Source organism: Drosophila erecta, unplaced genomic scaffold (genome assembly GCF_003286155.1).
Source record: "Drosophila erecta strain 14021-0224.00,06,07 unplaced genomic scaffold, DereRS2 tig00000092-arrow-pilon, whole genome shotgun sequence".
NCBI classification, from domain to species: Eukaryota; Metazoa; Arthropoda; class Insecta; order Diptera; family Drosophilidae; genus Drosophila; species Drosophila erecta.
Genome location: NW_020825207.1, coordinates 6,451,748 through 6,732,847, shown reverse-complemented (window position 1 = coordinate 6,732,847; position 281,100 = coordinate 6,451,748). Strand labels below are relative to the sequence as shown.

At 44.7% G+C, this 281,100-nt stretch overlaps 26 protein-coding genes across 59 annotated transcripts in view; 11 read left to right on the top strand and 15 right to left on the bottom strand.

Annotated features, from left to right (window-relative positions):
- LOC6549268 (dystonin) overlaps positions 1-30,674 on the top strand; it is a 75,653-nt gene extending 44,979 nt beyond the window's left edge. For 6 of the 23 annotated variants that reach the window (XM_015156933.2, XM_015156948.2, XM_026980935.1 and 3 more), the window contains 18 exons: positions 9-139; positions 401-863; positions 12,418-12,564; positions 12,629-20,106; positions 20,489-20,714; positions 20,784-22,743; positions 22,799-22,973; positions 23,234-23,293; positions 23,608-23,652; positions 24,057-24,128; positions 24,277-24,451; positions 24,518-24,635; positions 24,699-24,928; positions 24,990-25,107; positions 26,562-26,755; positions 27,971-28,244; positions 28,307-28,490; positions 29,419-30,674. In XM_015156933.2, the coding sequence (XP_015012419.1) occupies positions 9-139; positions 401-863; positions 12,418-12,564; positions 12,629-20,106; positions 20,489-20,714; positions 20,784-22,743; positions 22,799-22,973; positions 23,234-23,293; positions 23,608-23,652; positions 24,057-24,128; positions 24,277-24,451; positions 24,518-24,635; positions 24,699-24,928; positions 24,990-25,107; positions 26,562-26,755; positions 27,971-28,244; positions 28,307-28,490; positions 29,419-29,560 (12,192 nt within the window). In that variant the 3' untranslated portion in view covers positions 29,561-30,674. Of the gene's footprint in view, positions 1-8; positions 140-400; positions 10,881-12,417; positions 12,565-12,628; positions 20,107-20,488; positions 20,715-20,783; positions 22,744-22,798; positions 22,974-23,233; positions 23,294-23,607; positions 23,653-24,056; positions 24,129-24,276; positions 24,452-24,517; positions 24,636-24,698; positions 24,929-24,989; positions 25,108-26,561; positions 26,756-27,640; positions 27,820-27,970; positions 28,245-28,306; positions 28,491-28,801; positions 28,868-29,020; positions 29,108-29,418 lie in introns of all 23 variants that reach the window. The other 17 variants (XM_015156921.2, XM_026980939.1, XM_015156922.2 and 14 more) reach the window with 9 other exon arrangements.
- Positions 30,675-31,020: 346 nt separating this feature from the next.
- On the bottom strand, positions 31,021-32,906 carry LOC6549269 (E3 ubiquitin-protein ligase RNF25). The gene is made up of 3 exons (XM_001975675.3): positions 32,757-32,906; positions 32,632-32,700; positions 31,021-32,555 (listed from the first exon to the last, which is right to left on the bottom strand). Exons 1-3 carry the CDS (start codon positions 32,762-32,764, stop codon positions 31,517-31,519), a joined length of 1,116 nt encoding a protein of 371 aa, XP_001975711.1. The 5' UTR covers positions 32,765-32,906; the 3' UTR covers positions 31,021-31,516.
- Positions 32,860-34,565, top strand: LOC6549270 (enoyl-[acyl-carrier-protein] reductase, mitochondrial). Its single transcript, XM_001975676.3, has 2 exons — positions 32,860-33,232; positions 33,612-34,565. The coding sequence occupies exons 1-2, from the start codon at positions 33,019-33,021 to the stop codon at positions 34,469-34,471; spliced, it is 1,074 nt and encodes a 357-aa protein (XP_001975712.2). The 5' UTR covers positions 32,860-33,018; the 3' UTR covers positions 34,472-34,565.
- On the bottom strand, positions 34,476-35,985 carry LOC6549271 (nedd8-activating enzyme E1 catalytic subunit). The gene has a single exon (XM_001975677.3). It carries the CDS (start codon positions 35,902-35,904, stop codon positions 34,552-34,554), a length of 1,353 nt encoding a protein of 450 aa, XP_001975713.1. The 5' UTR covers positions 35,905-35,985; the 3' UTR covers positions 34,476-34,551.
- Positions 35,986-36,178: 193 nt separating this feature from the next.
- LOC6549272 (rac GTPase-activating protein 1) lies at positions 36,179-38,754 on the top strand. Its single transcript, XM_001975678.3, has 4 exons — positions 36,179-36,485; positions 36,549-37,482; positions 37,547-38,334; positions 38,391-38,754. The coding sequence occupies exons 1-4, from the start codon at positions 36,407-36,409 to the stop codon at positions 38,465-38,467; spliced, it is 1,878 nt and encodes a 625-aa protein (XP_001975714.1). The 5' UTR covers positions 36,179-36,406; the 3' UTR covers positions 38,468-38,754.
- Positions 38,755-39,112: 358 nt separating this feature from the next.
- Positions 39,113-40,319, top strand: LOC6549273 (modular serine protease). Its single transcript, XM_001975679.3, has 2 exons — positions 39,113-39,944; positions 40,003-40,319. The coding sequence occupies exons 1-2, from the start codon at positions 39,167-39,169 to the stop codon at positions 40,182-40,184; spliced, it is 960 nt and encodes a 319-aa protein (XP_001975715.3). The 5' UTR covers positions 39,113-39,166; the 3' UTR covers positions 40,185-40,319.
- Positions 40,320-40,533: 214 nt separating this feature from the next.
- On the top strand, positions 40,534-41,947 carry LOC6549156 (probable enoyl-CoA hydratase, mitochondrial). Its single transcript, XM_001975680.3, has 4 exons — positions 40,534-40,603; positions 40,679-40,797; positions 40,991-41,712; positions 41,778-41,947. Exons 2-4 carry the CDS (start codon positions 40,701-40,703, stop codon positions 41,841-41,843), a joined length of 885 nt encoding a protein of 294 aa, XP_001975716.1. The 5' UTR covers positions 40,534-40,603; positions 40,679-40,700; the 3' UTR covers positions 41,844-41,947.
- Positions 41,948-41,983: 36 nt separating this feature from the next.
- On the bottom strand, positions 41,984-45,004 carry LOC6549157. The gene has a single exon (XM_001975681.3). The coding sequence runs from the start codon at positions 45,002-45,004 to the stop codon at positions 42,074-42,076; it is 2,931 nt and encodes a 976-aa protein (XP_001975717.1). The 3' UTR covers positions 41,984-42,073.
- Positions 45,005-45,253: 249 nt separating this feature from the next.
- LOC6549158 lies at positions 45,254-48,112 on the bottom strand. The gene is made up of 3 exons (XM_001975682.3): positions 47,209-48,112; positions 45,433-47,160; positions 45,254-45,378 (listed from the first exon to the last, which is right to left on the bottom strand). The coding sequence occupies exons 1-3, from the start codon at positions 48,110-48,112 to the stop codon at positions 45,254-45,256; spliced, it is 2,757 nt and encodes a 918-aa protein (XP_001975718.2).
- A 511-nt stretch (positions 48,113-48,623) lies between these two features.
- Positions 48,624-52,608, top strand: LOC6549159 (synaptogyrin). Its single transcript, XM_001975683.3, has 5 exons — positions 48,624-49,362; positions 50,607-50,838; positions 50,900-51,039; positions 51,099-51,270; positions 51,404-52,608. Exons 1-5 carry the CDS (start codon positions 49,234-49,236, stop codon positions 51,454-51,456), a joined length of 726 nt encoding a protein of 241 aa, XP_001975719.1. The 5' UTR covers positions 48,624-49,233; the 3' UTR covers positions 51,457-52,608.
- Positions 52,609-53,663: 1,055 nt separating this feature from the next.
- Positions 53,664-55,034, bottom strand: LOC6549160. Its single transcript, XM_001975684.3, has 5 exons — positions 54,771-55,034; positions 54,601-54,708; positions 54,299-54,541; positions 53,965-54,240; positions 53,664-53,910 (listed from the first exon to the last, which is right to left on the bottom strand). Exons 1-5 carry the CDS (start codon positions 54,966-54,968, stop codon positions 53,698-53,700), a joined length of 1,038 nt encoding a protein of 345 aa, XP_001975720.3. The 5' UTR covers positions 54,969-55,034; the 3' UTR covers positions 53,664-53,697.
- Positions 55,035-55,726: 692 nt separating this feature from the next.
- On the bottom strand, positions 55,727-59,032 carry LOC6549161 (cathepsin L1). Its single transcript, XM_001975685.3, has 3 exons — positions 58,935-59,032; positions 57,006-57,334; positions 55,727-56,498 (listed from the first exon to the last, which is right to left on the bottom strand). Exons 2-3 carry the CDS (start codon positions 57,332-57,334, stop codon positions 55,769-55,771), a joined length of 1,059 nt encoding a protein of 352 aa, XP_001975721.3. The 5' UTR covers positions 58,935-59,032; the 3' UTR covers positions 55,727-55,768.
- A 1,081-nt stretch (positions 59,033-60,113) lies between these two features.
- LOC6549162 (zingipain-1) lies at positions 60,114-61,503 on the top strand. The gene is made up of 2 exons (XM_001975686.3): positions 60,114-60,268; positions 60,413-61,503. Exons 1-2 carry the CDS (start codon positions 60,173-60,175, stop codon positions 61,337-61,339), a joined length of 1,023 nt encoding a protein of 340 aa, XP_001975722.1. The 5' UTR covers positions 60,114-60,172; the 3' UTR covers positions 61,340-61,503.
- An 863-nt stretch (positions 61,504-62,366) lies between these two features.
- Positions 62,367-68,930, bottom strand: LOC6549163. Of its 5 annotated transcripts, none has more exons than XM_026981221.1 (4): positions 68,690-68,930; positions 65,223-65,443; positions 64,444-64,611; positions 62,367-64,386 (listed from the first exon to the last, which is right to left on the bottom strand). In XM_026981221.1, exons 2-4 carry the CDS (start codon positions 65,278-65,280, stop codon positions 64,145-64,147), a joined length of 468 nt encoding a protein of 155 aa, XP_026837022.1. In that variant the 5' UTR covers positions 65,281-65,443; positions 68,690-68,930; the 3' UTR covers positions 62,367-64,144. The 5 variants fall into 5 exon arrangements, with proteins under 5 accessions (XP_026837022.1, XP_015011646.1, XP_015011647.1 ...); XM_015156160.2 differs by having other exon boundaries at positions 68,788-68,930; XM_015156161.2 differs by having other exon boundaries at positions 63,854-64,386; positions 68,755-68,930.
- Positions 68,931-69,502: 572 nt separating this feature from the next.
- On the bottom strand, positions 69,503-70,312 carry LOC6549164. Its single transcript, XM_001975688.3, has 2 exons — positions 69,975-70,312; positions 69,503-69,920 (listed from the first exon to the last, which is right to left on the bottom strand). Exons 1-2 carry the CDS (start codon positions 70,210-70,212, stop codon positions 69,700-69,702), a joined length of 459 nt encoding a protein of 152 aa, XP_001975724.1. The 5' UTR covers positions 70,213-70,312; the 3' UTR covers positions 69,503-69,699.
- Positions 70,313-70,539: 227 nt separating this feature from the next.
- On the top strand, positions 70,540-75,224 carry LOC6549503 (pre-mRNA-splicing regulator female-lethal(2)D). 3 transcript variants are annotated; one of them, XM_026981219.1, is made up of 5 exons: positions 71,360-71,377; positions 73,055-73,399; positions 73,602-73,726; positions 73,793-74,126; positions 74,214-75,224. In XM_026981219.1, exons 3-5 carry the CDS (start codon positions 73,637-73,639, stop codon positions 75,017-75,019), a joined length of 1,230 nt encoding a protein of 409 aa, XP_026837020.1. In that variant the 5' UTR covers positions 71,360-71,377; positions 73,055-73,399; positions 73,602-73,636; the 3' UTR covers positions 75,020-75,224. The 3 variants fall into 3 exon arrangements, with proteins under 3 accessions (XP_001975725.1, XP_026837020.1, XP_026837019.1); XM_001975689.3 differs by lacking the exon at positions 73,055-73,399 and having other exon boundaries at positions 70,540-71,377; XM_026981218.1 differs by lacking the exon at positions 71,360-71,377 and having other exon boundaries at positions 72,196-73,399.
- A 399-nt stretch (positions 75,225-75,623) lies between these two features.
- LOC6549504 (voltage-dependent calcium channel subunit alpha-2/delta-3) lies at positions 75,624-89,456 on the bottom strand. Of its 5 annotated transcripts, none has more exons than XM_015156157.2 (23): positions 88,536-89,054; positions 88,368-88,449; positions 87,390-87,494; positions 87,052-87,328; positions 85,551-85,945; positions 84,870-85,319; positions 84,622-84,762; positions 84,413-84,496; positions 84,007-84,063; positions 81,412-81,492; positions 81,273-81,347; positions 81,097-81,204; positions 80,960-81,031; positions 80,693-80,895; positions 80,488-80,630; positions 80,249-80,305; positions 79,584-79,677; positions 78,927-79,037; positions 78,743-78,861; positions 78,518-78,657; positions 78,237-78,461; positions 77,585-78,127; positions 75,624-77,333 (listed from the first exon to the last, which is right to left on the bottom strand). In XM_015156157.2, the coding sequence occupies exons 1-23, from the start codon at positions 88,649-88,651 to the stop codon at positions 77,241-77,243; spliced, it is 3,771 nt and encodes a 1,256-aa protein (XP_015011643.1). In that variant the 5' UTR covers positions 88,652-89,054; the 3' UTR covers positions 75,624-77,240. The 5 variants fall into 5 exon arrangements, with proteins under 5 accessions (XP_015011643.1, XP_015011644.1, XP_015011645.1 ...); XM_015156158.2 differs by lacking the exon at positions 84,007-84,063 and adding an exon at positions 82,764-82,817 and having other exon boundaries at positions 88,536-88,651; XM_015156159.2 differs by lacking the exon at positions 84,007-84,063.
- A 444-nt stretch (positions 89,457-89,900) lies between these two features.
- On the bottom strand, positions 89,901-100,236 carry LOC6549505 (cuticle protein 19). The gene is made up of 5 exons (XM_001975691.3): positions 100,055-100,236; positions 99,786-99,886; positions 91,334-91,450; positions 90,643-90,735; positions 89,901-90,245 (listed from the first exon to the last, which is right to left on the bottom strand). Exons 2-5 carry the CDS (start codon positions 99,813-99,815, stop codon positions 89,940-89,942), a joined length of 546 nt encoding a protein of 181 aa, XP_001975727.1. The 5' UTR covers positions 99,816-99,886; positions 100,055-100,236; the 3' UTR covers positions 89,901-89,939.
- Positions 100,237-107,399: 7,163 nt separating this feature from the next.
- LOC6549506 lies at positions 107,400-123,980 on the bottom strand. The gene is made up of 5 exons (XM_001975692.2): positions 123,910-123,980; positions 122,951-123,198; positions 119,926-120,015; positions 117,784-119,865; positions 107,400-107,864 (listed from the first exon to the last, which is right to left on the bottom strand). The coding sequence occupies exons 2-5, from the start codon at positions 122,990-122,992 to the stop codon at positions 107,646-107,648; spliced, it is 2,433 nt and encodes an 810-aa protein (XP_001975728.1). The 5' UTR covers positions 122,993-123,198; positions 123,910-123,980; the 3' UTR covers positions 107,400-107,645.
- LOC6549507 (cytosol aminopeptidase) lies at positions 114,256-116,251 on the top strand. The gene has a single exon (XM_001975693.3). The coding sequence runs from the start codon at positions 114,546-114,548 to the stop codon at positions 116,130-116,132; it is 1,587 nt and encodes a 528-aa protein (XP_001975729.1). The 5' UTR covers positions 114,256-114,545; the 3' UTR covers positions 116,133-116,251.
- A 10,652-nt stretch (positions 123,981-134,632) lies between the features above and the next one.
- LOC6549508 lies at positions 134,633-139,644 on the bottom strand. Its single transcript, XM_001975694.2, has 5 exons — positions 139,326-139,644; positions 138,035-138,260; positions 137,843-137,979; positions 136,857-137,694; positions 134,633-136,794 (listed from the first exon to the last, which is right to left on the bottom strand). The coding sequence occupies exons 2-5, from the start codon at positions 138,254-138,256 to the stop codon at positions 134,749-134,751; spliced, it is 3,243 nt and encodes a 1,080-aa protein (XP_001975730.1). The 5' UTR covers positions 138,257-138,260; positions 139,326-139,644; the 3' UTR covers positions 134,633-134,748.
- Positions 139,645-152,714: 13,070 nt separating this feature from the next.
- LOC6549509 (irregular chiasm C-roughest protein) lies at positions 152,715-274,050 on the bottom strand. The gene is made up of 12 exons (XM_001975695.3): positions 273,222-274,050; positions 235,318-235,499; positions 185,027-185,811; positions 179,137-179,314; positions 178,369-178,595; positions 177,455-177,611; positions 173,866-174,005; positions 173,249-173,378; positions 167,174-167,302; positions 166,560-166,760; positions 154,563-154,741; positions 152,715-154,498 (listed from the first exon to the last, which is right to left on the bottom strand). The coding sequence occupies exons 2-12, from the start codon at positions 235,373-235,375 to the stop codon at positions 154,193-154,195; spliced, it is 2,490 nt and encodes an 829-aa protein (XP_001975731.3). The 5' UTR covers positions 235,376-235,499; positions 273,222-274,050; the 3' UTR covers positions 152,715-154,192.
- Positions 198,095-199,516, top strand: LOC6549599 (parafibromin). Its single transcript, XM_001975696.3, has 2 exons — positions 198,095-198,904; positions 199,034-199,516. Exons 1-2 carry the CDS (start codon positions 198,155-198,157, stop codon positions 199,373-199,375), a joined length of 1,092 nt encoding a protein of 363 aa, XP_001975732.1. The 5' UTR covers positions 198,095-198,154; the 3' UTR covers positions 199,376-199,516.
- On the bottom strand, positions 218,615-222,086 carry LOC26526905. The gene has a single exon (XM_026980312.1). The coding sequence runs from the start codon at positions 222,084-222,086 to the stop codon at positions 218,712-218,714; it is 3,375 nt and encodes a 1,124-aa protein (XP_026836113.1). The 3' UTR covers positions 218,615-218,711.
- On the bottom strand, positions 222,565-224,794 carry LOC26526362 (axoneme-associated protein mst101(2)). Its single transcript, XM_015157303.2, has one exon. The coding sequence runs from the start codon at positions 224,755-224,757 to the stop codon at positions 222,751-222,753; it is 2,007 nt and encodes a 668-aa protein (XP_015012789.1). The 5' UTR covers positions 224,758-224,794; the 3' UTR covers positions 222,565-222,750.
- LOC6549600 (axoneme-associated protein mst101(1)) lies at positions 226,378-228,236 on the top strand. 2 transcript variants are annotated; one of them, XM_026980315.1, is made up of 2 exons: positions 226,378-227,532; positions 227,830-228,236. In XM_026980315.1, exons 1-2 carry the CDS (start codon positions 226,475-226,477, stop codon positions 228,128-228,130), a joined length of 1,359 nt encoding a protein of 452 aa, XP_026836116.1. In that variant the 5' UTR covers positions 226,378-226,474; the 3' UTR covers positions 228,131-228,236. The 2 variants fall into 2 exon arrangements, with proteins under 2 accessions (XP_026836116.1, XP_026836114.1); XM_026980313.1 differs by having other exon boundaries at positions 226,378-228,236.
- Positions 274,051-281,100: the final 7,050 nt, after the last annotated feature.

Below are 281,100 nucleotides of genomic sequence, written 5' to 3'. Positions count from 1 at the left end.
GCATTTAGCAATACGCTGAGAGTCTTCAGAAACCGCTCAAGACCTTTAGGGTTGACTTCAGTGCGGGCAGCGTGCCAACTGGCGATGGCTACGCTGCGCGCCCGGAGGATCTCTACACCACTACCTACAGCACCACACAGTGAGTACATGTATCCAAATATATAATCTATATCAAAAATATCTCGAGCGAAAAATAATCTCCGGAAAGAAAGAATCTTACTGCATTCTAGAATCCAAAATCCAAATGTTTATTTTAATCAATTGTTTCATGTTATCCAAAAGAAACGATAGCAAAGTTTTCAGTATAATTTTGTATGTAGATTTCGAGTCATACATTCCTTTATTGTGTTAAAACTAAAAGCCACCATGCACTAATGAAGTTCTAATCTAATCCTTTCAGAATCAGCTCAACGAAGACAACGAAAAGCTCTACGAAGAGCGTCTACAGTAGCGATGGCTTGGACGCCGCTAGTCAGGAGGTTAGCACTGCTAGCCTGCCTCAATCGCAGATCCAATTCAATGAGATCCGAACGCTCAAGCGCGCGCAACAGCTGGGTGGCCATTCCGTGCTGGATATAGCCGGAATACGCGATCCAAGTACGGGTCGCGTTCTGACCATCGGGGAAGCCATCCAGCTTCGCATTCTGGACGTGCGCACTGGCGAGATGCTGGTGGGTGATCGCCGCATCACGCTGGAACAAGCTTCCGACCAAGGACTGATCGACTTGCAGCTGGCAAAGCAATTGCTTGAGCCCGGTGCCGGCCGAGATGCCAACGGACGGGAGCTTTCGCTCCTGGAGGTTATTCAGCGCGAGATAAGCGAAGCGGAATCCGGTTACGAGACGGCCGAGAAGCGGATCAAGGTAAACAACACGGTCACCGTAGAGCAAACGTCCGGGGAGCTGGGCTCTCCCGAGAATCCACGCAACATTGCCGACGCCATTACCGCGGGGAGTGTGGACACCAAGACCGGCCTGTATCGCGTGAAATCCGGACAGACTATCAGCCTGGCGGAGGCCTACGAGCGCGGCTACCTCATCCGGCACGAGTCGGTGACAATCAAGTCGAATGCGCTGTGCCTGAGCGATGCTATTGCGCATGGCCTGGTCGATGGCGCCGGCTGGATAGCGGATCGCAACTCCGGCGACAAGTTCCGGCTGGACTCGGCCATTGCCAATCAACTAATAGACGCGAGTGTGCGCGAAGTGGTGGACGCGAAACGCGATGCGAAGATCACACTGCAGGAGGCACTGCAGTCGGGCGTGCTGAATGCCAAAACGGGTCGGTACGTGAACGAGGTGACCAAGGAGAAGTTAACCTTCGCAGAGGCGCGCAACCGTCAGTTGATCGTAAAACCGTACACGCTGAAGGACATCTGCGATCTGAACCTGCTCGATAAACAGGCCCAGATCACGAGTCCCATGCGCCGCGAAAAGTTGAGCATTATGCAGGCCATCGAGGCCGGTGTACTGGACGGTAATTTGCTCAAGTGCATCACCAAACGTAAGGGCGAATTGGTCACCCTTCAGGAGGCCATTGCCGACGGCATCGTGTTGCCGGCAGAGTGCAAGTACCGCGACTTTATGACCGGTGAGCTGATCAGCATTCCGGAGGCGGTGGAACGCGGTCTGATTAGCTCGGTGGCGCAGCGTTCGATCTTCGATATTGACGGGTTCAAGGACCTGAGGAGCAATGACTATGTAAGCTTTAATGTGGCCCTTTCGCGCGACCTTTTGCGTCGCAAGAGCACGGGCTTTGCCTTAGAGACGGGTAGGGATAGTCTGGTGCCACTAGAGGTGGCCGTTAGCGAGGGACTGGTGCGCCAGGAGGTGTACGAGATGTTTAGCCGCGGCATTGGTGTTCAGAATGCCAGTGGTAAGGAGCTTAGTGTCTTTGATTTGGTCTATCACAATCTGATTGACCCGAAGACTGGTTATCTTTTGGATCCCAAGACCGGGGAGACGGTGCCCCTGGACACCGCCATCGAGCGGAAATTTATAACTCCCGAGGGTGCTCTTCTATTAAGTAGTTTGCTCAACATCACTTTGACCACGGAAACAGTGACGCGGACGATCAATCGTTATGTGACAATCAGGGCTGGTTCCCAGGAGCCAGTCGACAATGTGCTGCTCACCTTCACGGAGGCAGTACGACAAGGTTTCATTGACGAGGAGAGACAACTCTTCAAAGATCCCAAAACGGGCAATATTTACTCGGTCCAGCAGGCCCTAAACTATGGCTTGTTAGTTCCCGATAGTAATCAAACAGTTCCGGAGCCAACAAATAGGAAAAAAACAAAATCTACTATTACCATTGTGACCAAGCAGATCATACCGGAAGCAGAGCCCATTAAGCTAAATACACAGCACACCAAGTACGTCGAGAAGTCGGTGGAGATTCCGATTTCCCAGGAACTAGTAAAGCCACATCGTGTGGTCTCCGAATTTATTAACTTGGAAAAGTCCAGCTATATCGAACAAAACGTAACGGAGCGTCAGATCATGGAGCTGCCTCCAGGAGGATGGCGACTAAAGGACGCCATTGAGCAGCGCCTGTTCAATCCAGATACGGGAGTATTCCATGTGCAAGGCACAGATCGATTGGTTAACTTTGAGGAGTGCATCAACAAGCAGATCATTAACAATCTATCGCTTTCAGTAATTGATCCTAGCACGGGCGACAAGATCTCCGTGCAGTCGGCCTTCGAACGTGATATTTTGGACAGTTATGGCAACTATACGAATAGCAGGAAACAGGTGCAGGGCATGCGCAGTGCCATTGACGAGAGCAAGATCATTCTGGAAACTGTACCGGCTACGAGAGGTGCCAACCAAAAGACCATTCTTCGCATCACTAAAGTAAACAACATTCCGGATGTGTTGGAGGTCTCCACACCTCTGAAGGATGCCCCGCCCAAGTTTGTAGAGGTGCTCACCTGCCAACGAGAGCTCGCCTCTCCAGAGCCCCTACAAATTGCGCCGGGCGCCATCTATGATCCGTCCACTGCTCTAGTAATCTTCACGCAAACCGGAGAGACTGAAAATATCTTCGATGCCGCCCGTCAGGGTCTGGTAGACGAGCAGCTAATTAAAATTGTGGATCCGACAACCAAGCAACCCATTTCCGTCACCGAGGCGATAGCGCGTTCCATTTACGATCCCAAGACAGCCACTATTCTTGATTCTGAGGGACAACCTGTGGACTTGATCACAGCAACTAAATTGGGACTACTGAGTGTCGTAGGTGCTCCATTGGTGGCCGCCGAAGGAGCCCTAAGAACCGTGCGTTTCGTCACAGATCCACGAACTGGTGAGCAAATTCCAGTGGAGGTGGCCTACGAGCGAGGCATTGTCTCTCGGGATCAGTTGCATCGCGGAAGGTCCTTTGACAGTGAACCGACAACGGTCGAGGACAAGGTTGTAGTCCTCCAGAGAATGCGCAAGGTCATTCTCAAGCCGAAGGATGCTTTACGCAAGGGAATCATTGACGAGGAGACCTGCGAAATACTTGAAAACACAAGTAACTTCACTAATCCCAAAGGAGAGGTGGTTAACATAACTGAGGCGCTAAACACAGGTCTAATTGATGGACGTCGTGGTCAGGTCATCGATCCTCAAAACAATAGAGTCTTAAATTTGAGGCAAGCCGTGGAGCAGAAGATTATTGATGCCGAGCAAACTAACCATATTCTCATGCCGTTGGCCAAGAGCTTATCTGTGCCGCGTCTGGCAGGTCAGGGATTAATTGACCCACAAACGCAGACTATTGTCCATCCAGAGAGTGGTTATCCTCTAAGCATCCATGAGGCCATAGTATGTGAGGTCTTGGATCCGCATTCAAAACTGCATAAGCCCGAAAAATGCACACTGGAGGAGGCTATCACGAAGGGCATTATCAATGCAGATGATTCCACATTCAGCTATAAGAACAAGACTCTTAACATAACTGAAGCCATTGAAGCGAAGCTCTTCGATCCCAGTTACGATCAGCAAAAATCCAAGGTGGAAATTCCGCCGGTGGGCATGATATTCCCAGTTGCTGTGGAAAAGAGCCTTGTGGAGCCGTCAAAGCGTGTTGTTTTGCACCCAAGTACCAAGAAAGCACTTCCAATCAAGCAAGCCATCGAGGAAAACTTTATCATGTCCATTCCATACTCACCCAAGCCCGATGCTATCGAGGTGGTGACTGCCATGGAGAGAGACCTCATCGATGTGGCTTCCCACACCCTGACTGTTCCGTCCACTGGTGAACGTATGCCTCTTCGACAAGCTATGGAAAACGGTGTTCTGGTGGTAAAGAATCTCTCAGATTTTGTGATTACCCAGAAACCCATTCCCAAAACGGAGATCATGGAGACGGTGCGTGCTGTGCACACGGTGACTACTAAAACCATTGAGCTTATGCAGGGCTACGTTCTCATTTCTAACAATGAAGTTCAGAACGTTAACACCGGCGAGGTGTGCAGCTTGGAGGAAGCCAAGGAGCTAGGTATCCTGCGCGAAGAATCCACAACTCGGGAGACAAAAGCAGCGGCCGGCGAAAGTCCGGAATCGATTGGCGCCGTTGTTACCAGCGGCGATCAAACTGTGATCGTGGAAGAGCGCACCCAGACAGTGGTGGTCAGTTCGGATACCCGCAAGCAAGAGATGCAAGTAGTCAGCACTACACAATCCACCAAGGACACATCCGTTCCAAGTGTAAGTGAAATCGAGACAAAGGGCAGCAAGGAGTCATCGAAGACGTTGCAAAATGTGAAAGACGCCGCCAAATTGGGCGCACTGGGCGTAATCGCAGCTCCTGTACTGGCCGGAGGCGCCATCGTAAGTGGCGTTAAAAGTCTTATCAAATCTGTGAAATCTCCCACGGAAGATGCCAAGACCACTGCAAAACCTAAGGAACCTCAAACCAGCTTCATTGAACAGGAGAGCCGCAAAGAGCTACAGCCGCAACAAGTGCCAAGTGAGGTGGATAATCTCCTCAGTGAAACGGAGAACTTTATCAGCTCCACGACTGCCAACTTTATAGCCAACGAAAAACAGCAGGATAAGCCAGATAAGCTGCCACAGCAAAAAGATCTGCCCTTGGAAGTTGAATCAACAAGCACTTTGACCACCACAACAGTAACAACAATTACTACATCAACTACCACTACGGAAACCGGAAATCAGGAGCCGGTAGTGGTGGAGGATGCCTCGACCACGGTCAAGGAGAATTCGGTGGTAGTCAAGCCCAGTAAAGTGCCAGAAGATAACACAGAAACAAAAGTAACTGAAACCATAACCACAGTGACTTCTAATACAACAGATTCCGTGCCAGAAAAGATATTACAGGAATCAACTTCCGAGGAGTCAGCTAAGAATGAACCGAAGCTTACAAAAGACACAAGTTCCAAGCCAGCTGAAACGGAGACAACTCCCAAGCCCGTTCAAGAGCAACTAACTCCCGAGCCAGCCCAAAATGCAGAATCCACCGCATCAGTTAAAAAAGATCTAACTCCCGAGCCGGATTCCAAGAAGAGCACTAGAGAGCCAGCGCAGATCACACCGAAAGAACCTTCTCCTGCACCAGCCAGCGAAAAGGAACACTCAGCTGAACCTACTTCAAAGCCAGAGCCAATGCCGAGAGCCGCTAAGAAGGAAGAGGTATTTGGAATTGAGCCCCCCTTCACAGCCCCACTGGCTCCATTCGTTGATCAAGTTGCAGAGACCAAGATCACAGAAATTAAAACAGAAATTGAAGAACCCGTTACAACTTCACAAACTATCACAACCATTACCACAACCGTAAAAACAATCGATGAACAGCCGACAGTCGAGAAAGTAACTGGGACTGGCAAATCTGAGAACATTGTGGATGTGCAGGCTAAGGAAGCAACCGACCAAGAACCGATTAAGGTGAATGAGACGAGCGATGACACCAGTAAGACTGAACCTGCCAGTGGTATAGTGCTTGAAGAAAGAGTTGTCACTGTCGAAGAGCCAACGATCACAGAAACCACTGTAACAACCACAACTATCACTACAACCACATCTTTAACTAGTGAGGAAACCCTGCCCCAGGAAAATACAGAAACGCCTTTGAATGAGCCGGTGCCTTCATCTCCAGTTCAACCTACCGAGATTGAGCAGAAAACTAAAGGTGATGATAGGAAGCCAGTAGAGACTGTAGATACCGCAAGGAAAACACCTGAGCAGGAGCCGGTGGAAACTATCCCAGCCGAACCAATTAGCACAACTGAAACAACAGAGACCATTACCACCAAGACAACAATTGTTGATGAAGGAAAACCACATCAACCGAGTGATCTGGAGCAAATTGTTCAATCGCAGTCTACTCCGGCCAAACATCAATCAATTGTTGATTTCATTGAGCAGGAGAAGGGCACACAGCCAGCGGAAAGTGGCAGCAAAATTTTGCAGAATGTCAAGGATGCAGCCAAGCTCGGCGCTCTAGCCATTGTAGGAGCACCAGTTCTTGCGGGCAAGGCATTGGTAGATGCCCTAACCACAGAAAAGACAGTTAAGCCAGTACCCTCCACAACTCAAGTTGTGACCGAGATAGTGGAGGAATTACCAACAGAGATCACGTCCACCAGCACCGCTACACTAGTTACCAAAGTCACCACTACAACTACCACCACGACGACATCCACCAGTGAGGGCACTCCCGACGATGAGGCTCGGGACGTAGTTGCACTGCCTGCTGAGTTGGTGGAAAGCTCTGTGAAGCGAGAAGTGCCCAGGACACTGGCCATTGGCGATGCCATCTCCCAAAAACTGATTAGCCCCGATGAGTGCCAGGTGATAGTAGATGGAGAACAGCAATCGCAGACCGTTGCCACGCTACTCAAGGAGGAGCAGCTGAGCCCATTAGACGAAGTACAGATCATTGACGACAAACTAATTGTTCTGCAACAGGTGTCTTACCTGGTAGACGCGGACACGGAATTGACACCCCAGAATCTGTATGAATTGAACATCTACGATCCCGAGAATCAATACTTCATTGATCCTAGTACTGGCCAGAAGATTTCATTCCATACACTGGTATTTGACATGAATGTTTTTAACCCAGAAACTATTTTGGTGAAAAACTTTAGTACCGGCAAATACGAGACTCTTACAGCTGCCTTGGAGCGGCCACTTCTGGACAGGCACACAGGTCACATGGTCGATCCCAAGACAGGCAAGAAAATTCCATTCTTTGAGTGCATTGACCGCCAGTGGATTATCCGAGCCAATCCCGAGGAGCAAAAGCCATCGGGCATCGAGAACGTGACAATAGACACACAGACAGGACAGGTGGTTCTTGACGATGGTCGGGTTTGCTCCATTGTTGAGGCCATCAACAGTGGCAAACTGGACATTCAGTCGATATCGGTGCGCGACCCAGTCAGCGGTGAGGTGATTCCACTGCGTATGGCAATTGAGTTGGGGGTGGTGGACATGCAGGCGGGCACAGTGATAGACATTCAGACGCTCAAAGAGATTCCCATGGAGCTGGCCTTCCAGCTGGGCTTCCTAGTGCCCGGTGCACGCAAACCCATTTCCTTGGAGGCCGCCGTTCGCAAAGGTCTCTACGACCCCGAGACGGGAAAACTCTTCGACTCTGAGAGTCAAAATCAAGTTGATGTTCAGAAGTCAATTGAAATTGGTTTAGTTGACCCCAAGATATCGCTGATTGTGGATACTGTTACAAAGAAGGAAGTCAAGCTGGATTGCGCCATCGAAGACGATTTGGTGCTGCCCGCCACGGGCCAAATCAAGGACAACAAGAACAACACTCTGGTGCCCTTCGATGTAGGTGTACAACAGCGTTTGCTGAAAACCGACAACGTCACCTGGAGCCTGCCAGAGTTACTTCAGCGGGAATACTACACGCCCAGCACTGGCAAGGTTCTTAATCCCGTCACCGGCGAGGAGATTCTTCTTCAGCAGGCCATTGAAATGGGCTTTGTGGAGCTAGAAACGACGTTAGTCAAGGATGTCGATCACGATAAGATTTTGCCGGGCAAGGAGGCGGCCAAGGTGGGTCTTCTGGACACTGTTCGAGGAACACTAAGTTCGCCCAACATTAGTCTCGACGAGGCCTTCGTAAAGGGCTATCTCATAAGCACCAAAAAGCCGCTGTCCTTGGTCGATTGTCTGCTGCGTGGTCTTTACGATCCTTCGACAGCAAAGTTCACCATCGATGACAAGCAGTTGGACCTGAAGACCGCCATTGCCCAAAAGCTCATTAACCCCGAGGAGCTGGTGTTGCTTGACCCCAAGACAGAGTCTATAATTTCCATTACAGAAGCGATAGCGAAGGGTTATCTGGATCCGATTGAGGGATATGTGATTAACCCATATGCCTCCACAAAACTGTCCCTCCACGAAGCCTTGGAGAATCGCATTCTCATCCCGCCCAAGCGAAAACGCAGCTTGCCCGATGCTGTCTACCGCGGTCTTTACGACCCCAAGACTGGTCAATTTAGCAACACGGTGACCCGCGAGAAGCTCACAACTGAACGTGCCATTCGTAGGGGCATCCTCGATCCCGATTCGACGGTCGTCAATGTGGGTTCGGGACAGATCGTTCCATTTGGGGTGGCCACCGAGACAGGAATCGTGGACAGTAAACATGGTACGGTGAGGGATGCCGATGATCAGTCGATTGACTTTAAGGAGGCATTCGATCGTGGTATTTTGGTTGAAGCCAAGAAGCCTCTACGTCTTATTGAGGCTGTGGTGAAGAATGTCTACGACGAGGTGGATGGACACTTTGTCGATCCGAAGTCGGGCGAGAAGCTTAACTTTGCCGAGGCCCTAAACACAAATTTACTGGACGAGCACAGTGTGCAGATTAGAGACTTCAAGACTGGTCTGTACAAGCAGCTGAACCTAACGCACGCCAAGGACACCGGCATTATCGATGCCCAAAATTCCAAGCTACTGTATAACAACCAGACAATGACCCTTAAGCACGCCTTTGATATTGGAATCCTCATGGATGTCAATGCGCCTATCAGTATTCAGAGAGCAATTCATCAGGGACTATTCGACGACAAGACCGGAAAGCTAAGCGATCCCAGAACTGGTCGCCAGATTACATTACTCGAGAGCATGCGCAGTTTCGTGGTCAATCCTCACCTGCCCTGCTACTTCGACGAGCAGACAGAGCAGATGTACTCGCTGAGCGAGACCTGTAGGAATGGCATCATCAACAGAAGGGAAGGTGTCTTCCGGGAGCCGGGAAGCAATTCGTTTGTTCCTCTGGGCGAGGCCTTAAGCCTGGGTCTAATTGTGGACATTGAGAACGCAGGCTTTGGTCTGTACGAACTGCTGTCGATGGGCTTCTATGAAACATCCACACGTAAGGTTCTGCATCCAGTCACAAATCGCAAGCTTAATCTCAACGAAGCTTGCGTGGAGGATGTAGTCAGCCTGTCATCCAGCTTAGTCAAACACTACGAGACCGGCAAGTACCTACGGTTAGCCAATGCAATCAAGGAACAGTTAATTGATGACTCTAGGGGTTGTTACAATCTGGGCAAGGAACAGTTGGATCTCCAGGCCGCTAGGGCCAAGGGTTTAATTGTTTCCAATCGTCGCCTCCTCAGCCTTGAACTCGTTTTGCGCCAGCAACTTTATCGCCCCGAAACAGGCAAATTCTGCGATCCAACAACCGGGGAATATCTCGACCTAATCGAAGCCATACATTCGGGTTTCATAGACCCCGCGACTACCGTATTTAAAAACCAACTTACCGGTAAGGAGTTGCCGCTAACGGAAGCTATTGAGAACGGGGATATTGATGTGTCCAAGGGCAGAGTATTTGATCCCAAGTCTAAGTCAGCTTATAACTATGATGTGGCACTCTCGCGCGGAATTCTGGTTACCATTAGCCGGCCACTAACCGATCGCAATGATGTGGTGCGTCGCCAGGATAGCGTTGAATTATTAAGTCAAACACCCGTGAGCGTTGTGATTAGCAAACCGCGTGAAATGTCTCTCGAGGAGGCCATTCGTTACAACATAATCGATCCCAAGACCGCGCTAGTTCGCAATTTCGATAGCTTTAAGTTCCTGCCTTACACGGTAGCCGTGGAACGCGGTCTCGTGGACACCACCAAGCGTACACTCGTAGATCCAAAGGCCCTGTACTTTGCCTTCGATCCCACGTTAATAGTTTACGTACGCGAACCGGTTACCTTTGACCAGGCGGCCGAGTCCAAGTGTCTGGACTTGCAAACCGGAATGCTGACCTATGTGCCAGCGAGTGGACCTGGATCCGCACCAGCGGCATCAGCCAGCGACGATAGCGCAAACGATTCGCTGACTGTCATCGAGACGCCCAAGGTATACACGCTCAAGGAGGCCGCCAGTGCGGGTGTGGTGGATCCCGACTCCGCTCTAGTCAAGGACTTGGCCAAGGCCAAGCTGGTCCGTTTGCCAGAGGCCTTCCGAAAGGGCTTAATGGATGCCAACAAGGCGAACGTGCTCAACACCCAGACCTCGAAGCTCTGCACCCTGCAAGAGGCCTACGAAAGTGGCCTGATCTGCACGCCTAAGCGCTCATTCGGTTTGCTAGAAGCCATCACCTTTAACTTGTACAACCCAACCAATGGCTGCCTAGTTGATCCCTTCCAAATGCATCCAGACATCATCCGGCGCCGCAAGTTCACACTGGCCGAGGCCATTGGCTCAGGTCTGGTGGATCCTTCGTCGACAGTGGTGCGTGACCCCAGCACTGGGGTCATTGTCCCACTGACGGCTGCCATTGGCAGTGGGCTCATCGATGCCACCGCGGGACGCCTGACCGACGCCAATGAGCCAAAGAACAACATCGACCTAGTGAAGGCCGCCGAGAAGGGTCTGCTCCTGCCGGCAGAACAGAGGGTAAGTCTCAGATCACTTGAGGTGTACCCTTTCAATTTCTATCAACACCGATATCGAATCCGGAATTGCAAATGCAAGAAAATTCTGAATTACTGCAAGAAATTACAGCAAAATTATTCTAATTCTAAATTAAAAGCTTTGTTCGTGGCATGTTTGGTATTGTACTATTGATATTGATTTCGATTTTTTTAAGACATTTTGATCAGCGCGCTGTCTTTCTATTTCTTTCTGTCTATCTCAATCTCTGTCTCTACCTAAATCTCAAATTCTATATCATCAGACTAACCAAGATGTGAGCTTTCCACAATGAAAAAAAGAAGCATTCTGCAAATTTACTTTGCAAATCATATTTATTATTATTTTGCAAATCTCTTATATTGCAGCGCATGGCATTCAGTTTTATGTTCTATATAACGTTTTTTCGCTGAGATCGCTTTAAGTTCTCAAGCGACAGCAGTCACAATAATGCAATCAGAGTCAGCAAGTACATCACAGATCACATCCAACAAACATGCATCCATAAATATCGTACTCCATCGATCGCGCTTTATCAAGCCGAAGAGCAATGCGTTATGTCTCATACTCCTCCGCATAAATGACGTCGGCATAGGATACCATATGCAATACTCTATATACTCGTATATTCTATCGATTTGTCTATAACACTAGCATACGAATCTTTCTTCATTCGAACTCGCACTCATCTATTTCTTGTTATTTCTTTTCCCTGTATCCAATTGTATCCTAGGCAGTATTTTATGTAGGATCGGATCACTTTTTAACCGACTCTAATATGGGGTTAAAAAGTGATCTGGCTCAGTTAGTGGGATTTTCCCAGGATACCCCACAATTAACTAGTCTCTACTTAGCTCTTAGTTTTGGAGTAAGGTTAAATTTCCTTCTTCAGCCCCAATGCAATAGCCCAGGCTTTAGTTATTATTTTTAAAATCTTGTTTAAATACCAATTTTCTACCTATTTTCAGCATACATATATAAATATTTTTTTACATATTATTTCGTTTGCAGTTTTAATTTGAACAATAAACCCAAACCACAATTAACACTAACCAATATAAAAATCCAACAAAACCCAACCAAACCAAAACCAAAAAACAAAACCATTAAACCGTAGTTAGTGCATACTAAAAGTAAACAACTCGTAGTTGCTAGTCCCCAGTAGTGCTCGTTACCCAAAGTAGTGAACCTTGGTGCTTGTATGTCTTTATTATTGCTTTGGTTTATGTTAACTGCCTATATACTTCACAGTATCTTAATGCTTGTTATGAAACCTCTTGCCCTAAGTCTTTGCCATGCAATCTCTTCAACAAACAAATGTGTTTCTTCCAGCTATGTTTGTGTTTTATATATATTTTGTGTTCCATTTATCTATTGACATTAAATATATACGATATCTATGAAATCTCTATATGAATCCCGTTATAGCGACCCGTATCGAGCTAAGAGTCATTTCTGTTCTTACCAGACTTCTAATAATTTGTTTGCATTGCCCTCCCCAACCATAATCTGTCGTATATAGCAAGCAGTATTCGAGAAGTTCAACATGTGCGAAGAGAATGTCAACGATCTGTTGAAATGGGTCACCACTGTGGAACAGAAAATCTCAAGTGTCGGCGGACCGCGCGAAAAGATCGATGAGTTGCGCAACCAGATTAATGCCCTTAAGGTTGGTACATTATACTATTATACTTAACGAAATTTTAAATACTATATATTCCTTGTTTGAACAGCAAATCAAGGATGAGATCGAGTCTCAGCAGCGGCCAGTAGCCACTTGCTTGGAGCAAATCCGTCAGATCGTGCTCACCGGTGGTGATGTTTTGTCTGCCCCCGAAGTGACCACTCTGGAGAACTCTGGCCGGGAGCTGCGTTCGCGTGTGGATCGTGTCAACGATCGCACCGTGCGCTTGCTACGCCGCCTGGAAGCAGGTCGAGATGAGCTCACCAAACTGCGCAGCGAGTTGGATGTATTTTCCGATTGGTTGCAAGTCGCCCGACGCACTTTGGAGGACAAGGAGCGTTCCCTGTCCGACTTGACTCGGCTTCCCTCTCAGGCCGATTCGGTTCGGGAGTTTGTCAGCGATGTGATTGGCCACCAGGCCGATTTGCGGTTCATCACAATGGCCGCACAGAAGTTTGTGGACGAGAGCAAGGAGTTCTTGGCCATACTTAACGACTTCCGTACTTCACTGCCCGAACGCTTGCCTCATGTTGAGCCACTGTCCAGTGCCGAGAGTCCCATACGCCAAGAGGTTTCGCTGGTCTCGGCGCAGTACAAGGACCTGTTGAACCGAGTAAACGCTCTGCAAGATCGCGTCTCTGGTTTGGGTGGACGCCAGCGTGAGTACCAGGATGCATTGGACAAGGCTAACGAGTGGCTAAGGAGTGTGCATCCGCGTGTGTCGCGCATTATCTCTGAACCGATTGCCGGCGACCCTAAGGGAGTACAGGATCAGATGAACGAGGCCAAGGCGCTACACAATGAGATGCTTTCTAGTGGTCGTTTGGTGGACAATGCGCAACAGGCTCTTGATAATCTGCTGCGCAGCCTTGGTGGCCAACTCAGTCCCATGGAGATCAATCAGTTGGAACTGCCCATTGCTGATCTGAAGAACAACTACCAACAGCTGCTGGATAATCTGGGCGAGCATTGCAAAACCCTGGACAAGACTTTGGTGCAATCGCAGGGTGTACAGGATGCCTTGGACAGTCTTGTGGGATGGGTTAACCAGGCAGAGGATAAGTTCAAGTTGAATCTGCGACCCGCCTCGCTGATCAAGGAGCGCCTACAGGAGCAAATCCGGGAGCACAAGGTCTTGCTAGCCGATCTTCAATCCCACCAGGCCAGCATTGACAGCGTCCAAGTCTCGGCCAAGCATCTGCTTGGCAGCGCTTCGAATGCCCGCATTGCCAAGAAGGTGGAATCGAATCTAAACGATGTGACCGTCAAGTTCGAGAAGCTCTATGAGAAGGCCAACAAACGTGGTGAATTCTTAGATGACGTTTACAACCGATTGAGCAGATATCTGGATGAAATCAGCACTGTGGAGCAGCGTATGGCCAACTTACAGGAGGCTCTAGATAGCCGAGAAACCAGCCTGCTTTCAACTGAGGAGTTGGCTCGCCGCATGAACGAACTGTCCCGTGACAAGGACCAACTGGCGCCGCAGTTCGAGGATTGCGTGCGCAGTGGCAAGGATCTAATTAGCCTGCGAGATGTCACCGATACTGGAGTTTTGCGCGATCGCATCAAGGCACTGGAATCTCAGTGGCGCAACATTAACATCAGCATCGATGAGCGCGCCAAGCTGTCCAAGCAAAAGGCCGAGCAACAGCTGGCCTACGAGGGTCTGAAGGATCAGGTCCTCTCCTGGCTGGCCAGCACTGAAGCGCGAGTTAACGGCCTTCCGCCGGTAGCAATTGATCTGGACAGAATTAAGCAGCAGCACGACGAGCTGAAGCCCATATGCAAGGATTACCGCGACTATGCGCCAACTATTGACAAAATTAACGATATTGGAGCACAGTATGATGCGCTGATTCGCCCAGAGAGTCCTGCCCGCAAACGATCCACCTATAGTCCGATTAAGCGGGCCAGTCCGTTGCGCCGCATGTCCGGAGACGCTAGAAGCCCCAGCCCCACCAAGGGAGGCATCCTGTCGCCACTATCGACTGGTTCCAGTGGATTCGGTAGCCGCAGATCCTCCCAGGATGGTTTCCAGCTGTCTGAGCTATCTCCGGTGCAGCAGCAGCTGAGCGAGATCAACAATCGCTACGGGCTGATTGGCGTGCGCCTCAACGATCGCCAACACGAGCTGGACAACCTGAACGAGGAGCTCCGCAAGCAGTACGAGAATCTGAAGGGACTAGCTCAGTTCCTGGAGCGCATTCAGCGTCAATTGCCCAAGGAGTCCATATCGAACAAGGACGAAGCCGAGCGCTGCATTAAACAGGCGCGCAAGATCCTTGAGGACATGTACGAGAAGCAGAGCCTTCTTGACACCACCAAGGCTCAGGTGAAGGATATCCTACGCCGCAAGTCAGATGTGCCCGGCGCCGAACAATTGCGCCAGGAGAACGATAGCATCCAAGAGAAGTGGAAGAATCTCAACGACATCTGCAAGAACCGCATTGCCTTCTCTGAGAAGCTGCGTGACTTCTTGGACACCCATGGAAATCTGAAGAGCTGGCTGGACAGTAAGGAACGTATGTTAACCGTGCTGGGACCCATCTCTTCCGATCCCCGTATGGTGCAGAGCCAGGTGCAACAGGTGCAAGTGCTTCGCGAGGAATTCCGCACTCAGCAACCCCAACTGAAGCATTTCCAGGAGCTCGGACATGATGTTGTCGACCACTTGGCCGGCACACCCGATGCCCAGGCCGTCGAAAATAAACTGAAGGACATTCTGGGCAAGTGGGATGACCTGGTCGGAAAGCTTGACGACCGTGCCAATAGTTTGGGTGGTGCGGCTGATAGTTCCAAGGAGTTTGATGCTGCTGTCAATCGCTTGCGGGAGGCTCTGCAAAACATTAGCGATAATCTGGATGCTTTGCCCACCGATGGCGACCACCAGGAGAATCTGCGCAAGATCGAAAACTTGGAGCGACAGCTTGAGGGTCAACGCCCGCTGTTAGCCGATGTGGAGCATTCCGCCACCACCCTGTGCAATATTCTGGGTGATCCCGCCTCGCGTGCAGATGTCAACTCTCGCGTCGCAGCTCTGGAGAAACAGTATTTGGCGCTCCAAAAGAAACTGGATACCAAGAAGGCAGAAACAGAGGCTTCCCTCCGAGATGGCCGCCACTTTGCCGAGAATTGCTCAAAGACTCTGGGTTGGTTGGGAGGAGAACTCTCTAACCTGACTGACAGGCTGCTTGTCTCTGCTCACAAGCCAACCCTGCAGCACCAGATCGACACCCATGAGCCGATCTACCGTGAGGTAATGGCCCGTGAGCATGAGGTCATTATGCTTATCAACAAGGGCAAGGATCTAACCGATCGCCAGCAGGATCGCGGAGTTAAGCGTGATTTGGATCGCATCCAGCAGCAGTGGGAGAAGCTGCGCCGCGAAGCCGTCGATCGTCACACACGACTACAGACGTGCATGGAGCACTGCAAGAAGTACTCGCAAACTTCGGAGACATTCCTGGCCTGGCTGCGCACCGCAGAGGATAAATTGGCTGATCTTACACCCGGCGTATTGTCCAAGGCTAAGCTGGAGACTCGTCTACGTGATCTGCAGACCTTCCGCAGCGAGGTATGGAAGCATTCCGGCGAATTCGAAAACACCAAGGGATTGGGAGAGACATTCCTCACCAGCTGCGACATCGATAAGGAACCCATTAAGGCGGAGCTGCAGGACATCCGTGATCGTTGGGAGAGACTAAACAACGATCTGATTGCCCGTGCTCATGAAATTGAAAACTGCTCCCGTCGCTTGGGCGATTTTAATGATGAGTTGCGAAACCTGGATCATTCTTTAGGTCGCTGCGAAGATCGACTTGCGGCCCACGATGCTCTCGGTGGAGCTGCCAAGGACCCAAAACTCTTGGAGCGTGTTAAGGCCATACGCGAAGAGCTCACCAACTTGAGCAAGCCTTTGCAGTCACTTAAGGCTTTGGCCAAGGATATCAGTGCTGAGGCTAGGGCTGCTGGCGGAGATGCTGACCATTTGACCAGCGAAGTCGATGGTCTGGCCGATCGCATGTCCGAGCTGCAGGGCCGCCTGGATGATCGCTGTGGAGAACTGCAATCTGCAGCCACCGCAGTGTCCCAATTCAACGAACAAATGAAGAGTTTGGGCATTGATCTGAACGATCTGGAGACAGAGATTGAAAAGCTTTCACCGCCCGGCCGTGAAATCAAGATTGTGCAGGTGCAAATCGACGATGTGGGCAAGATCCAGAACAAATTGGATCGCCTTGTGGGTCGTTTGGAGGATGCAGAACGCGCCGCTGATGTTTTGGTAGATGCAGGATTCGCTGCAGACACCACCCAGACCCGTGAGCAAATCTCCACCCTGCGAAAGACGTTGGGTCGTTTGGATAACCGAGTTCGCGATCACGAGGATAATCTTCAGGCCACTTTGAAAGCACTCCGCGAATTCTACGACAACCAATCTCAAACTCTGGATGACATTCAAGACGTGAGCGATGAGTTCAAGCGCATGAAGCCCGTGGGCTCGGAGTTGGATCAGATTCGCCGCCAGCAAGAGGACTTCCGCAACTTCAGGGAGCGCAAGGTGGAACCGCTGGCCATCAATGTTGACAAGGTAAATGTTGCTGGCAGAGACCTAGTGCGTTCCGCTGGCAGTGGTGTTTCCACCACGGCCATTGAGAAGGATCTGGAAAAGCTAAACGACCGGTGGAACGATTTGAAGGAGCGAATGAACGAGCGCGATCGCCGTTTGGATGTGGCTCTGCTCCAATCTGGAAAGTTCCAGGAGGCGTTGGCTGGCCTCTCCAAGTGGCTCAGTGACACCGAGGAAATGGTGGCTAATCAGAAGCCGCCGAGCTCCGATTATAAGGTGGTAAAGGCACAGCTGCAGGAGCAAAAGTTCCTCAAGAAAATGCTGTTGGATCGCCAGAACTCCATGGGCTCCCTGGCCAACCTCGGCAAGGAAGTTGCCAATCACTGCGAACCCGCCGAGCGTGCCTCCATTGAGAAACAGTTGAACGATTTGATGAAGCGATTTGATGCCCTAACCGACGGAGCCGAGCAACGCGAGTTGGACCTTGAGGAAGCCATGGAAGTGGCTAAGCGATTCCATGACAAGATTAGTCCCTTGGAACTTTGGCTGGACAACACAGAGCGATCTGTTAAGGCAATGGAACTGATTCCTACTGACGAAGAGAAGATCCAGCAGCGTATCCGCGAACACGACCGTCTACATGACGAAATCTTGGGCAAGAAACCCGACTTTTCCGATCTTGCTGATGTGGCCGCCCAGCTGATGCATTTGGTTAGCGACGAGGAGGCAGTCAATCTGGGCGAGAAGGTGCGCGGTGTGACTGAGCGATACACAGGATTGGTGGATGCCAGCGACAACATTGGCGCTCTGCTAGCCGAATCACGTCAGGGATTGCGTCACCTGGTCTTGAGTTATCAGGATCTGGTGGCCTGGATGGAAAGTATGGAAGCAGAGCTGAAGCGCTTTAAGTCAGTTCCCGTGTACGCTGAAAAGCTGCTGGAACAGATGGATCATCTGCTGGAGCTAAACGAGAACATTGCCGGTCACGCTTCAAATGTAGAATCCACCGTGGAGTCCGGAGCCGAGCTGATGAAGCACATTTCCAACGATGAGGCTATCCAACTGAAGGACAAGTTAGACTCCCTACAACGTCGCTATGGTGACTTGACCAATCGTGGTGGAGATCTGCTGAAGAGTGCACAGAATGCACTGCCATTGGTGCAACAATTCCATGAAGCTCACAACCGTTTAGTGGAATGGATGCAAAGCGCTGAGGCTGCTCTTGCTCCCAGTGAGCCACGTCAAGCTGATGTGCTTCGGCTGGAGGGCGAATTGGCTGATATGCGTCCTATTCTGGATAGCATCAATCAAGTGGGACCCCAGCTGTGTCAACTCTCTCCGGGAGAAGGTGCTGCCACCATTGAGAGCATTGTGACCCGGGACAACCGTCGCTTCGATTCCATTGTGGAGCAAATCCAACGCAAGGCGGAGCGTCTACACCTCAGCAACCAGCGCGCCAAGGAAGTGACAGGTGACATTGATGAACTGCTTGAGTGGTTCCGCGAAATGGACACTACACTACGCGAGGCAGATCTGCCTGCCATGGAGCCCAAACTGGTGCGTGCCCAATTGCAGGAGCATCGCTCCATCAACGACGACATCTCCAGCCAGAAGGGACGTGTACGAGATGTAACGGCGGCCTCCAAGAAGGTGCTTCGTGAGTCGCCACAGAGCGAGAACACTGCTACTCTTCGTGAGAAATTGGATGACCTGAAGGAGATCGTCGACACCGTTGCTCAATTGTGCAGCGAGCGTTTGGGCATCCTGGAACAGGCCCTGCCCCTGTCTGAGCATTTCGCCGATTCCCATCAGGGACTCACCGCCTGGTTGGATGACATGGAACAACAGATCTCGCGGTTGAGCATGCCTGCTTTGCGTCCTGACCAGATCACTCTGCAGCAGGACAAGAACGAGCGTCTTTTGCAATCCATAGCCGAACATAAGCCTCTGCTAGACAAGCTGAACAAGACTGGTGAGGCTTTAGGTGCATTGGTGGCCGATGATGATAGCGCTAAGATCAACGAGATTTTGGACACGGACAATGCCCGTTATGCCGCACTCCGCTTGGAACTCCGCGAACGACAGCAGGCGCTCGAGAGTGCTCTGCAGGAATCTAGCCAGTTCTCCGATAAGCTGGAAGGCATGCTGCGTGCTCTGGCCAACACCGTGGATCAGGTCAATCAATTAGATCCCCTGTCCGCTCTGCCGCAGAAGATACGTGAGCAGATTGAAGATAATGATGCTTTGATGGACGATCTGGATAAGCGACAGGATGCCTTCAGTGCTGTGCAGCGTGCGGCCAACGATGTTATCGCAAAGGCGGGCAACAAAGCTGATCCCGCGGTCCGTGACATCAAGGCCAAGCTGGAGAAGCTAAACAACCTCTGGAACGATGTGCAGAACGCTACCAAGAAGCGCGGCAGCTCGTTGGACGACATCCTTAGCGTAGCCGAGCCCTTCTGGAAGCAACTGAATAGCGTGATGAAGACCCTAAAGGATCTGGAGGAGACATTATCCTGCCAGGAGCCACCAGCGGCCCAGCCGCAGGATATCAAGAAGCAACAGGTGGCGCTGCAGGAGATTCGCCATGAGATCGACCAGACCAAACCAGAGGTCGAGCAGGTGCGACGTCACGGAAGCAACCTGATGAACATGTGCGGTGAGCCCGACAAGCCAGAGGTCAAGAAGCACATCGAGGACTTGGACAACGCATGGGACAACATCACGGCGCTGTATGCCAAGCGCGAGGAGAACCTCATCGATGCCATGGAGAAGGCCATGGAGTTCCACGAGACACTGCAGAACCTCCTTAAGTTCTTGACCAAGGCCGAGGACAAGTTCGCCCATCTGGGAGCTGTGGGTTCGGACATTGATGCCGTTAAACGACAGATCGAACAACTCAAGTCGTTCAAGGATGAAGTTGATCCGCATATGGTTGAAGTAGAAGCATTAAACAGGTAAGGCCTTCTATTGATATTTCTTCTTATTCAATTGAATCAATTCAAATTTATAAATCTAATGTTCCATTGCCGTGGTGTCTATCTCAACTTGTGAATTGGCAGAGGTCTCAAAAGGCAAGATAGTTTCAAAAAAGTCTAGTTCGTTCGTGCGTTGTTGTTGTCAATATTGATTACTATTAAGTGCTTGCAACTGCAAAGATCTAAGATCTCCGGGATGTTTGAACCAAGCTGAGCCGAGCATGTATTTTGATTGCACACAGTTTATCCAGTTGCATGCCATGTCAAAACAAACCACTTGCCCTCTATTGTTTTTGCGCTTGCTTCTGTTACACTGCAGGTTTTGTGAATTCCTTGGCTAATTGTTTATTGTATCTTACAGACAAGCTGTGGAACTGACGGAACGCACTTCACCCGAGCAAGCGGCATCGATCCGCGAACCCCTGTCGGTGGTCAATCGCCGCTGGGAGGCCCTACTCCGTGGCATGGTCGACCGCCAGAAGCAACTGGAGCACGCTCTTCTGCACTTGGGTCAATTCCAGCATGCCCTCAACGAGCTGCTGGTCTGGATCAACAAGACCGACAGCACACTGGACCAACTGAAGCCGGTACGTAACTATAATAATTCTTATAAAAAAAATCAATTCTTTTAAACTTTTTATTTTGTAAACACTTAGATCCCTGGAGATCCGCAACTGCTGGAGGTTGAATTGGCCAAGCTAAAGGTTCTGGCCAACGACATTCAGGCCCACCAGAACTCAGTGGACACACTGAACGATGCGGGCAGACAGTTGATTGAAACCGAAAAGGGATCTGTGGAGGCCTCTACCACCCAGGAGAAATTGCGCAAGCTGAACAACGAGTGGAAGCAGCTTTTGCAGAAGGCCAGCGACCGACAGCATGAACTAGAGGAGGCTCTACGCGAAGCTCACGGATATATTGCCGAAGTCCAGGATATTCTGGGATGGCTGGGCGATGTAGACGCTGTGATTGGAGCTAGCAAGCCTGTGGGCGGACTTCCCGAAACTGCTACTGAGCAATTGGAACGCTTCATGGAGGTGTACAACGAATTGGACGAAAACAGGCCCAAGGTGGAGACGATTCAGGCCCAGGGCCAGGAGTACATCAAGCGCCAGAACCAGATGAAGGTCTCTTCCAGCAACCTACAGCATACACTCCGCACGCTGAAGCAACGCTGGGATGCCGTGGTATCGCGCGCCTCCGACAAGAAGATTAAGTTGGAAATTGCACTGAAGGAAGCCACCGAGTTCCATGACACACTGCAAGCCTTTGTTGAATGGCTGACCCAGGCCGAAAAGCTGCTGTCCAATGCCGAGCCCGTCTCACGCGTCCTGGAAACCATTCAGGCCCAGATGGAGGAGCACAAGGTGTTGCAGAAGGATGTGAGCACTCATCGCGAAGCCATGCTGCTGCTGGACAAGAAGGGAACTCACCTTAAGTACTTCAGCCAGAAGCAGGACGTGATCTTGATTAAGAACCTGCTCGTGTCTGTGCAACATCGTTGGGAACGTGTGGTGAGCAAGGCCGCGGAACGCACTCGTGCGCTGGATCATGGCTACAAAGAGGCTCGTGAGTTCAACGACGCCTGGAGTGGCATGATGCAGTATCTGCAGGAAACCGAACAGGTGCTGGATCAAATCATCGAAGAAGCCACAGCGTCCAAGGAACCGCAAAAGATCAAGAAGTACATTGGCAAGCTGAAGGAGACGCACCGTCAGCTGGGCGCCAAGCAATCGGCCTACGACGGAACCATGCGCACCGGAAAGAATCTGTTAGAGCGAGCTCCTAAGGGCGATCGCCCAGTGCTGGACAAAATGCTGATCGAACTGAAGGAACAATGGACTCGAGTGTGGTCCAAGAGCATCGACCGCCAGCGCAAGCTGGAGGAGGCTCTGCTTCTTTCCGGACAGTTCAGCGATGCTCTGGGTGAGCTTCTTGAGTGGTTGAAGAAGGCTAAGAGCCGCCTGAACGAAAATGGACCAGTTCACGGAGATTTGGAGACGGTTCAAGGTCTGTGCGAGCACCACAAGCACATTGAGCAGGATTTGCAGAAGCGCGCCGCGCAAATGCAAGGCGTGCTCAAGACTGGACGGGACCTGGAGCGATCTGGAAACAATCCCGAAGTTGGACGTCAGCTCGATGAGATGCAGTCCATTTGGGAGGAGGTCAAGAGTGCCGTCGCCAAACGCGGCGAGCGTCTCCAGGTGGCCCTTGTTGATGCCGAGAAGCTAAATGCCCGTGTTCAGGCTCTCTTTGATTGGCTGGATCATGCCGAGCACAAGCTGCGATATGCCAAGAATGCCCCCGATGATGAGAAGGTTTCCCGTGAAATGATGGACATCCACATGGAGTTTATGAAGGATCTGCGAGTGCGCGAGCGTGAGAAGTCCGAGACTTTTGAGTACGCCGAAGACATTATCAACAAGGCGTATCCCGATGCCATTCCGATCATCAAGAACTGGCTTTCGATTATCCAGCAGCGTTGGGAGGAGGTGCGCCAATGGGCCATCAACCGCGAGTCGAAGCTGGAGCAGCATCTGCAGTCGCTCAAGGATTTGGACGACACCATTGAGGAGCTGTTGGCTTGGCTCAGCGGACTCGAGGGCACCTTGTTGAGTAAGTATTAATTATTTAATTATATTAGATCGATTATAATTGACATCCTCCGCAGACCTCAAGCACGAGCAGCTGCCGGACGAGATTCCACCCGTGGAGAAATTGATCGAAGACCACAAGGAGTTTATGGAAAACACGGCTCGCCGCCAAAACGAAGTGGACCGTGCCTGCAAGCCAAGACAGTTGCCACCAGGAGCGCGCAAGCCATCCCGCAGCGGCAAGACGCCAGTGTGAGTAGATTAGTAGCCTCGCAAGTTGCTGCCGAGACTGTAGCTGTGCTGTATATATATCCTTTGTATATTATTATTTTGTATATTTATTTTTGCCATATATTTCTTTTTATATACTTTCTTTTGTATCCACCACCTTATTGCTACAATATTCCAAACCAAAACCAAAACCCCCGCAACGTCTTGCACACCTATCTCTCTGCCTATCCAAAAACCACACCAACCAATGAACCAATGAACCAACTCCGACCGACCGACAGTCGTGGCTCCAGTCACGATCTGCGTGAGCAGTCACCCGACGGCACCCTGAGGCGTCAAAGGTTTGGCCGCAAGTTTATACTGTAATGCTTGCTACTCGTTTCATCCACTTGCCCAGTGGCAAATGTGCTTACTCACCATCTAATCACGAATGGAGTTAGTGATTGCATAACATCTGATATACCAAATCCACCCAAGATACTTGTTAAAAACCCCCAAAGTAGCGCTAAAATCCGTAGCTGCTAACGCACAATTCATACAAATCGAGCACTCCTCAGAAAACCACCCTGCTTAATAACCGCTGCTAAACTTATTGCTTGTTTAATCCGATCCTTAGTCACATGTGTATAACGATATTTATTTTGTTTCTTCACAGCTTCAAGGGATCTCGTGACCAGGGACTCAATGCCCGCAAGGGAAGGTGAGTTTTCATTGGGGTTATAGTCTTTGTAATTCAAGAATAGATAGATTCCGCATGTACTTCTAAATTCTCAAATCGAATTTGTTTTGTATTCAACTTTTCAACTACTTTTGGAAATGCTGCGTCTACAACTATTCGAAATAATTATAAACATATATATTGATTTTTGTACTATCAATGTATTCTCTATTATCTGTGTTACTGTGTTATTGTATTTTGTATTTTGTTCGTTACTTTACCATTTTGTTTTGTCTCTTTTTGATTCTACTTTCATCTTGTCTACACACTACGCTACTACGTAAACGTTGCTCATACCGCTCGAATATCAAATATCAAATATCAAAACTTTGCATCTTGCCGCTTTATTTGCCTATGTCTATGTCAAATGCAAAATCTCTGAGCAGTCGTATCACGCCCACACGTGACACGCCCGACAGAGATCGCCTGCCGCACTACGGCCCCCGATTCTCGCCAAGGTAAGTCCTCGAAACACCCCAAGAACGTCCATATCATCTCAAGCTGTGCATGTCCAGTACAATTGTTTGTATTTAGTTTGGTTAATACTCGTAATGCTGCCGAGCTTGAGGAACTCCTTATTGAAATAAATATCACATTTTAATATAGCACCTCTGGACCGGAACTGGAATTCCGTTCGCCACGCGCGAAGCTTCTGTGGACCAAGTGGCGCGATGTCTGGATGCTCTCATGGGAGCGCCAGCGGCTGCTTAACGATCATCTGCTGTATCTGAAGGATGTGGAACGTGCCCGCAACTTCAGCTGGGACGATTGGCGTAAGCGCGTAAGTATTTTCAACTAACACTAAATGAGATATGATATTTAATTGAATATTGCCATCTTTTTATAGTTCCTCAAGTACATGAACCACAAGAAGTCGCGTTTGACGGATCTGTTCCGCAAAATGGATAAGGATAACAACGGCATGATTCCACGCGATGTTTTCATCGATGGCATACTCAATACGAGTACGTTACCCGAGTCTTGTCCCCTATCCTAAACTTTATAAAAACAATTTTTTTGTTTTTTAGAATTCGATACGTCTGGCTTGGAAATGAAGGCTGTAGCCGATCTTTTTGATCGCAATGGCGAGGGCCTCATCGACTGGCAAGAGTTTATTGCCGCCCTTCGTCCCGATTGGCAAGAGCGTAAACCAGCCAATGATTCGGACAAAATACACGACGAGGTCAAACGTCTGGTCATGCTGTGTACCTGCCGACAGAAATTCCGCGTATTCCAAGTTGGCGAGGGCAAGTACAGAGTAAGTTGATAGAGTTGTGTGTTCCATGTTAGGCAGTTACCAATACATTTACTTATTCCAGTTTGGAGACTCCCAGAAACTGCGCCTAGTTCGTATCCTTCGCAGCACTGTTATGGTGCGCGTGGGTGGCGGCTGGGTTGCCCTGGACGAATTCCTGCAGAAGAACGATCCTTGTCGCGGTAAGTGGTCCATCCATCCAAGTTTAGTCAAAACACCCTATTTAGTTGTGTTGCGTACAAACCTTCTCGAAATTTGTTGGATTTCATCCATTCCACATCCATACCATAATCTAGCGTAATCTTGTAGTCCACATTTTTAATATTCCACCCAAATCATGCATTTTGTCTCTACCCAGATACTGTGCATCGTTTGCTCATATCATTTAAATGCATTCATATCACATCTAGGTACAGTTGTGCTTAACAACTAATTATACTATAATGCCAAATAATAATAATATTACCAAACGGATATGGTCATTTAACCAACCAACAAACAACCAACCAACAATAAACTACTGTGCCTAAAATACTAGCCAAAGAACCCGGAAAATAAAAAGCGAAACCTTTGTTAAAACCTCATCATTAATTCTGGTCCAAAAGTTGCCTAAACAAGCTAAAATGATATTAACAGTGTGCCTTAGGGCGATTTTTACTTTTAATTGCCATCCAGCCAGCGCCAAAAACCACATCATACACAATTACCCAGCCAACCAAACCCTATTAAATATAAAACAGACCAATCTAGCCAAGGGTTGTACCATCTACTCTACTCATGCTCATTTTTGTCGCTTCTATCTAACTGCGTACCAAGTAGCTGCTATAAGTCCATGAAAACACACACCAACGCTCACCAAAAATATCCCGCCAACTGTAGGTTCTTCTATTTCCTATTAGTTAGAGTTATTAACCAGGTTTCTCCACCCAACTCTTAGTCGTAGTTGCATTAACCTTGTGTTCTTAACCAATATTTAAAAATGCTCCTTTGTTAACCTTATCCTGCTTTCAAACTAACATCCTGCTTTATTTGTTTAACAGTATTGCATGCTCTGTTAACTAACAGGGTATGTGCACACTGTACTTCATGTCACCCATTTTATGTTTGAGCCACCATCGATTTCGTTGTGCGTCCTGTATTAAAATTAAAATTTTTGTATTAATTTGTGTTATTTGTTTTTCGTTTTTTACTAATCAAACTTTATGTTTACCCCTTTTTCTTTTTTCCAAAATGGTTTTCTTTATTATACCGAAAATCGATTGAATCTTGATAAACTGAACCCGAAAAATATACATATTTGTATACTCTACGCTTGCGCTGCCCGCTCGCCACGCCCACGACCACGCCCGACATGCACCCGCCTGTGCCCACACCAAATACTAAAAACAAAAAAAAATCCAAAAAATTGTAAAACACACAAAACTGAAAACAAACTGTGACAAATACTTTGCGGTAACGAACTTTCGTTGTTATTGTTGTTGTTTATATGTTCGCCCTACAACAAAACATTGCCTATCCGTGTAAATGTGTTATATGTGGGTGCATCTGCCATGCCAATGCGCGCAAATGCATAAATGCATCTGCCACTGCAACTGCAATCGCTACCAAAACCAATGCCACTGTTACCCGGGAGCAGCCAAGGGACGCACTAACATAGAGCTACGCGAGCAATTCATATTGGCCGATGGCGTCTCGCAGAGCATGGCCGCATTCACGCCCAGACGTTCCACGCCAAATGCGGCCGCCACTGCCTCCTCCTCACCCCATGCCCACAATGGCGGCAGCTCCAACTTGCCCCCATATATGAGTGGACAGGGTCCCATCATCAAGGTAAATCAATCAGCAATAGCATCTGCAACAGAAAGTAAAGGGTGGCCAAAGTGCTACCGATTCCATTCCCATCGTTTTTGTCCTCAATCGGAATTAACTATGTTTAGTTCTTCAGAAAAGCTAATACCTTCCTATCTACAGTTTTATAATCTTAAAAATTCATTACTTAAAATCGCTCTAGCAAAGTAAACTCCTTTCCGATAATGAATGTTTTATATATTGTTTATTTAACAATGATATGTGTGTATATATACTTTGTTTCTTAAAATTCAAAATCAGTTTAACTTATTGTATTTCCATCGTCTTTTAAATATTTAATGTTACTATAATATCTTAACAGTTATTTAAAAATAAGTATTAGCTTGATAGAAGATCAAATACTCCGTAAATTCTGATATTGACAAATTTAAACGATATTGAAAAAGGTGAAAAGGGTCAAAACTGCTAAGTGGTTAACGACAAAGGGTTAAACCCCTTCTGAAATCCCGACCCCAATCCATTTACCCATCCAAACATCTCCACATCCTGCAAGGGCACAAGGTAAGTGCTCCTTTCGTCCTTTTTTGGGTTCGTTGTGTGTGTTGTTGACAAAGAAAAGCTATCGCTGCTGCGCCGCCGACTCTTTAAATATCATTTATATATCTGCATGAGAACCGAATACTTGGTATCAATGTTTTTTTTTTTTGTAATTGTATTTTATTAAGTATTTGCGACATTTTTTAGTTGATGCTAGAGCATAGTACACCCCACACTATTCATTGATGAGGCTTTGATGTTATTAGGCCAGGTTAGGTTGTTGTCCACGGCTTAAATGATCATAAACCGTTTGCCAAATGAAATACGTTTGTTCATTGTTGGTTAAACATATCGAAATTAATTCCTTAGCCGACGAACACTTGGCCGAACTAATGCCAATCTTTGAGAAAATCCGCGCTCAAGACCAGGTTCCATGCGCCTTTCCCATTCACATGGGTGCCGGCGGCACGGTATTCGTCCGTTGCAATACCAGCCGTTCGGTACCGCTGAGTCCACACGTGCTGCATTGTCATCCAACAACACACTGGGTAAGTTCGCAGGCAGCAGGAGCAGGCGCAGGAGACGCAGAAGCTGCTCCACAAGGAGTGCCCGATATCGGTTTCATCTTTCACGGGGAAGAGGGTCCTAAACATACAATAAACCAGCATTATAATAAATGTTTTATTTATTTTCGCAAAGGTACGCGAGCGCTCCGTCCGCTCCATACCCATGTCACGGCCGTCGCGCTCCTCCCTTTCGGCCAGCACTCCCGACTCCCTGAGCGACAACGAGGGCAGCCATGGAGGACCTTCCGGCCGATACACGCCCCGCAAGGTCACCTACACGAGCACGCGCACGGGTCTCACGCCAGGAGGCTCCCGCGCCGGCTCCAAGCCCAACTCGCGCCCGCTCAGCAGACAGGGATCAAAGCCGCCATCGCGACATGGCTCCACGCTGTCGCTGGATAGCACGGGTATGTAGCAAATGAGTGCTTTTGCAGATCCTTAGCTAATAAGTTTGTCTTCCTTTTTGTAGACGATCACACGCCCTCGCGCATTCCGCAGCGTAAGCCTTCAACGGGCAGCACAGCCAGCGGTGCCACTCCGCGTCCGGCGCGACTTTCGGTGACCACCATCACGACTCCCGGCAGTCGTCTCAATGGCACCAGCACCATCACCCGCAAAACCGCCTCCGGATCGGCTAGTCCGGCGCCTACAAGGTAGGGATTCCATGATTAAGGCATCTCATCGAATCGATAATAGCGGGGAGAGTGGGGCGGGATCAACACACAATTAATTATATAAACTTTTATTAATTTATTATTTTTATTTTCACACTGTTTTCGGTATACCGCATTAACTATTGACCAACACCACTCACACAAACAAACAACATCATGAAACGCTAACTTACAACTCCAATTGGCATTTGAACCATTTTGAAATTTGCTTGAACGCAACTAAAAAATGCAACTAAAACCGTGCCTGAACCCCTCCCAAAACAATAAATAATTATCCAAAACCGAAACAGCAACGGAGGCATGAGTAGATCATCCAGTATACCAGCACTAACAGGCTTCGGCTTCAAACCAATTAGGTAATACAGCCTCGATCGGCATCGAAAACGTAACATAAATACATACTCATAAGTTTAGGCTAGATTTAAGATCGATCATGTATCGTAGGCAGCGGTTATGGTTTACCTTTGCTAACTATCGTTGTACTTACTACCCCCCTCAAACACCAAAAGCCGGCCATCACGGATACCGATTAAGATACCCTCATTCGATTCCAAGTCAACATCGCCCAGCTCGACTACGAATCCAACCAGCTTGGGGTAAAGTTGATAAGCTTACAACAAAGACATTTACTAGTCAATTTCAACTCAGTCTATAGCAAGTAATTATGATTTATACCCGTCTAAAGTTATTGTTAAGTTTCCTTGTTTGTTCAACCTTTTTCCGCGCATGTGAATGTTGATGTGCATGTCCATGCCATAAGAACCCAGAGAACAACGAGCAAAAAATGCTTTTGACTAATGCTTAAGTTCGATTACCAAATTACAATACATTTTTTGTTATTTGTATGTGTTATAATGTGAAAAACTCTTTAAGGAACAGCGACTAATCTGATACTTTTTGATCCCAGGCGGAACATCAGCGGTAGCTCGACGCCCTCCGGCATGCAAACGCCCCGAAAGAGCTCAGCGGAGCCCACTTTTAGCTCCACAATGAGACGCACTTCGCGGGGAACCACACCGACGGAGAAGCGCGAACCGTTCCGGCTATAGGAACCTTTATGGATGAGGACGACGATAGAGAAGCAAAAGAATGCCAATAGTTAAACCACATACACACAACTCTACGTACTAACTACGCACTGAAGTTCTAAACTAAACCCAAACCCAAACCCAAACCCTCTCCAAAACTAATCGAGGCTACATTAGCAATGAATGTAGCAGGAGGAACAGCACACAGTTCTACAAAAGAGACTAACTTTGAAGTGCCCTAATGGAGTGGAAGAGCGAAACAATTTATAGATGTTTATACTATATATATTTTGTAAAAGACACAGTTAAGATGAAAGATTTGCAGACATATAGCTAGCACACAAAGTTGATCAGACAAGCAACCTACTTACGAGTACTACTATTACTAATACTACCTTTTGCTACTACTAATTTGTAATGCCCACTACCTTTATTCACTAGTTATACACGTTTCCGAAATTATGATTTGTATATACTTATAAAGCGAAAAGCAAGCGTAAATTAATGAAAAATACACTCCAAGTGCTCTAAGGCAATTAAACAAAAAAATACAAAACAATGAAAACCAATACAAAAAAATATCGAAAAAAAATTAGTGAAAAAATAAAACACATTCGAATGAAATGCCGCGGTCTCTGTTGCAACCATCTTGAGTCTCAGGACTCCACTGGAATCGCCAGTCCGGTGGATTCCTAGCCAGGAGTGGCACATGGCAGAGGCGGAACGGCCAAAAAAATATAACTAAACCCGTTAAAGAGATAAAATTTGATTTTGTTCTGTTATTAAACTAATAGGAAAGTGAAAATTGTAAGCCGCATAAAGAAAATATTTAATTATATACTAAAAGTCATTACTATAAGTTTAATTAATATTTAACTGTTAAGCGACAAACACACACAGATTTTGTATTGCATAATTATTTTGTTTTTTATATGCAATATCAGCGAATGAATTACGATGCAGAAGGGCCGAAAGAAATCGAACCCGTTTCTATAAATACTGTAAAATACTAATACTAAATTATTTTGTTGTACGAAACGAAAGAAATACATTACAACTCGTTTTTTGTAATTCTATTAAATTAAAACAATTCAAATGCGAAATAAACATTTACAAAAAAAAAATAACAACATAACCCGCTGCCTTTTTATTTTATCACCCGACCGACCATCCAAAGATAAGAAATAAAACACTTGGTCCTGCTGATTTCCGAATTTGATTTATTCATTTAAGTTCTCAATCGTAGTAGATATTTGACACATTGAAATTGAATTTTCGATATAATACCATGATCGATCCGTGCGGATCACTATTTGATTTTCTACAAAACACTCAATTAATTGTGATATTTAAATATGTGTGCATGCATGCTAATGCAGATGCCCTGTATCGGGTTGCTCCTTCTCGGTTGCCTCCATTCACTGACTAGAAATGCCGCTCCAACTTTAATCGTCCAACTAACTCAAGTACAAGCTGGGTTCTTGCGTTTCTTTGTGCTATAGGCTGCCAGAGGGGGATTTATTTAGACTAAACTTTGAAGTGCAGTAGCGGATTATGCGTAAGTGGATATCAATACCGTCTTCTCGAATCTTCCCGATGCTGTCGGGTTATGTCGTCAACGCCAGCGCTGCCAGTTGGTGCTGCTAAATACATGCTGTTCTACGCGCTAGCTTTCAAAGGCCCTAATAATATCGGCTTGGCATGGTGCCGCAAGTCTTTTGTAAATCATTACAAATATCATTATAGTTAAGGTACAACTAAATATCATCATTAATATAGTCCAAATTAGCTAACCCGGCTCGCTAAAGCTAACTAAATATTCAAACTAAATATTTAAACGCACGAACTTAAAAAGTCACAGAATCGAGTGCGCCTCATAAAACTTAACCTGGGCCGTTTGGGTCGGTGCTTCATTGTGTATTAGCAGCATGGCAACGCAATGGGTATCCGGATCCCCATCTCTTCCGGAAGCCATCGTCACCTGGCAAGCCCGGAACTGGCTGACTGGGCCTTTGCCTGCTTGCCATTGCTCGTATTCGATGTGGAGCCACTTGCGGTGGCCGGCGCTGCAGCCGCATTCTGCTCCCGATCCCTTTCGGCCCGATGATGGTGACCATGCTGATGGTGATGATGGTGGCGCCTGCCGCCGCGATAGTGCCGCCGATTGTGGTGATAATTATTGTTGGTCGGCTCCGGCATGATGCGGTGGGTCTCCTGCACCACTGGCGCAAATGTGGAACTAGTTGTGGGTTTGATAACCTCCTCCTTCGCCGGTCCCTCCAGCTTTTTAGCTGCCTCGGCTTCCTCTCGACGCCGCCTTCGCCTAATGTCCTCCTCCGTCTCGATGGAAATTACGGCCGATCCCTCGGCATTTACATCGATAATGGCGCCGCGACTCTTCTGTTGCAGATACAACTCCGACATGCGCTGCTGCATTTGGCGCAGTGCCTCGGTCACCTTAAATTCCGGAGCATTCAGCAACTCAGATGGCGGCATAGCGCACTTGAGGCTATCCGTTTCGTCGCCAATGTGCTCACGGCAAACGGGGCACAGGGCCTGGAAGGGATCGGCCGTCTTCTGGAGCCAGGCGGGCAACTTATCGAACTCCTCCTGGTAGTTGCGGCGTAGGGCATTCAGATGCCGGGCCAGGCAGTAGCTGTGCAGGTAGTGGAAGCACTCGGTGCGTGTGAACTCGTCGCCATCGGCGAATCCATACAGGCAGACAACGCACTGGCCACTAGGAAGATTGCTCCCGCTCAGGTGCTCCCGCACCACCTCGATGAGGTCGAAAACGACCGGAAAACCAATTGACTCCTTTATCTTGGCGTTGCATGCGCTTCGGATTGCCTCCAAACGGGCATCGTCCAATCCCCGCGGACGCAGCAGCTGGAATGTTGGACTCTCCTCCGGATAGCCAGGTGTTGGATGCACCTGCAGTGTAACACACACATACTGCTGCTCCTCCTCCTCTCCGGTCAGCGGCAGCACCGTGGTCTCGATCTGCTCCACCTCACCGCTTTTCACGGAGGTGGAATATTGGACAACTCACTGTAGTATCGAACACATATATGGGTAGCTACTGTATCACCTACCTGGATGTACGTTTGATGCAAACATCTTCCATTAGGATAGCTTCCAGCGACTCCACTTCGTCTTGTAAACTGCAAGGGTGACCAATAGTTAAACTACATAGTAATAATCACATTGATTTGCTTACGCGTCCATTTTACCGCCGGTCAATTCAGTATCAGTGAGTATTTCTAGAGGTTTTGTTTAAAAAATCGATTTGAGACAACTGAAATTGGCGAAATAACGGCGACCGTTTGTCGCTTGGCCGAAAATGCCAGCACTCAAAATTTAGAGTCCCTAGTTGTCATTAAAAATCAAGTTGGCAGCAACGCTGCAGCGGTCACACTGGCCAGCATAATAATTTTCGTTTTACTATTTTGATGGTCGAAAATCCTAACTATTAGTAAGAAATGTTGCGCAGAGGCTTTTTATCTGGCATCAGACCAACCCAATGGAGCCGCCAAATGTCGGTGCTGGCCAAATCCCTGAAGTACACACAGCACGGCGAGCCACAAGAGGTGCTGCAACTGGTGGAGGACCAACTTCCCGATCCCAAGGACAATCAAGTGCTGGTGAAGATTCTTGCGGCTCCCATTAACCCGGCGGACATAAACACCATCCAGGGTACGCTGGCCATTTGGATATATCATAAACAACATATATCAAAATATAGCCATAACCTACGTGAACTATTTCACTATGATACAACAGTTCCTCTAGTGAAACGACTGGGATAAAAAGTGTCGATCAGAAAAGCTTGTTTTAATGGTATCCCCATTTGTTTAGAAGATTACCAGGAATATTATTTTCAAAATGCTTTGAATATTATCAGTAAATCTTTGTACTTTGAACAATGCTCACCGTTGCGGCTGTAAATTTAAATGAAGCTTAGCTCAATTCATTTAATCTCTTATCTAACCTTAAAAATATTTACAAGCTAAATAACTAAATCATAATCTTTATCAAAGACACTTTAATAATGATCATCGTTAATCCCGTACAGGTAAATACCCGGTGAAGCCCAAGTTCCCAGCAGTTGGAGGCAATGAGTGTGTGGCGGAGGTCATTTGCGTGGGCGACAAAGTCAAAGGCTTGGAGGCGGGGCAGCACGTCATTCCCTTGGCCAGTGGTCTGGGCACTTGGACCACGCATGCCGTCTACAAGGAGGATCAGCTGTTGATCGTGTCCAAGAAAGTCGGCTTGGCGGAGGCCGCCACCTCGACAGTGAATCCCACCACTGCCTACCGGATGCTTAAGGACTTTGTGCAGCTTTGTCCGGGTGACACGGTCATCCAAAACGGCGCTAACAGCGCCGTCGGCCAGGCAGTGCACCAATTGTGCCGAGCCTGGGGCATCAATAGCATTGGCATTGTACGTGACCGACCAGAGATTGCCGAACTGAAGCAAATGCTGCAGTGCCTGGGAGCCACCGAGGTCCTAACCGAGGCCGAAATTCGCACCAGTGACATCTTCAAATCGGGCAAGTTAAAGAAGCCCCGCCTGGCCTTCAATTGTGTGGGCGGAAAAAGCGCCACGGAGGTGTCGCGCCATCTAGACAATGGTGGTGTACTGGTCACATACGGCGGAATGTCCCGTGAACCCGTCACCGTGGCCACCGGTCCTCTAATTTTCAAGGACATTGCATTTAGAGGCTTCTGGATGACTCGCTGGTCCAAGGAGAACTACAGCTCGCCAGAACGTTCGAACATGTTTAAGGAGATCTTCGAGCTGATGGAGCAAGGAAAATTCGTGGCCCCTAACCATGAGATGGTGCCCTTGGCTAAATTTAAAGACGCAGCGGCTGCTGCCTTGAACTTCAAGGGATTCACTGGCAAGAAGTACATATTGGACATGAGCATTTAGATGCGTAACTTGAGGCTGAGCCTGCTGTTTATTTACATGTACGAATTGTGTATTAAAATTGTTATCTACTGTGATACATTTTAGGCCATCTCCACCTCATTGGACTGGTACTTTAGCTGCAGAGTCATGGTGGATGGCGAGGTGGCATCGGTGACTGTTAGCTGCTGGCCGTCGTGTAACCCCAGTTCGCCCAGGCTCTGTGTTAGGTTCTTTCGGGTAGCCTCTTCTATACTCTTTACCGCGGACATGTACAAAGTCCGCCGTTTCCCGTCCTTCATCACAGTCGTCAAGGCTGGGTTCTTAAGCTGGAAGCGCGGGGAATCGCACAAAAGCTTTATCACATCCTCCAGCGTGGTGGTGTTGGGATCCTCGATTGGCAACGGCTGCGGTGTATTGCTACACGCCAAACAATTCTCCGACTTCTCAGCCTCGTAGGTGTAGGTATAGATACCGTCCAGGTCGTTGAAGTTCAGATAGTTTGCCATGCTATCATAGCAACTGGTGGCCAACTTAAAGACTTCCAGAGCACAGGCCGCGGCAATGGCTGCATTTGTACTGGCCACGGCGGGAATGATGTGCTTGACAACGCCTTGGACCAAGCGATAGGTGACTCCCGTGATGTTGAATTCATTTGACCGCTCCAGAGCCCGCTCGTAGACCCAGCCAATGTGCAGGGGATCGTCTCCATCTAGGGGCACTCCAAACGGATTCTGTTTCTCCCACTGTATGATCTTCACGTACTCAATGCAGTGCTCCGGCAGCCTGGGAGTATTTGCTATGGTGCAAAGGGGATAGTTGACTTGCGGCGGAAACAGGTCAAGCGTGCATTCAATGCAGGCCGTGAACCCGGGCAGGATGACTCGTGCGTTGCCCTTGAAGCCCTCGGTGCCGCCATCAATCATGGGCACTATGGAGCTGGTATCTATGGTGCCGTCATCCTCATAACGCAGCATAGAGAGCAGCATGCCATTGATCCAACGCCTGGCGACGATAGAGTCTAGGCCACAGACAACCAGGTGAAACTGCTGGTAGAAGGACTCATCGAAGTCCTGGATCTTCTTGAAATGCGGTGTCACCCGGCAAGTGGGCACTCGTGCGTTGATGAAGCGAGCCGCGCACTCAGCCTTGGAGGCGCCAATGTCGGTGCGGCGGAACAGAAACTGGCGATTCAGGTTGGACAGCTCGATTGTGTCCATGTCGATGACGTGCAGGTTGCCGAAGCCCATCAGAGCCAGATCCTTCAGTAGTTCGCAGCCCAGGCCGCCGGCTCCGATAATCAGAACCTGACACTTGGTCTGCAGGAACTCCAGGTTTTCCGGCGAGGCCGCGAAGCCGTCCTTGCAGAAGGGGCCTTCGCGTTCCAAGACATTCCGCAGTCCATTGAACCGCTTGCTCTGCAGGATCAGGCCAGGATTGGGTGAGTGGGCAGACATTTTTCAAACAAAATCGAGACTGTGACACGTTTAGCAACACTGTTGGGGTCAGAGGAAATATTAGTGATGGTATGTTTATGTCAGTAATAATATAAATTGACAGCTCTTAATAAAGGTTGGACACAAAATGAAGAAGAACTTAAGATTAAGTAAAATTATATCAAAAATGCAGATAGCTAGAAAATAAAAAAGACGGCTGATTATTTAATATATCGAAAAGAATTGATAAAGCAACACGATCATTGCGATACTTTTTTTTTACATGACTTACGTGTTTTTTCGAGCTATCCACGAGCGGTCACACTGCACTGTTGGCGTCAATTTGAAAACAACGGAACTTGAAAAAATTCAGCGCGTCCTTTGCAGCGTGCTCCGTTTGCCACTCTATTTTTGGGGAAATAGTACTGATTTTCAGTAGAACTCGAAGTTGAATCAAAGCAACCCGCGTGCAGGCAATCCCTGCGAGTGAAAACCGATCCCCTGAAATACGCAGACAAGCAAAATGGCGCTCTCCGCCTTGGCGTCCTTTGATGATCTGCGACGCTGCATGCAAGTGCTGACCGATGGAACTGCCGAGGAGGGTGAGTAAAGCAGAGCAATAGAGAGGCGATTGAAGCCCTACATGATGCTTGTATTCCACATAGAGTTCCTGCGGTTCCTGCGCATGTTCGAGCAGTACCACGAAAAGTGCGCTGGCTACGCGGCCGAGACGGCTAGGATCCAAAACGAGCTGGACAAGTCGCTGACCAAAATGGGCGACTTGGAGGGCAAACTGTTTCACGCACGCCGCATCATCGACATGGAGATCAAGGCGCGTCGCCAGGCGGAACACGAACGGGATGCCATGGAGGGCAAAATCATGGCTGTGGCGGATCTGCTGCGTCACGAGCGCAATCTGAATAACGAGACCCGCGACAAGCTGGCCTTTCTGCACACACTGCCCTCGTCGAGGAAGCGCAAGTCCCTGAACGCCGTGCGGGAGGACAAGTCCTATGGCGACATCAACTCCACCGGATCGTTGCTGTCCGATTTGTCTATTACACACTCCGAGGATGACTTCCTCGATGTGCGCACATCAAAATCTTGGCGGGAACATCGTCCCTCGCTGCCCAAGAATCAGATTCCTAGCGTCGGCAACAAGAGATCGCGATTGAGTACAGGACTCAATGGCAGTATGTCCGGTAATACACCAACCACCGGTAAGTCGCGGCGCTCTGGCGTCGGTATCGGAGTGGAGCAACACACGGTGGACGTGGGTCAAGGCGCTGAGCGCTTTTGTGCCACTACCAAAGTCACCATACCGCAGGATGGACAGGGTGTGATTCGAGCAGAGTCGACCATTGAGTCGCTGCCCGTGATTGGCGGCAACGAGAAGATCGGCGATGGACTGTCCTCGACGCCACGGCGATCGGTCCTTAAGGAGGCCACCGCACCGCCGCTGACGCCGGTAAATGCGATGGCACCCCACGTGATCGCTGAGTCCGGAACGCCTTTGCAGCACCGTCCGCTGATGAGGAACCACACCTTCAGTCAGAAGACATTCTTGCGTGGCGACAATTGCGTCCAGTGCCAGAAACGGTAGGCTTACTAAAAGCTTTGCTCAAAGAACGTTTTTCCTTCATTATACCTTTATACCTTTTAGCATACGGTTTGGGGCCGTTGGCCTGAGATGTCGGGACTGCCCGGTGCGCTGTCACATTGATTGCCGGTATCTGCTCACCGTTAGCTGTGTGCCACAAACGGGAACACCCACAACGAAGACCTTGACTGGCTATGTCTCAGACTTTGCACCATCCATTGCACCCATGATCCCGGCACTGGTTGTGCACTGCGTAAACGAGATTGAGGCCCGCGGCCTCACCGAGGTAGGCCTTTATCGGTTGTCCTCGTCGGAGCGGGAGTACAAGGCCCTCAAGGAGCAGTTTTTGCGAGGCAAGGCAACTCCTCATTTGGGCAACACCGATATCTATGTGCTGTGCTGTTGTGTTAAGGATTTTCTGAGGTCCCTAACAGAGCCTCTTATTCCTACTAGCCAGTGGAAGGATTTCGCAAACGCAGTCCAAAATCCTGACACCAAAACATCGCAGGATATTCTGATCAAGTCGGTGAAGCAGCTACCTCAAGCCAATAGGGACACGCTGGCCTTCCTCATACTGCACTTCCAGCGAATTGCCCAGTGCCCAGTCGTGCTAATGCCGATCGATAACATCTCGCTCATTTTTGGCCCCACCATTGTGGGTTACTCCACACCAAATCCCGATCATCATGCGATCTACACGGAAGTTTTCACCCAGAATCAGGTGATGAAGGCACTCCTTGAGCTGCCCGTTTCGTTCTGGGAGCAATATATCGTTATAGATCCGACAAGAACGCCGGCCACAGTGATCAAGCGGGTGCCCAGCAACAAAAATGATTTGCTTTCGTTATATGGTAGGTTCTTTATGAGTTCATTCGATTCATTATTCTAATTGTTATATTTCACACAGCTACTCCCTTCAAAGGCGGTACCATAAAGAAGCGGAAGTTTTACGGCACACCGCCGGCATCTGCGCATAAGAAATAACTTGACTTTCCTTGTTGGAAAGCATTTGACGTGTTACTTAAGTTTACTTCAAGTATTTGCAGTTTTTTGTTTCCGGCCAGCCAACCCCGAGCTGTATTTGTACCCAACTAACCATAAGCTTTTCTTTATAATTACCACGTTCTACTATAAACTAAAGCACGTTATTCGTACTAACGTAAGTATACTCACCAGAGAAATAAAGTAAAATATGCATTTGAAAAGCAATAAGAACAATGAACAAACCTATGAATAAACGAAAGGAATATACAACTTCTTATACCACAAAAGTTCTTTTACTTTTTTTCGAGAAGGTAGAACATTTTTCAAATCTGTTTAGGAAACTTACCATTCTATACTCCTAATTAAAAATAACCACAAATATGATAAATATTTCCGGACTTTAATGCTTTTTAAATGGTAAATGGGAATGTTTTATGTGCTTCCGCAATAAAATGTGCATCACTACAATGGAAAACTAGATACAATTCGGGAATATCCATTTGATAGGATTATCTAAAACAAGATAAGCTCGTCCATTGATACATGCTAAAAATACTCTCTGCCGCTCAGAAAAGCCCATGACAGACACTTATGCACCTCTATCGTCATATCATCATCAAACTGGTTTGGACTGCTCCCGTAATAATACCCTTAGCTGCGCCATGGAGCCGGCAGTCTGTTGATTGTAACCCATTCAGAATGTTCAGAGCGCATCAGAATCTATCCATTCAGCTGTTGATTTTTCTCTCCTTGGCGGTTGCCATTTGCTCGGCACTGCCAAACGCCACTAGCTGCGGGTATCGTTGCGGTGGAGGCGACTGTATCCAACAGGACCAGTTATGTGACGGCACGGCCAACTGCCTGGATGGCTCCGATGAGACGGCCGCCATGTGTGAGAAGGTCTGGTGTCCGGGATATGCCTTCCGCTGCAGCTACGGAGCGTGCATAGCCAGCACAGCGGTTTGCGATGGCGTCCAGGACTGCGTGGATGGATCGGATGAGCAGGGCTGGCTGTGCCGCGCCCAGATGCAACAGGCTAACTGCGACAACTGGGAGATGTACTGCTCCTCTGGCCAATGCATGCCCTACTCCAAGTTGTGCGATGGCATCCGCGATTGCCGGGATGGCGATGATGAGCTGGAGTCCCTTTGCGAGGGCGTTGTTATACCAACGACTACGGTCAGTTCAACGACAAGAACTTCCACGGAGAGTAGTATTCATAGGATAACTCCCACTGCTGCTATGACACGGAAGCCACTGCAACCAAATCCCATTCAGGAGAACATGGAGTGTGTGGTTCCACAACTGCCTAACGTGATAGTTAGGCATTTCACGCAGGCAATTCTCACTGCAGGATCAAGAGTAGCCAATGGCACCCGTATCTACTACGACTGCCCGGCGGAGCACACGCTTAAAGGGGACAACCAGAACGTTTGCCAGGACGCATTGTGGGCTAGGAGGTTTCCCTACTGTGAAAGTAAGTACATATATTTACTAATTTACTCTTTATTTGTATTAATGGCATTTACTTGTAGCACCCCAAGCGTATATTTTTAGCTTGGCGATAGTAATATTCTGCTTCCTAATCGTGGTATTGGTGTTCCTAATTTGGCGTGTTCGTCGGGAAAATGGCACAAGAAGGCAACGTGAGGAGCACATTTGGCTGGTGGAGACCAGCAGTAATCTTCCCAAGCCAACTGGTATAGCAAAGGTCTAGGGATATACATATATATGTTCACAAAGCCAAAATTGTGATCACTTGTTTACCAACTTAGTTGTTGATAAAAAGCACTGTTAATTTTAAAATCTCTGGGCTTATGTTAAGCAAATAATGTAATTAAAAGTTATCCTTTCTGATGTTTCCAGCATCATTTGAAATGTATTTTTAAGCTTACAGTATAACGCTAAGAGCAATTATATATTGCAAATATATAGTAACATTCTAACTATGTTTTTACATTGTAAATAATGATCAAGCGTAGAATTTCGCTGTAACCGCTGTAGTGCGAAAACCACTTGTTGCTGTGACTCAAACTGTGACCGAACCAGTGACTGGAAATAATGGCATTTCTGCTGCGAGCTCACGCGGTCACACCATCCCACGAGTGCGCCAATATTGCTCCAGTGCTTCGCAGCGTAAGTGTCCCAAGTTCTAGAGTGGCTCCATGCCAGAGATACCGCAACCGATTAGATAACGTATTGCACTTGCAGCCGGCTCAGAGTTCCCTTGAAAATGGCCAACATTGCTAAGATCTTCGCCAGCCGTGCCCAGGGCGTCCTGCAGGCAGCCGCCCGCCAGCCACAGGTGGCCACCCGCTTCAGCAGCTCCTGTAAGTATAGGCGGAACTGGGGGGATCAAAGTCCACGCAAGTGATGCCCAGCTCCACCCTAAGCCGGAAAATCAAGATATCCAATGCCGGTTTCTGGCCGCCTTCTTTTATAGTTTTCCAGGCGAAATAAACATTGATTGCGTAACATTCGCGTATATACGATCACCTCATTTATGATGCCATCTCTTTTTAGCCACCAACAACTGGGAGTACATCAAGACCGAAGTGGCCGGCGAGAGCAAGAACGTGGCCGTGATCACCCTGAACCGCCCCAAGGCCCTGAATGCCCTCTGCAATGGCCTGATGAAGGAGCTGTCCACCGCATTGCAGCAATTCGGCAAGGATCAGAGCATCTCCGCCATCGTTCTGACGGGCAGTGAGAAGGCCTTTGCCGCCGGCGCCGATATCAAGGAGATGGTGGGCAACACCTACTCGCAGTGCATCCAGGGCAACTTCTTGAACGACTGGACCGAGGTGGCCCGCACCCAGAAGCCCATTATTGCTGCCGTGAATGGCTACGCCTTGGGCGGTGGCTGTGAGCTGGCCATGATGTGCGACATCATCTATGCGGGTGACAAGGCCAAGTTTGGTCAGCCCGAGATTGCCTTGGGCACCATTCCCGGAGCCGGTGGCACCCAGCGTCTCACCCGCGTCGTTGGCAAGACCAAGGCCATGGAGATGTGCCTCACCGGCAACATGATCGGCGCCCAGGAGGCTGAGAAGCTGGGTCTGGCCAGCAAAGTGGTGCCCGCCGACCAGTTACTGGGCGAGGCCGTCAAGCTGGGCGAGAAGATCGGCACCCACTCCAATCTGATCGTGCAGCTGTGCAAGGAGGCCGTTAACACGGCTTATGAGACCACCCTCCAGGAGGGCCTGAAGTTCGAGCGTCGCACCTTCCATGCCACGTTCTCCACGGTTAGTTCAAGTTCTAATATCTGGTCAACACTATCTAATCTCTTTTATTTTCTGACACCCAATAGGCCGATCGCAAGGAGGGCATGACAGCCTTCGCCGAGAAGCGCCCTGCCAAGTTTACCAACGAGTAAAAGGGGATGCTACCCTAATCCCTCCCAGCCAGCTTTGCATTTATATTATCTAAAACTACAGTTGTTTCCACGCAATTAAAACTTTAATCGTGATAATTTGAAAATGAACAATGTATCATATTTGTCATTAGTATATGTGACATGCTAGTCCGCATGTCAGGTGGTAATCCATTTCTATAAAGATGGTATAGCCACTTGACAGTCGGCTTGCTTGACCGATTATCCTACTTCTAGTCGAAACAAAACAAGTGCTTGGACGAGTTCCATGGTTTTGGGGAATGTCCCCTCTCGTTGCTTTCGAGCTTGAAAGGCAAGCTTTTTGGAAAGGTGTGCGCTGTGTAGCGTGGCCTTCGTGAAGAATATTCATATTCCATAATATGAAAATCTATACCTCCCCGCATCCTTCTCGAGCCTTGTGGAGTTTTGTGCCTGGAGGCATCATCGGAATCATCGCAACATCGAGCGCAGTGACGATAACTTCGTGACCGTGCATAGTGTTTATCCCTGTGCATGGGATACTGTTCTGTAAATCGGAAACGTTTTCCCTTTGGCTCGATCACGCAGGGATCACTTAGTTCCGTGGTAAACTCATAGTTTCGATACGTAACCACTCCTCGACGTATGCCCGGAGCTTGTGGCTCCGTTGGCCGTGAGGTGAGTAAGTAATCTGTGCATGGTCTGCATTCCTCTACCTTAGCCCTCTTTCGCTTCCGGTGTTCCTCCCACTCCCGCTGGGCCCGGGATACCAAAGGATGAGGAACTCGACAGGTGGTTAGACAATCACTTGAGTGGCTGCTCCCATGACTGCCACTGTCTGGGGAACACCTTTCATTACATAGCGGGGACTTCTTTGCCTGGGACCTGGCTCTTGGTGATCGTCTGGAACAGGTTGGTAGCCCAAAGGAGGAGTTGGTGCTCCTTCTGTACGTAATGGTTTCTGAGCCCGAGGAACGTGGGCGTTTGGCTCTTACACTTTTCTTTACTGTTTTAGACCATAACTTGGGATCTCTTGGGTCCCGTATGTCCCGGATACTGGCCTGATCCCTGAAGATGATTTTCCTGTCTGAAGAGTTGGTTTCGTTGCACATCGCTGTTTGGTTATCTTTCTGATGGTCCACATCAGAAGTTTCCCTTTCCTTGGACTTAGCCTTCCTGATACTTATAGATCGGGGTCTAGGTCTTTCGCTGCCCGATTGGTTGGACTTGAACTCAATTGCCTTAGATCCTGACCAGAGAAATCGCTTGGCAAATGCATGTAGTCTGGGCAGCAGGCGTGGTTTCTTTGAGAGATGCCTATCTGAGTCTGCGAATAACTTTCTCGAGATGAGTTCCGGCCATCTAGGACGGATCATTTTACTTGTGGAATGATTGTGCTCTTTCCAGTCAAGTAAACAGTCATTTGGTGCTCCTTTCCCATTTCTACTGTGTCCTAGGCCAAATGACTTCAGTTTCTTGCCACGAGAACAAGACAAATGATTGTGGTGATCAAAAGAATCTGAGCTAGTTATCTCAAAGAACGGATGAAGTGTAGATCTGCTGCAGGTACATATACCTTCACTTCGATCTGAATAATCCTCACTGCATGTGGGTGGTTGGATGCTCCTTCGGGGCACCCCACAACTGCGCCTGCTGTCAGCCTCCCTCAATCGCCGCTTCACCTGGCTCCTTACATCCGGATTCGTTGTGGACCAGTAGTAGGAGTAAGGTTTACTGTCTGGAAACATTTGCCGCTGGCACCAATTGTGCTCCGCGAGACGACGCTTCTCCGCCTTCCGAATATCCGGATCGACGGCGGACCAGAGGTAGCAATATGGCGGTGGCTTACTCTTGCACTTCGGGACTGGAGCACAGCCCCGATCAACAAGTTTCTGCTGTTCGGAACGATGAATGAAACCTCTATAGCCGAGGCTATTTCCTTGACGGTTTGGTGGGATTTCAATATCGTTCTGATCATGGAGGTCGGGTCGCTTGCGATGTTCCAGACCAAGTTCCTGATGATTGGAGACGGATGAGTAGAAAGTGTTCTCTGAGGGCGGATCTTCCTGGTCATCCGCCTGAGTCTTACTCTGGTCTTCACAGCAGTTCTTCTTACCAAAGTTCCTTGGTTTCTTATTTCTATTTCGGGATCGGTAGGTAGTTCCCTTGATGGCTTTGAAGAAAGGCCTATTCTCGTACTCAATGCAACGAGGATCACGAATCCTTTTGGGCTTAACATTTTTACCGTCACATATGGGTGGAACTCGGGTTTTGGGCTGCTCAATTGAGCAGGGACAGCTGCCCATCTCTTCCATGGGATTCATACTAGGTTGTGATTTCGATGCAATTGGCTTAGGGGGGTCTTGATTAGCTACCGGTGGCATTAAGGATGGATTGCTCGCATAAATTCTGTGCAACTTAAACATGTGCTGGCTGTCCCTTGCCTTGGGGTTGTCCCTAGCACCATTTTCACCTTTTTTCACTAAAACATCTGCTTTCTCTTTACCAATAGGCGAGTAGCGCGTTTTCCTGGGCTTTGTGTGGGATACAGGAGGATTGGAATCCGCCTGACTTAACGGGGCCTGTGGGGGACTTTCCTTTTTCGGAGGACATGAGCAGACCCTGTGACGAATGCAGTTCACATTGGTGCAAGGAAACTCCACAGGTGCAGCTGTAGAAATGCCAGGTCGCATGTGCCGGCTCTTACCCGCCGCATCGTACTTGTAGTAGGAGAAGTTGGGCTTGCGTGACCGGTACTTTCGCGGCAGCCTCTCCAGACCCCGCATCCTGGCGTGGTGCTGCCTGAGTAGGCTAAGGAACTCGGGGGACACCCGCCGTCCTGGCAGGGCGTAAGTCGCCGCCTTATCCGTTCGATGAAGAGCATGTCGTATGGGCACATGAAACCTGAAGCAGAACCTCCTTTTGCATGGCTTTCTTTCGGCTGCGGATCGGCGGGTGTCGAGATACCACTGCGCCGCCTTGTCATCCACATCGAAGTACTGCACTCCACTTCTGACCACTTTGGGAGGACGCTTAAACTCCAGCTGCGAAGGCGGATCGCGCGGCACAGTTGAGCAGCTCAATGGATCCAGACAGTTGGGTGCACAGTTCAGGAAGTCGTAGTAGGAGGTGCAGGTATTTAGCATGTTGAGCTTCTTTATCTTCAGAGCACTTAAAATATTCATCTCGAAAGGGAAATTTTGTTGTATTAAAACTGAAAAATTGGAAAACTAACCTAGTCCTACAAAGCTTGGTGGATCGATCCACAAATGTGTCAGTTATTTTTTAAAACGTATTACCATATTAAAAATGTTCCTAGAATCAAAGATTAATCTAAGGACAATCATAGGGTAAGCAGATCACTGTCTCGTGACTTTCCAAAGATTAATATTCGCTTCTAGGACTACCCTGTATCATTTTATACTTCAGAATATCTAAGGGCAACACATCCCTCGTTCCCGTTCTCTTTTTCGCAGTTCAAGATAATACGAACGAAGTTCTAATCGGCGCCTTTGGGCCTTTGCCTTCTGAATAAAGTGGGATTCTCGTTGATGTTTGCCTAAAGGAAGTTCAACTATTTGCTGAGATGAAGACACAAGATCGATTAACTTACCCTTTAAGAGCAATTTGCATAGGTAGCAATCACATTTTTTCCGTTCACTCAAGCGACAAACTTTAGCATCTGCAGAGGGCTTCTTCATTTCTGATTGATAAGTATTCATCTGGTCCCTCCAGATTTTGTCGGAATATAGACGTATTCTTATGGGTTTCGGCGGATCCGTTGCCGGACACATATTTACCTCGGGAATCTTGGGGACTCTTGAGAGATTTACAGGGTATTCGTGTGGTGCTAGTATCCTAATCAAAGAGGGGTACTTCTTTTGCGGCTTACCGTTCTCCACCGCAAGGGATCCTTTAGTCGGTGGCATATTACTTAGCCTGACGATATTTTCCGTCACAAAATCCCGAGGTTTTTTCTTGGGTCGAAAGTCCTCGCGGATGGCGACCTCCTGCATCAGTTTTTCAATCCGTGCTTGCACAGAGGCCCTTTCCTTGGCATAGAAGGTCTCATGCACCTGTTCCCGCATATGCAGATCCTTGAGAGCCTGACTCTCACGGGTCTTGACCTCCTGGCTCGTCCTCCGCAGGGATAAGATGCTCTGGCGATCACTAAATGCTCCCAAGGCAGGATCGGCAGGATCATGCGTCTTGGCCTTGTGCTTGGACCGCTTGGACTGGGATTTCTTGTAGGATTTCTCCTCCTTTGCCACACCGGCTATAATGTCGCTCATTGTTTTCTTTATGCCATCAAGCGGATCGTAGTCATCTGGAAAAGACTCGAACAAGTGTTCGTCCGCATCCAAGGCCTCGTGCTTATTAATTTCCCTTTTCTGTTTAGCTATCAAGGATTGGGCAATGCCCGCAGTGCTAATTACTGATCCTACAGATTGTTGGTACCTATCCGAGGAAGTCTGACTCGGTGTCCTGCCATAGAAAGTGGTTCTCTCGCTTTTCAAGTAGGAAATTGGATACTTGGAGTTCATCTGGGCTAGTATTCTCCGATCTGGCACTGAATTCTTTATGTAGTAACTAAATTTCTTTAGTTTAATCTTCCTTCCAGGAGCAGGAGAAACGCGATGCCTTGAAGAACGAATTGAACGTAGCGAGAACTCACTTGATGTACTAGATTGGTATTTGCTCTTAGGCTGGGCCGTAGTAATCCTATTTTTGGGTTTTGGAGCCAACGGAACTGTAGCAGAGTCTTGGGAGACTTCAGGTTCCTTCATCACAGAGTGTTCCCTAAAAGTTTGCCAGATTTCAGGCTTTTTTATAATAGATATCTGGTGGGAAGGCCGCACATCCACGCGCTTTTCCGTTGCTAATACTTTCTCAGATGGCTGCAAAACTTCCTGTTCAGCAAAGGGTGGTGTAGACGCTATTGGGTCCTGGTCCATCCAGTTTGAACTAGTGGTTTGCCCAGCATGGTTTATTCGAAAGTGGCTGGTCAAAGCCCGGTTTAGCTCTGGTATGATCATTTCCTTGCCCCTTAGCATTTTTCCAAATGGTTTTGAGTGCCTTTCGTTCGCTTTATCGCCGCTCATATGTCTGTGGGTTTCGGTAGCACGAAGGCTACTGGGCTCTGGATTTTTTCTTGGCTTGGACTTGCTAAGTCCTTTTGTTTCGTGTATGCTTACCGTGGAACCCAATAGAGTCCTGCTCTTCAGTAGAGGAAGACGTTCGGGCATCTTCATATCGCGGTCAGTTATCAGTTCATCAAAGGTCCTTGTTTCGGTCCTCAGCCTGCCCTTTAGCGTATTCTTGGATGCCCTCGAAAATTTGGCTCCCACATTGACGGTTTTGCCTTTACGATTTTTGCTGATTTTCTTACTCATTGTTGATGCAATTTCCAGGCGATTAGATGATTTCAGGATTGGATGAAACTCTGAAATTTTACCACGCAGCATTTCATCAAAGGTTTCTGTGTACGGAGTTGTACTTCGGTCTGAAGTACGTCTATGTGGGCTCTGTTCAGGGACTGGGACTTTCAGTTCGTGCATGCTCCTCAGTGTCGAAAAGTGTTTAGACATCTCACCATTTACCTCCTCGAGCATAGAGCTATAAGGTTTGAAACCCACCTGAGGTTTATTGTCCTCCTTAATCTTTCTGTAAATGCCCAGAGATGTGTCCAGTTGCCCCGTTCTCCTTAGATTGCTCTTGGTTACCCTTTCTGTGGATAATTGCTTAAACAGAGCCTGCTCTGAGTTTTTAGCAAATGACTTCTGCTTTTTCATTTCGCGAATTCTTTCAAGTTTCGGTTGTCCCAAGGCGTTACGATAATGATGATCACTCTTCTTGTTCAATCGAAGGTCCTGCGGAGCATTTTGAGTTTTATTTAAGTCAGATTGATGTTGAAATTTGTCCCCACCCTTGCGTTTACTGGGCCGATCTTGTTTTATAGACTCCTGCTTTTTCGAATCCTGGACTTGGACGTTTTCCTTAAGCTTTTTTCGATGCTGCTCGCGCCTTTTGTGCTTTTTAGGGGTGGTAGGTCGTTGGGCTAGCAATGTTGGTGTGGTATAGTTAAGAGATTTGCTTTCAGATAAGGACAATTGTAGGGAGGGTCGGGAGAAGAGAATCCTGGGACTTGCCGAAACCAGTGGTCTTTTAGCTATTGATATCGGTGTTGCATAAGGGGGAATTCTTTGTCCAGGAAGCAAAGATTGACCTCCAATCTCAGCGGGGTTTCTGCTGTTCTTTTGATTTTCCGGTGCATGATTTCTTGGGGCTTCCATTTCAGGCAAAAAATGTTTATTTTCTATCCTAAAACTATCTTCTTCATTCTTAAAATTTGAATTTCTTTTCTTGCTATTACAGCAAATTTCGTAGATCTCCTTATCGCAGAGTTTTGGCACCTTTGGTCCATTATTAAACAATATGTCTTGGGAGCTCTGCAGTTTTAAGTTAAATGTCAAATTAGGAATTTGTCAAACATTTGTCAAACTCAAAATGAGTTTTTTTATAAATTCCTCCGTTTAATGCTTTCAATTGTTGTGTTGCTTATATTTGCACAATCTATTATATTATATTTTTTGATATTATTCATGACCAACATTACGCACCTGAAATTTTGGTAGATTCCAAGCACTTTGCCTATTTAGCGCACAATAATTTTGTATCTTCCGACGTATCTCCTTGTAGGGACTTGGCTGGTAGCTGCACCAGCAGATGTTCGCTTTGTGAAACGCAGCCATTGAATGTGCTCCAAATGCAAGATGAATCCTTACAACAATGAATTTATTGTGTTTCCCCCACAATCGAAAATGCCAATTTGAACTAAAAGTCAAGGATGGTCCCACTGGCTGCGCTTAACAGCACGCTGTAAGCGCGAGCTTAACAGAGCCCCAAGTAAGGCGCTTCGATTCTTGCAGCTCTGAGATACTTTTTATTTGGCAAGAGTCCTGCGCGCTGGCAGTCGAAATTCCGTTGAGAGCGAAGCTGGCAAAAAGTAAAAGTGAAAATCAGGCCCTTGAAATTTGTTCATCAATTATGCATTGATTGAAACACGAGCGAGTGCTGTGTATTGTTTGTGTGCGCGCATAGCCGAAATTTTGAATCTGAAGTCTGCGAGTGGGCAAACAAATAAACTATTGTGTGTAAAGATTGTCATTCAGTTCCGTAATCCATAACTGCGAGAAGGCACTCGAGCGCACCCACCCACACCACGCACGCTTTATATACATATACACACACAGCAGTGGGTGAGCCGCCCCCACTTTGCCCTTGGCCCCACGGACCCAAGAAGCGTTCGATTTTTCACAACAGCCAGTGAAAACGCCAGGCGGAGAGCCCCTCAGCAAGCCGTGCAAACCGAACAAACCGTGCAACCCGAGCTGCAGATACCCATCATATCAACATGGACATGCTCAACCAGATACTCAGCATCAACAACGGTGGCGCCTACGGGGGCGGCAAGGCTGGCGGCGCCTTCGACCCCCTCACGTTCGCCATGAAGCCCCAAGTGGTCATCAGGGCCCTCTGCTGGGTGAGTTGGGGTTGGGACAAGACAAGCTGCGTCCGGGGAATCGCTGGGATTTGTGGACGCACACGCCACTCACATGACCCGATTGTCACACTGTTTACACCGCGCATAATTCATGAACTCATGCGAGAGCCGAGTCCTTCTTGGTCCTTGTGCATGGGTTCTTAATTTTCCTTGGACTCTCGCTGAAATATACCTGTTCTTAAATTCATACTTATTGCGTAAGCCAACTCTTTTCTGCTTTATTGCCCTCTTAGAGCTTAAAATTTTGGGATTTCAGAATTAATGTAATTTTCTTTGGTATATTTCTGAAACCCTAAAATTAAAAGCATCAATCGGGGTTGCAAGCATATAAATGCCTCTTTTCCCAAGGCTTTTAATAAAACTAGGTTTTTATAAATACTGCTTTTAAATTGACGCGTTAAACGAGGCCTTTATGTGCCATTTCGCTAAAATGCTTGCTCGTAAATGTTGCAAAAAGCGTGCGTAATTTCAGAATCCCAGAAAATCGTGAATGCTGCCACAGTGGCGCTCAAAAGTCCGATTTGTGTGTTATTTGTGCCACTAAATAGTGGGAGTGCGCTCTAGTGTTCAGCTGCAGAGGGACCATAAAAAGTCTCACGTCCATGAAAGCTTTATAATTAAATGTGGTAAGGTGCCCGGGCAATTGGCCACTAGGCTTAGGACCTTATTTTACCATCGACTTGATGTGCGTCAGCAGGGAAGTGGGAAAACGGCATAAACGAGGGGGCGGTGGCTCGCCGCCTGTTTGCTTTCCATTTGTGTATACGTAATATTTGCCCACTCTTTTGAGCAAGGACTCTGCGATGGCAGAACCATTCCCGCCCTTTTCTTCCTGGCCAAACAAACCAAACTTGGCCTTCAATCCGGAAATTGGGTCACAAACATAAGTACGTGTCTGCCGCGTTGTCTGTGTACTTGAACTTCTGGTTTGTTGCACCTGCTTACGAAAATCAATAGCGAAGTGCGAGTTCTATATCAACATAATAAAATGATGATTCGAAAGCCAAAATCCGATAATTGGTTAATCAGCAGAACTTGTTACTGAACGTACAAAAGCTGTTCAAATATCAGATCATACTTTTAGAACAAATTTCTTTCTATACATTACAATTTTAAAGACAATAAAGCTTTATAGTTGATTCCAACATTTCTGTGTGCATATAAAAAGACCATTTAAAGTTAATGGGCGCCCTCATTCATTGGGAATTTTCTTGATTTTTCAGCTCTTCTCGGTGGTGGTCTTCGGCTGCATATCCTCGGAGGGCTGGACGGAGAAGGATGGCAAGGAGTACTGCCTTTATAATGGCGACGGCATGGCCTGCAAGTATGGCAACATGGTGGGCGTCTTTGGGTTCCTGGCCTCCATGGGTTTCATGGGTGGCGAGTTCCTGTTCGAACGGATGTCGTCGGTGAAGAGCAGAAAGCGTTACGTCATGGCCGACATGGGTTTCTCGGGTAAGTTCTGATTACGTATACTCCTGCTGACAACACATAACTAATGGCAATCCGTCGTCAGCCTTCTGGACCTTCATGTACTTCGTGGCCTTCCTGTACTTGTGGTCCCAATGGAGCTCCTCACCCCCACCGCCGCTGGGAATCGGAGCTGGCAGCATGAAGACCGCCATTTGGTTCTGCCTCTTCTCGATCGTAAGCTGGGTTAGTAGATTTCCGTCCATTTAGTGGCTAGTTTGCTCAATTCTGGCTTCTTTCCGCAGGCTCTGTGCGCCCTGATGGCCTATAAGCGTTTCCTGATCGGCGCCGGCGACGAGTTCACCTCTGCCTTCGAAACGGACCCGGCCAACGTGGTCCACCAGCAGGCCTACGGATACTCCATGGACAACGACAACGATCAGTACAGCGCCTCACCATTTGGCCAGCCCCAGCAGGGTGAGTTCATGGTCCAATGCAATGCAACCAGTGATATAACCTCTTCAGTTCTGCATCATTGTGTTTAATACGTTGAAATATATATAAGATTTCACCCCATTGGGCACCTGATTAATGTGAGTTTTACCCGCAGGAGGCATGGAGCAGCAGCAATCCGGATTGGAGTACCAGCAGCCCACCTACTAAGGAATTACACACTTGCTCCTCCGTTGTCCGCACACACTCACTTCGATTTTGTAGTGCAACTGGCAAGGATTTACACGACTAAACAGCTACAACACACAAGTTGGCTTTACCATATACACCGATGTCGAACATATAACAAGAGTAACCGAAACAATAACAATACCAAATGATGCAACAAGCAGGCAGCAGCAGAATCCAATCCACGCACTGGCTTTAGCTATTGGGAGATATTGCAGGGGATATATCCGATGTGGGATGGATCGGATGAATAGTTTGAATAACTCGTAAGCTAGCCCTTTAAGTTGAGTGTGCAGTATTTGTAGTGGAAATTTGTTGCAATATATTATACAGATATACAACTAGTTATATATCCCATATGTATACATGCAACCCGCGCTTTCAACGTTGTTAGTTATTTAGTGTTTACGTGTACGTACCAAATATGATTTGATTTGTGCCAGGCCCTGGTCCCCCGATAATCAGCTTGTTAGCAATGGCAATAGCTCGAGACAGAGGGAAACATGATGTTTTTTAGATAAATTTACACACGTGCAGTGCAAATAGTTGAAAGACATACGAACCACTGCTCAAGCCACATATCCAATTTACCATCGGAGATTTACCCAACAACAAATAGCCATTTGGCCAGGGTCGACGCTTGGTTAGATGAGCAGCAGTGCAACCACTACAATAAACGCCAAACAATATGTAAATTCTAAGCCGTAAGAGATCAATACTATAACCGTAGAATTGTTGTGAGGGATTCAGTAGATTACGGGAGATTACTGCAGGAATATTTCTAGTTATGGTTCGCAAAACACGCCGAAATGAAATGGTATGGGGCACGTTCAAGGCTTACTGTTGCCCCCCCTCCCCACTACCAAAAGATTTGTATAGTAACTATAAATGCCCAAACAGTACCCATTACGCATTGTAAAGAAGCGGTTCCCCAGCAGAAAAATAGTGGGTGTGTTGGCCACTTCGATATACTCAGATCGATATCAATGAATGTAAACATATTGATTACATAAATGTTCACTTAGTGCAGCAACTTGCGATAACCTACAAATGTATTTGTTAAATTAAATACTATATACATATATTATATATTATATATATTTACGGATTGTATGTGTAATACGAAGCGCCCTGTTAAATGCAACAAGGAGATAGGGATCTCAGCAAATATACAAGTATAAATTAATCATGTAGAGTTCGTGTGCGTTATAAAAAGAGTAGAGAAAGAAACATAAAACAAAATTTACTCATTTAAAACTTAATGATCGATTTAAATAGCGAACCCGGCCCAAAATCGGCTTGAACATTTGCGAAACACTATTGTAATAGATAAACTCCTCAAGCAAGATTCTCAACTGGACAGCCCCTCAAGAAATAATAAATACATATTTTTAAAAATCAACCCAAAATCGGTAAAGTATTCTCTTTGCGTTAGTTGCAATATTTTTCCTGTATTTAAAAGACTGTTGTATTGCTTAATATACCCGTTACTCGCAGTGTAACAAATTTTTGAAGTTCTCAACTCCATAACTCAACTTATCTTGATCGGATTTTGAAGTGGCATACCTCTAAATGTTTCTGGCGCAATTCTCTAAAATCTGCATTCAAATTTAGAAATTTATTTTTTTTTAATTTTTATGTCATTTTTTGATGTGTTGATGTTGTACAAAGTCCAAAGAACTAAGAAATGGTCTAAGGCTCCATAACTCAACTTATCTTGATCGGATTTTGAAGTGGCATACCTCTAAATGTTTCTGGCGCAATTCTCTAAAAATCTGCATTCAAATTTAGAAATTTATTTTTTTTTAATTTTTATGTCATTTTTTGATGTGTTGTGTTGTACAAAGTCCAAAAAACTAAGAAATGCCCTAAGGCTGAAGTTCTCAACTCCATAACTCAACTTATCTTGATCGGATTTTGAAGTGGCATACCTCTAAATGTTTCTGGCACAATTCTCTAAAAATCTGCATTCAAATTTAGAAATTTTTTTTTTTTTATTTTTATGTCATTTTTTGATGTGTTGATGTTGTACAAAGTCCAAAAAACTAAGAAATGCCCTAAGGCTGAAGTTCTCAACTCCATAACTCAACTTATCTTGATCGGATTTTGAAGTGGCATACCTCTAAATGTTTCTGGCGCAATTCTCTAAAAATCTGCATTGAAATTTAGAAATTAATTTTTAAAATTTTTTTTTGTGATATTTTCCATTTTTGTAGTCGGTTCCTATCTTGAAAATTCTGGAGATAAATTAGGCTGTTGTTTGCTCTTCCACTCCTCTACGGTAAGATCACTCCACTGATTTATGCCCTTCTTAAAGGAAATATTTCCCAAATCGTATTGAACATTGTGCTTTTGTATTGAATTCCAGTTGTCGCAAAATATATTTCGGCGTTTTTTAGTTTCTGTGTCGTCAGAATATTTTGGCCCAAAGTCAATCTGTAATGTGTATAGAATAAGTTAGTTCTAATTAAATTGCAAACCAAATATTACCAGAAACTTGTTCCATGCAGCCTGACATGTATTGATATCCTTAGATATTTTTGTAGTGTTTTCAAGCTTAGAAAGCTCTGTATTAAAGTCAGGCTGTTGTTTCTTCTTCCACTCCTCTACGGTAAGATCACTCCACTGATTTATGCCCTTCCTAAAGGAAATATTTCCCAAATCGTATTGAACATTGTGCTTTTGTATGGAATTCCAGTTGTCGCAAAATATATTTCGGCGTTGTTTGGTTTCATTATCATCTTCATATTTCCGCTTAAAGTCAATCTGCAATTGACAACTGCAACTTTAATCAAAATTCTTTAAACTTGCATCCATATATTACCATAAATTTCTCCCAAGCCGCCTGGCATGTGTTATCATCATGGTTTATCTTGGACTTAGATGTGCTGATTTCTTCCTTAGAAATCTCGGGAGCGGGATGGATTCTCGGTTGATTCCCAAGGGCACGATCAGTCGTCTTATCATACTGCACATTTCCCTCCAGACTCGCCCTCCAGTTTCCACAAAATACACCGCGTCGTCTCTTTGCTTCAAATGAATCTTTATGTTTCGATCTAAAGTTAATCTGTAATTCAGACATGCATTGTAATTTGCAGTTGGTTTGAATACCTTAGCTGATCTTACCAAGAACTTTTCCCTGGCATCCTGGCTATCGTCGCTCTCGTCCTTGGCTGATTCTTTAGTGATTTCTGGCTTTAAGCTGTCATTTTTGTAGTGCACATCAAAGTCGACCTAGTATATATAAAACTTTCTCGAACAATCCATTCCTGGAAGCATATGAACATGGAGCTTACCAAGAACTTTTGCCATGCTATCTCGCATTCCTTCTCGAACTCAGATAAGCCAGAAGTCGATGAGTCAGTGGGGCTTTCCCCAGCAGTAACCTCAATCTCTAAATTGAGTTTTGGCTTTTCAGGTGATGTGCTCGCTGGTGCACCCACAGCCACGCCCATCAAATACAGGATCAGACACAGGATAAGAGCTGAGCTCATCTTGAAAACTTTTCTCGTACTGCGCTCTGGACTGCGAGAATCGCCAATTTTATAGGGGATACATACATGCATGTGTATGTATATAATTGCAAGTACTCACAACTCAGCTGCATTCAGAGAGCAACAGTAATAAAAACCTCCAACGAGAACCGCTAATCTAGTCTGCCTCTCTTTTCTCTTAAAAATGGATCATTCGAAAGAGTAACTGCATTTACGTGACCTTGTTCACCCACTATATAAGAACTGCCATAATTGGTTTATGTTCTTTCGCTCAATATTGAATTAAATTAATTGGCAATTTAAGCCCGGCTTTTGTTTATATACCCATTACCCGACGGGCATACTAGGTTCGTTGAAAGGTATGGAACGGCTGGTGTATAAAGTGTTTTTATTGAAAACGTTGCTGGTAGCGCTTTCCAGGGTAACGGCGTTCACATACGAAGCGCTGCAAGAAGCGTCATGGGTATACAATAGTCGTGGCACCCGCCGATAGGCCTATCTCTTGTTATATAATCGTTTATCTTTAATTTAATTTCAAGTGCTATCCACCTTGCCCAATTGAAATTTATTAGTTTCACCAGCACTTTTCCACACAGACTTGTTCTTCATCAAGAACATATTTTCAAAACAAATATGTCCATAGAATAGCCGTTAAGTCTACGATCTATACTCCCAGGTTTTTCGAAAAACTAAAGAACGCAAAGCGATAAGGAACTTGTTTCATTTATTAACAAAAGAAACAATGTTATAAATTCGTGGCTTGTAATTGTCTATACTATCTATGTATCTAACTGGTATGCCTACAGTATGGGATAGCTGCACTCGCTGGCGATGCCGCAGAATCCGCCTGCATTCCGGATGAGGCGCATAAAGCCGCCCTCGCCCCAATTCTGCGAGTATGAGTTCTTGATGATCCAGTAGTCGCGTCCGTTCTCCGATCCATAACCCACCACGGTGACCGAATGGTTCACCTCGCCCTGGTTGCACTCCTCGTCCTCGTAGATTCCACCGCCGTACTGCTCAAACGAAATGGTGTCCGCGTTCATGGAGCAGGCCAGTGGACCCAGCGTGGCTATCACCTCCTTCATCTTCTCCTCATCTCCCGGCGTAATGGTGGCATAGTCGCGGATCTTCACCAGACTCTCGCGCGGTGGGCGGCCGACGGTATCGTTCTGGCGGCACTTCATCTCCGTCTGCGTGTACGGATATTTGTTGGCCAGCGTGACGCCGTGATCGCGAATATACTCGAAACCGTACTCCTGGAAGCCACCGTCGCATCCCATGTTGCCATAGTCATCGGCACAGTCCACCAGGTTCTGCTGCGACAGCGAGGCCAGCACTGCAGTCCGCCGGTAAATGTGACCCTCAAGGGATCCCGTTGTGGCGAACGACCAGCAGGCACCGCATCCCACACCCTGGAATCCGGGCGGCGTCACGCCTCCCTTCTCGCGCCAATCGAACGACTCCGGGAGATTGGCACTCGCCGGATTCCTGGCAGTTACAAAGTTGATATGGCCATTCGTGTATCTCCTGCAAGTTAAGAGTGCAAGTTAGTATATACATATTAGTAATCGTTTTTCTAAAGATTAAATTCAATTAGTAAAACCATAACTATCATAAATTAAATATGAAAGTGTGGAATGGTTTAGATTATACGGTGGCAATGAATTATACAAATATCTTTTATTCATAATGTTTTGAGTAATAAATACAAACATATATGATGAACAACCGCATCATGAAACTTTAGCTTTGGTGCCCCACCACATAGTGAGTAATAAATTAGCTCAACAAGGTAGGGTTTTGTTTGCTTCCACCCATTTGGCTTAAAGTTTTTGGTAAACCACAAACCTATGGTCGGAATTTCTTGATAAATTCATTACTTCTTAATTGGCAAACCGGCCAAAACGATTGGCACCAACGTAATATTACAAATCATGTAGATGATAGACCCAAACCCGTTTGAAAGTTATAAGCTGGGTGATAATTCGTTGATGATTAAAGGAGACTGGCACTGAGTCACAAGCTGCTACTTACTCGCCAAACTCGGAGACCTTGGAGCCCAGCAAGGAGGATATCTCCTTTCTGGTCATGTCGGCCAGCATATTCACGCCCAGCCGGAATCCGGAGATGCCGCTGTCGGCATTCTTGTTGCTCAGCGAGATCAGCGACATCTTGGCCGCGAAGATGCTCTCCCGGTAGAGCCGCTCCTCATCCGAGTACACCTTACCCGTCTGCCGGAGGTAGTCGTCGAAGTTTTGCACATCGCAGAGCTTGGGGAACGACTGCAGTTGCTGCAATGACACAGCACCCAGCAGGGCCAGTCCCAGCGCCATCTGCAGCCACATTGGTGAGCACATCCGCATCTGGAACGGTGGACAGCAGAGAGAGAGAGTGGAAAGCGTTAGGTAACCACTTGGCCAACACATAGTTACACCATGCCCATCCCGCGACACCTTTTCTTGCCATATCTGTCAACGTTAATCGCTGGCCAACTTGGCCCGACCATTCACCTCCAATCGAAGCAACCTGCCATGCAGATTATGGCGTTTCTTATTGCTCTGCAACTCATAAGAGGAATCTATTAATTTATAAACAAATTCACAAATTTGCACGATTTGGAAACAGGCGACTTGTGTGGAACAACTGAATTCATTCGTTGACTCGCTTTCAAATATTCATCCAGTTTATAGCTTTTGGTAAATATTCAGTGGAGTGTCCTCATGCACCATTAATTTGTATTCGTTATCTGCAACTCATAAGCGGAACCTATCAATTTATAAACATATTCACAAATTTGCAACATTTAAAACAGGCCACAAGTGTGGAACAACTAAATTCATTCGTTGGTTTCAAAATATTCATCCAGTTTATAGTTTTTAGTGAATATTCAGAGGAGTGTCCTCATGCACCACTAATTTGTATTCATTAATGGTGTGCTCAGATTAGATTAGATTAGCATTTATTTTATCTCCTTAAGTTAATTAATTGAATGCAATTTTGGGGGAAAGCCAACAAAAACGAACAAACTAATTAATTTTGTGTTTAACCGGCATGTTTTTGAAACAACTAAACCATAAACTAAACCAAATGAAAGAAATTAAAAATTTTGAAAAAAATGTGGGCGTGACAGTTTGGGCATGACGGTTTGTGAACTTCCTGGTTCTATAGTTCATACGGACGGACAGACAGACGAACGGACAAACAGACATGACCAGATCGAATCGGCTATTGATCCTGATCAAGAATATGTATACTTTATACGGTCGGAAACGCTTTCTTCTCCCTGTTACATACTCTTCAACGCATCTAGTATACCCTTTTACTCTACGAGTAACGGGTATTATAAATATTATTTATTATTGTTTCTTTTTGTATCCCGCTGACCGTCTGCATCTGTCAGCCAATACGTTAGTGGGTAATTAATCAATCACTGGCTTTAGTCGCGTCTTAATTTCGCAATTTTGTGCGATCTAGCCAGGCTTTATTGACTTTTCAAACTAGCAGAGCATTCGATGTTCGTTTTTCCGGTCTGGTTTCGCGAATTCGAATTCAATCACCGATAACTTGTGAATAATTACTGGTTGAATAAGCTCATTTGCATGTGCTTAGCATAGTTACATTAGTGCAAGCTATTCGATTAGGATGAATTTCGACATGTGAATTTTCGCCTCCTCTTTTATTTGCTCAGCCCAAATTGGCTTCACCGAAGGCCCAATTAAATCAAAATCAAATCTAGATTTAGATGGGGCAACCGCTGGCTAAGATTTCACTTTCGTTGCCATTAATACTGATCACATGCTGTGCCTGGTGAAAGGCGATGGATTCCCTTGTTATAACCAAATTCCAAATCGCGTGTACGTTGTAATTGCAATTGCAGTTCTCTTGTCTTCAGCGATGCTTTATGAATCGAATACGCACACGCACTACACAATACGAGTAAGTTGAAGAGCTCGACTTAATCACCTTTTATGAGTATCTGGGAGAAATGGTCGAACACCTTCCGCGTCCACAAATCTATTCGAAGATGCTGACTCGAAGACTCGAAGACCGGCGAGATTATAAGCGGCGTTCGACCTGCACACCTCGGTTTTATAGGGTCTGGAGCTGGAACGTGGGACACCTGGCCAAAACTGGATGGGCCACCACCAATTTGAAACTTTTTGAAAACCGAAAAGCGTATTCATATTCATTTCGACTGGCTATCTGGCTATCTGGCTTACGGCCCTATAGCTGCCTCCATTTTATGCATGCTTGGTAATTGTCTATTGCCCAATAGGTTGGTGGCTATAACAACGCATAATAACTCATTTGAAACAAAAGAGAAAATAGTCAAACATGTTTTTAAACAGTTCGTAATTAATGAGATCCATCTCACAGCTTCCACGCATTGCACTATTAGTTGCAGTGCCTATAAGTTACAAATATCTTTTGTTTTTCTGAGCAGCTTAGTTTTCTTATTGTTACTACATTGTAAATAAGTCCTTAGGTTGCACACATTCATATTCATTCAAATGTGGATGGATAAGAATATTGGTTTCGACTTTTAATTCCTGTTAATTGAAATGAAACCTTGAGGAGATGAGTAGGAAATTTGCAGAAATTCAAGGTGATCCCGCATATGCCAAGCAACTCATTTAGCACTTGGTCTGCAGCAGTTTGGCGAAGTCATCAAACAGGCGTATCTATCTATCTATCTTTCTATCTACGTATCTATCTATCAGCGGTGTTGCAACCAGAAGACAGCGCAAAAGACAAAACCTCATAATAGACGATAAGTGGGCCTTAGAGAGAGGCGTTTACGATGCTCCATGGGCATGGGCTTGGATATTTCTTAACTGGGCCAGTGGGGACTTCGAATTAACAGAGATACGAGAACCCACCGAATCGCAGCGATACGAAACGGGGCATTTGACAAGTTTATTGGGCAAACAAAGCGCACCCCGACTTTTCCATCTAACAGGGGCTTATCGAGAAGACCCACCTAGAATATGGATACTACGAGTACTACTATTTCATTCGAGTGCTGTGGGCTAAGTGCGAATTCAAGGCCCCGTAGAAATCTATTTGCACTTTTCTTGCGAAAGTAAGTCGCCATGGTAAAGTTCTATTTGCGTTTGCAATCAGAAGGAGAGTTGCCGGTGCCTATAAAAGATCGTTCCATCGTTCTTGCGGCATTAGTTGGTGTCGATTCGTTTTTCGTCATGTTCAAGTTGCTACTTTGCTGCCTTCTGCTAACCACAAACCGTGGATGGGCCTTTAATCATGGCCAGGATCTAGTGGACTTTCAAACTTACGAGGTATGTAGCCCCTCATCATTCTGGAGACAACCTTTAACTAGGTCACACTCGAATGTACTTTCATATCTTTCATCTTATTGCACTGAAAAGAAGTGCAAGTATGTAGATATCATTAGTCTCGAAATTCCACCTTTCTGTTTGCAGGATAATTTCAACAAGACGTATGCCTCGACCTCGGCTCGCAACTTCGCCAACTACTACTTCATCTACAACCGCAACCAGGTGGCCCAGCACAATGCCCAGGCCGATAGGAATCGCAGCACCTCCCGCGAGGCAGTGAATCAATTCTCGGACATCCGGCTGATCCAGTTCGCAGCCCTGCTGCCCAAGGCCGTCAGCACGGTGACCTCGGCGGCCAGTGATCCGCCCACCAGTCAGGCGGCAGCCGCCACCTTCGACATCATCACGGACTTCGGACTCACCGTTGCCGTGGAGGATCAGGGCGTGAACTGCAGCAGCAGCTGGGCCTATGCCACCGCCAAGGCCGTGGAGATCATGAATGCCGTGCAGACGGCCAATCCGCTGCCCTCGTCGTTGTCCGCCCAGCAGCTGCTGGACTGTGCGGGCATGGGCACCGGATGCAGCACCCAGACGCCCCTGGCTGCCCTCAACTATCTCACCCAGCTGACGGATGCGTATCTGTATCCGGAGCTGGACTATCCGAATAGCAATGCCCTGAAAACGCCGGGAATGTGCCAGCCCCCAACATCCGTGTCGGTGGGCGTGAAATTGGCCAGCTATTCCACGGTGGCCGACAACGATGATGCCGCCGTAATGCGTTACGTGTCGAATGGATTCCCCGTCATAGTGGAATACAATCCGGCGACCTTTGGATTCATGCAGTACTCCAGTGGCGTCTTCGTGCAGGAGCCGAGGGCCCTGACCAACCCAAAGAGCTCGCAGTTCCTGGTGGTCGTGGGCTACGATCACGACGTGGACTCCAATCTGGACTACTGGCGCTGCCTGAACTCCTTCGGCGAGACGTGGGGCGAGCAGGGTTACATCCGGATCGTGCGCAGGTCCAACCAGCCCATTGCCAAGAGCGCCGTCTTTCCCAGTGAGCTTGCCTAACAGGGATTGCGATCCGACCGTACTTCCAGTAATAAATTTAAGGTTTACTTTCATATATTGTTTTCCTTTCTGATGCCCTAGGTGCTGTAAGAAAGTTCTATGATAGTCCATAGTTTCTAATGAACGCTCAAGAACCATATATCTACTACCTGCCTAAGGGAATTTGAATCCAAAAGGAAGCAGATTTAGGGAATATCTCAAGCTAAGCTATGTAACCCATCAATATTTTGACCATATATAGAAGGTAATCTAGTAACAGATCCCCCGCGTCACACCAAAAAGTATCGTTTGGTTTTTGTTGTGAAAGCTTACAGCTTTTTTGTCTCCATTTATTGAATTTACCATTTTATTTAGTTTATTTATTGATTTTTCATCTACAAGCGGAGCTTTACAGACTTAAATGCTAAAAATTAACAAGTTCACTTTATTTTCTTTTCTTGTTTTTTTTTTCGCATCTTTTATCTGCTTATGGATTTTATACTATTATCTCTGCAGTGTTTTTTCTGTTATGTTTCGGTTTCTCTGGCATAATAAATAAGTTTCCCATTTTGTTGCTATCCGTGTTGCTGTGATATAAAAACGAAAAGAAATTATATAGATATATATAATATTTAGGTATTATATTTATGGTTATAGAATATTCGACTCAGCCAGCGCAGACAAAAGCTTTGTTTTTGGTGTGTGTTCTTTCTGTAGATTTCTTACGCTTAGTTCATAAATTTTTTAAGTTTCAGTAACTTGTTTGGAAACGTTTTATTATAAATACTTCTCATTATCATATTTCAATTGCATTAAATAATTTGAAATATATGCATGTATGTACGTTGTGTTTGCATTTTGTTTTAGTTTAGTTGTTAGTTTATACTTTTGGTTTAGAATGTCTTCCCGTCTTCTTGTGAAGCAAAGCTCAATGATATGATTCACGCTGAAAGGTGATTTAACGACTTTTTATTATTTCAATAATTTTGCAGTTTATAAAGTTTGCGTGATCCTGTGTTTCATTTTGTTTTCGTTTTTTTTTTTTTGTTTTTTTTTTGGATGTGCTTGAGTTGCAATAGTTTTGTTTGGGTACTTCCTTGGAAAATCGCTTCAGATGCAGAACAAAATCGAAATTATCCATCATAATCGGTTTGGTTGTGGAACCTTAAGTACTGCGACTAGTTAATGGGGTATTGATTTTAAATTTCCTTCTTTTTCGCCATTTAATTATTCTCTTATTTTTCGACTATTACGATACAACGGCTAGTGTTTGTTATCATTTTATAAATTAAAATTAGTTAGGTTTATCTACATATGCTCTCGCTTCTCTCTGTATTTATCTTATTATCTTTCCATATAATTCTTAATAATATTTAACTAAATAAATATAATGTTATATAATTTATGCAATTTTTCATGTATATATATATATATATATATATGTATATATATATCTTTGTTTTTGTTTTCTACACAAAATGATGTGTTTGTAACTGGTTTTTATATGTTGGCTAGTGTTTCTGTTTATTAATATCTTGCAATGCTTTGTGTTGACTGTACCTCGGTTTTGTGTTAGAATTGTATTGGGGACACAAATCAAAATGTTTATGCACTTTCCGTCTAAAGTATTAGGAAGATTTATGTATATCAGCCATGCTAGCAGCTCCACTTCCGCCAGAATTTCGTGGAAATCCGTTGAAAATGTTTCTTAGGGATCATGGCTGTATAGTATGGCTTAGTTTTCATGAAGCTTATGATGGACAAACTTTACTATTCCCTTCTCGTATTTAGTATTTGATGGATTGGATTCTCCTTTGGTTTCATTTATTTACTCTGTATAAATTTCAATGCTACTCTTATCATTTCCTCGTTACGAAAATTGATTTTCTGCTTTTAAATGAGTTATGAATACAAATTATTGCAATTTCTTTGCCGTAAAGATAGGTGTTCATCCTTAGAACTTGCACTAATCGGTTTCATATAGGGTTTGCCTTTGAGGATGCCCTTCCCCATTTATTTTCTTCAATTACACAAAACTGTTCAATTGCTAAGTATTGAGACTAGTACTCCGAACAAAAGCTTAAAAACAAAATGATAGCATGGATTTCCTTACCAGAGGTGGTTGATAGAATCCCCATATATACCTGACACAAAATAATCAAATAATCCTCTTTACTGCAAAGAATTTCTCGCAAAGATAGATGTTCATCTTTAAAATTTGCACTTTCAGGTTTCTTGAAGGGCAAGCCTTTAAAGATTCACCCAGTTACAAACTAAAATTTAAATATTTGTAAAAACAAAAGAGAACGGAGTTTTCATAAATAAATCCCCAAATTTTGAGTAAGAAAACCCTTTATCGCTCGATCTCATGCAAAAAGGTATTCCTACGTCGCTGATTTTGAGTTATTTTGGGTTACGACTTACGTAGTAGATCATGGATCTGCATTTCTTACTAAGGACTTTTTTTTTAGGGTCGACGGTTGAATTTTTTAGGCGGAGACATTTACTGGCAGTTTTTCTGTATTTTAAAATTAATTTCGAACAAAGGCTTAAAAAGGTTCTTTTATTACTGCCCCCAAAAGTGTGTGTTACCATTTTCAATTTAATCCTGCTGTTTTATATAATGCATGCGAACATATAATTTAGGTTAATTTCCGTATTATTCTTATTAGTTTTACGCTTACGAACACATTAAATGATATATATTAAAGTAAATTATGCATTTAAATGAGCATCAACTGCAGAACTGAATCGAAAAACCACTAAAAACAAACTCGAAAACGATAAGTACAGGTGTACGCAGTGAAATGCTAGTTCGAGCCCAATTTACGAGCTCTGGAATCGTATTGTGTGCCTCGAGTTCAGCAGGAGCGCCAATCCGGCAGCCAGGACGAGGGGCAGCATCATCCACTGGCCAGCATTCGAGTTGGCTCCGTTGCACAGATCCTTGGTGCAGGAGCAGTAGATGGCGGCCACGTCGTGGGTTCCCGAGCGTCTCACGCACTTGTTGTCGGTGTTCTCGTCTGGGATGTATCCGCATCCTCGCACGATCCGGGTCTTCCCGTAAACTATGGAGCAAGTATACCATTAGCTAATGACTTTTGGGGTTGCCATTTGGAACCTACTCTTTTGCACGGTTTTGCGGCACAGGGTGGGCTTGTACTTGTCCTTCAGGTGCTCCAGCGGCTCCTGTTTGCTGCAGTTCACCTCGCCAATGGAGTACGGCTCGAAGGGATCGCCGCAGCGGGGATCGAACTCGCTGTTGCAGTCGTAGCACATCAGGGCAGTGGTCACTGCAAATATTAGTTATTTATTAAAAATATAACAGGTAGTATCTACACAATGTATCTACAAGTTTATATTAACTAACAACTGGACAACATTTAGGACTTATGTAAGATTTTGTTGAAAGCTGATTATCTACCTATCGTCACTTATATCTATATAATCCTATTAAAGTATCTCTAAGTTGGCTTAAACCACTTTGTTTGGAGATGACGTTTAAAAGCTTGAATTTACATACGTACATATTGAGGCTAAAATGGGATTAACGATTAAATTTTGCATTTTGTGAATTGGCATTGAACGATTTAATACTTATATTTATTCGAACATTTATAATTGCTTTGAATATGAACAAATGCGATAATAGAACTTAAAAGCTAGAGCCAAACATGATGGGTATCTGTTAGTTTGCACTGTAAGTCCTATGTAAATATACAACTTGGCATTTATGTATGGCATGTATGGCATAAAGTGCATTTGTATAAAGCCAAATGTCAGGGCTTCGAGCTGCGTCAGTGTGTGTGAGTCTGTGTGTGCGTGTGTGTGTGTGCGGGCTGCACACACGCATGTGTGTGTGTATGTTTTTTTGCATTGCATAAACTTTGAGGCTTTGGCTTACCTTGTATGCAGCAGAGCACGCCTAACAACAACAACGTCTTCTCCATGAATGGCGACATTTCGTATGAATTTGGTTTGATTTCAATTAGTTTTGCTTGCGTTTTAAGTTGATGTTTGCACTTTTTCTCTGCCCGGCGGCTGGAGCAACAACTTGTTTCTCTGGCGAATTCCCTTTCGTTGGACAATTTGCGCACTGAATCGCTGCTACATCAGCATATTAGCCTAAACAAAAGGAATTTGTATAAGTTAAGCAGTCATTTGTGCGCATTTCCTAATAACCCGATGACGTTCGCCGATTTTGTTGTATATTAGACGACTGCAATGAAAAGTGAAAATCGCCGTGGCGAAAATAAATCCAAAAGGAGAGAAGAGCCAAAGCGAAAGAGGCAAAAACAGAAAGTGGGACGCAGCGGAAAGAAGGAGGAAGAGGAGATGCATTTTGGAAGGAAGCGATGAGGGGGGGTGAAAGGGACGGCAGGGCGACGGCGCAATGCAACTAGAGTGATTCCGCCTCTTTCGCACCACCAACTCCATCCTCTCCGTGAACAACAAGCACTCGCTCTCTCTCTTTCTCGCTCACCGATGACGCGCGCCCTCTAGCGACCCAATTAGTGAGCTAGTGGATCCCATGTGGAACGCATTCGAACGACGCGCTACTTGCGTCGTTAAGTTGTTGTTTTCCAATTTTCACCCATGTTTTTTGTTTTTTTTTTTATTATTTCTTCTTGTCTTGGGATCGACTGTCCATTTAATTGGATTGCAATGATTGCTCGAATGCAGCTACAGCTGCAGCCCCGCCTCCTCTTTTCCGCCCACCTGCCAATTGATTTTCCCACCCAGCAGTGGCAGTTTTTCCCATTTTTTCCGGATGGTGGGTAATTGCTAACGGTACTCGGTAGCTAGGTAACAAACTACCAATACGTACCGCCCATCCAAAAACCCCACCTTCCTATAATCTGCCCCCCACCCCCCGGGGGGCTTTTAATAGTTTAGCCCACGTTTGCGATTTGTGGCCAAGTGGTTTCACTGGGCATTCCATCCCCATACCCATTTTCCATTTTCCTCCGATTGTCGGTTCAATCTATTTTCCTTTTCCTTTTTTTTATTGAAAAGGCTTTGTTGGGGCTCTGCTTACGGGATTGTCCCCAAATCTGATTATATTGTTTAACAATGCTACTACTCTTTATATAAGCATTTAAAAGTATTAAATAAAATGTATGAAACTAGCTAGTTAGAATATTTAGGGCTTTAAGAGCATTAAGTGTATAACTCGTTTCTTTTTGTCTGGCAGCCGTAATAAACTTATAAATAAGTAATAAATATAATCTATAATTTTCTGAAGTTTTCTATATTGTTCAATGTCAGGCACATTAATAAACTTTATCACAATGAACAGTTTAAATTACCTAATTTGTTTACTACCCAAAGAGCTCATTGAACTTCCCTATAGCCTAACTACTTCCAAATATTGATCGAGACTAAGTGGACCCAAAGTTACCCCCTTTAGGCCCAATTTTAAAACCCCTTTTAGACCCCATTTTAGACCCCCCTTTTGGAGGCCCGCTGTGACTTCACTTTGGGCTTAAACAGCCAATTTCCTGGCCACTCAAGTAATTACATTGTCATCCCATTTCCGGGACTGCCTGCAGTTCGTTGGCCATTTGGGCCCCAGTCAAGCCCCCTTCGCCCCAATGGCACGTAATCGGGAAAAGTGCAATGCACTGAAGCCATAGATTCTAGATTCTAGAGCACTGCAGTTGGGAGCCCACTCCAACAATATTCGGGGCAGTCGTGGTGAGCAGGGCAAGGAATATTACGCATACGCCCCGTGCTGGCCAGCAAGATTTGGGTTTCTGGCACACGAACACAGGTATCCATCCGGCTGAGGATACACAGCCGTGCATGCAAGACGTCTGAGTGCCGAGCGAACGAGGAGCCAATCAATATGGTAGCCATGGGGCCGTTGTCATGTCGGCCACTCAATCCCCACAGAATGTCTGCTTCTGGTTGTTGGTCAACTGGAAACTGGCAACTGGCAACTGGCAGCTGGCAAGTGACGGGCCAGGAACAGGAAGAGTTGCAATCGGCAGGCCATATTTGATATCTATATATGCACATGTATGATGATGATATATGGTGGGTGGCTTGATTGAGTGGGCCTGGTTTCATGTTAGTCGCCCATCATCAGCAGTCGTTGTTCGGCTGCATTTCGCAGTTCGCAGGACATGCAACACCCTGCCTCTTCCGCCCTCGGAAAATTCAATAACTGACCCAGTTCAGGTGCTGTTCTAGCCCACTTTTCAGCCACCACCCCTCCCCATTCCGCTCCCCCCCTCGATGGTTTTTTCTCCTATTTTCCACTGTCCGTTCGTCTCCGTCTTGTGGCATTTCCTGCGGGAAATGTTTTGAGTTCCCATCCTGCGGCTGTGGGCCTTTCCTTCAGCTGCTTCTTTTTGTTGTTATGTAAGAGCCCAGACAATTGGCAGAAGCACGAATCTGGCATATCGATTTAGCCATTAAAGAAATGGAACGAGCTACCCAGCAACAACAACAAAAAAAACAACAACGCGAGCGGAACAAGTGGCATGGGAAAATTACTCAGGTGGCACAGGTAAATTCAACGGGGGGCTTGGGTCTGCACTTTTGTTGTGTAATGCCTTTCGGAGACCTCGAGGATTAGGGCATTCAGGGATCCAGGGATCCAGGGCTGCTTGCTGGCTTATGAACTTGGCCAGCAGCTAATTAGCCCGCTTAGGATTAGGTATTGTGCTGTTTATCTGGCTTATATCCGCAGCTATTCAGTTTTATTGGCACACTCTCTTCTACTGACGGTCCATTTGCGCAGGCAACTTGTTTTGTAATCACTTATGCACTGTGTTTCTGCTTCACTTTGAAGTCACTTTTCACTTTTACTTGGGCTGTTATATAATGCCCCAGGACCCCCACGTGTGTTTTCAATAGTTTTCCGCAAGTTTCCCTTTCGGTGCAATTTTCTTTTCTTTTCCATTTATTTACGTAAGAGTGGAGACATTCGCTATTTTCCTGGCTCTCGAACTATTTCAAGCTGATGACACCGAAGTGGAAATGAAAGGGCCCCCAAATGAAAAGCGAAAAGAAAAGCGGATGCCAGAGAAAAAGGGCTCAGAAAATGGGTGGTGGGTGATGGGTGGTGGTTGGGTAGTGGGTGGAACGGTTGGGGGCGAAGGGTTCCCGGGGGTGGGCGGATTTAAGTGCGATTCCAGTGCAAATTCTCTCGCAAGGACGAAGCACAAAGTCAAAGCGGCCGAGTGCGAAAGAGAGGTAGATCGAATGAGTGAGAGAGAGGGGGAGAGAGAGAGCGAGAGCCAGTCACCCTGAGAACGAGCGAAAGAGAGGGGGCACGAGCGCCCTTTTGAGAAAAACCAAGCGAAAAAAGTTAAATCGATAGCGAACCGCGCCACTGAAGCGGGATTATCTAACACGGCTTACAGTCCGCTTCGCCCAGAATCGCGACTTTTCGCCACTTTGCACTGGTCTCTAGTTTTTCCAGCTACCTTTCCGGTCTCAAAAAACACTCGAATTCGTACTTGAAATGCTCGATTTGTGATGCCAAGGGCCTCCTTTTACTTGCTGTGGACTCTGATGCGGTCACGCGACGCGGTAGATGCAACCCCAAACACGGTGAAATTCTTTCTGAGCGCTCCGCCAAATCCGCAGCTGTCCGCAGGCCGGCGAGATTTCCGCCGAAGCGTTTCTCTAGAGAGGGAGAATTCCCCGAGAGAGAGACTGCGCACTGGACACCCTGGCAATTCTCACGTTTTATACAATTATTTTTTATTCCGGAATAATTTTTAAGTATTTTAAAAAATCTAGCTTCAACACTCATATTTCAAATTACTGATTGAGTATTAGTATCCTGAAGAACATCTTAAAAATAAGTTCATGTTATAAATGTCACAATATTTTTACTTGGCACTTAAAGTGCTTCTACAAAATACAAAACATTTTTAATATAATGTTTTCATTTCTAGTATCGTAACTCGTTAAACCTACTAAAACTAAACTTAAACTATTACTTGTATTGTTCTCAGTTTGTTCACAACGAACACAAATTAATTTACAAAGTTGGTTTCATCAAGCTGAAACTGAAGATAACAACCCCTAACCCAAAACCCAGCGATTTTGAATAATTTGGCAATTTAGGTCTACATTACAATATTATATAATAGTGACTACTACTTCACAGCATATTGAGCAGCTGTAAGTGCTTCATTTACAGCTCGCGTTTAATCAAAAATTCCATTGCGCGCATTATTCGTAAACAAACTTACAAGTATGGATACTATTTCAACTATATCTGGACTAACACCTATTTTATTGACCTGCCCGTACATTTGTACAGTAACCTTAATATAAGATATTTATATTACACAGCGACTTCAAGTGAAGTCCTCAACAGCGATTCCATTTTCTAATGATTTATGACCCCAGTCGAGTTTTCAGCCCTTGATGCAATTCGTGATTTCGGTCCAGAAGGCCTGCACCTCAGGATCCTGCATAATAATGCGTTTCTTAACGTTCAGGACCATGTTTAGAACGTCGGCGTTTTTGCAGCCATCTCGTCTCGAGGATTTGCCATCCGCTGCCTCCGGGGAAAAGCCCTCCGTTTCCTGGTCATCCAAGGCATCCGCCTCGCCCGCCGGACTGCCCAATGGGCCCACTGAAGAAGATCAATGTATTGGGGGGAAAGCTCTTGCCAAATCAAGTTAAATACCTTTCTTGCACTTGGTCGTCTCTGTTTTCGGTTTGTCTGTGCGCTTTTGGTAGGGTTTTCTCGTTTTTGGAACATCTTTCGCCTTGCTGCGTTTGGCATTCGCATCAGTGGGCAACAGTTCGGGACTCTCGATGGGATTATCCGCATCCTGCTGCAGGCGCCGCTTGACGTGCAGATTCAGGCGCTCCTTGATGTTTTGCTGCTCCAGTTTCACCTGTACATTAGTGCATTCTGCCATGTTTTTGCGTTTCGAAAATAAAAACAATTTCCAAAACAGTCGACCAGTGTGACCCCTATGTATCTCTTAAAAAAGCATCGTAAAATACATCTTTCTCACTAATGTTTGATTGTTCATAATAACTTATAACGATTTAAATGGCCTTGGTATTGGATGCTGAATCTTTGAGGTAGCCGTAAGAAAGAAAGATCAGTGTAATTTTGAAAGTAAACCAATTTTCTAACTAATAATTATAAACTCAAATTTACATCTCGCGGCAGTGTGAACACAAGTGGATTGAGTCTCTGCTGGCCTTTATCCGAGCCTCACACCCCAGGGATGCATTCGTGACGATGGTATTTTCCAGCGACGCCATGTTGGATTGTGAACAACAGTTAACAGCAGCAAACGAGAAAGCAGCTCGCAGCGTAGAAAATTTAAGAAATAACGCCGTAAAAGTGAGCCCAACCGACCGAAAACATACGAAAAGTGTGAATCAAAGAACAATCCAGCGATAAATCATTAATTGAGCGTTGAGCAAGCGCGAAAAGTACGCGAAATCGACGTTTTGCAAAACGTTCGCAATACGCGTCGCCATTGGTGTGAGCGAGAGCTTGCCTGTGTGTGCGTGCGTGTGGGTGCGTGTGTGTGTGCTCTGTAGGAGAGGGTGAGAGCGTCTGTGTGTTTGCGTGCGTGCGTGCGTGTGTGTGAGCGAGCGAGCGGCCCCTATGAAAAGCAACCACAACAACAACGCCAGCAAAGGACCCACAACAACAACAACAAGCACAGCGTTTTAATACCCAAGTAATGAGTGTCGCTGCAATGACTATGGACGATCAAAGACCCTTGATGAACAGTTACGACAAAATGCCCCCGACCAAATACGAGCAAAACCTAAATATCATAAACAGCAGCCAAAATAGTGGGGCCAGTGGCGGCCCCGCCTCCCCAACGCCTTCCGGCTTGGAGGACACAACGTCGTCGTCGTCGCACCACCATCATCATCACCATCCGCATCCGCACCATCATCACCATCAGGAGCAGCAGCAGCAGCAACATCAGCAACAACACTTGCAGCAGCAGCAACAACAGCAGCAGCAGCAGCAACAACAGCAGCAGCAGCAACATGCAGCAGCTGTTGCAGAGGCTGTTGCAGCCGCCGAACAGCGACAGCGCTTGCTCGAAGGTATTTTGCACATTTTGGTACACTGCTATCTGATCAGAGATCTATCTGATCTATATAACACCCCCTATATACATACATACTCGTTTCGAATACGAATACGAAAAGAAAGAAAAACCACGATCCAAAGTGTTGACTCTGTGTAAATTGTATAAATAATGCAAGAAAACCATCAAGTAAATGTAGTTATTTAGTTTATTTCTGCCCCTCCCCCCACCCCCCACTCCATTTGGGTTTTTTTTGTGCCATTTGAATATGTTTATGAAAAACACTCGGAAAAGAACTCAACGTATATTATGTGAATCGAATCGAAGCGAACACTCTTTGCAACGAACATTCTTTCAGCGGCGTTTTGGTTAACTTTTAAGTTATTTTTTTAAACACCACCTCGAGAAAACCGTCAATGTAGTGAAAGTGCGTTCTAAGGACAATAAATAAAATAATCCATAATACCTAAATATATGAACTAAGTTGAAAGGCAACTGAAGCCTTAAGTTATCAAGTGCTTACAAAGTGTTGTGCAACAGAACTATCTAAAATATGAGTTAAATAATCATTGATTCAATGAGTATCGTAACCAATTATAACCAGTAAGCGGCACTAAGCTTTAAAATTGAAAGTAATAGCACTTAACTAAAAAGCAATAAAATAAATAACGAAGAAGATAAGGATTTGCAATTAACTTTAAGATTTTATATAATCTTAATAATAACATAACATAATAATAACATCAATTGAATATATAATATATACATATCAAGTAATAATAGCAAAGAATCCCAATCGAAGATTTTCCTCGTTTTTCGTCGCTTTTGTGGTGTACAGTTTTCGTTTTGCGTCCACTTTTCGTTTGCCTACGTGCCCGCAGAAGAAGAAGAAGCAGAGAAGTGGAGAGGAGAAGAAGAGAAGAGAGCCAACGTGTCTGCGCCCCCTGACCCGCCCCCTGGATCCATCTCTCTCTTTCTCTATCTCTCTCTCTTCACACTCGCTCTCGCTCCTTTTTGTCGCGCCTAAATAATAATCATATTGAATAATCCACTTAATATGTGACAGTGCATAACCAAAGTGAAAATAAAGTCCAAATTGTTTTTCTGTTGAAAGTGTGCCGAAGAAGTGAACGTCAAAATAATAAAAAAACATTGCCTCGTGTGTTCAACAAATACAAATGTTTAAATAAATGGCGCCAAAATACGGCGAACATGCATGTGAGTGTGTGTGTGTGTGGATATTCGCAATTGATAAGTTAACTTAATTGATTTTTAAACGCTTAATTGGTCGACAATCACTCAATTAACATGCAATGTGGGACACACACACATGCACACATTTGTTTGCCTCCGCCAAATAGTATATATAAATACAAAAATAATTGTTCCGCTAAGTAAATACAAATACGAAGTAATATACATACGTGTTTGCACAACAAATACAACAAAAAATACAGCAAAGTCAATAAACTTTTTGTATGACAAAAGAGTGTTCGAAAATGCCGCAAAAAAGAGAAGGGGAAAAGCTTTTGAAAACCATGCATACATACGTATATACATGCATAGGCATACGAAAAAGCTTCCGAAAGCCCATTGTGTGTGCGTCGAGTTTTTTGCAAGTGTTTTTCAAAAATATTTTCAGTTTTGCCACAAAAAAATATGTATACCAATCAGTCGTCGTTGTTTTCCACAGTGTATGCAAGTTCGAAAATGCCGCGAAGATTCAAATTCAATTGCCAATCAAGTTCGATGCAAATGCAAATGCATAAGCAAATGCAAGAAATCAAAATGCAAATAATGGCAGGTGTTCAAGTTATTCAAGTGCCAATGATAATGCCAGAGATAACGAAGAAATCGAAATCAAAACCGAAATCGATACCGACATCGATATCGTGTCCAAGTTCAAGTGGTTCAAGTTGTGACCCTCGCATCGAATCAAAATCAATATCAATATCATTATCAGCCAGAGATTGACGACGGGATGCGGCCTTTTCCACCGACCATGTCACGAACTTACACGAATGATTGCAACGCATTGGTATGATTTCGTATTAAGTTCCACATAAAAAAAACAAACACTTTGCCTTGCCCATTAAGAACTTGTAAAAAATATATGTATATATAGTACGATACTGTTATATCTCGTGTGCGAACCAAAAAAAAAATCAGTGGCTCTCTCAGCTTGGAACGCCCGTTCTCTAGACCTCAATAGCTAATCCTCCCTATCCTTCGATTCGCAGATGAGATCGAGAATCTCAAGCTGGAACAGGTTCGCATGGGTCAGCAATGCGCGGATGCCCAGCGACGCGAGAAGATCCTCATGCGACGGCTGGCCAACAAGGAGCAGGAGTTCCAGGACTATGTGGTGGGTATTCGCCTCGCTCTACACAAGTTCCTCAAATACTAATGCAGTTCATCTCATCCCCTTCAGAGCCAAATTGCCGAGTACAAGGCCCAACAGGCGCCAACTGCCCTGGCCTTGCGCACTGCCCTGCTCGATCCTGCGGTCAATCTCCTGTTCGAGCGGCTCAAGAAGGAGCTGAAGGCCACCAAGGCCAAGCTGGAGGAGACCCAGAACGAGCTGTCCGCCTGGAAATTCACGCCGGACTCCAACACCGGCAAGCGCCTGATGGCCAAGTGCCGTCTGCTCTACCAGGAAAACGAGGAGCTGGGCAAGATGACTTCCAACGGCAGGCTGGCGAAGCTGGAGACCGAACTGGCCATGCAGAAGAGCTTCAGCGAAGAGGTCAAGAAATCGCAATCGGGTAGGTTAAACCTCAATCAGGATTGGAATCGGAACTTATAGATAAATAAATAAAACACGAGCTAATATAAACTTCTTCACCCTTTAGAGTTGGACGACTTCCTGCAGGAGCTGGACGAGGATGTGGAGGGCATGCAGAGCACCATTTTATTTCTGCAGCAAGAACTAAAGACCACACGCGATCGCATACAAACGCTTGAGAAGGAGAACACCCAGTTGAAACAGCTTGGCACCAAGGATGAGGTTGTGGCTCCAACGGTTGCCACCAACGGTGGCACCAACAAGACGATATCCAAGCTGGAGACCATTCATGAGGACGCTTGCATGGCGAATAACCCAACGAATCCGGACTGTTACAATGGCAATACTAACAACGAACAGATCGCAGCCGTGCCACAGTTACCACCAGCGGATGATTGCAGCAATATGAATGGAAATGCAGCGCGATTAGCCCGCAAGCGGAACTACCAAGAGGAGGAGACCCCTCCAACGGTTGTGGTGGTGCCGACGCCCACCCCATTAGGAAATAACGTCCAGGAAGCACCGCCAATTAGGGAAGTTATCGCCCCACGAACTCTGCCGCCCAAAAAGTCCAAGCTGCGAGGCATTACTACGCGTCGTAACTCACAGCTGGAGGATGATCATCAGCACGTGACGACGCCAGTGGTTGTGCCGATGATCCTGGACAACGCTGTCGCCGGAATGGCCAGCGAAGAGGCTGCTGCCGCTGCGGCGGCTAATACCAGCAATACTGAAACGGGATTGCCAGTGGTAGTCCCAGTTGACGGCTGCGGTGATCCACTTGCTTTGGCGGCACCGGGCCGCATTCTGACCCGTCGTCGATCCGTCCGCATGCAGCAAAACGGCAGCGGAGCAGTCGACTACTCCACCTAAGCGCTGGCGAACCTTTTTCCAAAAAGGGTGCACTCCTTATGAGTCGTCATATTGACCGTTAATTCCTGACGTTTACTTTTGTGAATTGAGATTTCAGAACAGAGAGAGACTTCATTTTGTAATTCTAACCTATCTATTAGATTCTTAATTTTTTTACACATTGTCTTGTAAAATACGTTTATTATTTCGTTTCCATGCGGCGTAGGCATACATAATTCGCGAATTATTTAGAATTCACTGCTATACATACGAAATACATTATGTAGAACTGTGTACCACTTCAGCACATATATCTACAATAATATGATCAAGCTAAATGATTATGCTAAAACTGATACACTATTTATGTTTTTTAAGCCACTGCATCTACTGAAAAAGCTGAAAAGAAAGCGTGGGCAAAAGAGAACTTGTCATTTAGCAAAATTAGGTTTTAATTATCAACTTAAGGCATTTTTGTAATACTATGAAAGTTGTGTAAAATAATATAAAATTGTGTTAAAATAAATTGTTAAGCATAACAAATATTTCAAAAAACCAGAGTCCCTCCTTTCATTGCCCGCCCAGCAAAACACTCGCTGAGATTTTGATTTTCGAAATTATTTTGTGTTTATTATCAGTTTCTTCTTTTAGCACATTAGACAAATGGTTTTACTTGTATTTGATTGAATTCGAAATATGTTTATGTATGTAGTACAATTGTGGCTGCCAGCGAATGTGTTTGTTTCTTTTGTTTCGTTCGTTTGTGAGGAGAGTTTAAACTTGAGATCGGGCTAAATGTTCTGGTGAGGAGGCCTGCAAGCTTGGTATAGTTTGATATTTGCTTTACTCTACTTTCAATCGAAATGTACAAAATGAATATAGGGAGTGAAACAACCTGCGAGAGGGCGAACGGACATTCCGATTTCCAGATAGTCGCATCTGAAACGGCGCTCTGGAGTTCCATATTAAATAGTTAATAACAAATTCTAGGCAGTTCGAATGGCACAAGTTGATTACACTACCATGGGGACATGTGGGGCTAAAGCTTAGCGATTTCGGCTCCGATCGGAGGAGAGTTTGTCTAGATGTACGATAGTTTTTCATGGTAAATTTCAACTAGTCAATGTTTAAGTGTAGTATTATTAATAATTTAGCCGCTAGATGCTGCTGCTTTTACTCAATCGTCTCTGACATCGTCTCGGCTCAGTTCTGTGGCTCGTATCAAGTAGTTAGTAATAAAAAGTATTTCTCATATATGTAGGTACTTGTGGGTAATGCTAGGTATCGTCATCATCAGTGTATATATAAAAACAATGCATTTAGATCGGTTTCTTTTTTCATTACTCATATTTCATTTTCATTTTCGCTTCGTAATTTGTTTGCTTTGTTGTTCTTGAGTGGCATACAACATCTTCGAACGAATGTCTATAAAAAGTATGTCGTTTTCCAAGGCTCCGAGGCTGAACTGTCGGTTAGTTTATCTCTGGGCTAGGCTAAGCAAATATACAAAAGCTACTTAAATTAGTTAGCATGTACAGTACCGGGCGTACTCGTAGGTATATATCGTATTATCGTATGACTGTGTATATATAATTAAATGGTTCCATTATTCGCCTTTACCGATAGGTTTCTTGATCCGTTCTTTAAACATAAACTCGTAGCTAGGTGTTACTTACAAATGTGGCCTTCTTACATTAGGACTAACTCTCACACATGCACACGCACACACGCACACACGCACACCCTACATCCGTGCAATCACTCACACACATAACCATGGGCAGTAGTCGGCATTGGGTACAGTGTGTGCCATAAGTTGTGTCGCCTGGATGACAGCGCTTTGCATTCAGCTTACTTGAAGGTTGCAAGTCGTTTAAGGCCGTTGTTGGAATTTTCAGTTATACAATATATATATATTCATATGTTTATGCAGTAAATATACTTTTGTCCTGTCTATTGGAAGGTCTACACTAAGCCCTGCGCCCAGTCCGTCATAGGCGGCACACACTGTCCGCGTTCGCTGATGCGCATCCGGTTCCGGTTTCGGACGCGGATACGGATACGGATACGAATACTCGTATTTAGCTACTTAAGAACTAATTTGGAAAAGTTTCTCTAGGTGACCAAAAATATTGAACTGCGCTCAAGCGTTAGAGTAAAAAATGTACCACCTCCTGGATTGCCCTTCGTATATAATACAAAAACATATTGCCTAGATCTAAGCTAAACCCATCGGCCGCCGTTACAGCCAGCGACTCAGTATGTGGCAGAGGAGCAGCAGCCCCAGGTTCGCGTACACGGAGCAGGCCTTTCCGCACAGCTTGATGCCGCTCTCCTGGAATGGGAATGGGAAAGTGAAGTTAGGTGGTCAAGGTGACTCCCAAATTTGTCGGTTGCAACTGGGGAAGGGTACTTCACAGCTTTCTGATTAAAGGCTATTAAATAATTATAGAAAAGCACATATGTAGCTGTGGTAAAAATAGATTTTGGAACCCCCAATATACTGGTTTATGAAGCACCTTCCCCTGCCGCTAACCAACTTGATTGCCTGATTTCCAGGAGCCCCAAGGACCCCGAAGGACTTACGTTCGCGTGCCGGCTGATGCAGCTGTGGGGTCGCATGCGATTGAACTCCCGAGCCTGCTTGTAGCAGGCCAGCGAGTCGTTGACCGACAGATGGTAGTCGATCGGCTGCGGATTGACCGTGAGGACGACGGAGCCGTCCCGGGGGCAGAGCTGGTCGATGACCAGCAGGATGAGGTTGCTGAACGGGATGGGCAGGACGACAAATGGCCGCTCACATGCATGGGCTGTCATATTGTAGACAACGTTGTCCTTCTCGTTGAACAGCGTGTACAGTTCGCGCTTCATGTCGCACGGCTTGAGCCGGGTGCGATGGAGCGTCAAGTAGCGCAGCCAGAGGTCATCGTCCTTCTTCCCATGCCCATTGCCGTTGCGGGCATGGTGCTCCGGATGCGGCTCTGGCGGCGGTGGCTCCGTGTCGTTGGAGTCGCCGTACATGTCCGCATAGTGGCTGGACACTCCGGGCGCCCACTGCAACAGTTGTACAATATACCACAGCGCCGTATGCAGCAGCCATTTGCCCACGCGCAGCAGATGGAACAGGGGCTGCAAGAGAAGTGCTATTAGAATGCGCTGGATGGGATTATGCTGGATAAGTTGGGAATAAACTAGGCTTGACACTTGGGATCTATGCGTTCCAGTTAACCAGTCCTACCGATAGCAGCATGCTGGAGGCGTTGTTATCGTTCTTGGACTCGAAGCACACCGCCTGGTAATCGTAGACGGTGACCTGTGTGTAGACATTCTCCTCCAGCAGACGCTTCATTATCGCTCCGTTCACCTCGCCAAAGAAGCGACCCGTCTCGTGGACCCTCGTCGAAATGATCACATAGCCATTGTTGTCCAGTATATAGCAGTCTTTGTCATCCACGGCACAGGCCTACACACATATACCGATTATAAATAAGCTTCCTAATGTAAGATGGTCTAACCCACATTGCCGGTGATGTTGTGGAAGAGTTTGTACAGCGCCGAGTGCTGAAACTGGAAGCCCACAACAGCCGCCGGCGCGGTCTTGCCGCCCTCATTGTGGAAGACGGCATGGCTGGCGGTCACCAGGATCTCTGAGTTGCTCTCTGCAGTTGGGAAGTCCAGCATGATTATAGTGCTAACTATAATGTGCTATAATGCACAGTTCAACAGCTCAACAGCTCAACTTACCACCCGCATCGAAGGGCACGGAGTAAACGAAGCTCTCCTCCCGCACAAAATGTTGGTCCACGGCGCGTTTGTACCAAATCTCATCGATGGCCCGCGTGTTGTTTTGGCTAAAAGTCTCGCTGCATGTGGCACTGCCATTAGCTTAAATTCCAGTCAAAAGTGCATGGGGGTCGCCCCGACTCACCCGACTCCGGATTCCTCGGCAGCATTCGAGTGGAACTCATGCCAGCGGGTGAGGCCACTGTGGGTGGCCAAGAAGGCGACGGTGACGCCAAAACGCTGCTTGAATTCGTTTCTGTGCAAACAGATGCATTAGGTTAGAAGAGCCGGACAACTTAATGTGGCAAATAGCAATGAGCTGGACTTAGACTAGTTAACAGGACTGAGTATTGAAGTAAATTGATTGTGGTTTACCTTGGCAGCAAACCCATTAGAACAGCTATTGGGCTTGATGCGCTTGTGCTAGATTTGTTTGAATGGATTGGTATTGGTATTTCATAATGGAGAGGCAAATATGTTTTGTGGTATCACGTTGAGGAGATATTCAAGAGTTCAAATACATATTTAATAAAGTAGAGTTGTATTAGAGTGGTGGGTGCAAAAATTCAATATGAGAAAGACATTCAGCGACAGCGACAAGGACGACACAAAGAATCGGTATAAAATGCAAATAAAAGTGAGAAAAGAAGGCGTACACAGAAATAAAAAACGGTTAATATGTGCTGCATTTCCGGTGCGTAAACTCGAGTGCATGGCGTTGACTGTACTGAAGGTGTCTGACGAGTCAAGCCTAGCATTGGCTCAAAGCCAATCCCCAAGAGCCTCGCTCCTCGGCACTTACCCCTTGTCGTCCTTGGAGTTGAAGCTGGTATTGTTGGAGAACCACCCGGTGACCCGGGCATCGAAGACCAGGGCCTGCATCAGCTGCCGATCGCCTGAAAATCAAATGGACAGCGTCAAAGGAATCCAAAAGGAGCGGGCAACATGGTTAGATAATGGTTGCAGTGGCATGACTGGCTCTAGTTCTTCAACCATTATTGCAACATTTAGCTTGGTGTGGGCATAGTGTTTGGATAATACATAAACAATGAGAAAGTCCTCTGTGACATGCAACGATTTGAGTGCAAATTCCGCAGCTAACTACAGAAACTACTGGCTAATTCAAATTATAACTTATAGAAGTAATGGGGGTTTTTAGTGGCCCAATCAATTTGGTGTTGCCCTTTAAATCTGCAAGCCTCCATTTCGATCCATAGCTGCGATCGATGCTTAATTATATGAGGAATTCTGAAGAATTCACTCATTCACATTCGCAGGGGAATTTGGGTCTGGAGTTTTGAAGATGAGCTGGGATCAGACTACAATTATCGGGCATTTCCGGCGGATGTGCAGGTGCGTAGGTCGGAAATGAGAACGGTGCTACTGAGTGCGACTGAGTGTGGTTAATCTGTAATTTTCGTGGGTGCACAACTGTGACTAAGATGACTTTTGATATTCGTTACTCACAATAGTAGCTTTCTTTTTCATTGATTGATGGATAACGGCCGGTTGATGAGTTGTTAGCTGTGAATTTGCATGAACATTGAAATCGCAATCGTAATTTCGCACATCGCACATCGCACATCGAACACAAAAACGCATAACAGAGTCTGGGAAAGCGGCGGCTTATCGAAGCGATCGATTCGAGTACGAGTATCGGAAATGGATCTAACCGGAAGTGGACGTGTGGGCTACCCTATACTTACAGAACATGGCGGCCGCGTGCTCCGGGGGCATTGCACTCCGACTTCCCGGCCATCGCCAGCCAGGCTCAGACATACGCTCGAGAAAGTACAGCAGTTCGATCTCTGGCGTTTTGAATGTCCTGTTGCTGTGCTTGCAAAATAGCCTGAAAAGATCATATAGCCTTATTGGCTTGAGCACAACTTCATTACATTGCTGCCAGCTCACCAGTCGGGATGTATTTTCCACCGCTTGCCACTGAAAACGCTGCGCAAGTTGGTGCCCTTTATGCTTATGCGATGGATCTCCTGGTCAGCTCGGATGTCCATGTGACTCACGCCGTATTGCTCCGGATAGGAAATTACCAGAGTAAAGGGGGTCTTCTTGATGGCCGTCCAGTAGTATTGTCGCTTTATGCGTGCCACCCGTTTCTGTAGATTTATAAGAACATACATCAGAATCTAACTAATATAACTTAGTATGCATAACTCTTACCATTTCATCGAAATGATTTTTGACCAACATCCATTTGCTGCCTGTCGACTGATTGATTATAGAATCTCTTATCTGTTGAATAAGGAATACAACGTATGTTATCGAAAAACTTTGAGGAAGTCTTCAAGGAGGCTTACCGTCATCAGCACTGGATTAAAGTCTCTGGCGGGTCGATCGTCATCCAATAGCTCGACTTCAATCATGTCAACGCTATTGTATGCTGGCTTTAATATGTAGCCTTGGAACTGGAATTGAAAAGCCAAGAATTATTCCAAGCCTTTTATGCCAAGCATTTCGAAGGGATGTCACTTACAATTGGACGAAAGTCTGGATGGAATAGTACATAACCATTGTTGGTTACTATAAACGCATAGCCATTCACGCCGAGCTAAGCATAGAAGTGGATTAAATGAGATATATTTATGTTTAGGATCCTAGCAATCCCAACTTACCGCGAACGGCGACAGCAGCTTTTTGATTTCATTGATGGGCACATCCGTGCCGGCCACGCCCAATATATTCGCAATCCTTGTCTGTGCGTGAGAAGTTTTGAGATATATATTTAGAGAGGTGTCGGGTCAAGTGAGTGAAAACGAAACATATACACAAGTTGGACTTTAAATTTTACAAGTACAGAGAATGGTAGTTAATTTTTGGTTTTGCATGTTAATCAAATACTGGAAAATGAATTTGAAATTTGAATTCGATAAATGGCATTGCTAGTACAAAACGCCTTAAGGCATCTCAAAGTAAGATACAAAGATGTAAATCAAAAACGGAAACAATGTCGAATGCAAATATGAGAAGCATCGTTACTACGCAAGAACTTACGAGTACAGTCAAGAAAGTCGATTTCAAAGATTTGTATATTATTATTGTTATTTTTTTTTTGCATTTTGTTTTCTTGTATTGATGTTTACAAAGAATTTAGTTAAGCGTTTTTCTGTTTTAGCGGCTAATTACATGGCTAGCAGAGTAGTACTAAGAGCGTATGAGAGCGTTGAGTTTTGGGAGGCAGTGTAAAACAAAATGTTGAAATAAAATCTTGTTGAAGATCAGAAGAAGGTTCGCAGAACCGTAAAACAATATGGACAGAGAGTGTAATTTACAATATTCGTATAAAAAATCGGGTTTTCGGGGGAGGTTGTGAACTGAAAATGTGTGAAAGAAGCTGTTTACACGTGTGGAGGGGCCTTCTTCGCAAAGAAGTACAGTTGTGCGTGTTTGTTTGCGTTGTTGGTGTCTCGGTGTTTGGCAGTGTGTACATTTTCACAGTTTTTATACCCTTCACAATATCATTTTGGGCGGTGGCAGGAAATCTACAAGATACCAAATGCCGAAGAGATAAAGAGCTACAGGAGGTAAGGACATACAAGGAGTTCGATCAGCTATCGTTCAGTTTTGAAGTGGCCGTTCAGCGAAGCTTTACACACACAGTTACAGAGAGAGAAAAAGTGCCGGAGAGTTCTTAGTCTAGGATTGCAGAAATAAATCATTCGGGTTAGTACCAAGCACTTGATCGGACTGGCTAATTAAATCATAATCATATTGCATCGTAGCTGGAGGTGGGGTTTTGGTGGCATGGATAATAGGCAATACAAAAACGTAGGGAAATTAGGGTGTCAAATTTTCTCAGTGCTCAATAAAATCAGGTGGAAATCAAAAGGCAACAAACAATTTCGATCAAGTCACGCATGCGGCTTAGACAAACGAAAGTGGAAAATTTAGGATGAGCTTTTGCATTAGATTTTGCTGTTGGTTTTGGTTTTGGTTTTGAATTTTGATTTAGATACAATTTACTCACAACTTGAAGGTTTATTTTCGCAGCCGGATTTATATCGGTCGTTAGATTAATGAGCTGTGAATTCGTATTTGTAGTATTTAATAAATCAATTTCTAGGAACGAAAGCAACTTAAGTAGGGTTATTCTAGGGGCGGGTGGACTTGGAGGCGTGGCGGTGTCGGTGGGCGGGAAGCGCGGCGGCGGGGTGCTTTTAATTATCCTGCCATCCTATCTGATCTGGGCCCTACCATCTACATCCTCGTACGAATGCATATCCTGTCCAGCAGAAGGGTATAAAAACTCCAGCGGAATCGGGTCCTCTCGCTTGGGAGGCACAGAGATGTGTCTTGAGTTTATATTTATATTTAGAAGTTGATCTGTTGTGGTTGTTCTTGTGTGCTCTATAGGTCCTCAGCAGTAGCCTAGGATTACTCCGATTTTGGTTGCTTTTGGCTTTGTCAATGATTGTACTTACTAAACATCAATGGGTTCTAACATTTATTTGTTAGGGGAGCGGGTGGGGTGTTTTTTTTTTCTTTTCTTTTTTTTTTTAATTTCAAAATTTTTGGAGAGGGCGGGACTACCAATTAGCACTATATTAATACAGAGTCTAGACGATCGCGGCTCAACCCAATCTTTCTTGGTTAAAACAACAAATGGAAAATTCTACTACTCAAAATGCTAGATAAAATGTTCTATTTATACGTTAAGTAATCAACTAGGCATAGCTATAATTCGATAATTGTTTATAATAAGTATCATAATATTACGAGTACGGTTATATAAAGAAAATCAATATCTATATATCGATAAATACTGGACCAATTCGAATTGATTTCGTTATTACATGAGAATACTTTTGGATTTGGTTTCGATTTTGTGGGTTGAACCCAGTACGTGGTCAACTATAATGTCAAAAGGTTGCTAAAGAATGCCATGGTCCTAGACCATATTAGCTAGATTTATATACGAGTTATAGTATAGTTAGTTATATTATATATCGGTTAAATATGGATTAGGTATGCATGTATGTAGCGCAAAGTATAACAAATCGTTTACTTTATTTGATATATATGTATATATATATATATACGGATAATGTATATACGAGTATATAGGTAGAGCTCAATACGAAATGCAATTAATTGGCGTATATAAAACTTCAATCAAGGGCAGTAAATACGTTATACGCAAAATTTCGTTCGAAATTTATTAAGTTTGATTTTGATTGTTATTTGTTAGAATTTGGCATTATAGTTTGTACCTCACGTGTTTGCAATTCCCAGAGTGCTTCATTTATTAAAACTTCTTCGGTGATATTCTGTGGTATAGTTGTGTATAGTTTGGTAGTAGTAGTAGGTAGTTGTGTTTTATATATATATAACGCATAAATTATTAATACAGTAGTAGTAGTAGTAGTAGTATAAAGTGAGTTGTTACATAGATAGGTTCAGATTGGATTGCTGTATTTCGATTTCTTGCTTCGATCGTAATGAGTTTGGGGGCAAAATGAATTCGGCGCTGCTTCGGCGGCTGCTGATTCTGATTTCAGTGTTATTTCTCTCATTTCCGCTAAGAATTTGGCAGTGCTAACTCGCTTGATTCGGTTTGATTCGATAGGCCTCCCCCGCGCCAGGGGATTCGATCGATTTTTGGTCAGTTTCACTTACCGCATTCTCGCGACGATCGTAGATGGGCATCGATACGGTGGTCATGAACTGGTACACATTCGAGTCCACTGGCTGGTTCCAGGTCTGTCCAAGAAAAATTAAGATACGTTTATAAGCTATATAGCACAGTTAGACACTCCAATTAGCTGAAGAAGGACTACTTAATGTACTTAGATATTTGTGAACTCGTAATGAGGATCGGAACTCACCTCCTTCATCCTTCTGTACTTCCGGCGGTGCATTTCGCTGGGCTCCAGCATCCGGCCCTGCACCTGCCAATACTCGAGGACATCGGCCTTCTGGTGCTCGCACTGGTTGATGTCCCACAGATGATCGGATAGTTTCGTGTCCTAGGCACATAAGAGGGTATTTTGTTTGGGGGAAAAACATTGCTAACCGATAAGGGGGGCTGGAAGGGGGGCGGACTGGCACCCCTTGCTTTGGGGACACTACCCACCTCGATGTCCGCATAGACCTGCGACCAAATCACCGGATGATCGTGCCTGCCCAGGACGAGCGGCCTGGCCATAACCGGTATGTAATTCAAGACCATCTCGCGCACCTCGGCGGTTTCGCTGAGGTGGACGTAGTAGCCCTGATTCTCGCACGCCATCCACCGTATATCATCCCAATTGGCCACCTCCTTGCCAATGAGGTAGGTGAACACACGGACCGGCTTGTACGGCGGGTCCCGCCAATTGTGCAACTCGAAGACCTCGCGATTGTTCTCCGGCGCCCCGTCGCCAATGATCATGATCGCCTGATTGCACTGCGCCCCGCGCGAACTCAACTTGGTCTCTTCCAATAGCTCGAATGCCTTTGTCAATGCAGCGGTATAATTGGCGATCGATTTGGGTCTAAACAGATCAATCCCTTCTTTCAGTTCGCGTATGTTGCCCAGATTGGCCTGGATGTGATGAGTATCGGATGTGTTTTTGTGGGATTTCGATGGTTGGTTGGTTGGTTGGTGTTTGGTATTCGTATTCGGTGGCATCAATTGAGTGTGTTGTTTTTTTGAGATTTCGGATTTGGTGGTGATGTTCGTAATTTTGTTTTTTTGTTTTTGTGGGGATAGAAGAAATCAAATATGCGTTAAATCAAGAGAAATTTAATAAACATAAACAGAATCGATATATACTTGAATCAGTGTGTCTTCGAAACATGGGACGACTGGGCTCACTTCCTTATCAAAGGTGAAGATGTTCACAAAGTCATTTGTACCTAATGTATCGAGTATCGTTTTGACAACATGCTTTGCGATATCTAGCCTCTGTCCCAACATTGAACCGGATCCATCCATCAGGATAACAATATCCTTCGGACTCGTCGCCGCCTCCATGTACCAGGAGCGTAATCGGCAATCGTATAGATCGACCGGTACGTCCTTTCGCCACTTCGATGCAGGGAATTGACGCATAAAGCCAGTCGAACTGCCAAAGAATTGCCACGACAATGTCGGATCGTTTTTGTAATTGTCACGGAATATCTGATCCAAATTCTCCGACCACTGAATTGCTTTTATCACATCCGGTGCTGTGTCGTGTTATCATGTATTCGCGTGTTAATTGTATGGATTTTGTGTTGGGTTTTGTTTTCGGGTTGTGTCGAAAGAAACGGGAAGAATTTTGCAAGAAACACGATTAGTACTCCTCATCTGCTGACGTGTGCACTTAATCCTAGCTTTAATTTAACGGGCTCGGGTATTTGTCTTATTGTTTTTTTCAGGTGTGTGTTCTGGTGGCACAAGTTGGTTGTTATACGGTTTTTGGCAAGCATTCCGCGTGTGTCGGAGCATTCGCTATTAAGTTTGTATAGCAAAATTTGAGCATTCCCTGGCGCAAAACGCGAGCGCGTCGCCAACGTTCGCATTGCACCGCCTGCGGCCGGGTGGGATCCTCGCCAAAGGTCAAGGTCGGCGGCTCATTAGGTACGGTGGGTGGGCCGGGCGGCACAATGCGCTGCTTGGCGCGTGCCCGCGTTCCTCGCACGCATTGACGCAAGCAGTTTGGAAATCGGAACGAAATGATTAGGGAGGCGCAGCTTACGGCTTGAAACCATCAATTTTATATTACGGTGTAAAGCTTATATGGCATACAAAAAAAAACAACTAATTTTACGGTCAAGCGGGCTAGAAAAAAGCTAAGGAGCGAGTGAGCGAGCTAGCTAGAGGCGGTATCAAGGCTCTACTTTTTGGCAGCTAGACAGAGACAAAGAGTGTGACGTTGGTTTTATGCTCATGTTCGACTTGAAAGCATTGAATGCAACCCTGGTGATCGAGTCTGGAGCTTTCGTGTAATTTTATAGCAAGGATACGATATCAAAACGATATCCAAATTGTTTCTTAGCCCTTCCATTTATATGATCTTATATGATAGTTTTCAAATTAATGTTTATATTAATGCTTAATAAAAACGTTTGTATCTTATATCTGGACTTAAATGATCCCTAAAAGTTATAAGTCCCCAAACTCGATCGCATAGCAATTAGAACAGGGTCGTTGCATAAAAACAACACACAAAGGCGGCAAATTCAGTTACATTACACAGAGCAAAAGAGAGAGAAATACAGAGAGTGAGAGAGACAGGTGTAGAGCGGAGAAAAGAGATATACGGATTACAATGATGATAATCATTCCAAACCTCGATCGAACACATTGACTGGCACGTGGACCGAGCTGACGCTGAAGTTGACCGGAGTGTTGTGGAATTCCGGACGCGGTTCCAGCACCACCACCTTCGGCTGGACGTAGATCAGCGGCTCGCCTATATCCTTATCCATGTCGGGCGCCGGGGTGGGAATGGGCGGCACAGGATCGCCGGGCTCCAGCATCTCCTTGGCACTGTAATACGAGAACATCTTGTCCGCCATGTCGTTCTGGTGCGACAACGCCGTGTTCTCAGCCGTGTCCATGATTCGCTAGGGATGATATCGTTGTTCAAGAGGATTTCCTTGTCTATTAGTGCGTCGATTTACTTACCCTCACTGCACTGACTTTCAGGTCCATCATCATTTCGATTTCCTTGGCCATCGAATCGACGATAGAGGCGCCGTTGCGCGAAACGACCTTTGCATCCTTGAAACTCTGTTTAAAAACCAACCACATTTGTTAGCCGAGTGTTAGAGCAAAAATTGGATTATTCCACCAACCCATTGCCATCCCACAAGTACGTGAGCCCAGAAATTATAAGCGGAACCACCCTGCTAAGCACGCTTAGAGGCCCCCGAGGGCCTATAGACAAACCCATTCACATGCATATGTAATATCATAAGCAGTTGGCACCAGTACGGCTACAACTCGTGGGGCAGAAACATTTAATTTGTAAATCCGATTGCGCTGCCTAAAAATAAATTACCAGCTGTGCCGGACAGCAAACTGACCTCGCATGGCCTATTTGGATACCCTACTCTAGAAAGAACCACCATATATAAAGGATTCCAAACTATAACTCTAAACTATTGCAATTATTTTCTTTATAAAGTGATAGCTAATTAATAGGTAACAAAACTTACAAATTGAAAACAAACTAAAGTAACTGACAAACCATAAATACGCGATTGACCTACTGACCCCATTGCTTACTCCCTGCCTCAATGAAGTCAATTATTAATGTTTAGAAATTAAGAGAGTATTATTATGGTGTATTAGAATTTAATTAACGACCAATTGAATAGACTTTTCGAGAGCATTGGGTCTTCGACCTACTGCCGCACAGTTTCCCATCTGGCTGGAGCTTTACAATTTTTATAATTGCCGCTCGGGCGGCCTTTAACCCAAATTCGGAGCCGAAGTCTCAGCCTCAGAGAGACGTCAACAAGGAGCGCACAAAAACAGAACCGAAAACAAACACACACGCAAGTAGCGGAATGGGGGGCGGGGAGGCAAGGAAAATGGGGGAGTGGAATGTGGGGAAAACGGAGCGGCGGAAAAATCAATAAAATGCTCTCGGCAGCTCACCTCTTGCACCTCCTTGCGCCTGGTGATGAAATCGCCCAGATGAAACAGCTCCATGCCCAATTTGTCGGCCCACGAATGAACGCTGAATGTGGAAAATGTTGGCGTTAAATGTTGATTACGGCGGATAATCGGGAAAATGCCCTGGAAAATGGGGCGAGAAAAACTCACAGATTGTAGTTGATGTTCTCGGCTGGCTGCAGATTGACGCACGGTGCCAAACAGACCAACACGGAGAGCAGGCCCAAGCAGAGGCGCCACCAGGCCAGGAGACGGGACCAGGCCATGATTGAGCCGCGCTATCCTCGGAGTCCAATGATCTACTAACTGCTGATGATGGAGGTCGATCCAGCGGGAGCGCGACATAAATACCAGGCGATGCGATGCGATTTTCTTAGCCTACTTTGCAGCTGCACTCACACACTCACAGGCACGCACGCACCACGTTTGCACCACATATCCCGTTAGCTCGGTTTTGGCCACCTGCCCTGGCCATCCGGTAGCATACCACCCGCGTCTTCACTGGATCCCTTCAGATGCTACTCAAGTCTGGCCGTCGCTCAAGCACTGTACATTGTATTTGCTGAATTTTTACCAAATTATTTTATAGAATTTTCCACAGTTTTCTCGCGCGACCCAGCACTTTTCCGTGTGTGTGTGTTGTTGGCCAGCGAAAACTTTTCTCTCTACACTGTCGTGGCCGTTTTGACGTTTCTGTGACGTTTCTGGGCCAGCTTAAAGCTCTGTCGCCCAACATCCCAATCTCCCTTGGCCGGAAAGGGATAACCCTCGAGTCCTCCTTTCGGCCATTCGCCGCACTCTTCTGGGCGTCCAGTGCGCCTGCCCTGACATTTGGCGATTCTGCGCCCCGCACTTGTTTACCTCGTCGCGGGTGCCACAGGTGTTTGTTTACCTGCCACCGCGCCTGCGCCTCCAACATGTTGACGTGCGTGTCCTTCCAGCTGGGCGAGCATCTGTTGCTCCAGCTGGCGCAGGCTGACAGTTGGCCGGAGCAGGAGCTTTCCAGCTGGGAGCACTTAGCGCGCGAGGAGCCAAGGAACACGTTGGCCATAACTTGGATTCGAATCCACTGGCCAAAGTGCCCAACAGGTGGCGTTTTAAGGATATTCAGATTTAAGCTTTCTTTGATATACTTTCTTCCTAATCTTGGATGTTAACGAATTTTATGGTAAATGCATTTCTTTTAACTGTCTCTAGATACTTGGGTTACTATACAGGTTAGATACATTTATTTGTTGAGTTATCTACATTGACTCCGCAATATGCCAACCATTCTTGAACAAGAAATATGAAAAGTTAGGGCTTTTTTCCACAGACCCAAAGGAATATCTTTATTTTGTTAGTTGAAACTTTTAAGTTTTAGGGCTTACGCTAAAGCCCTAGCAATTCCATTCCGTCTGAATATCGTAAAGCTCGAGACTAGGCCGTAGTGCAGGAAATCAAACACCAGTGGTCGCTTTAGTTTATCAATACTTTTTATTGGTATATCGTAAGGCTTACACGTTTCGCAAGATATGTGACCCCAGCTGACCCAGTCGAAGCAGCACCCAACGCCTAGTACTTGTACCCACCGGCACCACCAGCGCCGCCAGCACCACCGCCGCCGCCACCACGAGCTCCTGGCTGAGGACCCTGCGGGTAGGTGGCCTCACCCTCGTAGCTCACGTCCGCGTGGTAGCCCGTCTTCCAGTCGGCGGTGTAGCGGACGATCTGGGTCCTTCCGTCGGGCATCTGGACGCGGTACTCGCCGGTCACCACGTCGCCGTCACTGGACGCCTTGTGCGCATAGTCGTTGGCGGTCTCCGGATCCTGGACGGCGTACTCGAAGTCGTACGGCATGCCGGGCACGTGGACATGGTCCTGCATTCGGGATAATGGACGCGATCAGTAACATGAAAAGGTATTTATCAAGTCTAGTACTTAAATTTAGAAATAAAAGTATTACGAAACCGTAATAAATTAAAGACTGCTAGTTTGACACAGTTTTTGTAGAGAAACACATTAGCATGAACTTAAATCTTAATGTCTATATACCAATGTTATGATGATACTTCTGGCAATCACAATTAAGCTCTGTATCTCTGCGATGCCTAACTGATCTCTGATCTTACACCGAGGCTGAGAGATCATTATGTTGATCATCAAATTGGAATAAAACCTTATCGAATGCATTACAATGCCTCATTACCCAGTGATCTCTGCTCTTTTGCCTCATTTGCCTCATGATGGCGGTGTATGGGGATTAGGATATACTCACATCGGCTGGCTGGCCAGGAATGTTGCGGGGAGTGCCGGGAGGTGCTGGAGGCCGAGGTCCAGGTGCCGCAGGTCTTCCAGGTGGGGCGGGCTTCTGTGGAGTTACAGGTCATTTAGCCAACGGATAAGTCAAAAATGAATCAGGAAAACCCTCCAAATGGGGTGTAAATACTACTCATTACTTCAATAACCTGTCGTACTGAATTATAGGTGATGCAATATTTATTGTTAGCTTGGGAAGATAGGAAGACCTGAACTGCTGAACTTCGCGTTATGGAAGTTCAGCTGTATTGTGTTATTTTCGCAACGATCTGCCGTTCGGTTGGGGGATCTCAAAGGTTAACTTCCATTCATTTTCAACTGCCAAAGCCACAGCCCTTCACCGGCCGATTCGAAATGTTGCCATCATTTTGGGCCGACATTCAGCAGCATGACGTGCCGCATTTATTGAGTTGAGCCACAGCACTCCGGGTGATAAATGCGGCGACAAATCTCGACTGGCTCCAACTGGCTTGGCTGCCCCTGCATCTGCAACTGCAACTGCTCCCAGAATGATGGCCGTAATTAGTCCGTTGACTGGGATTCAATTTGAGGCGGTTGGCCAGGCCATTCAGCCAGATAGCCACATGCCCATATACACACACATACCCTTTCAGCCAGATAACTCAGATTCAGTTTGCAGCTATACTCACGAATGGGGTCTTGGGTTCCGAGTAGTCGTAGCCGTTCTTGGTGGGCGGGAGGTACGCGTTGGAGCCCGGGGCGATCTGGGCGTAGGCATAGGCACTGATGGCAGCGAGGGATAAGCTCTGCAAGACAATCGAGTGGAATTCAGTTTAGTTAGCTGAGCTACACGTGGCATAAGCCTAAGCTAGTTTAGCACAAACAAATTCTGTAATAATTCAAAGTAGTTCAAAAGGCAGTGTATGTTTTTATCTCGTGGCTTTCAGTTTCAGTGTGGTTACCCTTAACTTTGTATATATGCAATTTCCCTGATTTTTGCCGGTGTAGGAACCGGCCATTTGGTGCGCCATTATATCAGTGACTTAAAGGTTACATTAAGAGGGCGAACTGAAAAGTGAACGGTTGCAAATGGATGTAGAAGCCCCGATAAGATCGCGACTGACATTCAGCCATGTCGGAGCAGGTGCATCAGCATCTGCATCCCAAGCAGAAGCTGAAGCCGAAGCAGAGGAAGAGGAAGCCGGAGCCAAGGAGGCGGCAATTTATTTAGAACGTGCCCCCTAGGCGTTTGCTCAGCGCCCGCAAAAGGGCAGCAAATGGCGGAGGTGAGTGGCGATCTGCCGCCGATTCCGCGATTCCGCGATTCTGCTCTTTAAACACGGCTAATTGACACATGCACATGGCGGTGGCCAACGATGTTGGACGTTGGTTGCTGGTGACGGCAGCTCGTCGACGCATCCACATGTCAGATTGCAGCCATCCATCAGTTAGTTGGCCGACAGCCGCCGGTCAACCAGTTGCCATAACCACTTGGCCAGGCCAATCCGCGGGGCTACTGCCTGTCATCTAATGTCTCGTTTGTGTGCGCTTTTTTGCTGCCAACTTTTCAATTTACATATGTACATACGTACATGCATGCTGCAACGGATTGCGGAAATGCTGCATTGCCACTAAATTATCCACTGCCAGCGGAACGTACGAGTTGAGTGAATATTCTATGCGGCCAGGCTTGGGGCATTGATCATTATTATCAGTATCATTAGCGATACAGGTGGGAACTGCTTTACATTGTTTGCTGATTAGTTGTGTGTGCATATTGCTAAATTGCGCATACGACGTGTTGGCCGAACGTGTAACTCCAGCCACATGGGAGCATATTTGGTCAAGGAAAGCGGGATTCCGCTTTGCACGAGGCTTTCCCATGGATAAACTCAATCGCGATGGGGAATCAAATTTCAGAATATTATACAAAAACTTAATTAATTTCCCATGTACCGATTTTATGTGTTAATATTTATATTTATATTTATATTAATACACATTACTCATAGCATTTGCAGTTCACCTTCTGAAGTATTTTATAAACGATTCACTTTCTACACATGATAAATTTCAAATGAATGCTAATAAAATCGTATGGCTGGCATCTCGTCCATTATAAATTTATGTAGTAAATATGAAAAAAATTGCCTTGAATTTTACTTTTCCATATACTAATCCCAACATATTTTTAAGTACTCCTACTTATACCGAGTAATATGCATTAAATTTTCCCATATATTTAATGAGGCATATCGGGCAATTTCCACCGGCATTTTACACATTTTGCTCACCCATCAAATGAGTTTAAATTTAAATTAATTAGCTCCACTAAAGTTTCCGCAATTACCGCGCTGGGTGGTCCTAACCTTCAGGTTCTTCAAGTACAAAACTCGAAGCGGCAACAGACACAAAAACCTGGCCAATAAGCATGTCAACGGCAATTGTGCATGTAAAACAAATGTAATTATCTCTAGTCGGCCCAGCAAATACAAGAAAAAAACCCTTGTCGACTTCAATAAAATAACTGCAAATAATTTGCGTGTTAATTAAATAAAAGAGCCAAATGAGCCGCAGAATAAATTGCAGCAACTTGTCGACAGCCGAAACTTAATGGGCAAGAGGGAGATGGAGTGGCCAAAAATTGCAGATAGCCAAGTTGCAACAAATGGTACTGCCAAAGTTGGCAGAAGGGGAGGATCGCGGCAACAGTCTGGCTGAAAGATTCAGACAATCAGGCAACGAATCTGCGGTTATTTAAGATCGCTACGGTGGGCCTAGTAGATGAAACCGCAGTCAAACACTTTTAATAATTTAAGGCCATTAATTAGGAAAAATCCTCTAAGCAAAATAGGCGGTTTTGGGGCAAATAAGGAGTTATTAGTTATTATTTTAAGGGATAAAACCTTAAAATAATTATTATGTACATGTTTTTCTAGCCAAATCTTAACTTTCCTATAAGTTGCGCCATTAGTATTCGGTCTCATTTGGAGTTGGCAACCGTGACTATGGCATCTGCACCTTTATGTGGTCCAAGTTCTGTTCTCATTGCGGGAGAATGCTCATTAGACTCGAAGGTTTTCTTGCGTTGCCATGGTCTGTGGCTTTCCCATTCGCCATGGTTGGTGGCCAGCAGCACCTTGACTCCGCGGAGAGGCAGGCATTGATCTTGCCCCGCTGGTGGCGCTACCAAGACGGCGCTCTATGATTAAGATTTGTGTTGGCCAAGTGCCCGCACTTTTATTTTATTGCTCACCGCGCGCAGGTATGTATCTTGCCACCCATTATGGATCCCAATTCAAATCCAATTCCAAAATCTGAAGGCACGAGCCTGCTCGCATTGAAGCATCATTAATCGTGCGCAATCCAATAAATTAACAATTGTTTGCTTTGTCCGGCTTATTATTAAATGGCCATTATGCTGCCGTTGGCCGAGTTGGCTGGGTTGTTAATTACAGCAATGAGCTCTTTGCCAGTTATTGAGTTTGTTTTATTAAATCAACAAGTTTTGTTCGAGCGCTTCCATAATTAATCATAGCGCATAGCAGTGTATACATGTGTGCGGAAGGCCGTGGAAAAGCGCAAATGTGTGGATGTACCTCACTTCTAGACAGATTGTTGTGTCCGCCCACTGGTCACTCATCAAGTGGATGGCCACCCGGGAACATCAAGTGAATATTATACTACTATAAATATAATACACTATAATGAAACTCTAAAGAAGCTGTAGATTTTGCACCATAAAGCTTATAGGTCAAACCGGCTCTGGCTCAGTTTCGCCTACCATAGCCAAGTAATAATTGTGCAAATCCTCACATTTGATCACGACCCAGTTTACAAAGCGGATGCCGAATTACAGCGATCCGCTTAGATGTATTTATTTATGACAATCGTCTTTGGAACGCGGCTTAAATGGCAAACTCGAGTGTCTGGAGCTGTGTGCAGTTGATTTATGGGCGGTTAGCATTTAATATGCTTAAGCCGATTGCATCGGATAGCAACAGTTTATGGTGAGCAATAAAAATGTTTACGCCAAAATGTCTTCATAAAAATCCAGATGTACGGATATGCCGCTGCAGTTGTATTTATTTAATTGATTTAATTGCTCCCCTGTCTGGGAAAGAAGTTTAAATGTTGCTTTCAGATCTGGCATTAATGGCATTTTGTTTCTTATTATTTCGGGCTGTTATTAAGTCGTCATCAGGGAATGGAGGCATATAGATTTTACAACAGTTGCATCATTTTGGAGCGGCGGCACCCCTACACAACTCCAGCAGCATTCTGCAACGCCCACTCGTGGGTCGATGATGAGGTTTGGCTTCCTACTTATGGATGCCATGTTGTCTTAATTTATGGAATTTTTGCACATTTTTTTTGTGCCGTATCTCACCGCAGCTGCTTCCCAGCAATTACCAGAGTAACACAACCGAAAAAAGTCCCCTACATAGATGTTAGATTAACATGCACTTGCAACACACGACACGACTTCGCGTCGCGACTCGTTCAGTAGAACAACAAACATTTGGTTGACCTTTTCATCGCCATCTACATCTGCATCGCCTTTGCTGCTCTGTTGCATGTTGCATGTTGCGGTGCGGTGCGGTTTTTTTTTGTTTTTTAAGCCAAGCTGCTCTCCCCCTCTTTTGGGGCATTGAAATGCAAATTTGGCAAAATAAAAGTTAATGGGCCAAGTGAATGGCAGGCGGCGGCGGGAGAAGAGAGCTTGCAATGGGAAATGACTTTTATTGCAGTTTGCAGTTCGCAGTTCGCCGCTTGAGTCTTTTGTTGCAACTTGCAACTTGTTGGCAAGTCAGACGATTTCAATCAGCTCTTTTCGCTTTCCTTGTGCAACTTGCAGCCCATGTTCCCAGCTGTTTGCCACAGAGTCACGTGCCCGCTGGATACAAGGACAATGCCAAAGATCAAAGGTTGGCCAGCTTGTCTCACGACTGAAGTCTCCTCGGGCACTCATCTGTGATAAGTCAATTTCTTTTTCGCCTCCTTATCGGCAGATCGTACACCAGTATGGGCATCTTCTACACCACATTAACCCTCTTTAACCCGAATTAAATAACACACTTCAATGCACTAAAGCCGCCAGCTAGTCCATAAAGATATTAACCTTTCAAATAACCAAAAACGGGCAAGAAAAACTTATAAATTATATGCTACGATCGAATACTTCAAGTAGTTGTTTATGACCAACTATGCATTTGCAAGTTGTTCATGTGCAATTACTTAAAATGTTATAAAAAACATTGTGGGAGCCTTTTTGTCTCATAAAAACTGAGTTAAATAGACACAGTGTGGTATTATAGTTGAGTGATGGATTAAATTAGTTTTTTGTGTCTATGGTTATAGTTTTGCTATAAACATCTGGTGTACAACAAGAAAGGCAAGTCGAGTGAAAATGATGTGCTTTATTTAAGCCAAAATTGTTGTGCAGAAGCCGCAGCTACCAAAATTGTTGTACAATGAAAACCAAGTACAACTTTTTCTTTTGTGTGACTGAGAATTATTTCTCCGCCATTTAAATGTTAGAATTTCGGTTAAAAGCCGAGTGAACCAATTTTCCAATTGCCAGCTGTTGTAGACCCACAAAAACGCCGACGAAATAGCACTTGCAGCCAGAATAGTGCAATTAAAAATTCCTCGCCCAAGGGAAACGGGAGAAGTGCCTCTTATCCACATTGCGCATACGCCACGTTGGACGCTCTGGTTTTGGTTGGGCAATTAGCGAATACAGAGGCGGAGGCTGGGCTTTTGTAATCAGCTGAAATTTCGATTTAATTAGATTACCACACAAACACACACAAAGGCCCAGATGCTTGGCTGGTTACCATTTCCACTGTTGAAAATACTCGTGCCACATACATACAAGTATATGCCGCTGCACTTGCCGCTTGCTCAAGCGTCATTAATTTTTTGCCATTTGGGTTTTCTTCGGTTGGATTTTTTTCCCCGGCACTCGAGCCATTGCCAAAGACAATAAAACCGCACAAAGATGCAGCAAATATCGGCGAAGCCGCAAAATTGCATAGTTCCAAGGCAGAAGAATGGGTCTGAGCGCCCATTCGACGACCCCCGGGCTCAATTACCTAAGCACGGATCAGCTTTGAGGCAATGCCAATCGGCATCAAGCGAAATCCGGCAAATCTGGCAAATCTGCCAAATTATTTCAATTAAAATTGAATTTGTAATGCAAGGGTAGGCCTGTCCGAAATGACGAATGGGGAATACGCTGCTCTGAACAGAACGCTTACCAAAGTAATAATGAGCTTGTAGCTTGAAATATTAGGATTGAATGTGGTGCAACTTCCCATGAAGATATATTTTAGCCTTAGCTTTAAATTACTAATAGTTAGCTTGTAATTCTATGAACATATTCTGCTCACGAATTGTTGAAAATAATTTGTACAATTTTACCAATAGCTCGACAAAATGCAAGTGGCCCTTTGAAATACCCTCAACATATCCATCATTCATTGGGCAATCGCTTACACTCGAATCGTCAGCCCGTCAGCACTGCAGCGACGAGCCCATGAAAGACTTTTGGCCAGACATGCGATATATTGGCCATAATCAGGCGGCTCTAATCAGAATCGCAGGCAGCATTGACCCGTGGCTGCATTCACAATTCCCCATTCGCTGCGGCCGGCGAATGCAACAATTCAGCATTTGCAGAATGCAGAATGCAGAATACAGAATGTGGAATGCGGAATGCAGAATGCAGAATTTGCAGCTTCGACTTTCGGCTTTTGCCAGCTCATCATCATCAGCGTCGGACTCAAATATCAAACTGTGAATATTTTAGGTTTGTCATTTGAAATTCAAAAGCGTGCCCGACCGAACGGCAGTCAATGCTGGCTCCCTGCAATCCGCCTGCAATCGTTTCTCGGATTCTTTGCCACCAGCTCTGCAATTTTCGCGTGCGAAAATGAGCAGCTGGAATCATGGCCATTAATATGCAGCAGCAGTTGGGCATTACTTGCTGGTGTGGGTGCACGACGAGTTCGTACTCTGTACTCTGCAGTTGGCTAGTTGGGCAGCTGGGCAGTTGGGTCTTCCGGCTGAAATTAACATGTAAAACATGCTCGCCCCGATGTTCTCAAAGGCCCGTGCACTCGACTGGCCAGCGGCCATTTGTCTATCGAGTGTCTGCCTTTTGGTGGGTTTCAAAACATGAATGGCGAACAAAAAATGCAGAAGACGGCTTTGGGGAAATGGGGAATCGCTGGTGAAAAGTCAAAAAGTTACAAGCGGCAAATTACACGCGTCTGGCTGGAGTTCTTTACTCTTCACTCTTCACTCTGCCCTCAAACTCTATTCCTTTCCTATCGTTTGCTCTACCTTTTGGAAGTTATCTGCTTGGGCGACCAGACGCACCGGAGCTGGAGGAGTGCACTGGGAGAAAAGCCTCGACTCTTATTTTAGTTTAAGAGACATTATCTTAAATATAGCCATTTAAGCTTGGCCTCAAGCACTGCATGTATTTCAAGTATGTTAATTATTAGGTAAGCCACCCATAAAGCACGATTACTTTAATATTCAGAACTCATTCGATAAATACATTACAATTACATTTTAATGACATGTTGATTAAATCTCCTCGAAAATCTTCACACAGACTAATCGCTTTGAATGCAATTATCTTTGAAATTTTTGTTTTTGAGGAAAAGCATATGGAATCGTTTTCATCCTCTTGATTATAGCTTTTTTCCCTGTGCTCACGTAACGCGGAACGGGCGGAGGTGCCTAGGATGGATTCCAGACAGTGTGGTCTTCCGTCTGGACCTGCATTGCATCCAAGTGTCGCAGCAACAATTTAACACGCCCCAGTTACAAAAATAAAGGAAATAAAGGAGCAGCCAGCGAATCGCGCGTCTGTTTTATTTTGTTGCCTGCTTAAGGGCGTCGTCCCAAAACGCAACTCAAAATGCTTCAACAATGGCGAACAAGTGAAAGTGTTTCGGATTTACAAGTGTGCTCTTGATTGCGGGTTGACTTCGTCCCTTCCCGCAAAAGTATTCAATACTGTAATTTCACAATAGGGCTGTGATATATGGAGAATTTACCTGGCAAAAATTGCATATTTATAGGTAACAGAAAGGTTTTCGCTTCACTTCAGTATTACTTTCACAATTTACTGCCAAGTTATATAAATATTTTTAGGAAACTATAAGGTTTATTTTGCAGCAATGTGTTGCAAATTTTAAGAACAAAACTTGTGTCAATTTAGCAGGTGCTAAGTTTAGCTACACAATAAAATCAAGTTGGAGAACTACATATGTTTATACACTTGTTCCAGGGGAGCGGAAAGGCTTGCTATTTTCTTCAGATGATGCCTAATACGAAAGGGAAATATATATTACCAACATGTGTCCCCGCCCCTAACCTTTTGGCCTTCTGCTCCACTCGAGTGTTTGGTTGGGAACAATCAGGGAGTACTGCTAAGATTTGGGGCGTATTTTACGTGGCACTTGGCAAACGCAGATGTTGCCAAATATTGAATGCGTATCCATGGAGGAGTACAACGGGTATATATTAACCGGAGCGGAGTGGAGCACTTAAGTGTCTTTGATTATTTGCAATTTGTTCGATTCGGCGGGGTTACTTTGTCCCCTTCGCCACTTGACTTTCGTGTATGTGGACTTGGATTTTGATTATGATGATGAGATGAGATGAGAGGCTCTGTGGCAGACGTGTGGCAAGTTATGCAATCATTTTCGTTGCCATTGACGGCAAGTGTTACCAAAAAGAAAAAGAAAAAAAGGAAAGCAAATGTTTGCCAGGCACTTGAAACAACCAGTTTGATGGGTAGTTTCCTTCAGTTTTCCTGGCAAATCTCATTTAAAGTTACCCCAAAAGCCGCAGCAGAAAAATGACATTGTAGACGGAAAAGGACACTGAGTGACCACGGGTCGTTTTTTCCTGCCAGCGATAAACAAATTTGACATATAACAAGCTTAGCTTGCTGGCCTTTCCACACACACACACAGACACACATGGTTTCTATTTAGCCAAAGGACACGCCTGCGAAATCTCATATGATTTGTTTGGCCAACTGATTTATGTAGGCTTAGCTTCTTTTTTCCAACCCAGAAATACATGTCCTTGTTTTACGTATGTATAAATACTCACAAGCAGGACGAACGACTTGAAGGACATCATATTGTTAGTTGAGTTTCGGTTTTACGTTCACGGACGATGGCAAAAAGTAGTGTATCCACAAACGCCGCTGGCTGAAGTTGAAATTGAAATTGAATTGAGTTGAATTGAATTTATTAGAGTTGTCAATTATTTTATTTATATCATTCGAGCTGATCGAGTGTCTGCTGGGTTTTTATGGTTATTGCACACTATTTCATTTGCAGTCCTTCGTTAGCCACGCTAGTTGTATTAACTCTTACTTTCACCGGGCGGGGGGCGGGTAATTTTATCGCAGGTGGAGTTTCTCAACTAAGGGCCTCCGTTTAAGAGGAGTTTGTTTTATGCCTTAGGCACGGCTAGATTGATTTCCTAGACAACCGCACGAAGTACACGAACGTTTTGAATTAGGTTAGACAATGGAGATGCGCTTGCTTTTTATAATAAACGCTCGAGACGCTGGCAGCGAAGTCGACGGCGACGGCGGCTGCGGCAGCGACGGCAGCAGCGGCGCTCGCGTTGCCAACTGCACCTAAAAGTAACGAAAAAGCGGTTTGAACAATTGAGGCAAGTCTAGCGCCTGACTTCTAGATCATCTGCCGCCGCCGTGGAGCCAAGAGCATCAGGCGCCTCTCAGAATGGCCCACAGAGAGCGGAGCGGTGCTCTCTCCCGTTTTGGCCAAGTGTTGAGGTGGTGAAAAATGTTGCAGATCATCGCCGTGGCACGATCATTACGATGATGGGTAACGAGTTGATAAATGAGTGGCTTGCACGATGATGATGAAGCTGGGGCGGATGTAGAACAAGAGGAGTTGGGTTGCCAGTTGGGGGCCTGCAACGCCCCAAATGGCTTCATTAAATACTCGGCCAAATTTGATATTTAAGCCAAGCTTTTATGAAGTCTGGGCCCTCGGGCGCTGCAGTTGCCAGCGAGACGATACGAAAATGTCACTGGGAATGTCAGATGATAGGTTTCGTTGCAGCGTCCAAAGATACAGTCGCCCTTTTTGTTTATTTGAGCTTTTTTTTCGCCTTTTGCCTTTTGGGAAAGCAGCAGAACATAGAATAAGTTTGGTGAGAAGTACGTGATGCGGTTGCCCGAAGAAAATTGCACAAGCTGCACAAACGTGTTCATGTGGCGTCCCAATTTCCCGCAGCACCTCTGCCAAAATGCAATCTATGACGTGAGGCTCATGCCAAAGATCCGTAACCGAAGCCCCAAAACTCATCCATTGGCCATTGCACAAGGCTGGCAGACGTGTCGAGGGCCTTTGGGCCAACTTCCTCCTTCCCACCAACTTCATGGCTCCTTTTCTTCCGTCAGGCATCAAGCCCCTTTCCATAACCAATTAACCTTGAATGTATCACACTGCTCCGTACGAGCCGAGATTAAATAACAATTAAAAGCAATCTACGAGTATTTCCGATGACTGACTTCAGAGTTGCTTCACTTTTTTATTGACCACTTGCGCGGGGTGATGATGTGTGCGTGCGTGCGATATTAAAATTAGATATTGAAATTATTATGGGGAGCAACCAATCGAAAATAGCTACACTTACAATCAGCGATGCCAAAAATCTCATGTACATTTAGCTACCAGTGGAAATGGTACAAGTTTAAGCCATTTTAGAGATTTAGATTTGTGCCTCTTTTCCAACATAACATGGCATTTGGTGTACCTATCTTGGCCTACAAAATGTGGCAGCTCCATCTGCGCCGCTTACACCTGCTGCCAATCTCCAATGGACCGCTGTGAAAAGTAATTGAACAACTTTGGTTACTTTTAACTTTAGATTTCCGTGACACTCGAGCTGCGGATATGTGTGTGTGGCTCTTCTTCACGCGGAGGCGAACGTACTGTCAAAACGATGTCTTAACAACATAATACCCGCCGACAATCGGGGCCAACTGCCAACTGCCAACTGGTCCGATTGTTCGGATTGTTCAGATTGTTCGGATTGCTGGGATTGTTCCCTGTATCGCACACACTGGGCAAACTGAAATTTCTTTGAGCCGCTCTCGAAATCAAGTGCAATTGGTGGTAGCTGCGATTACGAAAGGATTTCGACTTGAACTGTAATTAGAGCAGTGTGATGGGGCGTATTTGATATTATATAATGGCGCCCAAGTGCAGGCCGCGTTGAAAATGCCCTTTTGATTTGCTCAACAATAACTTGACATCAATTGGGCAACTTTTGTTTCGCTGTCATTGCCTTGGCAGCTGTTGCAGTTTCGGTTTCTTCAGCTTCAGTTTCTTCGATCATTTTTCAAAACGTCCAAAGTTATAAAGTTTTGCAAATTTCCCGCTTAATTCATCAAGTGGACACTCGAGGGCCCAAAGCGAAACGGAAGCAAAACTTAGTCAAACATTCGTGGGCTTCAATAGCCATTTGTGCAGCTTATTCCATTTTTTTACGTTTCTGTCGCCCAGCTGTTGACATTTTAAAGTTTATTGAATTGTTGCAGGCAAGTGGAAGGCGAAATAAAAAAATTAACATTTAAAAGAACAGACTCAAATTCTTCGGCAGAAGCATTTAAGATGATTTTTCCTCGAATTTGTTTTGCCCAATTCGTGCAACATTCAGGCGAATCACCTGTTGATGCTTGTTGCACGTTGTTGCTGCTGCTGCCGCTGCTGCTGCTGCTCTTAGTGTTGCAGTTGCTGTAGAACCAAAATAAATTCCAATACCCCCAGCCAGGCGCACCTTTTTCAAGCTAAAAATGAGTGAATTAGAATAGCCAACTATGTAATTGCCGCATTTTATTGCCACCAGCATTGGAAGTTGTTGCAGTTGCTGCTGCGATCGCTGGCATTGTTATTGTTGTCGCGACCATTGTTGCATCTAAGCCGAGTGTCTTCGTTGCTGCGGCAACTTGATGTTGTGGCCCTCTGAATTTGGTGTGAGAAGTGGTCGAAAACGCGGCGATCTTTGTTTAATTTTCCAGTTTTGAGTCCAGACGGATGATTTGCATTTTTTTCGGCGCGGAGGCGCGCTTTTTACCATTTGCTATTTATAGACTAAATGTCTTGGACTTCTGATGAAATAAATGGAGTTTCCGACAGACTCGCGGTGAAGGCGCATCAAATGTCGTCCGATTCGCTTGGCATTTCCCCATGATCTTCGATTTTATCAGTGGCATTCAAAGCCCAGGTAGAATTAAAATAAAAGTAATTTTTGCTCTTCTCTTACTCGTATTAATTTCTGCCGTGCTCATTAAAAACTTATAGTGTAATGATCGTTTGAAAGTTGCTAACGGCTTCTTTGATTGCTTTCATTACGGCCATCTCCTTTCGGCACTTCCTTCTGATTTGATTTGATCTCTTTGCCGGAGTTTCCTGTTGATTGCGCTCATTATTCCAGCGAGCAACTGTGATAAGTTTTTCCAGCGATGTTGCTGCTGCTGCTGCTGCTGCTGCTGCTGCTCCTGCAACAATCTTGGGGCTAAAGTCGAGCTTGCCCTGTCACTTGCCACACTTGCCACCATTTTTCTTAATGGAAATTTTCATGCTCTTGGCTTTTCTTTAGACAAATTAAGCGAATTTTTTCTGCGTTCACACCTTCCCTAACTTATGCATCCTCATTGTCATCGTCATCTTCTGCACTTGCGTTCATTGCACCCTCAAAAAAAAATGAAAAAAGAAAAATAAGAACAGAAAAAACATAAAAGCTGGGAAGAGAAGAATGAATTTGAGGCAGGAAAAAGTTGTGGAAAACTTTGCACCTAACATAAATCACATCTCAGACCAAGTCATCCGCCCCTTGTGTGTGGGTGCATTTGCATATTCCAATTTTGCATTTAATCAATTTACACCCACCCACCCAACAACCCACACGCAAAACACTGCGTTACAATGGAGGATGGCAACTCTGGCAGCTAGACAATTACCAACATTCCCTGACATCGCCTGCCTGCTCGCATCATTTATCCTTGTTAATTTTTATTTAGTCAGCCGAAGAAGGCAAAAAATCCCTCAGCTCCAGCTCCAGCTCCAGTTTCAGCTTCAGCTTCAGTTTCCCTCTGGGTTACATCCAGAGATCTTGAGCGATTGAGCCGTAACCTGCGTTGACTTGTTTACGTGTTTTCTCCGGAGCACGGATACAAAAGCTCAACAACAGATACGGATTCATTCCGGCAACTCTGTGGGTGGGTGGCACCTGCAGTCCATTCGGCATCTGACTGACTGCAGCAGACGGCGAACAAGTTAAGCGGAAACGGGGACAGAGGACGAAGGACGCAGGACATCGGAACCAGGACGAACCTGATTGAGACACATGTCCACCGAGCAGTGACATTAACTTGTAGTCAATTAAATGCGCCCTGAATCAGGTTAATCAATTGATTCCATTGCCTGGAACTCTTTAAAGTACGAATCCCCAAGGGAGTCTGCATTCAACTCACTTAAATGTGCAAGCTTTAAAGGCTTTACAATGAAATACCAAAACGAAAGTCAAATTATATACTTTATATTATGAATGGAAGATATAAAATATTTTATGGAAAGTGTAACAATTTTTGTTATGAAATCAAGCACGCGTTGATTAACATTCTCATTTAAAGGTAGGCACTTGATGGAAATTCAGGAAATTGCCAAATTGCGTTAATATGCGGATCCTCTTCCCATCGAGAAAATGCCGCAAATGGCTGAGCCAAATTCCCGCTGCCAAATTTTCACACATTTTGATCAGCAGCAGATAAATGCCACCCGGATATATATCAAATACAGGGGCGATGAATTTCGGCCAAGTTTCTGGCAGGGCATTAGCCACGCCCCCAAGTTGCTTATCAATTGCAATGTGAGCCCACCGAAGTTGGCTCCATAACTTGCTGGTACAAAAAATAGAAAAAATATAAGAAAAAAACAGAAGAAAAGCGGCGGGAAATCCAAGGCATTTAACTTGCAATGACAGACCCCACAGCCCCTGGCAAGCGACTAATGGTCAAAACTTATCGTCAAACTTAAATGGGATTTTATTATCGTCGCCGAAAACTTCAACTTCGCTGCTCCTTTGCCGTTTTTCACTTTTTTTTATATATTTTTTTGGTTTCACATGCAGCCTGAGAATGGGCTTGGTCTCAGGGTTTTCGAGCTGCGAGGGCGTGGATTATGGGTTTTCTACCATTTTTCTTTGCCACGCCTAATGCGCTGATTTATATATAATGCCATAATTATAATGCACTTGGTTCTCATGGATTGCCCCAGCGAATTCATACCGCAACTTTTGAGGTCAGCCCACATAAATCTTGTCAAAATTGTGCATTCTTCTATATTTTTGTTTTAATTAACTCGCGAATTGCTTAATTACCGAGAGAAGAATACAAGCCAAGAGACCTTACAAAAAATTGCCCACAAAACTCATAAGAAGTGCATTGAGCTGAGCGACGTGTGCATCTCTTGGCCTGGTCGCGTTGGCAATTAATGTCAATCAAAAGTTGGTAAGATACGAGTACGAGTACCAACTTGGGCACCCCGTTCAAGCTCCAAAAATACGTAAAGAGGAGAACGTGTGGTTTTGAAAGCAGAAAACAAATCATCTTCATACTTTTTAATGTCAAAACAATTAAACTATCGGAAATTAAAAACGCCAAAAAGATCATGTTCCAAGTGGCTTGTGTCACAGTGGGAACGAAAAGTTGGCGGATGCAATATGCTGCCACTCCTCTTCCAAAGACTTAATTAGAAATTCTTTAATGGATTTTTTGCAAAGACTCATACATTATTCAGCAGACGGGAGCATGGGCATTTGCAAGTTTTTCCAATGAAACCATAAATATTTGCTGGTTTTTCCGCTCCATGTGAAGACTTATTCGCCTCACTGTTTTGGGCCAGCCACTTAAATTAGTTAATGAGCTCTGCATGAGTTCGTCATGAGAAGCCGAGAAACCTCAAGCACAAAAACAAAAGAAACGCAAAGATGCAAAAATTCAAAACCAAAGGCGCTTGCTGCCAGCAGAACAAAACCAGAGAATAATGCCAAAAGCAATCTTAGGGTGCGGAGTCGGAAAGTGGCAAACAAATTGGCCAAGACAGCAACAAGCCAGCAACAGAAGTAAGCGACTCTGAAATTTGTTTCTACAACTGTTGGCAACATTGAACTTTAAATGGTAGCAGAGCCACATGTGATTGCGATTCTCGATCTGTGGTATTTTTCCTTCATTTATTTATTTTTTTCTGGTTTCATACACATTTCTGTATCTGCGATGACATCGAAACTGGAAGCCGTTGGCCCGGACTTTCGGGCCAAGTACGTCACGGCGATGATGAAGCCGATGATGCCGATGATGATGGGGCACAAAAGTCGATGCGATCGATCGATTTTCCAAGCAGGCAAATTAATAAAGCCACAATTTTTGGACTACAAGCAGTACAAATCGTCAAGAGCAGCCAGAGAAACACCTTGACCTTCGCCGATGATAAATGGTTAACGGATGGGCGAAGATCGCAAGAAGAAATTTGCTACAATTTTAATTAAGGCCAAACAAGACTTGGAGTAGATCAAATTGTTTGGTACTCGTACCGCTAAAGTGCCTGCACTCGGAAAAATAATTCATTTAATGTGCTGCTCACCTTTGGCCACACTTGTGCATCTGCCAATTTGTTATTTAAATAGAAATTACTCAAATAAAATGCAAAATCGTATAATTAACGTGCTACTCACTTGGCCAGCAATAGCAAAGAAACTGGCTTGTAAAATCGAATAGAGTAATGTATTGCCTGCCCTACTTCGGAATTCATAAAAATGGGAAAGACATAAAAGCGGCCATATAAATTAAATGGACTTCGGTAATAATATATATTAAAGCAAAGGCTCTTCAAGGCTGATAGTCCCAAAAACTAATTTAAACTGTTTATTATTTCGAGTGTGCGAAACAAAAACCAATTTCATAAAAGGCCAAGCGGAAGTGAAAGGTCACCGGCAAGGCTGGAATAATTGCACAGGTTGTGCGTTAAACGCACAATAACGAGCATTTAAAAGTCAATTATGGAAGAAAAGGCGATTGGAGCAGGCTGGCGCATCTGCCAATTGAATACTATTCGATTATTCGAATGCTCGCCTCGAATCGCAGCGCCTTGCTGAAAGTTGCTCAATTTGTCAGAGACCTCCGTTCACGCATGTCAGTAATTTATTGATTTCACTTTATTGCACTTCGATTAAACACATTGGTGGCATTGTTTGCATGCACTATTGCACTATTGCACTATTGCACTATTGCACTGGCTCCCTAGTTTCAAATGCATTTTTCATGGGCTTAAACTAATTTGAGCAGTGCTCAAGCGACCGCAAATGAGATGGAAATCACATAATATCTATGATAGCATTGAGCGAGAACGGAAAATGCAGAATGTCACTATTTGGTATTTAGTTGAACAATAAAACAATCAGTGGCCATTGTGGGGCGTATGTTTTTTCATCGAATTGCAGTTGGAATTGAAGAATGCTTGGAATCCCATAAATCGCCACGCCTGTAAAAAGTTTTCTTAGAAAGAGTTAACATTTTGGATTCTTACATTAGAGCGGTAGCATTTTGGAAAATGGTCATCTTATAAAATCATAGTGCACCAATGTAGTTTTCAGCTTATTTGCTAAGGAAGAAATTCAAAACTATTTTAAACTTATTTTTAAACTTAACGAAATGTTTTGAGCAACTTGCATTATGCTGGCTAGCAATTTTTTCGCATAACCTGCGAGAATCTTAGCCAAGCTAAGAGCAATTCAATGAGTTAACGAGTAAGGCTCCTTTTACAAACAAATAGCCTTCAAGTAACAAAGACTTCGCAGTGCGTTTTTGTGGAAGTAAACCTTATGGATAACTTAGCTTATATTGCACATTGGGCCCGTCGTGGACCAGATTCAGTGCTTCGTGGCGCCTTCGAAGCTGACATCCGCATGGAAGCCCGTGTCGTCGGCGTGGTAGATGACGTTCTGGATCCTTCCGTCCGGCAAAAGGATGTGGTACTGGCCGCGTGTCACGCCGTGGAGATCACGATTCTGCTTGTGGCCAAAATCGTTGCCGGTATGGAAATCACGTATGCGATATCCGAACGCATACTTTGAGGCGTACTGCTGCAGCTGCAACGAAAGCAGGAGGAGGGTATCAGAATGGGGGGATTAGTTATGTATTTGCATAGATTGTTCACTAAACCGATAAGTAGAATTCAGCTGAGGGGCGGGCCCACGATGCACATTGCACACTGTTGCAGTTGGGGAATTCGTGCGCATGCTGAAAAGTATGCGATGCAAAATGCATTAAGTACACTGTCATGTACAGTGAGGACTGGGCGCGACAACTGGAAGAAGCGCCGTGACAACTGTAGCTAAAGTAACAGCGAGCATATAAGACTATTTTGTGATTGAAAGCTCTGGCACACTGCGTTATTCCGGGCATATTAGGCAATCGATGCCGTTTGTTACTCTTAAAAACTAATCTTTAAATATTGGTATAACCAATTTTTACTTGAATTCAATACATAAAAAGAGGTAATATTTTTTAAATTAAGTTGAAAGAAATTTATATATTTTTTAGCTAAAAAATTATTTATGAGTTTATAAAGATGTTATATAGGATGTTATTGCGACATACAAATCATTCTGTATTGCTCGGTAAGATAGAGTATTTGGTATATGGTGCAGCTTTGCCTAGAAGGGTATTTGCAGTGCCCAACCATCGTCAATTGGGTGCAAAGGCAGAATTGGGTCTTGGCAGATTTCGGTAGCTGGAGCTGAGCTGGCGATGATTGGGCTGTGGATGCGGAGTGGGGGACACGAGGTGGTCTGTCAGTCGCACGGCTCGGTTTGTTATGCATGCGATTGTAAATTGTATCGTAATGAAATTTGCAACAATATACGAGACCAGTCCCCGAGATCCCCTATCGAACCCCCTCAAAATCTGTGGCATTCTGTATGCAGAGGAGCTGTCGTTTTGTTGTGTCCTGAACAATTTCGGCTTGCCTTTTTATTGTAAGTATTTCGCATTTCAGCCAGATGAAAATAAAATAAGCAAGCGGATGTGTGTTCGCGTGTGCGAGTGTGTGTTGGTGTGAGTGTAAATCTGACTGCGAGTGTGCGTTTCCGTTTCCGCTCATTCAAATGTTTTGGGGATCCTGAAACCCAACGACAATTGTTGCCAACTTTCGCTACATGTTTTGGGCTGCCTCTGCGGTTTTTATGGCCTGGCTCAAGAATTGTGCGCTTGAGGGGGGCGTGGCAAACTTTTTGATATGTTAATGAGTTGTAAATTAAGTTTAATTAAGTTACATTGTTGACTAGATTTTACTCACTGATGGAAACGTTATTCCGTGTGGCAGAACAAAAGTTTCCCGGGCTTTGCCAAATGCTTAGACCTAGCAAAATTGCTTTCCTTTGATCGCCAGCCTGATTGACATCTGTTTTGGGGAGTTTTCGGCGATTAAAGGACTCTATTTGATTGCATTCCCCCACCACCTTCCTCATAACTTTAACGCCACAAACATAATTAATACATTTTTTGCACCAGCAATTTGCCAACATTTGCACTCTCCTTCATCTCCGGATGAAGGAAAAAAATATTTCTGCGCTGCTAAGAGCTTCATTAGGAACAGGGAAAAATGTTCATAGATATCTATGGCGTAGCGTAAAATACAAAATCTGCGCCACAGCGGTTGGGTATGTAAATTTGTGGATACAGTCCAGACGGGATATATACGGATATAACGCTGTACTGCGAGGCTGTGCAATTTGGAATTTCATTACCAGTTGGTTTGATTAAAGTGAACACACATAATTACAATGCAGATGAAACATGTTTGGATGGGGTGGGATGGTGTAATGGGCAAGTTTTAGCCCGGAAAAAATGGATGAAAGCCAGCCAAGTGGAATTCGAATCAGATCACGTGCCATATTGAACTGGACCCTTTTTTCCGATGACGTGGGGAATTTTTTGTGCGCCCCATCTCCATCAGATTGCGATGGATGGATAAATAGATAGATGGCTGGCCAAATATGACAAAAGTGCCTCTGTGAGCCAAGTTTATAGCAGCCGGATTCCATGGACACTTTTTTGCATTTAACACGTTTCCACTGGCGTTGGCTTTTAGCGAATTGTGCAGCGAAGTCGAGTGCGAAATGCAATTGCAGGCCAAAATACGTGAGTTCGTTTAGTTGCGCTTAGAGTGAGCGATCGGATGGCCGAGGTATGTCCAAATTGACATGCCGAGCAGCTCCAACTTTCTTTCATCGCAAAAAGCAATAAGCCATTGGTAATTTAATGCGCACTTTCGGGCCACCGCCCACTTTTCAGTACCTCCTCCACTGCTTTTTGGCCAAAAGCGGAATGCTTTGACATCGGACATCCAAGGCGTTGGCTGACTTTTATTTCTTTTAATTTGCATGTAATCAGCATTGTTATTCCCCCACCCCCCTGCACTTGCCCATCCCCTTGCCAGTTTTCCCCGCGGCTTTGTCTCATCTCAGCTGCGCTCATTAAAATGTTTTTGCCTTTTGTTTGTCCTGCGGCATTGGCCTGGCCTTAACCTTCCCTAGCCCCAGCCACTGCCCTTGCGGTTAACCCTTGCTGCCCCAGGGGGGTCGGATGTTCATTATCTGTGGGCGTGGCTGGAATCATTGTGTGACTGGATTTTATTGCGATTTTCCACCTAATTCGATTTGTTGTTTGCCTGTCAGGTTTCTGCGGTTGAAACATCAAGAAAAGTTGACCATCCACTGACAATTATTATGCCCTCGGGGTGTCAGTGAAAAATAATGATGTCGTGGTCCCGAATTGTGGGGGAGAATCGAGTAGACTACCTCATAAATTATTAAAGAAATCAAAAATCATGAAAATCCCTAATTAAACATATAAACAATCATATTTGAACAACTCCACCAATTTGTTCGTAACCATCAATCGATAAGAACTAATAATAAATGAAATCTAAGAAATTCTCTCCTTTAAAATGAAGAGAAAAAACCTTTACCCAACGAAGATTCTCTCCAAATTGTAGGTCTTCCAAAGGCGTTGGGATAAATTATATTTTACGGCATTAAGCTTCCACATGACTCCAGTCTGTTGAGACCCCACTTAATCTCGTTCTTAGCCATTCAAATCGCTGCGTTAGCTACCCTCTTCAATTAGCTCATGATTTGCACTCAGCCGGAAAGGATTCCTCCGAGCACCTTGCTCCAGCTCCAGTTCCAGCCCAGCTCCATCCCCTGCAGTGCCATAACACTAATCCTTGTTGGGTAACTAAAGCCGCCCTGGATTCTAGCCACGCCCTGATTTCCCCCCCGATTTCAATGACCGATGCCAGTGGCCCCAGTGTGTTGCGTTTATTATTCACACAATTCGCTTAAGCGCTGCAAACACCTCGTACCGAAGCCCGAAAACCTCAAGGGACACTGCCAGAGATTGGGAGTCTGGGAATCGGACGGGGGCATGGGACATGGGCATCCGGATCAGGAGAATGTGGCAGTGGCAGTGGCAGTGGCTGTTGCAGCTGCATGCTCATTTAAAATTGAACAAGAGCCGGAAAGCGGAGGAGGATGGTCAGCACAGCCGAGTCGGGCCAAATCGCATTTAAATGGAAATAAATGTTGTGTCCAAACAATTTACAAAAACCAATTTTACAATGTAATGCGTTCGGAGCTGCTTCAATGCCATGTGCCAAGTGGGTGGGATCCGGGAGCCGGGGTCCTGGACTTTGGGTCCATCGAGCCGGAGAGCAGAATCAGAGAATGGGAGTGTGAAAATCCCCATCAAGTGGAACGTGTTCAACAGCGTTCGTCAGGCAAATGGATGTCCTGGGCTCGTTGATGCCACACGGCAGCCATTGACACAATTGCCACAGCCTTCCGACGACGATGAAAGATGAAACTTTTTGGCCACGCAATTATGACCACCGCTGCAGCTGGAGATCCCAAAAAACCGGTGAGTGACGGAGATGGACGGAGTGCGAGAGCACAGGACGATGATTAGACCTCCAGCGAAAAGTGTTGTATAATTTTCCGGAGAGTGCCGGAAAATGTTGGGAAAATTTTTAAATGCAACCACCATGCAGCCACCCACAGTTTTTATGGCTCGCTTGTTAGCAATTTTCATTTTTCGAGCTGTGGCGTCTCTAACCAAAATTGAGTTATCAGTTTGTTGGCTCTACTCTTGGGCTGATTGCGTGACAGCTGCTGCTCCTGGAACTCCTGCTGCTGTTCCACTCCTGCCTCCTTGTTATCCCAGAGAATCGAAACGGACCTGCTGGAGCGGCAGCTGAAAAAAAAATTCCCTCTAACGAAATGGCAGAGCAGCAAGAAAAATGTCAAACTACGTGATTTTTATGCGAATGTGACTGTCAATACGTTGCAAACATCATTGGAATAGGAATAGGAATACGAATACGAATAGGAATCGGAATAGGATGGAGCTGGCTACATGTAGTTTCGCCCTCCTAGAGGGCTGGAATATTAGCTGTCCTTGTGGCTGTAGCTGCAGTCGGATGGCTGTGGTTTATTATGGCTGGCGAATGAAGTGAAGCTAATTTAAAGTCAACCATCGGGTCAGAGCTGCTGAAGCTGCAGGCCAAGGGAAATCGACACCAATTTCGGATGCCTTGTTTAACGCACGGCCCTATCCCTGTAAGTTTCTTTAAAGGAAACACACTCAAACACACACTGGAGCCCATCAATTGCAGGACAAAGGCACTCGGAGCACATTAGCAACACATGCCAAGGGGATTTTTCGGGGAGCCAACCTTTTTAAGGCGTAATGTAATAACCCTTTTGTCGAGTGACTCGCCAAGCCTGAACCGAACCGAACTTTTAATCCCGAAACATATGTTGGGGGCTCCATTAAATAAAACTTAAATCCCTGGCAACCTCTTTTCAACACTTGCAAAAATATGTTATGAAATTGGCAGCAAATGGAACAAGGCCAAGGAAAGCAGGCAACAGCAAAAGGGTTGAAATAAAAATTAAATTAAAATATGTGAGTGGGAACAGAAAATATTGCACCTGCAGATGGCAAGACGCACACAAACAAGCGCAAGGATAATACAGTGGAACGTGGATAACCTGGCGCGATTAGAAAAGCATTTGAATAAAATTAAATGTATGCTTAATTAAATGATTAAGCCTAGGGACAAATCAAAAATATTTCACTTAATAAGTCAGAGAAAACAAGCAAAATAATAATGTAAGATTTTCAGTCTCTAGAGCACGTGCATGATATGGAGATGCCCCTGTACCGCGCTTGAGAGACTGAGTGACGACCATTACCGACCATTTCGACCACAATAAAATGACAAATGCCCGAAAAATCTGACCATGTTCGCACACGTTAGAAGGAGCGGCAGATGCCGTCAAACAAGTCCCATGACGGGCATTGCAACGGCATGTTGGCCAGCCACCATGCTCCTGCTGCTCCTGCTTTTGGCCACTCCATCTGGCCGAAAGCGGCCTAACCTCCACCCAAAACCTGAGCCTAACAAGTGTCGTTTGCCTGTCAGAGACGGACGGACAGAACGGACGGACAGAACGGACAGAACGGACAGACCAGGAGCAGGACAATGTCTGGGCTTCCCCTTGCTGCTGGCCCATCATCATGGCCATCATGGCCATCATGACCATCATGACCATCATGACCATCAGGCGGCGTTTTTGGGGCTTTACAACCAGACCGAGCGACCGACGGGCAATGGGGCTTAGTCCGATGACGACAAGTCCAACCACTCGGACAGGGACAAGGCGAAAGCCTATTAAAAATCATGCTAAACGGCAGTAAAACAATGTGTGTGTTTCGGCACCAGCTCCCAGTTTTGCTGGCCAGCTGGGAGTCCTTGCTCCCCGGGAGCTGCTGCACCATTGGCCAGGCACCCGACCTAATGCGCATTAACGCCAAAGTCGAGATCCCAGCTCGGAGATCCGAGTGGAGCCAGCAGATATAACCCCCCCCACCGCATTGCAATTCGGTGACGCCAATAAATAAAATGTAATCAGCTTTTCACCCACCCAACTGTCGGCGATTGAGAGTCTAATAAAAGTGCTGCTCGCAGCAAAATAAAATTCAGCTCGAAAACAATTTTAAGTAGATTGGCAGTGCGACAGAACGGAGTTAAGGAATGGCAGTGCCAGTTGACTGGAAAGTGGTCCTTTTGGCCTCTTTGTGGCAATTGCATTTTGTATACTGCACGTTAACACTCTACTCAGATGAAAAGCTTTTTGATGGTTCTCGCACTTTGCTTAGTGGAAAGTTGTTTGCCACTGCGTTGCAAGTTAATATTATGCACATATAAAAGCTGTTTGTGTGCACTTGAAGTTAGAAAAACAATCTTTTACACAATCCAATGCTAGCACCTTTTAATTATAATATAAAGCGACCTGAAGTCTTTTCACGTATATGAATGGAGCCTACTTAGTTTGTGGGAATTACTTGGAATATTTTTGGATCACGTACTCCTTGAAATTCTACTGACAGTTGGTTTCCCAAATAGTTGAACCCCAATATGTTCAGTATCATTTTATTAGTACGCCGGTAGAGAACAGATCGTTTTTAAAAAAGTCCCCAGAAAAATTTGTCGTTTTTTTTTCTTTAAAATAGTTGATACTTTTTCCTAACCTTTATCGTTTCGGAATTTTCGAGCAAATTTCGAGTGTGGAACTAGACGGACTTATTTTAATCGCCCAAAATTTTTGTAGTATTGCTTGTGTTCGAAGGGGATTTTTTGAAAGTCCTAGAGCGATTCTCGAAGTATCATTATATAACCAAGCAGAACTAAGCCGGCAGTCAGGATGAACAAGCTACGTCAGTTCCACTGCTCGTTGAAAAGCGCGTGTGTCCTGTGCAAACCACATGTCCTGTCCAGTGTGGGCGTGCGATTCTCCTCCTGCGGCGACGGCAAGACAATGGCGAAGGGCGTGGTCGTGGGCCTCTACCAGAAGGAGGGCGACAAGGATCCCAAGCTGACGCCCGCGGGCCAGAAGATTGACCAGCGCGTGCAAGGCAAGCTGATGAAGGCGATCTGCGAAACGAAGTTGGACGGGCGACTGGGTCGCGGCAAGGTGTTCAACAACATAGACACAGAGTTCGCAGCCGTGGCCGTGGTGGGTGTGGGCCTGGAGGGCATCGGCTTCAACGAACTGGAGATGCTGGACGAGGGCATGGAGTTCGTGCGCGTGGCCGCCGGCGTGGGTGCCAGATCCCTGCAGCGGCAGGGGATCACCAACGTCCTGGTGGACGGCATGGACTATGCGGAGCAGGCGGCCGAGGGTTCCCAACTGGCCGTCTGGCGTTTCCCGGACAACCTGTCCAAGCAGAACATGCCAATGGTGCCCACCCTGGAGCTCTTCGAGTCGCCGGATCACGAGGGCTGGACGCGGGGCATCTTCAAGGCGGAGGCCCAGAATCTGGCGAGACGTTTGAGTGATGCCCCCGCCAACTGCATGACGCCCACCATGTTCGCCCAGGCCGCCGTGGACGCCCTATGCCCATGCGGCATCACCGTGGAGGTGCGCACCATGGACTGGATCGAGGCCCAGCGGCTGAATGCCTTCCTGATGATCGCCAAGGGCAGCTGTGAGCCGCCCGTGCTCCTGGAGCTGAGCTACTGCGGCACGGCGCCCGACGACAAGCCCATTCTGTTCGTGGGCAAGGGCATCACCTTCAACTCTGGCGCCCTGAACCTGCGCAAATGCAAGGGCATGGATGAGTATCGGGGCAGCATGTCCGCCGCCGCCTGCTGCGTGGCCATGATGCGCTGCATCGCCGCCCTGTCGCTGCCCATCAATGTGACCTGCATTATTCCACTGTGCGAGAACATGCCCTCTGGAATGTCTGCGAAGCCCGGCGATGTGGTCACCCTGCTCAATGGCAAGTCCATGGCCATACGGGATCTGGACAAGGCTGGTGTGGTAGTGCTGTCGGATCCCCTGCTCTACGGACAGAAGACCTACCTGCCCAGACTGGTGGTGGACATTGCCACCCTAAACACGGGTGTGAAGAAGGCCTTTGGCGGTGGCGCCACTGGCATCTGGTCCAACTCTCACTACATTTGGAAGCAGTTCCAGCGGGCCGGCTCCATTTCCGGTGACCGTGTGTGGCGTCTGCCACTCTGGCAGTACTACAGGCGCCAGGTCACTGACGAGCGAGCCTACGATCTGAGCAACGACGGACGAGGATTGGCCACCTCATGCCTGGCGGCGGCCATCCTCCACGAGCTGGTGCCCTGCGTGGACTGGGCGCATCTGGACACCCGTGGGACTGGACTGCTGTCCAAGTATGGACTGGTGCCCTACCTAACCAAGAGGCGCATGACCGGACGACCCACCCGCACACTTGTTCAGTTCGTCTACCAAATGGCCTGTCCGGAGATGAAATGATCCTTTTAGGCGGTTCTGTTGCCGTGTGATCAGTGCAGTGATCAGTGGCCGATTCATTTTCGACCAAGTGTTATATTTTGTTTGATATTTTCAAGTAAATCAAAGATTTTCGGCGTGAATTGCGCTCTTTTCTGGGCAGCAACTGGCTAAACTTAAAGCTACAAAACGAGCTGCCATCGCTTTGGCTCGATTTTAATAGGAGTATCGATGTCTTTGGTGGTCTTAAACCCGCTTTTTACCTGCTGTACTTTCTTTCCATTTCCCCCAACCCAGGTGTGTCTGCCGACTCTGTACACACGCTGCTCGCTCATTTCGCATTTTCAGGACACTTTTCGTGGCCTTTTGCCTGGCTGCGCACAAAGACGCACCATTGGCCGGGACTTGCCTTCTGGTTCGCCAAGGAAATACAGATAAATTAAATTCAGGAAACCCCAAGCTGCGCGAAGTTTTTCCGCCAGTGAAAGAAAATGTTAATTCCGAGACGCAGTGGAAATGGAGTGGAGTGGAGTGGAGAGCTTTTTCCCGGCACACGCTCCAAGTGCTTGAGGTTGGCCAAATGAATATATACCGTATCAGCCGCCATATATCTATATCAATTGGTCCAGACAGCGCCCCAAAATGTCGGGCCGACACACATACACTGGGAAAATTTAATAGGTGCGCTGCACATTAACTGCGTTAAGTGAGACACATGAACTGGGTGTAAAGTGATTCCACTCACAAGGTAATCTTGTAGTCATATCCATTGTAAAGTTTAGAAACTGACAAGATTATAATGGAGTTATGTACCAAAACTATATGCTCCCTACTACAAAGTCTTCAAAATTACACAACCAACCTTTACCTCCATATAAAATGGAAAACATGGATTCAATCGAAGTGCGCAGATCTGTTTTTTCAGTGCACTTGCAGGCTGCAGTCGATGGGATAGCACTATATAGTAATGAAAGACGAAGTCGTTTGCATTGCTTTTGTGGCTGTGTTGCCAGGTACCAGACGGTGGACGGGCGGGGAAGGGGGCGGGGGCGGTGCTGAATCGAGGGGGAGACTGGCTAACGACATTGAAAATGCTTGTCGAACTTGAAAATTATTCGATTAAGTGCATTACCGGCGAGACATGGATCGGCAATCAAACTGAATTGCACACAGAGCGGCAGGCCGGGGGGTAAGATGGGCTTAAAAGGTTGCAAGCAGGAGGAGGAGCACGAGGAGGAGGAGCACGTGGTGCAAGGAATCCTTGTGGAGCCCTGTGCTGCAGGGAACTCCATTGTTGTGACTGCCGCAGTGTCGTGCATTGGAGTGTCTATCCGTCTGGCACCGTGTTTGTTTGTGGCCGCCCCGCTCGTCTTATTTATGCTGATTGTGTTTTTGCCTATGCCAATCAATGGGGCACGCTTTTGGGAGAGCGCTAAGCCTTTGTTGAGCGCCCCAAGGTATGCTTTAATTTAATGCATTCGGGGGATTGCCCGGCGTCGTTACAGTGGAGCTTCCGCATGGCGAACCACTGATTGGTAGGCAAATGTTTTGCTTATTTGGGCTTATAAGACTCCAAATTGCGTGGCTCTTAGACTTTGTTTTGCCCAATGTAATATGATTAATGTATTAATTGCCTAACATGTTCTACTCATCGGAATTTAACATCCGCACTCACCGACTTGTCCTCGTCGCTGTGCACAAAGTGCAGACCATTCACGCCCTTGTCCGAGTCCAGTTCCGCCGGAAGGACAGTGGCCACAAGTCCGTGGTGCTGCTGGTGGTGGTGGTGCGGCTTTGGGAGCAGGAGCTGGTGATGCTGCTGCGTGGCCACCGTGGGATGATGCACCACATGCTCCACTGTGGTCACCGGCTGCTCCACATGGGCCACACCTTCGTACCCGTTGGATAAGCCATGTCCGTGGCTGTAGTCGATGTAGGAACTCGGCGTGGGCAGCTTGGAGGCCTCGCTGCTTGGCACGGCGGGCAGCTCCTTGACATCGTTGTTGCCAGGTTCGATGATGGGCACATACTGCTTGGTCTTGGCCATTCCAATCAAGCGGCCCGGCTGCACTCCCAGCGATCCGTGCTCCAAGAGGGTTTTAAGAGTGGGCGCCGGCGCTGCTCCTTGTCCCGGATGGAAGAGAATCGGAGCTGTGCTGTCCTGCGGGCGATCCACCAGCTGCTTGCCCTGCCTCTGCAGCTTGGCCTGCATCTCCTTGGCCAGGAGGTAGGTGAGGCCATGGATTTGATCGTCCGGGGACTTGCCAATAAGCGTCGACAGTTGCTGGAACTCGGGCAGCTGCTTGTAGTGCTCATTGATGCCGTCCGGCTGGGCATGGTACTCGATTTTGATCAGCGGAGAAGCCTCAGGCTGGAGCTCGTAGGAGTTGTAGGTCTCCTGCGGCTTCCCATAGATGGCAGGAGCCTCCGCCAGCAGAGGATCTGGCTTGGAGGGTCTGAATTGAGGCACAACCACTTCAACGCTCTGCGTGGGCGGGGGTGCCAGCTCTGCGGTGTAGGTGTGATGCACTTCCTCCACTGCAACTGTGGGAGCTGGCGCCTCCTGAACCACAATGGGCTGGGCTATGGTGGGAGCAACTGCTGCATAGTGTGGCTTGTACACATAACGCAGTTGCTCTACCACAGGAACTGGCTGGATGTGCACTTGGACGGGAGCTGGAGCTGCCGCAGGTTCTGCAGGTTTGTTGATGTACTTTACGTAGTTGGCCAAGGGCTTACCACCATATGACACGGACTTGGCTTTGTAGTGTTCGTAATCGGATTTCTGTGCGGGAAGATACTTGACGTACGCCTTGCCACCCAGCCCATCCTTCATCAGCTGGCTAATGACCTTCTGAACCTCGTGGGGCAAAGTGCTCAGTGATTTCTTGGTCTTCACATGTCCAGAGCTGTTGGGAGCCTCCTTGTAGACATACATGCGCTTGGTTTCCGCCGTGGCCTCGCCAGTGAGGATATCATTGTCCTCCAGCCGAGGCGTGGGTGTGGTTGGCTGCGGAGCTTGTGTCTTATTCCTCTGGGTTTCCATGGTCAGCAGAGTGGGTGCTGTGTCAGCTGCCAATTGCTTACCGGATCTTTGCGGCATGGCCTTGGCATCCGCCAACTCAAACTTGATCATCTGCGGCGCTGAGCGCTTGGAGCGCTTGGTCTTGCGAATCCTCACCTGGATAGGTTGCCGCCTGGCCACTTGGGTCTTGGCCTGGCGAAAGTCAGTCGACCTGGTGGCCTGACTCTGAAGGTCCAGGGAGCGGGCCTGCTTGATCAGTTGAGCTGTGATGGGATCGGGCTCCCTGGCATCCGTTTCTTCGAAAGGGATCATTTGGACTTTAAAATCCGCCGGCTGCTGGGCTCCCACAACTGAGCGTCGCTGACGACGTGGTTTTCGGGACTTGGCCTTGGTGGCACCAACTGCAGCAGTTGGCTCCTGCGTGCTGCTGACTGGACTCGCAACAGTGGGGCTTTCCTTCAGCGCTCTGGCGTGATATTGTCGTAGGATTTGCTTGAGTTCCGGACTTGGCTCCACGGCATCCGCCAGTTCGAAGCGCAGCATTCTTGGTGCCGTGGGCAGTTGGCGTTGGTTGTCCCGCTTGATCCTGGAGTGGGCTTGGGTCGTCCGTTTTGGTGACTGATCCACCTGCTCATTGTATTGATTGAAGGCTGCCAAATAGCTGTCGCCCGTGGGATTGTCAATGTGCCGCATGCTGCGGGAATTGCGTTGATCAAAGTAACGCTGCATGTCCTGTGGGAAAGCGATCAAGTTTTGTTAAATAGTTGAGGGACTTGACGCTTAACTGCTTACCTCATATGTGGAAAAAGTCTCTAAGGATGGCAAATGCTGCCAGGTTTCTGTAGCTTGACCTACAGCGAGGATCGTGCTCAGGATCAGTAGCTGAAAATAAAATAAATGAATATAAATTCCGCACTAAATTGCGATAATTCAACATTAAAGCTTATTTATGAACCCAAGAAGAGGTTGTATCTACTATCTTTTGCTGGACGACTTGATCAATTTTATGTGCCATTTCGTTGCGGCCTGAGCACAAACAATAATTTACGACCATCTGCGAGGGTTGAACCAACTTTGGCTTACATATACGCCCGCCCAGACCCATAAATAATCCGAATATGTCCAGCCGGCCGTCCACCTGCTTTTTGGTCGTCTGCCCACTTTCACTTTGCGCCAATCCGCATTTGGACGGAAACAGCAGCTTCAACAGCCAGCGGAACCTGGCCCGAACCCAGCGCGATTCTCAGCTGCATCTTGGTAAGACACAAATGAAGAGAAAGAAATATCAGATAAATAAACAAATGAAACTAGTTTGGCACGCGCTCCTCGCGATCCAAGTTGGGTGTTCGCCTGGCCACCACTTTCACGTCAACAGGTTGAACTTGGCTTTTATGGCCATTAAACTCATTGATGTGCGATTTCAATTGCTTGCTGCCACTCTCGCTTTACGTAAGACCAATTGTGGCTGTCGAATTGGTTTCGGCCAGTGATGCAATTCGATCAGCTGTATTATTAACTTACATTTCGCGATGGATTGCGATAAGCGAGTGGTTGAGCTATTGCAGCAGGAACTTCACTAAATCGTGTGCATCAGATATTTTACTTAAGCCTGATAAATGGCTGCATGGGGAAGTTCCCCCGGGGATGCCTTAACTAAGCCCATCGAGCCAAAACCCAAATGAACTGTCAACGGTCGTTAAAAATGCAGCCGCGTAAACATTTAACGGCTTAAAAAAGCAGTTAAAACTGCGCCTGAGTGAATTTTTATGGAGCTAGCAACGCCAGCGATGCCACGCCCCCAGCGCCCCACTTGGACCCTTCTGAGCCTAGTAACCTGAAAACAGCAATGCATTTTCCAAACACACAAGGGGTAAAGGGGTAAAATGCCCAACCTCAGGCTGCATAAAATTGTATGTGCTTTCTATTTAACACTTTTTATTTTCAGGGGGTGGCTGGCTTTATTTGGCCGCCCGGAAAAAGTGTCTTTTCATTTCAGATGGGACACGCGCTAGATTCGCTTGAAAATTCAATGGAAAGGAGCGATAAAAATTGTTGCTATTTGCGTTCGTTTCAGTTTGCTCAGTCGGATTTTATGGCCTTAGAAGTGCTGCGAAAACTAGTTAACAATTCCTTTACGATCCGCTAAGAGCGGCAAAAGGAGCACTACTACTTCGTCTATCTGCATGGCATTTTAAAAGTTTTCGTTTGTTTTGACATTAGTTTGGAAATTGAAACTGTAATATTTGCAGCGCAGGCTAAAGTTTGATTAAATTACGTTTTTACCATTTGGCTTTCTAGTTTTACAGCTGTTTACAAGTTGTATTTATTGTACTGGCAGTTTAAAAGTGCTGAACTGGCTTTTATTTGCTGTCGGTTTACTTTACAACACAAATAAGCAATAATAAAATTCAGCTTTGGCCCATCGAGGTGATAAACTTGTAAACGCAATTCAATTAATTTCTATCATCTTCTTGTTTCTTAGTTACAAGAAAATCCAATTGGGAGTAAACTCAGTGGACAAACAGAAGGTGTTTTTGTATCAACACACAATTAGTTGCAGAAAATGCCTTTATTTTGTGAAAATTGGATTTGGCTTAATATATTGCTGAGTAACGGGTATCTTGTAGTCTAGACTACAGCGCTCTCTCCTGTTTCATTTGATTAAGTTTGGATATTTTTATGTTTTCAATTATTTAGAAGTGCACTTTTTCTTTGCAGCGCCAAGTCTTTAACACAATCAATACATCCACATTTCCCCTGGACTTTATTGTTCTCGTTCGCTTTCTTTCTTGTGAGCAGGTTGCTTCATTAAATGGTTTCTGTAATTGCTGTTTGGCCACAAGTTTGTTTAATTGTTGGCTGCAATATGCGCTTACGGCATCGTCTCTTGTTGTATGCAACAAGCCGGAAAAACGTGGCACCCAGACGAGTGGAGTGAAGGGGAGTGGAGTGGAGTGGAGTGGGCCAAGACCCAGGCCAAGACCAAGTTCCAGACCAAGACCAAGACCGAGTCGAGGCAGCAGAAGAAATGGGAGCAGGCGAAATGCACAGCTTGGGCTAATTGTTAAATGTGGCAGTGAGAAGTGGGTGGTAGCCAACTGCAGTGGCCGTGGCAGTTAGAACCAGTTTGGTCTTTTTCCTGGCCAAAACCCAGCGGCAAAGTCAAGTTCAATGCACATAAAAGACTTTACGGGTCTGGAAAGTGGTGGTACTTCCTGGGCCACAAGGAAACTTGGCTCAAAAGAAATGCCAGCAATGGCCGCAAACTTTTTTGTTTTTTTTGCATCCACTTAAATTGCAAATTTCCAGTTTCGATTGCAGTTGGATATGGATTCCGATTGCGATTCGGTTAGATAACCACTGCGGGCCTTCATAAAGACGGGGTCATAAAAGCCAGCGCGTTTTGGCCAAAAAGCACAAACAATCAATGCCAGTTGCGTAACGAATTTTTGAGCAAAGATATTTGAAATACGGCTTATGATTTTAACGGCCGGTAATTAAACGAAGGCTGGCAAGTAGCCGCTGCTTTCCCGGCTAATTGAAGTTCAAGTGCAATGAAAATAAATTGCCTGCAAAATGTGCGTGCCCGGAAAAGAACGGCGCCATATGCGGTAGCTGGGATCGTCCATTTCCTGGCCAGAAAATGAAAATCGCTGCATCGAGGGCCGACTTTTTTCCCAGGCACCCGCACCCGCCCAGAAATTTCGCTCGAAGTCTCTCCACTGGCGCTTGTTGTTTTCACGCCTCGATGGCCCTTGCAGTTGTCGGTTATTTATATTAAAATTTCAGAATGATGAACCCGACCCCATGTACTTGCCATTAAGGTGGGGATGCCACCGCCGCAGATAGCCATTTCCATTTTCCTTCGGCGGAAGTTCGGGCAAATGAGGCGTCAAGTTGCACGTTGCACTTTTCGCGTTTCCACAAAAGTGGCAGCTCAATTTGTAATTGTTGTTTAAATTTCTGTTATTCTCCCACGCTGTTTTTCCCCGTCTTGCGTCTTGGTATTTTAAACACAAATTGTAAATGAGTTTGTTCAGCGTTGAACCTTATTGTTTGTCGGACCTGGAAAAGTATGCGTTCAGTTTATTTAACTATCAGAGGCTAATTGCGAAAAGTGCTTTTCAAACTCTGTTTAATTTATTTCTATGGTGTCAATTATCATGTGAATTATCATTAATACCAAATTAGACAAAAAAACTGCCTTTTATAGTTGCGATTTATATTATTCTGTGTAAGTTGTGTTAATAGAGTCTGATCACTAAGCCACAAATATCCTATGTTTAAAAACAAAAAGTTAAATAGGCAATATTTCTGCTCTTTCTGATCTAACTGCTCTATACTAAAAATAAAATTACTGATTTCAGCAAGGATATTTTGAGATATTTAACCATCCTTTCACAGAAAAGATGAGAATTAATAAATCACTGTGTAAATGTGTCACTTTTGCATTCAGTAAAATGTTCCTGCAATAGCTTGATATTCAACTTGATGCGTTTATATTTATTTAATTTAATTTATTATACGGCATATTATATTCCTGTTAGTCGGCACTTTGGTTAAATGTAATGCAGGTTCTTTATATTTTTCAAAATGATTTTCTCATATCCTTTGCGGAGAAAGCAAACTTTGACTATATTCATTCAACTTTGTCTTTGAGCTTTGTTTAAACTTGCTCGTCGCAGTCCTCGTTCGTTTCTCATTTATTTAATGCGACTTTTAATTTGAGTTTTCGTTTCGTTTCGTTTCGTTTCGCTTTGGCTTTGCCGTGTTTACTTTTGTTTTGGCTGGAAAAACTGTGGAGGAAAACCGCACGCTTGCGCGCTGCTGTTGCAACTGTGCCTCGAATTTTCGCGCCACTTGAGTTTTGTGTGTGTTCGGGGCCGCGCAGTTTTCACGGAGACGGCCGGTTTGGTGTTGCCTCGCTCTTCGCTTTTCCCATTTTCCCATTTCCCACTCCTTTGCCAGCCAAAAAGACTCGGCCAAGTCTGGCGCACTGCTGTTGCATTTTCCATATTTTTTTCGCTCTTTTTTTTGTGGATTTTTGTGCATGTGAGGGGCATAATAAGCTGCTGATTAAATTTGCAACGCTCAGAAGGAAGTCGAATTCGGAATTTATTTGGGGAAATTGATTTGCATTGCAAATCTGTGGGGATAAATGGAAATTAGAGCGGTGTTGCTATGCTAACGATTATTTTACCTGTATACTCGTATGTGTTGAAATGCTTTATATAAACTATTCTAATTTATTAGATTTCTCTTTAAGTTTTGTATTGATTTTTACCATTGGATATTTTTGAAACAGAGCATTTCTTTTTCGACTTTTTAAAATGGAAAACCCAACCACTCGCTTGATATTTGTCTTTTAGCTGGCTGCCTTTCGAGCTGCTTTTTTGGCCATGGCTTTGGCCAAGGCGTTAGCCAACTTTTGACCATCAACATTGCTGTTGCTGTGCTGATGACAACGAAATGTACAAGTTTTGCTCTCATCTGTGTGCATTTTTCTTTACTTTTTACGAGGGCTCCGTGTGCGTGCGACTGGGGATAAAGCTGAGCTCAGTGCCGTCATGGTTGTATAATTAATTTATTAATGGCAACAAGTGAAATGCACTGCCACGCATTTCCTATAAGGCTTGGCCCAGCTTGATTATGTGATTTATAGGAAGAACTTATCCCGCTTGGAGGGCGCAGTGGGGCCAAGTGGGGCGAACTGAGGGGGTGTGCTAACCCCTGGGAAAGTTCAACTGCAGCTATTATGCAACAGGCAACCGCGAGTCACGCACGCGCTGCCGCAAATGAAGTAGCTGACAAATTATCTTTATTTTATTTCGTTTTATTGCAGCCCATGGGACTTTAAAGCGGCTTGGAGTGGCGCCGAGGTCGGACTATCTGCTGCAGTGCATCCAAACCTGGGCCAGATGCTGAGCCGATTGGGGATTTTCGGCTATGATTGGTGGTTGCCACGCGGGAGGCGGGCGAGAAGGCGGCTCTTGGCACTTTCACATTTGTTTTTGCTGGTGTTGAAATTGAGTTATTAGAGGAGAGCCATGTAAGCGGCCAGGGGCGCATACTTGATATTTAGCAAGGGATATACGGTTTTATGGTTTACCACTTAATAATGAACGTCCAGTAACTATCAGTATTACTCAATCTTTTCTCATACATGGCCAGAGCTGTCGTCATCACTTTCTTAGCCCCTTCCTGACAACTATTAATTCCACAACTGTGGCACGTTCCTCGGGCAATGTGCCAACCTCCTACCGAAAGCCACATAATTGCTGTAATCGCGGTGGAGATTTGCCATCTCGTAATAAATTCAGACACCGAAGATGCGCCAGAAGTTGGAGGAGCGCCTCCCTCCGGCCGGAAGCCCCCATGTGGCCACCAGATGCGTCGGCAGTTGCAGCTGCAATAGGCGGAAATCTCACACAGAAAGTTGCATTGCGGATGCAGTCATCGTCATCGTCGCCGTCTCGATTTCGATCTCCTCCAGACTTCGGCTGCATTTGTGCGGAAGTTTAGCCAACTAACAAAGTGACTTCGAGCCCGAATCAGGGGCAACAATTGCTGGCCAAATGTGTGGATCTGTTGACGCGTCCAGCCGCTCATCCCGGTCAACTGCTTGATCCAATCGGGGCAGCGATGTTCCAGTTTTGACAGTGGCCATGCCCGCCACTTAATTGCCATTAAATAGTTGCGCTTAAAACTTGGACAGTTGGTCATTTGGTTTTGAGGAAATGACTGCACCGCTGCTGATCGGATTGCATCGAACATTTTAATTGACTCGCTGCCAGCTTCCTTCATTCGCCAGATCAGGATCTTCCTGCTCCCTGCTGGTCTCCCTGCCGCTGCCTTAATTGTCCGACACTTCCCGTTTTCGTGGTTTTGCTTCCCATCAACCCATCCTCCAGTCACCGCCATCCATCCTGGCCATTCCATACCATACCATGCCAGCCGTGTGCCAGGCCAAACCGACTAGACCAGGCCGAAATCTAATTACGCCATCGCCAGCCAGAAAGCCAACGAGCGCAGCAAATTGACAACACAATAAACAGGAGGCCAAAGGGGGAATGGGAGTTCCGAGTGGGATGGCTTCTGGGTTTGGGGCAGCTCGGAGGTTTCGGTGTCACACATGTGCGACAGTTTCTGATTTATGAACACAATTTCCACTTTGACAATGAGCGAGTTCTCCAACTCTCTAGCACTTCGCCGATAGCTCCACAGAGACAAAAATAAGTAAATTTAACTCTCAACTTGAAGGAATATGCAGGGAAATATTAGGTGTTAAGTTTACTTGCCTTGACTCTCCGAATTTTCAATTAAATTCATTTTTAATAGGTATATAAAAGTTCTTACACATGAGTAAGTTATTGTAAAAGGTATTCAAATGAAATCCATTTGAAAAAGGTAACCAAGATCCCATTCCTTATAGGAGTACTTGCAGTAAGCAAGCATCGTTTTTCCCAGTGCAGCTTCCCAGCAGATGAGCCGCTGCCCCTTCCTCCCGAGCTGAACTCATGTCCGGGCTGAAACTGGGCTCCTGCTTAGGGAAGCTGCTATCTGGGAGCGACAATTCCTACCCAAACTGTTAGTTTATGAGCGGGAATGCCAGTCAAGAGCCCCACATCCACGTTGGTCTAGGTGAATTATGTTAATTGAGATTCGGTGGCTGATAGTCCGAGCCGGAGCTGCAGCTGGGTCCCGCCTCAATTGAACTGCCTTTAAGACATTGACCAGGCCAAGACTGGCCGTATTTCAGGGCTTATCTGGCCTGAGATGCACATAAAAATCGAGCGCCAGTCGGACGGCGATAAGAAGGCCAGAAAGAGTTGTCCTGCCAAATGCAAAATGGGCAATGGGTATGGGCAATGGGTAATGGGAAATTGGTAATCTGTGGACTTGGTTCGATTGGGCCAGGCCCAAATGCATAAATTCTCGTAGTCGAAAGATTTCTTTATTGCCGAAACTATAAGCTTGCAGCTAAAGGCTTTCGTTGGGCTCTCGCAAAGAATAACCCAAATAACTACGATGAATTTTATTTGTATTTCCCCCATTTTCCTGTTAATGACTCTGTTCGGAGCATTTCAGGGGTTTTCAATCAAAACCCAAACGGAGATGAGCTGAAGACGAGAGTCGAGAGACCAAATACGACCCGTACGAAGTCAACTGAAAACTCATTTAAGGCTCCATTTCACAATGTGAAAATGGTATTGGGGAAATGGGAAGAGGGAAGAGGGGGGCTTTTTCTATCCATGACAATGTCGGAGAATGGAGAATCGTTTGAACATTGCCTCTTCGAGACAATTTGCCACTTTAATTGCCGCAATTTTTTGCCCATTTTTAAGTCAAATTCACTCGACTTGGCTTGCAACCGTCCTTTCCTCTTGCCGCACTCTGTTGTTATCGTTGTTGTTATTGCTGTTGTGGTCGAAGTTGGCCAAAAGGGTGTCATTTGTGTGTGTGTGCTTGTGTGTGCTTGTGTTGGCCTCATGTGTCGTTTCATTATTGTCTGTGTCCTCCGGTTCGCACTAAAATGCTTGGTAATTGCAAACAATTTGATATTAAGTACGATTCCTAATTGTTCGAATGATTGCTTTTCAGAAATCACAGGCACAAAATGAAAACTAAGAGATTTTGTGGCAAATATTTAACAACAATTCATGATTTAATGGTCCAAATTGTCACTTGCTTGTTAGGTTCATTAATAACTTTATTTATTCTTCGGGCGCAGTCCACTACATGGGCAAATCCTCTCCAAGTTGGCTGGAAATTAATTAGCCAATGGCCAAATGATAAATATAGAGTGGCCCCGTGGCTAATCAAATGCGGATACAATAAACCAAAATCACTCAGTGGCCACTGACCATATAATTAATTAAACTTTTATCATCACTAGTCACTTGGGGTAGATTGGAACCCAGTTGAGCTGGGCCATTTAATTTGCTTTAATGGCAAATCCCTGTTTCATGCGACGGGGGATTCGGGGATTCAAGAGGCGGTCCAAGAACGAGCACCCGAATCCGAATCCGAATCCGAGTCCCAATCCCGAAATCTTTTAATGCCGCACACAAAATGGCAGCCGCAAAACGACAAAACTAAAATATCACTCATACGCCACCGACCACTCCACCCAGCCCCCTTTTTGGCCTGGCCCAAAGCAGATTTATGCGCGTGCTGCATTCCATCTCCATCTCCATCTCCATCTCCATCTCCCAGAGAGATGTCCTTCGCCCGGCTCCTAATCTAAATCTGCATGTCAACTCGAAGACCGCATAAATCACGAAATAATCCCAAAGTAAAATACCGAATCCAAATGGCCAGCTGCCTTCGCCCCGCCCCCTTTGCTATCGGATGTGGGCGTGGTTGGGCGCCGGCGGGCGTGGCAAGTGTTTTGGGCTCACATTAACTTCAATTGTCTTTTGTCTGCGACCACGCCTACAATTTGGCCGGCGTTCTTGTAAATTCGCCCCGACAACTCGGGGAATGGGCCTCAAAATGTGATTTTGGCTTCTATTTGTGGGCACTTCAGAGCTCCACGTAGCTTTATTGCGATCGGCGTTGAATTGTAATCCAAGTGAATCACATGCAATTTTATTTAAAATTGTTAAATCGCCGCTTCCTACTCTCACCATCGATGTGGTAAAACATTGGAATATACTCTGTTTGGGGGCAAGGAGCTTCAGACTTTTGTGGATAGACAGATAATATTACTTTTAAGGTTTCTGGCCCTTTTTGTTTTTTGTGAAAATCTTGTACCTGTAAAAAGCCATATTCATTTATTTTAGGAGCCACGCAATTTTCGCTGGACCTTTTTCATTAGGTCGGCAAATAAAGTGGATTTTAACTCAAGTATTGTGTTTCTTAGACTATACATTAGCAAAACTTTGTTTATAAATTTTATAGTAATTTTTAAACTTCAGTAAAAAATTTCACACAATTAAAAACGGAATAAATGTTATAGTATTTAGTCATAAAATCCAAATGTCAAGTTTTTTAGTGTACTAGTAGGTTTCGTTCTTATCTTCAATCATCTTTCTATAGAAGCTCGATTAAAAATCTCTGTTGCTCATAGAGTGATATATACTTGCAGGTTATTTCAAGATTGCATCCCCAAAATATAGTGTATTTAACTGTCTACAATGTCGCAATTTGTCATCAGCTAACTGGAGTGGGAACGGTTCGCAGTGATTTTCTTTATCGTTTGCGGTCCTCGAGCATTGTACAATGTACCTTCTGTCGCCTGGGTGGGATTTTGGTTCTGGTTGGGGCTTGGGATGGAAATGAATCTGAACCTGAATCTGAGTCTGGATCTGGGCTAGGATTTGGGACGAGCCCAAACACACGGCCAATGCAGCTAATGCTGATTTCATTTGTTGTGCTCTCTGCTGGCAGGGTGGCAAATATTGTAAATGAGACTGCGACAAAATCATCAGACAAAGGCGGCAATGGAAACAAAGCCCTGCGCTCCCTACACACGAATAAATATCCGTATATATATTGTAAAAAGCTGTTAACGAGACCCAGAAAAGGGGGCACAAAAAAAGGTATACGGCCTGAAAAACAAAGGGACCCACAAAAGACAAAAAGAGACAGCCCCCCTTTTCAGCCTCAATTGAAATAATTAAGTGTCAAAATGGCGCCCACTCACATGGAGTGGGGACCGGGAATTGGTCGGAAATGGAAATGATTTTTCGTGAAAAGTGCTTGGCAGAAGTAAAGCCGGGCTTTTCCTTGCACCAACGCTATTTGGCGACGTAAAGTGTAAACAGTTTAAAGCAATTGCTGGCCCGGAGTGGAGCTGAAGTTCTGGCCGGGATTAGGGGAGCACTGCACTTGACACGCCCGGCTTGAGAAGGGTCGTTAAATACTTAGCTATTGCGTGAGTCGTTTGGGGTTTTCGGTGCACAAAGAAGATTATTCTGGTAATGAGAATCCAGATAATGCCATCCGAGGAAGTTGCGGAGTTGGGGGAAATTAAGTTAGGATTTAAGTCGCAGAGGAATCGTAAAGTGAATTAGTGGCAGTGATGCTGCTTTTAAGTTTTCCGCTCAAATGGGTTCTACTGGCTAAGTTTAATGTAAATACTATGTATTGAATTTAGGGTATATCTGGCACACTCATGGAAATGTGTACTTGTGATTAATGGTGGATAGGATTCGGGATGGGTTAAGTGAATATTTTTTTTAATTGAATGTTGATTGCATGAAATAGTTCTTAAGCAATTTTAGAAGCTTTTTGGCTTTTTTCAACGTTTTTACTCTCTTTTCAGTGGCGTCTTCCTTGTGCATGAGCACAATTATTCAATATCTCATCTGAACAGCATCTTTGGCCGAGATTTCGCAATCTAAATAATTTGCCACAAGCAAACAAGCACTCCACTCTTATGGTACAAAATAAACACTTGGACGTAGCCCCCCTTGCCTCAGTCGAACATGAAAACTTTGCCAATATACTGACAGCAGTTCCAGTTGCCAGTTTGCCGTTTGCAGTTTGCAGTTCACAGTTTGCAGTTTTCAGCTTTCAGCTTTCAGTGGGGAACGGCGTTCCCGGAAACTAATACCCCTCCCTGGATCCAAACAACCTGTGCTGACCGCACGCATGCTAAAAGTGTGGTCGTGCCACCACCCAATAGGTGGAGTGTTGGTGGTTGGTGGTTGGTGGTGCTCCGGTGACTTTGTGGCCCCGCAAAAAGTTCCGGGCCGGAGTTTTGTTGTTCTCGGCCGTTGTTTTTGACAGAAAATTGCTGGAAAACCTGTGCGGAGAATCTCCTGCTGCGAGCCAAGAAGCCGAGGAGCCAAGAAGCCAAGGAACCAAGGAACCAGAAGCAGAAGCTGAAGCAGAACCACTTCTCTGGTCCGCAACGCAGTTATGCAATCACAAAGTTGCTGCCATCGTCTTTGCCACTGATTGAAATTCCTTGGCCAGCTTTACGTTGGCCGCCTATAATCATTTTCAGCATCATCCCGGCAAAAGGGGATCACAACTTGAACCGGGATAGTTTGCAGCCCTGTTGTGATTATTATTATCATTATTATTATCAAAATCAGAAGCTCCGCCTGCATCGCAGCTGGATGTCCGTCATCTGAAGCCAATATTGTCTGTGGCCAAATAATGTATCTTCAGCTTCTAATATACCCTTAAGATACATATTAGGTTGTTCTTAATTTAATTCTAATTATATTCAAAATATTTAAATCTGTAATCTATAATATTTTTAATACGAGTATATCCCTTTACAGCTTTAGACGCATATGTTCGCAAGGGTATTTGTGTTTCTACTTTCTCTGAAAACCCACAAACCTTGCTCTAATTATTGTTGTTGCTGCCAATACAATAAAGTCTGCTGCTCCTGAGCTTTCTCCCACAGACTTGCCAATATTTTGCTTCTGCATTTATATCAGCATTGCAATTGAGGTTTTTGATTAGTTTTTACTTCCTCATTGCAATGGGGAGCCATTGATTGCGTATTCTTATTGTTGCCGAGCGGAGATATGGCTCGGAATGAAATCTTCTCCCTGTTAATATCTCCAGGATGTGTTGTATCCGCTTCAATGCAAGATTGGGGTGGAAAAAGCAATGATAATAAGCAGGGCAACGCATAGGGGCTTACTAGGTATTTGGTGTATATTAGTATGGCAAAGTAAACTTTTAAATTAAATTGAACGGAAAAAGAAAAGAAAAGGTTAGTAAAAATATCTAATATTGTATCGTGAAGTACTTAATATGTATTTTATTTATCTGACATTAATCGGTAAGTACATTTTGTAAAAATGACTGTAATCTTACTACATTTTTACATTCGATGCAGTTTTGTGTTGAATACTTTTGGGCCTTTCGTTTTTTAACAGCTCTTGGAGACCTGTTAACAAATCTATGTTTATTTTCCGAACATTCGAATGCAACAAAGCCTTATTTGATTTCCCATTTCGGCCATTGTTCGTGAACCGCCACAACTTCTCGCTTTTCCTCAAGCCTTAGATATTCCCTGCTTAGTTTTCCCAATGGCCAAAGTTATGACTGTTTGGCTTGTAAGTACGTGCTGGCAACTTGCTCATTTTTCTGATTGAATAGATTTTCAGCTGGTTTCCTGTTTGTTTGCGGTCGTCGCCTTTTAAGTGCTGGATTCAACTTTCTTTTTGTTGGCCTGCCATTGGCACGTTGAAATCCCAGTCTAGACGAAGTGGGGGCGCAAATATTTGCCAGTCCTTTACCTGCTCCTATTTGCTGTTTTTAAGGGGATTGATTTGCCAACCGCAGGTATTTCCGCCCATTAGCGAGTTAAGCGACATGGAAACTAACCCTTGTCAGGCGTAGAATGCGTTTATAGCCTGGTTTTCAGCGCAAGGCTCAGGGCAATTTTAATTGTTTAGTAATATGGCAGGCAAGTTAACCAAGTGGTTCCAGCAAAGTAAATACAGCAGTGAAGCCATTTATTTTCGGGTATTCCCCTGCACATCGCTGTGCAATTCCAATGTCATTCATTCGTTCCTGCGGCTTTTCTCTGCAGCTCCGCCAGAGTTTCCTCGAATGCACCCCCTTTATCTGGACTTATCTTTGTGTGCTTTTGACACTTTTGCGTTCATTTTTGTGTGACAAGTTTTCTGTGGTTCAGTGGGGCCACTTTACGGCATGTCAGCTTCATCTGCACCACCCCCTAGCCCCCCTGGCCCGTCCACAAATTTTTTATGGGGGCCAAGGGGCGGCGGCCTATTTCACACTTTTATAGAAAATTTTTGCCAATTGTCTGGCGACGTTTTTCTCATTTTTTTGTGCATGTCTGTTCAGCTCGGTTCGGGTTTCCCCGCTCGTTGCGGAAGTTTGCGCAATTTCCAAAGCGGAAATGCAATTTTCGGTTCAGCTGCATTTGTCTCGCAGTGCCACGCCCCCTGCCCGCGGTCCGCCGCCAACTTGGGCGGCTTGCCAACACATCGTATATCAAATGCAGAGTTGGCAGCCCTGACAATGACATGCAGCGAGCAAACGTTCAGCCATACCAAGCCCGACAAGGCCGACAGCTTTTTGGGGACATTCGGGAGCGGGTGGTGGCGGATCACCCAATAGGTGGAGCCCAAAAAAAATTGGACAAACTCCTGAAAATACCCGAAATCGGCCGTTGTTGTAGCGTGTGTCACGCCTTTTGTGGCCAGAACGGCGCATATATTTCACACGCTTTTTGCTCGTTTTGCGGCAAAGCTCTTTGTGCCGAAAGTACTTTTATTTATTTGCATATAAATTATTCAATTGTTCCCTGGCTTATCTTTCTTGTCGGCTGGCTTCGGTTTCGTTCCGTGACCCAAGCCTTTCCCCGCAGCGGGGAGTCTATCAAAGAATGCATTTGCAATTGCATTCGGAATTGATTTTTGATATCTGTGGGCGTGGCACTGAACAATTTTTGATTTACGATACTGAATTTGCCTCAAGTGGGCCAGAATGTATTGGCAGTTGGCAGTGCAATTGGCATAGCTTAAAGTGAGTTCGCTTTGCTGTTGGTTAATTTGCAGTTGGGAATCTTGCTGACCGCACTTATTTAAGATTTATGGGGAGCATTTTAAGCAAACATTTTCTCAATCATTTTGTATATCTACATTATAATTTAGCTTCGATTGGAGTTCATATTCTTACACTTTTTAAAACGAAACTGTATTAACGGTGATCAGGAGCTACCCAATACAGTTTTAGAGGGTTCTTGAACTTCCGATTGCCCATCGAGTGTTGGTTTCCGTTTCCGTTCGACACGTGTGCTAAACTGTTTGTCGCCACGCCCATTGCCACCGCCCTGCAAATGTCAAATGTCAACTGCAGCCTCGCAGTTCGCAGTTAGCAAAAAAACGTGCTCTTCGAGTGGCTGTGCAAACATTTGCAAGACTGTTATTCCTCGCCTTCAGAAAACACGCTTCAATAACATTCAAAACTCGAAACGTGCGAGGCCTTGGCTTGTCACCGAAGAATACTCGTGTCTCCTAATATCTGCTGGGCGCTACATGTGTTGTAAATTTATGAGCTGTCATATAAATCTTTGCACTTGGGCACCCTTTGCGCCCCCTTGCGATACGTGTGCGCCCCGAATTGGAGGGGCGTGGCGCCTGCTGGGGGGCTGATAAGAAATGGGGGGTTCTGGAGGAACCCTTTTACGCTCATAAATGGGGGCATTTTTCATTTGCATGCACGTTACTCAAGGAAATTCGTAATTTTTATGCCAGACCTAGGCCTCCTAATTGGGTACAGTCTCGTCACCGACCTAATGCCAGGGTTGTCACTCTCATTTGTTTAATTAATATTGCCCCCGAGCTAAGTATTTGCTTGCCGACTGCCACATGTGCACTTTTCTTTGGGGCTTGTCGGCAATTTGCAAAGTGCTGCGTGGTCTGAGCTCTTTCCCCTTTACAAATCCAAGAAGTAGCACTTTAAAATAAAAGATAAAATGAGTAGATAGATAGGTATGTGTGTAGCTTATATTCAATTGAGCAATTTCATAGATACCTTGAATGTTTTGTAAAGTTAATATAATTTTTATTAAATGCTTCGCTTTAAATACATAATATAAATAGACAATATTTACTATAGCATTATATTTTGGCACGCTTTTTCCCCGCTCTCCCTGCTTCGATTGCAATTTCACTGCGTCTCCGATTGTTCGGCCTGCTTGAGGGGATTCCCCTTGTCGTCGATCTCCATGGACGGCACCAAAGGGGGCTTGAATCCGTACTCCAGTTGAAGATTGCGCCCGAAGTCGGGACTGCGTTTCAGGGAGTGTCCGTTGCGCCATCGCTGGAACTCATCGAACTCGCTGGTCAGCGGGGAATCCCCCACGACAGAGTTGCCAGACGTCGTCGCTGGAACGGGCCCAATGTAGGACTTAACCATCTGGGCGGGAGCCGAGGCCGCGGCGGTGGCCAAGTCGGCGGGCAGGGTGTTATAGATGTAGCGGGATCCCTGCAACCAAGGCGAGCCCTGTGGCGGCGGTGGGGGTCGTAGGTCGAATCTCATATCAGCCAAGCTGAAGGTGGCGACCTTGGGCGCCTCTCCCCTCACGGGCTTCACCGGCTGCTTGATGGCCGCCACCGGTTTGCTCAGCTTGACCGCTTTGGCGGATTGGGGGATGGGGGTTTTGGCTGTGAGCTGTGGCAGCAACTTCTTTAGCATGCGGGTGTAGTAGTTCTGCAGCACCTTGGGCGGAATGTGGGCAACGGAGTGGGACCAGGGCGTCAGGGAATTGGGGTGGGAGTAGTGGGGAAATGACAGGGAGGAGTGTGCCGGCGGCATGGGCATGTGAATGGCCACGGGCACATGTATCGGAATTGCCATCGGGCGGTCCACAAACTTCTCCACAATCTTCTCCACATGCACGGGCTTCTCCACAATGCGCTCCACCTCCACGGGCACATGCTTCTCGACGATCTTCTCCACCACCCTCTCCACGGGATAGGGAACGGGATGCTCGACAATGGTCTCCACTGGATAGGGTCGATCCACGTAGTGCTCCACGTGGACAGGCACGGGCACAGGTTGTGGAACGGCGTAGGGAATGGGTATGTGCTTCTCCACCACCTGTTTGACATGATGCTCGTGGTCTTCATGCTTTTCCACGTGATATGGTTGCAGGTGGGAGTGGTCATGATGCTCCAAGTGCTCTTGATGCAGGCGAGGCTCATGCTCTAGCTGAGGCTCATGATGGACTATGTGATGATCTTGATGAATCTGATGTAGCTGGTGCTCCTGGTGCTGCTCTGGTTGCGTATAAACTGGACCTGGACCTGGAGCTGTCTTTCCGGAATGATCTGTATCCAAATGGATGGAGGCATGTGAGATGGCCACCTCCTGGGGCGAACTATCGTACTCCACGTGAATCGGATTTTTAGCCAGAGAAGCATAACTCTTGGAAGGATCGGGTGCCTGCGACAGTTGATTCTGCAGATATGGCTGATGGTAAATGGTCTCGTGCTGTTCCACCAATCTTCCATCCTTCTCCGTGATTAGCTTGTTGTGGATGTTCACGGACTTCTGAACCTCCACGAAGGTGTATGGACTGGACTTCTTTGGAGCTGGAGCTGGAGCTGGAGCCGGGGGCGGAGCATGTTGGATGTTGCGCTGGGAGGGTTCGGCATGAGCCTCTGCCACGTAGTTGTGTGGAGCCGGATGATTCACCGTGATCTGGACTCCTGGCTCAAGTGGTGACGGCGAGGAATGGGGCGGACTTGGAGTGTTCAGGGTGACAAACACCAGACTATTTGGGGTGGCGGAAACGGGCGTGGGACCTGCATAGCCGGAATACTGCTGGACAACCGGCGAGGGTGAGGATATGGCCTTGGTGTGCAGCAACTCCGACTGCTGCTGCGGCTTGCTCTGCTCTTGTGGAATCACCTGGCTGAGCTCCTGTTGGAAGGTCAACTGGGCAGCAGGTTGCACAAACTGGCCGGCGTAGTCTCCATCCTTCGGTGTCCGTGGATTCGGGCGCTGGGGAGGATTCTGCACCTCGTAGTGGAAGCTACCCTTCGGAAGGGGCCCGTCGCCACTGCCCGAGACAATGGGATTGAAGCTCTTGAGGAACTGCCGTGAGGGTGCCTCCTGACTTGGATGATGCTGCTGGAAGCGCTGCTCACTGTGCGCCTGGAAGTGATCCAAGGCCTGCTGCGGCTGCTGCGACTGGGGCTCCTTGGGTGCCTGGAGATATGGGTAATATGCGTATTATCATTTCGGATTCACCAACGATTCACCAATCCTACCTTTGCCTCTGCCTGCTGGGGTTTTCCCAGTGGTGCGTCGTGCACAATGTGCACATTGATCTCCTGATCCTGGCCAGGACCCTTTTGGTTGGCATAACTCTCGATGCCATTGAAAGCTGGAGCTGGCACTCGCTGCTGGTAGGCCTCCCTGCCCACGTGGCGTGTCTCCGCAATCTGGTTATCATTGATCTCCTGTCCTTCTTCCAGTTCCGCATCGTGCTCGCCCAGGATCACAATTGGAGAACTTTCTGCCGCCACCAGGGTCTCGTTGTCATCGCCCTCCGGCTGGAGTAGCAGACTGGGCAGCACTGGAGCCGCCACAGCAGCTCGATTGATCCTCAGCAGCTCATCTCGGGAAATGTGGTTACTGCCGTCTCGGAAGCCCGGATCCCTAATCTGCTCCACCACGATCTCCGTGTGTCCAGGTCCCAGCTCCCGGCGGTATTCCTTCGTCACGGTGGTTTGGTAACTGTAGTAGGTGGCATTCGGAGCTGGTGGCTCCGTTTGCCTTTCAGTGCTGACTGCCTCCGTGCTGCTGACCAAATCCACCACTGTGGGGCGTACCACCGCCTTATCCGTGGTCGTGGACGTCGTGGTGGATGACTCTGCGTGGCCACTGAATCGGAAAATGTCCGAGAATCCCTTGGGGAACAGATTGGACAGCACCTCGTTCACCGTTTCAGTTCGCGAGCGAGTCACTGTCTGCTCAATGGGTCTTTGTCGACGAACCACTTCCACTGGCAGCTCCTCGTTGATATCAAACTGGATGTAGCCGTGTCCATTGGTGGGACTGTCCGAATCTTTGGGAGGCAGGACAGTGGGCAGAAAGCCAGGCACACTGGGAACAGGCAGAAGAGATTACCATTACTTCCTTAAAGGTGGCTCATAATGCACTGAGGAAAGTTATTTGTTCATATATTCATATGACATCCAAACTATTTGTTTTTTCAAGCCCTCTTATATTTCCCCTTTGATTGTCAACTTACCCGACGAACTCTGCTTCCGTTCCTATTTCTACAGTCGAGGCTTCCCGTTCCCTCTCCAGTTCCTCCTGCACTTCGTCGGCCAAGTTTGGACCTGCGATGACCTCGCGGATGAGTGGCCCGGCTGGCTGCTTATTAAGCTGTCAAAAGCGACGCTCATTGCCTGTCAAAATCTTTCACTAAACTCGAACTTACCTCCTTGCCGCTGCCGTCACCCGGGGCTTCAGTGGCCGCTGCCTCCGCCGTGAAATTCTGGGGGAGATCGGCTGTTGCTGTTGCTGTTGCTGAGGATGGGGGTGTTGATGAGGATGCGATGGGGGGCTCATCCGAGAGGACCGGCTGGACGATGATGCCCAAGAGACAGCAGAGCGTGGCTGCCGCCGCTAGCAGATGTCGTTGGTGGCGGTGGGGCCACATGGAGCTATTACGGAAATGGCCAAAAGCAGAAAGAGTTAGCTGGAAGTTGTTGGGCTTTGGCGTGCGCATAGTGATAGTGGTGTGGTGTGAATAACCCCGCTGACCACGGACCACGGACCACGACAAATACCAAGCGACAAATGGAGGAGTCGTCAAGCCTGTTTGGGCCCGTTCCAAAGGCCATCCAATAGCCTCCACGGCACTCCACTTCACTCCAGCCGAGCCACTCGAATCCCCTGCACTCCACAGCACTCCACTCCTGACTACTATGACCACTCACTTGTCGGGCTGTTTGATTTTAGCCGATACGTCGCTGAATGATGATTTTTCCTAAGTGGCTGCCAAGGCACTTTGGCGCTTCTTTTGCCCGTTAGCTTTTAAAGAGATTTTCCCTAAAACGTTCGTCAGCCAAGTTTGCCAGCCAAGTTGTTGAACTTGGCGCTGCGTTTGCGCTGGGGGCTTATGTCATTGCTACTGGCAACGTAATGAATTATTAATTATCCCCCCAAACCCCGATGCTCAACCACCCCTCCCCCCTACCCCTGTGGAACCACGCATTTAATTTGGAAAATTGAAATTGATGGCGTTTAAAATGGTTCGTACGGGTTTTCACATAGTTTGGCCACTGCGCCTGTATTTTGATAGGCATTAAATATGCATGCCAAAACATATTTCACCTGCAATATTCATGGCTAAGTGGCCCGTGGCGTTTTTGGAGCCGGTCCGGACTGTCTTGTTGGCCAAATAGCACAAGAAAGTGGAGCTTTCTGTAGGGAAATTGTGGCTTTAATTGGGCATGGATAGCGATCTGAGCGGAGCTATCAAATGGGAGGCATTTCGTATGCATACATGTGCATGTAGGTGCCTAAGTCCTTTCGATTACCAATAAATGTGAGGCCTTCACTGAACTTGGTACTTCGCTGGCCATTAAATCACAAACAACTGCATTCGTTACTAACTCAATTTGCACTTTGAAATTATTCTTGCTGCACGCCCGCAGAGGAAATGTATTATAATTTGCCCAGCTAAATGGGCATTTAAAATATTCCGCATTTTATTCTGCATTTACCTGCATCCATTAAGTACTGCGCGATTAAATTTGTATTCGTGTTTTGTCGTAGGTTTTGTATGCGGCCAAATGAAATGAAAACACTCAATTATTTATGTTGATTGCCGCACAATTAAAATGCACTTATAATCACTTTTCTATTCGATTAAAACAATTGTTATTCTCTGACCTCGCAAACGGCGCAAAAGTCTATTATTTTTCTATATATTTTTCTTTTGGAGGGAAATCGAACTCGGTGCAATATCGCCTTTCAGGTGCTCTTCTCATGCGACCCTCTTAGTTGCGCGTGCGCGTTGCGAATGAAAGTGAAACCGTGGGGCACTGAGCATTTCGTTTTCTTTTCATCGTCGTGGGCTGCTGCAAGTTGCTGTCGTCGCGATGTTGCTGCTGCTGCTCCGGCTGCAGTTGCTGCTGCTGTTGCGGCTGCTGCTGCGATCCTTAAACTGTAGCATAAAACTTGTCCAGCCAGCGATTGCGCAAGCGCCGCTGTCTTTTTTACTCCTTCACGGCAATGACAATTTGATTTTTATGGCTTTCTACGACGGCAGCATTGACCCTGCCGAAAAATATATACAAACAAACAAAAAAAAAAAAAATAAGAAACAGGTAAGCGCGGGCAAACTTTTAAAACTGGTTTTCGGCCCGCAAATGCCAAAGGCATGTGGCCAAATCCGCTGTGAAAGCCCTTGTCATGGCCTAAACGCCCTTTGCCACCTGTTTCAGCTGCTGACATAAATATCTCGCCGCACTTCCTTGCCCCATAACACCTGCAATGCAATTATCACATTCAGTTTACACCTGTCGGTTCGATCACCTTCGAACGCATTGTTTTCATACGCTTTTCCCGCGATTTTCCACCGGTCTGTTTTCATTAATTTTTAATGAGCCGCCATTCGTTGCTGTTGTTGCTGTGGAGCGTTTGACGTTTTCGGCTGATTGATTAATGTGAATGCGGTTTTGCGGGCGGCGGTGGAGCTGTTTTTTATTTCTGTCTGATTTATTAAAGTGCGTCTTTTTTATTTATGCTTTGGTAATTCATTTTATTTATTGCATATTTAATGATGCCGTTTTTCTTTTGTTTTTATACCCGTTACTCGTTGAGTATAAAAGTTAAAAGGGTATACTAGATTCGTTGAAAAGTATGTAACAAGCTGAAAGAAGGAAGCATTTCCGACCATATAAAGTATATATATTCTTGATCTGTATCAATAGCCGAGTCAAACTGGCCTGTCTGTCCACCAACTTAACTTAATCGGATTTCTCTAAAAATCTGCATTCAAAATTAGAAATTTATTTTTTTTTTAATTTTTATGTCATTTTTTGATGTGATGTACAAAGTCCAAAAAACTAAGAAATGGTCTAAGGCTGAAGTTCTCAACTCCATAACTCAACTTATCTTGATCGGATTTTGAAGTGGCATACCTCTAAATGTTTCTGGCGCAATTCTCTAAAAATCTGCATTCAAATTTAGAAATTAATTTTTTTTTTAATTTTATGTCATTTTTTGATGTGTTGATGTTGTACAAAGTCCAAAAAACTAAGAAATGGTCTAGGGCTGAAGTTCTCAACTCCATAACTCAACTTATCTTGATCGGATTTTGAAGTGGCATACCTCTAAATGTTTCTGGCGCAATTCTCTAAAAATCTGCATTCAAATTTAGAAATTTATTTTTTTTGAATTTTTATGTCATTTTTTGATGTGTTGATGTTGTACAAAGTCCAAAAAACTAAGAAATGGTCTAAGGCTGAAGTTCTCAACTCCATAACTCAACTTATCTTGATCGGATTTTGAAGTGGCATACCTCTAAATGTTTCTGCCGCAATTCTCTAAAAATCTGCATTCAAATTTAGAAATTTATTTTTTTTTTAATTTTATGTCATTTTTTGATGTGTTGATGTTGTACAAAGTCCAAAAAACTAAGAAATGGTCTAGGGCTGAAGTTCTCAACTCCATAACTCAACTTATCTTGATCGGATTTTGAAGTGGCATACCTCTAAATGTTTCTGGCGCAATTCTCTAAAAATCTGCATTCAAATTTAGAAATTTATTTTTTTTGAATTTTTATGTCATTTTTTGATGTGTTGATGTTGTACAAAGTCCAAAAAACTAGGAAATGGTCTAAGGCTGAAGTTCTCAACTCCATAACTCAACTTATCTTGATCGGATTTTGAAGTGGCATACCTCTAAATGTTTCTGCCGCAATTCTCTAAAAATCTGCATTCAAATTTAGAAATTTATTTTTTTTTTAATTTTATGTCGTTTTTTGATGTGTTGATGTTGTACAAAGTCCAAAAACCTAAGAAATGGTCTAAGGCTGAAGTTCTCAACTCCATAACTCAACTTATCTTGATCGGATTTTGAAGTGGCATACCTCTAAATGTTTCTGGCGCAATTCTCTAAAAATCTGCATTCAAATTTAGAAATTTATTTTTTTTTTAATTTTATGTCATTTTTTGATGTGTTGATGTTGTACAAAGTCCAAAAAACTAAGAAATGGTCTAGGGCTGAAGTTCTCAACTCCATAACTCAACTTATCTTGATCGGATTTTGAAGTGGCATATCTCTAAATGTTTCTGGCGCAATTCTCTAAAAATCTGCATTCAAATTTAGAAATTTATTTTTTTTGAATTTTTATGTCATTTTTTGATGTGTTGATGTTGTACAAAGTCCAAAAAACTAAGAAATGGTCTAAGGCTGAAGTTCTCAACTCCATAACTCAACTTATCTTGATCGGATTTTGATGTGGCATACCTCTAAATGTTTCTGGCGCAATTCTCTAAAAATCTGCATTCAAATTTAGAAATTTATTTTTTTTTTAATTTTATGTCGTTTTTTGATGTGTTGATGTTGTACAAAGTCCAAAAACCTAAGAAATGGTCTAAGGCTGAAGTTCTCAACTCCATAACTCAACTTATCTTGATCGGATTTTGAAGTGGCATACCTCTAAATGTTTCTGGCGCAATTCTCTAAAAATCTGCATTCAAATTTAGAAATTTATTTTTTTTGAATTTTTATGTCATTTTTTGATGTGTTGATGTTGTACAAAGTCCAAAAAACTAAGAAATGGTCTAAGGCTGAAGTTCTCAACTCCATAACTCAACTTATCTTGATCGGTTTTTGAAGTGGCATACCTCTAAATGTTTCTGCCGCAATTCTCTAAAAATCTGCATTCAAATTTAGAAATTTATTTTTTTTTTAATTTTATGTCATTTTTTGATGTGTTGATGTTGTACAAAGTCCAAAAAACTAAGAAATGGTCTAAGGCTGAAGTTCTCAACTCCATAACTCAACTTATCTTGATCGGATTTTGATGTGGCATACCTCTAAATGTTTCTGGCGCAATTCTCTAAAAATCTGCATTCAAATTTAGAAATTTATTTTTTTTTTAATTTTATGTCGTTTTTTGATGTGTTGATGTTGTACAAAGTCCAAAAACCTAAGAAATGGTCTAAGGCTGAAGTTCTCAACTCCATAACTCAACTTATCTTGATCGGATTTTGAAGTGGCATACCTCTAAATGTTTCTGGCGTAATTCTCTAAAAATCTGCATTCAAATTTAGAAATTTTTTTTTTTTGAATTTTTATGTCATTTTTTGATGTGTTGATGTTGTACAAAGTCCAAAAAACTAAGAAATGGTCTAAGGCTGAAGTTCTCAACTCCATAACTCAACTTATCTTGATCGGATTTTGAAGTGGCATACCTCTAAATGTTTCTGGCGTAATTCTCTAAAAATCTGCATTCAAATTTAGAAATTTTTTTTTTTTTAATTTTTATGTCATTTTTTGATGTGTTGATGTTGTACAAAGTCCAAAAAACTAAGAAATGGTCTAAGGCTGAAGTTCTCAACTCCATAACTCAACTTATCTTGATCGGATTTTGAAGTGGCATACCTCTAAATGTTTCTGCCGCAATTATCTAAAAATCTGCATTCAAATTTAGAAATTTATTTTTTTTTAATTTTTATGTCATTTTTTGTTGTACAAAGTCCAAAAAACTAAGAAATGGTCTAAGGCTGAAGTTCTCAACTCCATAACTCAACTTATCTTGATCGGATTTTGAAGTGGCATACCTCTAAATGTTTCTGGCGCAATTCTCTAAAAATCTGCATTTAAATTTAGAAATTTTTTTTTTTTTTCATTTTTATGTCATTTTTTGATGTGTTGATGTTGACAAAGTCCAAAAAACTAAGAAATGCCCTAAGGCTGAAGTTCTCAACTCCATAACTCAACTTATCTTGATCGGATTTTGAAGTGGCATACCTCTAAATGTTTCTGCCGCAATTCTCTATAAATCTGCATTCAAATTTAGAAATTTATTTTTTTTTGAATTTTTATGTCATTTTTTGATGTGTTGATGTTGACAAAGTCCAAAAAACTAAGAAATGGTCTAAGGCTGAAGTTCTCAACTCCATAACTCAACTTATCTTGATCGGATTTTGAAGTGGCATACCTCTAAATGTTTCTGGCGCAATTCTCTAAAAATCTGCATTTAAATTTAGAAATTTATTTTTTTTTCATTTTTATGTCATTTTTTGATGTGTTGACAAAGTCCAAAAAACTAAGAAATGCCCTAAGGCTGAAGTTCTCAACTCTATAACTCAACTTATCTTGATCGGATTTTGAAGTGGCATATCTCTAAATGTTTCTGGCGCAATTCTCTAATAATCTGCATTCAAATTTAGAAATTTATTTTTTTTTAATTTTTATGTCATTTTTTGTTGTACAAAGTCCAAAAAACTAAGAAATGGTCTAAGGCTGAAGTTCTCAACTCCATAACTCAACTTATCTTGATCGGATTTTGAAGTGGCATACCTCTAAATGTTTCTGGCGCAATTCTCTAAAAATCTGCATTTAAATTTAGAAATTTTTTTTTTTTTTCATTTTTATGTCATTTTTTGATGTGTTGATGTTGACAAAGTCCAAAAAACTAAGAAATGGTCTAAGGCTGAAGTTCTCAACTCCATAACTCAACTTATCTTGATCGGATTTTGAAGTGGTATACCTCTAAATGTTTCTGGCGCAATTCTCTAAAAATCTGCATTTAAATTTAGAAATTTTTTTTTTTTTTCATTTTTATGTCATTTTTTGATGTGTTGATGTTGACAAAGTCCAAAAAACTAAGAAATGCCCTAAGGCTGAAGTTCTCAACTCCATAACTCAACTTATCTTGATCGGATTTTGAAGTGGCATACCTCTAAATGTTTCTGGCGCAATTCTCTAAAAATCTGCATTCAAATTTAGAAATTTATTTTTTTTTAATTTTTATGTCATTTTTTGATGTGTTGATGTTGTACAAAGTCCAAAAAACTAAGAAATGCCCTAAGGCTGAAGTTCTCAACTCCATAACTCAACTTATCTTGATCGGATTTTGAAGTGGCATACCTCTAAATGTTTCTGGCGCAATTCTCTAAAAATCTGCATTCAAATTTAGAAATTTATTTTTTTTTAATTTTTATGTCATTTTTTGATGTGTTGATGTTGTACAAAGTCCAAAAAACTAAGAAATGGTCTAAGGCTGAAGTTCTCAACTCCATAACTCAACTTATCTTGATCGGATTTTGAAGTGGCATACCTCTAAATGTTTCTGGCGCAATTCTCTATAAATCTGTATTCAAATTCAGAAATTTATTTTTTTTTAATTTTTATGTCATTTTTTGATGTGTTGATGTTGTACAAAGTCCAAAAAACTAAGAAATGGTCTAAGGCTGAAGTTCTCAACTCCATAACTCAACTTATCTTGATCGGATTTTGAAGTGGCATACCTCTAAATGTTTCTGGCGCAATTCTCTAAAAATCTGCATTCAAATTTAGAAATTTATTTTTTTTTAATTTTTATGTCATTTTTTGATGTGTTGATGTTGTACAAAGTCCAAAAAACTAAGAAATGGTCTAAGGCTGAAGTTCTCAACTCCATAACTCAACTTATCTTGATCGGATTTTGAAGTGGCATACCTCTAAATGTTTCTGGCGCAATTCTCTAAAAATCTGCATTCAAATTTAGAAATTTATTTTTTTTTAATTTTTATGTCATTTTTTGATGTGTTGATGTTGTACAAAGTCCAAAAAACTAAGAAATGCCCTAAGGCTGAAGTTCTCAACTCCATAACTCAACTTATCTTGATCGGATTTTGAAGTGGCATACCTCTAAATGTTTCTGGCGCAATTCTCTAAAAATCTGCATTCAAATTTAGAAATTTATTTTTTTTTAATTTTTATGTCATTTTTTGATGTGTTGATGTTGTACAAAGTCCAAAAAACTAAGAAATGGTCTAAGGCTGAAGTTCTCAACTCCATAACTCAACTTATCTTGATCGGATTTTGAAGTGGCATACCTCTAAATGTTTCTGGCGCAATTCTCTAAAAATCTGCATTCAAATTTAGAAATTTATTTTTTTTGAATTTTTATGTCATTTTTTGATGTGTTGATGTTGTACAAAGTCCAAAAAACTAAGAAATGGTCTAAGGCTGAAGTTCTCAACTCCATAACTCAACTTATCTTGATCGGATTTTGAAGTGGCATACCTCTAAATGTTTCTGTCGCAATTCTCTAAAAATCTGCATTTAAATTTAGAAATTTTTTTTTTTTTTCATTTTTATGTCATTTTTTGATGTGTTGATGTTGACAAAGTCCAAAAAACTAAGAAATGCCCTAAGGCTGAAGTTCTCAACTCCATAACTCAACTTATCTTGATCGGATTTTGAAGTGGCATACCTCTAAATGTTTCTGGCGCAATTCTCTAAAAATCTGCATTCAAATTTAGAAATTTTTTTTTCTTTTCATTTTTATGTCATTTTTTGATGTGTTGATGTTGACAAAGTCCAAAAAACTAAGAAATGGTCTAAGGCTGAAGTTCTCAACTCCATAACTCAACTTATCTTGATCGGATTTTGAAGTGGCATACCTCTAAATGTTTCTGGCGCAATTCTCTAAAAATCTGCATTCAAATTTAGAAATTTATTTTTTTTGAATTTTTATGTCATTTTTTGTTGTACAAAGTCCAAAAAACTAAGAAATGGTCTAAGGCTGAAGTTCTCAACTCCATAACTCAACTTATCTTGATCGGATTTTGAAGTGGCATACCTCTAAATGTTTCTGGCGCAATTCTCTAAAAATCTGCATTCAAATTTAGAAATTTTTTTTTTTTTCATTTTTATGTCATTTTTTGATGTGTTGATGTTGACAAAGTCCAAAAAACTAAGAAATGCCTTAGGCTGAAGTTCTCAACTCCATAACTCAACTTATCTTGATCGGATTTTGAAGTGGCATACCTCTAAATGTTTCTGGCGCAATTCTCTAAAAATCTGCATTCAAATTTAGAAATTTATTTTTTTTTGAATTTTTATGTCATTTTTTGATGTGTTGATGTTGACAAAGTCCAAAAAACTAAGAAATGCCCTAAGGCTGAAGTTCTCAACTCCATAACTCAACTTATCTTGATCGGATTTTGAAGTGGCATACCTCTAAATGTTTCTGGCGCAATTCTCTAAAAATCTGCATTCAAATTTAGAAATTTTTTTTTTTTTTCATTTTTATGTCATTTTTTGATGTGTTGATGTTGACAAAGTCCAAAAAACTAAGAAATGGTCTTAGGCTGAAGTTCTCAACTCCATAACTCAACTTATCTTGATCGGATTTTGAAGTGGCATACCTCTAAATGTTTCTGGCGCAATTCTCTAAAAATCTGCATTCAAATTTAGAAATTTATTTTTTTTTGAATTTTTATGTCATTTTTTGATGTGTTGATGTTGACAAAGTCCAAAAAACTAAGAAATGCCCTAAGGCTGAAGTTCTCAACTCCATAACTCAACTTATCTTGATCGGATTTTGAAGTGGCATACCTCTAAATGTTTCTGGCGCAATTCTCTAAAAATCTGCATTCAAATTTAGAAATTTATTTTTTTTTAATTTTTATGTCATTTTTTGATGTGTTGATGTTGACAAAGTCCAAAAAACTAAGAAATGGTCTTAGGCTGAAGTTCTCAACTCCATAACTCAACTTATCTTGATCGGATTTTGAAGTGGCATACCTCTAAATGTTTCTGGCGCAATTCTCTAAAAATCTGCATTCAAATTTAGAAATTTATTTTTTTTTAATTTTTATGTCATTTTTTGATGTGTTGATGTTGACAAAGTCCAAAAAACTAAGAAATGGTCTTAGGCTGAAGTTCTCAACTCCATAACTCAACTTATCTTGATCGGATTTTGAAGTGGCATAGTTCTAAATGTTTCTGGCGCAATTCTCTAAAAATCTGCATTCAAATTTAGAAATTTATTTTTTTTTGAATTTTTATGTCATTTTTTGATGTGTTGATGTTGACAAAGTCCAAAAAACTAAGAAATGCCCTAAGGCTGAAGTTCTCAACTCCATAACTCAACTTATCTTGATCGGATTTTGAAGTGGCATACCTCTAAATGTTTCTGGCGCAATTCTCTAAAAATCTGCATTCAAATTTAAAACATTCTTTAATATTTATTTATTTTGTAATTATACCCGTTATTCGTTGAAAAGTAGTATCTGATATGGGTATCTGAAGGGTATCTGATAGTCGGGGAACTCTAATATTGCATTTAATCTTTTTTTTTTTATCTTTTGTGCGCGCATTGAAGACTTTTTTTATGGGGAAATTATGTGAGTCGAGGAATTGCATGAGTTTAAATGGTCATTTGAACACATGATTTATTTTTGAATGGCAATCATTCCAGTAATGTTTCAATCCGGGTTAAAAACTAGGTGTTTTTCACATTAGTTAAGTATAAGCTGAATTTTGCATTATTGATTTGTCATGCAAAAAAACACTTGAGGCTTTGAATAAAATGCACCAAGTATTACTTTTTTAGGATGGTAAAATAACAACCAAACCAAATGTGGGGAAAGTGTTAGTTCTGGCAAAGCTAATGCCTCCATTACCCGAATATATTTCCAGCGATCATTTTGGTGTGATTAATGCCAAATATAATCGGTTAACTTCTTTATCTGCGTGCATCTCATTAAAGAAATGTTGCATGCCCCATGCACACACATCTGACTTTCACCCATGCGGCTGGAGTGGAGAAATGGAAACTGTAACTTGTAGCAGAGATCACCATTTCGGTTGGCATTTCCTCTGGCCTTTTCCGCACCAAATCGCACCAAGCCCCAGCGACAATTATGATGAAAAGCCAGGGGGAAAGATTGCATAAGCCAAAAGTGCGGGAAAATGCGAGCCATAAATTGCCGTGACCAGCAACTACTGACTTGGCCAATTTTCGTCGGATCAGCATTTCGGTAAAATTGTAACAGAAGTCACCTGAAGTCGACTTCCTTCCGCCCAAGAAAAACTTGCCGCTGCAGCTTTACCAAATCCAACGAAGACTCTGAAATGCCTAGACCGCAAACGAAATGGGACAATAAAATATGTGCAACAAAAAATAAAAAGAGGGAAATCGCTGAAATGGCGGAAAAATCTATTAAAAGCAATTCGCTTAATTTCGTTACCGGAGCGGCATTGCTCATATTTACTTATTGTACTTCCCCCAGAAAAACTCAGTCAGCCGGAAAAGGCAGTGGGATGGAGGTGAATGGGGGCGTGGCAGTCGGCTAATTAAGTGCGCAGGGCAAATGAAATATAAGAGAGGAAAAAAGGTAATTACAATCAATGGGGAGTAGAGTCGGTCTTCATCCTCAGACCAAAAGCCAATTTCATGCAACAATCAATCAAAAACAATTTTTAATTTTGCGTTAACAATTTTCAGGCTGATCTGTTTTTTTCTTTCATGCTTTTCCACGCTTTTGGCCGCCTTGTTGGCGTCGTTGTTGTTGTTTCTCGCGTCCATTTTAACTGTGTGAAGTAAATTGGAAAATAAAGTTAAAATTAAAATGCATTAATTGAACTGTGAAATTTCATGGAAGCGCATTGGGTGGCGAATTATTGCCGCCCATCGAAGTGCAATGAAAACGATTTTAATTGTCAGCATTTTAAGCGCGCTTAAAGTCGTCAGCGATAACTTGGCCTGAACGGCAAAGGGAATATGAACGACTGGTTAATCGCTGGCTAAAAGGTATTATTTTTATAAAATTCTTTGTTAGCTTAAATACGAGTCGAACCATACAGAGCGCAAAAGTCGAGGGGGATTTCCCCTATAGCTCTCGAGATCTCGACATTACGGACAAACGGACGGACAAACGGACACGGATAGTAATCGGATCGGAATCGCTTCTTTCTACCTGTTTCATTGAATCCATGTTACCATGAAGCTAACATGTACATATAGACATTCCCAGGTTTATGAACTACAGGTGTTGCAGAGTCATTTTCGCTTCCCCCAAAGCTTAATTAGGAGATTTCTCCAGGCACTTCGATGTGAAAACCCACTTATCAGGCCATCGGGACATAAACTTATCACTCAACTCGCCTATTTCGCGACTGCAATAAGCTCGCTATTTTATGGTCACAGCCGGGCTGTGGATTTTGGTTCCTCAACGCTGTGGCGCCTATCATAAGCAAATTGAAATACGTGTGTGCTCCACCAAAAAAGGGGCGGAGGCTCCAATTGCCAGTTGGCCAGTTTGGCCAGCCGGTTTTGGGTGTTCGTATCTGGCTTCGGCCGTGCGAGCACAACAATTAAAACGAAATGCGCACAGTAATGCCAATTGGCGATTGCGGATATCTGCAACCATGTCCAGTAAGAGGGGCTGCGAAGTGGGTATACCCATTAGTTGGAGCACCTTTCGCTGTGGCGCGTGCGTCGACATTGGCCACAGATTCACCATATCCATCTCCATCACCATCACCAGCGCCACAATAACATTGCCCCTGCAAACATTACAAGTTTATTCCACTCGATCAGTGTTCGGGAATTTTGATTGATAAATTACACTGCAAGAATAGTGGTGGCGAAACCGCCACTTATCGGCGCCAGTGATTGGCTGTAATTGCAGAAAAAGCTTGCCGCAGGTTGATTTAATCTAGGGTTTGCACACATGTGCTTCAAAGTACAGAGCAAACTGGTAAAAATAAAATATTAGGAATCATTTTATACGATATTTTTAAATTTAGAAATAAATTAGGACCATCTGGAATTAGCTGCTTTCGGTGCCTCACTGTACCGTACGCCCCCGCTTGTTGTAATCTCGCTGGCGCCACGGCAGATCGAAGGCATTTCACTGTCATTAACGCCAGAAACCGGCCTGGTTATCGGCATTTGTTGCTTTTGCTGCTGGCAAACAGGTTGCCCGACTCTTTAGGCCAAAAAGTGTAGCAGCCCGATCCGCAGTGTGGCCATTACAAATCCTGCGGTGTCGATGTACTTTTGATTTCCAACTAATAAACAAGAGCCCCGCTCGCTGCTGTTTTGGCCACATCAGCCGGTGGTGGTCGTGGTGACAACGCAGCTCTGGGTTGGATTTGGTTATGGGTATGGGTATGGGTATGGGATTGGGGATTCGGTTTGGGCCAATGCACCAAGCCGACCGAAAACATAAACCGGAATCTCCTTGCACCAAACAAGCAGAGCCTGCGGTCACCCAAAAGCTGCATTCGGTTGGCCTTTCCCTTTCGTTGGCCTCTGATTGATAATGATGCAACTGCGAACTGCCACTGGAACTGCAACACAAACTGCAACACAAGCTGCAACTGCATCATGCCACATATCATTGGCATTCCATTGAGGTCGCGATTCAGCTTGCCAATGCGATTCGTTCGCTCACAAGGGAAACTCAAATGTTTGGTCGAGGTGTGTGGAATGGAAAGTATTCTTGGGGTTCCACTAGTTTGCTGTTTTTCCGGAAGAGTCTTGGGGGAAATAATTAGCCAAGGCTATTCGAATTGCGCTGCTATAAAAAACAGATATAAGAAATCCTATTGAAATGCTTAAATCTCTGAACACTCAGTAGTTATTTTCCGCGAAAAGAAAACACTTCCTACTCTTTTTAAGAGCTAACAATTAAACAAATTATACATACGCCTTAAACTTTGATGGCCATATAAGAAATTGATGGTGTAACTTAACTTTTTTATGCCATTTCCAAAGAGAGTCAAAGAGTATCTGCCATGTCGACTGACGGGGGTTTTTCCTTAACGGATTTCCACATTGCAGCTTAATGACGGGCGTTTCTGGCTGCTGATTGATTGGCTGAGTTTTCCCGCTTTTCCGGGCCCTTGGATTGGACCACCTCCACCGCCATCACCCAGTTAAAGTAATTTACGTTTTGTTGCATTTCTCTGCTTTTAAATTTTATTCCATGTTCATTTTCATTTCTGTGTGGTGTGTCGTGTGTGTGGTGTTTGTTTGTTTGTTTGTTCGTTTGTCTTGTTTGCTTGCTGTTTGCCGCTCCCCTTGCCATTCATTTTTATCTGCATTTTTATTTGCATTCTGCTCGGCTTGTGTTTTACTTTATGCTAAATTGGCTATTTTCTTTTGTTGCTTTGTCACTTAAACTTGTAAATTTCCTCGGCAGGCTGCCCAGCCCCGATCTTCCGACCTTCCGACCTTCCTGCCTTCTCAACCTGGCCAATTGCCCTGCGAAGTTGGCTTAAATGTAACAGTTTTGCTGTCCGCCTGTTGCCAAGAATGCGGAGTTACTGCGTTGCTGGGCAGTGAACGGGTCGCTTAAGAGTTAGTTTTTGATTCTGTTGTACGGGGTATCATCCTTCTATCATATACCTTCCGCTCGTAGATGGCTAAATTTGTGGCCAGATCGCCGAGGCTGCGTTTACGGCTAAAAGTGTTTTGTTGGTGGTGGTTGCTTACATTTCTCTTGGGCCTATGTCTTATATATGTAAACCGATTCTGCTTATTGTAACACGTATTGTTGTATCTCGTATTTGCATTTGTATTTGTATTTGTAATCGTAATTGTATGGGTTAATAGTGTCCCCTCTCGACCGCACTATCCAAACATTTTGCACTACAGATGAACATTCTGTCTCTCATATCGCAATTATCGTAATTACTCATTGGTTTAAAATTAATTTGCCACATTCGGTTTGTGTTGCACTTAGGGGCTAGTATTTTCTTTAGTCATACATATATGTTGGTTTGTTTGTTTGTTGGCTTTGTTTATAAATTATACCTTGTAAATACTACCAACACAATGAATCATAAATACATTTGCTTAGTAATTCACTTGTTTAGTAATTTATTAGTTAGTTAACATGACGACGTGTTTGCTTGCTTTGGTATTACAGTTTCGCAATTTTCAGCTGACAATGAACCCAAGGAGCGAAAAAAATGACTCTCTAAATCACTAAACTGAACTATACATAGGGTACACACATTCACCACTCCTCTGCATATCTTAATATCTTCATATCCTCATATTAATAATTAATTAAACCTCAATTTAAACTTATCATCTTACAATGCTCTCCTCCGCTCTTTGTCAGAATTCTTGGAACTCTGCAAATGTAATTTTGCTGTGGCTTAAATTGGCGTTAGGTTCTTCTAAGTATTTCTGGTTTTTACATTGATCGCTTAGCCTACCGATATATATATATATATATATATATATGGATATATATATATTTGTATGTATTGCGCATAGGATATAGAATAATCTGAAGCTTAGATCGACTAAGAAATAAATTACAAAAGCTTGGGCTTTGTACAACAAATTCTGTGGCAAGCAAACGATCTCGATCTCGATCTCGATCTCGATTTCAATTTCAATTTCGATTTCGCTGGCACATTGCTGATCCTTAAACTGAAATATTTTACAATAGCTGATAATTAAAGTTTTCAGTGGCTGTGTGTTGCTTTATTTTACATACATTATTGTTTAGTTTACTCGTGGAACCGCTACATATGATATTTTAGTCGCTTAAGTTTGGCGTTCGAACAACATTTAACACTTTTCATATCATATTTTGTATTTTATTTGCCTTTACGTTTTGGTTTGAGCAATTCTCTACTTGAACATTTATTTACAAATATCGCTTATGTGGAGGGTCTTTCATTTGTTTTGGGGCTATATAAATATGCTTACGTTTGTGTTATAAAAATATTCGTAGTAAATGAAAACGTTCGTGAATTCGTTTTTGGTCCTTTCAAACGATTGGAAACTGATAATGAAATGATAAGGTGCGGTTTAATGCCGAATAAAACCCAATTCGTTTAGGTTAAAACTCTTTTGATCATACGCTTAATTTGATTTCCCAAAATATCTTACAGTTTCTTTGCTCGGGGCAAACTTTTCAAATGGAAGGAATTTGTTCGTGCCTGGTAAGTATTACTTCGTCTCTGACTTCTTCATGTACAATTTTAAACTATAGGTTCTCTCCTCGTGCTTTTTAGTTCTAAACATCCTCAAAATATTTAACAAAATCAGTCGCTTTCTCGAGATCTCCTCCTCGTCGAAAAGGAACTTAAAGTATTCGCAATAATCAACTTTATAACAATGTTTCTCTCCAAAGAATTGTAAACTTTTCCTTACGACTTCTGGCTTTGGCATTTAAGTTAAGCGCACACTCATACACATTGACATACAGCGATAGGGTTACAGTTACAGTTACAGTTACCATTACAGTTACAGTTACAGTTACAGCTAGGGGTTACAGTAAAAATATTCGAATTGCTTAGGGTTAAAGAGTCGGTTCCTTTTGGGGATCTAGAAAAGTGGGTTTTTCTGGGATACTGATGGGCCTGGGCTCTTAGACTAGGGCAATTTGGATGCTTGGCTAAATCGGTTACAGATACACATATGTATTGCTATATAGAGAGTAGTAGTGTAGCATAGTTCACGTGGTAATGTCGAGTAACTGGGTAAATCCATACAATTGCTTAGCCATAGGGGGTTAGATTACATAGAACAATCGGTGTAGTAAAGGCGTCAGTCACTCCCAAAGAAATCATTCAATCAACTTTCACGCTCACAGGGTCCCATCTAAATCTAGTGGCTGTTTCTAGTTGCAAAGGCTAAAACCAGGGCCAACATCAGCGCCCACCAGCCACGCCCATCGCCGGAACTGGCATTGAAGACGGGAAAGTGGATCTGCTCCGGGCGGTTGAGCTCCTCCTCCTCATCGTCGTCGATGGAGTTCGACAGCTGGCGGTGCCGCTTGGTGAAGTTCACGTTGAAGATCGCCTCCGCAACGCCACCTGGCGTGGAAACTATGAAGTAGAAGGTCCTTGGAACCCTTTCGTGCATGCTGACGTAGGTGAGTCGCGCCTCCTTGCAGAAGGGCGTGGGCAGATCCTGCGAATGAAGGAAAATCCATTACACCTCCATCAGGGATTACACCTGCACCACCATCACTCACCTTCACCGCATAGGCCAGCACCGTACTGCCGTACTGATTTCCGGGCGTGAAGACACGATCTCCGTGCAACCATCGAGCGGCATGAGCCGGCGGATTGGCACAGAACTCCACGTTAAGGTGCAGCGGTGATCCCGGATAGGCAACGGGCGTGGCATTCAATGCCATGACTGTGGGAGCGCCTAGAAATACAAGAAATGGCGAAATTATTAATATTATTATTACCCAAGCACTTAAAATAAATGTTAAGTCCTAATCTTAGATAGATGAAGAAGGATTTAAGCCAGCAACTGATCAGCGGACATGAGAACGAGGCGGATTAGCAAAGCAGAATCGCTCTTGGAAACTTTAGTGATTTTGCCCCCCAGTTGGAGCAGCCTTGGCTCGTTAGCCAGTTCCATGGAACTTTTTGCACCGAGATTCCCCAAGGAAACTTCTGTAAGCCTTCTACGTCGCACTTCACACATGCTAAGCCAATTCCGGCGCAACTGTACGCCGTTGCCAAGTTTGTTTCGCCTCGCATCAGCTGCAATTAAAGCCATGGCGAAAAGTTTACGGCCACCGTTACCACCACCAATGCCATCAGCAATGCCGTAGCCATCGCCACTAATTAAAAGCGTATCACCCGACAAATGTGCCACTTACTGCCACAGAAGCTCGACAAGGACAAGGAGATGCACCTCTGGAAAAGTAAACGCTTGGCTGGGAGTGGGAAAAATCAAAATAAATAGGGAACAACATGTCGTGGGGCCAAAGGAAAAGTTGGCCCAAGAACGCCAAAACTTCATTAAAAAGTTTGCGCCAAAGCGAATTTGGTGGAACTTATGTGGGCCGTGTGCCCACAGTAGGGGATTATCTCTGTGAGATGCCAAAGCCTCACGATGTTGGCCAACACTGCGACAATCCAATTAGACACATGGGCCAACCCATTCCTTTCTGGCCACCTCGTCCGTTGTTCCACAGCATATTTAATTATCGTGAGGCTCGAAATTTTGCAATTTTCCTCATCATCGCCAAGAGACAGAGACCTATTGAATGGAGTGGGGTTGGAGTAGGGTTGCCAAATAAACTTCTGAAGCAATGGCGAGCCGGCAAACAAAATGGTCGAAAGTGTTAAGTGCAAATGAGTGTCAGGTTGGGCGGAAGAGGCAGAAGGCAGAAGGCAGACACAAACAAAAACAAATCGAAGAACTCCGTTCGACACTCGCAAATGTATAACCAGAAAAACCCCCATTTTCGCCAGGCTCCTGGGCGACTAACTGTAAAATCAATTAAAACAAGTGCGCCAGGGTTGTGTCTGCCTGCCAAATTATGCGTTCAACGCCATTTTGCCGAGTCCTGCTCAGCCCCGGCCCCATCCTTTTCCCCGAGGAAAAAGTGTAATTTATTTGACAGCCAAAAATGATTTTTGCATGAGGCTCTTACCCGGCCTTAGCATCCCATTCACAGGGCTCTCAAAGAGATTTAAATTCTATTTTGATTTGCAGCCGGTGAACCGTGTGCAAGCATTTTACCCCAGAGCCCAGGTGGATGGTTGTCGACTGTGCCCCCAAGGTCAGTGCTTTGGTCATTGGTGCGACTTTTAATTTGATTTCCACTCGGTCCACCCGGGGGCGCCAAATAGAAATGAGTTTCGTATTGCCCGTAGTTGGGGCGATGGCATCGCATGAAAATGCTTTGCATCTATTCGTTATAAATAATATGGCTTCGCAGACAATCCCTGCGAGAAATACCATTAATATCGCAGAAAAAGCGGCTGGAAAATACTCAATTTATAGAGTAGAACCAAGCCAATGAAAAACAATTACATGGCCGAAAACAAGGCGCCGTTTTTCACCCTCTCTGGCTCCAGTAGCCATGGTGGCTGTGAAATTCTTAACAATTACGGGAACATGACCATATGGGGACACAGAAACTCCAGCTCCTTTTCGTGCCACATGTACGGACATTGGACGGCGATGAAAAGTCCGAAGGCGATGAAAACGGCGCTGCAACTGAAGGCGCATCTCCGCCAATTGGGGGCGCATCTCCTACCGAAGTTCATTCAAATGGATACTTATTGAACCTACTGTTCTCTTCTTCAGATTGCGGATTGGGCAATCTAGTACTGAAATATTTGCCAGCACTAGAAGAATATTTTATTGTGGATAAGGACTATATTACACTATTTCATGCCCAACTGCAGGGTTTGTATATGTTATTCGCAATCCGCCTCTCTGCGCTAAACTTTAAAATAGGAAATCAAGACTCGCTGGGCTATGGACCCAAGTTGAATGTGTAGCAGAGCTACCCGAAAAACTTTGTGGTTCATCTTTCATATTCGGACGAGCCAACAAGTGATTGCCGTTCACGAGTGAATACGAAAACTCAATTATTGTTTCGGTTCTTATTATTTATTTTCGTGCTTTCGAGAGCACTTTCCAGCACTGTCTGGTGCCCAAAGAATGCAAAATGACGGGGAAAAAGAAGGACAACAGCTTTCAGCGACGCGCAATCAATGGAGTAAGGTCCTGAGCTCCAAAAAGCAGCTGCCACTCCTCAACCAAAGTGTTGTAAAGCGTTTGCCCCCTCGTTGTGGCAGTTGTTGTTGCCTCACCTCTTTGCAAAGTTTTCGCACAAAAGGCAACTACGAAAAATTAAGTTAGCTTTTTCGGGCAACGGGAATTGAGTAATTTTCAGCCGTAAAACTTTATTATTTTGGACTGCAGGACTTCGCTGCGTCTGCTCCCCTTTAGCACTGCCATTGTTGTTGCAACAATTGTAGAACATGCAAAGTTGCTGTTATTGTTTAAATATTTATTTTCAGCTGTTGCAGCTGTAAATGCTGGCAGGAAAAGTTGTCTAGTGCCCGAAAGTGGGCAAAAACATGCAAATTTCATTGGGCCAACGTGGAAAGAGGAACAGAACCGCCAAAGCAACTCTTTGGGCAATGGACCAACGCAACGTGTAATTACATTAAGCCAGCCAAATTTGGCAACACTTTTAAACGGTCTCAAACGCACAGGGAAAACTTATTTCGAAAAGTGGCGGGATAGTATTATACTAGTATTAACAATACAAAATTCTAAATGTTTTATCAAGCGAAAAATCCACCAGAAGGTGTCTAAAAGTATGCAAGACATATCATTAGCGTGCTTTATACCATACTAAGTAATTAGTTGTGTATATATATAATTATAATTCAAGATTTCATACAGTTGTAAATTAAAAGCCTCCGCAAAATGTGATTTCTCCTGGGTATCATTTTAATGGGCAGTTGTGGGTGCCAAAATGCCAACGAGATGGCATAACGGCTCAGATTAGAGCCGGCAATTACAGGTGAGCGGCGCCAGAAGACCTAAACAGCTTGGCAAACATGCCCCCGGGGGCCAGGAAACCTCGGACTCCTCCGACTGCGCCTTAAAATCCGGCCCAGAGTCCGGCAAATGGTATTAGCTATGCAGGGCTCCACGGGAAGAGGGCGAGTGCCAGATAACAGCAATCCGACAGGCAGCAAGTGAAAATAACAATCATAATATTCAATTATGCAATGGTTGCCCGAGGAGCAACAGCACGGCCACCGAAACTGGACGGGGATCCAAGGCGGACTGGAAAAGCAGGCAAGCCACTGGTTCGTTCCCTGTACTGCCCCTGAATAATTAATAAACATTGTGTGCACTTAATGCAAAAAGCTGCAAATAAAATTACCAACTGCCCGGCTCGGTTGTGTACTGAAAACCATTGAATTCACTGGGCGTTCAAAAAACAAAACAAACCGAGGACCGAGGACTGAGGACCGAGGCTCAAATTGAAACTACGTGACCGGGCTGAGCAATCAAGAAGGGATTAGCGGGTTGTTCCCGCTTTTAGTTTGCCATTTGTCACTTGCCAATGGCCAGTTTCCAATTGCACAGGGCGCACCTTTGGGCGCTTTTAATTGAATTTATTGTCGACGAGGTGGCTGCTGAATTATTGATCACCGCGATGACAAGTTAACCCAGTGAAGGATGCCACTTGCGACCGGGTCCAAGGCTTCCTGGCATTTATCTTAAGTTCGGCAACTTTTCGGCCCGGCCTAAGCTGCTCAAAAATTAATGAGGGCACTGGGCGAAACCGTGTCGCCTGTTCTTAGCCAAAAGGTTGCAAACTTTGCCAAGTAATCTTGTGTTCCGTGGTTTACTGCGCTCTTAAGAGTCGAAGCACGCGTTTTACTGGCAGATCCCAGGACTCACCTACTCACCTCTTGTCATTCTGGGGATTTTCAGTGGAATCTGCTTGCGCAGAGAAAGAAAAGAGTCTGTACTCATAATAGGAAGAAGTGCGTCTTATTTGCTACAATTGTTTGGGACCCATGACTGATAGTCGAGTTTTGATTATTTTTTGCCGTGCACGAATGAGCACCCATACACCTGTAACATACTTTACTTCGCCTAATTGAAATCCCTTCAAGTATGTCGACTTCAAAGTCAATTGCTCGGGGACAACTACAACCGGTCTGAAAAGCCAAAAGAGGAGAACTGGGCCATTAGGAGTGACCAAACAAACTTTGATGCTGCGATGACCTCTAAGTGGCGAAAGGACCTGGCCGGAGCGAGATCTAGACGGAGATTGATATATGGTGGAGGTAAAGTGCAGCTCTGGTTATGCCAGGGTTAGCTCTTTTTTCGCAGTTCCCATTCAGAGCCAGTGTGTGCTCATCCACACACTCGTGTAAATATCTGTAACCCAAATCTTGGAAATTTACAAAGCGCGCTTCTATGGCTGGCGATGTTGTCAACACAAATTAAGCCAGCATGTAAAGCTGAATGGGATGGGATGGGTTTGGAGCTGGAGCTGGAGCTGGAGCCCTAACCCCACCGTAGTTTACGTATTTAAATATGCTCTTTCACTTTCAATATCAAATGAGTGGCTGGTTGGCAACTTTTGCCTGGCAGCAAGATTGCAACTTGCAGATACACGGATACGTAGATACTTTGGCCGGGACCGGCAAAGTTTGCCAAATACGTAGAGACGTGTGTGCACAGAACCGAACTTTGGATGAACAGCCTCGGCTTCGCATGAAACAGCAACCCAATTTGAGACAGTCCGCCTCTGCTCCTCCCTCTTCAATCCCCCTGCAGCTATTGCAAATTGCACAAGTTGCCAAAAATCGCTTCACATGTGCCACTTAAAGTTTTCGGTTTTGGCCCGACTCTGTCCTGCAGCTTGCCAAGTTGCAAGTTGGCAGGACGCGCCGCCCACCTTGTGTCGGCCCGCCCTATTTTCCAGGCTACCTGCCACTTGTAAATTTAATAAATTTTTGCATTTTTGTTTGCCGACGCTGGGCCGTGAAAGTGAGATGTCAGAAAACTTTTAAGTGATGTTGGTAAACACACAGAATTATGGTCGAGCGAGATGAAAGTGAAGTCTGCGCAATGGCAAAGTTTAATAGAATCGAACGTTCATTTAGGCCTGATATGCGCAACATTTGGCCAAGTCTTGGTATACCAAATATCTATGGATTATTGAGTCGTCACTGAGACGTACGACTTATGCGAATGCGAAAAATAACCCATCATCTTTGTGAAAATCAAAGGATTGCTGAATTTTTCAGGTCACAAATGCGAGCTCGAGCAGAATCTACGTTTTGTGATAAGCCAGATGAAAAACTAAATTCAGTTTCGGAAACTGTGCAGTCAAGTGCTTTTTCTAGTCAACAAGCTTTTAGCCCAAATTATGTCCCTTTTGCCCAAAGTCATCCAGCATATTTCGAAAATTCCAACTAGTGTGAGTTGGCTTTCTGCAATCGGACGTTCATTTGCGATTGTCAATCGGAGTGGGCCCAGGATCTGGTGGTCAAGGGTTAAGGGCTTAGGCAGTTAAGTGACCCCAGGGTCATCCCCCACCCCCCGGAAAACCAACCGCACCTGGCGCCAGGACCTCTCAGATTCGCTCGGTTATTTACGTAGGCGCCTGATAAAATTGCGTGTCCAGTGCGGCGTACGGCGGCAATGTTTGCGGTTATGGCGAATGCCAGCCAGACACGCCCACCGCCCCCGCACCCGCCCCCGCCCCAAATGGGTGGGCATGGCGGGGCGTGGGTGTGGGTGTGTGAGTCTGGCAGGCCTATGCTTTATCGCCTGACATTTGACATTTTTATTAGCTTTGTGGCGACGGCGTTTAATTACTTTGCACGCTGCGCACAATGTCCGACATTTTTATATGCACTTCCTGCCCAGCGCAATGCAATTAAAATATGCATTTGAGTTATAATACCAGGGCCATTGACCGGCCCCAAAAAACACGCGTGGACAGCTCATTATCCTTTGAAATCCGCATGGGGACACCAAACTCGCACTTATTTCGACGGCAGTAATGAGGCATTTAAATCCAGCTCTCTGCTCAGCCCATTAAGACTGCACTGCACCCGTCTCCCGATCCCGATCCCAGTCCCAATCCCAATCCCATTCCCAATCCACTGGAAGCCAGTGGAGGGTTGACATCGTTATAGCGCAACTGGAACTCGAACTCAGCCGCCTCTCAGCAGCCCACTTATTAGTTTGGTGCAAAGCCCGCGAATGCGGCTGCCGCTGGGCACAATTGGCGGCTGGTGTTCCCGAAAGGGGTTGACATCACACTCCAACTCAATTCAAGCCCAACCAAACCAAGCCAAACCAAGGCAATCCAAGGCAAACCATACAAAACAAAAGCAGCCAGCCAATCTCCTCCTGCTGGCACCACTCGACGTCTTGTGGCGCGGAATTTGCATGCTCAAGTGCGGAAATCAACTGCAATTTGCTAATATTTTTACAGGCCAAGTGCGAATTGGTCAAGTGGCGCGAATTAGTCTTGATTTCGGCCCCTCGAAGGTCACACAGAATGCTGTCAGATTGTTTTACTGCTCGCATCCGGTGGATTTGGCTGGCAGTCTGGCAGTGGGTGGTGGGTCGTCTGGTCGACTGGTCCACTGGCGACATGGCCACGTCTGGTGGCGTCTATTTGCACAACTTTTTCAGCTCATTTCCGCTGCAGCTGGAGACAGACCGAAAACCAGAAGCTGCACATCAGTGCTGTCAACTACCAATTTAAAACCAGGCACAATAAACCAAGGTAAACATGGCAAAATCATATTAAAATAAACAATATGTAATTAACACTGTGCTCTGTAAAGCTCTATGTATATTTTCTTAATGTAGCTATGCAAATTTTAAGTTTAAATACGTTTTTTAAGAGCAGAAACCTTTTATTATATCTTACAGAGTTTCTGTATATTTTTAGCTGTAGCAAATTAATTATCAGTAGTTGTGTTAAAAAATGAAGTCTTAAGTTAATCAAAATTATAAGCAGTCTTAAAAAAGTCAGATCTGACCAGAACGGGACAAAATGGGCAGATCTGATGATGCCATCCCGCTCGCGCCTCGTCCGTCCCGCTCGCTCTCGCTTGTGGAAATGGCCAAAAATGATTTCTGCAACTGTCTGAAAAGTTTCTGCATGCTGCCTTGGCAGCCATTTTTTAGCTTTCCGGGGTGTTTTTGATGACAAGTTTCTGACTTCATATTTTAACTAACGACTCCAGACAGCCACCCGCACAGAGAAATTGGAAAAGAGCCGGCAACACACATATGCAAAATTATAATTTAGTCAACAATTTTTTAGCTCCGACTGTGCGTGTGTGTGTGCGCTTGGATGTGTGTGTTTTGCAGGAAAATTGAAGCGTAAAAATTAATGCTTGAGTGCGCTCTGTGCAAAAGACAACACACCGAAAAGGACACAAAACTGTTGACAACATGGCGCAAGGACGACTGTAATGAGTGCGGAAAAGTTGCAAAATTGCATTCGGGCAAATGTTTTTCTTTGGCTTTTCGGGGAAAACTATTTCGAATGCCACATCCCCGTTTGTGCGCAGGAAACTGAGACATTGGGCTGCTCATAATTAGAAAAAGTTGGGTATATTTACCCAGCAAATCAATCGGAAATCGAAGTGCAGGCTTTTCCAACAAATTGCCGGACCGAAATCAAATTATTTTCAAATCCCCAATCGTACTTCAAAGTATTTTCAGACAGTGGTTAAACTATTTACCAATCGAGAGAGTTTCCCCTGGGATTCCTCATGCGAAGACTTTGAAGTTTTTAATTCGTTTCAACCCCACTGGCAAATTCATTTCGAAAACGTTTATCTAATGCTCAAGATCGTTTTGTATTTCCATTTTTTTTTTAGGGGGAGGTGGGCCGAGTAGCATTTAACATGCAATTTAGCGCAGCTGCTGTGAAAATTCCGGCTGCCTTTAAAATCTTCGTCGCAGGGCGCAGTAAATTGCCATTTAAATGAGGCACAAATGAAAAGCGAAGGGGCGCAAAAAATTCGTTCGCATATTTTATGAAAAGGGCCCGCAAGAAGCAAAAAAAAAAATGCGAGAATAAAAATTGCCAACCCCGAACTCCAAACCTAATGAGTAGAAACAAAGCAATATTTGCTGGCGAACGCGGCAAATTCCGAAAGCAAATTTGCCAAGAAGAAAAATTACGCATGGAAAATGGAAAAATGCGAAAATATTTCCTGCTCGTGCGTTGATCAAAAGCGAGCAACATGCATATTACAAATTAGCATGCATAAAACAGGGCCAAGAATGGAATGGCCAGAAATGGAGGGCTGAAGTTGTGGGCGGGGCGATTCGAGTGGGCCAGGACATAAAGCAATATTTATGTTCTCGTATCGCTTGAGGGGCCGCGATTCTTGGTCTAAATTAAGCGTGGAATATGCGTGGAAAAGCTTTTATTAAAACAGGCCGAGCTTGGCACTCATTGTACTTTCCTTGGTTCCTTGGATCCCTGGGCTCGTAATGAAAATTCCGCAAATAATCATTACGAGGGTGGTTGCCATTATGCCGGGAAAATGGCTAAGGAGGTGACAAAATGGATGGATGGATCTTCGAAACGCCACAGAATCATTGGGCTTTTCATTTAATTTGCGAAGTGTCACATTTAGAGCGATGACTATAAATGCTACAGTATACAAAAATATTACCTAATATTGCATTGCCGCTTCCCCTTACTTTAAGTCTACTTATGGATATTCCTTATTAAAATCTACTTTGCCGCAACTTTTCGCTGCATTTGTTTAAATTACTTAAAATTGCGCTGCGGAGATGGCAGAGTCTACTACTGAGCTACTTTTGCCAACTGCCAGTTAACATATGCATGGCTGCCACGCCCCCGCCGCCCGGCACACACATGCACACACACGCACAGGCACACACTAACACACTGTCAACAAGAAAACGCCCACATAAAGTTAACGACAGCGAACGAGGGCAAAAAGAAACCAAAAAGATGGCGAAATTGTGAGGGAAAATTGTTATTTAATTTGTGTGAGTGCTGAACATTTTTGCAGCTGCTGTTGCTCAAGTTCTTGCTGCAAAACTTTTTGCCCAGCACACGCACTAAACTTTAACACAAGCATAAATTTGGGCGCACACAGATACTCGATGCGCGCGTTAGTGTGGGTAAGTAAGTGCACTTTGCATTGGGGCCGCCGCGAATCCTTTGGCTTTCTTCAAAATTCATATGCACATTTATTTTACTCACAGCCCGCTCCTCAAGTAGCTGCATATGCAAGTAGGTGCAGCAGCAGCAGCAGCAGCAGCAGCTCCTTTGCTTATTTGTTGCATAATTTCCGCCCACCAGCAGCTAGCAGCTTTTTTCTGGCTTAAACGAAGCGTGAAGGCAACACGGGCTGCAATTTTAAGTCACGAGTTCATTACGAGAGCCCAGGAAACAAAGGGGCCACAAAACTTTCATATGCATAATGAAGATCCCCGCCGCTCGGACTAATCAAAAATGTCAACGAAGCAAATGATTGAGGCCATAGTAATCCCTTTGTCATCGCTTTTTGGCCTTCTCCATTTGACTTGGTAATTACGGACAGGTAATCAGTGCAGCTCACGGTTTGGGGAGCGATTATGAGGTTCTATCGTTATTGCTTGGCTGCTTCAAATGAAACCCAATGGCCCTCGATAACATCTCTTTCAGATGTTACTTCTTGGTAAGAAAATGAGTAAGCCACCTGTAAGTTTTCAGTTCAGCTACTAATTGTATCTTAAATGCAAGGTCTAATAAATCTATCTACTGGTTTGCTTGCTTTATGTCGCAGTTTAAGTGTAACAAAATAGTATTTATATAAGTCACTTCCCTTATTTTTTACCCTTAGGAATACTTACAAAAATGTGCAACTTGTAAAGCGAGAACGATTGGAGATGTTGGCCGAAAATACAACTGTGACCAGCGGACATCATAAATGACAATCGAGATACACATTTTTTCGGTGCTCTTTGCTTTGAAAAAACTGCGAAACTTTGCAGACAGGCGAGGACAACTTTTCCGGAGTTGGTCTTTGTATTTTGTTTAATTTTACAAGCAAACACAAATAGTGGAAGTAACTAAGGCATCTCATGGTATCCTGGCACACACACACAACTCCTGGCAGAGGAGCATTTTCTTCGCTCTTTGCTGCTGGGCTGTGAATTTAATCTATTGTATGGCTGCTCTGCCTTCAATTCTTCCCTCTCCCCGTTGGGTTTCTCCATTATCCTGTCGACTTTGACTGCAGCCTGGCTATCCTTTTGCCGTCTGCCACTTGATAAATATGACTATTTCACGCTCCCACCCACCTGCCCACTCCACTCGCTTGTTTATTTGCGTTAAGTGTTAGCTGCGACGCTTGTCCCAACTCGGAGTCCCTACCACGTCACCCCAGTTTTCCACCTGCCTGGCTGCCTGGTATTTTGTTTATCTAGCACTCAATTTCGCAGTTTTAATGACAAACTGTCTTACCTTGAAATTGCATGCGGGAGCATTATAAGTGTCTCCATTTCGTGTAGAACACCGACCACCCACCACCCACTTTGGGTTCTGGGTTCTGGGTTCTCGAGGAGCAAGGACATTGTTTGATTGCTTGGCTTCGCTCGTCCGGAGATCTGGGAGCCACTGTGTGGAGCAGAGCTGTGAGCTGTTTCATGTTTGGATTGCACTCGAGGGTAAGCCAGGTCCTCAACTCATCCTGCTCCTGGCAGACCCACCCCTTTCAGCAGACCACCCCTCCCCTACCGACCACTTGGCAAGTTTTATTGTCTCAATGTCCACTTGGCTTTCGCCTCAAGACAACTTAATGCGCTTTGCTGGGGCGGAGCAGACAAGTGGACTGGTGGACGAGTGGAGGTGGTGCGAAGTCAAAGCTAACGCATTTTCCTTAATTTCCGGCAGCATGATTTCCAATTTTTCTTTCAAATTCCCCAGCACTCGTGTCGTATACTTAATAAAACCGGCAAGAACGGCAAGACCGGCAAGAGACTGAAGGAAGTGCGCAAGCTGATTGGAATTGCCTTTCGCAATGTCATCAATCATGCGTCGTTTTCCACACGCCCAGGCAAAGATTTTGACAAGTGTCAATGCGACAAGAGAGCGAACGATAAGCCCGACTATAAAGGAGCAGAGTGGAGAACTGTGGAAACTGGGGAAAAAGGACGAAAGCGTTGGGGAAAATCACATGCAAAGTAAAATGTCGAACTTCTGACAGCAAGAAAATAAAACTTTTCATTTGTTTTCCCCGGCTCTGCCGTGTCCCGAAACTGCTGTCAAAGTTTTTAATGTTTTTAACTCCTCGCTGTCACCTGAGCAGCCACCCATTCGGAAAAACCACCCAGCGCCCGCCCACCCCCACAAAAAGTGGGGAAAACCCTGGTGAAACTGGGCCACACCCAATTTTCCGGTGCTTCTACAACTTCGGATTCATCGATTGGGCTGCGGGGTTAAAGGGTGTATCATAGCAAAGTGTGACTAACTCTCAGGTGACCGCAAAGTATATAAATTCCCAAACCAATTACTTCATAAACTTTATGGCCTTGCATTTAAATAATAAATGTACTTATGTGCACATATTAATTGTGCCAATCCAACTGGCTCCTGCTGCAAAGTAGTATCCAGCAATCCGCTATCGGTTCTCCAACGCGAAGATGATTAGGTAGTAGTATCTGTTGGATCACTCACCCTTCACGGAGACCGTGACGCTCTGCAGGACCTCCAGCTTCTTCTTGTTGGTGGGCGACTGGCCCACACACTTGTACATGCCCGCATCCTGGTACATGACGTCCTTGAGCGAGAACTGGCCGGTGGGCTGGCTGCTGCCGTAGCCAAGGCCACGTAACCGGGCCGAAATGGGGTCCAAGTGGGACCAGCAGCCCAGGGAGCCTAGAACGAGGAGGAGAGATGAAAGCCGGGCCATGATTTAATTAATTGACTTCCCAGGCACTCGACACGCAAGTTTTAATTTCTTTAATTGATGCGTCACTGCCACAGACAGCGAGCCATTTGTCTATGCTAGCCATTTGGCCGAAAAGCGAGCAAAGTAAATTGCACGCATAATTAATTTCCAATTGCGCTAATTAATGAAGAGGCGCACAAAAGGCCACGACTCGTCCTTTCGATCGAACGAAAGTAAACTGTAAACGTAATTACAGCCCAGACGCATTTATCACTCTAAATGGGCCACGAACTCGGCAGTTTTTTGTGCGCCGCCTCCACCAAAAAGCCGCCACTTCCTTTGAAGTGCCTGGCCAACGGGAACTCGAAAGTGGCTAGTTGGCCATCCAGCCAACGCTTACCTTGCGGACACTGCAGGGTTACCGCTCCGCCCAGCTGCACTTCCAGCTGGCCCTTGTTGGGATTGTGCGAGGCAGCTGCCACGGAAACATCCTGATCATCCGGCTCGGAGGTCACATCCACCGAATCAACTGCAAAGATAAAGGACGAAAGCAGAAGCCGTCAGTTAGGGCTGCAAACTCCAGGCCACATGTGGCCCAAGGACACGCTACACGGGAAATAAAAGTGGTAAATACATACAAGTACCCGTATCCTTAAAGTATAAGTTATTTGAAAACTCATTAGCCTTTGCTCGTAATATTAATACAACTCTTACTTGTAATATAACAGAAAAACAGCGTAAGTCCCTGAACTGTTCATAAAACACGGTAATTCTGTGGCCGTGCAAATCCGAGGGCTGTTGGCAATTGTCAAATGTGACAATATTTCAGTGACAGAGCCAGCAACAAATTGCTGACGCGCTGCGAACACCTGAGTCACTCCGCAATGAGTTGTCACTTCCGTTTTGATGGCAACTAAGAGTGAAAATCGCTGCTCAGCTAGCTGGAAAATTGCCTGAGCTGCAATCTTCCCTGCCGCAAATTCATAAATACATATATTTTATGCTCGTTTCCGGCGGGCGGAGCAATGGGGTGGGATATTGGGGGTAAAGAAGCCATAACGATGCTCCATTCTAATTTGCAAGGCGGGTGGAGCACATACTCGCATATTTTTCACTCTCCTTGCCTGCAAGATGGCTTTAAAGGGCGTCCTTTGTGAGGCGTACTTTATGACGCCATTCATATTACGGCATAAATAACAATTTGCCCTGACATGTGCCCAAAAGTATGCGGCCAGGTAGCGAGTCCTTTGTCTGCCGCCGGATATCATAACAATAAGTTGCCAAGTGGCGACCGGGCGGAGGAAAAAAGCGATGTTGGGGACAATGGCGGCGGATCTTGGCGAGAAACCCGGGGACTTGTGCCCTTAAATGCTCCTCGGGCCAGCGGCAAATTAGCAGACTCAAAAGTGAGCCGCCAATCAACAGAAACTACTAATTACTGGGCGACCTCCAGCTAATCGAAGGAGAAAGCCCAAAGTTGCGAGTCCTGCGAACCGAGATTTTCCAAGGACCCTTGCGAGAGTGTGCGTGTGAGTGAGCGAGCGAGAGACAATTAATTGTAAGCTCCTTTCGCCTGCAGAGACCCTTCGTCGCATGTCAATCAACCCTCCACGAGCGGGGATTTTATTGCTGACAATGGCAAAGTCCGCCCCTCGCAGGACGAAGGGCGTGTTACTTAGTCAAAATCACGTAGTTATAAAATTTTTTATTGCCCAGCACAAAGGCGAACAAGGGCGGCGTCGCTCAAATTGACAACTTCAATGGCCAGCAGGGGATCGGGCACTCGCATTCTGGCCGGGACTGAAATAAGAGCCCTCTGCACTCCGTCTCGATACCCCGGCGAAAATGTCTAATGAGCTCAACTGACAGACATTTGTCATTTGGAAAAAGCTGCAGGCGTGTTTCGGGGCGAAGCGATAAGAAAAGTATCTATAACAGCGAGTGAAAAATTACTGAAGTGAAACAGTAACTTAAAGCTACTACAGCTAGACAATAAATACGTAAATAAATGAATTTTTACAGTGAAAGTAGCCCTTCAAACGGCTGACAAAGGAGTAAGTAATGGTATGGGTGCAGACTGTCAAAGGAGCATTATTAAAGGAAACACTTAGACGCTCCCACGCTCGAGGTACTCGGCTTAGAAATCAATTCCCTTCTCGCTTCGCCGCAGAAAATGAAACTCTTTCAATATTTTCCCCAACTTTTTCCACACACACGCTCGCATTCTTAATTTGGGCACTTGTTTCACGCATATTTTGCTGAATGGCCATTCATAACCATTTGGGGGAAAGAAGCAAAGGAAAACAAATAAACAGGGGCAAACAAATGGGCATCGAGTACCGCCCATGTGGCGACACTGGAGGAGATTGAGAGCGAAAGGTCCTTGAAAGGCTGGGGAGAAAGTGATGCTGCCGACCATCTTTGGATGCGGGGCACACTCGAATAAATCCCAACTCATAACAACGGCAAATACGAAGGGCAAACAGTAAACACTAATGCAAACAAGGGGAATCAATATGCCGGGCCCGGACCGATTCTGGCCACCAATCATTAATCATAACGCATCATCATCAGCCATGTTGGCGTTTCGCCTTCAGGAACTCTGGCTGGTGGGTGGATGAATGGGTGGGTGGCTGAATGGGTGGCCTGTCACTTTCAGAGCTCCCATGAGAAGTGCCGAGTCCCTTGCCGTGCAGAGTGTATTGATGTGTCGACACATCCCGTCCCCTGGCCAGAGTGTGAATATGACGGACCGGCGTGATCCATAAATCCTTCAGCAAACTGCAAAGTTTCACTCTCGATGGGGATGCCGTAGGTGGGTGAGGAATTAAATTCCGCCCGCTGAAGGGTACTTGCCCACTTTTTTCGCTTGCAATTTTCATTAGCACTCCTGCCCGCGCCGAAGATTAATTTGCATTTTTCCGCTGGCTCTGCATCTTCGCAGTTAGTCATGAATATGAAGGAGGCCGACGAGATGCAGCATCATCATCATCAGCATCGTGGAATACAATCAGCTTAACTTACAAGCTGCATAAACAGCCAGCGGAAGCGGCTGAGAGTAAACTCTCGGGCTGCTGTGATTGCATTTGTGCCTTGGTTATAAATTTTAATTTCCCCCACCCACCAGCAGAATTTACAGGACTTTCAGCGAACACGCGATTAATTTGCAATGAGTTGAAATTGAAGATGATTGCAGTGGATGCAAGAAAACAGGGTATTTTTCTTTCCAGATGCCGGAACATAAGAGGTTCGTTTGAGGGGCAGGGGCCATGCAAATTGGTGGGGCAGGGCACTGTGACTTGCGCCATCATATCCATAAAAGATAATCTCTCGACAAATTTCCGTTTGTGTCGGAGAAAACTTTGCGGCCATAAAAAATACTTTACGGCAAGACATTTGTCCGCAACGAGTTTTTAATATTTGCTCAAGTTGTCCAGAAGCGAGGGCGCCCAGCCGAAATGAGTTTCGATTTCATCTGGGGCAGGGACAAATAAAATTTTATTGAAAATCTTCAAGCCGAAGGACGAGCGACCCTCCAACACATACCGAAACATAATCGCTGGCCATAAAAACAAAGGCGCAGCAAACAAAAAACAAAAAACTAATAATCGTGCGCGCCGATAAACACAGAAATTCAAGTGGGCCAAAGGACATGCGAGCACTCGCCAGGATAAGGGCGAAATAAACAATCAAGTTAAACCGCGATAACCAGCATGACAAAGGATAATGGATAACATGGCCCAGGACTCTGCAAATCGGCGCAGTTGGGCCGTAAGAAATGGCTCGCCATCGAAATGCTTGCGACAGCGTGTAGAATTAGATTTTATTGTAATTCGCCTTCGTTTCGACACGGCTCGAATGTCCTGCATCCACAGGGACTCGTTCGGCTGCCGCTTCAAAGGATGTGTTTGCCTCTTCTCCTGAGTGGTTGACAATGTGGCAGAGTCCTTGTGCTCCTGGTGGTGCATTTTCTTAGCAGTTGGCTGGGCAAATTAGTTCCCTGCCAGGCGAGTGCAATTTGCACATGGATTCGCTGGCTGGCTTAGCCGCAAAAGTGACCCTGGGGAATTAGGTGATTTGGGCGGTGATTTCAGTTGTCCTGGGAGTCCACTCTCCAGTTATAAATGGTTAATATGTATTTGGGCATAGCTTAAAAGTGTAGCAAGCTAATCGGGATTTCAGTGCCCAGAAAACACTAATCTTATTACGCCACTAAACATAATCCTCTAAATCCTCAGGTTGCTGCGCAAAGTCAAAGTAATAAACTCACTATTAAAAGCGGCTTCTGATTCGCTGTGCGAGTTTTTGAAGTACCTGTTTGCCACATAAACTGCTCAAGTTGGGAAACTTTCACTAATTGCACATTGTTCGAGCAAACGGCGTGCAAGGCTCTCCACATTAATTAGCCGCAATGAGAACTTTAACTCATTAATGAGGCTGGCAAACAGAACTTTGGTCAATGGCCGTGGCTTATGTGATACCTGAACGTGGCCCACTTGAAGGACGAGGACGAGGCCGAGGACGAGGGCGCGAAGGACCTTGGCGTCCCGGCTCGTCGCTCCTGTTGACGTACGTGTCAAATTAGCGACGTTTTAACAAGCTCGCCGTGTCCGGTGTCCCGAGTTCCGAGTTCCGAGCTGTGAGCTCCTCCAATGGGGATCTCCGTGCTCCAGACGGGCGAATCAATCACGCGAAAGTGGCCGGCGCAGAAAAGTTTGAGCAACTGCGTCAAATTGCCTACTTTTGTGGGCCCTCCGCATTCCGCATTCCACAGTCCGCATCCTGCCCCTGCGTTTTCCCATTTTCCCATTTTTTCCGCGTTCGGTTGGGCAACGCTGATTGCTTTTTCATTGCAGTTTGTCAGCGTTGTCCTCGTTGTTGTCGACAGCGAAGTTTTCCTTTGCTTTCCTGCTACCTGTACTCCCGCTGCTCGCCGCCATTTTCCACCTCAATGGCGGAGGATTCGGAGGAGGAAACATATCGTCAGCAATTAAGCCCGCATTCAAACGTCTGTCTGGGATTTGGGAATCTGGTGCCGCGTAGCTTCCCTCACTTAAATGCGATTTATCAGTTTTTCCTTCTTTTTTTTCGGTTTTTTTCAGTTTTTTTTCCTTTTTTGGTTGCTTTTCCAGCGACTTAAATTTGTGCCATCCTCCGGCTGCCTCAAAAATGCTCCTCGGCCGCCATTTATCATGGGTCTAGCAGCTGTTTTATAGTTTATGACAGGCGAGTCGTGTCTGTGTTACTGCCATATCTTATGTCTTATAGGTACACACATAGAGAGAAGGAACGCCTGTTGTCACAAATGGGGTTTGGATGCCAGTTGGATTTGCCATTTCGGCAATTCGGGCCGTTTGCTTCGTCGGCGGGCGCTCGAGTTCGATAAAACGTTTTACAAATTGATTTATGTGCTTAACATGTTGCCAGCTCAGCGTCTCTCACAATTAGATTTCGCTGGAAAATGCAGAGGAAAAGTTTTCTTTGCCACTTTTTCCCTGGCGCTCCCCATCAATCATCGATAATGTCGATGGGGCGGCCGTCTCCGTCACTTCTTGGCCTTTTCGGCCGCACATTTTCTTTTTTGTTTGTTTTATTAATAAAGCATTTGTTTTCCCATAATGAGCAGCGACAGGCGGCTGTCAGGAGTGGCGAAAAAATCTCTCCCTGGGGAGGATGGGAATGGAACACCAGCCTGATCCCTGCGTCGGCATAAAAAGTGGCAACACTTTGTCAAGTTGTTATTACCAATATTTTATTCCTCTAGTGCGGCTGCTCCCTTTGCGGTCATGATGGATGGGCGGGTTTTTGGGAAGATGGATTTCGGCACCACCAAGTGCAATTTCTCGATTCCTTGAGCGCCGCTCCGCTTTGCAATCGATTGCAATTGGCCGCCTAATGAGGCTGCAAATGGGTTTTTCAGTTTTTCAGTTTCTCGAGTTCTCGAGTTATATAATTCGATTGGGCGGCTTGATGGCGGCTTTTAGGCCGCCGCCCGTCAGAGGCGCAAATTCAATAAAAATATTTACCAGCATTAACATGCGCTGGGCGCATAAAGTGCTCTCCACCCCAAACCCTTGGCAAATAACAAGGACCAAAATCCCAGCCCGCAAACGGGAAAATATTGACAGCAAAATGGCGCGTAAGCATAAATAGCAAAGGAAAAGCGACCCACTCTCAATGCCAATGCCACTGCCACTGCCAATGCCAATGAAATTTGCCACATTTTGCATATGACAGGGGTGGCGCCACAAGGCCACAAGGCGCCTCGCCAAGTGGCAAGAACATCCCCGAAAAATCACACCGAATATTGTCCTCAGCTGAGCGCCATGTGCGGCTGTCGTAAAATGTTTGCCGATTTTTTGGGCGCTTTTTTCGACACAAACTAATGGGCAAAATATTATCACGCGCCATTTTTAAGGCAATTTCACGCATACGCGGTCTAATTTACGATTTTATTGGCTCCGCGGATACTTACATCGCACACTGAGGTAATAGCCAATCGACGAGTACTGAAAGTTGAGGTGCCGGGACGTGCACTTGTACCAGCCGGAGTGTTCACGCCTTATCGATGTGAAGTTGAGGAAACCATCGCCCGTTTGCGGCACCTGCAATGATCGAGAAGTGGGAAATCAGAGCGTGCTGGCACTTCCAGTGGCATCGGGAAATGGGAAATGGGAGCGGGGAGCGGGGAGTGGGAAATGAGTTTGGCTCGTTATGCGTAAACAATTTTTGGTAATTAAGGCAAGGCAAATAGTTTCGCACAAGTTTCTCGGCCTGCACGAAAATCCATTTAAAACTTGCTCCTCAGCCAAAAATCACACAAAAGGCCGAGCTCCGGTGGGCGGCCTACGAATGCACGAGGTCCACGCACCTTACACTGAAAACAAATGCAGTTGCATAAAATGCGGGCGCTAAATGAGGAGCTACAACTTGAGCTGGATATTTTTGGGACTGCTCAACTTTGGTAATAATTGAAGTAAATTCGAATTTGAATTTAGTTGACTGTTTTAAAACTAGTATTTAACTAAAGTACAGCTCCACGAATAGATACGCAGTCTCTCGCCGTGCATCCATTCCTGGAGGCCAACTTACCGGCGTGTCACCATCGTCCTTCTGCCAGCGGGGCGTGCTGGGCGGATTGGAGTCCACGTCGCACTTGAGGCTAACTTCGATGCCCTCGCGGAGTGGATACCCGAAGCCAGGTGTGCGGGAAATGGCGAAGGAGGGCGTGTCTGCAAAGGGACAGATGGTTATTTCGGCTTGACTTTGCTGCAGATTTTGGGAGCTATCAGCGACTAGACTGTGGCAACATCAACAAAATAGTTTTTTAATTAAAAAATGACTCAAAGGGGGTACGAACTGGGGGCAAGAAAGCAAAACTTTTATAATTAAGCTAAATGCAAATGCTAGGCGCAGAGAGTGCTGTCTGTATTGGGTGGAAGGTAAATAAGGATGAGTTAATTGTCACTTGAGTTGTGAGTGAATTTCGTATTTAACTTTCAAATTAAGAAACTCTTGCGACACGCAAAAAATACCTACAACACTTTGCTGCATTTAAATGCAACTCCAACTTAAATCTAATAAAAAACCCTTCAGTTTGGACACCTGCTATTGGCCTCGCTAATTGTCTTGACTGCTTCATTAAATGTCTATTTGGATTACCAGAGATCCAACTGTCAACTAATACGACGTTCGATTCGGATGTACTGAGTTTTACTTAGTTAGCGGCACTGAATTTGTGCTACCACTTTCAGTGTTGCAGCCACAACTCATTCAGGTTCGGCCAAAAGTAATTCGATATGCCATCCAGAATATAACTTCGATTTCAATCCCAAACTGCCAATCACAAATCCATTCAGTGCATGTCAAAAAGCCATCGACAAAATGTAAATGCGAATGTAAATGTAAATAATGGGATCGCCCCGTTCGGGCAGACATGTGCACTTCTATTCAATGCATATTCATAGGCATAAATCAAATGTTTTTTAATTAGTGCTGGCCATTTGGCTGGCCTGGCCGAAATATGCTCCGTGCTATCGACGTATCCAAATTTCCACATATCCACATATCCACATTTCCACATTTCCAAATTTCCAAATGGGCCTGCATTCATTTCAATCTTTTCAACTTTTTGGCGCACCAGTCGCCTTTGTGGCCTTTTGTAACTAATACAATTTGATTAGGCGCCTGGAATGGGTCTCAGATGCCAAGGGACAAATGAAATTTGTTTGTCGGTTGTTTGCCAAACTATTCAATTCGCCTCGCTTCGGCTTCGGCTTTGTATCCAGTTGATATTGTGCGACCAGCAGACAGCAGACAGCAGACAGCCGTCAGACATCATACATATTTATGAATGGGCTGGGAAATGCATACCCTACCCTGCCACTCAATGTGGAGCCGTCCATCAACTGGTCCATCAATTTGTTGACCCAAAGTGCGCACCAGAGAGGCTGGGCGTATTGTTTTCGGGCAAAGTGACAGCAATTACTGCGAAAAATGTGTTTGAAACATACTGGGTACTGTCTGTTTGGAATATGCACACTAGCATCTTCGCAAATTGCTCAAATTGAAAGCAAAATATTGGCCTAAACAGCTCTAATTTAAATGGAAAACCTGAAACTGGAAACCTTTGCGTCCTTCGCTTCAGTTTTTCCGGCTTAAATTGTTCGGCATTTCGTGGAGCCATGATCCCTGTCCGTCGTGTCCTTGATTTGCCTGTCAACTGTCTGCATAAAAATGCGAAAATTAAACGTAGCAGCCATTACAGATACAGATGCAGATACAGACACAGATACAGCTACAGATACCGGTCCGTATACAGATACGGATACAGATACAGATACATGCCAACTGGGATGCGGATACAAATGTCTATGGCCTGGGCCAAATGCTCTCATGTGTATGCATTTTAATTTATACAAGCGCATACGAGAAAAGGGAGCGGGAATAATAAAAGGAAAAACAGGACGAATCAGGACGAACTTGTTCCTTCTTTTGTTGAACCCGGAAAACGTTGCGGTTGTTCTTGTTGCTGCCGTTATTATTGTTTGAGGCCTTGTGCTGTTGTTATTGCGGTTTTTGCAATTTTCATGCCTGGCCAAAGCCAAAGCCCACAAATACACACACAAACACACAAACACACGCACACCCACACCCACACACCTGCACTGAAACATGAAGGACTGTGTGTGGCATGCAAATCCCGCACGGCTTTTCTATATTTTCCAATCATTTTCATGGGCTCTCCACTACCTGGGCATTTGTCAGGGCATTATGCGGCTTCACGGACATTAATAAAGCAAATAACTGTGGTCCTCCCCGGATTCTGGCGCTGATTGAGACCCTCCTCAGGACGAGGACGATGCCCCGATGCCCTGGTGGTCAGAACGTGTGTGCGGCTTTTTGCTGCCAATTAGTGCTAGTCTTCCAATTGTCGCCTCACCTCATCCAGCCTCATCTCATCTCATCTCATCCGATCCGATCCACTATTGGCATTGATTCCCAATTCCATGTCCGGCTGCGTCGCTCTTGCGGTGTCCACAGGACTCCCATCTTTATTTGCCGGTTTTGTTGTGGCTGCCGGTGGCATGCATATCGTCCACCTCAATTGATCACGAAGCGGACTTGGGCGTGTGTCCTTTAAAGTGATTCTATTGTGGTGCGGCGGCAGCCATCTCGGCTGGAATTCGGTACGTGGATGTGATGGCTAACTCAATGTTCATGACATTCACATAGATTGACTGGCTTGTTCACCTTGTACAATTATACACAAATATTATGTAGGGCAACTTGATTGATTCTGTCTTAATGTCTTAATGAAAGATTTAAGTTTTAAGGCCAATAAGCACGGACTGCTGTGGATATGAGCACGGCTGAGTCCTTCGTCCTTTGCCTCGACAGCTTCTTATTTTTTAAGCTAATTGAGAGTCCAGAAATCCACGCGGACCTCGACTTTCCATTAATTCCCATCCTTTTCTGCAGCTTTTGTCGCTTGCATTTCCATTGTACGTAGGCGTCCTTTTCTCAACTGTCGCGCTTTTCCTTACATTTCCCTCGCCCAGTCTCATTGCAATTTGATTGTGCCTTTCTTTTTTGTTCACCGCACTTTTTTCTGCTTTTTCAATTAATATACTTTCACCTTTGCTTTCAGTGACCCCGCTGACTTTTCTCACTGCAGGTGCATAATAATTTTCCCTGTTGTTCATACTTGCCCCAACCAAAGTCGCCCTCAGCCTGGAATTCTGGCCGTAGGTTTGTGGTGTACGTTAACTTTGGCAATTTAACTTTTCAATCAACATTTGCTTTTTGGTTTTCACTTTTATTTACATCACTCCACTCTCGTTTTTGCCCTCCTTAAGGTAATTAAACATGATGGGATACCAAACGCTCTGTTTGGCTTTTATTAAAAAGTTGTTGACCTTGGCATGATGGCTTACTAAAATCATTGCTTTTCTTGTGAATTATTTAAGCCTGAATGGCAAATGGCCTGTATAGATTTTAGTTTGCATAAATAGTTCAAGTTCGCAGTCTAAAAATCTAGAAAGTGTGTTGAAAAACTTTAAGGGGCTGGTATATTTTTAAATAAAAGGAGTCATTAAATGTAGTAAAAGTGTCAACTAAAAACTTGGGACAATCGCGAGCAAACTTTTAGAGCAGGTGGTCAGAGAATATCCAAACTCACATTGCACGTCCAGGAGGAGGGAGGCGTTCTGGCGGATCTTCAGCGTGGGGTGCTCCATGACGCACAGGATCCGGGCGTTATGATGGGCCCTGTAGACCGCCGGTAATCGGGCTTCGCTCTTCGCGCCGCTGTTGATTTTGTAGCCATCTTTGTCGAGCTGCAGGAAGAGGGAAGTCTGATAAAATTCCCATTCAAATTGTATGCTAAACACTGGCAAATTGGGCCAAATGACAGACGGCTATTCGGGCGGCCAATTAGTCAGGGCTGTTATCAGCGCGACATCATTAATTTAAATTAAGGTCCAAGGGCAAGGGCGCCCACCCACCGGCAACCCACCCAGCGAGCACCACCCCCAAGTCCGCCCGCTGCGGCTTCAGCATGGAAATTGTGTTGGCACAGTTTTCAATCAATCATCGGGGGCGCAGTGGATGTGGGCTGGGTTTGTGACCACCCGAACACGCAAATTTGTGGCATTTAGGGTCCGAGCGACAAACACTCTCTCCTCCACAAGACTCGGCCACTGTGTGTTGGTGTGTGTGCGACTGTGTGTGTTTGACAGGTGGAAGTGTGGGTGGACAACGGCGTGTTAGAGTCCTGCACACACACACACACACACACACACACACACACACGCGCGTATAAGCGACTGAACTTCTGCATCGCTCGACCGAAATGTCTGCTTTTCATTATGCTCGAGTGCAAGACAAACAAATTTTGGCACAACCGCAAACTGGGTTCAGTCAGTCGTCCGGAAGAGCCGTTGTTTGAGCCAGGAGCCGCCGCTGTTGGCCACACCTAATGTGTTTGCCGGCCGGCCGGCGATGCTGTGGTTTTTCCACTCCAGCTCCGACCAGCCATTACCAATCCCCGCACTTGTCACTCATCGGGTTCAATGCATTGTGTGCTCGTCTCACCTTCTCGCCCTTGATCTCCTCCAGCTCCAGCACCTCGGCGGACACCTTCTGGGCATGCCGGTCCACGCCCGGACTGAGGAGCACCTCCCAGGTGAGCGTGGGTCGCGGATTGCCGCCCTCGCTGACGCAGGCCAGGTTCAGCTCCGAGTTCTCCTTCACGGGCACGAACAGGTTGCTGGCGTCCAGGCGGCGGGAGTCGATCAGCAAATAAGGCGGCTTGGGTCGATCTAAAGGTGGGAAAGTGGCAAAAGTTCAATTAAACACAAATCTCTTATACCGACGTACTGAAAATATAGCTGCACATTTATTTTAGTCGTACATTTAATAAGATGCTGATAAGATACTGAATAAAAATGCTAGCATTTACTTTTAATTTATTTACCAATAACATTAACAAGACAATGCTTGAAGTTAAGCTTTAGAAGGTAAAATATTGCCATATTTTAAAATTTTGCATGTGAGCTCTTGTTAAGCTAGTGTTAATGATCGTTCTTGGAGAACTGCATTCCTTTAAACTTAAACGTGGCGCCATTTAGCATTGTGAGAACATGACCTTATCTTAATTTCATGACCGCTTGCTGCTTTCTGCTTTCGGTGACGATGGCATGGTCATAAAAGCGAGAAAGCCACGTCTTACCATTTCTGACTTGGCCTCTCCCCGGCTAATTTGGCAAATGGAACGACGACCCCCAATATTTGGCTAAGCTGTTTGGGCCAAGTCGTGACTGGCACAGATGCGCAGGCAGGAAGATGCAGGAGGATACTCACCCAGGACGACCAGCTTGACGGGTCGGGCGTTCTCCGTGTAGCGCCGCGTGTTCTCCGCCTCGCACTGCCACTTGCCGTCGTCCTCGAGCATGACGTTGGTGATGGTTAGGGCGCCATTAGCCTCCTTGATGAAGCGATAGTCGGTGACGCGGGCGGTGCGGTCCATGGCGTGGACCACCTGGAAAAGCAGGAGACGATGGGTGGATAAGTTGGTGCGGCGTTAAAACTAATGTCGTTGGCGGAATTATGCAAAGCGCCTTTGGAAACTTTTAATGCAGCGCTCTTCGCATTAAATGGCCGTAAATTCAGCCATTTAATGCAATTCGCCCCTCAGCTCGCCACTTGGCGGGCGAAACAATTGCATTTAATGTTTTCATATCCATTTATTTACACTTGGGCTTCGCTGGAATTTTATTACATTTCGCTTCAAACACAATACTCGTAATGACAATTAAATGAGGACGATGGACCGCCAGCACCTCCGCCCATGTGTTATCCACTGGTAATGTGGCAACAATGAACTGGCGGCTTAAAAACTGTTGCCAATAGTTGTTGGCCAACTGGCTGCCTCTCTGCCTGTCTGTCTGTCTGCCGACGGGCTTAATGCAAACGGAAATTTATGTGCGCATTCAAATGCTTCAGCCGCATAGCGCGAATAAAAATTATGAGGAATACAAAAACACAAAAATTTATATGCATATATAATAAATATGTGTGGAAATGTTTCGCACGCTTAATGCGTTTAAGTGCCAATTAAATGTCGGGCCAAAAGGAGCGCGGCGAGCAGAGGGCGGCCATAAATGAAACACCATTTTAATTGCATTTGCGAAGAGATTAACTTTTGGGCTCGGATTAAGGCGGTCCGAAACAAACTGGACTGTCTGAGGCGCTTTAAATCACCACGCCGTACACTCCCAGCTCTACAGGGTATCTATGACTCCAATTTTAGCTGCAGGTGCCAGATAAACATTGCATTATAGGTATTTAATGAATCATGGTTACAATTAATGCAGCAATGAGCCATGAATTTTAATTTTAAGCAAAATTAAGTTACGAAAACAGGCCCGAAAAAAGCACCAAAAACCATAGGATACAAAAATCGTAAAAAATCTGTAAACAGAATATTTGTATGGTGCACTTCCGGTTCCGTTGGCGCGTTTCGCCAGTTTTTGTTGCAGCTTACGAATCGTTTGGCGTGTATATTTTTCAAATGCAGTGCAAATATTTATGCGTATATGAATTTCGCTTCCCAAAAGTGGCAATCCCCCCGCAAACCACTCCCCCCCCCCCCCCCCCCCCCCCCCCCCCGCGAATCGATGTGTGCGTGAGGCGACTTCCGGCGCGCATTTGCCGCAGTCGCCGCAACGGCCATTTGCAGAAAATTTATTAACCAACGGCGCATTTGACTGGCAACTGGCAACTGGTAAAATGGCAAACTGGCAAAATGGCATTGGCCAACTGGCGAATGGCAAAGGGGAAACTGAATTTTGCGTGCCTGTGCAGCGGGGCATTCAGTTGGAAATTTATGAGGTCGATGGCGATCCGAGGCTTTTTGGCATCCACTGCATCCACTTCCACTCCAACTGGCGTCCAAGTCCACAGTCCACTGTCCACTGTCCACTGTCCAGTGTCCACTGACCAGGCCTTTGGCACCTGGTCGTGTTGGATTTTTCTGGTTTGGCAGCACGGCCGCCGGACAAAAGCGTTAAATGAGCGTGGCAAATCCTTGTTTACAGCGGCGAGCGTTTGGGCCGGATTACACGCTCGATTGTTTCGGGCCTCCCATTGTTGGCCTCGCCGGCTTCGCTGGCGATCCTCTGGCTGGGATTTCAGTGCTGTTTGCTGTTTTCGGGTAATTATGAATGCAGACGCTTTTGTTATGCCAGGGCGCAAAAACGGGCGGGCTGTGTGTTGTCAGCTGCGTCGATTCGCATAAATTGCTGAATATTTTCAAGTAGCACACACGCATAACTTTGCATAATTTGTGGCCACGTTATCGGTGGACAGTTGAGGGTTCTGTAATTCTCTAATTGCATTGTTGGCCAACTTTTCGGCGATTCGACGATTTACATTTAATTTCTAGCTGCCGACTCCTTTGCATGAATAATGCATGGAAATTTATATTGTGCATTTTTCCCGTCGCTCGTAGAGTAAAAGGGTATGCTAGACTCGTGAAGAGTATGTAACAGGCACAGGGAAGTATAAGTGTATTGCCTTCCACTAGCTGAGTAACGGGTATCTGATAGTCGGGGAACTTGTCTTTAGCTGCAGCATGCACACTCCTTTCATTTAATGGAACATATAATAAATGGCGCTTTTTTGGGGTACACACTTCATTGAGATTCGTTCACAATTAGCTTCATTCTGCTGCTGCTGCTGCTGCTGTTGCTGCTGCAGAAGGGGACTTTCCCTCAGCTGCAACCATTCCAAACAGACACTTATTTCCTCCGAGCAAGAACTGCATCCCAAGGAGCAGGGCGAAATGGCTACTTATATCTATCACTGGCTCGGAATTGCAAAAATCTTGTCAGCCAACATTGCTCACTGACTGTCGCGCTATCTGGGCCCCAACCCCTGCTGTTCTCGTCCTGATCCCTCCCCGACCCCCGGCCACTAACTTGAAATTGCTTTCGGCAAATATATTAGCCTCTTGATAATTTTCAACAATAAATTCCTTGGCACTCACACAAGCAGACTCGAGAAGTGGGAGGCAGAGGTCCTGTATCCTGGCATCCTGGATGGGATGAACTCCTTTAGCTGCTATTCCCGCTCGGGGACTCTAATGCATTGTGCAACGCTCTAGAAAGTACAACAAAAGTCGCTCATGTTGCAAGCTGTCAGTGCAACACTTGTCGCATGTCATTGCCGCAGTTGCAATGCAATGGGGTTTGCAGCTGGAGGAGGAGCAGTTCAAATGGGGAAAGTCAATGGGCACATGGAGCTACTGGGGATAATCACGAGATATATATGTGTTCCTGCAGGCCAGGGAACTTAAAGCCTTGGCTCCTATTCAACTTGCTGCACTTTGCTGCGGGGTTTCTTCTGTTCGCTGCCTTGAGGTAATTCTGTATCATTTATTATCGGTTTCTTTTGTAAGTCTTCAGTTTATTTGCCGTAAGTTGTTTTTAATCAGTAATACTTAGCTCTGCTCTATTTTATAAGTCTTAAGCAGCTTTCTTGGTATTTTGCAGATCGGTTTCTTATGTATATGCAACTATCTTCACATAATGTTTCTTATTTATAGTACTCCTCTATTTTTGCTCCTGAAATTCCACTGACGAGTTCATATAATTACCCACAAGTGAAGGGCATTCAGGTGGCGGTGTGCTGACTTTCTGTAATGACTCCCTTCCTGCAACACACATTGTTGCCGCATCACTGTTGTAATTGCCGCAGCCTGCTCGTTACTGTTGTTCCACCACCCATCCAGGATGCCCCACACCCAGCCTCATCCTCATCCGCGTCCTCGTGCTCCTCTTCTTTGGCGCTTACACATGGCTGGCTTTTGTTTTAACACAACTAATACAATTGCACCGCTGGGAAATGTGCTGCGATGGCAGACGAGATACCCTGAATGCGATGGATGCGAGATCCTGCTGCTGCTGCTGCTCCTGCTGCAGTGGCGTTGATTTTATTTGCCATCGGAGCACTCAGCGTTGGAGGAACAGCCGTCGACCAGCGTCGACATTGTAACTAACTTAATAAACTTGTCAAAGGTACAAGGCAGGCGGCGTGTTAGCAACTTAAGCCCCGCTTTCCCGGCTTTTCCACTTTCCCCACTAAGTGCCACCGCATTGTCGCTCATTTTCATTTGGGATTTCTGAGGCTGACTGATTAATTTGTCGGCTTGATGTGATTTACGCTCTCAGTTGCACTTGCAACTTCCAGGCTTCGGGACTCCGGGACTCTGGGGCACCGAGCAACCAGCCACTAGCCCATTAATGCTGCGTCTTAAGTTCGCCCCTAATTGACTAATGGAGGCTTATCGGTGCACGGCTGGCCGGGATTCGTGCCAGCCAAGCGGGTTTGTTGACCTTAAACCTGAGACCGAGCCATAAATAAGCTTGCCAGGGCCACAAAGTGTGCAACAAGGCGGCTGCTGCCATAAAACTCCTATTTCCGTTGACTCTGTTGCCTGGGCTAAGGTTTATGTCTGGCAATTGTCGCAGGGTGAAAAATATGGCACTATAAAGCCGACAAATTGCCTGAGAAGACAGCGCGGTTAGGGATACCCTGTACGTGTGCCCCTTCGCAAGGATGTGGCACATTTCTCGCCAAAAAAGAAGGCAGCTACTGCAACACTGCATGCTCGTATAATGCAAATGCAATCGCAGCGCTGACGCGTCTGGGAATCCCGGGTTCAAACTGCTGACAGGCAATTTAGTGGCTTGCAACGGAATATGGCATGCAAATGCAAATAACAACAAGTAGGCAAACAATCGCAGCTTGCGGCTGCAACAATGTTAGCCCGTTTTGCCCACAAGTATGCAACTCTTCGCCACCAGACACGCGTCGAGTTGCGAGTTGCAGTTCGCAGGTTGCAGGGCTCAGGGTGCAGGATGCAGGATGCATGTTGCAAGTGCAGTGGCAGCCAGTCAACTGCCACAGACAACAGCAACACTAGCGGCGCATCAACAACAAACAGCTCCAACACGAGTGCAAAGTGGCATTGCTGCTGCTGCTGCTGCTGCTGCCGTGTTAGTTGCAACTATTATTTGCCCATCAACAACTTGGCCTGCCAGCTTGTTGTATTTACACCTGGCCAGGAGAGTGCCTCGGTTATGGCCCGCACATATTTGCACCTACCAACTTTGCCCTGGAGTGCTCCTGGAGTGCGGATCAGTGCTGTCGATTTGTGGAGCTGGGAGTAGATGTGCTCGTGGTTGAGTGAGTGCTGCCCTAATAAGGCTGATTAGAAAAAGTATGCCTAGGAATCGGATCTTAGGCTTTGTTTCAAGTTAAACGTAGGATTATCAAAGTTAGCTATAGTTCTATATTAGCTGTATTTGATTTGGGATCCTGTAGCTCGTTGGCCTCATGGTTGCATGGTTGTGTACAACAATATTTGCTGGCAGCACCACTGAAGAGCCACTTGTGTTACCACAATTTACCGTCCCTTCTCGGAAAGTATCTCCTGCAGGCACCAATAATTCTGTGCAAAAAGTGTATGGAAACATTCTTAGCACTCGGGCCAACTGTTTTAATTGGATTACGCCGAGAGGTTTGTGCAACTGTTTGCGTTCGCAATTACAACTCAATAACTTTCGGCTTTGATGGCGGCTTAACTTTTACCTCGTGTTTTCAGTTTTACTTTGTTTTTTGTTCATTTTTTTGATATTTTGTGTTTGTCAGAACAAATTGCATTACAGCCATCATTTGTAGCCAAGTTGTGGGCGTTCTGGCATGGCTAAAACTCGTAATTAGAAGCCCTCGTAGCTGCATAATGAGGCAATCGAGCAAAAATGCGGCACTCGAAAGAGGAGCTCTGTGTCGGGCTTTTGACATCAGAAACTATCAAATAATAACGATTATCCTATTTGCATAATGCGGCAGTTAAGCGACAAAGGACCAGAGTCAGAGTCAGACGCAGAGCAAAAGCCCTGCCACTCGAGACGTCTCGGCCAGAATAGGAATAGAGCCAGGAGGAGCCAGCCAGCCAGACAGATAGACAGTGAGACTGTGAGACAGACAGAGGGAAAAACAAAGAATAAAGACGGGAAGTGGGCAAAAGAATGCAGAAGGCTAAGAATGCAATTAAAGTCAGCGCAAGTTGGCAGCTTCTGACAGCTGAGAGGCTCTTCGCAGCAGCTTAAGCTGTAAACGCGGGGTAAACGAGGGGCAAACGAGGGGCAAACTTTGGCAAGGAGCATGCCAACTGTGGCCAACTCACCTGGCCATTCTTGTACCACATGCTGGTGGCAATGTCCAGGTCCACCTCGCACATCAGCTTGATCTCGGAGTGCTGCTCCGCGTAGACGACGGACATTTCCTCCGCCTCGTACGGATTCGGAGGCACTGGTCGCAGGGGCAGGACTCTGGGCTCCAGCGGACCGTCGTCCTCCTCCTCCGCCGCCGCTTCTGCCTCCGCCTCCTCGCGGCTCTTGCGCGCGATTAGGTCACTGGTGCTGGTGCCACTGTCGAACTCCTCCACGTCGTCGATGATGATCACCGGCTCCTTGGGCTTTGGCTGCATGTCCTCCGGCGCTAAGTGGAGCGTGGATCGCGGCCGTTTCGCCTTCGATTCATTGATGAGCGAGCTCCTGGTGGCCGCAGAGCCGGAGCTGTTGGCCTGCACTGTGGTGGCCACCGCGGTGGAGGTGGTCGTGGAGCCTGCCGTCCGCAGCACCGTGTCCAGCTCATCCTCCTCCGTCTCGCGGCGCTGCCTCTGCCTGGCCTCTTGGTGCTGCACAGCATGGTGGGCTTGGTGATGGGGCTTCAGCTGCGTCCGCCACTTGGCCCACTTGGCTTTGGCCTTTTGGCAGTTGCCGGCGCATTTTGCCGGCTTACCACCGCCGCGTTGGTCAACTGCCTCGTCGGCCGGCTCCGCTGATATGCTGGGCCAACTGTGACTGCTGGAGCTGCTCCTCCTGCTGCTGATGACTTCTCGACGCTCGGAGGGCTGTGCCTTCTGCCCGGACTTGGCGTTGATGTTTTGTGGTTGTGTGTAGGTGGTACCTGCAATCGAGAGGCATGCAAGCAGATCGATGGGTTAGAAACACAGTGAAAAAAATCTATTGCTTTGTCGGGTTGGGAAAATAGGCAGAAATATTCTTGAGAGGTGCATGTTTTGATATGACAATTAGTGAGCTACATTCTTGTGTATCGCACACAAGAGGCAGATGCAAATGTCCGGATTTGGTGACTAGTGTGTCTGGAATTGCAGCCGACGAAAAATGATTCGAGGACAACTTATGCCGAGTGGGAATATCAATTACATTGCCTTGCCCCATGTAGAATGCAGGACTCATGCATTTATGTACGAATTTTCGGAGGCCAAGCGGCCAGAAGCATTGATTGAAAAGGCTGAGCTAAGGGAGTCCTTCCTGCGATGCTCCGGCATCCTTTCGAAATGTTTTCTCTATGCATGCAAATCCTGGCCTAATCTCCTGTACTTCCAAAGCTATTTTCATGCCTAACTCTGTGCCCCCAGTTTGTTGCTCTTTGACAACTCTGCTTATTGCCTCCGCCTCCTTCAGCTTCAGCTTCAGATTCAGATTCAGGTTCGGCTTTTCCGCCCGCTCCTGCCACTGGCACTGCTGTTGTTGTTGATAAATTTACACAAGTGTATGACAAGCTTTCAAATGGTAATTAATATTCATCTGAGACGTGCAACGGAGTTGCAGGTGGAGCTCGGCTGCGGCAACTCCCTTAAGCCGAGCGTGTTCTGGGTTCCCGTTCCTGTATTTTGCGATCGGAAAGTCAACTGTAGCCGGCAGCCAGCGGATACACTGAGAGCCCAGATACACCATGTGTATCTAGATAAATTTGGGAGACAACACAGAAGTAAACGATGTTTTTCTTCGCGTGTGGAAATGCCGGGCCAATGTCTGTGGCCAGCTGACAAAAGCAGATCTGGCCCCGGGAATAGTCTGTGAGCCCTCTGCCCGACCCCCCTTTTCAAGTTTCGCCCCACTCCCATGCATTTCTCATTGTCTGGCCGGCGCTTTTGTCTCCAGCCCTTTTCTCGTTTGCTGGGCGTTACTCATCTCCAACTGGGCTGCCTGTTGGCTTTGTGTTTGTAGCTAAATTAAAGTTGTCATTTTTCAAGTGAACGCACAAAAGTGTGCAATGCGCCTAATAAATTTCTGCCTGGCACATCCTGCCATTCGGCCAGCTCCCTTGGGCATAACTAAGGGCGGCTCAGTGGGGTTAGTTATGTACTAGTCGTAACTCCCGCTCACACACACACACACACACACACACACACAGCCGCATATGGGCGCTAAAATGTTTTCACAACAGCTTAAAAGTCGGCTACACTTTTGGCGCGTGTGTGTTTGTTTGCATGCAGCTGCAGTTGTTTGTGCTGTAACTTAAGTTGTAAATGAAGATTGCGTCGGAAACTGCACAGAACTGACGTTGGCTTCGTCTTCGGGCCCCGCCCCGCCAAGCACCGCCCAACGGCCACCGCCCACTAGATGTGCGTGCAAATTTAATGAAGCTGCCACACACACCCGCACACCCTCTTCTGCACTCACACTCTGGCAAACACTCGAGCATGCTCAAGCTTCCAGCTTTTCTGTGGCATACGCTGCACCGCATAAATTTCTGGGCGGGATCGGGCCGGGGAAGTCTGGAGCACTTGGAGTGGGTTGTTTGACAGTTGATAGAACGCCGGTTCTTGACAACAATCAACGAGCCTTCCACACTCTGCTCATTAGCCCGGGGCTGTTTAATTTGGCATCGAAAATAGGTTTAGGAACTTTATCGGATCATAAAAAGCGTGCATTTGTGTTTGATAACTTAAAATGTATAAATATCGATTCCATATAAATCCAATCGAGTTTATACATTTCGATCGAATTGTGGTGGCCGTACTTAAAAATGCAGCCATAAATTAATTGCTTGCCTTGAGGCGATGTCAGCCGCTTAATTGCATTGTTTTTCAAACATTTTGCGGGATAATATTGGTTTTCGATTGCCCTCATAAATCAGGCAGTTTTACGCAATAATTGCAAATAATTTTGTGTAAAAATCGCTCCGCTTTCCAGGCCTTCGCACACATGACAATTATGGCAGTTCAATGGAGCATTACGTGCGGCCTTATCAATATGCAAAAAAGCCGTGTACTTTTATGGACTGACAAAGCCATGGAGCCATGGAGCCATGGAGCTATGGAGTTGTGGAGCTATGGAGCTACGCGCCTAAGGGCGGAACGGACAATCAAGCGCTGACATAATTACGCGTTCGTACGTCGGTCTATATGCATATATGTCGGTCCGATTACTGGCAGATCGGGAGTGTGGAAGGCTGTCACATTTTACTGGCAAAAATTTCATCGATTTTCGCCGCTTTTTGCCCCCGCAGTACCCATGAATTTTTTCACGTTTGCCCAGGCAAACATGCAAATGACATCGAGTTGAGTTTCATTTTGTGGCAGTTGGGTTCTTTTGCACAACATCAACATTAATTTAATGCACTCCAATCCCCGTGTTTGTGTTGTCTTTAATAATATTATTTTTCCGTAAATGGCAATCCGGCCAGCAGGGCTAATTGAGAGGCAAAGGGGTTTACTTTGTAGAATCATAAGTTGTTCCACTGACGTTGGATGCATTGTGCCCAGTCCGTTTCTAATTAGGTGCTGCTCCCATTGCAAATGCCTATTTGCCTTCCAAGTGTTTGCTTTTTCTGCTGGCTGAAGCACTGGCAACAACTGAAAGGTTACTTTCAGGTGCGAAAGCCGAAATGCACTTGCAAATGTTGTCCAAGTACCTTTACTTATATCATTTTCTTGCTAACAACTTGGCAACAGCATAATGCAGTAGTCAGTTATTTAGGGATTGATAGCAATGCGCTTTTTTCTCTCTGTAGCAGTTCTCTTTCCACTTGGCTTACAACCTCGCAACTGGCTCTGAATCACGGCCCAAACATTAAACAATAACTCGACGGGGCAGTCAATACCCTTAGCACAGCTTAACTCGACTTGGTGCGCCTGCATTTGCTCGGCTTTCCTCGGCTTTCCCTCCGCTTTCCCACAATTTCCACCACTGTCAACAGAACGCCCCTCGTTATGCAACACATGTGCGTGTGTGCGGGTGTGCGTGTGTGCGTGTGTGCATGAGAGAGTGAGCCTTGCACAGAGCGTTGATTAGGTTAATGTCCTTAAGGCATAAGAACAGCTGGCAATCTGCCGTCTCCATGACCAGGAGCACCCCTTTCCGCCCCTCCACCCGAATCCTGAGCAGCTTATGGCATTCCCATGCCCACTCCGTGCCAGTGGGAGGTTGGGTGGTTGGCTGGTTGGGTGGTTGGCTGGTTGGGTGGTGCAGTGGTGCAACTTGCACCTGGTGAGACCAAAGAGGCGGCCCAGCTTGCAGTCGCTTGCTTCGTGCATTGTTTAAGTTCCACAACGTCGACAACTTTGCCAACCGCCACTTAATGCAAGCGCCGAGTTCACAGGCAGTGGTCCTGGGCAGCGGGGGGGCCCGGGGAACGGGGGAACGGGGGGCGTGGCACGACTGCACTTTGCCTGGTATGCGGTGGCGGCTTTTGCGGCCAGCCAGCAAACAGCAGGGGCACAAGCATCAGAGCATCAGAGCAACGGAGGCACTGCAGGATCGGTGGCAACTGCATGGGCGAGTTGCATGCACCTCCTCATTACTGCCATTGGCAACTAAAAGGCTTTTAATCGCTCCTGAACGGCCTCACAGAATTATTGTGCGAACCTAGATACTTGCCCGACTTATTCGACGTCGAGAAATCCATTGACATCTTACCACATTCTGCTGGCTTCACTGAATCTGACGTGTTCCTTGATATCAACGGGAATTGCTGAAGTCAGCCAAGCTGCTTGGCTGCCTGAATGGATCAATTTGGCACTTAATTATAATGCACGCTGGCATTAATTGGAAAACTGCGTCTCATAGCTTGGCTAAGCTCTTATCCCTAGGAAACCGAGTCTGAAATGAATGCCCAAAACATTTTGCCAGCTATTTTGGCTACGTGAATGGCTGAGTGGCAGTCAAGTTTTTTACGATTATACATGTGCGACCTGCCGCACAAGTTTGTGGCTATTAGAGGCGGCATGCAGCCTCATTACACAAAGACACACTCGCACACTCACGCAAACGGAAGGCGAGGACAATGTCGGCGACATTTACACAATGTCAACTATGAAGGCAGCTCGGCAAGGCGGTGCAGTTGGCATCCTTTTGGCCAGGTGCGTTGCGCTGCTCTGCAATTGTGTCAAATTAATTGTCAACTGTTGTCGCTGCGCTCTACTTCACTAGCGCCCGTCTCGCTCGGCGGCATGTGGCCCTCTCTTTCTGGCCGCCACACATGCACACATGCACACATGAACATGCAGCATGTTGTGTGCTTTGTGTGGCTGTCTCTGTCGTCTGTTTGATAAATTGCATTTAATGGCTGCCGCCAATTAAGAGCAATTTTTGCTGCCGTTGCTGCTCCGCATTTCTGTTTTCCAGTCCAGTTTTTGCCAGTCCCGTCCAGAGTGTCCCCTTTTATGTTGCCCCTGTTTCGGTTGCAGTTCGGCTGCTGCTCGGCAGTTGCTTTCAATTTGGCCGGGTTGCAGTTTTAAAGTGACACCAGGATCCGAGCCACATCCTGACTTGGCCTGCAGGCGAGCGGGCCTAATAGAAATTGATAGCTGCCCCAGGACCAGTGGATCTCCACGGTGCCACGGTGCCACAAGCCCACTTTCCCACCCAGTTGACCACGTTCGCCGGCCATATTTCTCACTTCAGCACGCGCAGCATTACAAAAATTAGATAAAACATTACTGGTCCTGGTATATTAAATGCGAGGAACTCGTTGGTCGGGTCATTTACCGTCCATAAAAAAGAAAAGCCCTATCTGCCCGTTTCCGCGCGGCCTTTGCCGCTCCTATTTCTGCCATCACGACTTCTCTCGTATTATTTATGTCGCCAGGCGACTCTGCCAAAAAGGTCGGCACTTTGTTCCTTCATCCTTGGCGAGGCTTTATAGTGAGGGCATTCCCTTTTGCTGGCTCGGCCACTGATGCTCCTGGATGCCCTTTTTCTAATCGGAATTCCAAGTAATCAATTTATTACTTTAATGAGAGCTGAGTAAGTCATTTGTAGTAATTCATTTAACTTTCTAAAAATTACATATTGCTGCGGATTTCCAAACGTTTTAAAATGTGACTTAGATTGCAAGTTACAAATATGCCTGTGCTCGAGGAAAATTCTTGAAAATTCGCGCTTGTTTTTAAGCTAAACTGATGTACCGTGCACTGTTTTCCTTCCGCAGTCGGAGCATTCCCACAGTCCGCCAGTGGAGACGAGTCCTGGCGCCACTCGCCTCTGCTGGTCATTAGGCGTAGCATACTTAGCGGCTACGTGCTGTGACCAGCGCCAACCGCAAATTAAGTATACGCCGCGTTGCGCCAGCGCCTGGAAGTATGCTGCAGTTTCGCAGTGGCTGTGCAAACAAATGCTGAGGCAACAAACAGCGAGTGGTGGCGACCCGAAAGCAGCGGAGGGGCGGTCAAAATGCCAGCAATGTCCTGGCGTTGTCTCTCTATGCGAGCAAGAAGTTCCATTTTGTTTGTGCCTCCTTTTGGCTGTTTGTTTGCTCACTCCTGCTCCTGTCGCTCCGCCGTTCGGTGCCCCGCACCCTCCCCACCGAAAGAGCATGAATTAAGCGCCAAAAAATGTGCGCGGCACGTAAATAACTCCACACAGTCGCGTTTTGGGCGTTTTTCGGAGCGAGGTGGCACGTGACCAAATTTCGATGGCAACTTTGTTTGGGGATGCGCTCCCGACTTTATCATGTTTTCATTTCGCGGCGTTGGCTTTTTAATTTGTGCACATTTGATGGTGGACAGACGGGGGCGGAGCGCATTTCCTTTACTATTTTTTACCTCCAGATGTGAGTGCAATTTTTTTCTGTCAGTGCTCTCGTGCTTTTCGTTTTGCGCGGCTGCAGGAGCAAATTAATGCAAATAAAACGGCGAGACGTGCAATAAAATGTTGTTGTTTTTGTTAATTTTAGTTATTGCACAAGTCTGCAGCATAATTTATTTACTTGGGCTTTGACTTTGGCGCTTTTGGTTTGCCGACTATTTTTTCACCATTTTGCCGTGCTGTTTTTATGTGCCGCTGGGAAATGCGCAATTAAAATGATAATTTTCCACAGTGGCACCAGCACCACTACCACCACCACCACCACCACCGCCACCAGAACCACTGTCGTTTTTTGGCTGCAACTGCATTTCGCACGTACAGTGAATTATAACCTGCCGCATAAAAGTATGCTATAATTTAGCGCTTAAATGATGCGTGCTCTGGTGCTCCATAGCTGTGCATAGTTGTTGCCGCACTTTCCCATTTCCCCGCCGAAACCTGGTTGACTTTATTGCATTCCTAGCACTCGACCATTTTTTATGTGCTTTAATTAATTCGCCTGACCGCTGCCCCCAAAGGGCGCAGAAGAGGAAGAGCTGAGCTGGAGGAAACAAAAAGGCAAATCTTATTAACTTTGGCAGACCCCTCTTCCACTGCTCCACTTGCACACAAATCCAATAAGACAGCTGGGGAATGGGTCAGCTCGCAAAAAATTCGCATTCAATAAAAATCAATAATCAAAGGCGAGGGATGAGAATGTGAGCCGCCTGATGAAGAAATAGCCGTAATGCTTTGCTTATTACCTTCCAATTCATTAAACGTGCCGTCCAGCCGACCAGCCACTTGAATCCTTCTTTCGGCCGGAATTTCCCTCCCCCAAATGGCCAGCCCTTTTCACTTTCGCATCGATGTGGAAGTGAAAAAACTGCAAAGGTTTTTTAGCTTTTCCTGAGTGATTGAGGCAGCACATTGTGCGTGTGTGTGCGAGTTTGATTGTCTCTACGGTTCAGTGATTTTTTTGGCTCGGAGGATCAAGGTAAAACAATGAAGAGTTTGTACGGTCTCGTCAAATTTTATTTAGCTAATGTGACAGCAAATGGCTTGTATATGCTTACTGATTGAAAACTTATAAAAAGAGCTAAGTAATAATGTTCGATACAATTGAAATAATTTGTTGTTTGTATTGAGGCGTGAAGCGAAACTATCTTATCGCTTTTTATTGTGCCAGTCAGTGTTGCTTATTTTCCGACCATGTCCTAAAGCTCGCATTTGAATCAATAAATCACTCGAGCTCCCAGTAATTCGTTAGCCCAAGCCCAAAACATCCATTCAGAACTAAAACTAAGCCCAGACAACAATGCCCACGCAGACCCATCCAATTCCGATTTCACTGCCAGGCACATTCAATCATTTTTACACCCTCCAGAGCCGAGTCCTATCAGGCGTAAATAATCAGAAACGTTGGCAAAATAATAAATACAAGTGTGTGTGTGTGTGTCTGGCGCTTCCTCGGCTCCAATGGTTAGTTGTCTACTGACCAATCAGTTGGCATTAATGGCCGGCCAGGCGAGGCACTTAGACTCACTTGAAGTGGCATGAAAAATGATGCAGCCGCTGGCCAACGTCCACCTTTTACCTTCCTCAAGCAACATGAAAATAAATATTAAATAATCATTTATTTTCACAAAAAGCGCTGTACGGTTTATTTTTTCCATTTATTGTTTGCTCTTATGTTTGTTTGCCTCCCCCGCCGCACAACGGTGCGTATGCGCGTTATGCCATGAGAGGTGGAAACGCCTTCCTCTTAACGCCTCAGTGCATTGGCTTTGGGTGAGTATGGCTCCGTGGCCCGGGAACGGGGTCAGCCTGTATGGCCAGCGGCTAAGTTAATGGTTATTGTTCAAGGTGCTTAAGAGGCATTTATGTGATTTAATAAATAACAGATCGCCTTTCGATCTCCGCGCACATTATTGGTTTTCTTTATGCATAATGTTGGGAATTTATTGATTCCGCGCGTTGATTCACATTACACCTTTAAATAGCAACATTTAGCTGCCTTTATAGCACTGGCTTTCGTGCTTACCCATCTATTTGAAAACAAAAAGCTCCAGCATTCCGCAGGATTCCTGGCTCTGTCACTCGAAGCCGCAAAATGCGGAAAATTGTGCTAAATGTTATGCGAAAATGCACAAATTACCGGCAAGGTGAGTGCTGGCGCCGAGTAGCACCGAAAAGTAGGTGCTCGACAAAATAAATTTTAATAAACAGAGCGCATACATCAAACGACAGACAAACGCACACAGCTGCACGCTGCCACACACACTTGTGCACGTAATTGGCGGCAAAACAATTAGTAGCATTTTGCAGTTTACAGTTGCTGCACACACCGTATAACGCTCTAAAATATTTTACACCAAACTGCACGTGAGATACACTGCAAACTAAGGAACGATCTATAACAGAACTATAAAGAAATCTCTATGTAAAAAGTGTGTATTTCCAGTTTCAAATGTACCATAAATGGAATGAGATTTGGCTATTTTTTGAGAAATAATGCAAAGCCTTTGGTTTATGGAAGCCCCATGCTTTTCTTCAGGTGTACGGGCTGCAGGAGCTGCAACAAAAGCTGACGAGCTGACTAAGTGGCAAATGTGATGAGCTTTTGGCCAGCAGCGCAGACAGACAGACAGACAGACAGACAGACAGTCTGAGCTGAAGAACAGGTGGCAGGTGAGCTGCAAGAGCCCGAAAAGCGTTGAAACTTTTGACACACTTGGCAATTGAAATGCATTTGAAGAGCAAAGAAGACCGCCCACTTTCCGTAATAAATTACGGCAATTTAGGGGAAGCGAGAGATACATCGGCATTAGCATACGTGCGCATATTGTTAAAGAGCGAAGCGAGTCGAGTCAAAGGAAGCTGGCAATATGTGTGTCGCAATTTCCGTTTGAAGTGCACTTCCGCACTTCCTGTCAGCCTGCAAATGTCATGCTAAACTGTTAGTCGGAGGGACACTCGCCGGAAAAACCAACTTATAACTGAGAAAGTTACTTTTTGCGACAGCTATATTACTTAAGCTAAGCGATGCTTAGTTATTTTTAAAACTGCACCGAGCATTTTCTCTGAGTGCGTAAAGTTGCAGCTGCTCCGCAAGGTTGACTCGTTGATTGCCTGAGCAAGTTCTGTTAAAAGGAAGGACTCAGCTCAGCGCTGGCTTAATGGAAAAGTCAGTGGGAAGAACGAGTACACGTGTGGCCCACTTATAAAGCAAAGTCAGCTGATTAAAGCTTGAGAGATATTCCAGCGCCTTAGAAAATCGATATAAATATTCTGTCATAAGCCATGGCAAAATAAATTTCAGAGTTTCCGCTTAATTTCGTGTGCTGGCATCCGTTCTCGGATTCAATTTTGTGGGCAAGTTGCAACAGCTGCTTGCAGTTCAAGAATATCAAATTGAATAAAAAGTTTCTCTCTGGCCAAGTGGCCCCTGCGGGCGGAAGTGCCAAGAGTCGGACCACATGGCGAATGCTTGATATTTCGCTTTCGCAAAGCGAGATGACAGCAGCAACTGGCCACTTGAAGTGCAACTGTTGCACATCAAACAGCCATCAAAATGTGCAAACATGATGGAGAGACATCCAAGTGGACACGCCGGCAGTGCCAACGGAAAGATACTAGAAACTAGATACAGATTGCAACTGCGGCTGCAGCAGTCGAGCTGTTTTTCCGTTTTCCGTTTTTTTCCTCTTTCTGTGGAACTTTGAAAAGGTTGGCGGACTCGGTGCTCCAGTATATGAGGCATGTGTGTAAGCCTGAGCACAATCAAGCACACAAACAGACCTGCAGCCTGCCACTCACATCTGAAGTCTGGGACGACGTGGTCGAGATTCGCCATGGGAAACAACTTGATCGGAGCTCGGGGTCCTTGTGCTGACAAAGGACGATAGGGGGTCGCTGAAATTGATCAGCAGCGCCGACACTATTTGCCCACTTAACAGGCGTGTTTCCATTCTCCGTCCAACGGCTTCCTTGCACCTTCGGCCGAAGCCAATCTCATTTCCATTAAATTGGCCTGCGCTGCGCACATGAATCTGCTCCGAATGCGAAAACATAATGGAAATAATTCGCCGAGGAAAGTAATAAAGTGTCGGCCTTGAAAGGGGCCGAGCAAACATGTGTGCACAGGGAGAAATGACAGACTATCATTTATCATATCAACTATTTATGTTTCATATTTCTGCCTAGAATCCAAGTGAAAAGTAGTAATAAAAATAAAAATTAGTTTCAATTCCAGTGTATAGACAGCAAGGAGAAGCGAGAGACTTAATTTTTTGCTATATACATAAGCGGTTTTGCGCAGTGTATACACCAAATGCATATGAACCTGGCTGTCTTGTGTGTGCGCGTGCATGTGTGCGTGTCTCAATGGCGCTTTATAGTTGTGCCGTTGGTCCTCGTATTTGTTTAGTCCGGCATTTTACTTTTACTGTTTATAAGCTGACAAAATTGTTTTTCCCAGCTCTCCGGCAGCTGCCAGTCCGCCGAGGGTCGTGCGCCGTAAACGGGCCAACGCTGCGGCTACGTAATAAAACGAGGGAGCCGCAAACAATAATTGGCCATGGCTCGTTTCGGGTGGGGAATTTTGATGGCCTTGTCTTGTCACTGAGGCGAAATTAGTTGCCAGTTGGGCGGCCCGATCGCCGAAGGCGGGTGCAACCCGCTTTTCCCATTTCCCTTCCGCCTTCTGCTTTTCCTTGCTCTGATGCGATTCCATGCAGTTGGCTGCGAATCGCTGGCCAGCGATGATTCCATTTCCCCGCGGCCAGAATGGCTGTGCGTGGTCGCATTCTTCTCTGATTAAATTTGAAGTTATGCACTCGCAACTCGTGTTCGCTCCGCTGACTCCTTGCAAAAGAATCGTGAATGAAAATCTAGAACGGGCATTTCATATCTATGTCAGTAAGCCGTTCTTTACAATTTCAATTTTCCGCATTGTTTTCGATTTTTCTGGTCATCCTGGTCCTTGAATAAGCCTTTTTAAGCTTCGCTCTTACTGCATGAAATATAAATCCGAAAAATGTGTCATGCCATACATTTTTTTCCCTTTCGCCACAATGCCATAAACTTAATTAGTGCTGAGCCGAATGAGCAATCAGATCACCGTGGCCATTCCCGCCGGTTTAATTAACACGCCAAAAGGCCGTAGACGTAAGGTGAGCCTCTCGGTTCATCGCGTTTTTTATGCCGCATTCTTAACGCGGCAGCAGCGGAAAATGGTAAATATGCCGCGCCAGTTGGCAATACAATTTGCCGTGACAAATGCGGCCATAAACAAAAATGGCGACAACGATGCCACAGCCGCCAATCCGCCAATCCGCCATTCAGACATTTTCTAGTGCAACGCCAGCGACAAAATGGCTGCCACAAGAGTCTGGATGAAAATTTCATTTCCCAGGCTGCGATGGCGATGGCGATGGCGATGGCGATGGCGGCGACCTTTTACGGTATTTATCACACGCGGAACGAAACCCGTCTACAACGCCACCGCTCGTTTTCGTTTTTGGTAATGAAATTTCGCTTTAGCAATTACGGGCATCCCTTCGGGCCACACGCGTATATGCACATACATAGGGTCGTGATAACTGGAGAATGCAGCCAGCTAATAGCTTTTGAGGCTAGCTGGATGGCTGGATGGAAGACTGGCTGACTGGCTGACTGGGTGGATGCATAAATTATGATGGGAACACGAGGGGCTCCCCATTGCAGAAATCAATTTCAGGCTTCGGCGGCAAAACAAAGTGAATGCAAGAAACGGCCGAGCGGAGGAAAACAGAAACAAAAATGTATAAAAATATTTTCATGCCTCGCAGCTAAAATGTTATTAAAGTCAATAACATAAAGCCGGGACAATTTCTTTGGCCATGCTTTGCCAGGGCGTGGGTGAAACTTTGTCAAATAAAAATAGCTTACGAATAAAAACAACTCGGGGCGAAAAAATAAAAATCATCGCAACGAGGGGCAGCGGGACGAACCACTGACCAAGGCAATGTAATAAAAATAAATAATGGCTTTGACAAAAAATAAACGATGGCTGCGAGAAAGTTTGAATATTTATGAGTTTTTTATGTGCCAGCAAAGGAGGTGAGCCAAGAAAAACCGAGTTGTCGAGTGAAAGCGGTGACTTCGCTGTGTTCGCCAGTTCCAATAAATGCAAAATGTAGAAATTAAAAATATTCTCTTGGCAATTTGCATTCACATAATTGGACAGCCTTTCAGGCTTGGTTATCGACTTGTGCGGTCATACTGATAGTGCCACCTAATTTGGTTAGTACGCACCGACTTATGATAAATGACACATGTAAATTAGGGTATCGAACCCAGTGTGCCACCAGCTGTTGTCAGATGCGGAGTTTGTATCGATAAAAGCACGTAGCACTTTGACAAGCTGCACTTTGATTTTAAAACCAAGCGAAATGAACCCCATCCTGAACACCCTTAGCCAGACCATGACCGTGGAGGCCATAGCGATCATCAAGGCCAAGCGACTGGCCATGAAAAAGGGCGTCGATGCGGCCGGCAGGCAGAAAAGGGCGCTGCAGCGGGAGAATAACCGCCGGGTGGACGACGTCCAGGCGGAGCTGTGCAGGCGGGCCATGGAGCGGGAGCGGTCGTACCGCGTGTTCGAGGAGCAGCTGCTGGGCGAGAGGAAGATGACGGCTGCCCAGGAGTACCTCCATCTGGTCTACGACTCGAAGAGGCGCTGCATGCACTCCACGTTGCGGGAGTCCACGCCGATGGTGGTGAGGGAAGTGCCGGTGGTGGCGACCCAGCGGAAGAGCTTGACAGTGCCGCTCAGGGAGCAGTCCAAGTACAATCGCTATGGCCAGGAGAGGTACCTCAAGGAACAGCAGGAGTTCGGCATCAATCCGCGGGGCAGCCACTTGGAGAAGGCGGCGGCAAGAGGCAAGCAGCTCAAGAGGAGCCGTTCCTTGGGTGGCCCAAGCACTCCCATGACCAAGAAAGCCACCATTGGACGTCAGCCCTCGAGGCTGTTCTCCCGGATGCCCATCATTGTGGTTCCGGCTGCTCTGACCAGCCTGATCACCCTGTTCAATGCCAAGGAACTGCTCCAGGAGATGCGCTACGTGCCCGTGAAACAAGCCCGCCGGCTGCTGCATCACAGCCAGCATCCGGAGAAGGTCATAGTCGAGCATCGATTCCAGGTGGGTAAGACCAACTTGCTAGCAGCTAGAGGAATTTTCGCTAATAGTTATTGGCATGGGTCGATGGAATTTCTAATAAGTGCATGCCTGGCCGGCGGATTAATTAGCTTTATGAAATGCAAATTTCAGGGCGAGCTGGTGAGCTACCGGGTCATCGACAACGTGACCCGCCTGACCCCCGACGAGTGGCAGCGAGTGGCCGCGGTGTTCGCCTTGGGACCCCACTGGCAATTCAAGGGCTGGCCCCAGGGCGCTGACCCCGCCGCCATCTTCCACCAGGTGTGCGCCTTCCATCTGCACTTCAAGGATACGCCGGTGTGCAAGGAGCTGGGCAACTTCCAGGTCCACCCACTGGCCCTCTCGCCCAACGAGCGGCACTCCGACTGCGGCATCCTGATGGAGTTCTGGAACAAACTGGACCACCACATGGCCGTCCGGGCCCGTCAGTTTGCGTTTGTCAGGCAGAAGTAGGGTGCTCCTGCTTACTTTCCCCCTGGCGCTCATGCAACACGAGTAGATGCCAGATAAGCGGGGAAATCAATAAGTGAAATTGAATAAGCCAGAACAAAGGACGAAGGACAAAGACACACACACGCACACGCACACACACACTTGTGTCTGCGTTAATAAAAAGTGAGCGGGCGCATCACAGAAATACATCACGTTTGTATAAAAATCATATAAAAACGTTGCGAAAACTGCAAACTTGGCAAGAAAATTAAGAGCACAAACAAGTCGGAAAATGAGGAAAATTCGGGCGGCGGGCGGGGAGCGGGGAAACTTGGCACGCGTGAGACAAAAGCTAAATGACACACAAAGGAGCAGTTGTGTGCGTGTGTGGGGCTGTACTTATGTAAGTCACTGTGCGGCCCACAAAACGTAAAGCTGTCAACGGCATTCGGAGTGATGGCGAAAACAGAAAACTGGGGTGGCGATAGCGCAGGGGGCGCTATAAAAATCGCTGGGAAAATGACAATTTTTATGCACCACACACACACACGCACACACACACACAGCTGCACACACATGTGTGTAATGAAATAAACCAAGTGCCAAGGCATTTGCATGAAGAAATTGGCGGCATTACAGCCAAATGCACTAAGCGCTTCAACGGTGGATATGGGAAATGTTGAAGTCATTGATAAAACAATAAATTCGTTTCACGAAGTTCAATGAATTTAAGCCGTCCTTTTACATACAAACACATATATTTAAAAGCCTGCAGAACAATTCACCAAGTGCCAGCATAATCCAATAATCCTGGACTTTGTCAGTGCTCGCAAAAAATGAAAATAAGTCTTTAATCTTTCAAAACAATATAGATTGGTGGCTTCATCCACCGCCTGCAACTTTCTGTGTAAGTAGCTGCAGATTATTTACCAACTTACGCAACGCAGCCAAGAAAGCGGCAGGTCCTTTTCGTCCTTGCCAGTACCAATCGCTCTGCCTCTGTGGGCGTGGTCGTGTGTGGACAAATCGAGTTTCGCCACCAATATTCAATTTTATAAATTGAAGCAAAGTGAAAGCGAAGGAAGCAATGCGTAAAAGAAATTGAGTTCGTGCCAGCAAAATGTATTAAACTTACGTTTGCGAAAACTGAGTTTTCCACACGAGCTTGACGGCAGGCTGATTCAAACGATAACATTTCGGATTACAGCATCGAGAGCTCGAGATTGTGAAGCCTTGCATTTGGGGAGATATCTTAAGATGAAGTCTATATTAAACGCATCTGGTTGCTAAAGTGGGCGTACAACTAATGCCGGGACAATAAATTTGCAAAATGGCTTGGCAATAAATTTGCGAAATTTGCATTCACAGAACCAGTGCAATTGCCATCGACAAAGCCACCGAGTCTGCTCCGCCATTTCCCTCCAACGAATTGGACATAACTTAGCCCCAGTTGATAGTTGCCTTACTTTGCATCTCCAGCTGATATAAATCCTCTGGCAGTGCTATTTTTCGGGATTAAGCACACATTTTTTGCAGTTCGCAGTCAAGCAGCTGAAGCCAATATTAATGAATTGACCACTTAACAAGATTCACTCCCCGAAAGAACCGAAAATTGAATCGATATCATCTGCTGGCATTACAGTTGGCTTACAACTGATTACACACTGACTCGCACAAGTTTATGTTCCAGTGTCCGTTTGTCCGTTCACCCACTCATGTGCCACGTATCTATGTGTACATGTGCACCTTTATTCATATATAAGTTCTCCTACTTAGAAGGACAAAGTTTTTACTTCACACCCAAGCGAGATTCGAGAGTTGAGAGTTGAGCGCTGAGAAGCGAGAAGCACTTTGAGCGCCCATAAATCCCTCGGTGGCTGTGAAAAAGAACAACAAGCAGCAGTACCAAACTATGGCGAAAGTTTGCAGTTCAAATCAGTAAAAAGTCAACTTTAGCATCCGAAGAAGCCCGAGAAGGAGCAGGAGCAGGAGCAGGATGCCATGACGCCATGCCCCAAACGCGTTAGCCATATGGCAGGCGAAGCCAAGTGGGAAAATCAACGAAAACAACGAGGCGATCGCCCTGCCACTGGAACAGAATCGCACAATCACACATGTCCACATGGCGATGACAGTGGGAAAAGCGCAGCGATGACAAGGACAACAAGGACGATGTCCGCCATCTTGTTTTGCCCATTCTGCCTTTGTGTTGGCCATTGCCTGTCAATTGACAGGCGGCGTTGAATGCATTTCCGTTTCCGCTGCACTTTGTTTTGCTGCCCCTTTTTGGTAACCGAATGGAGTGCATGATGAGTGTGTACAAACGAAGTTAAGCAAGCAGATAGCTGTTGGTATGTAAATCTGATTTAGAATTAATATGCAAGCCTTGAACTCTGTGAGAAGGAACTCCAAAAATGTAACCTCAATGCTCGGCGTAAATATTTCCCGGATATGTTGTGGAAATATAAATAAATTAATGCAATGAGATACTGCTGTGTGCGTATAAAAGAAAGGAATATCATATTATTGGCAAAGGAAAAAGGTAAAAGCTTGTTAATTGCAGGAAATATTATCCAAGTGGCTGGCTGGCACGTTGCCTGTATTTGCATTGCATGTGGCAGGTGGGGCAGTTTCCCAGTTTCCCCACACACATCCCTGCAAACATACATCCGCCCGGGAAATCCGATTTCCATGGGTAAACGTGGCTGCTCAACGGCGGTCAGCGTTTGCTTGGTGCGCCCAACTTTCCAACTTGTGCCAATCAAACAAGTTCAATAACGGTAATTAACAGTCCAACGCAAATGCAGTTGCACTTGCCACTGCAATACCAGTGGCAAAAAGGCGGTGGGTGGGTGGTTGGTGCGCACTGCCTGCAATTTGCGAAAAGTTCAAAGCTATTAGCATGTCGATGCCTCAACCTGAGCGGATGTCCATGTCGTCGTACCGACTGCCGTTTTCCAGCGCCAGAAGTTTTCCCATCCCCACCCCCGCTTTTCCCGGCCTAATGGTGGCACTGCCCGCCGTCAGTGAAAGGCTATTAGCCATGGTGTGCTGGACTGGAAGGGGAAAGTGGGGCGGCACGGCGACAGGCAGTCAGTTTTGCCATTTAGCCCAGCACGCCGGCACTGTCCCACTGCAAATGGTCCACTAGGCATGCCAGTTTTGATTGAGCCTGATGGACCCGCTAACTCTCTAATCAGATTTAATTGTGAATGATGCATAGGGCCACTCCCAGCAAATCGGTATTAATGAAAGGGGTGTGTGGGGGGACTACTACTACTACTAAAGCTTAGCTCGAAAGATTTAAGGTTTAAGGAACTCATTTATTTACTCCCTGCTTACGTCAAGCAGCGCATAGGAAAATGCCAAAGTACCGAGACCAAATATTGAAATATTATTTCTTCATGCAGCAAAGCAAATCCCTGGACAGTGAGTACTTAAAGCTTGGAATATGCTCATCCATCTCGTCCTCACATAATGCACTTAGCCAGGCCTTTGCCCAAGCTTGGTCCAATAAACAGATAGTTGGCAATTGGCTGCTACTGGCTGTTGTTGCCAATGTGCCAGCGGATCTATCAATTTGTAGCATTTTCAGGCTCCCACACCCACGAACGGCATCCGCATTCACTTACGTGAATCCGGCAACCTGATGGCAGGAATCGTGCTGGGAAATGGCTGAAAAGTGGAGCACATCGCCATGGATCCCTGCGCTTTTTCCTCCTCCTTTGAGGAGCAGCTCCAGCTCCAGCTCCTGCTCCAACTCCGGCAGCCACTTTGGCCACAGAACTTGAACATGAGTGCAATCAAATGTATTACATTTTGTGCAACTTAAGCGTCGGCTGAAGTGCCGAAGACAGCTGGGAGGAGAGTGCGGACAGGGGATATGGCCCATCCATATATATCGTATATATGTATGTGCAACACTACCACTACTACACTACCACTATATGCATTTCAGGGGAAAGGGGAGCGGGCAGGGCAGGGATATATCCGCCTTTGGGTGCAATGATTTCCTGAAAAACTTGAGTCAAGGCTGAGTCTGGATGAAAAACTAAGCAGATGAGGTGGGCGGAGTGGGAGCATGCAACATGCGGCATAAAAATGGGCCAAACAAGGAAATTGCTAGAAATGCATTTTGTGGCTTATGAGCTGTGAAGGGGAGGGGCAGCGGAGAGCTTGGAAAATCAATCGAGTTTGTTCGACAAATATCCGCTCAAATGGAAATTGACAGGAAAGCCACCGAAAGAAGGATATGCCCGAATGGTCGAGAAAGTGAATGGCAATTAGATGTCATCGCAGTTAAACGATCTTAAGCCATGACAAATTCACAATGTTGGCTCAATTGGCCATAATGCCCTGATTGATGACAAGCTCAAATAGGCAAAGTGGGCGGACATGATATGATTATCTAACAATTTCCATTGCACTGTTTGCCAACTAATCAATGGGGAGTCGGAAAAGCGCGGCGATGCAACTGCCACTGGACTCAATCGGCTGCCATTGTCCTTGGCGTTTGTTAAACAACGCCAGAACTTGCTGAATTCTCCGCTCAAACAGTTCAAGCATGAAAAAATTTTCCGCAGAGACACAAGAAGGAAAAGCGAGGGGGTGGGAAAACGAGGGGGTGGCTGGCAAAAGTAAAGTAAAGCAAAGAACTTTATACCTAAAAGGGATTTATTTGATGACTTGTCTAACTCGTGCCCTTCACTCCTCACACGGACCCGGCCACGCCCACGCCCACTCCCACTCCGCCCCCCGCCCCCGCCAGACAGCCCCGGCATGACGTAGCACTTTTACAAATGAAGTTTTATAACTTTGCCTCCGTCTGATTTGTCAAAGAGCGAAAGAGACACGGCGCCCAAAAGTGAAATGCGACAAAATGGAATGAAATTAAATGCATTTTGAAAAATGATAAAGTTCTGCCCAGCAAGGAAACGGGTTTCCTCTGGTCTTCTCTTCAACTTTAAGCGACCTCCCACAAGTCAGTGGAAACAGAGCCATTCAATTTACTCACAGTATCCATTCGCATTGCAAAAGGGTTGAACTTACCTGCAAAAAACGAAGAGGAAGCAACAATTAGAAATTGCGAAAAGGATTAAAGCTAACTCAACATTTAATTCTGGCAAATAATCTGTAAGCAAATCTAATAAGCATTCAAATTAGCTCTTTATCCGATTCCAAAGATAATTTGCTGACAATTCGGTGCAGTAATAACCCATCTAATGCTGGCTATTTAAAACCGCAATTAAGCTAAGCGCAACAAAATGAATGCCAAATGGCCGACGATTATGCATATATATTTTTTTAATGCTCATCGCATTTCTTTGGCCAAAACGAATACAAAAACCTCGGCCCAGAGACAGATACTGATTAAAACTAACGCTGACATCGTTGTCCACAAGCTGTTGTAGCCACACAAAAGCGCCGAGCAAAAGGAAAAACTAATTTGACAAAAGTTTTCGACCAACTGTCGAATCCTGTGCATGTGTGTGTGTGTGTGAGTGTGTGTGTGTCCTGTCTCCTGGTCGAAAACTGCAGCAGCAGTACAAACATTTGCTTTTCGCCGCCAGCTTCGACTATTTCACAAAAGCGCATAATAATTTTCCCAGGATATGAAAAAACTTTGAGTTGGCTCTTCCGTTCGCTCCACGACCTGCATGTGTGAGTGTGAGTGCGAATGTCCTGCGGCATGCCATTTGAATGCCACACTTCCCCCTGCCGCCCGTCCAGTGCCCACTTTCCTCATTTCACCCCGCTGTTGTTATAGTAATTGGACAAGTCACTGGCTAAAGTGGCGTCGGCAGCCAACTTGCCACCAAACAATTTTTGCAGTCAGGACGACACCACTTTTATTAACAAATGCCAGCGTGTGTGCCGTGCTGAAATTTGCTAATTGCCACTGTTGCCTTCTCGCATTTGCCGCTTCCGCCGGTTATTAATTGTTTTTTTAATTAAAATATGTTGTCCGAAATTACAATTTTGCGAGGTGCGCAGAGATAAAGCGAAATTAGCACAGACGCAGTGGAATGTTTACTAAAGGAGAATAATTATTTATCTGTTGTTTTGTAAGGAGTTTGGCACCTAAAGCGGCACCAACATGCCCATACTTTTAAGCAAAATTGGATAAATAATCAAACAGCTAAGAGGTTACTTCGATGTGCACAAGGGTCAATTTTTGGCTTTCTATGCGCAGCTGTAAGCCCTAAGTTATAATTTCGACAGCTCACAATTTTTCTACCAGTTTCTCCAGCAGCTCCATCAGTTGGCATTTGTGCTGCTCAGTTGGCAGCACGATAATTCCCCGGCTTTATGTCGTAAAGTATCTTTTCGTGGTATCCAGTCGCAGCTCCCGCTGGGATAACCTTATCCTTTTTAGCTTGGCGTAATGGGAGCAGACTCGCCATAGAAATTTCCCAGTCACGTAGATGGAGATGACGCAACCCACCTGCCCACTGGAGCTCTTGGCCAGGTCAATAGGGAGAGCGGCATGGCTGGAAAGTGGGCGGAGTGGGCGGAGTGGGCGCATAACTCACGCTTTTCAGCGCCACAGTGCACTCAGCTTTTCCCAGCCACCGTCTTTGCTGCTTCAAACCCCCATTCCCATCCCCATTCCCAACTCGTGTTTAAGCCAATAATAAATTTCTGCAACAATTTCGTGCCAAAGCTGCAGTTTGTCAGCATTAGCTGCCTGAAGCTGCCACTCCCGCCCGGGGAGCTTCCCCCATCGATATTGGATACTCGGCTTTTGTGTGGCCCCAGGCGACATAAATGTATTTATAATTAACCGAAATTCGCCTACTCGGTGCCCACTGAGGAAGTTGAAATGGTGCCATTCTGGCAGTGAGGGCAACAACTAAAAGTTGCGAGATTACAACTTTCCCCACTGCTCTTCTTTCTGTTGCGTGTGTGTGGTATGACAAAAGTTTCTGGTAGTCAAATCTTGGCATGTTAAGTTGTAGCTAACTTTTTGTAAACTCTGAGAAATCTTTGACGCAAGGGGCGGGGACTCGCCCATCAGTCTGCCTTTGTGACTGTGTGTATTGCACTTAATTAATGCCATCAGACCCGAAATGCAGACATAAGAATTAAGATGGAAATTCCACTTTGCAAACTGCGAGCATTGCCTTGATTTGTTAACGTATTGGTTGACTTTTTGCGAACTTTGGCTGTGTTCCTTACACTATATCACATGGCATTTAAATACGTGATATGGCGGAGACACTTCTTGGAAATACTGATGTAAATGAAGATAATAAGTTGATGGTTTAACCTATCCCTCTGTTATTTCTACAAGCACTTCTTCAATGTTTTCAATCAAACAAGTTGATTTGCCTCGCTAACAAAGCAAACATGTTTTGCGAAGGCCTAAAGGTCACCACAGCTCAAAATCGAAGTTGTATATATGGATAACTACGCACTGTTTGTCTTGACTCGGAATAAATACCATTTCGACATCGCCTGCCCACAGCGAATTATCATAACACTGGCTCCAGAAACAGCGGAGTACAGCCGCCCACTTCCGGCCACCAGGACCCTGCTCATCCACATGTAATCGCACATGAACAGACATAATATTTACTGCTCTAATTAATAGTCACGTACACCGAGGAGTGGGAGATCCTTTTGGCCGCCGGATTTAATGAGCTCAAGGAGGGGGCTTTATGAGGACAAATGTTGGTCGTTTGCCACTTGAAGTGGCTGGTCAGCTCAAGGATTATGCTCTGATTTAATTTGATTTGCGGGTGTTTGGCAATGGGCAGTATGCACTTGGCCATGCCCGAAAAACACCAAGTTTATTATCTTTCCTGGATGGCTTGTGTCGAAATTTTCGCAGTGCTCTATTATCTCTGCCGGCCGCCAACGAACCGAAAACACCAAAACAACGTGACTGCTGCATCCTATTCCAATGCCCCCACTCGATGCCCCAAATCCCACCATGGAATTTGGAAATTCCTGTCTGGACGGGATTTCCTACCCAAGCCGCGCGACGCATAGATGCATCCCACTGGCGGCCATCCGCCCGATTATGCATGTCCCCCGTTTTCATATTGATGATGTGCCCAGCACAGCCCTCAAAATAAATCCCCAAAAAATAGTTTTCGGTCCGGCAGGACAACTCAGTTGCATAGTTTTGCTGCTGCTTCGCAGCCGAGGCGGGTTCAGATTTTTCCGTTCCAGTCTGAGTTTGTTTTCCCAGGCAATTTTTTCTTGCCAGCCAGCCAGGCTGCCATTTTACCAATTGACTGCACCCATCTCCAGTGTCCAGTGACCAGTGTGTGTGTGTGTGTGTGGGTGGGAGGAAATCCTGGCGAGCGTTGCACTGAGCCGCCAGCGATTGCCATTTCGGCTCTAATCAATTTTTTTGATTGCCAAATGCAAAGTCGGCCGCTGGAGACTCACGCAACTTGGCTTGGGTAGCTACAAGCCGAAAATCCGGGAAAAAATTGTGGAAAACAAGCCTGCCACAACAGGAAGATGGGTTTTGGTGGCATGGAACTGAAATTGAATCGGAAAGATGAATTCGGCCACATGATGGGCGCCTTTCAATCGACTTGGCTGAGCAGAAGAATGGCGGATTAAATATATTTATTCGCCTCCGGGCTATTTAAACGCACTTTGATTTAATTAACATACACGTTTGCACCCCCTTCGATCTGATTTAATTCACGATATTCCACTTTATTTGTTTACACTCTTAATTTGCTACGCATTTTTGCTAATTTTCTTTGTTTGCTTTGGCCAGCTCCGCCTCATTTTAAATGCCAATGTTTTCTTGTGCGCTGTGTGTTTAATTGCAACTCATTAAGCATATTAATTAAATTGCCACATTTATGCAATAAAGCTGCGGTCGTTCGCCAGTGGAGCGAGCAGTGCGGAAACTGAAAAACGAGGTATTTATACCTGCGCAAAAAGAGGTTGTCATATATTTCAATTCCCTGGAAAAAATTGTGCGCACACACAACGGCAGCAAATTAACATGGAACAACAAAGCTGCTCGGAAAAAAGGTTGAACAAATTTATTATTTGCATATTGCCAAACCAGAACGCAGCTATAGTGACTAAATGTACGGTGTCGACTACAATATACCTCACTTTCGGCTGATTTGACCAATCTGAATTAGGCATACATCGTTTGATTGACCAAATTTAGATTCTAGCTGGCATTTTATGCATTTGTACAAATTCATTAGTCCGCACCTACTAACAGGGATTTCCGTAATGGGATTTACTTCTGATGCATGAGGTTATGGTTAATACCACTGGGTTGGTTTGCATTAAGTAATGCGCCCAAAATTACTGGCCTATTAAAAATCACCTGACCACAATTAAATAAAGGGAAAAGCAGGGGAGCAAATGAAACAGTAAAAATTAAATTAAAAACCAGAAATGGAATTTAATTAGTTTGCACAGGGCATAATGAGGATTTATGCGAGCACATACTATGGCATTTATGAGTGCAGATTTATCAATCGCAGGACACATGTAAACCCGGCATATGGGACACGTGTTCTGCCACTTTAAACTCCTTTGGCAGCATTCGACGAGTGCACACATGCAATTAGAAAGCTGTCAAAGCCAACAAATGGAAGCAAACCCATCCTGGCCAAACCCATCGCCTTGTCATGCAAATTACAGCCGCCCAACTTGTCAGCCCGCTGACATTGAAAAGTTGCCAGGAAGGCGGGTGGAATTACCTTTATTAGCGCAGTTCTCGGTCGCAAAAGGTGGAGGATGTGCCACGTGTTGCTTACGCAATGCGCAGGGGATGCTCGAATAGGGGTGTCTTTGCCGCGGCTACAAAGCGATACAATGCGCTGTGCACTTGGGGAAAGGTCCTTTGGCATTAGGCATTTAATTGAGTTGCACGTCGGTCCGTGAAACGCCAGCACATTTAATGTGTGGGATTTTGCGGGCTTAGAGCGCAGATTTCAGTTTCTGGGCTGTGTTCCAAGCTCTGGCTTAAACGGAATGCGTTAAAGCAGTTCGAGCCGTAATAATCGAATTAGGAATGCTTCGGGGTTAACTGCAAGTGTCTGGTTAAATCAACGAATATTTAAAACAGCTTCAATTTGCCAATGCAAATATGCTGCACTGCAGCCTTAAAAAATATTAAACATTTTCTATAAATACGAGCACGAGTATCTCTGTCTGGGCGAAATTTATAGCTTATTTATATAACAATAAAAGCAGCGAACAATCACTGGCATAACAACGCGGCAGACACAACATGAAAATGTCGCCACACGACGACTGCGGCGCCCGCGGAAAAAGGGTGGAAAATGCTGCAGAGGTGTGGGAAATCGTATAAAATATTATGCATATCCATATGCATATGCCCCTTTCGGTGTGAGCCCACAAATTAAACAAGACGCAGGCTGGGCGCACAACATAGTCTTTGTCGCAGCCACTCGCAGTTTCTCTCAGTGTGGGGCGTGTCTGGCGCCGCCTCCACCTGCTGTTGCGGTGTCCACCATTAAAAAACGGCCGACAGCTGGAAAAACCAAAGGCAATGGGCAGACCATGCAGTGATTTTTTATTTATAGCTGGAAAATGGTCGAAGAGTGTTCGTTGACTGCCAAAAGTTGAGAGCTCAGTAAATTGCAGCAAATAGCTTGTAAATTGTAGGCTTTAAGAGGCAAAACTATCTTCAAGCTGGCGTCTAAGAATAATTGAGCTGCAGGGCCTTTTACACTGATTTGCAGTTTGAAATTGAAAGATGATTGAGTTATATTTCGAGCGAAAATCGCACTCCAACCAGGTTGTTTGCTGGCAAAACACAAAAACACAGAGAATAGGAAGCTCCATCCGCTTCCGCGGTAATAATATTTTATTGCCCACTGCCCGTTGACACGGCAAACAGCTGAAAAAATGGAAATTTGATGATTTATACATGCAGTCTAAATTCTGTGGAACGCTTTAATGGGTGGCATGCCACTGGTGTTTGCAGACTCTGCTGATTTCACAACTTTTTGTGGTTCTCGGCAGCTTTGAGTCTGCTTTTGTCACATTTATTGCGATGGCATGGCATTGTTGGCATTTTGCAAATTAAACGGATTTCCGCCAAAGGCCATTTCCGCCCGACCCTGGCAAAAGGCATTTCAAAGCGATTGCACTTTTTACCGCCGCCTCGTTCGATTTTGTTCGATTTTGTTCGATTCCCCTTGTCGAATTTGTTGTCTGCTATTTTTTGTTTAGTGCCCGTTTTTTAGTGCTCTGACAAATGGTTTACTTCGTTTTTGCCCCGTTCTGTGCTATTTGTTTTATGTTAATAAAGGCAGACAATAAATAAATGGCAAGTGCAGCCCATTTTCGCTCTGTTCACGAAGTCTGAAGCTACTATTGTTATAGTTTCTATTATTCTTTTTTCGAACGCGCTTTTATTTAAACATAAACTTTTGCAGTTCAGCACTGCGAACTTATTCATAACTCGATTACACGACTTGAATGTGTTTATTGTTGCTGATTGCTGGCTGGTCACGTTTTAATTTGTGCTGCTTGTTAATTAGGCACATTAGACGCCAATGAACTGGAAATGGCAATTAGCTGTCAGGAATTGATTGCAGTTTTGCAGATGTGTCAGCGAAAAAAGAAACCACATTGGAGTTGAATAAAATGTCAAATAATGGCATGTGGAATAAATTTGATTACCACAAATTATGCATAAATTCCAGCATTCCTACACAGCAATGAGAAATGGACTTGTATATATTCGCCAGACACAATCCCCACAATCGTTCGCTTCTTATTCCAGCAATCGAATGGCAGAAACAAATTTAAATATCCCCGGACAGCTTAGCAAACTTTTTGTCTGACCTTCGGGAGTGGGAAACAGCCAGCACCTGGCGACCATTCTCATTAACATATTGAATTTTAATATCATGTCGGTCGAGTCCTGGATGCTGGATCCTTAAGCCTCAGAAGCCGCAGAAACATCCCTCGAACGAGCCGCAAAATTCTAAACTACTTTCGTTTGGCATTTGCATTCCACGCTCGAAAGCCAAAAGAAATTACTGCGGCAAAGCCCAAATGGAAACGGGGAAATGGAAAATTCAGGGGAAGATCCATCTGCATATTTTTGTGCCGAGCTGCGCGAAGCATGATTAAATGGCCGCCAACGCTCTCAATAATGACGTCAAAAGTATTTGCATTCAAATTGCGATGAAAAGTTCGGGGCAAAGGCAACAAAAAATTCCGAAATGTACTGATGAATTTCTGATTTCGGCCGCCGAAATTGATTTTTAACGAGGCATGTTTAAATGATTTATGAACAGCCCCAAAAAAGTGATGCGGTTATCAGGACTTTGAAGTTCATTACGCGCGGCACCGGGCTCAACAATAATTTAATTTATTCGCCAAGACAGCTAATACAGCGAGTTGTGCCAATAATTTATCGATATTTGGCAACGCCACGCCCCAACCGCTGGCCAACATAAATCTTGGAGGAACTCCACATAAATTCCGGTCGACAAGTGTCCAGTTAAACAGGCCACAAGGAAAACCGCGAGTGGGAGTTTCCCGGAGCAGTTTCCCATTCACACTTAACGAAATACTCAGCGAATGGTACTACTTTTCTACTTTTCACGGTATTAGATTGCTTGAAACACCACTCGCTTTTTCTGAGTGCAGCCCCAAGCCAAATGACACACATTTGAAAGCGCCCAAACTTGGCTCCACAATTTGTCACTGGGTCATTTTGCACATTAGAAATGAACTGGCAAGGGGAAAAAAGTGGCAAAGGCGATGGTGTCCCTCTTTTTTCCACTCTGTAAAATAATAAATCATGAGCACATAACACAGAGCAGTCGGAAAAGTGGTCGAATGTCTGGCGCCGGAAAAGTTCTGTTTTTCTTCGAATGTCCAAGGACCTGCTGGCGCTTCTTCACTCGCTCTCGTGTTCTTCTGACACAGTTTTCAATTTGTGGCTGCCTTTTTTGGCACCCAGCAACGTTCTGAATAATTGCCCCAAAATAGCATAAATCAAAAGTGGCTCTAATTACGGCTGCAGGCCAGGTGATTAATTAGGGTGCAAGGGCAGCTGCAACGCAGGGTGCATTTGCCGGGTTAATCATTTCATTTAAATATCATAATTCTCATTTAGCTCAGCAGTGCTGTGTGCTCCGTGTTCAGTATTAAATATCCATTAGGTGGCCAGGGACCTGCAAACTGAGCGACTGACTGACAGTCGGACTGTCAGGGTCGTAATTATACCGATTGGCCTTTGTGTGCCAGTGTGTGTGTGTGTCCCAGTGTGTGTGTGCGTGTGAGTGTGTGTGTCTTGCGGCCAGAGTTAGCAGTGCGGAAATTGAATTTTAGGTAATTTCGTTGCATGTCATTAGGCGCAATTATGTAATAACAGACTGCAGCCAAGTGTTGATCGATGCACTGTTCCGAACCGAAGAACTTGTCCGGATAGAGCAGCCCCGCCCCCTTCCCCCTCCTGCTCAAGAGCGCCAAGCCTCCAGCCCCATCCAATAGCCAAATGATAATTAAGCCGGGGTTGCAAGTGGGCGGCAATTAGGGGCATGCCTGTGGTCAAGTTCAGTGCGGCTTGCCTTGTCATCTTTTTGGCGCTCCATGGGCAAAACAATAAATTCGCCATAAATGCCAGCCTTTGTCAAGACCTTTTATATTCAATTTATTATCTCTATCCTAGTCGAAATTAATTCAATAAAGTGTGCTTTTCGCCCAACCGAAAAATCAGTGACCCATTTTGGAGTGACCTCAAATTAAATTGTTCGAACTTCCTTTGCACATTTCTCAACTTATTAATTTTCCATTAAATGTTACAAGCAATTAAGCCCGAACAAGCAAACCAAATCGAGGACCCGGGCAAAAATTATCAACACGTTCCGCTTATTAACTGCCAGCAAAATGTGTACGAGTATTCATACACAATGGCACACGAATAAAGAAAATGCCCAGCATCCAGGACTGGAATCCTTTCGGAAATCTGTCGCAATTGTTTGAGTTATGTCCCCGGGCGGCAGGACGAGTTGAGAAGGGTCGGGCATCAGGGAAAATATTGCCGAAATATATATCCGGCCGGGCACTGAAAATCAAAAACATTTCAGTTCAAATACCTTGCGAGCTCCGGGAGTCTGGTGCGTAAATTTCACGCTTTCCTGCATTTGCCACAGACTTTCGGGCGGAGCAAGGATGTGTAAGGATTCAGCATGATGCGTCTGATTCTCATTTGTGCCCTTGTATTTGTGCTCTGATTTGGATTTATGCATGATGATATGCTTTAAGGCGGAAGCCGGCAAAGGAACATAGGAACATAGGAAGTGGATTGGGCATACGCTATATGGCGGCTTGGAATTGGCAGGGTCCTGGCTCAGGACATTACGCCTCGAAAGTTGCCAGCAGCCAGCTGAGCCACTTGAAGCAATTTATGAAGCATTTTACTTACTTAGCTGCTGATTTACTCCCGCCTCCTTTTCTGTGTACGAGTGTGTGTGTGTGTGTGCCCCATCCTGCGAAGGACCTTCAGCCCAGCACATGTGCTTGCAATTTTTCTATGAATATGAAATAAGTCCCTCCTTCGCCTGTGCGTAAATAAACAAACGGAGCAGCAAAAGCCGGGACACTAGTGCCAGTGCCAGTGCCAGCAAGGACTCCCAGCATTCGCATTCGCATTCGCATTCGAGTCCTGCGATCGAGTGTTTACCCAAGGCGTTTCCAACTCCGAATGAAGTACACAAAACGCACACACTTTGCGACTGCCAGGCAGCTAACGAAATTTAATGTGTGTTTTATGCAAAATGGGATCCTGGAAGCCGGAAGAACAGCGCTGGATGGCCCCATAAATCCTCATCCGTTTCCCTAGCCCACAAATAACCATCAAGGTCGGGGCCACAGCGAAATTCGATCAATTGCCAGACAACAATGATGCTGTTTCTATACTACACCGGCAAAAATTAGGTGCCTCTGTTTATGAGCTATCCGCATTACTTGCGAAATTAAATTTATTTACAGCCAATGCCCAATTCCTCAGCATTATAAATTGAGCAACATAGCCAAGTGATATTTGCTTCACTATTTCCCTGAGTGTACTGCCAAGCGGGGGAGCCGGAGAATTAATCATAATTGCTCAAAGCCAAAGGGAGGATGCCAGGACTCTCGGTTCGTTAGGGCATCAGCCGCCGTCTGGGCTCGAGTTGCTGTCTATCCGATGATTTGCCAATTTCGTCTGGCGCTCTCTATTTGGCTTGTTTACATAAAAATATTGCCAGGACGAACACGACAGGCGATGATGACGACGTCGATGGCTGGGGCCTGGGCAAAACATAATGAGGCAGACAACGGCCCAGACGACGAAAATGGCTAAAAGTCGTGGAGCCAGACTTTCCTGGCTTTGCAGTTTGTGCCGAATGCAAGTGGTGGAGTGAAAAAAGCTGCCAGACAAAGTGGCAAACAGAAGTAAACGCGTGACTTTCACTTTGATGTCGCAGCGAGGAGAAGGATATCACCAGTACAGCAGACAAGTGTCGATTTGACCAAAGCTAGTTCTTCATCCCGCAAAAATCCTGCGCTGTTTGCATAGACAAGCACGTGCCATTTTCCTGGTGTTTCCCCTCTTCAGCAGCTGCAAAAGCTGCAAAGTAAGCAATCAGACGGGGAAATTCAAGTGTGCTGCGCTGTCCGAAAACAAGACATTAGGGGCTCCATTCAAGGATATCTGCTCCAAGCGCAAGCAAATAGAAAAGGTGCAACCTGACCAGGGCAAACACAAATTCCTCAGCTCGAGTCAAATGCAGAAACTTGTTGGAAAAGTGGGAAATGCCAGTCAGCTTGCAGGTGACACACCTTGAGGCGCTGCAGGACGAGATAGCGAAGCTGGGACATGGAAATTTTCGGGACAGTGAGACAGGCGGAAGGAGGCTTATCATGCCAAGTGAAATGAGTGCCACGGGCCGCAGGACATGTGAAGGGGCTGATGTCCTGCCACTTGCACTTCGCCGCAGAGCAGACAACTGCAAGATAATGAAGCGTTAACTTAAAGAAAAGTGAGCTGGGAAATATAGAAATGTTTGCGCAGACTTTGCGATAAAAGTTGGTCGGGCCAAATTGTGTGTAAATACTTAAAAAGTCGTTAGGATGGCCAAAAGAAGCGGTCAGAGACACTGCAAAACGCCGATGGAAGGGCCGGGAAAGAAAAGGCAGCCAAGTGGAAGGCTTTTAATGAGCAGTTGACGTCATCATCATTAAAAATGTGCAAGCTGCGATTGAGATGATTGATTGGGTTCTGTTTGCTCCTTTCAGCCGCCATTAAGTGCGCCTGAAGGCGCGCTGCCATAAATTTGCTTAATCAAACTATTTAGCCAGCCGCTGGATGTAGATGTCACGCATCGGAAGTCAAGCTGCTGCAGCTCCATTACGGTTACGGGCACAAGGTCTCCCGGATTCCGGACTCAGAACTCAGGACTCAGAACTCAGGACTCCGCGGAGGAGGACGCACACTGCGCCGTAACGAGCGCCTCACATGTGTTGCATGCTTTTAGGCGCTGCTCAGACGACACACATAATCCTAATTAATTGCCGGCATCGGCATCGGCATCGGCATCAGCATCAGCATTCAGGCGGCAGGATCCATCCAGGAGCCCCATCCGCCGGGAATACGCAGCGAATGCATTCTGGCAGGTGCATGTGAGCACTTCGTGCGCGCCATTTACCCACCGAGTGGTGGGGCGGCCTTGGGGGTGGTGCACTGAGAGAAAGGGCCACCCAGAACGCACTTGCCACATTTCAAGTAATCAGGGAAACTATTTCATTGCAGGTTGCTTTGCACACAAGTAACTAACGTTGGGCAGTAATATGCCTAAAGTCTGGGCCATGCCTTCCAGTGTAGCTGTCATCTCCTCCGATTCCCGATGCCCCTCGTTTCATGCCAGTGCGCCATTATTTCCTTTTGATTTGCTTTGGCTGCAAAAGCCGTGGCGTGTTGAATGGCGTTCTAGCGAGGGGCAAGCAACGCATTTCATGCACTCGGCTGAGCTTTCGAGTTGCTTAACGCGTTTGATGTTTGCCAGGAGCTCTGGCAGCTACATCTACCCCACGCCAGTGGCCCTCCGTCCATAAAATTTAATGCATCCTGCGAGTGTGACAGCCTGGCGGCCTACGAATCCCACATAATCCGCATGAGACATCGCTGTAGCTTTTGAGCCAGCCAAGTGATGTGAAAACCCGTTGTCAGCCGAGTTGTAATTGGGTTGCCCGAATGGAATTTAATTTCTGCATCTTTAAGAGCGCCGCGGCGTGTTGATATTTGAAGACCCGGAAAGCTGCAATTGAGCTGCCCGATCATCCCCAAGGGGAAACAGAAGGAAGAGAAATGGCAAAAGTTTTCCACTCCGGCTGGGGGGCCATTAAACCAGCCACAATAATCGATGCTCAAGTCGAACATCGAAGACCAGCTTCTGGGCCTGGCTAATTTTCTTGTGTCAAGGGAAAAGGCTTGGGAAACTGGAAAAAGGGACGACTGACTGCTGCTGCTGCCGCTGCTGCTGCTGCTCGCCCCAAGTATGCAACACAATTTTAATTAGTTTGGAAAAGTATTTTAATTTTTGCAATTTGAGTGCCAGAAAAGGAGAAATCTTGGGACCCACGTGCCCTGCGGCTGGCAGCCCCAAAATATTTTTAAACTCCTCCCTTTAATGATTATTAACATTATTAGTTGTAATGAGCGTCGTCAGCGCGTTTTAAAGTTCGCCATTGAGGCGTGGCAAATGGCAACAGAAATTTGCGTGTTGCCGGCCATTCGTAAACCAAAAAAAAAAAAAATTAAATCACCAACTGGCGCGCCAAAAAAAAAAAAAAAGGCGCGGGCTAAACGCAAAGAAAGTTTAAAAAGTTGGAGAAAAATTTTCGCAATTATTTTTCTGTTTTAATGTAATAGTGAATTCAGCCTTTTTATAATTTTGCGTCCTTTTTGTTCGTTTCTTTCTACGCTTTCAAACAAAAAAGTTTGTTTAAACTATGTGGACTGGAATGGTTTTTGCCGGACGGAGTCTAGCGGTTGCGTCGGGCACGCCGGAAAGTATGCTTTGATTTTTAGCCCGTCCATTGCGTGGAATGCAGTGTTCGAATTGTTTGGTCCCTGGTTTTGTGTGGCCTTCTCTCGGCCATTTATATACATACATATATATTTTATTTTTGGATATGCCAAAGTTTTCAAATTAAAGGCTCGGGCTTTGACCGAAAGTTTTGCGGCTGTGGGCGGCTCTTTGCCATGATTAGTGATTGAGTTTGAGTTTGGTTCTTGGACTTACGCAAAAGCAGGCGGGCACTTACCTAGAAAGAGAGCAGAAAAAACGCCATAAAGTGTTAATTAAAGTTCGAGTAACGGGGAAAAATTGTATGAGGCAGGACATTAAAGGATTCAGATTATCAGTACAATTTGCGGCCCGAATTCCCTGGGCAACTAAGAGTCTGTTTTGTGAGCATCCCGAACTTAATTACACACATCTCATTTGTCGCACACAAAAACCACTACCCAAGCGCTTCGCATGGGACTCGGTCTGGTCGTCTGGGAAATGGAAAACCCAAAACGAGACGAGAGACGACACATGACATATTGCAGAAACCGGAGAAGAAGGCAGGAGGCAGCAGGCAGAAGGCAGAAGGATCCTGTGAGCCGTGCCCCCGGCACAGACTTTTGTTTATATGTCATAAAAATTACTCATACGTTAATAATTTAAACGGATGGCTGTTGATGATGGGTCACAGGCGTCTGCAAATTTGCTTTGGCCAGGACTAACTGCGAATCAATACGAAATGAAAACCAAATAAGCGACGTCCTAACGTCCTTTCGTCCTGCGCATCCATGTCCCTGATCAAACACAAGGCCATCACCTCAAGCTGGTTTGCTTCGATGGCCGATAAGTTTCGCTATCATGTCGGCAAAATTCATAACCATGTCCATGACAGACATTGAGCATATTATCTGATGTCTGGGGGCTGGTGGCTCTGTGCGGTGGCAAATTCATTATTTCATCAATAAAACAACACAGCAATCAATATGGTGAGCTGTCCATTTTGTTTGCTTTGGCCATTCGGGCCGAGCGATACTCTTAGATAAATAGACGGAATATGTGTGCAATACATGAATTTATTCATGATGGAATATTAGAAAGCGGCTGTAACATTTGCTTTTATAGGTCTTGTGAGCCTCTCTTTTCCACGAATTTCCTTAGCTGCGATTTAAGGTAGTACTTCTTTACTCTTTTGTACATTCAAATTGGGTGTAATAATGCTGTTTATTTACATTTTAATTAATAATTGTATTTGTAAGTTGGCATCTTCACACAATAGCAGCTCATCTGGATCTCTTCGCACTTCCGTTTTTCTGGTTACTCTTTTACTGGCGGTCATCTGTGCAATTCCTTCCACCAATTTCAGTAAAGGGATACAAAAAGGACGAACCCCTGCAGAGATCGTCCCTTTTGTAGCCCCGTTTGCCGAAAGGGCTAGAAGTGATGCGATGGAGCCAGTACACACCCAGGTAATCGTTGATGGCCAGTGGCTTCAGGTCGGGAAGCAGTTGGCGAATGAAGAAGTTGGTCCTCATGGGCAAGGTCTTGTAGTTCAGAGGAACAGGCCCGGGAAAAAGGGACCACTGACGCGGATTGAAAAACCGCTTCCTGTAATCCAGGCAGCGGTCGTCTTCCAATCCTCGAAGTGGTCTTCTCCTGGGCCTTGATAGGGCAGATCTTAAGAAGATGCCCAACCCTTCGAGCTGAAAGCTTTTCCTCTGTTGAAGTCCCTTGTTTCGCTTCGCCTTGTACTCCTTGTCCCAAAACTTCTTTATGAGTCCCCGTTCGCCTTGTTTAAAAAGCCACTTCTTAACTTCATTCGTTTCCTGCCAGTTTTGAGTGTTCGCTTCTAGGCATATTTTTCGTCTGCCAAAGGACTCATACCATTTTCTAGCTTTTGTTGATGTAAACTTGTCCATATTAGCATTACCCTTTTTCGAAAGTCCAACCTTCTTTTTTAGCTTTCCTAATGGGCTGACATTTTGCTCTTTTTCGGTCAATTTCTGCTTGGACTTTTCATCGGCGCTTTTCTTTTTAGAATCCCTATTCTGGTCCGAACCTTTCTTTGGATCTTTTGGATCTTTTCCTTTATTGTTATTTTCACACTTCTTCTTTAGGGCGAAATCAGCACATCTCTTTCTTAGGGACAATTCTTCGTGCTGCCTTTGTTTTTCGTGCAACGCGCATTTCTCTTTGAGCTTTTCTTCCGAACATTCTACCATAAAATCTTCTTTCGCGCACTTCTGCTTGAATTCTTCTTCTGCACAGAGTTCCCTAAATTCTTCCAATGCACATTTTTCTTTTAAATCTTGCTCTGCACATTTTTCCTTCAATTCTTCTTCTGCACATTTTTCCTTTAATCTTTCCTTGGCACATTTTTCCTTCAATTCTTCTTCTGCGCATTTTTCTTTTAGGTCTTCTTCTGCACATATCTCTCTTAGCTTCTCTTCAGCACATTTCTCCTTTAATTCTTCAATGGCACACTTTTTCATCAGTTCTTCATCAGCACATTTACTTTTGAATTCTTTCTCTGCACATTTATTTTCGGAATATGGATTCTTTCGATTTTGCCTTCTGCCTGTCATGCTGCCTGTCTTGTCTTCTGCTAACTTTTTTTGCAATTCTTCTATTACACGTTTCATTTTTATGAATAGCTGTTGCTCGTATTTATCAGACTTATTGCACTCTCCAGATATATTTTTCAGTAAGTCTTCAACAACATTCTTTCCTTCTGGACATATTTTCTTCAGACACTCATTGGTGCAGTTTTGTTTCTGACCGGCCGTGCATAATTCTTCTTCAATGTTTTGGCAAGGACCTTCTTTAATAGATTGCTTCTTCAGAGACTCCCCTTTGATCACCTCCTTTATATGTGTGCACTGCTTTATAATAATATCTACTTTGGCTAATATGCCTTTCTCCCTGTTTTCCAACATTGATGACTTCGAGCGCCTGCAATCATCCTTTTTCTGACTCTCACAAAATTCCAGAAAATCTGCAACTAATTTATTAACATTGTCCTTATCCTCAACATGCTTATTGCAGATTGCACTACCTTCCGAATCCTTCGGCGTTCTATTCTCCACTAGAAACATGCACCTAGCCATTAATTCTGCTACTCGAAATTTCAGCTTGTCTTTGTCATCTAATATTGTAAAAAACTTTGAGACGTCGTTTTCTTTCTTGGACTTTATGCCTTCTTTGTGGCAATCCTTTTCGGGGCATTGACATGATCGTGTTTGGCCAGCCAAGTTTGCAACATTCGAAGGTGGACAAGGCATTTTTGAAATACATTCCGAATTATTGGGTGGCTTAAGTTCAGCTGTAAATTGTATGTTTTCTGAACTATTATCCGAGTGTGCCGATAGACTTTTGTGCGTTCTGTTCTCAAAAATGTCATGGAAGCCCGTCAGTTTTTGACTATCCGGCTCGATCATTTTGAGTGCTGACTCGTTTTTCTGACCACCGGAATTGTGGGAACCTGATTCCATGATATTTTCGTTGACCCTCTTAAAATCCACTTTCTGTTCTGCAGAAGATAAAGGCACCTGTGGTTCAATGCATACCTCGCACATATTTTGGTTATTCATTTGACTCACACTTAGTTGGTCAATGCAGTTTTTCAGTTCCCCGGGCTTGGTTTTAAACGGTGTAGTTTCTCTAAGAGATGGAAGGCGACCCTTAGTTTCCTTCTTGGCCTTACTTATGAGCTGCTCCTCACGTGCCATTATTACTTCCAGTGAATGTGGTTGTGTTGATTTGTCCTGTGAGGATATTCCCTTGCCTTTCGGCCTTCCAGCACTTCTGGATTTAGTTTTTAGCGGAAAAAATACATCCTGGTCCAGCGCATTCACATCTTGCCTCTGGGGATTGGATGAGTCCTCGAAGAAAGTCCAATCTATCGAGTCGTCTTTATACTTGGCCTTTGGAGCTTTTGGCTTTGCCCTTAGCTTCCTTTGCATAATTGGCCTTTTAGATTTATAGTGATAGTGCTGCATTAGATCCTTGTTCCCAGAGTGATATCTCAGGCGGTCGGCATCCTTGCCCTCCTGCAATTGCTGTCTTACCTTTCTACCCTTTGCCATGAGCATGGTAACAAAATTCCTGAATGTTCGTTTGGGTTCCTGAAACTCGAGGTATGCCGCCTTATCATCAATATATGAGCTGTAAGAGGGACTCTTCGAGTATTTTTGTTTGGGAGACCGCCTTATCTGGTTAATCCTTTCGTTTTTCTTTATTCCCTTGTCTAACCCGTCAACACCCTCGGTCATCAGTTCCTTCAGGCGATTGCTGACCTTGCTATTGGATCGTTCCTTAAAATGCCGAGCTCGTTCCCATACGTCTGCGCGAGATTCCCTTCTGCCCCTGCCCGATTCCTTGTGGTAGAGGCGTCCTTTCTGACTGATAAATAGGCAGTTGCCAGGCTGTTCGTATCCACAGACTTTGAGGCTGTGAACTTCGCCCACAATGCGCACCTTCTGTGGAACCTGTCTTATCGATGATGAAGAGCCCGTTCGGCTGAGATCGCTGGTGCGAATGTCGTAGGACATTGGAGGGTCGTCCTGGAAGAAGGTAGGCGATGACTGCTTACTAAATGGAGATCCATTGCTCTGGACCAGTGGCCAGGGCTGGATGAATGGACTGGGTTGATGACAGACCCACAGTCGTTTTAGCGGCAAGTTTATGCACTTGCGAAACATTCCAAGGACAACGATTGCTGCGGAAGAGTCCTTCTGAGTGCTGCGGTTGCCAATGAAATTTAGAGGGTTGATAAAAAAAAAACTAAGGCCAAGTTTACGTGGGGGCAGTCACGGGAGATTTTATTATAAAACTAAGCAAAGTGAAATATAATTCATGACAGCATCGAGTGCGAAACACATGATGGGTTTTCACCGAAGCACTTAGTCTAACGAAGGCCATGTGGACAATGATGCTGATGGTCTGGGCGTCCACTAGAAAGGCAACGGGGCCACAGGTGATCGTATGTATGTACCACACGCTTTTCACAATACCCCTAACTTTCCATTGTTGTCGTGCGAATTGACCAAGACCACGGTGACGGTGGCAAGGACGATAGTCCAGTTGCTACAGTCGATTACCTGTTCTGGAAGTCTGGAATCATATATCTAGGCAAATCGATCCTGGCATAGGAAATCCGCTGCATCAACTGAAGGACAAGCGGCCTTGACGACCGCCGTGGTCCTTTAAGCCTTTCCCTTGGGCAAGCAATGATAATCTGGGGTCCTTGATAGCGCAGTTTAAAAGTGATCCACCTGTCTGAAAAGTGAATTATAATAGTTTCAAGTTATAGGTATACCAAGACTTAAGGCCGTTCCGCCTTTAAAAGGGATTTTGGCGATAGGTTTAGTTGGGCGGCGTCTTCTTTTTTTCCTCCGCTTCGGCGGCTTTCTCCTTCTGATCGAACTCATCACACTCTTTCAAAACCCTATCTTCCTCGCATTTTTTCCTGCGCTCTTCCTCTTCCGCTTTCTTCATTTGTTCTTCCTTGTTGTTCAGCTCTTTTAGCTTACAGTTTAGTTCCTTTTCTTCGTTCTTAAGCGACTCCAGTTTCTTTTTCAGTTTCTCGCATATTTTCTTTTTGGCTTCTTCGGCGCGTTTTATCTTTTGGAGTTCCTGTTCGCATTTCTCTTGTATCTCTTGTTCTTCGCATTTTTTCTTTTTCTCCTCCTCTTCGCATTTCCTCTTCTGTTCTTGCTCTCTGCATTTTTTCTGCTGCTCGTCCTCGCATTTTCCTTCTTCGACCCTCTTTATTAAAATTTGCTCCCTTTGCATCAGTTCTTTGCGTTTTTTCCTCACCTCGCATAGCTTTTTATAAGCTTTCTCTGTGCACTTTCTTTTTATTTCCTCATCGGATTCTCTTTTGCATTCTTTGTTTTCGCATTTCTTTTTATGTTCACAATCGGCTTTCCTTATATCTTCTTGCGTTTTCACTAGAACTTCGCATATTTTCTGTCTTGCTTCAGCTTCACATTTCTTAATTTTCTCCTCCTCTTCTCGCTTTTTCTTTCTCTCTATTTCATTGCACTTGCTTTTTTGCCTTGCTTCTGCGCATCTTTTCTTCATTGCACACTTTTCGATATTACCTTGCAGTTCCTTAATCTGGCCCTCCTTACTTTTTTCTTCCTCTTCGCAGGACTTCTCGATCATTTTCTTCACTTCCTCAGAGGCTTCGCTGAAATCTACGTCATTCTTTTCGGCGAGTTTTTGAATAGTGGGGCACGCCTCTTTCCACTTCTGTTGAACGCAGCTTTCTCCACACTCCTTTTCTGCCTCGCACTTATTCTTTTTCTTCGGCTCTCCAAAGGCGTCGGCACACATCGTCTTGATCACCATCTTGCGGCACTTCTTCTTGATTTGCGCATTAAGACAGTCTTCTATGGCAGCCACATCAGTCTTTTTCTTCTCCTGGGCTTTGCATATATCCTTCCATTCTTCAAATACGCACTCTTCCATCTTCTGCTCGTATGTAGATTTCTTAGCGTCTGCTTTGGAACATTTCGGTTTCTCCTTGGCCTTCTTTGGGCACTCCTGCTTCTTGGTTTCTTTGTGTTCGTCCTTTGCACGTTCAGCTTTAGGATCCTTTTTGGGCTTATCACAAGCCTTAACTTTGCAGTTTCCCTTGGGTGCTCCCTTACAGCTGTCGATTATGGCCTTCTTCTGAGACCTCTTTACTGCTTTCTTCGCGGACTTCTTACATTCCGCTGTCTTATCCTCTTCCGAATCATCCTTACACTTTTCTTTCTCTTTCCGACACTCTTTCTCCAACTCGGCTTCTAAGAGCTTGGTGGTATCTGCTATGCATTTCCTAAGCGTTTCTGATTCCTTACACTCGGTCTGCTCCCCTCTGGGCTCCTTGCAGCCTTCCGCCGAGTCTCCCTTGTTTTTGGCCGGACAGGCCTTCATTAACTTCTCGATCTTCTTGGCCTTTATCAGCCGCTCGTAGCGGAGCTTGAGTTCCTGCTCCCTACAGTACTTCTGCATCACGGCCTTCAGACAGACTCTCTTGACGCCCATCATCACGCAGTCCATCATCTCCCCCATGGCCTTTTGCTCCTCCGGCGTCATGCACTTCATTTTCGCCCTCAGCGCCTTCGACTTGACCTCGATGCACTTCTTCAACTGGCATTTAACGCGGTCGGCATCCTTTTTGGCCGCCTCCTTCTTGTAGGCCGCCTGCTTTTTCTTCATGGCGAGTGCCTTTTGCTCCCTCACACACTTGTAGACATCGCCGGCCATGAGTGGTGGCTCACAGTAGCTGCGGAGCTGCCATTTGATAGCCAAGCCCATGGATCCGCGGAGCTGAGGAGCGGACATCCGCGTGAGCAGGCAGCCGGCGAATCTGGAGCTCATTGGTAAAAACCCGTGCCTAGGCCCCCACGAACATAAATTTAAAAACAAAAAATTTAGATTGTCGAGTTTTTAAAAAAATCGAAATTAGATCTAATTTGTGGGCCCTGCGTTCGAAAATTAACTACATGAATTATTGTCGAAAATGGAATACTTGCTTCTGAAAACATATTTGGCTTTGACCATATTCTTAATAAAGCTGGTATTGTTGCAGCACTAAGCAGCTAGTTACCAAATGAAGAAGGTTGGGATCTCGTTTCCTAGGCACAATGGAAACTCTCTACCTGCTGGCGTCAACAATTTTCCAATCTTTGCTCAAACCGCAGAAATGACAACAACGCAGAGGAGCCACAACCACGACATAGTTACACACACATCCCATCGAGGGGCCAACGGCAGACAAACACTTTTGTCGAACATAAAATCGAGCACAACTTAATTAAATGTTAAAAGCGCGACCGCAGCGCGTCTGTGGCAACCAAAGGTGTGAATACGAAGGGGTTGCTGGTGGGGCAGGGGTGGGCATTTCCGGTTTGGTGGGGCGGCAAGGGGCGTTGGAGGTTGCAGGTTGGAAACGCCGTTATCACACCGAAGAAGACGCTGACAGACGCTAACTTCATTTTCGGGGTACTGCTTCAAATTAGCAAACCTGTCAACTGTCAGTGTTTGTGAGTTGAAGTGCGGCCAGAAGTATGTGGGGCGGGTGGTTGGTGGTGGAAGGCGTGGGGCACGGCCCCAGGCGAAAGGCAAGACAATGTGCCTCGCCTGTGCTTCAACACCTTGCAGCAGCTCCTCAGCCCCTGCCCACCGCCCTCCCTTCCTCGGCAAGGAAGTTGCTCTGCGAACTTTGCAGTCTATACAGAAGAGGCCTCCATGCGCGTGTGTGGGTGTGTGTGTGTGTGTGTCAGTGGGGGTGTGCGCGGTGAATTATGGCATGTCTACTTCCGCCACCTGCCCCCCATTGCGTTGTTTGTAATTTGTTAATTTCCCGCATTTAGAAATTAATTTTCACTTCATGCGCCGCCAAGCAGACAACAGTAGACAGGTGAGTTCGAGTTGGCCTACCTTGGCAGCACTGTCGCGCATAAGTGTGCTTTAACTTTCTGCCACACGCACACACGCGCGCACACACACACATGCACATGTATGGCGGCATTACGAACTTGCACCGCAATTACGAGTGCCACCCACTCAGCCCAACCAATGGGCCAACCACCCAGCGCGCTCATTGCGTATTTAAATTCCTTTATGTTGTCATTAATTTCTGCAACTTGTTCGGCAGTGTCGCTGTTAATTTTTAAGCGAAAGCTTTGCCCGAGCAGTCTGCCATGTGTTTGACACGTTTACATTTTAATTGCGCACATGTGCGCGGTGGCGCCAAATGTGAAATGGGTCTGCGGAGTGTAAAACTTTAATTGCTTTATTATGTCGGCCAGCAGGCAGGTGGCAAACATCCTCGGATCCACGGAGAATCACAGCGTCGCAGCCCACTTTCGCGAAGAAATGGGCCAAGGCACTTCAATGGGCCCAAGGGCTACAACACACTGCTAAAAAGATAGTGCAGGGCTATATTGGGTGTAACAAAGAAATGTCTTTTTAAATTGACTCAAGTAGTCTCAGGTTAATATGTAAGCTCCTGCACTTTCCAGTTTTAGTCTCACTCCTAAGTCGTACTATTCAAAATTGAATGTTATAGGTTCCCGCTATTCCGTTTTAAGTCATGGTGTTTATGGGACGTCATCTCTCACGATCTCTCGTGTACCAGCTAAAGCAATCCAGTTTGAGCCGATTCTTCCTAAGGTCGCCAACTAATTTGTCCGTTTACTTGGGACAACCAAGGTTTCTTGGCCACAAATCCCACGCATATGATGATTTAAGCTCGAAAATTCGAATGAAAACTAATTGCATGAGCCATGAAAGGAACATGGTAATGAAAGGTGATCAATCAGGGCCGAAAAAATCCTACTGCCACCGCAGGATCTACAGACCATTCCAACTTAAAATCCGTGCTCTTAAAATATGCCTGAACCAACAACGCTCGTTTTGCAAAGAGGCCGAGGAAGATGGATGCTATTGCAAAAAGCTGGAGGATGAGAGCTGCGCTCTGAAACCCTTGCCAAAAGCGGAACCCAAAAAATGCTCAAGGATATCCAGAAAGAGGAAGCATTTACTTGAGCAGAAGAAGAAAGCGGAGGAGGCTAAAGCCCCACCACAATCGCAGTGTGAAGCAAATTTAGACGAAGCTGTTGACGAGCTGAAGTACAGTTGCATGCTAGCTTCCGAGAAGAAAGACTGCGAGCGCAGGCAGTACAAGGCCCTCTGCGAAGAATTGAGAAAGTCGAAGCAGCAGGGGGATCCCAAGTCCGTAGATTCTCTTGTAAAGTGCATGCTTTCTGGCATAAAGAAGGCGTGTGTTGTTCACGCCGAGAAGATTGTCTACCAGCAGAAGTTCGCTGAACAAATTGCGGCTGAGGAGGCGGAGCGAAAGGAAAGGGATAAGAAAGTGGGAAAGCCTCTCGACTGCACTAAGCCAAATGAGGAGGATGACACAATTGGCGCAAAGAACAAGGCGGAGAAGAAGAAGGCCAAGGAGAAAGCCGAGCTGAAACGATTGCTCAAGGAAATAAAGGCCAAGTGCAAGAAGCAGCGTGAGGAAGCTGAGCGCAAGAAGAAAGAGGAAGAGGAGCTAAACAAGAAATGTAAAGAAGCAGCTGCTAAGAAGAAATGTGAAGAACTGGAGGCTAAAAAGAAATGCGAGGAGGCGGCGGCCAAAAAGAAATGTGAAGAAGCGGCTGCTAAAAAGAAATGCGAGGAGGCGGCGGCCAAAAAGAAGTGTGAAGAAGCGGCTGCTAAAAAGAAATGTGAAGAAGAAGCAGCCAAAAAGAAATGCAAGAAACCAGCACTGAAAAATAAATGCGAAGAATCAGCGGCCAAAAACAAATGTAAAGAGGCAGCTGCTAAAAAGAAATGTGAAGAAGCGGCTGCTAAAAAGAAATGTGAAGAAGAGGCTGGTAAAAAGAAATGCCAAGAGGCAGAGGCAAACAAGAAATGCGAAGAAGCCGAAGCCAAAAAGAAATGTGAAGAAGCGGCTGCTAAGAAGAAATGCGGAGCAAACGACGCAACTGTGAAAAAGTGTGAGGCAGATAAAAAGAAGAAATCCGAAGAGGCCGAGAAGAAGAAGAAAAGCGAAGAAGCCGCTCTTCAGAAGAAATGTGCGGAAGCCAAGAAGAACAAGGCATGTGAAGCCGAGAAAAAGAAAAAATCTGAAGAAAGCGAACGGAAGAAAGACTGCCATCTAGCCGAATTCAAAAAAAGGTGTAATGAGCTGAAGAAAAAGATTGAAGAGGCAAGATGCGAAGAGAAGAATGTCAAGTAGCCAACCATAGCCATCCGAAGAAAGAAGCCATCCCACGGAGACGTGGGAGATGAAGTCCCTATCCTAAATATATTTAAGCTGTATTAAAGTTAAATACTGAAATCAAGGATTTGTCTCTTAACTAGAGTTGGCTGATTAAAGTTGCTTTCAATACCAAAGCAGGAAAGCTATTTCAGACTGGCTTTATAATCGGCCGGATAAACCACTATTGTTCGGTCGAGGAAATGCCAACAGACCCGCTAAGTACAGGCTTGCCGAAGGACAATAATGATGAGGAGTGGGCCAAGAAGGCCGAGGAGGCCGACAAACAATTGTGCCCGCTTGTCTTGTTTATTGTCATCCATCATGCCAAGGCCCCTGGTGTTCGGGGAGATCGTCTTCAAGCCCCGATTTGTGGCTACCATCCGGCAAAGGAGGTGGCAAAGGGAGCCGGAGCCTAACGAGTGGAGTTGACTCATTCAGACGAGTCTCCTCCAACCAGACCCGGCCTCATTTAGCCGTTTTGCTGCGCATTTGCCATTGTCAACGATTCTGCCACCCGTTTGCGTTGCTCTTGTAACATTTCCACAAGGCTCTTTTTTTCCGATGCAGCTGTGGCTGTTGCAGTTGCTGTTGCTGTTGCTGCTGATTGTTGCACAAGGATTTGTCAAGGATAAAACACTCGAGGGCAGCCAGTCGACATTGTCGTAGTTGTCGTCACCGACGCTGCTTCATCATGGTTACGATTATGATTATGTAGCGACAGTTTTTGTCCTGGCCCGGCTGAAAGGCATTCGGTGCGGAGGTCCTTTCACACGTGTTTCCCTGTGCAATGGTTATCGATTTTCCGCTGGGAATGCAATGCATCCGTATGCGATGCTAAGTGCAGTCCGTGCGGCCTTGGATTTCCCCAGGACATTGCACTGAGAATTTAAGTAGGGATAAGGCGTACGTAGATTCCAAGTTTCTTTTGTGCTGGCAGCAAAACCCATTTACCCAATGCGAAATGGGTAAAATGAATTCTAAGAATATGGTTTTCTATGTATGGGGTCTTTCAATAACAAGTGAGCTTCTTCCTCGATTTACTTTCAGTGTCGCCTGCATAGAAGCAGCTTCGCTTTATCTGCAATTGGCGACCTTGGAGCTTACATGTGCCATATTTAAGTACATCCATTTGCCCGGCGTGCTGCACTCCTTCCGTGCCCCCAATTCGGCGATCTGCGACAACCCAAATTCGTTTGCCAAACACATTTCACCCACCGAAATGCCAAATGCAAAGCAGACAACCAGAAAGGCTGCGGTTGCCAAATTATATGCAACTGCGGTGGCATGGGCGTGGCATGCGGTTAGTTAAACAAAAGTGCTGTGCCATGGAAACTGGGTCAGAATCCTGGGAGCGAAACTGTCACAACGCCAGACGCATTAAAGCGACTAAATTACCTCGCTGCAAGAAAACCCAACCGGGAAAAAAAAACCAACAGCCAAAGTTCAACAACAGTGCTACAACCTGGGACATGCGACAACATTGTCTCAAAAACACTCGACAAAGTTTCGGTTTCACTTTGGTTGTTGTTGCCACCGATTTTTGCCGTTTTCGTTGCTGTCAACTTCCGGCGGACCAAACTGTTCCGCTTGATTGTTCTCGGTGCTCTCGAGCTCGAACTCGAACTCGAACTCGAGCTCCGGCTATGGCTCCGGTTCCCTCGTCATGAAAGGTTAATGACGGCTCCTGTCAGCGCCGAAGGTCACATCTAACGCTTGCCGCCCACCGCCGCCCACCGCCGCCCACAGGGTGGTGGTCCTTGCGGGGTCAAACGGGCAGCAGGTAAAAGTTTCGTTTCCCAGGACAAAAACTCGACGGAAGGACGGTGGGACCTGTGCTAAATACCAGGACTGCTGAGCGGCAGCTCCGGGGGGTAGCAGAGCGTAAAAGTTAAATGAAACGAAACACGTTAATGGCCTCCGCGCGGGATGGGTGGGGGAGGAGGATGAGGATGAGGATGAGGAGGAGGATGCGCCACCCTGAAAGGTGAGAGGCTGTCCTGTTAAAGCCATGCTCCGTGGAAAGTGAAATCGCCGGCTCGCCAAGCTGGCAGTGCTGGCCAAGAGCCGTGTAATAAAATGATATCGTTGGCTTAGTTAAGTAGCAATAAGCTGGAAAAGGTAGCCCGAAATTCGTTGGGCGCCACCTCTCAATCACGGCGTTTCAGGTTGATATTAAGTTATTTAGGCTATTTAGACGCCAAGTGAAGACCTCTTCGGCTTCTCGACTGGGTCATTAAAGCCAAATTACAGTATATTAGGTTACCGCTTTGTGTCGGCGTGGAAATTCGACTGGCTTTTCCCCACCTGCTCCCTCGCTGTCCAGGAATTCCACTACAACTAATAGTGCTGCTAATTAACAGCCTTGAAGCTGTGGACCTTGGAAGTTAGCCGTTAGCCAGCTTAAAGCCATTCGATTTCCCTCCTTGCACCAAAACTGGCGCCCAATTGTTAAAGCACACAAAGAAAACAGCGCCAAGAGGAGCCAGGACCAGCCAAAAAAAGAAAAAAAAATCAGAGGAAAAAAGTACAAAGAATTATGTATCACTTCGTTACGACTTACTTCCACTTAATTTATTTTCACTTGCTTTTAGCAGCAAAGGGCGAGCAAAGGAAAGCCGGGCGGATGGGCCGGCAACTTTGTCTGAGCCTCGGAAAATGAAAGAAGTCGAAAAGCAGAGGGAATTGTACATTATACAGTTGGTCAATAAAGTCTGCACACATCCAGGGCTTAAAAATGTTGATATATATTTCATTTAATGAGATACGGCGGTAAGATATGTCCACCGAAAAGTGCACAACACATGGCTCTGCCGATTGGAGTGTTCATTGGTTTTTAGTCTTTATTAATAGAGTGCAGCAGCTATTGAATAAAAGGTGCACCTTTTATATTGCAAAATAAATATGGAAAATATAGATTTTTGTAAGATAGATGTAAGTGAACTTAGTAAAGAGCTGTATTTATGTGAAGCTGCATTGTGGGAAACAAATGTTGAGTGCGTTTGCAGACTCACTTTGAGTGGTACTCAAACTTTGTATTCCCACTGTCCGATTTTGGCCGAAAGAAGAAGACCAGGCCCGCAGGCATTGGCCAAAACTTGCAACAACTTCGGACGGGCTTCCCGTCTGTCTGCGAAAAGCATTTGACTTTGCATTTGTCTGCGTCTGCAGGTTGCAACGCTTTCGGCCTTCACACCTTTTGTTGTCCAAATGCTACGGCTGCCCCCATTTCCATTTCCATTTCCCATTTGCCCCCGACCGTTTTCACCGCCTTTTCCACCGGCTTTGGGCTTCGGAAAACGCCTTTCGAGTGGCCGGCGCATTAATTCTCAGGTGTGCAATTTAGTGTGCGGCCAATTTTGGCCGGTCGGTCTGGACAGGAAGAGGAAGCCCAGCAGCGTCTGTTACGTGTTGACCACACGCTGGTGTTTTTTTTTTTTTGGTTTTTCGGGGGTTTTCCGAAGGGGTCCAGCCTTACGCCCCATTGGGGTAAGGAGGGTGAGCTTGAAATGTTAGGAAATTTCAAACGGAAGTTCGCGTTTTCTGCCCTTTGCGGCTCTTATTGTTGGCTGGGTTTCCGCTTCTCTGGTATTTTTGGCCTCACATTCTGCGATCCGTGCCCATTTCCGGCTAAAAACAACATGGCTTAAAGAGCTGCATGCCACACTTCTCACTCACGTCTTTAACCAAAACTTCGGAGGCGAACTTTACGCGAAACTTTTCAATGGACTACATTTGCTATGCCATGTTAAACAGCACAAAAAAAGAAGAAAAAAGATGACAGCGTAAAAGGTTAAGACGAGAACTATGGCCAGCAAAATGGCGCCGGCTATAATTTTGAGAGGACGACAAAAGCGGTGGAAAAAGGAAAAATAAATATATAAGGAGCGGGCAACTTGAAAAACTTTTAATAATTGCATTTTGCGCAAGCAGCAGCATCGACTTCAACTGGCTCACATAATAAACTCCCTCAACCACCACACACCGCCCACCACCCACCGCCCACCGCAAGGCCATCCAAAAGCGCCCATTGCTGCAGTTTGTGCATCGACACCCAAGCAACAAGACAATCAGCTAAGAGATACTCACGAGCCGGGGGAGAACAGGCGATGACTGGGCCACAAAAATAACCGAAAAGTAATTCCCCACAAAAGTAAACTTGAGCGTACAAAAGTCGAGTTTTAAAATAAACTTGCAGCCAGCTCTATTTTTCTTTCTATCCATCGGATCGCCAGGGGATCCGAGGATGGGGCATCTCTGGAGTTGGTTAGCGAATAGATAAAAGTCGTCGGCGGTGGCGGTGGCGGGGCGGGGCGGGGCTCGCCACTTGGGGCACAAAAGGCGCATTTTCCATGAAAGAAAAGTGGCTAACTAAGTCGCCGACTTGCAGCCCGCCCCCTCACCACCTCCCATCGACATCATCAGTGGCGCAGTTTCGAGGGCCTCGAGAGCTGCTCCTCCATCGATTTTTGTGGGCCAGAAAATATGGCTCTCAGTCGCTGGAACAGGAATTAAAGCCGCTCCGGAAAAACAATGGCAGCTGTCTTAGGGGATAAGTTGTGGGTGAATTACGGCTGCCTTGTGATCGAAATTAAGTATTACCATATTTTTTAAAGGTATTGCATTGTTTTTATAAACTAAGTTTGGTAGCTCAAACTCAATTTCCGAACTGGCTGTACTTGATATTCCATGTAAATCTCTTAAACAACGTGTTTCAGTGGCCTGCGGCTTACATTTAATGATGGCATTAAGTTTGAAGAGATTTTAGTAGCATCACGGTTGAGTACAGTCTGTGCCAAAGCAGCAGATTTAATATTATAATAAAAAGTGCGATAAAACAGCGTGGTTCTGGACTAATAACCTACAAGTGCCCATGAAACGGGTCAATAATCCACGGAATGTGGCAGATCATCATCTGATTTCATCAACACCCGACCCGACCCGACCCAAACCGACTCGGCCAGGACCCCATAATAATATGAGACCCACTTTATTAAATATGAAATATGCTCCATCGCTGCTGTCGCCTCGTATTCGCCATGGCCAAAGGAGTCGAGGGTCCTTTTAGCATGGCCAGCACGTAGCAAACGCAGTACGCTCAAATACATGAGATAAAATGCCGGACATTAAGTCCCTGGGGAAGGACGATCAAAGCGTTTCGCCATTCCAAGGTAAAATGCCACAAGCGAAGGCTAGTGGCATATACAGTATAGTAGCATAACGAACATCTTGCTAAATTTCATGCTCAACTTGCGTGTGTCAAAAATGCGAAATTGAAATGCTTTAAAATTTAACATCTCACCACGGCTCACATCCGACTAAGGGGTAAGATGCAGCTGCCAGGATGCGGCAAGGACTCCGCTCCACTCCGTTCCGTTTCGTTCCGATCCGATCCGTGTTGGTGGGCAAACATTTTTATGCAAAAATATTTTGCATGTCACTCCCATCTGCCGGTTTGTTGTTGTAGCCCAGGGTCTGTGTATTTGCCACAGACTTTTGCATGCATAACAAGTCAGCGAGGCGGACCGACGGACGGACGGTCGGACGGACGGACGGACAAGCAAACAGGGCAAAAAAGTGGCCAAAAGGATGCGATGGGGGGAAATGGAGGGAAACTCGTGGTAGCAAAAGCCACGCACACAGCCAGACGAGAAGGAAAAGGCAGCGCCGGCAGCAGGAAGCGCATACAAAACTTTAGCGGCAACCGGTCGCATTTCGTAATCTTTGCAAATAAACGCGTGAAATTCCAAGGCGCACCACAGTGGGGCATGCAGCATGCAGCGGGGTGGTGCTGCCACAGTCGCCAGTTGGCCGACATGTGCGCGCCATTTTTGGCATACAGCTCACACGCGAAATTGCGCATGCAGATTAAAATTCTTGAACGCGCATTTCCGTTTCCGTTCCGTTCCGTTCTGTGTGTGCTGTGTGTGCACGAGCTGTCGGGAAAATGCCGGGCGTTTTCTTCGCTGCTGCAGCGGGGGAGTGCTTGAATTTCCACTTCAGCTTTTGGTTTTTGCCCTCTGTTTGCTGAGCTGATTGCAACCTTGAAGTGACCCCGTGCTGAATGAAGTTGTGAGCGGTTGGGAATACTCAATAAAATTTGTATCGAATGCGACAGCTTGTTGGGGATTTGTTGGGGATTTCCACTCGTTTTGATTAGAGTCCTAAACGTCGCATGCTGAAATCAAATGCTGATTACATGGCAAAACATTTGGCCAGTGAACTAATACGTTTCTGATTTAACTAGATCAATGCTCATATTATTCGTAATCCACTTTAGTAATTGTTTCTCATTTAATCGCTGATTTAGTAAAATTCGGTTGTTCTTGATGCTCAATGTTTCAAAATTGTTTCTACATACATACTTCCGCTTCACAAGGCGAGTAAAAGTGCTAATTAGCATTTTGGCCTGGGTGGCTGAAATGCGACAAAACGTGTGACTTCAGCAGTGTAACAAAATACAGTTTAGCGAAAAAATGGGAAGCCACCCCATGGAAATAAATCACAAAGTCGCATATTACTCATACGCCGCGTGTGCCTAATAGGCATTGACAATGGCATATTACTCATTGCATTAGAGAGGCGGGGGCATGATTTTCGCTTATTTACGGGCCATTGTCATTGATATGCAGGACCTGTTTTCGGTCCAGTTTTTGGACCTGTATGATGCCAGAAAGCAGACTGGAAAACGCCCAGGGTCAGCTTTCTTCGGCTTCGTTCCTACATTTTGGCTCCCCCAAAAACGCACATCAAATAAAAGAAATGGCTTTGTTTGCTGCATGTGGCATAGAATATCAAGCTGATAAGGGGATGGGCAGCGGATCCCAAGGATGGGCACGAGGATGAGGATGTGGTGGAGCTGGTGGAGCTGGCGAAGCTGGTGTGCTGGCGCATAAATAATGTGACCTGCCTGACTGCGATTATCTGTGAACTATTTTTCACACGTTGCCGGCATACAAAGTGGTCCATTCTCTGTTTCCCCGGCAATATATGAGCTCCTTGGCCTGCTGAGGCCACTTGGCCCATTCATTTCCACATCCTGCTCAGAAATACACACACACTCACACACACACATGCTCACACTCACATGCTCACTCGCAGGGGCATAAAAAGCATATGTGTTAAGGGGGATTTGGGCATAGTTTTTTCGGTTGTTGGCTACTTACATTGTACTGAAATAATGAACAATAATATCCAGAGGCGTCGATCGAATGTCGGTCTCATGACTTCATCACTTATCCAGGGATTCGTTGGTATGGATTTTCCTGTTCGACGTTTATTCCGTCCGAAACCGCTCAGCTTTTGGGTTGGCACATGTGTACTGTATGTGTACTATTTGTAGAGGAATCTGCAAAACGGAGATTTAATTAGAATGGAGAGTAGCAAAAATGTTTTTGAGCCAATTAAACAGTGGAAGGTAGTAAGAAAGGTGAAAACGAAAAATCTAACAACTGTTTGCGCATGAAATTAATTAATTTTCCACAAAAACTTTGTTGCATAACGTTAGGCGGATTAACTGGATGGCGAAGAACGCTGCTGTATAGAGACATCAGGCGGCAACATTTTCGACAGCATTTTGTCTGCAGTGTTTGGAGTGCAGGGCAAACAAAGAGAGAGACGACAACGACAACGACAAGTGGGAAGGGGGCAGTGGGGCAGTGGGTGGGGATGAACGTACCACTCGGACTCCACAAAGGGTGCACATACTTTCCACCAGCACTGTGACTATGGATGCCCGGGTTTTTGGGTAGCGACACAAGGCAAACAAAATTAGCAGCAAAGCTGACGGAGCTGTTAACGAATTGACGTTGCCAGGACTGCCATGACTCGCAGGACTCGCAGGACTCGCCCCATCCACTCATAACCAACGAATGACGAAGGACAACGCTCCTCGATTATGCATATGTGAAATCTGGCAAAGGACTGGAGATGTAGAATGTCTGAGCCGAGCCCAATCAAAAGTCGGTTACAAAGTTGTCCAACAAGGGCTTACCAATTTGGAGTTGTTACATCTCGGCTTTTGCTATTTGCCGGACACAAAGGATTCGATTTACATCAAAAGCAATTTCGAGCACAGAATGCATGCATGTACGAGGTGTGTGCACTGGGTGTAGCCTACTGGAGACCACTGTATGCAGTGTTGTGCAAACTAATGCAACTTCAAATATAAGCATGTGCGGCAGCAAACAATGGGTGCAACAACTATGCGGCCACTGTGGCACAACAATGACAGCATTGGGCAAACATATCACGCGATCAATTTGTCAAACAAGCTGCAGCGGCAGCAACATCAACTGCTACAATAGATAGATGCAGCGACAGCATTTGACCCCTGATCCCTGACCCCTGGGCAACATAAATGGAGCAACCAATGCCATGGGGAAAACACTGGCAAACAAGCGGGGCGGAAGATGGCGGAAGATGGGCATTCCCCCCGCCATTGTGGCCCACAAAATTGACAGCAACAGCAGCGACATTTGACGCACATCATCAATATGTGACTCTGCATATGGCCAGCCGGCCACCCACTGCCCCTCGAAGTCCTGCTACATTCGTATATAATGCTATACTGGTATAGTGGTGTCCTGGTATCCCGATACCCCATGACATGTCGCACAGCTGTCATTATGCCACCCAACAACGAAATTCGGTGACAAACTATTACATGACGATTGTATGTTAACAGAAGCTTGAAGGTTGGCCAAAAAGGCGGCTGGGGGTCAAGTTATCGTACAAACAGCAGATGCATCGAAGGTCCCTCGGCTTTTCTTTGCCGCATAAATCAAGCATATGGTGGGAAAACCCATTAAAGGCAGGTGCTGTCGAGTGGGAGCAGCCAGTAGTTCTCCATTTTCCGGACATTTTCCCCAGCAAAATACTTAAATGCCGGTGCGCTCTCTTATTTATGGTCAAAATGTGAAGTGCCCTTTGGTTTATGGGCTTTAAAGTAGTCAAGCATAAGGCCGAGAAATCGAAAGCATATGCTCAAAATCAAGAAATGTACCAGTATATTTCTTAAAACTCTCAAACACCGCAGTAAAATATTCGTGAAGTCCATAAAACTCACCTACTTCAAGGTAGCTTTACCGACTATTTCAGGAAAGTTTATTAATTATACTTTTGAGATTCTCACTTAGTAAACTATAAGAAACAAGATAGAATGCTATAGTCGAGTTCCCCGACTATCAGATACCCGTTATTCAGCTAGTGGAAGTGCGCGACAAAAACTTTTTGGCAAATTTATAGAAACTTACATGATATATTCAAAAATGAAAAAATATCACATTTTGGGCGGACTGTGGGCGTAGAAGCGGGCGTGGCAACATTGGGAAACAAACTTGCGCTGCGTCTATGTATCTGGAAGCTGCATATTCAATCTCAACATTCTATCTTTTGTAGTTCCTGAGATCGAGGGGATCATACGGACTGAATTTCTAAACATCACAACAAAAAAATTACAAAAAAAATTAAAAAAAAATAATTTTCTAAATATTAATGCAGATTTTTAGAGAATTGCGCCAGAAACATTTAGAGGTATGCCACTTCAAAATCCGATCAAGATAAGTTGAGTTATGGAGTTTAGAACTTCAGCCTTGGGACATTTTTTAATGTTTTTGAATTTCTACATCGAAAAAATGACAAAAAAATTAAAAAAAAATAATTTTCTAAATTTGAATGCAGCTTTTTAGAGAATTGCGCCAGAAACATTTAGAGGTATGCCACTTCAAAATCCGATTAAGATAAGTTGAGTTATGGAGTTTAGAACTTCAGCCTAGGGACATTTTTTAATGTTTTTGAATTTCTACATCGAAAAAATGACAAAAAAATTAAAAAAAAATTTTTTTCCAAATTTGAATGCAGATTTTTAGAGAATTGCGCCAGAAACATTTTGAGGTATGCCACTTCAAAATCCGATTAAGATACGTTGAGTTATGGAGTTTAGAACTTCAGCCTTGGGACATTTTTTAATGTTTTTGAATTTCTACATCGAAAAAATGACAAAAAAATTTAAAAAAAATAATTTTCTAAATTTGAATGCAGCTTTTTAGAGAATTGCACCAGAAACATTTAGAGGTATGCCACTTCAAAATCCGATTAAGATAAGTTGAGTTATGGAGTTTAGAACTTCAGCCTTGGGACATTTTTTAATGTTTTTGAATTTCTACATCGAAAAAATGACAAAAAAATTAAAAAAAAATTGTTTTCCAAATTTGAATGCAGATTTTTAGAGAATTGCGCCAGAAACATTTTAAGGTATGCCACTTCAAAATCCGACTAAGATAAGTTGAGTTATGGAGTATAGAACTTCAGCCTTGGGACATTTTTTAATGTTTTTGAATTTCTACATCGAAAAAATTACAAAAAAAATTAAAAAAAAAAATTTTCTAAATTTGAATGCAGATATTTAGAGAATTGCGCCAGAAACATTTAGAGGTATGCCACTTCAAAATCCGATTAAGATAAGTTGAGTTATGGAGTATAGAACTTCAGCCTTGGGACATTTTTTAATGTTTTTGAATTTCTACATCGAAAAAATGACAAAAAAATTTAAAAAAAATTTTGTTCCAAATTTGAATGCAGATTTTTAGAGAATTGCGCCAGAAACATTTAGAGGTATGCCACTTCAAAATCCGATTAAGATAAGTTGAGTTATGGAGTATAGAACTTCAGCCTTGGGACATTTTTTAATGTTTTTGAATTTCTACATCGAAAAAATGACAAAAAAATTAAAAAAATTTTTTTTTCCAATTTTGAATGCAGATTTTTAGAGAATTGCGCCAGAAACATTTTGAGGTATGCCACTTCAAAATGCGATTAAGATAAGTTGAGTTATGGAGTTTAGAACTTCAGCCTTGGGACATTTTTTAATGTTTTTGAATTTCTACATCGAAAAAATGACAAAAAAATTTAAAAAAAAATTTTCTTCCAAATTTGAATGCAGATTTTTAAAGAATTGCGCCAGAAACATTTAGAGGTATGCCACTTCAAAATCCGATTAAGATAAGTTGAGTTATGGAGTATAGAACTTCAGCCTTGGGACATTTTTTAATGTTTTTGAATTTCTACATCGAAAAAATGACAAAAAAATTAAAAAAAAAATTTTGTTCCAAATTTGAATGCAGATTTTTAGAGAATTGCGCCAGAAACATTTAGAGGTATGCCACTTCAAAATCCGATTAAGATAAGTTGAGTTATGGAGTTTAGAACTTCAGCCTTGGGACATTTTTTAATGTTTTTGAATTTCTACATCGAAAAAATGACAAAAAAATTAAAAAAAAATTGTTTTCCAAATTTGAATGCAGATTTTTAGAGAATTGCGCCAGAAACATTTTAAGGTATGCCACTTCAAAATCCGACTAAGATAAGTTGAGTTATGGAGTATAGAACTTCAGCCTTGGGACATTTTTTAATGTTTTTGAATTTCTACATCGAAAAAATTACAAAAAAAATTAAAAAAAAAAATTTTCTAAATTTGAATGCAGATATTTAGAGAATTGCGCCAGAAACATTTAGAGGTATGCCACTTCAAAATCCGATTAAGATAAGTTGAGTTATGGAGTATAGAACTTCAGCCTTGGGACATTTTTTAATGTTTTTGAATTTCTACATCGAAAAAATGACAAAAAAATTTAAAAAAAATTTTGTTCCAAATTTGAATGCAGATTTTTAGAGAATTGCGCCAGAAACATTTAGAGGTATGCCACTTCAAAATCCGATTAAGATAAGTTGAGTTATGGAGTATAGAACTTCAGCCTTGGGACATTTTTTAATGTTTTTGAATTTCTACATCGAAAAAATGACAAAAAAATTAAAAAAATTTTTTTTTCCAATTTTGAATGCAGATTTTTAGAGAATTGCGCCAGAAACATTTTGAGGTATGCCACTTCAAAATGCGATTAAGATAAGTTGAGTTATGGAGTTTAGAACTTCAGCCTTGGGACATTTTTTAATGTTTTTGAATTTCTACATCGAAAAAATGACAAAAAAATTTAAAAAAAAATTTTCTTCCAAATTTGAATGCAGATTTTTAAAGAATTGCGCCAGAAACATTTAGAGGTATGCCACTTCAAAATCCGATTAAGATAAGTTGAGTTATGGAGTATAGAACTTCAGCCTTGGGACATTTTTTAATGTTTTTGAATTTCTACATCGAAAAAATGACAAAAAAATTAAAAAAAAAATTTTGTTCCAAATTTGAATGCAGATTTTTAGAGAATTGCGCCAGAAACATTTAGAGGTATGCCACTTCAAAATCCGATTAAGATAAGTTGAGTTATGGAGTATAGAACTTCAGCCTTGGGACATTTTTTAATGTTTTTGAATTTCTACATCGAAAAAATGACAAAAAAATTAAAAAAATTTTTTTTTCCAATTTTGAATGCAGATTTTTAGAGAATTGCGCCAGAAACATTTTGAGGTATGCCACTTCAAAATGCGATTAAGATAAGTTGAGTTATGGAGTTTAGAACTTCAGCCTTGGGACATTTTTTAATGTTTTTGAATTTCTACATCGAAAAAATGACAAAAAAATTTAAAAAAAAATTTTCTTCCAAATTTGAATGCAGATTTTTAAAGAATTGCGCCAGAAACATTTAGAGGTATGCCACTTCAAAATCCGATTAAGATAAGTTGAGTTATGGAGTATAGAACTTCAGCCTTGGGACATTTTTTAATGTTTTTGAATTTCTACATCGAAAAAATGACAAAAAAATTAAAAAAAAAATTTTGTTCCAAATTTGAATGCAGATTTTTAGAGAATTGCGCCAGAAACATTTAGAGGTATGCCACTTCAAAATCCGATTAAGATAAGTTGAGTTATGGAGTATAGAACTTCAGCCTTGGGACATTTTTTAATGTTTTTGAATTTCTACATCGAAAAAATGACAAAAAAATTAAAAAAAATTTTTTTTCCAATTTTGAATGCAGATTTTTAGAGAATTGCGCCAGAAACATTTTGAGGTATGCCACTTCAAAATGCGATTAAGATAAGTTGAGTTATGGAGTTTAGAACTTCAGCCTTGGGACATTTTTTAATGATTTTGAATTTCTACATGGAAAAAATGACAAACAAATTAAAAAAAATTTTTTTTCCAATTTTGAATGCAGATTTTTAGAGAATTGCGCCAGAAACATTTTGAGGTATGCCACTTCAAAATGCGATTAAGATAAGTTGAGTTATGGAGTTTAGAACTTCAGCCTTGGGACATTTTTTAATGATTTTGAATTTCTACATCGAAAAAATGACAAAAAAATTAAAAAAAAATAATTTTCTAAATTTGAATGCAGCTTTTTAGAGAATTGCGCCAGAAACATTTAGAGGTATGCCACTTCAAAATCCGATTAAGATAAGTTGAGTTATGGAGTTTAGAACTTCAGCCTTGGGACATTTTTTAATGTTTTTGAATTTCTACATCGAAAAAATGACAAAAAAATTTAAAAAATTTTTTTTTCCAAATTTGAATGCAGATTTTTAGAGAATTGCGCCAGAAACATTTTGAGGTATGCCACTTCAAAATCCGATTAAGATACGTTGAGTTATGGAGTTTAGAACTTCAGCCTTGGGACATTTTTTAATGTTTTTGAATTTCTACATCGAAAAAATGACAAAAAAATTAAAAAAAAATTGTTTTCCAATTTTGAATGCAGATTTTTAGAGAATTGCGCCAGAAACATTTTGAGGTATGCCACTTCAAAATGCGATTAAGATACGTTGAGTTATGGAGTTTAGAACTTCAGCCTTGGGGCATTTTTTAATGTTTTTGAATTTCTACATCGAAAAAATGACAAAAAAATTAAAAAAAAATAATTTTCTAAATTTTAATGCAGCTTTTTAGAGAATTGCGCCAGAAACATTTTAAGGTATGCCACTTCAAAATCCGACTAAGATAAGTTGAGTTATGGAGTATAGAACTTCAGCCTTGGGACATTTTTTAATGTTTTTGAATTTCTACATCGAAAAAATTACAAAAAAAATTAAAAAAAAAAATTTTCTAAATTTGAATGCAGATATTTAGAGAATTGCGCCAGAAACATTTAGAGGTATGCCACTTCAAAATCCGATTAAGATAAGTTGAGTTATGGAGTATAGAACTTCAGCCTTGGGACATTTTTTAATGTTTTTGAATTTCTACATCGAAAAAATGACAAAAAAATTTAAAAAAAATTTTGTTCCAAATTTGAATGCAGATTTTTAGAGAATTGCGCCAGAAACATTTAGAGGTATGCCACTTCAAAATCCGATTAAGATAAGTTGAGTTATGGAGTATAGAACTTCAGCCTTGGGACATTTTTTAATGTTTTTGAATTTCTACATCGAAAAAATGACAAAAAAATTAAAAAAATTTTTTTTTCCAATTTTGAATGCAGATTTTTAGAGAATTGCGCCAGAAACATTTTGAGGTATGCCACTTCAAAATGCGATTAAGATAAGTTGAGTTATGGAGTTTAGAACTTCAGCCTTGGGACATTTTTTAATGTTTTTGAATTTCTACATCGAAAAAATGACAAAAAAATTTAAAAAAAAATTTTCTTCCAAATTTGAATGCAGATTTTTAAAGAATTGCGCCAGAAACATTTAGAGGTATGCCACTTCAAAATCCGATTAAGATAAGTTGAGTTATGGAGTATAGAACTTCAGCCTTGGGACATTTTTTAATGTTTTTGAATTTCTACATCGAAAAAATGACAAAAAAATTAAAAAAAAAATTTTGTTCCAAATTTGAATGCAGATTTTTAGAGAATTGCGCCAGAAACATTTAGAGGTATGCCACTTCAAAATCCGATTAAGATAAGTTGAGTTATGGAGTATAGAACTTCAGCCTTGGGACATTTTTTAATGTTTTTGAATTTCTACATCGAAAAAATGACAAAAAAATTAAAAAAAATTTTTTTTCCAATTTTGAATGCAGATTTTTAGAGAATTGCGCCAGAAACATTTTGAGGTATGCCACTTCAAAATGCGATTAAGATAAGTTGAGTTATGGAGTTTAGAACTTCAGCCTTGGGACATTTTTTAATGATTTTGAATTTCTACATGGAAAAAATGACAAACAAATTAAAAAAAATTTTTTTTCCAATTTTGAATGCAGATTTTTAGAGAATTGCGCCAGAAACATTTTGAGGTATGCCACTTCAAAATGCGATTAAGATAAGTTGAGTTATGGAGTTTAGAACTTCAGCCTTGGGACATTTTTTAATGATTTTGAATTTCTACATCGAAAAAATGACAAAAAAATTAAAAAAAAATAATTTTCTAAATTTGAATGCAGCTTTTTAGAGAATTGCGCCAGAAACATTTTGAGGTATGCCACTTCAAAATCCGATTAAGATAAGTTGAGTTATGGAGTTTAGAACTTCAGCCTTGGGACATTTTTTAATGTTTTTGAATTTCTACATCGAAAAAATGACAAAAAAATTTAAAAAATTTTTTTTTCCAAATTTGAATGCAGATTTTTAGAGAATTGCGCCAGAAACATTTTGAGGTATGCCACTTCAAAATCCGATTAAGATACGTTGAGTTATGGAGTTTAGAACTTCAGCCTTGGGACATTTTTTAATGTTTTTGAATTTCTACATCGAAAAAATGACAAAAAAATTAAAAAAAAATTGTTTTCCAATTTTGAATGCAGATTTTTAGAGAATTGCGCCAGAAACATTTTGAGGTATGCCACTTCAAAATGCGATTAAGATACGTTGAGTTATGGAGTTTAGAACTTCAGCCTTGGGGCATTTTTTAATGTTTTTGAATTTCTACATCGAAAAAATGACAAAAAAATTAAAAAAAAATAATTTTCTAAATTTTAATGCAGCTTTTTAGAGAATTGCGCCAGAAACATTTAGAGGTATGCCACTTCAAAATCCGATTAAGATAAGTTGAGTTATGGAGTATAAAACTTCAGCCTTCGGGCATTTTTTAATGTTATTGAATTTTTACATAAAAAAAATGACAAAAAAATTAAAAAAAAAAAATTTTTTAATTTGAATGCAGATTTTTAGAGAATTGCGCCAGAAACATTTAGAGGTATGCCACTTCAAAATCCGATCAAGATAAGTTGAGTTATGGAGTTGAGAACTTCAGCCTTAGGGCATTTCCTAGTTTTTTCGACTTTGTACAACATCAACACATCAAAAAATGACATAAAATTAAAAAAAAAATAAATTTCTAAATTTGAATGCAGATTTTTAGAGAATTGCGCCAGAAACATTTAGAGGTATGCCACTTCAAAATCCGATTAAGATAAGTTGAGTTATGGAGTTTAGAACTTCAGCCTTGGGACATTTTTTAATGTTTCTGAATTTCTACATCGAAAAAATGACAAAAATATTAAAAAAAAATTATTTTCTAAATTTGAATGCAGATTTTTAGAGAATTGCGCCAGAAACATTTTGAGGTATGCCACTTCAAAATCCGATTAAGATAAGTTGAGTTATGGAGTATAGAACTTCAGCCTTGGGACATTTTTTAATGTTTCTGAATTTCTACATCGAAAAAATGACAAAAATATTAAAAAAAAATTATTTTCTAAATTTGAATGCAGATTTTTAGAGAATTGCGCCAGAAACATTTTGAGGTATGCCACTTCAAAATCCGATTAAGATAAGTTGAGTTATGGAGTATAGAACTTCAGCCTTGGGACATTTCTTAATTCTTAATTGTCTAATTTCGTGTATTAGCGACGAATGATTATGAAACCCAACCATATTGCCACCTCCCTCGCACTTCCTTACGCTGATTACGGGGTATGTGATAGTCGAGAATGTCAAATAAACAATTTCAAACTTCATTTACTTTACCATTCTTAAACACCAGCCCAGAGAGCAATGTCAACCCATTGACTGGCTTTCAGCTCACTGAACAAATCAATAATCGTGCGAACCAGAAGCACTAATAAACAGTTGAATAATTAGAAAATGCCAATTATAAGTGTTATTTTGAGAGCTGAGCAAACCAATTAAAATAAAAGCAAATCTGAAAGGGGAGTGGCCACGACTACTGACATTTTAATCGCCGCAATTTTAAAGCTATCATCAGCCAGCTCATGATGATGCCAGCGATACATAAACAATAAAAGCCAATGGTATGTAAATTTTACCAATTTACCGCAACAATGCAAACGATCCCGGGAAATTGTTAGACGGCCAGCAGAGGTCGAGGGTTGGGAAATTCGGATGAAATCATTTCGTCGAGCTTTGTAAAACTGCAAATGTGTTGCAGACGAACATTTCTGGTTAACCGCAAAACATCAGGCAATAGAGCCGAGTGCCAAACGAATCCAGTTGGGTAAACGCAAATTAAATTTACAAAACCGAACCGAAAACTCGACCCACCATCGATTGGCAAGTTCATTTGCAGCTTGAATTTTTATTACATTTCGCCGTTCGCCTTGAAAAATCATTTTCATTGACAACTTTCGGCCAATAATTGACGGGTGAAAAACAATAAAACAGTGTGCCAATTCCCAGTTCTCAGTTCTCAGTTCCCATTCCCATTCCCATTGAAATTTCCATGGCCATCTCCCCTCCCATCCATCTGTGGTCGCTTTATTGATGGCAAATGAATTGCCATTGCCAGTGGGGAAGAGCTGAAAATAAATAAGGATTAACAGAGCGGCGGGAGAATAGTCTTAATTTTTCATTCCGCCATGGCTGAATTAATATGCGTAATTAAATTTTTCGGCCGTTGTATTTGCTTTTAATTTCGAAACTTTTAATTGCATTTGCGCTGGGCAAACATCAACTGAATCTAATGCATTCCATTATTGCGGATTATTTCCGATTTATGGTGTTTCATTTCGCAGCCGCGCATCAAACCAAACCAAGCCGAAAAACAAAAGTGGAAAACACCTTTAAACTGCCAGTTAAAGTTGTGCTGATTTCCCACCTGAGCGGCATCGACACCTGGATCCTTTTCACTCGGCCAGCTGACACTTGTAGGTGGCCCTAATCAAAGGCTACACTAAGCTGCTGCTCAGGATAATGGCAGGACGAGAAGCAAGGGGAGCTGTGGATCCGGGATCCTGGCGGGACCCGGACAAATGCAAAGTTAAACAACTTCGACACTGTTGCCGCACAGTTCATTGTTCGGGTGGAAATGGGGTTGGGGTGTAGCTACCCTCATCCTCCTTTCACTATCACAATTTCCACATCGACGCGCTGCGCTTTCCCTTCTCCCGAGCCACTTGAACAAATTTTTCTTTGTCTTTTGCATGCCCTCTTCCCCATTTTCCGCATTTTCCGCATTTTCCACCCATCCCACCGACAACATGACTTATGTGGCTTGGAGCGAAACAAATGTGGAAAGCACAAAAGTCAACATATTGAATAATGATTGGTAGGCGAAAAACGAGCCCCTCCGTTTTTCGAAAGGGAAAGAAAGTTAGAAATGGGTTTCCACATGTTTCCCTTTTGTCCTTTGCATGTATATTCTTTTTTTGGTATTTATAATCATAGGCGATAAATTCTTGGAGCAAAAAATTAATGATGCGAATTTCTTTGTTGCTGCTGTTTCGGCTTTTATAGGCTTCCTGGATTTTAATCGAATTTTCAGAACTTTAGCATGTGCAATCGATAAGCAAGTCTTAGCATTTGATTGATAATGCTGAGCGGCTTACTGGCTTCTGCAGTTTTAAAACGGATGTGTAATTAATGGGATTAGGGCGTAGAAACTTAGCAAGAACACAGGATCAGCTTTAATTCCACCGACGAGTGACCCAGAACAAAGACGGCTGAATGCCAGGTCAAAACCGACAGACAGGCCAACTCAAGACAATGGCCAGCAGGCAACTGGCATGTTGCCATGTGGGTTACCTGGAAACTGGACTCTGTCTCGTAGAATGCCATTCGATTACGGCGGAGTGGATTGGAGTGGATTGGAATGGAGTGGCAGAGAAGCCCCATTCATCCGATGCCACATGGAGGAGAGGGCCATTTCCGCAGACGGAAGCCGGAGAAGAGGCCAAAAACAATCAGGCGGATAAATTGATGTCAACAACCAGTTGCAGACAAGTTTGCCCGCAATTAAAATGGAAAAAATTCAAGAAAATTGACGAATTCATTACAAAGAGTTCTTCTAAATGTATCTGCTTTGAATTCTTAACAAATAGTTAAGGACAAATATTACACCCATCATTCATGGACTACAGAAAATAGGCCTTAGATAATTACAATGGATTCCGAGTATATAATTGATTTAAATACTCTTGCTTTAATCAAATCCATACTAGTTCTGACTTTAAACTATAATGCCCATCTATTTGAATGCACCAAAATATATGATGCAACAAATTACTGCCTCGTAAACGCTCAATAGGTAATTGAGCCATAAAAAACCCTCTTAAATTTTCAATAAATTATTGGGGCAGCCGCTGAAGCTGATAGATGATACACGAATATCTTGCTTCGTATTTATGCATTCAATCATATCAACTTCTCTTAACGACTCTGTGTAAACTTCAATGTGGGCCAACTTTTTATGGGCGGTCGCAGGGCTGAATAAACTCGAAGGGCTCGATCGGAAATCAAATTAAAATTTCATGCTTTAACATTGTGTTCCAATTACTGTCGCAAACAATTTATACGCATTTCGTGGAGCGGGAAAACCTGGCAGTGCCCAGCAGCATCTCGATCCCAGGCCAAGAGCCATTTTTCAACCCAAAACTTTGCCCGTCGCCGGGAGAATGCTATATGGTATATGGTATGGTGGTATATTGGTATGAGGATGGTGCGGAGTGTAGGGTGTGGAGTTTGGGGAATGGAAAATGGGAAATGGGCGGCTGGCAACCCAATTCGGGCTGCCAATGCCAAACGGGTCGTTGTTATGTCATGAAAAATGCATTTTTCAGTACACAATAATAATATATGTAACACAATAAATTGCGAAACGCAAAAAACGAGCTGAATAAGTAGGGCTAGAGGGGTTTGGTGTGGCGGGGCTACGGTGACTGGGAGAAAATGTTATAAAATTGTTATCGAGCGCATAATAGCAAATGTTGCAAAATAACTTTTGACAAAGTGCACTCAATATCACACAAGAGGCAGCTGAAGGACCTCCAATGAGAGGGTGAGAGTGCACGAGTATGTGTGTCAGTGACTGACACAATGAAAAATCACAGAATGCAAAGGCTGCGAAACTGCAGGCAAACTTTGTATTAGATGAGAAATAAAAGCAATCGCCGCTGGGAATATCGCAACATAAATTGACACAATTCGATGAAAAGCCAAGGAGATCATTGCATTCGCCTGCCTTAAAAGTGCCAACAAGCCAAGGCAGCTGAAAGAAAAAAAGTGCTGGAAAAGCTTTAATAAAACAAGCACATCGCCAGCATTTTCTCGTCATCGCCTTTTCCACAGTTTTCCTGCCGCCTGTCAAGTCGTGGGCATGTAAACCAAATTACGGCAACACATGTGCCGCAAAATATGCAACAATTTGGAGCAGCCAGGGAAAAAGGTGGGGGCGGGGGTGGGGGGTGCTGGGAAACTGTGGGGAAACAAAAAGGAAAATCCCAGGCGAACATTTTTCGCTGGCTGGTTGTGTGTGCGGTGGGCGCTACGCAAAAAAACGTGGCACGAAAAATTGCAGTGCATAACTTTAGGCATTTTCGTGCAACTTAAAGGGCGGCGCTCGTGGCGGGGGCGTGGCACGTCTGTTGCATGCCTCTTTGCGCCCCAGCACAATGGCTCGCATATGTGGCGCCTAAAGTTATGTTCGAAAGGGGCAGATTTAGCCCGTTTTGCGCGCCAGAATGCAACTATTAGTTTCACATAGCTGGGCAGCGGCGACAAATTCCCAGCTAGTCACTAGGCCATTGTGTTGACAGGGCCGAAAATCGGGTCAGTAGTAAATCAACAAAACAACTCGGCCCTCGGCGAACAATGGCAATCATTGTTCTGCGGCTGGTGAAAAATGCATGGTGCATAGTTTTAGTTGTAGAATCCACAACCCGTTGATTGCCAGCCATCGAAAATGTGCATGCGAGCAAACGCGAAAATTTCGCATTTATTTGTTGGTTGGCGAGTGGCAAGCAGTGGAAAACCAAATGTAATGAATCGATGAGCGCCGAGGCCAATTGTCGAAAATAAACGAAAAGCAATATGAATTCATATCCGGCATGCATGGCGAGTTTTTGCAACAATTGCCTTTTAAATTATGCAATAACTGTTGCCATCAAACTTTCAAGTCACTTAATAGGATTAGCTTTTGATGGCAGACCGAAGAAATGTCATTAGGTTATTCATACTGATATTCATATTCATATTCATTGCACATTAGGTCATAGATTACAGTGCAATCAAGTATTATGCCACATTCGAGAGTCACGACTTTCAGATATCACTTCCAATTTTGTAGTAAATTTACGTCGAATTAGCCAATTTACCTTCCAGCCAAACTTTGCCATTCATTTCAGACTTAAAACACATTGTTGCATGCAACACATATATACATGTATTTTATAGTAGGTTAAACTCAAATCCGCAATCTGTGTCTTGTCCGCCGATATAAAAGCATTTTTGAGCCACTTTTTTGTGGCGCCCAACACATCTGACGTTAATGGGTTAACTTAAGTGCTGGCTTAAAGCCCACATGCCAACATCAGCTATCAGCGCTTCCGTGCACACTTGAATTCACACACAAGAAGGGGGTCTGAATGCGCGCGGGTTTCGGGGTTCGTGGTTCGAGGGGTCAGGGGTCAGGGGCGGCGGAGACAGGCCGGAAAAGCTCTCGGCGGGAAAGTCCCGACTGGCGATTAATCAATAACCACTCAGCGGCTGAGTCCAACCGATTTAATGGACGCGGAATGATGAAGCCGCCCGCTGTCTACATTTTGGTGGAAGTAAGTGGACTGGAGTGGAGTGGAGTGGATGCGATTGTGGGTGCATTAAATTCTTAGGCGCGATGTCAGGCGGAATGCAATGAAAACGAGGCCAAATGCATGCTCCGGAATTTGGCCCTTTTCGGCGTGTAACCAGAATTTCCCATTCGGGCTTCGATTATGGGTGGCCACAGCGAAATTGAGATGGAGAGACTGGGCCGTTTTTGGGCATTAGGCGATGCGCCTTTTGGGCGAACTGCATTTTTGGCAGAGTGTGCCATTCCAGGTCACTGAACTCTGCCAACAGTGCCAGATTGGAAAAACATTCGTGTTCTATTTAGAATTTTCCCTTAGACAAATACTTAAAATATTTATTTAAACTTACCAATGTAAATTTGACTTAAAGTTAACAATAGAGGCTTTAAATTGTTGCACGTGGCTTGATTGTTTTATGGAACTAGCAAATATTTGGTATGAATTATTACATACTCTCAGAGTAACAATAACAAGCAGAAATGTCGGCTACTTGAGCAGTAATAAATTGAATTTTTTTACCTAATTTTTTGCATGCAGAATGGACCGGTGGCATTCCATGATTAAAGTGTGATTTTTATCAGTCGACCGCTTAGAGGCAACAGGCCAAAGCAAACAGACCGTCAGATAGACACGATTGTCGTCATAAATTTCGGTGGAACACGACCAAGTTGGAGCCCAGCACGCAAACACACACACACAGCTGCTGACCCGCCTGGAAGTAGGCAACACACACACACACACACACACACACACACAGGGACTCACAGGCACACACACACAGACGCAGAGCGGAAGCCACATGAAACATGACCCTCGGTACAAGCGGCAAAGTTTGCGTGCCAAACAAAACACACGGCAAAAAGGTGAGACGGAGACACGGCAAAGATGAAAGCCAAAAAGTCAGCAGCAAAATGAGTATGGTACTGATGGGTGCAAGCGAGAGGGCAAGCTGGGCGGGAAAGGGAAAGGGACAGGGAGAGGAACACTTGCTTGCATGTGGCACGAATCGCCAGGCGACATCGAAGCGACAAACATTTAAAAAAGCATTTCATTCGCATATCTACGCCATACCGGAAATTCTATATCAACGCAAATTGCTTATGGCCAAAGGAGATAGAATTCAAGGGGTGAAAAAATATGGTAGGAATTTGAGACAAAAAGCAAGAATCCAAAAACACACTACGAGTATATAAACTCGAAATAAATTGTTTTCCCAAGTGTTATGGAAGTGATTCCTATAAACTTGTTATTTAAGACACTGCATTTTAAATACAGGAAAATTTAGAGCTATTCCGCTTTCACTTGCCTCACTTTTTTTAGTGCTCCAAACGTCGGTTTGTTGCGTCATTTATTTGTATAAGTAATATGAGACACCTTTCACTTGAAAGCCCAGGTCCCTGGAAACTGAGTCTGAGTTTCAGTGGGCAAGCTTTTTAATAAACTTAAGTGGATCAGGTCGCAAATAGGCAACGCAACTCAGAAGAGGACAACGGAGACAAATTTGGTATTTATCCTTTTTTTAGCAGCGTTTTGTGTGGCGTGCCAAATGGAAATATAGCCAGCGTGCCACGTGAATTTATTTATTTTCGTGGCCATGTCGAAGCGTTTAACCCGCCATCGAGGTTAATTAAAAGCAAAGCGCGCCCAAAACTATGCCACGAATTATGCACTCCACACTCACACACCCACACACGTACACTCCCACAGCCACACACACACAGGCACAGCAAGACACACACACACACTGGCAGCGGAGGTCAGCGCGCAGAAAATTATAAATATAAGCTCATTAAAGGCTTAGTCGCTATAGGAGGTCGCCCCGCTCTGACCGTTGTCCATTTTAATTAGATAAAATTGCATTTTGCATAATTTTAAATGCCCGCACACATCAATAAATCGAGCTCTCGCCCGCGCAGCATGGCAACTAATTTATGCCTTTGCTAATTAAACGACCCACAAAAACGATGCCACCAAAATGAGGCATGCATTTTAATTGCTTGGCAATACGAGAAAAGCACAAAAATTCGATTTTCGACAGCGTCCCAATCAATTAGGTGGTCGCCCAATTTTGTTTACACGATGTGGGCATAACACGTCTACATGTTTATAAAAACGCACATTTATAAGTCTTTTGGATTTAAAGCCCAGTTTGGCGGGAGTTAAACTGGGAGTTAAAACCCATCCCATCACTTATTGATTAAGAAGTCCCATGGATTAAGAGCCAAAACAGACTTTTATACACTTCAGCTTTAGCTTCGCGTCCTGACATTTGCCACTTGGAAGCTTTTTAGCATAGCAGCTATTTATTATTTACAAAGGCCCGGGCTAGTTGGTCTTAAATCCCGCAAATGTCTGCATAAGTTATGCAACTTGTTGGCATCCCGTAAAGAAATGCGCTGCCTACTTAGCGGCGTGGCAATTACCGCCTGCCGCAACCAAGACAAACTACTCGCTGAACGGAAACAGGAGGCACGAGGCCATCGTGATGGATGGCAAGTGGGGAGGAAGTGGGGAGGAAGTGGGGTCGGCGGTTGCGACGTCGTCGGTGGTTGGAGCTGTCAATTATAGCAGTTTGCTGAAAGTTGCCGAGCGAAATGCTGCCTGCACCGAGCTGAACTGCACAAACACCCACCATGTGCGGCCGTAATTAAACAATTAGCGAGTTGAGTGCCACTTAATTAAATAATTTGCAGCCATGCGGTTGTAAGGCGGTGAAAAAAACAGCAAGCGTTGCGCGTCGTGTCTGCGATGCCCTGCCATCCTAATGTACAAAATAATTCGAAGGGCAGGCCCAGAGTTCCAGAAGCCCAGAGGCCCAAAAATTCACAAGCTAATTTTGTTGGCCACAGTGGGGGGCTCTGAAATATGACGTCTCATCAGCCGAGAAAGTTAGCTAGCATGCGGCAAATGGCGACAGGTGTTTCAACAACATTTCGTGCATGCCATAAAAATAACCCAAAACACACACTCACACACACACACACACCAAGTGTGTACATGACATGGCTGACTTTTGCGTGAGTGTGTGAGCACATAAATGAAATTATGACATATTTAAATGGCATACAACAGGCAACAGGCTGCCCCCAACTTCGGCACGGTTCCCTTTCTCCGCCGCCATGACAGGCGACTTCCGTTTCCGGTTCTGTTAGCCAAGTTCCCCAGCAGTTAACCTGGGCGCATGTTCATTTCTAGTTGCCGCCGCCTGTATAATTTACAATTTAGCGCCATAAATGCTTAAATGCTGTGTCGTTTTGCTTTTCCGTGTGGGCCCACGGGGCGTATGCGTAACATTGCGTGCCTGGGCGAGGTCAAGTGCGTGTGCCATGTTAATTAGGTGACAATGTTATCAAGGTGGCGCCGACAAACGCTGACACGGCGCTCAGATTGGCCAGGTGATTAAATGCAGGGCGATTAAGATTAGGTTATATGCGCCACTAAGATACCAAATCAGTGCCCACTGAACGCATAACACTAATAAACCTGCAAAGCATGCACAAGTTTAACTAACATTAATCGATTGATTAAATTCGAAAATAGAATAGAATCAATTTTTAACAAATACCAAGCTGAAGCAATCTTATTTAGACAAATACCGAGCTGGCAGCCATCTTATTCCTCATCACATGTCATCACACTGATCTCTCACCTGGAACGATAAAATGATAATACGTCATTAGCAGCAAGCTTTGTATAATTTATAATTTATTTTTGCATCTACTTGAACAACAAACACGAGCAACGAGCGGCACTTTCGGCGCTTTGTGTTAGTGTTTCGGTCGTTAGTGTTTTTCACAGCAAAAGGCTTAAATGATTAATTAGGCGCGTCAATACATGCGAAAACAGACGACATGTTGTGAATGTGTGCACGGATTTGTTTTTGCCGCTGATGCGGTGTGAAAATCACGTGTTGAAAATGGCGTGAATCCGTCGTATGAATGGCGCATACCCATTACCCGTAGTACGGACACATGGACAGGGCTCAAAGCACAGGTAGCATGTCCTATGGACACACGTGCGTTTGCATTTATTTTGATGTCATAGTTTTCGTTGGCGACGCTCTGATTTTAATATTTAAATAAATGCCGGCGCTGATTGCGCATACGACGCGTTGTTTGCGTTGTTTACCCAACACGGCCGTTGTTCGTTGCTGCGATTGCAGCGCGTTTGGTTGTTGTTTGCATAAGACAAATTGTATTTGCTTTCGACTTTACCAAAATCCCAATTATATGCCATGGCAGAGCTCCGTTTCGCATTTGCCAGCAATCCGATTGCACCCGAAAACATTAAAAATTATACAAATATTGATGTCGCACTGCGAGTGTTGCCATAATGTTGCTGCATAAAGCCATTTGATGGTCTGCAGCTGCCAATGAGTGGCTTAATTGAAATGCATTAGCAGAGCTTTACGGCGCTTCTGGCGAGTGAATCACTCATAGGTGGCAAAATGATCCAGATAAAAAGCACGCAATAAGGGAAAATCCTTTAAATAACAAACACTACTCGTTGCAAAACAACAACATTGCGAAAACAAATTTATCGGAGACTCTAAGATCAACAAGATTTATGCCATTTAAGCTGGCTGCCAAATTTAATGTTAACTGACTCTCAATATTCTGTATGCGATTATACGGCAAATTCGGAATCGATGGCAGAATATTATGCAACCTATACAAATCAGTGCGCCAAAATATCAGCCTTCAAATTGTGTGGGCTAATTTCTGGTGTATTTACCACATTAGAGCTGACCCATTTAAGGGCAAAAGGTTACTGGGAAAAGTGAACCCATCTGTCACGAGCCAGCACTTTTCCATGGCTGTGTAAGTGACACGGGCGCTCTAATTCATTATTTTCTGGGCGGATGCCAGGCACAGGCATACGTATTTGAACATATTATTTATGGCAAACAATTTTCGGCGAAAAACTCTTCAAAACCAACCGCAAACAACGGCAACAAGCAAAAAAAATGGGAGAATGCGTATGCAAATGGAATATCCATTTATTATTGCATACTTTTGTGAGCGGCCGCACTCGAAAATTAAAATACGACCATACGAGACTGGAAACACTTTTAATTTATTAAAAATTCTATTGTCAATGACTAGGATAACAATAACCACAGGACATGCGTACTTTTTCACACTTTTTCCCGCCCATCCCCGTGGGAATTCCTGTTTGTCACACAATTTTTATGTCGCTGAACTCGCTCGACAGCGGCTACTTTGGATCCGGATCCGGATCCGAATCCGAATACGAATCCGCATCCGGGTATCCATATACGTACGTATACGTTATATGGGGATCCCAGTTCGCACCACAATACGTTCCCTGCTGCTGCTGCTGCTGCTGCTGATGCCTTTTCACATGGTTTTGAATGAATGACACATAAAGTTCTTTTTATTTCAGCTGCGTTTTGTTTTTGCGACATTTTTATGAATGCCTCGAAATGCTCTCCCTCATTCTTTTTCCATTTTCCCCCCTGTTTTTCCTTGCTTCTTCTGTATTTTGTGTGGCTCAGCTTTGGGTTTATTCATGCGGAATGCGACGCATAGTTTTTTGCCAGTCCAACCGCCCCCCTTTTTGTTTGTTATTGTTTTGCCAACAGTTCAGGCCAAAACGCACACACTCATGGAGACATGGCTGGAAAACCCTTTTCAACGCAAATATGTTCCATTAGCAATGGCTCGACAACGATTTCAGTGTTTTTTCGCCTCAGTTCTCAGTTGCTTTTTTTCTAACTGCTGGTAGCTGGTAGCTGGTAGCTGTTGGCTGTTAGCTGTTAGCTTTCCTTTTGCATTTTTGGCCTGGCATGTGTTTGGCTTTCTGTTTTGGTTTGCTGGCATACTTTTGCCAAATGGAAATTATAGTCTAGTGCGCCTGCCTTTTTAGCCATTAATTTATGGTGGCAGCAGATGGAGGTCACCATGCCCAATCTCGGCCCTCCAAAAAGGAGTCTGCGAACTTTGGACCCACTAATCGGCGGTGCGGAAAACCAAACCAAATCACATCAACCGACTCGCATCTGAATGCGAATCTGAATCAGAATCAGAATCAGAATCGACTGTATAATCAAGCCGGCGCTGAAATCCGTGAAATGCACACCATTCGATGGCTCAAAGTGCCTACCAATGGCCCAAACCACACTGTTTTGGCAACGAAGGCAAACAATCAAACAAAGCCCCTTCCCGGACAAATAGAAAAATACAAACAAAATGACACGCAAATGCAATTGAATGCACTGCTATGGCTGCGCACCGTAAAAGTTCTGGTCAGTGCGCTATTGTTTACCTTTTTTTTATTGTGTTTAAATTTAATTGGTTTCCTATTTAAATTGCTTTGGGAGTGGCGAACGCAGGGCCAGCAATTTTCCCTTGGCGATTGTTTGGCTTTGGGCCACCACCACTTGGATTCATATAATTTGGCTTTGATTGCCGTCTATAAAATTGGAAAAAGCGAATGAAACTCACATAAATTGGCCATCATTGTCCTTTGTTGTTAAGGCATATACAATTTCATGTGGCACACTTTATGGCCCTGTGCCACATTTATTTAGATAACCAATTGTAGTTTTTCCAATTAAAATATTTCGTATTTCGTTGCGTACTTGGCAAAATGTGGAATTGAATTGTTGCCCCGGGAAAATGGCATCTGTGCCACATGCCACAGATTTTCATTTGCCAGAAAATGAAATATTTTTTACAACTGCGTTTTATGACACGCCCGGGGTCGTCCACAGACTTATGCAGCTCAGTGTTGCCACTCCCTTACGGACTGTAAATTCACTTAAGCCCGTCCAACATTAAAATGCCTCTTAAATGTAAAGTAAATATCCAAACAGCATTAATTCGGAGTTCGTTGGTCCCATTGAAACACACAGTTGGCGGAATAAAATTGGTTTGGCAAATAAGTTTGTGTTTGTTCGGCGAAAATAAATATTTGGCCAAAATAGTTTTAGGTCCTGACACGTGTGCCGTCTCTTTGTAATCGATTTATTTTTAAAGTGATATAAGAACCTCTTATTTTCAAAGTACATCAATAAATTCTCTTTCTCTTTAAGAACTATCAGAGTAGAAGTTCGTTTTGGCAACTCTATTAGGCAGCAATTACATTTACTTCCCACTGTTTCAAGGGCTAGCAACTGAAATGCGTAAATCCTGTTTCCAAATAATAAACCAATTTTCGCACATTGTATTCGCAGCAGAGTTCCGACTAAGTATCTAAGCCAGAACAAAACCAAAGAGAGGGAGGGGGTGAGAAGTAAAAAATATATATTTATAACTCGTTAGCCCCTGAGGCCAACGGACTAGTCGGTTTGGAAATTGAGTGTGTGTCTAACTGGATAATGGAGTCGAGAGCAATTGAAGCGCATGCACTGATTCCATAAGCGTTTTCCCATGAGTTTGTTGGTCGAGTCTGAGTCTGAGTGTGGGCTCTAAGCCCGACCGAAACCCTTTTTATCGGCGGGCCAGCAACAACTGCACACTACACACCACAGCATACCGACCATAAGCCCAACTAAGCGGACGGCGTTTGAAGGGATTGCGAACGGCAATAGAAAGAAACGCATAAAATATTAATAACTGGATTTGCCCACTGCTGGCCAAACAAAGCCCAAATAGAAAATACAAACAGCATACCAGCGCAGGAACAGTTGGCTAAAACTGCTTGGGCCATAATCCCATTACCGGGGTCAATGCGCCCACGGTGGACCAGCCGAGGGTTAAGTTGGGTTGAGCCCTTCAACTTGAAGTTGCAAGCCCAACTTGAGAGTTTTGCTCGGGTGGGACGGCAAAAAATCAAAATCAAAATCAAAATGAAAATCATGAGTCCGCCATTCGGATTGGTGGCGTCAAATGGCGGACTCAATATTCGAGGAGCAAAAAAGAAAAACAGGGATTGCAATACACGAGTTGTACGTGTAATTGAATTTTGTGGTTCGTCGTCGCTGGCGTCAATTTATTTGACCACGTATTGTGTGTGTATGTGTGTTTGACCGCCGTTGGCAGTGGTGGTGTTGGTGGTGCTGGTGGCGGGGGGCGGGGAGTGGGGCAGGCGGTGGGCTTGGGGCTGGTGGTTGGTGGTTGGTCACTACGTGCGTATTACACGCCGAAAGGGTTATGGCCAGCGTAATTGTATTGGCCGGGCTAAACATGGCGCTTAGTTGTCTGTCTGTCTCTCTCTGTGTCTCTCTCTCTCTCTCTCTCTCTGTCTGTCTGTCGCCCAGCGACCCCCTTTCCGCCCATCCTACCCCTTCGGTTCACCCCACCCTCCCCCTGCGGTCAGTGTTCCACGCACGTTTCTAATTTTGTGCGTGGCTTGTTAATTTTTTTTCCGCATTTCAACGCTGTTCATTGCCGGCATACAAGCGGCCTTCATTTGGCCTAAACGAAAAGCTCTTGGAATTTTCCCTCATTTGGCTGGCAGCAGAAAACGAAAAAGTTCATTTAGCTATGAGCTGTTTATTATCCGCCAGTTGGGTTTCGATTCTTGTGGCTGTCAATGTGTGGCTCTTGGTATAGATTCTTTATTAAAATGGTGGTTTGCATTTTCAAGAAACAAAAGTAATTAATGTTGCTTAAGCAATTAATTGTCTGCAAATAAGTACATAAAACATAACATACATATTTTAAGCAGGGTAAAGCTTTTTTCCCTCAAATTGTAATAAATATATATATTATACCAGAGTGCATAAAATTAATTATACTTTAGTTGTAAGTGTTCCATAATAATAGCTACAGAACAAGGACTTCAGACATGTGTGCCAAGTGCACATCAACTGATCAACTGTTTGCTACCCTAACATCTCTGTTCATTAGCTAATTCCATACCCCATATGTTTAATTAATAGAGCCTCGCCAGAGCATTCCCTCATAAGCAAACCATGTTTGCTTTCTGTAGCTCAAACATGCTCTAAAAATACACAATTTGGTCTGGGTAAACAGAAATGTTAATCCGAAACTCAGCCCCTCATCTGGCATCCATAAGATACTTTCGTGCTTGGGCCAAGCCAGCAAAAACGGTTCCACAAATCTCATGCATCAACGCTTGACAATGTCCGAAAGAGAAAGAGAGAGAGGGAGCGAGAGGCAGAGATTCAAGTCCTCCACAAACACTAAAACTGAAATCAAATACCTTTGCCCTTAAGCACAATTGACATTTTGCACATGACATGGCAAAGCGGGAAAGAAAAGCCGAAACAGGCAGAGAGTCGAAAGGAAAAGCAGGTGAAACTCGATGCTGCACTTGCCCACTGACCTCGACAGTGGGGGGGGGGAATGGAAAATTGAGGAAAATGGAGAAAAATGGGGGGCGTGGCATGACATTATACGCTTGTTATAATCCCTGGCAACATTTTTATTGCAATTGTCAACCGGGGCCATAAAGCAGCCGAGAATCCCGACACCTACAACCGTTTTCCCTCTGTACCAATGCGAGGCGACACAAATTGAAAATATGACAAGAAAATTCGCTTCAGCGGCAAGTAGGTCGGAAAAGCTGGGTGGCAATGGGTGGCAATGGGTGGCAATGGGTGAGGTGGTGGCAGTGATAGAGCTGCAACTGTGGCAGTTTGCTAACTTGCCAAGAACTGGCGTCGAAAGCATATTGATTTCGGGAGCAGTGGGGAAAATGTTTTGCCAACGTTGCCAAAAGGGAAACGTATAAAAAAGAAAACTGGTAAGTAAAGGGTGCATTTCATGTGTGTGTCTGTGTGTGTGTGTGTGTGGGTTGCAATGAAAAGCGCATGCATCAAGGTGAAGTCAGCAGTTTCCTCCGTTTCGACGACCGCTGATGCTGCAGATGTGCTCAGCCGAGCAAATAAAAATAATATTTTATCCACGGCGGAAAAATCGAGAGGAAGGCAAGCAGAAACAATGAGTCGAAAATGCGTTTTCGTTTCGTTTCATTTCGTTTTCGTTTCGCTTTTCCCGCTGCCCATTGATATGCGCGAACAATGAGCCAGGAAACTGGGCGCCACTAAAGAAGCCAAAACCGAAAGCCACCATCTATATAGTAGTTCCTCCGTGTCTATATAGCTCTATGCTCGTATATCCCTGGACTGACCCAGATAGTCAGGAGCTCCATGCTGAAGTTTATTAGCTCGGCCAAGCTTACGAGCCGCTGCGCAAATCAGTGGCAGCGGATAAAAAATTATGGCACTTTGGGGCATTCCTAATAGTGTGTGAAACAGGAAAATTCGACTCGCGTATCAGCGAATGGACGGGGAGTTCATTTCCGCTTTATAGATTGCCACATGGAGCAGCTATTGTGCAGCGCAGCTCTTAAAGGAGAGCTTTAAAAAGAAGCCAAGAAATTTTAAGGCATTTAATGGAACTATTTCATTGGTGCCCCACCTTAGAATTGCAAAAATACCTAATTATTTTCATTAAAAATGCAGGAAGTAGTGCAAATGCAAGTAAACCAAATTCCGTTTAGTTCTGGCCAAAAGCCATCCGCATAATGAAGCACAACTTGAGGTGCAGTCGACGTGGTCAACTGGTCGTAATGTCGTTATAATATTAACGCACAAAACAAAACTTTTATTGAGGCCAGTCGGTCGTGTTTCGCTTTTTATGGCCGTAAAAATGCCATAAAAATGTTTAAAGTCGACCAAATAGGCGCTAAGCAGCGCAAAGTGCACTTGTTGAGCGCGTTTCCAGTAGCTGGGCACCTCGTTTCCTCATTTCCTCGTTTACCAGCTTATATTTATATTTTCATTTTATTATATGAGGCATTCATATTGGTTGAAAAGTTTGCCAACGAACTCTTGAGCTGCTGTTGATTTTAGCCGCATTTAGTGCGGGATACTTTTAAAGCCTTCTTTATGGCACAGAAACAGAACCCGCCTGTTTCTGTTTCTTGAAACTTTTCGAACTGCTCTCAGCTGACTCTTAAGTGGGTTAACAGTTTTCCGCTCTCGACCATAAGATTGGAGATATACTCGTAAGTTTCGTTTTATGCGATCCCCGTATTGTTTCCCACGATACGCTCGTCATCATCACAGGACCCATTTAATCAGCCTTTCTTTATGGCTTTCGCACTTAAGGGGCTGGCGCAAACGACTCCTGGCCACGCCCCAAACGGCCAAACGCCCAAACGCCCAAACGCCCTGGTGTATGCAATAAAAACTAAACAAATCGCTGCCAATGGCACTTATTATCACCTGAGTAGATTTATCACCTGCTGACCGCAACGGACCAAAAATTAATATACAAATAGCACACACACACTTGCGCAGAGGGAGGGAAAAACAGGTGAAGGAAAGCCGTGTTTATAAATGGCAACTGAAATGTAACACGACGACTGTCTATGTGTGAGAATATGGCCAGGAGTGGGCGTGGTCTTATCACAAGCACTCACACAATGGCTGGCCGCCCTTTGATAAATTTACTACACAAATTGAGTCGCTAAATTAGAACATTTATTTTTGCTGCCCCCCCCCAAAAAAAAAAAAGAAAGAAAGGACGATGTCTAAGGAAGCGAAAGGAAAAAATCCCCCAAGTGCGTTTGCCACTTGATGTGGCATCTAAGGAAACCCGAATCCGCCACACACCGCCCACCAAACCCATCTCGTCCTTGCGTCCTTCGCTTTCCCCACCGAGCACCCGGTCATGTTGCCTTCATTATTTTGGACCAGCGCATCGACATCGACTGGCTGCACTTCATACTTAAGCTCGTCCAAATCTCGAGAGTGTAATTTATTGTTATCATTTGTTTGGCTAAAAGCAAAAAGACGACCAGCACGGCGAAGGACGAACAAGAACCCAAGAAATACCCAGGATTCAGCTACGAATGCGAACTCTCGAATGCTCTTAGGTGGGGTAGATGGTAAAGTTCAAGGAAGTTAGCACGGGAAGTATTTAAAATCAATTTATTCTACATTCAAAATGAAGTAAGGGTATTGGTAAGTTCCACAATATTAGCATAGTTATCACAGAATCTACAAAAGGTGTTTAAAATGTTATAAAATTAAATTGAGATTAAAATACTTAATAGTTTTAGATAATCCTTTGCACTTTAGGCATCCGCAGTGCCACAGCTGAGATGCTGCGACGTGTAGAGTATAGCCAGCGATTGTGCCAGGAGAAAAAATTAAGAAGCACGAATAAAACGAGCGGAGAGGAGGATGAAAGCGAAATAGAGGGCGTTGCTGCACACAGACAAACGCGTGCGCACGCACACACACTCACTCGCATAGCCACACATGCACGGCATTTAGATAACTAAAGTAATTTATTTTATATGGAGGTCATGTGCTCACGGACATGTGAACATAAATAGCAAAGGAAGAGACATTCACACAGATACTAGACAGCGGACCTTGTGTGTGTGTGTGTGTGTGAGTGTGTGTGTGTGCGCTTGTGTATGCTGGAAAATTACGCACCGAAACTGAGACATTTCCGCTCGGCACAAATTTTGTGCTGAGAGCAGCAGAAAGCAGAAGCGGACCTGAATCCGGATCCAGAGAACCAGGACATGGACATCGGTTGGCCCAATTTTATTGCCCACTTTCGGTGGGAATTAGCATGCGAATTAACCAGAACCACAGCCATAACCAAAAACTAAAACCAGTGCCTATCGCAATGAGACCAAAGAGTCGAAGAACAAAAATCGGAGTCAAAGTTGAAAATTCAATTTCCCCAATTCCAGTTGCGCAACAAACTTAATTAAGTGTAGTTTCTGCTGTGCGGCGGAAGGAGCGTCGAAGGACTATCGAATGTTTGGCGCAAAATAGTTGGGCATACTTTCATGGCGCCCAGAAATGATTTAATTGGAAAATTGTTTAGCTAACTGGGCTGGGCGGCTATCAAAAATGCATGGGCCAAGTTGTGCAGATGCATAGTTTTGTTTCGGGCCGGATTGCTAATTGAGCCGAATCGGGCATTAAAAATGCAGTATGCCCAATTTGTGGAGTGGCGTGGGGCAGCGGAACTTAATTAAAACGAAATTTCCTACTAATAGGTCGCTGGGGGAAAAACACATACACATACACATGCACATCCCCCCAATTGGCCCATTAAGCTGGGCGAACAATGATGCCAATAAGCAACAACTAGTGGGCCCATTTTACATGTGGCCCCAACAAATTATTACAAACCTAATGACCTAATATATAAATTTTAGCCCACAGATCCCTTCCCAAACAATGGAACCTTGGAACCATGGATCCTTGGAACCAGCGGGTGTGCCCGACATCCCTTGCTGATAAGATTTTCGGTGGGCGGTTGGGTGGCTGGGTGGTCACATGCGAAATATACACATTATCTGGGCTGAGTGCTGAACGGGATGAAGAAAAAAAAAAAGAGAATATAAAATCCGGCAAGAAATTGCCCCTAATTTATGAGTGGAAAATGCGAGAATGCCTCCACCTACGCACGCAAAATAAACGGTCCCATTTTCACTGGCTGCTAATATTTTACCAGGGTAATTTTTCGGCATGTTTTTCCATTGCATTTCTCTTTTTTTTTTTTTTTTGGTTTTTTGTGTTTTCGCCGTTGAACAAATAGGCAATGGCTGGGATTGTACGGCTTAGCAGTGATACTTAGTGAAGAAACCGCAAGAGGGTATAAACTTTGCATACTTTAATCCAGAAAAGTGTGAGTTTAAGCAGCACGGCCACCATGTGCATATAGTTTCTGTGTCTGAGTTTTGTATGCACTCAAGTGGTTGCATTCTTAAATTGGATTAAGTGGGTTTTTACCATGGAGACCACTCTGGCATCGTTAGCTTTCGGCAAGATATTCGTAGTCGTAGCTTGTTTCCCTTCTTTTTATTTATTCTCGTTCCAGCTTGGCTTTTCGCTCGAGAAAATTCGAATTTAATTAAAACAAATATTAAAGCACTGTTTTCATTCAACATCAGATAAAGTGCTATTTCAGGCTGTGAGAAGATGGCCGATACTCATGCGAAGTGTTGTCCCAAAGTGCAAAACAAAGCAAAATATCTTTCCTATTTCAATAAACAACTAACAGAGCTCTACACAACTTCATGAGTGCTCAATTTTATTAAAAAAGTTGCACACACTACTTGCCAGCTGCATAGTGCAATTAAAAAATAGTATAAAGTCCACATGTTTTTAATGGAGATAAATGTAGTCAAAAACAAATACTTTTTAAATTTATATATGAAAATAGAACGGCAATTATGAAATTCCTGTTTTCTTCTTATACATCTAATACAAAGAATGCCTCGTTTTATTCTTCAGAAAAGCCATATGGGCAAAATAATACGAGTGCTGAATTTCAGTAACGACCATAAGAGTAATTTCTCGTATGGCCAAAAACAATGTGGCAAGTGCAAAATACGGTTTAGTCTTTTATTTACAATTTGCATTTTCTCAGAGAAGTGCCAAGGGAAAAACAGAAATGTTTAAAAACAATATGCACACAAATTCAAAAATAAATAACCAGCTGGATTGAAGTCGAAGAAATACACTTTGGCAAATTAGAAAATCCCAAGCAAACAAGGAGTCGTAATTCTTTTGTGAGTTGGCATAAAATTAAAAACAAATGAATCACCAAACCTTAAGGAGAAAAAAGTATGGCAAGAGGAATATGTCGAGAAATGGTCTTCTGCAAACGAAATGGCAACCAATGGGCCAATAAGTTGCCCATAAAGACTGCTGACTGAACTTAAGCAGCGCAGCAAAAGATGTGACAAAACAGTCAATCAGCGACATAAATATGTAACCTGAATAGACACCCAGTTCACCTGCACCCTCAGCAATCAGACTTGGCCTAAACGCGGCTCTTTCACACAAGAACACGTCGCAACATTGGATACGACATCAACAATAAACAGCAGAGTTGCGGGAAAGCGGGAAAGCAGAAGGCGGGAAAAAGGGAAAGTGGGAAAGGCGGGTAGAAGGAATCCTAAAGGACCTCTTCATTCAATCAATAGGAGTTGGGGGCTTCGAATAAAAGAACAGAGCAATAAACATTTCATTGAAGACGCAACAAAAAACGCATGGCGCGGCATAAAACAGCATCAAAAGAGCTCTGGGGAAAATCCAGTGGAAAGGGCCGGGAAAATGGCCGGGAAACTTGCAGCGTTTATCGTGGTAACACGAGACACTGGGACCGCCAACGCAGTAAAAATGAACCAGAAGTCATAAAAATTGAAAGCTCGCCTGGAGTATCGCCCAGCCCACAGTTTTGGGGGCGGTGAAAAGCGGCCAAAACAACAAGAGAAATATGTATAATAAAGAAAATTGAATATGCCCAAAGGCGGTCAGGGAGCAAAACACAAACAAAACACAGCAAAACGCAGCCACACGGTCCAGACGTTCACTTTTGTCCCACAGAAAGCGGGGAAAGCCAAAGAAAATGCTGCCAACCACCCGAAAAACAAACTAAACAAGCTGATTTATCTAGTCGCAGACTCGAATACCCTTTTTGTGGTCAAAGCAAAATAGCTTAACTAGGAATCACTTATAAAGTATCTTATAGTATAATACTATACTCCGCCCTAATTTGCACAGCATTTATATAGAATGAAATGTATTAAATAGAAATCCCGAAGATTTATCTTAATTCCGGTGCTTGCAAACCAATTTCATCCAGAAGAGCCACATACCCTTGCCAAGAGTAAATACCATGAGTTTGCGAATAGCGAAAACCAATTTCAGCTCGGTCTCTAAATGATCCTGCCCCTTCGCCCCTGTCCACCTGCCTTTGAGCTGGCTTCGGTTAAAATGTAAATTTTATCTCAACGTTAAATGGCTGGCTATGGATACAGATACAGTGACAGCTAAAAGATACAGCCAGCGCTTTCGTCGATTGCGATTTTTATGCGACACAAAATCTGTGGGAAAACGGCATAGCTCTGGCTCAATCTGTTTTTTACGGCAGACGCAGACAGCTGCAAAAAAAAAAGAAAAATAGGGGCAAAACTAACGCTAAGCCAATGAAATTTACTTAGTTGGCGACATGCGATCGAAATTGGCTGAAACCCGAATGGCCAAGGCCATGAAACTGGGCTGCCCAATGAGTTTACAATTTATTGCGGTATCGAGATTTTCTGGCAAACGAAAAGGATATCGTGTATCAAATTGTTTCTTGGGACTTGAGCCAATCATGGCAGTGGGTATATTAAGGGAATAAGCTTTAGTATCCGTAACGAATTTACATATCTTTCTGGCATAGAATTAACCGATTAGCCAAGTGCCATCCATTAGCACTTCACACTATTTATATTTAAATCGCTTCAGAAAGGGGCCATCACTCCAGGGATTCGCTGAAAGATGCGCACAGTTTGCTGGAGTCTTTGCGAAATGTATTTATAAACTGATTTGCATACTCCAAAACAAGAGTTCCCTCCACGCAGCCTAAGCTGTTTGCATATGCAAAACTAAGGCAGTGCAAAAATGCGAAAACAAGTTGGAAGATATAGTCATCTATATAAATAGCCGTGGGGAAAACTGTCGCACGTTTTTGCGCTTCCATTGTCCCTTTCTCTACTCGCAGATTTCATTTCGATTCGGTGTCAGGAAAGTGCAGATCCATCTCTGCGTTTTCCCCACCGCTTTTCCCCACTTTTCCCCGCTTTCCACAGTTCTCCCGGTTTCTGAGAAATGCGCCACGTGGCTGGGGAGAAGAATAAAGTCATAAAATTGAATTGGTAATTTTTTGTGTTAAGAGTAGAAATTAAAATAAATTGAATTGCCGCTAAGACGGCGAAAGGAGCAGGATGGAAAATGCAAATGAGTCACATCGATGGCAAAAGGAGGCGGAAAAGTAGGGAGCCAAGGATATAGGTTCGCCTGATTTTTCTGGCCCACGAAATGAAAACAAAATAAAATGGAAGGAAAGGGAAGGGAATCAACCAACAAACAAAAAAATTGGAAAGAAAAGAAGAGAAGCAAAATCGCTTAACAACAAGACCGAAATAAATGCATTGTTGTTGTTGTTGCTCTCACTGTTTTTATTGCCAACATCCCCTGCGTTTACATCCTTCGTCCTTTGTCCTTCTCATTGTACATTCCGCTGTTGTTGTTGGTGCCGCCGCCGCTGTTATTGTAATAGGATTACTGCATAAATTAAAGTATTTGCCGTGGCATCATCAAATAAGATTTGCAACGCCCCTCCCCCCAACCACTTCACCCACCAGGCACCCAGCACCACCCTGCACCACCCAACCACCCAACCACCCACCTAACGAGCTACAATGCGCGAACATCAGAAATCGCAAGGATAAGTGCTGCGAAAGCGTAGAAAAAAGCAGCAGGACAAAACAGCCAAGTAAATAAATAAGTGTAGGAGCAGAGAAAGAGAAGGCACGATGCCGGCTGACAACCGGGAAAGAGATGGGTGCCGACTACGAGAAAGAGACGGACGTAGTACAAGTGGCTGTGGGGACACGTAAAAGTAAAGTTTATTGCATAATTTTCGACGGCTTAGTTAAAGTGTAATGTAAACACAAAAGCCGGAAGATGGGCAAATGGAGGCAAAAACGAGAGGCAGATAGCTTGGCGTAAGAATGCTGGAAAGGTCAAAGGGAGATGAGACAATAAAAGTGCAGATTATAAGAAAATATGTCACTGAAGCTCTTATATTCCCCACCGCTCCCCCATAAGAAACTCGCAGCTTAAGAAGATTCTTCCACGACTGCGTAGGTTCCCCCAAAAAGCAAATTGATTTTATTAATGGTTATGGCTCGTACCACAATAATACTGACCCCACGTGCAGGGATTTATGTTGGCCAGAGTGCTTAACACGCAATTAGAATATTTTAATTTAATAATACAAATACAATTGCTAAAAAAGAGATTTAATTTCGAAAAGTACAAAGGATTTAAGCTTCGAAGTATTTTACACAAACTTTCTGCACGTGCAACCGCGAATTCTTTAGCAAAAACAATGAAACCAAAGAGTTATAGTTCTTAATGAAATAAATCAGAACTGACGTTTCTACCATAAGAGATTTTTTTAAAGCATTATAAAGCCAGTTGAGTGGAAATTAATCAAACTACGCCCATCATATTTCACTTCGCAAGTCGCCGGTCCTCTGGGGTCCAAAACAGCTACCGCAAAATGTATGAAATATTTATCAAAAACCACTGCCCACCTCTGAAGCTCTCAGTGCAGGGAAACATCCGCTCGCAACCAGGAAACAGCGGCAGCGAAATCACTTTGGAAATTTTCAAACTAAACTAAATACGCGAAAGCCGCAAATTTCATTTTGATAAAATTTTAATTTGGCCAAAAGCCCAAAGCCAAGAGCGCTCGTTAGTGGAAAGGAGAACTCTCGAACCGGAGGCTGTGACCTCGCCGCGCGCCTCAATAATTCAAAGATGTTAAGCCGCAAATTGGCATTGGCAGTGGCATTGGGGCCAGAAGTGGGTGGCTGTGGCGATGGTGGGGGATTTTCCACGGACCGAAAGAACCCGCAGCTGGGACTCTGCCGGCAGACAGGATATACATCCGCTGGGGAACCCAAAAGGCAGAGACTGAAGGTCTGACACGCACGCATTAAACTCTACTGGGTGCTAATGTTTTTTCATACCACCCACCACCCACCCACGCTTACAGAATTTTCATAAATTCAGCAATGAGCTTGTCGACACACACACACGCGCAGCCTGCGCCGTGTATGTGTAATAAAAATACGCTAAAATGTTTGTATCACACACATAAACACGCCGCTTATTGCCTACTTTCAGGCGCACAGAGCACAGATACGCGCCTGCTTGCGAGTGTGTGTGTGTAGCTGAGTGGGTGTGTGGGTTGAGGGGCGGGAAAGTGCTTCCGTTGGGCGGTAATGTTGTGCCCATCGCTCGTTTATTAAAGTGCGAGCTTTAAAAGTATTAATTTGCAGGCGGTGTACCCGATTCGCAAATCTATTTGGGCGAAGGTAAATAAACTAAAAATAACATACAAATAATACGTAAAAAATATTTCAAACTAAAAATATACCTGTACCACAATCCATTTTTAAACTAATTTGAATATGCTTTGACAATAATTTATTGTATTTTCGCAAGCCTTTTATACATTTTCCCATTTACGATTATATTTATAAGCTTATTTGAAATCCTTTTGAGCGTAAAAGAACTAAATTTTAAGCCAATTTAGGCCAAAAAAACAAGTAAATTTATATTCAATTTGCGTCAGCCATATTTATATAGGGTAGTTTATTAATTTGTACATTTGCACAATATTAAATTGTACACTAGATATGAACTTTCACATCCCTTAAATCTAGTTAATATCAGGAGTTGGGCTGAAAGTGAAAATGAAATAAGTTTTATATTTCGAAATTTAAAGACAAAATTACTAGATATTTGTTGACTAGATCTGCAGTTCCAAAAAGACGGAGTTAGTTGAGGATTAAACTCTTTGGCAAGCATATTTGCCCGCTTGATGTTATTGGAAATTCAAGGAATTTTTAGTGACTTCCTTTCGGGGAACCGAGTCAGTCAGCTTGCCATAAGACCAGACACCCATGCACCCATACACCCATACATATCCTTATTCCCGCTCCTGATCCCATCCCGTTCCCGTTCCCATTTCCATTTCCATGCCCCGTGGCACCAGCATCTGGGCACATCCCGAATCCATTTGGTATATATGCTTATGCGCGAGCTTATCGGCGCTTCAAGTAAACAGACAGGCAGCTATAAAAATTTGCATTTGACTAATGCCAAATATTCGGGGACGACAACGGCAACGACAACGAGGGCTACGAACGCTATCCGATAAGCTGAAGCATCCTCAGCATTAACCCCCTACTGCCACCCCCTATTTGCCACCCCCTTAACCCGTGAGTCAACCCTTGCAGGCGGCAGCAACAATAACAATGTCTTGGAGGAGATGCCAATGCGTTTACTGATTTTTTGAGTGCGATACGTGCAAAGATTTTCCTTTCTCTGCTTTTTTCCTCTGGCTGGTGTGGGTGGTGTGGGTGGTGTGGGGTGGTGAGGGGTGGCATGCTTTTATGCTATTTCCTATTAAGCTATTTGTTGCTGGCTCTCTTTTATCGCTCTTTACTCTCTTCGGCTCTATCTCTTTTCATACCCCACTTCTCCGCATTGTGAGTTTGCCAAATTTCGTGTATGGCAGTTGCATTGCAAAAGATACTAAAAGCTTACCCCACACACACACTCGCACACACTCGCACACACACACACACAGATACTAACGCTCTCATGTCTCGTTTATCGATTTTCTTCACCCCCGAATTTCTGCACCCTGTGTAGATTTTTGACATGCCAACGCATTTTAAATTTGCATTTTTTGGCACCCGAACTGGCCAAAATTTTAGCTAAAAGCATTAAGGCCATGGCCTGCCAGGGAGTTTAAACTGCAGTTCAACAAACGAAATTGCCAGAATATGCCAACAATAGACTTTGTTTTCGTTAGCAAAATATTGAAAAATATTGCAACGCAAATATTTCAAAATATGCATAAAAAATAATTCAGAAAAATTGCTCAAATTTATGGACGTGTTACTGAGGGGAATATGCATGAGTGCAAAGCAAATGCAGAATATCTTTAAAGAATATGTGTAACTGCTGAGTTTTATGAGCTGCATAGTTTTTCTTCAGACTTTATAAAAAAGGAAATGGTTTTCATGAAACTTGAACTTACACTTTGTATCTAAAATACCAGAATCTGTAAACTACAAATAAAAAGCACAACAAAGGAGAAGATACATAATTTCCGTACTTAATGAAGCACTACTTATAGTACAATAAAGCTATTTAACGATAAATACATACTCCACATTTAAATTTTGTTAAGCCTTGCAACATTATCTCTCATCTTTGATGTAGACAAACATGTGTGGGCACATTTAATCTGTTTATCTCATGGGAAACGTGAGTGTTTGTCTTTTGTTAAAATTTAAAAGTTTAGTCGTCATCTTGAATTCGGGAGACCCAACAACACACATGAAGTCACAGCGTTCCGGAATCTTGTTTGATAAAATTTATGACTAACCATACACAAGAATACACATAAATACTATAATAACTCACTGTCACGAGTTATGAGTTCGTTTGTGCCTGGGACAACCACAAACCGACGAGATTTGGCAGGTAACTTTTGGCTAAGGCACGTTGATTTATTTAGACTGACGTATAGGCAAACATTTGCGAAAGATCCCGCTGCTTGAGACCAGAGGTCCTGTTTTTCTCCACATGCCCATGCTAATTAATATTTTTACACTTTTCAATCACACCCCAGACGAACATTGAAATTGCTTTATGTTTTCGAGCGATCTCATTAAGTCCCGACACGCCCACAATTAAAAGCATACTCCCCCAAAGGAAACGGACCAACAACAACAGCAAAAAAAAGTTTACAAAAATTATTATGAGCTCTTATAATAGATTATGTCAAAACGGAACCAAACCTGGCCTGGAGTCAAGAAAATTCCTTGGAATTAATTTGAAAATGCGAAATGCGGAGGGTGGCAGGCAAAATAGCTGTGAATTTGTTGTGTGTCACGTCCAGTCGAGTTTTTTTTTCTTTTTCTTTCTTTTTTCGTTCGGCATGGAAATTTTCTTTATTTTCTCGACGGCCATTTCTGGCAAATGGCATCTAAGCGACGCATAATGAGGACCCAGGCCGACGACTTTGCGACTTTCTGCGGTTGCCCCATGGCCTAAAAAAAGAAAATAAAAAAAAAAAAATAAAGAAAGAAAGAAAAACCCAAAGGCGAACGTCTTTAAGCGTAAGGGAAAATGGGAAAGTATATACACACAATTGATTTAAGCTGCTCGGTTGGGGCCCTTCTCCTTTCGGCTTGGACTGGGCCTAATCCTATTTTTCATTAATCTAATTAAGAATGCGTAGAGAGCAAGCATTTTCGGTAGACGAGGCCAATCTAATGAAATTATGGCCCAAGACAAAGGGCCCGAATGCAGCTCAGGCATTATCGATTAGCCGAATTGAGGTCAATTAGCCCGAGATGAGGAATTTTTGGCAAGCGAAACATTCCCAATTATCAAGCTTTAAATTTAATTCCAACGCTTTTTGGCGAATTTAAGGCATCAAGGATACTTGGAGCAAAAGGTCTTCAAAAAATAAAAAGGGAAAACAAGAATTCCTTTGGGTAATCTTGCAGCTGAAACCTTGACAGCCAGGAAATATTTAATACCCTCTGCCATATTTAATAATAAAAACCTTTTAGACACTGCGCCAAAAAAGAATGTGAAAGGGCCAGCGGCAGAGAGGTCCTTTGGGGATTTTGCAGGACGAGAAGTGCGATAAATGGGGCCCAGAGATGAGCAGGGAGTGCAGGGCATTCAAAAGTGCACACTAAATGCTCGGGCGCCAGAAAGTATGCTTTCAATTGTGCGCAATTTAGTGCGACAGGACGACAACAAAAGGACCTCTTTTGAGAGGCTACGTATATTCGTATATTCGTATGTATGTTTGTGTGAGTGCAATTGTGCCAGTGTTAGTGGCCGACTAGGTGCGAACAAACACGTGCGAAAACGGCGCCTAAAACAGGCAGCGCAAAAAGGCCAGCGACTGCGGCTCATTGTTTGCCATGCCCTCTGATTTCTGCTGCTCTCTGTTCTCCGCTTTGCGCCTTCTGCCCTGTGATTGCGATTATTATGATTATTGTTTACCGGGAGTGGAGCAGAAGTAAAGGCAAATATCATAATAAAAGTTCATAAAATAAAACGGCCTGCTCTGGGCTGCACAGAGAGAAACTCTGTCTTGAAAGTTGCCCCGCCCAAGAACATGGCTTATAAATATTTTTGGAAGGTGCCAAAACCTTGTGCCAAATTTGAGGCACTTTCTTTCGGTGCAGGCGACTGTTCTTCTGCTCCCTTCAGCCAACAATGCGGCGACATGGCCGCGCTAGTTTTATGTGGCACATAAACATAGCTGCCACTCGCGTTGTTGCACGCTTTTTGGCGCGCAAAAACTTTGCCGCTCGCTGCCATTTTATTGCTTGTCTTGCACACACACACACAAGCACACACAAACGCACACTGGCACCCAGCTTTTGTCATTCCACTTCGTTTCGTTTTCGTTTTGTTTTTCGCCCATTTTACCCATTTCGCCCATTTCGCTTCTTGTGCCAACAACCTGCCACGCCTGAAATATGCTTGCTGCATACTTTTGGGCGCTGGGCATGAAATTAAACGCCAAAAGTATTTCACGATATAAATAATCCGCACTCAGGGAGCTCGGAAATCATGTGCGAAGCAAACACGCATACATCAAATATTTATATTCCGAATTTAAACTATGAAAGCACGCCAAACTAACCTGTTAATCGGGTATCACTTTGCAGCACCAGAATATTTGAATATCTGCCGAATTTATTCGGTACACTTGAGTCTGCTCTTTAGACGGAAATTTAGCACTTTTCTGTCTTGTTTATCTTTGGGCCCATAAAACGAGGCTGGCTTTTTTGTTTGGCCTGTGATTACTCTTTTGGCGTTGGCAAATTAATGTTGCGCCTAGTCGACCGGACACGGAAGCAGCTCCGGCGGAACCGGAAACCGGAAATTGCGCGCACAACAAGCGACCCACCGAAACGCTGGCCACACTCACAGCACTGCACTGCACTTCACTTGAGTTCAGTGTTCCGTTGTTGTTTATGTACGCGACGCGTAGTGAAACCGCAGAAAATCCAACCGATTGACAGACAGCGGCACTTGATGCGTATTTAAAAACGCTTCAAGTGCAATTAATAATGCTTTCGATTTGTATTTGTATTTGTATTTTACTTTACTCTTATTTTTATTTTTGTTTAACACACGCACGCACTTCACAGCGCCGCGTAATTAATTATGTTTGCCCAGTGCAGTCGCGTATTTTCTGTTTTTCTGTGCGTACTTAACATGTCTGAACATGTAGAATGTTTTCAATGACTGCACTGATCTAACTTAAGCCGAGCCGAGCCGAGCTGAGTTGAGCTGAACTGAGCTGAATCGAGTTGGGTTGTGGAAAACGGAGACTTAAACGCACGCCGCACGCTCCGCTGGCGATATTCGATTTTCCACCAAATGTACGTACGTATATATACGCGTATGCAGATTCATTCGCCACGACGCACGTCCGCTGCTGACGACCAACGCTCGCAAACTGAACGGCCGTTCGAGCAGCGAGGATATATGGGGGCTGTGCCCACAGCATCGGCTGTTATACGCGACTGTTATACGAGTTCGCTTCCAGCGAGAGAGCGCGCTGCCACTTTCTCCGACTTCCTTCTCTCGCCGCTCGCCGCTCACTGCTCGCGCTCTCGCCTTGGACCCTTTTGTTTGGCGGCATTTGCCGGATTCCATCGCAATTGCCGGCTGCGGAGATCCTCCAGAGGAGCTTAACTGCATTTGCTTATAAATTATGTCTTGACTTGGGTGTTAATGTGCACTGAAGCGCTCAGAGTGACGGCATGACAGAGTGCCAATCGGAGTGCCACTCCGCCGCGTCCTGGCGGCCCCACAACTACAATCGCACCGAGTGCTTGTGTACCTGCCACAAGGACACACCTGTTGGGCCACCTGAATGGGCAGGTGAAAGGGTTCTGCGCACGGCGAAGGGCATTGGGGCAACGGCCCGAGTGCAGCGCCCACTTAACAGCGCTAAGCCATTGGCGAAATCCGCAGGATAATAGCCCGGAACACCGGATAACTAAACAAACTACGCATTTATATCCTAGAAAGGAGTGTCAAATTAAGTAAAAAACCCAATTAATTACCTAATAATGTGAAAAGCAATAACTTTCAAGTGCCTAAGCTCATTTTAATAGAGTAACTGTAAATAAGACAACCACGAACTGCAAAATATACGAATGCTTTTGAGTATTTCATGTTTGTCAATTGGAGGAAAATCCTTAAATTGCTAATTGTAATGAAAATTTCCTATTTTACATCAACCTATTTAGTACTATATTGCCAACTTGTATTTGAAAACATGAACACTCTGATCTAATCTGTTTCCCTCCATTCGTTTCTATAGTTTGCATACCTTATCAGCTCAACTTTCAGTTGTACTTTAAACAGACTTCCCCTTATAAATTTCAATTAAAAATATTTGTTTAGCACCCGCTTCCGGCACTTCATTAGAAAACACTTTAGGAATGCCATGCAAAGGAAGCAACCGAAATCAATTGGTCTGCTGGAAAGTCTTTTCCCTACTCAATCTCACTTTGTTTCTTTTTTCTATACATATATATATATAAATAAGTATATATATAGGTTTTAGGTATTGTATAGAGTACTCCTCCAGTCAATTAGCCGCTTAATTGTTTTTCCAGTAGACTCCTCGCAAAAGCGGCGGTGAAAGAAAGGCGACATAAATCACGTCAATGCAACGCCCAGAATTTACATAAATAATTGCAGGCGAGCGTGGGCAGTCGAGGAATAGAATGGATTGGAGTGGGCAGCCCATCTGGGACTGGGATGCTGGGCTATAAAGCCAGCTATAGTCTCGCCTAAACATCATTAAGAATATATATCCAATTAAAGGTTTCGAGTGGCTGTCGCCTGGCATCTCGACAATAGCTAAAACTACACAGAAACTACCCAGCGCGCTCCGAAAATAGTTGCAACTTGCGAAAAATATGTGAAAAATGAGCTGGCCAGAACAATGGGAGCGACGGAGAGGGGGCGAAATGACATTGCTATTGCAGTCACACATTGTCATAATAGTGCTGTTTTTGTTGCTGCTGCTGCTGCTGTTGCTGTTGCTATTGTTGCGGTTGGCTGAGGAGCGAGCGAGAGGGAGCGAGGAACTCGAGGGGTTACGGGTTCAGATTTCGGGTTCAACTCCGAGGGTTGCTGCTGCTGCTGCATCTGCCTGACAATTGTTGCCACTTAAATGCGATTTTTTCCTGCGATAATCCCGAGTCCAGAATCCCGAGGAACTGGCGAAAATGTGAGGAGTATCTGTGAGATTGAAACGCCCGTGAAAATACCCGTCATACTCGTACTATTGGTTCATACTTTCCTATAGTAAAGATATTACTATCTGTTCGATTGTGAATACTATACTATAAGAATGATTAAAATACAAGTCATATAATATATCAATTATGCATTTCATATGCTAAAACAAACCCCATATGACTGACAAGAAGTTCTGTTATTGCATCGAATCCATGATATGGCAGATCCCCAACCTCCACGCATACCGTGCATAATGGAAAACCCCGCGCTACGCGTACAATTTTCCGCAGAAAATGCAATTTGGCTTGCGTTTTCGCCTTGACAGTGACTTGCAGCGCCAGCGCCAAACCCCAATGACGGAGCTGAAAACTTGGATTTCAAATTAAATTTGCCACGCGTTCGGTTCACATTGCTGTTTGTTCAAGAGTTTATGTTTATCTATCGATGAACTCTGACCCCGGCAGCGGCGCTTCAGCATTTAACGTTCTTAAAAGCGCAACTAATAAGGCTGCCAAACTGGCAAGTCATGTGGAAATATGGGAACTATTGCAGCCACTCGATATTGAACTACCCTTCATTCCGACCGATTTCGGGAAAACACCTCAGACAACAACATCTATCAATGTTTAATTGCCCGGACGGTTGGCAACCCTGAAATCGCTTAAGGGAGCACTTCTCTTCCGGGTTCTTCCCGGCATTTCCCGCTCTCTGCGCAGTGCATTTTCCAGTCGGCCAAGAGCGAAGTGCCAATTCTCTTTGCGTTTCATTGAACAACAACAGAAATTTCATTCAAAAAAGCGACAGCCTCACAGTGCTTGTAGTTAAATAATTTTTATTGTTGTCTTACGGCTTTTGAGTAAAAGTAAATTTTGCAAAATAATTTCCCAAGGATGGAAAGCTGGCAGTGCGAGTGGGCGAGAAGACAGAGAGAGTGAGCGATAGGGAGAGAGAGAGAGCGAGGGAATGCTTGAAGGCAACGAACACAAATCAGGGAAAATATAATTTATTATTTCTTGCCTTATCCTTGAGCCGCAGCCAAGGCGCATCGTCTTCTCTCCTTTTCCATGATGTGTTTGTCTTTGGCCCCCGGTCCCTAGTATTCCATAGTCCATAGTCCGTAGTTTGGAGTCCGGAGTCCGTAGTCCGAAGTCCGGAGTCCTGAGTTCCGAGTCCTTTCTAAGAAACCCCCTCCCGCCCATTGGAGCTATTCATTCCCATTCCCATCCACCTTGTGCTGTGCAAAATTCTATGCTTAACGCCATTTTTGTGTGCGAGACACGATGACGACAAATTTTCAACGTGCAACCTGACACTGAGCTGAGATTTTCCAAATTCCTTGTCTTCACTTGTGCACCGCCCCCGTTGCCCCGCCCCCTCTGCCGCTGCATGCATGCAAAACTGCCAAGGACTCCGTCTACCCGTCTCTTTCGCCACCTTTACGCCCCCCTCTCTCTCTCTCTCTCTGTCTCTCCCTGTGCCTCTATCTCTGTCTCTCGCTGCGTCTCCAACTGTGACTCCGACATTTGAAAGGATTAGACCAGCTCGTGTGTCGTATGGCGATGGCGATGGCGGTGGCAAGTGGGTTGCAAGTGGGTGGCGGGCGGGCCTCGTAACGTAAAAAGTATTTGCACAACTCTCAAGTGGGTCAAATGATTAGGCGGCATGATGAAGTGCCTTGCCACTTGAGCCGCCGCCTCGTCCTGCGTCCTTTGCCCCAGTCTCGTCCTACTTTGCCACTGCGCCCATCCAAAAATAAACAGTTTAATGTTTTGAATGAGCAATTGAATTTGATTATGCTCGGGTGTGGGTGCATGGATGTCTCGTGTTCCCCTGCCAAGTGAAGACATACCTACACCCACCGCCCCTCACACCCACCCCTCTCCGCAAATAACTTAAAATGCATTACGTAATGGGGTCTAAGTCAGGGGGCGGATGATGGGCCAAGGACTCGCCCACATAAACATAGATGGGGAAAATGGTAAGCGGCTTATGTGAGGTAAGACAACACCTCACGTTATCGTATGCTGCGAACTAGGATTGCCTGTAATTTGACTAGTGATGTAATTATGCCGCAGTATGTTATTGCCGGGGATTACCCGTAGAACGCATTATTATGAGATCAGGTCAATTCGACCACCTTGGGTGGATTTCTTAGCGGATTGATTCCACAATTATAGGTCGCTTACCATTTGACCTAGTCAATCTGTGCTCCATTGGATTAATCTGTTTACACTTTGGTAAAATGCATCTGGTAGTTTTTGGTATAAAACGACGCCAAGGGAAGGAGTCTCTTTGCTCTACTATTTTCTATCAATTTCAATTTAATTAATTAGGGCATTGATCATAAAAAAGCATTTTTATACGCAGTATAAATCTGATTACTCCTAAGAAATTAAAATTAAAATTACAATCCCAAATGATCGCTGGTAAACCTGTGCTCGATAGTATCCCTTCAAAAACTCAGCGCAAAGTCGCAGCATATTTCCACATTCATTACATGACATGAACAACAGGGACAGAAACAAAACAGGAAATTGCTACTTAAATGCAAAGCCAATCTCTGTGTTGGCAAATGTTCCCAAAATAAGCCAAACAGAAAATAAAAGATAAAAGCCGAAGACAATGGCGGCCAAAATATGGCAGGACCCAGAATAAAAGTCGAAATGGAGTTGGGGAAGCTGGGAAAGTGGGAAAAGCTGGGAAAGACTGGGCAAAATCCGCCCAAGTAGCGACGACATTTAGCGTTTTAAATCAGATTATTCCACAACAACTGTCAATAATGCAAAAGGCGAGGGCAATGGGAACCCACGACGAAAAAGGACCTCTCACCCACCCCGCTAAGCCAGGCCAAATGAGCCTTTTTGCCAACCGCAAAACGAGGCGAGAAAATTGTCACCGAAATGCCATCGAATTGTGTAAATCAAAAAAATAATTGTGCCTGATAACAACATCAATAACAATAAGCGACGCTACCCCGGGCAAAACAAAAATCCAAAAAAAACAAGATAGAATGCTATAGTCGACTTGCCCGACGATCAGATACCCATTACTCAGCTAGTGGAAGTGCAGACGAAAAATTTCAACATTTTCTGGAATATCGGCAGAAATTGGGAAAAATAATAATCTACGAGTAACGGGTATAATTACAAAAAAAATTATATTAAAAAAAATTTTCTAAATTTGAATGCAGAGTCTTAGAGAATTGCGCCAGAATCATTTAGAGGTATGCCACTTCAAAATCCGATCAAGATAAGTTGAGTTATGGAGTTGAGAACTTCAGCCTTAGGGCATTTCTTAGTTTTTTGAATTTGTACAACATCAACACATCAAAAAATGACATAAAAATTAAAAAAAAAAAAATTTCTAAATTTGAATGCAGATATTTAGAGAATTGCGCCAGGAATATTTAGTGGTATGCCACTTCAAAATCCGATCAAGATAAGTTGAGTTATGGAGTTTAGAACTTCAGCCTTAGGGCATTTCTTAGTTTTTTGAATTTGTACAACATCAACACATCAAAAAATGACATAAAAATTAAAAAAAAAAAAATTTCTAAATTTGAATGCAGATATTTAGAGAATTGCGCCAGAAACATTTAAAGGTATGCCACTTCAAAATCCGATTAAGATAAGTTGAGTTATGGAGTATAGAACTTCAGCCTTTGGACGTTTTTTAACTTTTTTGAATTTCTACAATATCAAAAAAATGACAAAAAAATTTAAAAAAAAAAAATTTCTAAATTTGAATGCAGATATTTAGAGAATTGCACAAGAAACATTTAGAGGTATGCCACTTCAAAATCCGATCAAGATAAGTTGACTTATGCCTTAGGGCATTTCTTAGTTTTTTGAATTTGTACAACATCAACACATCAAAAAATGACATAAAAATTGAAAAAAAAAAAATTTCTAAATTTGAATGCAGCTTTTTAGAGAATTGCGCCAGAAACATTTAGAGGTATGCCACTTCAAAATCCGATTAAAACAAGTTGAGTTATGGGGGATAGAACTTCAGCCTTAGGGCATTTCTTAGTTTTTTGAATTTGTACAAAATCAACACATCAAAATATTACAAAAAAATTAAAAAAAATTTTTTTTCTAAATTTGAATGCAGATTTTTAGAGAATTGCGCCAGGAACATTTAGAGGTATGCCACTTTAAAATCCGATCAAGATAAGTTGAGTTATGGAGTTTAGAACTTCAGCATTAAGGCATTTCTTAGTTTTTTGGACTTTGTACAATATCAAAAAAATGACAAAAAAATTAAAAAAAAAAATTTTCTAAATTTGAATGCAGATATTTAGAGAATTGCGCCAGAAACATTTAGAGGTATGCCACTTCAAAATCCGATCAAGATAAGTTGACTTATGCCTTAGGGCATTTCTTAGTTTTTTGAATTTGTACAACATCAACACATCAAAAAATGACATAAAAATTAAAAAAAATTTTTTTTTTTAATTTAAATGCAGATATTTAGAGAATTGCGCCAGAAACATTTAGAGGTATGCCACTTCAAAATCCGATTAAAACAAGTTGAGTTATGGGGGATAGAACTTCAGCCTTAGGGCATTTTTAATTTTTTGGACTTTGTACATTATCACATCAAAAAAATTACAAAAAAATTGAAAACAAATAAATTTCTAAATTTGAATGCAGATTTTTAGAGAATTGCGCCAGAAAAATTTAGAGGTATGCCACTTCAAAATCCGATCAAGATAAGTTGAGTTATGGAGTTTAGAACTTCAGCCTTTGGACGTTTTTTAACTTTTTTGAATTTCTACAATATCAAAAAAATGACAAAAAAATTAAAAAAAAAAAATTTTCTAAATTTGAATGCAGATATTTAGAGAATTGCGCAAGAAACATTTAGAGGTATGCCACTTCAAAATCCGATCAAGATAAGTTGAGTTATGGAGTTTAGAACTTCAGCCTTAGGGCATTTCTTAGTTTTTTGAATTTGTACAACATCAACACATCAAAATATTACAAAAAAATTAAAAAAAAAATTTTTTTTTTAATTTAAATGCAGATATTTAGAGAATTTCGCCAGAAACATTTAAAGGTATGCCACTTCAAAATCCGATTAAGATTAGTTGAGTTATGGAGTTGAGAACTTCAGCCTTAGGTCATTTCTTAGTTTATTGGACTTTGTACAACATCAACACATCAAAAAATGACATAAAAATTGAAAAAAAAAAAATTTCTAAATTTGAATGCAGCTTTTTAGAGAATTGCGCCAGAAACATTTAGAGGTAT

Coding starts and splice junctions, on each gene's coding strand:
- LOC6549269 (XM_001975675.3), bottom strand. Junction 32,556..32,631: donor TGCATCAAACGTACATCCAG/GTAGGTGATACA, acceptor CTCCGTGAAAAG/CGGTGAGGTGGAGCAGATCG.
- LOC6549270 (XM_001975676.3), top strand. CDS start 33,019: ATGTTGCGCAGAGGCTTTTTATCTGGCATCAGACCAACCCAATGGAGC. Junction 33,233..33,611: donor GGACATAAACACCATCCAGG/GTACGCTGGCCA, acceptor AATCCCGTACAG/GTAAATACCCGGTGAAGCCC.
- LOC6549271 (XM_001975677.3), bottom strand. CDS start 35,904: ATGTCTGCCCACTCACCCAATCCTGGCCTGATCCTGCAGAGCAAGCGG.
- LOC6549272 (XM_001975678.3), top strand. CDS start 36,407: ATGGCGCTCTCCGCCTTGGCGTCCTTTGATGATCTGCGACGCTGCATG. Junction 36,486..36,548: donor CGATGGAACTGCCGAGGAGG/GTGAGTAAAGCA, acceptor TATTCCACATAG/AGTTCCTGCGGTTCCTGCGC. Junction 38,335..38,390: donor TGATTTGCTTTCGTTATATG/GTAGGTTCTTTA, acceptor TATTTCACACAG/CTACTCCCTTCAAAGGCGGT.
- LOC6549273 (XM_001975679.3), top strand. CDS start 39,167: ATGTTCAGAGCGCATCAGAATCTATCCATTCAGCTGTTGATTTTTCTC. Junction 39,945..40,002: donor GAGGTTTCCCTACTGTGAAA/GTAAGTACATAT, acceptor ATTTACTTGTAG/CACCCCAAGCGTATATTTTT.
- LOC6549156 (XM_001975680.3), top strand. CDS start 40,701: ATGGCCAACATTGCTAAGATCTTCGCCAGCCGTGCCCAGGGCGTCCTG. Junction 40,798..40,990: donor CACCCGCTTCAGCAGCTCCT/GTAAGTATAGGC, acceptor ATCTCTTTTTAG/CCACCAACAACTGGGAGTAC. Junction 41,713..41,777: donor TCCATGCCACGTTCTCCACG/GTTAGTTCAAGT, acceptor GACACCCAATAG/GCCGATCGCAAGGAGGGCAT.
- LOC6549157 (XM_001975681.3), bottom strand. CDS start 45,004: ATGAATATTTTAAGTGCTCTGAAGATAAAGAAGCTCAACATGCTAAAT.
- LOC6549158 (XM_001975682.3), bottom strand. CDS start 48,112: ATGGAAGCCCCAAGAAATCATGCACCGGAAAATCAAAAGAACAGCAGA. Junction 47,161..47,208: donor GGAAATTGCATCAACAATGA/GTAAGAAAATCA, acceptor TCAATGTGGGAG/CCAAATTTTCGAGGGCATCC. Junction 45,379..45,432: donor ATGCAAATTGCTCTTAAAGG/GTAAGTTAATCG, acceptor AACTTCCTTTAG/GCAAACATCAACGAGAATCC.
- LOC6549159 (XM_001975683.3), top strand. CDS start 49,234: ATGGACATGCTCAACCAGATACTCAGCATCAACAACGGTGGCGCCTAC. Junction 50,839..50,899: donor GGCCGACATGGGTTTCTCGG/GTAAGTTCTGAT, acceptor ATCCGTCGTCAG/CCTTCTGGACCTTCATGTAC. Junction 51,040..51,098: donor TCTTCTCGATCGTAAGCTGG/GTTAGTAGATTT, acceptor TTCTTTCCGCAG/GCTCTGTGCGCCCTGATGGC.
- LOC6549160 (XM_001975684.3), bottom strand. CDS start 54,968: ATGAGCTCAGCTCTTATCCTGTGTCTGATCCTGTATTTGATGGGCGTG. Junction 54,542..54,600: donor ATGCCAGGGAAAAGTTCTTG/GTAAGATCAGCT, acceptor TCTGAATTACAG/ATTAACTTTAGATCGAAACA. Junction 54,241..54,298: donor CGGCTTGGGAGAAATTTATG/GTAATATATGGA, acceptor TGTCAATTGCAG/ATTGACTTTAAGCGGAAATA.
- LOC6549161 (XM_001975685.3), bottom strand. CDS start 57,334: ATGCGGATGTGCTCACCAATGTGGCTGCAGATGGCGCTGGGACTGGCC. Junction 56,499..57,005: donor AAGGTCTCCGAGTTTGGCGA/GTAAGTAGCAGC, acceptor CTTAACTTGCAG/GAGATACACGAATGGCCATA.
- LOC6549162 (XM_001975686.3), top strand. CDS start 60,173: ATGTTCAAGTTGCTACTTTGCTGCCTTCTGCTAACCACAAACCGTGGA. Junction 60,269..60,412: donor TGGACTTTCAAACTTACGAG/GTATGTAGCCCC, acceptor TTCTGTTTGCAG/GATAATTTCAACAAGACGTA.
- LOC6549163 (XM_026981221.1), bottom strand. CDS start 65,280: ATGTCGCCATTCATGGAGAAGACGTTGTTGTTGTTAGGCGTGCTCTGC. Junction 64,612..65,222: donor CGTGCTCTGCTGCATACAAG/GTAAGCCAAAGC, acceptor TAATATTTGCAG/TGACCACTGCCCTGATGTGC. Junction 64,387..64,443: donor CCGCAAAACCGTGCAAAAGA/GTAGGTTCCAAA, acceptor CTTGCTCCATAG/TTTACGGGAAGACCCGGATC.
- LOC6549164 (XM_001975688.3), bottom strand. CDS start 70,212: ATGGCAGAATGCACTAATGTACAGGTGAAACTGGAGCAGCAAAACATC. Junction 69,921..69,974: donor GACGACCAAGTGCAAGAAAG/GTATTTAACTTG, acceptor GATCTTCTTCAG/TGGGCCCATTGGGCAGTCCG.
- LOC6549503 (XM_001975689.3), top strand. CDS start 70,999: ATGAGTGTCGCTGCAATGACTATGGACGATCAAAGACCCTTGATGAAC. Junction 71,378..73,601: donor GCGACAGCGCTTGCTCGAAG/GTATTTTGCACA, acceptor TTCGATTCGCAG/ATGAGATCGAGAATCTCAAG. Junction 73,727..73,792: donor AGGAGTTCCAGGACTATGTG/GTGGGTATTCGC, acceptor CATCCCCTTCAG/AGCCAAATTGCCGAGTACAA.
- LOC6549504 (XM_015156157.2), bottom strand. CDS start 88,651: ATGGCCTGGTCCCGTCTCCTGGCCTGGTGGCGCCTCTGCTTGGGCCTG. Junction 85,320..85,550: donor TCGAAGACACACTGATTCAA/GTATATATCGAT, acceptor CATCACATCCAG/GCCAATCTGGGCAACATACG. Junction 80,631..80,692: donor TGGAAAATACATCCCGACTG/GTGAGCTGGCAG, acceptor TGATCTTTTCAG/GCTATTTTGCAAGCACAGCA.
- LOC6549505 (XM_001975691.3), bottom strand. CDS start 99,815: ATGATGTCCTTCAAGTCGTTCGTCCTGCTT. Junction 90,736..91,333: donor CGGAACCCAAGACCCCATTC/GTGAGTATAGCT, acceptor GTAACTCCACAG/AAGCCCGCCCCACCTGGAAG. Junction 90,246..90,642: donor TTCCTGGCCAGCCAGCCGAT/GTGAGTATATCC, acceptor TCCCGAATGCAG/GACCATGTCCACGTGCCCGG.
- LOC6549507 (XM_001975693.3), top strand. CDS start 114,546: ATGAACAAGCTACGTCAGTTCCACTGCTCGTTGAAAAGCGCGTGTGTC.
- LOC6549506 (XM_001975692.2), bottom strand. CDS start 122,992: ATGGAAATGGCTATCTGCGGCGGTGGCATCCCCACCTTAATG. Junction 119,866..119,925: donor AGACTTTTTCCACATATGAG/GTAAGCAGTTAA, acceptor GCTTTCCCACAG/GACATGCAGCGTTACTTTGA. Junction 107,865..117,783: donor ACAGCGACGAGGACAAGTCG/GTGAGTGCGGAT, acceptor CTTTCGTTGCAG/CTGCAGCAGTACGCCTCAAA.
- LOC6549508 (XM_001975694.2), bottom strand. CDS start 138,256: ATGTGGCCCCACCGCCACCAACGACATCTGCTAGCGGCGGCAGCCACG. Junction 137,980..138,034: donor GTGACGGCAGCGGCAAGGAG/GTAAGTTCGAGT, acceptor CGCTTTTGACAG/CTTAATAAGCAGCCAGCCGG. Junction 136,795..136,856: donor CCCAGCAGGCAGAGGCAAAG/GTAGGATTGGTG, acceptor CCATATCTCCAG/GCACCCAAGGAGCCCCAGTC.
- LOC6549599 (XM_001975696.3), top strand. CDS start 198,155: ATGAACCCCATCCTGAACACCCTTAGCCAGACCATGACCGTGGAGGCC. Junction 198,905..199,033: donor TAGTCGAGCATCGATTCCAG/GTGGGTAAGACC, acceptor TGCAAATTTCAG/GGCGAGCTGGTGAGCTACCG.
- LOC26526905 (XM_026980312.1), bottom strand. CDS start 222,086: ATGTTTCGCAAGTGCATAAACTTGCCGCTAAAACGACTGTGGGTCTGT.
- LOC26526362 (XM_015157303.2), bottom strand. CDS start 224,757: ATGAGCTCCAGATTCGCCGGCTGCCTGCTCACGCGGATGTCCGCTCCT.
- LOC6549600 (XM_026980313.1), top strand. CDS start 226,475: ATGGTGTTTATGGGACGTCATCTCTCACGATCTCTCGTGTACCAGCTA.
- LOC6549509 (XM_001975695.3), bottom strand. CDS start 235,375: ATGAGACCGACATTCGATCGACGCCTCTGGATATTATTGTTCATTATT. Junction 177,612..178,368: donor AGGAGATCAAGGGCGAGAAG/GTGAGACGAGCA, acceptor CTCTTCCTGCAG/CTCGACAAAGATGGCTACAA. Junction 174,006..177,454: donor CCTCCTCCTGGACGTGCAAT/GTGAGTTTGGAT, acceptor GTCCCTTTGCAG/ACACGCCCTCCTTCGCCATT.